The 225,460-nt window shown below is 50.4% G+C and overlaps 1 protein-coding gene and 1 long non-coding RNA gene across 4 annotated transcripts; one reads left to right on the top strand and one right to left on the bottom strand.

Moving 5' to 3' along the window:
• Positions 1 to 37,471: 37,471 nt before the first annotated feature.
• On the bottom strand, positions 37,472 to 158,919 carry UBE3C (ubiquitin protein ligase E3C). 2 transcript variants are annotated; one of them, XM_060633503.3, is made up of 23 exons: positions 158,448 to 158,919; positions 132,434 to 132,487; positions 128,867 to 128,941; positions 128,259 to 128,405; positions 124,637 to 124,752; positions 124,073 to 124,230; positions 119,700 to 119,853; positions 119,065 to 119,285; positions 117,688 to 117,842; positions 114,003 to 114,190; positions 103,876 to 103,962; positions 98,616 to 98,773; positions 98,234 to 98,466; positions 88,607 to 88,711; positions 86,188 to 86,275; positions 85,137 to 85,234; positions 83,474 to 83,606; positions 78,131 to 78,378; positions 63,443 to 63,655; positions 56,417 to 56,605; positions 56,253 to 56,319; positions 48,844 to 48,974; positions 37,472 to 39,080 (listed from the first exon to the last, which is right to left on the bottom strand). In XM_060633503.3, the coding sequence occupies exons 1-23, from the start codon at positions 158,511 to 158,513 to the stop codon at positions 38,910 to 38,912; spliced, it is 3,255 nt and encodes a 1,084-aa protein (XP_060489486.1). In that variant the 5' UTR covers positions 158,514 to 158,919; the 3' UTR covers positions 37,472 to 38,909. The 2 variants fall into 2 exon arrangements, with proteins under 2 accessions (XP_060489486.1, XP_060489487.1); XM_060633504.3 differs by lacking the exon at positions 103,876 to 103,962.
• Positions 158,920 to 159,055: 136 nt separating this feature from the next.
• LOC132679724 (uncharacterized) lies at positions 159,056 to 177,584 on the top strand. Of its 2 annotated transcripts, XR_009610300.3 has the most exons (5): positions 159,058 to 159,151; positions 160,012 to 160,134; positions 160,638 to 162,065; positions 168,652 to 168,774; positions 169,269 to 177,584. It is a non-coding gene; the product is annotated as an uncharacterized LOC132679724 (long non-coding RNA). The 2 variants fall into 2 exon arrangements; XR_013551862.2 differs by lacking the exon at positions 160,012 to 160,134 and having other exon boundaries at positions 159,056 to 159,151.
• The last annotated feature ends 47,876 nt before the right edge of the window (positions 177,585 to 225,460 follow it).

Raw genomic sequence — 225,460 nt, 5'->3', positions numbered from 1 at the left:
GCCACACTTTCGGTTTCGTGGAGGAAGCCTTTGTTATAAGGGAAAGGGAATATAAGGAATGAAGCAATTATTTTTTTTTTATTTTTTTTAACGTTTATTTAGTTTTGAGAGAGAGAGAGAGACAGAGCATGAACGGGGGAGGGTCAGAGAGAGGGAGACACAGAATCCGAAACAGGCTCCAGGCTCTGAGCAGTCAGCACAGAGCCCGATGCGGGGCTCGAACTCACGGACAGTGAGATCATGACCTGAGCCAAAGTCAGACACTTAACCAACTGAGCCACCCAGGCACCCCAGGAATGAAGCAATTATAATAAACATGAAGAGGGAGAGAAGGATAGAGAAGAACAAAGAAGGATTTTTTTTTGGGAAATGTTTATTTATTAGAGAGCGTGAGATGAGGAGGGGCAGGGAGGAAGGGAGAGAAAGAGAATTCCAAGCTGGCCCCACACAGTCAGCACACACCCTGACGTGGGGTTCCATCTCACGACCGTGAGATCATGACCTGAGCCCAAATCAAGGGTCGGATGCTTAACTGACTGAGCCACCCAGTCGCCCCACCAACGAAGTCTCAACACACCAGATCGGGTACTCCCAACGTGGAACCTTCCGGCTGGAGTCACAACTGAGGGTCCTGGGCGGAGCGTCCTCCCCTGAGGTGAGACTTCCAAAGAGCTCTTCTTCCAAAGAGTAGGCCAATAGATGGGGCGCCTGGGTGGCTCAGTCGGTTGGGCGGCCGACTTCGGATCAGGTCATGATCTCACGGTCCGTGAGTTCAAGCCCCGCGTCGGGCTCTGTGCTGACAGCTCAGAGCCTGGAGCCTGCTTCGGATTCTGTGTCTCCCTCTCTCTCTGACCCTCCCCCTGTTCATGCTCTGTCTCTGTCTCAAAAATAAATAAACGTTAAAAAAATTAAAAAAAAAAAAAGAGTAGGCCAATAGATACGCTACCCCTGTGTGGTTTGCCTAAGTGCAGTCCCGAAGCGAGCAGTGTTTTCTTATCGTGTCTCACGATCTCAGGAGCACGGGGGCCTGCACATACCTCTTCCCTCCCTGAGCCATCCCGTCTGGCCCCAGGACGTGAGGCAAGTGAATCCCTCTGGGCATCAGGAACAGAGGGGCCAATTCTGATCCTGAGGCCGAATACGGAGCGCAAGCCAACCAGCCCCCCATGGTTGGTCCGTGCGGCTCGGGGCAGAAACGCGTGACAAGTCACATAAATTACTTCTCTACAAAACATCTATCTACCGAGCATTTGCTTCTCTGACCTGGGGAGCTGTCCTGCTCGCCCCTGCTTCCCCCTTCCCTCAGGATGGTGTATGAGCCACAACTGCCTGACTGCCTTGGAGCCTCCTGTGTTGATGGGGTTCCCGTGCGTACAACGTTGGCTTTTCGCTGTTATTCTGTCTTATCCCAATTTAATTGTTAGACCAGCCAAAGAACCTAGAAGGGAAGCAGGGAAATTTTCCCCTTCCCTGCAGAATCCACATATAAATGTTCCCCGTTGTCTCAAAACGTCTTCCACTTTCGCTTTCTATGCAGGGTCTGGGCAAGACTCATGCTTGGCACTTGGGTTTCTCTCTTCTTTTTATTTTAGTCCCCCAAGTCTCCTCCCCCTTCTGTTTCCCATGACATTGGATTTGGCAGAGTCCAGACGTGTTGGCTTGTAGGATGTCCCACACTCGGGATTTGTCTAATTATTTCCTCGTGATTAGATTTAGGTGATGTTGTTTGACAAGATGGGTGCAAGATGGGCCTCACTGCCGAGGACCCTGTGTTACCCTTGGCGGGAGCATGGTGACCCTCTCGATTGCAAAGGTACAAGTTTGCCTTTGCCACGAACGCATCACCTGCAAGGTGGCACGTTGAAATGACAGCACAGCACTTGGGGCACCTGGCTGGCTCCGTCGGTGGAGTACGTGACTCTTGACCTCAGGGTCGCTGGGCGTGGAGCCCGCTTTAAAAAAAAAATGACAGCACAGCACTTCAGGCCCATATGAGCAGGACTGTGAATCAAAAAGGCAGCCGAGCGAGATTTGTATCTACAACCTGAAAACTGCAAAGTAAATACACACCTAGGGATGCGTAGACAAGGTCAAGGACTCACAGCACGAATCCACCGCTGCTGCCTTTGTGCGGACGGTGCTGCTGATTTTTTACTTCCTTGTTTGCCATGTTTGGTGTTTTCTGGATCTTTCACGATGAACGGGTATGGCTTTCATAATTCTGAGGGAGACATTTCGGAAAGTTTTGAGGAGAGAAGAAAGGAGGGGAGGAGGAACCCCCGGGCCCAGCAGTGGATACCTGGCGTGGGGTGCGGGCGGGCGGGGCGCAGGAGCAGAGGGCATTTGTGCCCGTACCAGGGTCACCTCGGGTGACAGAAGCCCCGTCCCCTCGAGCTACAGCCGTGGTGGTGCCCTGTCCCCGCACCCAGTGCTGCCTCCATCGTGAGTCCCTCAGTAAATACCTCCTCCTGGGCTCCTCAGTGGACCCAACCTTTCCTCGTGGGACCCTGACGACATCGGCCCCTCCTGCACCGCCCGCCTGAGCCTTCCTCGGGGCTTGGCTGGGACATACCACGGGCACACAGTGGGGCTCCCACGCCTCCACAGCCTGACACACAGTGGGTGCACCATGAGCATCTGTCGACCAAGTGGGTGAAGAAGAGGGTGAAGATATTGTTGGACACAGCGGAGAGGCTACAGGCTTTTGTGCCAGATGCCAGAGGCTCAGGGAGCTCCTTGCGGTCCGGGAAATAGTGACGACCGGCCAGGAGGGGGAGGTCTTCAACACCTTGAGGGGGCAGCGGCTGGGGTCTGGGCGCTGAGAGGCTGAAGGGCCTGTGACCTGGCAAGGTGCACAGCCATGCTGGCCCTCAGGGGCGCCCCGGGGTGTGCAGGACCCAGCTCCCAAGTCCCCGCCCAGCGCCAGCCACCCCCTCCCCCCACACACACACTGGTTCAGGCAGGGAAGGGAGAGCCCGCAGCCACAGACACAGCACAGCTTTGCAGGGCCGGTCGTTTCTTTGTTCTCCGCTTTCGTGCTCTTGGATGCAGAGAAGTGTGTCCCAGCACACGGGTGCTGCGGCCTCCCCTCCCCCTGCGCCCACGCACCTGCCCGCTCGCCTCTGCGGTCTCCCCTCCCCCTGCGCCCCGGGATTCTCAGACCGAGTGGGGACAGGGAAGAAGCAGGTAGACAATCAATTTCCGGTTGTTTAGAGACGTGTAGAGATCGGACTTCTCGGCTGGGGTCTGACACTTAGGCCCCAAAACCCGCCAGCGAGAACCCCAACGCAGGTGAGTGATGGCTGGCCCCGTCCTGCAAGCTTGCAACATTTTGCCGTTGCACCTGCTGAATGTCGCCAGCGTGGGCCAGCGACCCAGGCTTTGTCACTTCTAGAAATGACAAAGGGCCAGGGGAGGCACACGTTTATCTGCCTTCCCCACTTGTGATACCGTCTGATTTGTAGAACCGTTCCAGAAAGGCTGATCTGTGAGTGCCGCTGATGGCTTATCAGACATTATGACACCAGAAAAACTAACACCGTGGAACGAAGAATTCCAATTCGGGACGGCCATACTTGAAGGAAAAGTCTCATTTTTCTTACTCTGGAACGTTTCCTTTCTCCAGAGCTGGAAAGTCATGGTGATAATGTTGCTCATTCAGAAGAAATGAAATCCTAAGATTCTCATGGATATGTTGCCGGTGGGGCCAAGTGGCTCTCTGTCCAGTTACGGGAAGTGCGACAACGGCCGCCTCTCGGTCAGGGTCAGGTGATGGACCCGCCAGGCCAGAGAAGCCAGCGCCGCGCTGGTGCTCGCGGTGCCTCGCCACCCACGGTGACCTCTGGCCGTGTCCCACATCCCTTTCTTTTCTTATCTGGGGCCACAACTGCACGAGGCTGTCAGCGGCTCTGACAACAGGTGCCTTTCTCATCCTGCTACGCAACCCTCGCATTCACTCGACACATTATCTGTGGCATTAGCGGGGCTCAAGGGTCAGGACGATATAGTCAGAGGAGCAAGGTCCAGGTGGGTGACACTGAAATGCCTCTTGAGCGAAGGAGTTGCAGTTGAGGCCGTGAAGGAAGTGAGGCGCAGCCCTCGCGGGGCTGGTCTTCTGGAACAGGCGGCGGGACCCAGCCTCCTCCGCGCCACTCGGGCGTCCTGACCAGGGCTCTCTCTGGCCACTGGGGGCCCGGGGCACTGGGATGGAGACCTCAGCCCACTTGGTTTGGGAGATCGTTGTTTCCAGAGTGGATTCATTTGAGACCGTCCGTGTCCCATTGTCCCTTTGTGTCACAGAACCAAACCCTCGAGTTCTAGGTTCCACGGAGAATGAAGGCCGCGGCCCAGCATTCCTTGCACCTGGGCTCAGGTCCACGGGACTTTCTTCCAAAGCGTCGAGCCGGGCCCCGCAGCGGGAGTGGCCCCCCCGGCTGAGCCAGTGGACCGATGGCCGGCGGTGCCCGGGAGAGGGACACGGCCCGGACGGTCTGTCCTCACCCCCAACTCCAGAAGAGCCCCAAGCTTACACCCAGACCCTCAGCCATCACTGCCCACAGCGTCTGAAACCCACCTTCCATCAGGCTCCTCACGAGGCCCAGAGAGAGTCGGTCCTTCTGGTTCACGCCGTCAAAGCCAAACTCTCTGACTCTGCACCTTCCTAAAAAGAAATTCTCTTTAATGAACACAACTGCACCAGTGGACTTATTCCCGGTTAGTCTTACTGTCCATCTGTGGAAATGAATCCCTATTTAAGATGGCAATTTAAAATACAGGGAGAGGGGCGCCCGGCTGGCTCCGTCGGGGGAGTGGGCAACTTTTTCTTTTTTTAACGTTTACTTATTGTTGAGAGACAGAGAGAGACAGAGCATGAGCAGGGGAGGGGCAGAGCGAGGAGGAGACACAGAACCCGAGGCAGGCTCCGGGCTCCGAGCTGTCGGCACAGAGCCCGACACGAGACTTGAACTCGTGAACCGTGAGATCATGCCCTGAGCCGAAGCCAGACGCTTAACCGGCTGAGTCACCCAGGCACCCCTAAGTATGATTTTTTGAAAAACCGAACTTTAAATAGTACATGTTCCATACCAAGTCCTGAGACAAATTATATGAGCACTAACTCCTCCCGAATGATCCTGACAGATACCTATCACTGTCAACACCTAAACACACTCCCCCACGCCCTCCCTCACCTCTCAAATGCCTTCAGAAACCTCATGCGGTCCCCTCGTCCCCAGGCATGAAAGTGTCCCTCCACTGAGGACAGTTAATCTTTAAAACTCACATAATACCCTAAAATATAAAGAGGAAAAAGAGAAAACCAGTCACTAGTTATACCAAACAAAACTACCGTTAACATTTTGATGAACATTCCTTCTATTTTTTCTCTCTGCTGGCAAAACAAACATATATACTGGGGTGGGGGCAGGGGGTTTCCTGTACCCTCTAAGCTCCTGTTAGGGGACCTGTGAATTAAACCGATAAAAGACAAGCAAGAGAAACAATAGACTTTTATTTGTGTAAGTAAGTACAGGAGAAACATTAAAAAAATAGAAAAAAAACAGAAAAATGTGACTCCAGGAGATGGTTAGAATTTGGGCCTAATCTGCTATCATAATAGGGGGAGGGGAGGTCTACTTCCGGGAAAACAAAGTGTTCTAGGAAAGATAAGTGGGCCTTGAGGAGAATAGATGGCAGACAGGGTGACATTTGTGACAATGTCCCTTTAGGTGGTTTCTCATTCTGGTGCTTTGCCTTCCGACTTTCCCCCCCTGCTAATGGGAGTCAATCTTCCCGGGCTGATTCACAATAAATGTGTATTTATTTACATTTACGGTCTTCCTCCTTTTCTGGCACATGGAGCTCTGGAAGCCTCTGGGATTTCCCAGGATTTCCCCGTGGGCCACACCTGAGCTTGAGTTCAGAGGTGAGTTTGGAAAACCCCTAAAAATGGCGGCGGTGGGGGGGGGTACTTCTGTGTGGCTTCCGCCTCCTGGGAAGGAGCTAGAAATTGGGTTCGGTCGCCAATGGCCCACGGTTTAATCAGTCGTGCCTACGTAGGGAAGCTTCCGTAGAAACCCAAAAAGAAGGTTCGGTGGGCACGTGGGGGTGCCGGGAGGGTGGCGCCCCCAGAGAGCTTCTGTGCCCACTCCTGCCTCGCTGGCCCCGTGCGTGTCTTCTGCCTGGCTGTTCCCGAGTTGTGCCCCTCTATACAGACAGGGAGTCCCGAGAGCAAACTGCTTTCCCGAGTTCGGTGCGCCGCTCCAGCCAAGCACCCAGCCCGAGGCAAGGGGGTCGTCGGAACCTCCGACAGCTGGCCTAGAAATGGGGGCGAGGGGCCGTCCTGTGGGACTGAGCCTTCGGCCTTCTGTGATCCGACCTGGTGTCAGAATCGGGTTAAACTGTAGGACGTCCGGCTCGTGTCACAGAGTTGCCTGATGTGTGGGAAACTCCACACGTCTGGTGACCGGAGTGTCGTGAGGTGGGTGGACAGAAGTGACGTTAGTATTCGGAGGGTGTCGGTGTGATATGAGTGAACACGATGGTTCCTCTTTTCAACACCAACCCCTGGATCCAGGGCCCATATCCTACTCCAGTGCGGCCTCATCTTACCAATCACATCTGCGGGGACCCCATTTCCAGACAAGGTCCCATTCGGAGGCTCTGGGTGCATGAATATTGGGGGACACCAGTCAACCCGGCGCTCCGTTCGCTGAAGTCAACACCCAACCAAACCCGTGAGGAGGGAGGGCTTGGGGACCTTGCGGCCACTTTTCGCCTCAGCTCTCGGGTCTGTCACACTTGATACAAACGGTGAACCCCTTGGGACTAGACTTGCTTGGAATTCAGGATGTCCCCACCCCGTGGAAGGCCAAGTCAGCGCAGCCCCAAGAGTCGGTGGCAACACGTCTGAACGTCCACCCTGGCCACCAACAGGCAGGTCAGCTAGGCAGGTTTCACGGCCAATGAGCTAGGAGGACACGCTTTGCGTTTCAGAGCTTTGGGGCTTTAGAATTATGACTCTGCAATCACGCACACACACACACGCGCGCACACACACACACACACGTAGCAGGCTCGCCGGGATGCCGCAAGGACCGGAGGAGGCCTCGATGGAGTGTCGGGCACCCACGGGAGCGTGCAGCGAGAGCCCTGACTGCTGGCTTTGCTTTTTGTAGATCAGGTGCCCGAGGAGTTCAGCTTTGGTGGCCGAGGCACCTGCTTCCGAGCAAGCTGTCCAGAACAAGCACGTCACCAGCCCTGCTGTTTTAGAGATCTCGGCTGATTTCAATGACTGACCCTTCGGGCCACCGGGGTCTTCTTGTTCGCTTTCAATTCCCGCTCTTGTGTTCTGAACTCATCGATGCAGACCGAGCCCGCAAAACCCTGGGGCTAGTCCTCGCCCCCAGTCAAAGCAGGACCCGCGTGCCTCTGTCCCTCCACCGGCGAGATCGCTGTGCGGGCCCAGGGGGGCTGTGGAATTAGGTCCTGGACGTGATGAACCCTCTTCCTTCAGCTTCCTGGTACTTACTGCTGACGGTGTCTTAGAACCACAAGCGCAAGGGCTGAAGCAGCCACTGCTTTGGCTGTGACGGGCTGAGCCCAGCATCCTAGTGGGACGAGGCGTCACGGCGACGTCCGCCCTGGTGACTGCTCTAAGTGCCTACCAGCATTGACTGAACCGGGTTCTCGTGTTCGGACGTTTCAGTTGTCTCTCACTTCTCTACCGTTGTAATACGTCCCACATTCATTCGTCTTTTGACGTTTCTGAGATCGTAGTTACCGGAAGATGCTGTAGAAGGTCTCGCGGTGGGGGGAAGCGTGTGCCGTGCTGCCCCATCACTTACGCCTTCCGTGGGTGTCTGAGACAGTTTGGGACTCTGGAATTGTAGCAAACTGATAACACAGAGGATTTGTCCAGGGAAATGTAGACGATTCCATCGGTTACTGTCCTGGCGATGCATCTCCACCGGCAAATTCATTTCAGAATTCCTTCTTTCCTGTAAGCACGAGGTTCTTGGAACTCTCCTGAACCAGTTGACTCAGCTTAGTTAGCGAGTTAAGTAAAACCTGGACATATATTCAGTTCATGTCCGTATGTTAATATATCCTCTTAAAAGTTATCTTTACTGGGGCACCTGGGTGGCTCGGTCAGTTAAGCGTCCGACTTCGGCTTGGGTCATGATCTCGCGATCCGTGAGTTCGAGCCCCGCGTCGGGCTCTGGGCTGACGGCTCGGAGCCTGGAACCTGTTTCAGATTCCGTGTCTCCCTCTCTCCCTGACCCTCCCCCGTTCACGCTCTGTCTCTCTCTGTCTCAAAATACATAAATAAATAAATAAACGTTAAAAAAAATTAAAAAAACATTATCTTTCCTGTCTCCTAAGATACACTCCTAAAACAGAATTGCTGGAGGAAAAACAGACACGTTTTACACCGGAATACATACTGTGATATTGCCTGTCCCCTCCCACCCTCAGCAATGTCCAACCTCGCCCTTCTCTCTGCAATCCGATAGGTGAAGAATACCGCTTGTTTGGCTCGGAATAATCGTAATCGTTATTATTGGCGGCCTTGTGTTTACGTGACTATTTTGAAAATGGAGAGTGTTTTCTTAGCTCTAACTGGTAGGCGCGTCTCCCATACGCTTTCTCGGTGGTTCTCAAACTGTGGCGTGAATTGGAGTCAACCGGGGAATTGTAAAAAAGCCGAATTTCCGGGCCCCACCCCCAGAGTTTCTGACGGACCGGGTCTGGGTGGAGCTCGAGAATGTGCATTTCTGGCAAGTTTCCCCGAGGTGGCGGGCCCAGGGAACCTCACTTTGAGAACCGCGGTCCTAAGCTTTCTGCAGGGTGACTAACTGGGGTGTAGGACCGCCTCGCTGGAGGCGAGCCAATGGGCTGGGCAGGCCCAGAGTTTGGGATCTAGATGGAGATTGAAGGGATCAGAACTGCCACACCAAAACATGACACTTGGGTACAAAGACATATAAATTGAAGACATGAGATCCAACAGATGTGGAGAGAAGCGGCCTCTGGGATCTTTCCTTATCAGACGACAGGCGGTGACTCTCAGAAACAAGGCTGCCAGAAACCCCTCCTCGGGGCAGACCTCCTCCCGGAGGGAGAATAAAGCCCACTCCTAATCCTTTCCCCAGGCGAGGTTTGTGGCCTCCAAGAAAGATGGAAAAGTGTGCTCATACCTTCCTAGACAGACGTTATCACAAATTTTGGCTCCTGTTCATTCTCCTGAAAACCATTGATCTTTCCAAAGAGTCCTGTGTTTCCCTCTCTCCTTCGCCTGGTAACATGTATATAAGCCCCAAATTCTAATCACCCCTTTGAGTTACTCATCACCGAGTTCTCCCGCAGGTATGTGTGGTTTTTTTAAAAAAATTTTTTAATGTTTCTTTATTTTTGACAGAGAGAGCGTGAGCGAGGGAGGAGCAGAGAGAGGGAGACACAGAACTTGAAGCAGGCTCCAGGCTCCGAGCTGTCAGCACAGAGCCCGACGTGGGGCTCGAACTCATGAACCACGAGATCTTGACCTGAGCCCAAGTCAGATGCTTAACTAAGCCACCCAGGCGCCCTGTATGTGTGTTTTTGTACAAGGAAATAAAATGTGGTTTTTTCCCCCTTCCTGTTAATTTCTTTTGTCCACTTAATTTGTAGTGCCCCGAAGACTGAACCTAAGAGGGTGAGAGAAAAAAAAATTTTCCCCCCTCCCCTGCCCCCTGCAAGATCAACTTGAACTCACAGGCCAGGGGCAGATTTTATAGTTATGAATACCAGTCTAAAACCATATCCTGAAAAGAGCGGAGAAGGAATGCCGACCCATAAAAATCACGATCCCTACCCTAAAGGAATTTACAAACCAGTCTGGATTTTGTTAGAAACTGTGGCATCATCGTACATTTGAATCAGTGACACGTGTCCGTGTGAGATGTGTTACTTAATCGGTACTCAGGAAAATCTGTATAACCTTTGACTGAACAGTTCTGCTAGGAACTTACTCCTCAAGTGGGCAAAGTTACAGATGTTACAAGTGTGCTGAAACATTAAAGTAGCAAAATCAGGAATCAACCTGGGAACTTGTTACTGGGAATAGGAAGAATGCCCAGTATTGGAGCCGACAGAAGAAAATATAGCCATTACAGAGGGTAGATCAGGGGCGCCTGGGTGGACTGAGCCGAACAACTCCGCTCAGGTCATGATCTCGCGGTCCGTGAGTTCGAGCCCCGCGTCGGGCTCTGTGCCGACAGCTCGGAGCCTGGAGCCTGTTTCAGATTCTGTGTCTCCCTCTCTCTCTGCCCCTCCCCTGCTTGCGCTCTCGGTCTCTCTTAAAGATAAATAAACATTTATAAAAAAAATAAAATAAAATGAAATAAAATAAAAGAGGGTAGATCACTGTGCTCTGACTCAGACATTGTCTGGGTTCCATACCGAACATGTATTTACATGTTTTAGGAGCATATTTTAAAAACTAGCAATAAAAATCTAAGCTAAACACCAGGAAACAAAGAGCCAGGAGCGGACAGACGTGGAGAGACCACTCAAGAGGCTCATGTCTAGTTCAGACCGGGTCTCCGTGATCAGAGCGTCACCCTCTCCTGGTACGGAGCCCCAGGATGTGCCTCTGCGATCGTGGTTGCCGGGTGCCCACAACCGCAAGCAAACAGAAGGAGGGCTTGTTGACCGTCACTCTCGAGTTTGTTTGGTCTCCATAACCGCGTAGCTTTCTCCAGGTGGGGAAACACTGGTGATGAATTCCTGGCCCAGTGGGACCCCCCACTTGCTCAGAGGAGGCCGGGTCAGCACCGAGAAGCTCGCTTTCTTTGGCTTCTCCTTTCCTGGACTTGAACATCACCCCGCTCTTCTTCTTGGGCACAGAGCCCGTGTGAGGGACCGAAAGGTGTCCCCTAAACGGTGTCGCACGTTGGAGTCCTGGCCTGGGGGCCCCGGGCTGGGGCTGTGTGTGGACCGGGCCTCTACGGAGGTGGGGAGGCGAAAGTGGGTCAGTCGGGCCGTGCGGCCATCGGGGTGGGTCTAGTCCCACACGGCCGGTTTCCTTACAAAGAGGGGGGACTTGGCGAGGGAGACACGGGCTGACGAGGGTGCTGTGACGACTCCGGGGGAGACGGCCGTCCCCACGCCAGCGACGGGCCCGGAACGGTCTCCCTCACCGCCTCTGCAGCACCCAGGCTTGCCGGCACGTGGCCAGGGCCTTTGGCCTCCAGACTGTGAGGAGGCAGCCCGAGTGGAGGCACCCGACGTGCTGCTCTGTCGGGCCGTGCCGGCTCCTCCGGGCCCCGCGAGCAGACGCCCATAAACGCTCCGGGACCCTACGTTACATCCCGGATTCACACGGCTTCTGTCCCTACCCCATCCTGCCCACAGCCCTGATGTTTTAAATGAACAGGGATCTGAGTTACCTACCGGGGGTAGTTCTTAGGGTCGGTCCTGAGGTTCCGTTGGCTCTGCACACCCACACCTGTTACCACTCTTTCTTCGGACCCATGTCTGCTGTGCTCTGACTGGGACGCGGGCCTGGGACCGGTCTCCTCCCCGGGGAATCACAGACCATCCCTCCTGACTGTATTCGTCCTTCGTGAATCTTATGAGTTTAAGAGAACTTAACGTACACTTACTGTGACCGCCCCCCCCCCCCATGCGTTCGCTGCAGGAGGCAGGGGTCCCAGGACCTCAGTCGGGGGCCACACGGTACTTTAGGCCTTTTGGGCGCACACATGGTCTCTGCGGTGTATTCCTCCTTGTCTGGTCGTGTTTTGCGGCCCTTTATAAAAAACACGAGGGCGCCCGGGGGGCTCGGCCGGTTAAGCCTCCGATTTCGGCTCAGGTCACGACCTCACGGTTCAGGAGTTCAAGCCCCGTGTCAGACTCACTACGTGACGGCTCAGAGCCTGCTTCGGATCCCTTGTTCCCCTCTGTCTCTCTCTCTGCCCCTCCCCCTCAAAAATAAATAAAAACCTAAAAAATAATAAAATGAATAAAATCTTACAAAAATACATGAAAATCCTCCCTGGCTGCGGGGCCACACAGCTGTCTGACCGCGAGCGAGTGGCCAGGGCTGTGCCCCCGGGGTATTTTCATTCCTGAAGGACCTGAAGGGGGGGGGGGACAGTGAGTGCGGTCAGGTGAGAGAATTGACCGAATTAACCGGCAGAAGTAATGAGAGGCGCCGGGACCCACCTGACGTGTCCGAGGTCCTCCCGTGTCAGTCCCTTCGGGTGGAGGGGGGGAGGGTGGTTTCCAGCTCAGATGTGGCTCATCCTGCCGGACACGGCAAAGCCCTCGTTCCCAGCAGGTGCATCTCGTGGGATGCGCGGTAAGCTGTCACCGATGCATGAATGACTGAAACTCTGGTTGTTCTGAACAGTGGGGTTCTCCCAGGGAGATTTCTGGGGTTTTCCTCCTGCCCAGGGAGTCTGTCTGTGTTCGGTCCTCCGTCCCTGGAGCTCCAGGAGGAGGGAGCCCACCCTCCTGCCGTCACCGATCCGGGCAGTAACGCGGAGAAAGCAGAGACCAGAAACTTGGGAGGCTCTGGGGTCAATTTCCGATTTCTGGGACAAAAAGCCCTCATCAATCGCGATACACGCGGCGACTCACGAAGCCAAGCCACCCTGGGCATTTGTTGCAGAGAAATGCAGGCTGCGTTCACACACCAACCGTCCTCGGTGCTCCCGGGAGCTGTGTTTGTCACAGCCCCGAGCTGCCGTCTTCTTCTGCGGACCAGGCCGTCCGCTCGCGAAGCCCAGCTCGGCGGCCGCGGGAAGTGAACTGTGGGTCCTGCAACACGCCCACGAGTCTACAGAGACTCCGCTGAGTGGAGGAGGAATACGGAAAAGTTCCATCCTGGATGACTCCATCGACATAACAGCGTTGAAGTGACGGCATTTCGAGGTGGGGGAGGGGCTGGTGGTTGGCGGGACAGGGGCGGGGGAGGGGAGGAGGCGGGTGTGGCCGGAAAGGGCAACAGGAGGGCGGCTGGGGGAGCTGGAAACCTTCAGTGGTGGGGGATGTGTGAGCCCGGCCGGGCGGGCAGATGACCCAGAGTGCAATTCACACCCCCGCGCACGCGCTCACGTGAACCCGTAACCCCGCAGACCTGAGGGCGCGGCGTGTCAGGGCATCTGGGTTGTGATCCCGTGTTACAATTTTGTGAGATGTTACCATTGAGGGAGACTGGGCGAAGCGTTGGGGGATCTCCGTGTTATTGTCTTTTCAAGTTTATTTCAGTAATGTCTACACCCAATGTGGGGCTCAAACTCACGACCCGGAGCTCAAGACTCACACGCTCCTCTGACTGAGCCAGCCTGGCACCCCGGGTATTATTTTCACAACCGCATGTGCATCTACAATTTCAATAAGAAGGCAAAACCCACAAAATCATTGCGTGAGGTCCTCTGGGCGCCTGGGGGGCTCGGTTGGTTGGGCATCGGACTTGGGCTCAGGTCATGATCTCACGGTTCATGGGTTCGAGCCCCGCGTCGGGCTCAGTGTTGACGGCTGGGAGCCTGGAGGCTGCTTCGGATTCTGCGTCTTCCTCTCTCTCTGCCCCTCCCCTGCTCATGCTCTCTGTCTCAGAAATAAAGAAACATTAAAAAAAAAGGCTTTTATTTTAGAAGCACAGAAATTTATTTTCTGGGGTTCTGGAGGCCAGACATTTGGAATCTCCGTGCTGGTGAGGCTGGTTCCTCCAGAGGCTCTGAAGGAGAGTCCGTCCCAGCTTCTCCTCTGGTTTCTGCACATGGCTGGCAATCGTGGGCACGTGGACCCAAGACTCCAATCTCGGCCTCTGTCGAGCCTTCTCCCTGTGCGTCTCCGGGTCCAAATTTCCCTCTCTTTACGAGGCCACCTGTCGTTGGATTTAGGGCCCACGCGAATCCAGTATGGCCTCCTCATAACTGGGTCGCATCTGCACAGACCTCATTTCCAAATAAAGTCCCATTCGCACGTCTCAGGACTCCAACAGACCTCGCAGGTGGGGTAAAACTCGACCCTGACAACTGACACCGGGTTCATCTAGAGCCGGTGAAAAGGGCCTGTTTCCTCATCAAGGCCGCAGCCCTGCAGGTCGGGGCTCCGGCTGCTGGGCCACAGCCCCCGGGGGCGGGGGGGGTCCTCCTAAGATGGGCAGACTCGTGCGCACGGCAAACTCGGACAGTAGATGAACATTACGTGTCCTGCAAGGGTGCCACGAGATGCGGGTGCTGTTCTAATGTACAAAACACAAACTCACTTTTTGGCTTATTTATTTATTTTGAGTGCGGGGCGGGGCAGAGAGAGAGAGGGAGAGAGAGAACCCCAAGCAGGCCCCACGCTGCCAGCGCAGAGCCCGAGGTGGGGCTGGAACTCAGGAACCGTGAGATCATGACCCGAGCCCAAATCAAGAGTCGGACCCTTAACCGAAGGAGCCAGCCAGGCGCCCCGATAATTTTTTGATGTTAAACGTGGCTCTCATACGAAACTGCGGAAGTACCATGCTCATTGCACCCAACAACTACACAAGGAGACACGCTACATTATAGCAAGATGGGGGGGGGCCCGGGACCCATGACTCTGGCCCACGACCCACGCCACCGCGGCGCCCCCACTTGCCAGGAGGGACCCCGACTGGTGGCGCCTCTCACGCCAGGATCGCAGCGAGAAGCCCTGACGCATCAGCGGGACCTGCAGGTGACGGGTGGGGGGAGTCTCGCCCCCAACTGGCTGCCTGGTCGGGAGAGGTGTCAAATGACCAAGTCAAATGACCCTGGCACGTATCCTCGCCAGTCACAGCTTTTGGGGGTTCCCGCCGGAACGTCTTTGTGTTTGGGCTGGGATGTCGGGGGGATTCCGAGGCTGCCCGCGGGGCGATGGAGAAAGCGGGGCCTCCGCCGGTTACGGGTGGCTCCCCAGGAGGGATCCGTGACCCCAGTCCGTGAGAGAAGGAAACCGCAGACCCTCTGTGCCCCCGAGGGAGGATCCTCCAGGGGCAGGGGTTGAGAAACAGCACGGGGCAACAGAGAGCGGGGTCCCAGACGCGGGGTCCCCCGTCCTGGGCCCGGTTCCCGAATCCGGCTTCGCCGGGGCCCTCATCTGCAGAGAGAACAATTCCTGCCTCGGTTGACCCTCCGGCAGTCGCCCCTGTGGAGGACCGTGCCCGAGCCGGGCTCTGCAGGGGGCGGGTGCGGCGGGAGCAGGTGCCCACGGGCTCCTCCGAAGATCAAGGGCGTGAGCGCAGAGAAGGCCCCTCCCGCCCCGAGACTCTCACTGGTGGAGAACGATGGTTTCCACGCTTTCTGTGCAGCGAGCGGGCTCCACCGTCAGCTGAAGCCTCAGCGTCCCACAGGTGGCCCCCCCGTGCCGGCCGGGACCGGGGCCGGTGGAGCCACGCGGCCTCCTGCGCGACTCCAGCTCTGGGGGCGCCAGAGGGCGGGGTCAGAGACGCGGGGGTCCCCGCAGCTCGGGACCTGGTCCTCGGGTGCCCCCCGCTGCGTTATGTCAGGCGGGGCTCCCGGTCTGAGGGACAGGCCCTCTGGCCACATGGCCATCTTCCAGCCCCACACCCCCCCCCCACCGGCCGCCTTCCAAGTCCCTCCCCTCGCTCGGAGTTCGGTCCTCATCACTGTCACGTCTGCGGGCCGCGTCCCTGCTCCGTCCACGCCCGGACCCCGCGTTTCCTTTATGGCACCTCCCACGCTGTGACGAAGCAGCCCCTGGTGGGTCTGTGTGCTCAGTGTCCGTCTGTCCCGTCGCGCCGGTTCGGCGCCCGCGGCACACGGCGGACGCCCCACGAGCGGCTGTGGAAGGGGGACACGGTGAGGGCGCCGCTGGAGGACCGAGCCAGCTACGAACCAGACGGAGATTCCTGTTACGCCGAGGAGCTCGTCCACCTCTGCGCCCGCAGCCCGAGTGTCTGGAGAGCCGCAGGAGGGGGCCCTAGAAGAGGGGCCCCCGGATGTTCCCTGGAGCCGGACCACACCCCCCCCAAAACCGTGCAGGGGCCCCTCGCCCCCCCCCCCCACCCCGGCACCAGCTGATGGCGCTCACCTGGGCCCCCACCCAGCGGCTGAGTCAGAAGCAGGCGGTTCCAGCTGTGGGGGGAACCACACCCTCGGTAACCTGCAGCCCGAGGCCGGCCACAGGCTGGGTCGCCCGTCAGAACCTGCAGCCAGAGACCGGCTCTCCCTGGGTTTCGCCCCGCTGACGGGAAGCACAGGGCTCCCCTGGGGACAGGCTGACCTTCCCACCACGGGGACCCTGGGTCGGAGTCCCCCAACAGGGCGGGGTGCTTCTGGGACTCGACCGGGAATTAGTCACCGGGCCGCCACGCCCTGCCCCGACCGAGGGCTGAGCAAGAGTGACCCGGGCTTGGGGCGCCTCGGTGGCTCAGTCGGCGAAGCGTCCGACTTCGGCTCAGGTCACCATCTCGCGGTTTGTGAGTTCGAGCCCCGCGTCGGGCTCTGTGCTGACAGCTCAGAGCCTGGAGCCTGTTTCGGATTCTGTGTCTCCTTCTCTCTCTGCCCCTCCCCTGTTCACGCTCCGTGTCTCAATAATAAATAAACGTTAAAAACACTTAAAAAAAGAAAAAGACAAAAGAGTGACCCGGGCTGTCACCAGCGCTCTGCCTCCTGGACCCAGGGACCCTCACGGCCCCACCCGTGGGCCAGCCTGGGGCCCAGATTGTGACCGTGTACCGTGTACCCGCATCTGGGCTGTGGCCGGCCGCCTGCGGTGAGACGGGAAGTCAGGGCTCCGGGCCCAAGTGCCACGAACTCAAGTCGGCAGACTGACCCGCAGGCGCCCCTCCGTGTTCCCTTAGGAAGAACGTTCTGAGTGGTGACAGTAACACAAGCCCCAAGGGAATGCTCAGACGTGACAGAGGACGCCTCCGCCCCAAAGGCTGTCGCCGTGAGTCTCCTATGAGTCCGCACAGAAGTGGGAGTGGGAAGCGGGCCCCGTGAGTTCTCCTGTCGCTTGGGGGACGTGCTGCTGCCGGCGAGAGGGCCACACCGCCTCCTGGAAGTCCTCTGGGAGAGGGCGTCCTGTTACCCCGCCGCTGCAGGCGGCCGGCCTGTCCCTGGACCTGCTCCTGGAGCAGAGGCCCCAGGACGTGTGCGGGATGGGGGCTGGGAACGGGCTGTGGGGACAGAGGAGCCCGGCCCCGTGACTGCCAGTTCCGGACATGGGCCCTCCTCCCGCCCACACCTGCATCTTTACTTTGGGATTTTTCTCTTCTTTTCTTTTCGATTCTAGTAACACACGTGAACTTGACCTCTGTGACGCATTTACGTGCACAGTTCAGGGCACCAGGGACACCCAGGCGGTCCTGCCACCAGGGGAAACTCTGTCCCCTCTGCCGTCTGTGACTGCGGCTCCTCCAGGGACGGGGTGGGATCTGTCCTCGTGTGCCCGGGTCTCAGCCGGCACGAAGTGCTCAGGGCTCGGCGGCCTGCGGCGCGTACCCGGGTCCCCTCCTCGTCCGGCTGGTCGCTCTTCCTCCTGGTCGTGCTCTCGGCCCTGCCTGGGAGGCCCCGTGGCCAGGACAGCGCATGGCTCCCCTTCTCAGTCGCCCTCTCCACCCACCCCTGCACGGGGCAGAGGCCTCACTTCCTGGATCCGCTCCGAACTACCATCGTGGGCACAGTGCACAGAGTCATTGTCACACAGTTGGTGACATTTGTCCATCTCTCGGCTGCTCGGGGGTGGGGGTGGGGCTGCGGGTGTAAGCACTGTCCCGCGGCACCCTCGCCCCACACGATGCCGACGCTCCTTGAGGTCAAGGCGCTTGTCCCCCCGCACGAGCCAAGGCGCAGGCCACGCACCTGCCTGCACATCCGCCCGAGGTCCCCTGTCCCCGAGGGGCTGTGCACACCCACTGTGTCCCCGAACCCGGTCCGGGGGCTCCCCGTCCGCTCCACTCCCGGACGAGCTGCTGGGTGCAGGCGGTTGGGGTCAGGCGGCCGGGGCTGTTCTGCCCGAGAGCACAGTCCCCGGGAGCCTTTGGAGCCGTCACTCAGCCCGGCGGACAGTGGCGGGCACGGAGCCCGCAGATGGGGCCATAGCTGGGGACAGAAGGCCTTCCAGGAGGCCCTTGGCTTGGGTCTGCTGAGCCTCATGGCCGCCCGGGCCTGCTTGCAGCACAGCTGGACAGACCTGTTTGCCGTCCTGACTCACCCCACCCTGGTCTCCGGCCGTCCCACCCACAGATTGGAACTGCTCGGACCCCCTTCCCCAGGGGCACCCCTCCCCCCACCACCTGCACCCAGTCCCTTCCCCTGAGAAGCGTCTCCCAAGTGGGGCAGAAGAAAACCCTCTTCCCGGGTGGGCATCTCTCTGCCCCCGGGAGCTGTCAGTCATTTACCTGCTAGTGTGAATCGGCCGGCTTTGCCGTCAGAGGGACCCAGTCAGGAGAGGCGTGCCGGTGCAGCAGGGAGGAGCCGGGCATCTCCCGGAGAGCGGGTCCAGGTGGGGCCTGGCACGGAGGCCCCAGATTTCCCCGGGAAGCACCTGAAGGTGCTAATCCCTCGGGAGGGTGGCGGGGGGGACCTGGCTGTGCCCCTCTGTTTCCAGGGGCCCGTATGGAGGCAGCCCCGGTACCACTCGGACTCCGCTCTGTCCAGGCCTCCCTGTGAGCCAGGACGGCGTCCTCCGCTTCTGAGTCTGCGAGCCCGGGGGAGGGGCCCGTCCCCTTCGGGCCAGCATCGACCGCTCACGGGCTGGCTCCCGGATGCCCCCTTCGGCGGCTTGCCTGGCACAGAGCTACGCTTCGGCTCGGCGTGGCGCCTGAACGCCCCGGGCCACGTCTCCCACGGTGGCGCGTGCGGCGGCACGTCCGCGAACACAGACGCTGCCCGCCGTTGTGTCACCGGCTCTTCTCGAGGCGGAGGAGCCCTCGGCCTGCGGCGAAGGGCGGGCGTGCTCCCTCCTGTCCTAGCAGACGCCAGCCAGGGCCTGGCCCTCGCGGGTCCCCGGGAGAGGGGCCGCGTCCCCCGCCGTTGCCGGGAGCCCGTCTTCTGCCCGCGTCCGGAAGCCCGGCTGCCCACCTTGCAAGCCCGCCCTGGTCTCGTCACTACGGGTGACGCGCTGTCCTTTGTGCCCCTGGAATGCAGATGTGTCCGGGGCAGGGAGCAAGACAGCTCTCTCCTGAGAGGGTGGGCTAGCAGGAGCAGGGCTGGGTCCATCTGCAGAAGGTTCTGGAAGGGGATATAGACCCCAGGGCGCGGAACAGGCAAACCTCCGACTTACCATTTGCCGCACCCGGCAGACCCCACGGAAACGAGAGAGACCGCGTGGGCCCCGAGGCTCCCGCAGGACGGCTGCCCGGCCCCACGGGAGGGCGGGGAGGGGACGGGGTGCTTGCACAGAGGTTGGGCCCGGCCCGGGCGCAGGCCAGCCGTGCCCAGCGGTTTGTGGAGCGGAGGGTCCGAGACTGCCTGGGGGAACTGACGTCCCCTCTCCGCGGCTTCCGTGGGAAGCTGGGTCTCTGGAGAACAGCCTCCCGTTCCCGCTGTCCGCGCTGCCTAAGCCGGCCACCTCGACCAGACCCAGGGTGGCCCCCACCCCGGGACACGCCCCGAGTCCTGACAGAACCGGCCCCCCGGGGCCCCCCGTCTGCGGCCGGGGTCCGGGGGCCTGGGATCCCCGGGCGGGGTGTCCGCTTCCTCGGCCCGAGTCCTCTCCTCCCGGGGCACTGCCCGCTTAGGTGGCGATGGGCTCGCCCGCACGGACGCCGGCTGCAGCTCCCCGGTTCCCGGCGTGGCCGGTGGTCTCCCGCCCCCCGACGGGACGCCCCGGTGGACTGCGCGTGTGCCCCATGACGCATGTGTAGGATCTCTACGACGGCGAGGCTCCCGCCAGCTCCGGGACGGGGCGGCCTCCTTGCTGATGATTTCAAAGCTGAGGCTAAAGCGCTGTCCTCAAACTGGGGGTTAATGTGCTCATCAAAGGCCAGAAAAGGCCATTCTGTGTAATAAATATGGGTAAAGCCTACGTTTTCCTAAAATAAATGTAAATAAGAGTGAAATCTAGATCTAAATACAGCCTCTCGTCCCCCGCTGTGCCTCAGAGCCCCTGTTAGCGGGTCACTCTTTCCCGGGTCCCAAGGAAAGGACACGAAGGCCCCGGGCAGGAGGGGGCCAGCGCTGGTGTGGTGGCTGCCGTTGACCACCTGCCTGCGGCCTCCGGGCTGTGCCCACATTGCGCACACGGTGCTGGCCTCCCGGCGGCTGCCGGGTGGCTGAGGCAGTAGCTCCTTCCCAGGGCTTCTCGGGGAAACGACGTTGTTCTGAATCCCGAGAAAATCAGCCGAGAAACTGGTGAGACAGGAAAAGGGACTATAATTCTCTTCCAAGAATTAGACCTTAATCATCAACATAAGGGCATCCCAGGCTGGGGAAATCCCCGGGGTCAAGTGCAAAGCCAGAGCCGAAAGGTAAAATGTGGTCTGCACGCTCTCGGGAACCGGGGCACTTGGGAGACGGCGAGACCCGGGCAGCCTTCCTGGGAGCTGCTGCCACGGTGGAGACGCGTGGGGCCCGTGTGCCGCTGTGAGTCATTCCTGGCCGGAAGAGCAGCCCGGCTCAGGTCACCGCCCCCCCCCCCCCCGCCCCCGCCCCCACCCGGCTGCGGGAACCAGGCGCTTCCGAGCCCTGGGGGCAGGTCTGTGCGGCAGCGACCTTGCTGGCCCACACGGCGGCACACAGTTTGAATGCCACCCACCCAGGCACGTCTGAGCGGCGGCCACGGGCTGCAGATTCCCATAGGTGCTACTAAATGCAATACTTCGTATTAAACTGAACTCTTTAAATATCCATGATGATGAAATCAAGACTCTGAGAAATGTCGGAACGATCTTAAGATAAAGGAAATCAGCCAAGTGGGAGCCAGAGCTGTATTTTATTTTATTATTTTATTTTATTTTATTTTGTTTTATTATTTAATTTTATTATTTTATTTTATTTCATTTCGTTTTATTATTTCATTTCATTTTATTATTTCATTTAATTTTATTATTTCATTTCATTTTATTTTATTTTCTTCAGAGCTGTTTTAAATTATAGTGAACCACGCATTTAGGGTAATGTGTTTTTAGAACTATCTTAAGAAAGATAAAGGAAATCCAGTGATGGCTGAAGCCGTTTTGTTTTATTATTTTATTGTATTGGTTTTTTTCAGAGCTGTTTTAAATTACAGTGAACCATGCATTTAGCGTAATGTCTTTTAAAACAGAAAAAGCTCATAATTTTTAGTATGTCCCTATCACAGAAAAATGATTCACTCTTATTATTATGGGCAATCGATGTTACTTAAAGACGTGAAAATAAAGCGCTATTGAAAAGTACAGCCTAACGTGACTTCAGGAACCTAACAATCGGCAGGAATTCTGACTTGTCATTCCGGGATCTCCAAGAGGAGCCCCGTCAGATGCTTGCGTGTCCTGAAGAGTGGCGGCCCTCACCGCCCCCTCCACCAGCTCTACAGGCCCTTGTTCATTCCACGAACGTTTCTCGAACTCCAACAACGTCCGGTGTAGGGTGAGGCCCTGGGATGCGGTGTGGGAGGACGTGGGTCCTGGCCTGCAGCACAGGTGGGGGCCAAGACAGCGGCGACCGGGGGGGACGGGGACGGGGACGGGGGGCCAAGACAGCGGCGGCCAGGGGGTGGGCAGGTGGCCGGCCGAGTGTCCACAGCGCCAGGTGGCTGTCTCCCGGGGCCTGGGGTGGGTTGACGCGGCCTCAGGACTATGGGCTCGCCTTGCCCCCGTCCTCTCCCCTGCACACCCACAGGCCCAGGGCTCCGGTGCCCCTGTCCACCTGATGGCAAAGGTCAAGGAGCAATCAAAGCCGACGCCATTAGGTCACCGAGTCCTTGGCTCCACCCGGCTGGCGGCAGCCCTGATTCACATGGGGTGTGCCGCCCGGAGAGCCTGAAGTCTGAGTGGCTGCCCGCCAGCTGCCGAGCCCCAGCTCCGCGAGGTCGGGGAGCCCCGAGGCCGCGGGCCCCTTCCCAATAACAGCTGCCTTTTGGGGACAACTGACGTGTGCAGGTTCAGTTGATGCGCGTAAACTCTCCCAGCGAGCCTTCAGGTGGATCTTCTTACCACCATTGCACACGAGGGAAACCGAGGCACAGAGAGCCTGCGTAAACCGCCCTGGATCGGAGCCGACAAGCTTGAGTCTCTTGGTTCCGAGCTGGCTTTCCTGCCGCCCCTCCCTGAACCTCAACCCTTCAGCCCTCAGTCTGCCCTGAGAGCCAGTACAATCCCTCCTGTGCAACTCACCGGGCTCCTCCCAGATGAGGGCTGCACCCCTGGACGGACGGGTGCCTCTGAGGCAGCCCAGGCACACTCTAGAATCTTCTAGAACCTTCCGGAACCTGCAGGGGCGCTTCCATCCCTGCCTTTGTTCTCCTGCGAGGGGTGCTGGGGATCAGGATGGGATCCTTCATGCTGTGTTGGGGTGTTTAGGGGACCTTAGCAGGCATGTGAACAGTAAATGAGTGTGTGTCCCCTTCCCTTCCCAAGCCACTTCCCTGGGGCTTTCCTTCTGCGGCCCAGCTGTCCCCGCTGACGTTCCCGTCCTGGTCAGGCCTGCTTCCCAGAGGCCCACCACGAGGGACGGAAGGCCGGTGCGGCTGGCTGGGCACCAGGGCCTCCTGAGTGGGGAGGCCACTCGGGGTCAGCCCTTTGGCCTTCACCCTGCCAGTGTGCGAAGGGGCGTGACTTTATCTCGGCACGAGGTCCCTCAGAGGTGGCTTGCAGAGCGGGACACACCCTGGCCAGGCCGAGGTCCTGGAGGGCGGGAGGTGTCACCCGCCTGCCGTTTACAAGGACACTGGACTGGAACCCAGGGACTGAGGGTCCGGCTGGGCGATTACCCTGCGGTGTCCACGGTGCACCACTGGACGTGGGCCTCCGGCCGGTCCAGGATGTCAGAGGGCCAGCCTTGCGGAGCAGAACCCGGCGAAGCCCGAGCTCTGACTCGGAAGGTGTCCCTCCTTTCCGCACCTGGGCGGCAGGCCCACAGGGAAGCAGGTGAGCCGCGCTTTGCGCCCGGGGGCTCTGGGGCCGGACTAGGGGGTCTCTGCGGGAGAGCGGGGGACAGAATGGGGCTGTCAGTCTGGCAGGCTCGCAGCCCGGCGCTCCCTGACACCCAGCCACGGCGACCCTCCCACACAGGCCACCAGGGGCCCCTCTGTGCCCACGGCAGACATCATTAATCGATGAGGGCCTGTTCCAGCGGCCTTGGTCCTCCGGGAGCGAGCAGATGTGACCAGCCCCACTGTCTGGGGGTCTGCAGGTCAGAGGATCCCTTTCCTTCACAAAGGAGGGCATGGGGGAAGGGGGTGGAGGGATCCCATACAAGTGTCAAGAAACGCATAAAAACCCGTGCTGGGTAAACTTCTGGGGAGCCCGGGGAAGGAGAGGCTTCGTAGCAGCGGCAGAGCCCAGGGAAGCTTCCAGAAGGAGCTGTGGGCGGGGCCAGGCCTCACAGGCCTGCCGGTGCCGAAACTCGGGCCCTTCCCGCACCTGCTCCTTCCTGCCTCCTTGTCCCCTCTGGCGTGCTGGGCGCTCGCCCGTGCTCCGTGCCAGCTCTGCCGCGGGTCTCCGCGTGCCCCACGTCTTCATGGGGACCCCCGCACTTACTGGGGCTCATCCACCCCGTCTTGGGCGGGAGGCCACAGGCACCCTCGTGAGGGGACTTGTTAGAACACCAGTGGGTCAAACCTCAGGACAGACAAGGTCAGAGCAAGCATCATCTCCCCGGGGAACACAGTGTGGACGGCTCTCACCTGCCCCCGAGAAGCCAGAGGGAGGAGGGGCCAGAGGAGGGGCCAGAAGAGACGCACCTGCGCCCCCAGGCCATGCCTCCCTGCGCCCCAGGCCCCGCCTCCCTGTGCCCCGGGCCCCGCCTCCCTGCATCCCAGGCCCCGCCTCCCTGCATCCCAGGCTCCTCCTCCCTGCATCCCAGGCCCCGCCTCCCTGCGCCCCAGGCCCCGCCTCCCTGCATCCCAGGCTCCTCCTCCCTGCCCCCCAGACCACACAGCTGCCCGGAGTCCAGGCTTCCTAAATGTCACAAGTTCATAAAGTCCGCTTGGGGTTGGCACTGTCATGGCCCTCCAGGCCCTCGCCCCCTTCCTCCTGGGGCCCTGGCGCTGAGTCACACACCTGCTCACAACCCCGGGGTCAGCAAACCCTTGTCTGCGCCCACCGGAAAGGCCGGGTCTGGCCCCCACCTGCTCCTCTGAGCCCCCAGGCCCGCACCCCACCGCGGGGCCAGCTCTGTCCCTCGGGCTTTGTGGAACAACAAACGGTGACTTCCCAAATCATGCAAGTGCCTTCCTGCCCCTGGCGTTTCCTCCCGTGCGAGTTCAGCCTCCAGAGTTGTGTGCGTGGCCAGTGACCCGGCACGAGGTCACCGGCGGGGGGCACGGCAGCCGCAGGAGCGCCAGAAGGTCCCTCGGAAGGGCCAGGAAGGTGCATCGAGCGGCCTGTCCCCCACATGGGTCCTGAGCGCACACGCCAGGGCGTGTGTGCGTGCGCCTTAACCTGGTTAGGAGGGTGGTCGGGTGGGGGCTGGTGGGGGAGGGTATTTCCACTAACCCCCCTCTGGGACCACGTGGACCCGCCCTCACTTGCACGGCTTGAGGGCGCAGCTCTGCCCAGGCGGGGAAGGCGGCCGGTGTCCTGCGCGTGAACCAGGGGAGGAGGGGGGGGGCAATGGAGTTTGTGCGGGGGGGGGGGGGCCTGCCCTGCTGATGTCCCTCCCCTCCCCTCCCCAGTGGCTCCGGATGCAGGGGCAGGGGGAGCATCCCCGCCCAGTATCCTTTGGTGGTGACTCAGGGGCCTGCCCTCCCTCCCCGCGGCTCCCTGTCCACCTTCTTCCTCCTCTCTAGCCCCCTGGGGCGCCGGGCTTCCGTCCCAGGGCCCAGCTGAACAGCGGCCGTGCCCCTTGGGGCAGGCAGCGTAGACCCTGCGCCGGCCTCCCTCCTGTGACCTCCAGGCCCGGGCTGTCCTGACAGGGTCCAGACGACTTCCATCTACCGCCTGGCCCCGCGGGCCGGACTAGGGTCCTCAGGTGGGGCCAGCGTCCTTGGCTTCCGGGCCCAGGCGGGACCCCGTGGACGACCAGGAGGCCACCACTGGTCCTGAGGGGCCCGCAGTGGGGACTGTCGTCCTGGCCACCGCCCCTGCCTCCCTGTTTCCTGGGCTGCAGGCCCAGAAGCCGGTCTTTGCCGCGCCCTCCCTGCTTTGCTGCCAGACAAGGTGCAGGACGTGGGTGCCACCGGACGTCAGATGAACAGTGGGGGCCGCTTGGGATACGGGTGTTGTTTACTGTCGCTGAAACTCCTACCTCGCGGGGTGTCCTGCTCCTCCCCCTGTGGCTGCCCCCCCCCCCCCCCCCCCCCCCCCCCCCCCCCGCCTCCCGCTCGGCAAAGCGGCCTTGTCTACCGCCCCCGCCTCTCTGTTTCACAGAATCGTTGGCCCAGACGGCAGATCGCTTAGTGTGACTGATGGTTTTGCTAAAGATGTAAATAATTGAAACTGCGTCTTAAATGACTTGGAAGATTAAATGTGCTTTATAACCCGCACGGCCTGGCCTTGTGCTGCCTGTTCATAAAAACTGGATATTGACGGCCCGGGAGTTGAGCTGCTCAGGGAGAGGCAGGTGTCCGGTGGGAAGGCTGAGGCCTGGAGATGAAGTGTCTCTGCTGTAAAACATTTATTGGGCCGTCATCCGTCATTCATTCATCTGTCCTTCGGCGGAGGTGAGGTGAGGGCATTAGAGGCTGACCATTCCGTGTTGGGGGGGGGGGGGGGGTGCTCCTAGCTCGGTGGCCCGCCCACAGCGCCCCTGGCTTCCACGCATGGATGCCCGGAGCACGTCCGCCCCGGCTGTGCAGACTAAGAATGTCCCCAGACCGGTCCCCGCCCGGACCCCGTGGGTACCGCCCCCGGGGGGGAATAGCCCACACGGGTTCCAGCGGCCCATCCGCCATCCTGCCCGGGGTCCCAGCTTCTACCCTGTTCCTAACCACGCCGACATCTCACACTAAGGTGCTCACTGTCTTTGGGCTCCGCATGCCTCACCCGGAAAAGGAATGGCTCGGAAGGAGGTCTTCGTCCAAGGAGCACACGGGACGGCCGACCAGGCTGCGGCCCAGGGAAGTGACAGATGGGCGGTGGTCCGCACACGCCGCCGCTCGGTGTGCTCGTCCTGCAGTTATTCCCAACCGGGCGTCCCCATTTCCTCGGCTGCCCGGGGCTTGACATGCGGGCAGGTGGGGGCCGAGGGGTCATTTCTGTAGAAGCCTCCATACAGCGAGCGCGTACAGCTCGGATTTAACAAAAGCAGCGGCTAAACACAGTGAGGGGGGTTGGGGTGGATGGGAGGCTGGGGTGCCCGGCCAGGGGAGACGCACTAGCCCCTCACGCTGTGGGCGTGGGACGGACCTTTGACCCACGTGTTGGTGCACATGTTCATGTTTTTAATTTTTTTTTAATGTTTATTTTTGAGAGAGAGCGTGCAGGGGAGGGGCAGAGAGAGAGGGAGACGCAGAATCCGAAGCGGGCTCCAGCCTCCGAGCTGTCAGCACAGAGCCGGACGCGGGGCTCGAACTCACGAACCATGAGATCACGCCCTGAGCCGAAGTCCGATGCTTAACCGACCCGGCCACCCAGGCGCCCCTTTCTGAAAATGTATTCAAAAGGAAGTAAAATAAGTGTGTTCCAAATGTTAGGGACAGTGCGGCCTGCCACACGCCGTGAGACCTGCCCAGCCCCGCCTGTCGTGCGGCCCGGGGCCCAGAAAGGTCGCCAGCCCCGCAGCCAGGGCGGCAAGGACCGCCGCCTCGGCAGCGCCCGCCTCCGGTTCCGGCCGCGAGCAGGTGGAGGGGCAGCCGCTGCGTGCGTGGTCGCCGAGGGTGCGCAGCTCCGGCGCATGCGCACACGCACGCGAACGCGTGTCGGTGCGAGCGGACGGCGCGTGCAGCCCCGGCGCCCCCTGCCGGCCACAGGCGGAACTGCGGGCTGGGTGCGGTCAGCGGCAGGTTCGCGGGGTGGGTGGGGAGAGGGCGGCGGGGTGTCGGCGCGGGCGGGGCGGGAGGCCCGGGAGCAGGCGTGCCCCCTGCGACAGCGTCCGCCCGCCCACCCCAGGCTTTCCCCTTCCCCGCTGGCTCCCGGCTCCCGGGGGAAACAACGCTACTGCGTGTCGTCAGGGAGGCGGGGGGGGGGAGGGGGGGTGGGCAACCTACACCTTCATGGCCTCCTCCGCCCCCGTGGGGACCGAGTCCAGGCCAGCCGGTCCCAGCTCCGTCACAGGACGGCCACCATCTGCGCTATGTCCCCGTGTCCCCTCGGGGGGCCCGGGAGCACAGGCCTCAAACACGTGGACATCCTCGTGAGGAGTCCACTCCTTCTAGGCCCTGGAGCTCCTGGGCGCCGACCCGCCGGCAGGCTCCCCTTCCTGCCCTCAGGGGCTCCCTCCCTGGGGAGGCCACACGACACCACGGTGCTGGCAAGGCCTGGTCTCAGGCGCCCGGGGTCTCCGGCCGCCCACCCTGCCCCTGTGTGCCAGGCCACCTTGTGCCTTCGGGCAGGTCCCAGCCGCTTTCCCAGCAGCGTCTCCTGGGTGGCCGTGGGTGCCACAGGCCTGATCCAGTGCTGTGGGCTCAGGGCTATTTTGTGGGACGTGGCCCAACCCTCTGGCCACAGGTGATTAGCCTGGGGCCACGTCTCAGCTGACACCGGCCGAGTCCTCCCCAAGGAGCATCAGACCAAGGACAGAGGGTGTTCTATTCTCTACTGGCCCCGAGGGTCCTCTGGGAGCTGGCCTCACATAAAGCCCCCTTTCTGCTCCACTGTCAGTAACCTTCCTGTGCACGATGCCCTGGGAGCCTCAGTCGGTTAAGCTCTGACTCCTGATTTCGGCTCAGGTCATGATCTCACCGTTTGTGAGTTTGAGCCCCGCGTGGGGCTCTGTGCTGACAGCTCAGAGCCTGGAGCCTGGTTTGGATTCTGTGTCTCCCTCTCTCTCTCTGCACCTCCCCTGCTCGAGCTCCTTCCCTCTCCCTCAAAATAGATAAATAAACAAAAAAAGGAAACCGTGCGTTTCCATCAGAGTCCTGATAATTCCCATCTCCCCCCAGGTGCCCCCACCGTTGCATGGATGGAGCTGAATCCCCCTGCCCTGTCTGTGGACAGTTGTGTATCAACGGCTGGTCCCCCTGGATGTGGATGTGCTCATGTCAGGCCAGCCGGGCCTGCCGTTGGAGCTCAGACAGCACGGAAGCCATTTCCCCGTCTTCCTGTTCACCCGGCTTTCCTGCCAGGCCTGTGCCTCCACACCACCTTCCGGGGGCTTCCGTTTCCTGGAGCCTGCATGCAGCAGGCGGCAAATAGTTGCTGCGGCTCTGCTGGTGTCAGGCCATGGTTAGTGCCCTCCCAGACGGGCACAGGCTGGTGGGGGAGCCCCTCGGGAACTTTGGGAGCCACGTGGTGTCAGCGTGGGAGTATCTCCCCGTGACTGGGGTGAGCAGACCCTGTGCTGGGGTCCCTGCAGCCACCGAGGCCCAGGCCTAACCTCCCAGGACAACAGTCCAGGTCGGGTCCGTGTGCGTGGTGCGGGTGCAGACCGGGGTGCCGTGGAGGGGGGCGTCCAGCCCCGCACATTCCAAAGGTCTTGGGGACTGGGGAAGCCCGGCAGCTCTTGTCAGGTCCTGCCTCCTAAGAGTGTCTTCTGTGCCTGCGGCCTCGGGCTGGGTTGACGGCCTGCCCGTCCTGGCAGGCGCCTGTCTCTGTGTGCCCTGGGGCTTTGGGCCTGGCTGTGCCCGGTGGCCGTCAAGGGGACTGCAGGACGAGCAAGTGAGGTCAGTCATGGGTGTCGTGTGCCCACGTGAGCGAAGCCAACAACAGCTGTGGACACGGGGGCACTGGCGAGCTCCCCAGGGCTGCCCTTCCCACCCGGCTGCTGTTGTCTCCCCCGACCCAGCCCACACGCCCTTCCTGCTTTAATCTGCGTCCTTCCAAAGGAGTGAGACCGCACGGTGAGTGCTGGGGGTCCATCTTGTGAATCGCTGAGCCCGGGGTGGGGGGTCTTGGTGCCCCGAGGAGGTGGAGAGGGGAGATGAGTTGAGTGTGGCCATGACTTCAGGGGGAGGGAGGGGAGGAGCCCGGAAGGTCCCAGCTTGAATGTGGAATCTGAGATGCTCAAACGTTAGGAAAGAGTCAGTGAGTTCTAGAAAATTCCAGAAACTGTTGACCCCAACAGCGTGAGGCCTTGTCTTCATGGTGACCTTTCGGTATGAAATATAATACTTACGTCTTTGACCCATAAACATGGAAACGATACATTTCTCATCATACTTATTTCAAATATTCTGTCTTTTGTCCACACCCGACGCCCGTCTGCCTTCCTCCTTAGCAGTATTGGCGCTGAGCGCACCGGGCGCCGAGGAGCGCCGAGCCGGTCACTCTCCGGGCGGCACTGCCCGGCTAGTGGGGGACACAGACCCCGTGAGAGACGCCAGCGGGTGGGCGTCCAGCTGCGGGAGTCGCCGGGGAGGAGGCCCAGCGCCTGGGTTTGGGGGGGCCTGGGGGACATGGGAGAGTGTGGTGGGACATCTGAGTGTGGGTCGGGGATGTGGACTGTGAAGCACCCTGCGGTATCCAAGCGGGGTGCACAAAGGAAGAAGGTGGGGCACAAAGGGAGGTGTGAGCTGAGGACCCGGCCGTGAGTCGCCCGTGTGTGGACAGGACGCGGGGACCCCCGGGCACAGAACAGAGGAGGCCGAGGGCTGGCCCCCCGGGAGAGCCCGGCCAAGCTGCGGGGAAGACACGGCTGGGGGACAGAGGACCCTGTGACCCGCTCAAGCCGCGGTGTCACAGAGCCCAAGGGAAGGGCAGGTGGCGCTGGGCTGGTGGCAGGAGGGGACGGGTCAGGGTCCCCGCAGGAGGGAGACAGGTTAATTTCCCGTGGCTCCAGCACTGGGGGTCCCAGACCACAGGGGCGGCGGGCTGGGCATCCGGTGAGCCTCTCCGGAGGGCTCCCGTCTCTGCCTTGGGCACCGGTCCCATCTCTCCGTGATGCCGTCTACGCGGTCATACCAGAAGGTTACAGCGGGTCCCCGGCTCCAAACTCAGGGACAGCTCACTTCGTGTTTAACTTGGCTCCTGACTCGTCACACAAAGCAAAGCATGAGACAGAGTCACAGGACAAACGCGGCACGAGGGGTGAGAAGGGGACCGAGCAGACGTGGAGGCGGCTCTGGGGGCTCGTGTTCGGGCGGGACGGGGTCCCTGTGCCGTTAGAGACGCGCAGCCTCGGGGACACCTGGTCTGCGCTGCTGAAGCCACTGCCCGGTGTGATGGCTCTGCCCTGGCGGCCGATCCCCTCTTGGGTTACGAGTTTGGGGGCCGCGGCCGCGCGCTGGACATGTGGGTAGTGGTGCCAGAGAAGCGGCAAATCCCGCGTAAGAAGCAGGTGGAGTCGATCGCTGCCGGACCGTCTCCCGTCCTGGGTGCTGGATGGATCCTGGGTACGTCGTCCTGGGTGCTGAATGTGTGCGTCGGGTGGTTTGGCTTCGAACCGAAGAAAAGTGTCCTAAAAGGTAGTCTGTTTAAAAGGGAGAAAGGTTGCGTCTGTAAGTAAACAAACATCTTGCCCAGATGAGAGAAATTTAGAGACCTGGGGTACGGCCCCCTCGCGACGTGCGTAACTGTAGGCCTTTAGGTTCAGTCACTGGTGGTTGACACCGGGGCTTCCCAGGCGCTCTGTCCTAGGGTTGCAGGGGTCACATGGTTAAACCCTGCAGGACTGACAGCGGCGTCCCGAGCCTGCAGCGCCAGGGGAGGGACCGCCGAGCCCCGAGGGCCACGCAGGGCCTCCGGAGCGTGTGAAGCACGCTCGTTTCCATTGTCCGGTTTTCTTTTTCTTGTTTTTCCAGCGTTGCTGTGGTATGATCGGCGAGAACTGCACCTGCTCGGGCCGTGCGTGATTTCACAGGCGCGCACGCGGTGGACTTGGAACGGCGGCCGCGCCCACGGCCACCACCCCGGGCTGCTCCGTGTGTGGGGAGGGCACAGGGCGCCGCTCGCCGCGCACGGGGTGGCCGGCCCCCCTCCCCCACCCGGCCCCTGGCAGCCACCGTTCTCCGTGCCTCCAGGAGTTCTGCTTGGTCAGGGTCCGCGTACAGGGGAGATCACGCGGCATCTGTCGTCGTGTGGGGAATGCCTCGCCGCGCGGAGGGTCCCCCGGTGAGTCCAGGCCGCCACACGCGGCAGGCAGGGTTTCCTTCTTCGTGGCGGAATACCACCGCGGCTCTCTCTGTCACCCGAGCCCCCACACCTGGTCCACCCATCCATCCGCGGACACTTAGGTTGTTTCCACGTCTCAGCTACCGTGAAGGATGCTGCCGTGAGACGCTGATGTCGCTTCCTTTGGGTAAATACCCAGAAATGGGATTGGCGGTATTTACACTTTTCACGTTCCGAGGACCCTCCGTACTGCTCTCCACGGTGGCCGCCCCAGTTTGCGTGCCCTCCGGCGGCGCACGAGGGTTCCTTTTGCTCCGCGTCCTCGCCAGCACCCGTCGTCGCCTGTGTTGCTGACTTTTGCCGTCCCGACCAGCGTGAGGTGGCATCTCGCTGTGGGCTTGATTCGCGTTTCCTGGTGATGAGCGATGTTGGGCATCTTTTTTTCCCGTGTCTGCCGGCTGGCTGGACGTCTTCTTTGGAGAAACGTGTGCTCAGGTCCTTGGTTCATTTTTTAACCTGGCTGCTTCTGCTCCGAAGCTCCTTGTGCACTTTGGATACCAACCCCCGAACGGATACGTGGTTTGCACATATTTTCTCCCAACCTGCAGGCCACCGTCTCATTCTGTCGGTGACTCCTTTGCGGTGCAGAGGCTGCGTACTTTGAGGCGGCCCGGCCATCTATTTCCGCTTCTGTGCCTGTGCTTCGGGTGTCCTGTCCAGAGATATGTTGTTTATTCCCCATCAGTGTTTCTTCTACTGTGCATAATGTTGTTGTTTAAGAGCCTACGTACGAGCCTGGTTGAACGTTTCCACGTCTCGGTTTAACCCTGGAAGTGGAACTGCTTGCCCGTATGCCAACTCCATGTGTAACATTTTGGGGAAGGAAGGCAATGGGATTTTAAACTTTAAGACTTAAAAAAAATTTTTTTTGATGTTTATTTTTGAGAGAGAGAGACAGAGACAGAGTGTGAGTGGGGGAGGGGCAGAGAGAGAGGGAGACACAGAGTCCAAAGCAGGCTCCAGGCTCTGAGCTGTCAGCACACAGCGGGACGCGGGGCTTGAACTCACAAACCATGAGATGGCGACCTGAGCCAAAGTCAGAGGCTTAACTAACCGAGCCACCCAGGTGCCCCTAAACTTAAAGACTTTTGTTAAAAGCCTTGCTTGGGGCTCCTGGGTGGCTCAGTCGGTTGGGCATCTAACTTCGGCTCAGGTCATGATCTCACGGTTTGTGGGTTCGAGCTCCAGGCTGCGCTCTGTGCTGGTGACACAGAGTCTGCTTGGGATTCTCTCCCTGCCCCTCCACCCCCCATCTCTCTCTCAAAATAAACAAACTTAAAAAAAAAGTCTTGCTTTATATCCTATCATCTTAAAGTCACCACGTGAAGACGCAAGTAGGATAGTCCGGCGGGTTCTCTGAAGAGGTTCAAGTTTCAAGACGACTGACTGGCTCCTGATGGTGGCCGGTAGGGAGCTGTCGCTGAGAGAAGCCAGGACAGACTGGGACTGGAGGGCAGGCAGGGACTTGTCTGTCACACCATTAATACCACAGCCTCACCCGCGCCTACCGGATGGAGCCTGCGCGGGTCTGAGAACATAGGGAGGACCGAGGGTTACCTGGTAACCAGCACTGGGGAGGCTGACCAAGCCCCCTTTTCTCAGGACTGCAGGTGTCGAGTGACAGGACTGCAGGTACAAAGTCCCCAGGAAAGGAGCAGTGCCCCGGAAAGGGTCCGTTCTGGGGCCGGAAGGGCAGGGCAGGCCGTAAAGATCATCAGCTTCTCGTTACTCTGTTTGCAAAAGGTTTCTAATCTGGGCCCAAGGATTCACACTCTGAGCATCCACAGAGGCGTTCACTTGCAGCTTATTGTGGTTAGCGAACCCTTTCTTCCTTCGTGAAGCAAGTTCATTCAACAATTACTGAGCACCTGTGCGCTAGGCATTATTCTAGGCGCTGGGATACAGCAGTTTAGACGAAAACGAAACCAGTGCCACTGAGGAAGCTATGCATCACAAAAGGTCACGATGGGGACAGAGAGGGGTTGGGAAAGGAAAGGGACACCGAGCCAAGAAATGCCTGAGGAAAGTGAGGGGGGAGCCACCTGAGTGTCTGTGGGAAGAACTTCATGCTTAGGGAGCGAGTGCAAAGGCCCTGAGGCCAGGGAAGGAAACCAAAGCCACCAGTGGGGCCCAGTCAGCAAGAGAGAGGGATCTGGGTGTTCCTGGCGGCACCGGCTCTTACTGGGAGACACCAGAAAGTCCCACCCGGAGTAATGACAAGGACTGGCTGAGGATCCAGGGTCTTCTTTGGCGACGGAGTTGAAAACAGACTGGAGGTGAGGGAGGGCAGAAGTAGGGGGATGCCGGGAGGCACCTCAGATCCAGGCAAACCTGAGGCCACAGCAGAGAACAGGGAGGTGGCAGAACATGGCAAGAGGTCCTCAGCTTGGCGGTTCTGGGAGGAGAGCTGGCAGGGTGCGTGGGGCGGCAGTGTGGGGAGGGGGAGGTGGGCCGATGATCTGGGGCCCGGCTGCGGGTTCAGCAGGTGTCCTGGGCCCACGGGGTCTGGGATGCCGACCCGGAAGCCAAGCGGGGAGCTGCTGCTGGACACAGACACGAGGTCTGGCCCAGAATCCCTGGAGACCCTCCTCCTGTGTGCCTGCAGTGGGGTCGGTGGGACACAGGGGGACCCTGCCCTCCTTCGGAGCCCTGGCTGGGGCCCCTGAGCTGGAGGGAACTGACCCGCCCCAGCAGCAGAGAGCCCGGTACTGCCCAGGACAGCGGAAACAGCCTCTACGCGCATCGGTTCCGACTTGCGGCGGCCCCAGACAGGAGGGTCTCGGCCGCTCAGGAGTGTCTGAGGCTGCGTAATCATTTTCCAACAGCCTCCCAGGAAGGACTGGGACACTTCAAAAATGCAGACTTGTGGGGGTGCCTGGGTGGCTCAGTCGGTTGAACGTCTGACTCTTGATTTCAGCTCAGGTCATGATCTCAGGGTTGTGGGTTCGAGCCCCGCATCGGGCTCTGCACGGACAGCTCGGAGCCTGCCCGGGATTCTCTCTCTGCCCCTCTCCCGCTCACACTTTCTCACCCTCAAAATGAATAAATTAGCTTAGAAAAGATGCAGACTTGTGAGTTCCTCCCTGGATCACCTCGTTCCAGTCTGGGTAACACCGATCTAGTGTGACCCTGCATTCCCTGATGGCAAAGGACGGACTTGTGCAGGGCTCTGGGGGCCACGGCCACACGGGAGTTAGAGGTTCCCAACTTTCAAGTTAAAGGGCACGTCCACCGTGCTGCTCCGCCTGTCGGATGGCGTGGTGAACTTCGCCTCTCGGCCTCCAACAGAGGCTCATGTCCCCTAGAACTTGTGAATGGACACTACTTGGATAAAAAGGTCTTTGCAGATGTAATCGAGGATCTTGAGGTCGCTGGCTTATCCTGGGGCCCTAATTCCACTGGACAAGCGTCCGTAGAGGAGAAACGCAGACAGAGATTTGACGCGGGCAGATGTGACTTCAGCCCGGGGGCGTCAGCAGCCACCAGAAGGGGGAAGGGGCAAAGAACAGATTCCTCCCCACAGGGAGCCTCCAGGCCTCCAGCACTGAGAACAGATGTTGTTACGGGCACCCGTCTGTGGTCACATTATGGCAGCCACGAGAAACTAGTAACACGTGATCTTAATTTTCTTTAAACAGATCTTCCCAAGCCTCGGCCGTCTGTGCAGCCATAACTCGGTGCCCTTGTATCCCTGGCTGGCTCTCCTGTCCCGGGTCTAAGCCTTCATGGCATATTTACTGCCCTGCCTCAAATTCCCCAAACAGCACCGACCTGTTGCCTAGCACTGTGTCCTCGAAGAAGCTTCTGGTAACGACACTCACCAGTTCACAGCCCGTCCTGAATTTGAAGGCGTGCTTCTTTCTGCCCGCAGTTCTGGCGGGGGGCTCGCTTTAGCTCCAAGACATGCTCAGACCCCGTGTTCCCAATAACCCCACAAACCTCCACAGTGAATTCAAGATCACAGGGCTGTGTCCCACGACACAGCGTCACTGTGTCGGGCAAGTGACATGGGCTGTTCTGGACGATGAGCCTCCACGTGTGCGCCTGCTTGTCCACAGTGACCCGGGGGCCTCCGCCGCTCTGCCCGCTGGGGACGCCGCCCTGGGGGCTCCTGACGCAGGCTGCACAGCGGCCAGAAGGCGGGCAGGTCTTCAGCTCGCTAAGCATCGACTGTGAAGAAGCCACAAGTTACATGGCGAGTGGTTGGTCGATACGAATAGAAGCTAGTGACCATTTCTGAGGGACACTGCCTCTTTTGGTCGCCTGGAACCCAGACCTCAGCAGCCCATCTCTGCAACTGTGCTGAGAACCATCTTTCCAGAACAAGAACGGAAGGGAGGCGAGAAAGACGCAGGCGAAGAGGTGAGCGGGTGGGTGGCCGTTCTGTGCCCAGGCTGCGGTGCCTGGCGGGGCCGCTGCACTTGGGAAGGCTCGGACGGTTGCTGGGGCGTGGCTTCCAACGTCCGCAGCCTGTGGTGACAAACCACGCAAGCCCACAGTCTTAGATAAGATTCCACTGCGCTGTAAGCACGCTAAAGTGAAAGCATGTTTAGGGTTCCCACCAAACCCTCGTAGCGCCACCGTGAAGCCCAAGCATCCAGATCGTCCCCGTTTTCTCAGACACACGAGCTGAGCCACAAAGTCCTTCGGCTTAAGAACTCACCCTCAGGGTTTTCTGGAAGCAGGGAGCTTGGCATGGCCCGCAGCCCCGGAGCCCCCAGAAGACTCCCACCTGTAGCTGGCCCGGACCATCTCGGCTCCCCAAACCCTCCCCAAGAGGACTTTTTTGAGAGAAGGAAAGAGGCCACCATGTCCGGCCACCACCAGAGCTCAGCCACGCCCCCGGGCCGTCCGGGGAGTGGTCTCCAGGGGAAACCTGTCCTGTGTCGTACGAGCGCGGCCGTGGTACTCCAGACAGATTATTCCACAATCGTTAACGCTTTCTGACCCGGCACGGATGAATCTGAAAGCGGGTTGTTTACATTTCTGGGCTTGTGGAGGCCTTGGCTGCAAGAGAATAGCTAATTATCAGCTTTGGTTAGCTTATTTTGGGCTCCTATTCTAGGCCCCGGATTTCTATTTTATTCGCATTCTGTTCATCTTTCTTTGAAGTATGAGACAGCTGCAACTGGAAACGGTGTCACGCTCACCAGTCCCCCCTTCAGGACGTTTCCGGAGCCCTTCCTGTGCTCCAAATCCCGCGAGCATCCACAGGTCTGTGAGGCACTGCCTCGGTTCTCCGTCACGCTGAACAGCGTGGCCGTGCCCACAACGCCTGACTGCACGGACCGAGGGCTGTGCTCGCCGGGGGCGGTGTCACGGGGCTCCCGAGGGCCGCACGGTGCCCGGCCGGGCACGCACCCCATGCAAGCCGCGGGGCGGGGGCTTCGCCAGCACCGGGGCAGGATGTGGCGGCCAGAGCCCCGCGCAGCGATGACGCTGCCCTCGGGAGCTTCCACAGGTTACCGGCTGAAATCCACTTGCAGGGACAGCTTGTGAGAAGTGCCTGGCCTAACCCCCCGGGACTCGACGTTCAGGTTCGAGCACGGAGCTACCAGCAGTGCGCACGAAGTACGGCAGAGCAAGGAGAGCGTTGCCTCAGGTACGATTTTTCTCAACAACGTCCTCTTCGGCCCACCAAGAGGCTGGGAAGGTGGCGGTCACTCCCAGGCAGGGGGCTGTGCAGTCAGGTCGCCGGAGGCCGCGGGAAGGGCCGTCACAGGTCCGTCTGCCAGAGCCTCTCTGTGCGTTCCGACGGCAGGCGCTCCTGCGGACTCTACCGGGTTCGCGGGAACGATCACAGGCTGCTGTCACACGGGTCACCTGGCGCCATTCGAACGTCCGTGACAAAACCAGCGCATACTGAGGATCTTGGTCGTTTCAGCAGGGCAGACCACAAGTATCACAATGACTTCGGTGGACTCCAACACAATGTTGGGGAAAAACATTTAATGCAAATATGTAACCACTGGAACATACAAATAAATAAGTAAGCTCAGAGCAGCTGAGAAAAAAAACCGAAGGAAGTAGAACTGCCCATCCCCCCTCAGTCCCAGATAATCCATTTTCAAAATACGGATAATAAAATATACAAAATAATACGTAAAGAAGATACAGAACATTCACCATAAACCAACCTGAAATAAAAATAAAACCAAGGACAAACCCTAATTATTTTATTTCTGTATATCAAGACTACAAATAGCATTTAAACACTTAATTTATTATTCAAATTACGAAATTATACATTTTGTTTTGATATGGTCATTGTCTTAAAAGTGTCATTCAGTTTCCCCGCATTTAAAAGCATATTGCTAATTCTGGTCACTTCCACAGCACAGCCCCCAGCCCCGGTGACAGGAAATGCTGGGGGGGGGGGGGGGGAGTAGCTGCTGGGCCCTCCACGCCCCCCTCCACACTCCCCTCCACGCCCCCACCGCTCCCCTGCTGCCCTGGTCGGGAGGGAGGGCCGCTCTGACGCACTCCGCACTCCGTTTTCAGAGACCGGAATCACCCAGCAACAAGGAAGGTCCCGATAAAGTGCCTTTTTAAGAGAGAGTTACCGACGCCCCTCCCCCGGGCCCGCGTGGGACCGGCCGGTCTTCCTCCAGAAGCAGCACCTTCGAGAAGCGGAGGGCGCAGGGGAGGGCGCAGGCGGCGCATTACCCCACGCATCGGGGGGTGGGGGGGGGCCGCGTGCCCCGGGGTAGGAGGGCGGTGGGCCGCGGATGGCCCGTCCACAGCGGGCCACACGGAGTGCAAAGCCGCAGCCGCCCCTTTGGTTCAAGTGACTCCGATGCCAGTGTCTGTTCTCCCCACGTCGCCACTTCTCAGAGGCCACGCGTGCCGTGGGGCCTGGACGAGACCCTCCCCTCTCCCGGGAGCTCTCCCGCCACAGCGTGCAGCCAGGAAGGGAAGAGGGATGAACGTCCCCTCGCACACACCCACACACGGGAGTACCCAAGCCACCACGGTGTGGTCCTCGGTACCCCGAAACAAGCATGCTAGTCCCGTGCAGGGGAATGGCTTAAACAGCACAAATAAAATATTATCACGTTGTGTATTTTCCAGACCTAACCACTTTGGGAAAAGGCAGCAGGAGAGAAAATGCCTTTCGTTTTAACAATTAGGATTGTAAACAATTCAGCCACACGAGAAGCAGCGGGCCCTGAGAGTGATGTCTCCACGTCTCAGACCCCACGTCTCTGCGGACGGAGCACGCGCCGCCCTCCAGGAGCCCCGCCAGGAGCCCCGCCGGCGGAGGGAGGCTCGAGTCCACCAGCAAAGCCAAAGCTTCATCTTTGGTTAATTTCACTGAGTCGCCACTAGTCTTAAAACTGTGCTCTTGTTGGCAAATTACTAACGTAGCCGCATGGCACGTAACCCTTGTTATTCTAAGTTATCTGAAAAGCAGTGTCCGTCTAAGTAAGTGACCGTGACTTACTGGACCATCTAGACAATGGAGGGGGTGGAATGAGGGATGGGGGTACGCGGAGAGCTGCGGGAGCCCGGCCCCAGCGCCCTCGGCGGCCGGGGGGTGCTGCCTGTGCTGCGGGCACCGGTCGGTTCTCTGCAGAGGGTCAGTTCCGGCCTCCGCTCAGCTCAGCTCGAAGCCAGCAGCACATTCGATAGCGTAGAGAAGCTTACTGCGCAGAAGCGTCTCGTCGTAGAACTCGGGCAGCTTCAGCAGGTTCATGCAGGTGCTGGCCGTGGGGAGCCGCTCGAGGTCGGAGCCTCCGTTGTGAATGCAGAACGCGGGGTACAGCTCCTGAAAAGACAGGGGTGCACGAGGCGGCTTTCACAGGCAGGCTGTTGAATGAACGTCTTAACAAGCACACAAAACTCACCTGCTTCAAACAGTAAAAAGTTGCTGTGGTCACATTTCCCCAAAAGACTTCCGGTGTTCCGCCGCACCCCAGACTACACTCCATGCAGGGAACAGGACGAGAACAGCGCTCATTCATGGGAAAAATAACCTGCTCGGTAAATAGGGCCTCTAAGGCATTGTGTTTCAGTCTTTTGAAAATCTGTTTAAAATTCAAGAAGCTAAGAGGGTGAAGACTTGAATACAGAGGCCTGTTTGTTTCTGTGGAAATGTGGGAAAGAAGGCACCCGGGGCAGGGAGGGGGTGGTGGGGGGGCGGTCTTCTCCAGACCAGCACGCTCTGCAGGCAGGCGGGACGGCCATGTGGATGGGGTAACAGAAAACAAGGACCAAATTCACTCAAAAACAAAACAAAACAAAACAAAACAAAACAAAACAAACCCCCAAGAAACAAATTCACTCAAGAGGGGAGAGAAAGGGTTAGGGTGGCTCAGTCGGTTGAGCGTCTGACTCTTGATTTCCGCTCAGGCCATGATCTCAGGGTCGTGGGGTCAAGTCCTGTGTCAGGTCTTCGATGAGCATGGAGCCTGCTTGGGATTCTTCCCCTGCCCACCCCCCACTCTTTCTCTCAAAATAAATACACATTTAAAAAAGGGGGGGGGGGGGGGACAACGTCTAAATACCAAACGCAAAATGAAACAATGAGCCTGTGCACTGACGGCTTTGTCACGCAGGGAGGCATCATCCCGAGTGTGGTTCCAAAGCCGCGGTCGTGTTACACGTAAGTAGTGCACATGCACAAGGGACTGTAACTGTGCGGTCCTGGGACTCAGCAGGAGATGAAGCCAAGGAGAGAACTGAAACCGAGACTATCAGTGGCAAAACAAGATGTAAATATAGAATCAAATATAAGCCGATATTTGAACTGGAAGTCTCAGTTTGAACTTGGGATATATGTTTCTCTTCAGGGGAGAAAACACCATTTCCTAACTGTCCCCTGCAAAGGCCGCAAACAACCCCCACGTGTGACAAGGAACAGACTAAGCACACAGGTTTGGTCTGTAGGAGCCAGGCCTCCTGGGGGAAATCTGGATTCCGCGTGGAGCCCAGAAGCGCACACGACACGTGTCACCATCTGTCACACCAGAAAGCAAGAAAGCCTCCCCGAACTCCGAGGGTTAAAGGGCCCACCTGAAGGCACCCCCGCCCACAGGAGGGCACTCTGAATATCAAAAAGAATGACAGCAACGGCCTGAAACGCAGAACACGTTAAGGCCCGAGCGTTCACCGTGGTAGTTAGGGAACCAGAGGTACGCCTGCCTGTAGGAGATGTGGGCTCACCCACTCGATATTCCGAACACTGGAAGCTGAAGGGTGATCGTGACTTGTTCACAGGGGAACCAAACAGTTGAAGAGAAAAAATAAAGTTTTTCTTTTTTTTTTTTTTTTTAATTTTTTTTTTTCAACGTTTTTTATTTATTTTTGGGACAGAGAGAGACAGAGCATGAACGGGGGAGGGGCAGAGAGAGAGGGAGACACAGAATCGGAAACAGGCTCCAGGCTCCGAGCCATCAGCCCAGAGCCTGACGCGGGGCTCGAACTCACGGACCGCGAGATCGCGACCTGGCTGAAGTCGGACGCTTAACCGACTGCGCCACCCAGGCGCCCCAAAGTTTTTCTTTATAGAAAATTCCAGCTAATAAGTGAACAGATGAGGCAGCAGGAACACAGCTGATGCAGCTGTCTCACCCCTGGTTACAGAGTAGATTCCGGGGCGCCCGGGCGGCTCGGCCGCACCCCTACGTTACAGAGTGGATTCAGGGGCACCCGGATGGCTCGGCTGGATGGGTGTCTGACTCGACTTCAGCTCAGGTCGTGATCTCGCGGTTGGTGAGTTCGAACGAGCCCTGCGTCAGGCTCTGGGCCGACAGCACAGCGTGGAGTCTGCTGGGATGCTCCCTCTGCCCCTTCCCTGCTTGCATGTGTGTGTGTGCGTGCTCTTCTCTCTTTCTCTCTCTAATAAAGACACACTAAAAAAGAAAAAAAAGCCAGGAATGGATGTAGGGAGTGTCCACAAGTGGCCTCTGTGACAGACGGCCAAACCAGCAACCCCAGGCGCGCACGCCGGTCTCAGCACCGCGCACCGCTGACTCCCCGGCACCGGATCCGTGGTGCTCAAGTCGGAAAATGTAGAGTGGACGTCATCTATGCAACGTTCCCGCCAAAAGAGGACAACTCAGATCTGGAAGCTGATGAGACCTCTCACGATCCCTAACGAGATGCAGGAGGAACGACCCAGCTCCTCCAGTAATCAGACCGCAAAGTACCAGACGAGAGGGAGGCGGACGGCACAGACCAGAAAGAGAAAAGAGCAAAGCCAGGCACCAAGCAAGCACGGCAGACGGCCCGGGGCTTGTTTGTACCGGGAGCACTGACGGTACCAGGGGATTAAGGTGATTATTTTTTAGACCTGATGATGTCACTCTGGTTATTTTTTAAGGCACGGTGTAAACATTCTCATCCTGCTGTCCCAGCTGCCCAGCCCCCGTCCCCTGAGCAGTAATATTTGGGAGTCTTAAGCATTATCTCACAGAAATTAGTGCATATACAAGAAAATATTTTCTCCAAAATCTATAAAGAACTTTTCAAACTTAATACCCCCCAAAACCAAATAATCCAGTGAAGAAACGGGCAGAAGACATGAACACTTTTCCAAAGAAGACATCCAGATGGCCAACAGACATAAAAAGATGTTCAACATCACTCATCATCAGGGAAATACCCATCAAACCCACAATGAGATACCCCCTCACACCTGTCAGAATGGCTAAAATCAAAGAAACACGAAAACACAAGAAACAACAGGTGTTGGTGAGGATGTGGAGAAACGGGAACGACGTTACACTGTTGGTGGCAATGCAGATTGGTGCAGCCACTCTGGAAAACAGTGTGGAGGGTCCTCAAAAAGTTAAAAACAGAACTACCCTGCGACCCGGCAATTGCACTAATAGGTATTTATCCAAAGGATACAAAAATACAGATTCGAAAGGGGTACATGCACCCCAACAGCCAAACTATGGAAGCAACCCAAACGCTCACCCACTGATGAATGGATAAAGAAAACGTGGTGTGTGTGTGTGTGTGTGTGTGCGTGTGTGTGTCACACACACACACACACACACTGGACTACTACTCAGCCATAAAAAACGAAATCTTGCCATTTGCAACCATGTGGCTGGAGCTAGTGTTTCATGCTAAGAAAAATAAGTCAGTCAGAGAAAGAGGCCATATGACTTCACTCCTGTGTGGAATTTAAGAAACACAACAGATGAACATATGGGAGGGGGAAAGAAAGGAAAACAAAAGAGAAAGGGACACAAACCATAAGAGGCCCTCCACAGTAGAGAACAAACTGATGGGTGGGGGATGGGCTGGATGGGGGATGGGTATAAGGAGGGCACTTGTGCTGAGCACTGGGTGTGGTATGTAAGTGAGGAATCACTGAATTCTACGTTTGAAACCAATATTGCACGGTAGGTTAACTGACTAGAATCTAAATAAAAATTTGAAGGGGCGCCTGGGTGGCTCAGTCGGTTAAGCGGCCGACTTCAGCTCAGGTCATGACCTCACAGTCCAGGAGTTCAAGCCCCATGTCGGGCTCTGTGCTGACAGCTGAGAGCCTGAAGCCTGCTTCTGATTCTGTGACTCCCTCTCTCTCTCTGCCCCTCCCCTGCTCATGCTCTGTCTCTCTCTCTGTCTCTCAAAAAATAAATAAACGTTAAAAAAATAAGAATAAATACATAAAAATTTGAAAAAGAAAAAATAGAAAAAAAATTTTTCAGGGTGCCTGGGTGGTCAGTTGGTTAAGCATCTGACTCTTGATCTCAGCTCAGATCTTGATCTTGGGGTCGTGAGTTCAAGCCCCATGTTATTAGGCTTCATGCTGGGTGTGGAGCCTACTTAAAAAATTATTTTCTCCCTCCCCATTTAAAAACTATGAAATGTTGGGCGCCTGGGTGGCTCAGTCGGTTGAGCGTCCGACTTTGGCTCGGGTCATGATCTCCCGGTTTGTGGGTTTGAGCCCCACATCGGGCTCGTGCTGACAGCTCGGAGCCTGGAGCCTGCGTCGGATTGTGTGTCTCCCCCTCTCTCTGCCCCTCCCCTGCGCATGCTCTATGTCTCTCTGTCTCTCAATAAATAAACGTCAAAAAAATTAAGTAGGTACATAAAAAATATGAAACGTTAACACAATGCGTACGTACAGTGTTGTGTGTAAGTCTTCCCTTGATAATGTGTCTTTACGATCTTTCTCTATCGATCCAGCTTCCTGCTTCTGAGGCTGCACAGTCTTGCACTAGATGTGTGCAGCAGTTTGTTGATGGGCATTACTTATTTCCTTATTTTTACAAATACTGATGCTGTGAATAAGCACGTGCTTCAGTTATTTCACACCTGTGCAGGCGTATCTGCAGGCTAAACTGATCAGGCAGGCTGAGCGTGAGACCTCTGGAAATGCCAGTCCTTCGCTGGCTACAAATGACCGGGGGCTCCATCCTTCTCTTATACACAGACATTCATTACACATAGGCCGGGCCTTCCGTGTTCTCTTCCAGCGCGGACGCAAAGATGTGCAGACGGTCTTCATCCCAAAAGCCTGAATCTGCTAACTCTCGGGCACGCGTGGCTTTCGCGCTCCATGACTACAGGATTCCAGACACCCAGTGTGCCGCACCCCCTCTGTCCCGGTGCAGAACACGGGGCCCAGAAAACAAAACGGCGGCCTACCCACACGGGTGCCGGGAAAGGGGGCGGGGTTATCCAGAACCAGGGTGGTTTCAGCTCCGGGTCAGTGCCCTTCCTCCCCAGAGCTGGGACAAGAGAGCCCGTGCTTCCGACGCCAGCGCCCAGGCAGACGTACGACCCGGCCCCTGCTCACGCGCACACCCACTGGCACCTTCTCTGAACCCTCCTCTCCAGGCCATGACCCGCGTAACTGTCCGTGAAGGCCAGTCTGGCGCCTACACACCCACACCCCGTGACCTCCACCCCCAGGACTGTATTGTGCACCAGCAGTCGCAGACCTGGACGGAGGTTTATGCATGAGGATGGTCCCCACACCAGTAGGAAGGAAGGCTTGTAAACAACTGATGGAACAGGAAGTAAACTGTGGCAAATTCACATGATTGGACATTAGGACGTTTATTAAAAATATTTCAAAGATGACTTAATACGAGGAAAAATGACCCTGATGTAACGCTGAGTGAAAAAAAGGCCTACATGACTGAGTACACAATCAGCTTAAAATATTTAAGAATTATGGTCAAACAGTATAAAAAATAATTACCTACCAACCACTGTAGTGGAAACGAGCGAGCAAAATTGGAACCGTGTCCCTCCTCTGACGGGGACTCCAGGAGACCATGTCACCCAGCACGACAGGCACCCAACTGGCCCAAATTGCATTCCAGCCGGTTTCATTTCGTTTATATGTTGAATTTAGTGTGTATTTTACGACGTGGGCAAAACCGACTTAAGAGAACAGCCCAGAGAACACCGAATGGAGACTTACACGGTTCTTACCAATCAGCCCCTGGACATCTCTCCACTGTTCAATGAAGAACTTCGTTTAGGGAGCCTGGGGGGCTCAGTCGGTTGAGCATCCGACTTCAGCTCAGGTCATGACGTCACGGTCCGTGAGACTGAGCCTCGCGTCGGGCCCTGTGCTGACAGCTTGGCGCCTGGAGCCTGCTTCGGATTGTGTCTCCCTCTCTCTCTGCCCCTCCCCTGCCCCTCCCCTGTCTCTCTCTCTCTCTCAAAAATGAATAAACATTAAAAAAAATTTAAGAGGTGCCCGGGTGGCTCAGTCTTTAAGTGTCCGATTGATCTCAGCTCAGGTCATAATCTCACGGTTTGTGAGTTCAGGCCTCACATCAGGCTCTGTGCTGACAGCTCGGAGCCCGGAGCCTGCTTCGGATTCTGTGTTTCCCTCTCTCTCTGCCCTCCCCCACTTGCACTCTGTCTCTCAAAAATAAATAAATGTTAAAAAAAAAAAAGGCTTATTTAAACAGTATACGTGGCATACGGTATGTGCTAAAAACCACTGTCTTTTAAAACAATTACAGTTCAAAAAAAATAATAAAACAATTACAGTTCAAAAAAATAATAAAACAGTTACAGTTCATATGCTATTTCAAGTGTCTCATAAAAGTGTCAAAACAGGATCCAAAAGAGAAACAGAAAAGATATTACATTTATTATTTAGCCTTTTGAGTGCATTGAGGACAATAATTTTCTGCAATGCTTGAATAAACTGCGATGAAAGCATCACACGGTGAGATACCAGGGCAGGCGCGGGGAAGGAGGGCAAGCAACGGCCTGGGCGGGAAGAGCTCAAGGGCATTTGGAGTAAAGTGTCCCGGTTTGGCTTTCTGTTCAGAATGCTAATTGAATTTCCCACTTGGAGTCTTAAAAGTAAAAAAAAAAAAAAAAAAAAAGAAGTTCTTCACTGCAATCTGAGTCAAGGGCACTATTTCGTGCATTATTAAATAGAGCACAACGGGAATTTGCATTAATTCAGAGTAAGAAAAACCATCAATTTGTTATGTGGCCTGATGGCAACTTAACAATTTTCTACAGCGCCGTAATGACCTTTTTGTCTGTAGCCATCGCACTCATTGAACATATTAAACTTTAATTAGCTTTAGCAAGCGCTGTTCTCCGCTGCTAAGCCGGCGCTAAGGAGTCTCGTGACCTGTAAATCACGCACGTCCGCCTCCGCCTCGCGGTCCTCCACCCGCGGGCCGCCCTCCTCCCCCACCTGAGTCCCGCCAGCCTCTCCGGGCACGCGGCCCAACTGGAGAGCACACACAGCAAGGTGACTTCTTCCAGCTGCGGAGTCTAACTTATGACGGCTGCAAAGATGTTTGAAAACTCTACATTAAATTCTACATTTAATAGGCTTTAGATCATTGAAAAAAATCCAAGATAGGAAGACTGTCTCATAACTTCCACAAGTAACACTCATGTGACAGTGACAACTCAGTTGTGACTGTGTGGGGTCCCCAACAGGGGACAAGAGGGTTTTCACTATTTGGGATTCAAAAGCCAACATAAAGCCCACACTCCTCCCTCCAGCCTGCAGCGCTCCCACAGGCCTTTCACACAGACTCCCGCACTGGCTGCTAAAATGGCTGGAACCTTCCGAACCTTCCTCTTCCAGCAAGACCCCTAATTTTTACTGGCCTGGGACTAATTAACCAGGCGCTGGCAGAAATCTCTGGGTCCTCCACTCAGTTTTGATGGGAGCAGGTCCTCCAAACTTCCCTTCACGAAAGTAGGTGCTTAATTTTTTTTTACCTCTAGGTGTGGGGGTCATTTAGAAACTGGAAGATACTAGAAGCCTGGTTTCTCATAATGAATGTTACCGATAAAACTACGTAACGGTATTACGATCTTCATATGGAGAATTTTGTTTATAGAACTGTTTCCATCACCAGATGATGATAAAACTTGGTCCAGTGAACACCCTCTCCGGGGTCCGAGGGGTCCATGCACTTGTGCACCGGCCCCTGCATTCTTCCTGCTCTGTGGGCCCCCACACGCAACAGCCCCACACTCCACGACACGCCCAGGAGGAACCAAGAAGCAAAGACACGTTTCCTTCAGGCTGTCTGCCTGATTTGGTACCTGGTCGGTGCTGGCACATAAGGCCACAGGGCAGGTTCACACAGTTGTTTTGGGGGCAGGGCTTACACGCCGAGTCAGAAGCATCACTCAGTCTTCGTGAATCACTGTTTCGGTGTGTCGCTTGTGCACAGCAGAGTTTTTAAACCCTTTAACACATGGCGTTATTCTATGTATATTCATTGTTGGAAGGGGTCAGCCTTCTCTCATTAATGTTAAGTGTCTATTTTATGATTCTGAGTGCTGTTTTCTACATCTGGCTACATCTGTTTTCTACATGTGGCTGGTACCGTTTGTCTTGTTTTGGATGCTTGCTTTCTCCCTCTCTGATAATGTGGAAGACAGAAAAGTGATTTTAGTTCTGATGTCACTATTACTCACGAACAGGTTTATCTTCATATCCTAACTCATCACCGCTTCCAAACTGTGAAGTGTCAACGACTCAGGTCCTGTGGACAGTAAGACCACTGTGCTCATGCCCGCCCCTCTCCCATTTCTCCACTTGCTGGCTCCAGCTCTGACCGCATGATGGAGATGCTGTATGAAGCTACTGATGTCAAGTGTTCTTAAAGATTTTTTATTTTTAAGTTAAAAAAAAAAGTTCATTTGAGAGAGACAGCACATGAGCAGGGGAGGGGCAGAGACAGAGGGAGAGAGAGAGAATCCCAAGCAGGGTCTGCACTGTCAGTGCAGAGCCCAATGTGGGGCCCGAACTCACAAACCATGAGATCACGACCTGAGCCACGATCAAGAGCTGGACGCTTAACTGACTGAGCCATCCAGAAGCCCCAAAGATTTTTTTATTTTTAAGTCAGCTCTATACCCAACATGGGGCTTGAACTCACAACCCTGAGATCAAGAGTCGCATGCTCTAGACTGAGCCAGCCAGGCGCCCCTAATGACGTTGATTTTTTAAAAACAGCTTGATTGAAGTGCAATTTACATACCAGAAGTTCTCACTTTTCTACACTTTTGAAATAATTTCAAAGTAGACATTTAAAGAAAAGAATAACATAGGTTATTGGAAGGTGCAAGCCTGCCCGATGTCTCACAGCACGAGCTCATCTGACTGATACCCTTCTGTACTGCACACACACACATGCGCGCGCGCACACACACACACACACACACACCATTGTGTGTCTTAGACCACTGATGCTGCTTTAACTTACAATGAATAAGGGAAACATACTAACTGTCCCTTAACCAATTTTAATCACTAATATTAAGGTGAATTATATGAAGCAATCATTAATGGTCAGAAATGATAAGTAACAGTGAATAACCAGGGAGAAATATACCACTGACCCATGAACGATACTGGTCTGAACTGCATGAATCCACTTCTATGCAGATTGTTTTCAATAAATACAGATCAGTACCACAAAGGTATCTTATCTTTTCTTACGATTTTAAATTTTCTTTTCTCTGGTGTACTATATAGTAAGTGTACGATGTATAATATATATGAGACACGTGTTAATTGGCCATTTGTTATTGGTAAGGCTTCTCGTCAACAGCAGCCTATTTAGTAGTTAAGTTTTTGAAGAGTCAGAAATTATCCGTGGGTTTTCTATTGCATGGGGGGCGTCAGTGCCCCCCAACCCCGTGTTATTCAAAGGTCAAGTGCACTTTTACTCATACCTTATTCTTCCCAAATACACTACATCAACATTTTTAGCTCGTGTTTCCTTCAGTAGGAAAACGAGCTTACGATGCATCACAGATGTAGGACACTGGTCATTCATATTCCAGTGAGCCCACCAGCCTGCAGGGCCTGTCCACGGGCCATCATGATCACGCCCACCACATCAACAGGTCAACCCTGGGCCCAGCACCTTCATATACAGTAACGGCCAATCCTTAGTTGATCTGGCTGAAACACCTACTAACGTAACAACACCCCGGAATCTGGGGTTATAAAAGCACTACGCTGCCCGGAAAACAAAGGACAGATGGGGCCTGCTGGCCGTCCTCGTTGGTTACAAGTTGGAGCTCAAAGCACATGGCACAGAAGCCCTTACCTTAAACCCCAAGAGAGGGGGTCGGGAGCAGCTGGTTACAAACTTGAGCAGTTTGCGCTTCTCTTCATCCGTGAATCCTTCCACAACTCTCCAAAAGACTTTGATCACAGGATGGTCAGCAGAATAGCCTCCTAGGACAACGGGAATAAATGTTTTACTAAAAACAAGGTAATTGCAAAAGGAGGATTCTCCCAGAAACAGCAGAGCAACAGACTGCTAAGAGTGATCCACCTTCGTCCGCCCGCTACAGTGATGGGCGCTGGCTTGTGGCTGGAAGCCAGCTCTAGAGACGCCCTTCTTTTCTTCCACGTATGTTCCATGCCTGACATGGGGCTTGAACTCACAACCCTGACTCAAGCCTGAGCCAGCCAGGAGCAGGAGCCCCTGGAGACCCCGTTCATTCTGCTCCTGGGAGATGATGGACGAGTACATGAGGGGACAGAAACCTCCGGAAGGCCCAAATACTAAAGGCCAGAATGGGAAACACCCCACCCCCCTGAGATGGGCCCTGGCTGCAAAGGCCTGGGTTCTGACTCCTCTGCGGGTTGAAAACCCACCTCCCCTGAGCAGCAGACCCTAACTAACAAAGGATTTACACAAGAGTCACAGACCTGAAAACAGCACACTCTGGGGTTTTTATTTCTAATAGAGATAGTTACTTGGCCGACATGATCTTAGGGTCTAAATTCATTTTATCACCCGCCCTTGTGACAAGAAGGCACAGACCATGGCTACCAACCCACCCCAGCCCACGATTAGACCACTATTCTTAAGTGTACTATCTGCTACTTACAGCTTTTAATCTAGCTAAGTGCTTCCTAAAACTGAAATAATTGCTATATATTGTTCCCTCATTGTTAATATACTACAGAAATAACATCGATAAAATATCTTAAGTGCATTAATTGGCACCAAAATGAATATGATAATATTTTAAAACCTATTTACTGGAATAGCTAAGATCATTAAAGGTACAAGCTTCCAGTGCAGACAGGGTAATGCAAAACAACCCAAGACAATTTCTTGGCAAAGAAGAGGTTGCATTGATTTCATTTTTTTAAACTTATGACTTGATAGTGTGGACAAAGTGACCTTAGGTATTATGTGCCTTTACATAAACATTAGAGTTCAAATTTCCAGCAACAGAAATTAATTGTAAAGAGATACATCCACATATTTATATACATATGAACATGAACATATTTACATCGATATATACATATTCATCTATGTAAACGTGTCCACAAATTTAGTTTTACAACCATGTCCACAATCTACTTCTGGAACATTCCCATTTCCTCAAAGGAATCCCATGCCCCACTACAGACAGCCACCAGTCCGCCCTGTCTCTGTAGGTGTGCTCTTAGCGATGGCTCATCTACACGGGAGCACCAACCATGCTCCGTTTCCATTACCCCGTCAGAGCTACCTCGGAGGAAAGCTTAGGAAATGGCACTTGGAGGACAGAGAGGTCTGGGTAGACTGTGGTAAAATACCTGACATAAATTTCACCATTTAAGCAAACATTTTTTAAGTGTACAACTCAGTGACATCAATTACATACATAGTGTTGTGCAAGCACCTAAGTCCAACCAAAATGTCATCACCCCAAACAGAAACTCTACTGGGCAGCAAGTCCCCATTCCCCTCCCCCAGCCCCAGTGACCTCTAACCTACTTTCAGAGTCCAGGAATTTGCCTATTCTAGGTATTTCATTGAAGCTGAATCATACAACAGATGCCCCTTTTGTGTCTGGCTTATTTCACTTAGCATCGTGTTTTCAAGATTCATCCCTATTATAACTTTTCAAACTTCGTTCCTTTTTAAGACTTCCTAATACCCCACTGTATGGATGTGTTTACCGATTCATCTGTAGATGGGCATTTGGTTGTTTCGCCTTTTGGCTACCGTGAATAATGCTGTATGAACATGCATGTGCAAACAGGCTTCAGTCCCTGCTTGCAGTTCCTCTGCGTCTGTACTTAAGAGTAGAATTGCTGGGTCATATGGTAATTCTATGTTTAGCTATCTGGGGTGCCACCAAACCATTCTCCATAGTGGCTTTTTTTACATTCCCGCCAGCAACGAACAAGGGTTCCAATTTCTCCATATCCTTGCCAGCACTTGTTTTCTGTATGCGTGCACATGTGTTTGTATGTGCTTAATAATAGTCCTCTTGATGGATGTGAAGGGTATTTCAATATTGTTCCGATTTGCATTTCCCTAGTGATTAGTGATATTGAACACCTTTTTGAGATTACCGGTGGTTTGCATATCTTCTTTGGAGAAATGTCGATTCGAGTCCTTTGCCCATTTTTGAATTGCTTTGTCTTTTTGTTGCTGAGTAGAAGAGTTCTTTATATATTCTGGACACACATATACATTTCTTCTGCATATTTTCTCTCCTTCTGTAAGGCTGGTCTTTTAATTTTCTTGATAATGTCTTTTGATGTACAAAGTTTGTGATTTTGATAAAGTCCAATTGTTGCTCATGCTTTTGGTATCATATCTAAGAATCCAATGCCAAATCTAAGGTCATGAAGACTTACCGGTGTTCTCCTAGGACTTTTATGGTCTTAGCTCCCACATCAAGGTTGTTGATCATTTTGGGTTCGTTTTTATGTACAGTATGAGGTAGGAGTATGGCCTCATTGTTTTGTGAAATTCCAGGTGTTCTGCATTTAACTTTTCAAATCCCTGTAAACTTTTTCAGAGAGGCTCCACTATTTTCCATTTCTCTCCGTGAAGAGGGTTCCAATTTCTCCATGTACTCCCTAACACTTGGTACCGTCTCTTCTTGATTATAGTCTTTCCAGTGGGTGTGTAGTAATGTCTCAAGGATTTGATTTCTATTTCTCTAATGGTTACTAGTGTTAAACATCTGTTCATGCGCTTATTTGCTTACGGGCCATTTATATGTATCTTCAGATATATATAAACCCCAAAACCTGGGGGTTTTTTTGGCCATGTTTTTAAATTCGATTGTTTGTCTTACTGAGCTGTAAGTGTTCTTTATATATCTACAGTAGACAGAGTCCACTGTTACATGTATTACTTGAAAATATTTTCTCCCCATCTGTGGCTTATCTTTCATTTTCTTAATAGTAATTTTTGAAGCACAAAAGCTTTAATGTTGAGGAAGTCCAATTTTCTATCAATTTCTTTTTCCTGGATCATGCTCTTGGTGTACAATCAAAAACTGTGTCTAATCCAAAAGTCATGCAGATTTTCTGCTTTATGTTCTTTTTGAAGTTTTATAGTTTTGGTTTTTACCTATTGGCCTCTGATCCTGTTGAGCTAATTTGTGCATACGGTGGCGTGAGGTAAAGGTCTAAGCTCATTTTTTCCCACGTGGATGTTGTCCCAGGGCTATTGTATCATCAAGTGAATTGTCAACTGACCGTAAATATGAGGATTGTTTCTGAACTCCTGATTATGTTCCATTGATCAACAAGCCTATCCTTGTGCCAATACTACAATGCTTTGATTACTGTGGCTTTAGAGTAAGTTTTAAATCAGAGTATAAGTCCTATAACTTTGTTCTCGTACAAAATTATCTTGGCTATGTTAGGACCTTTACATTTCCAAATGAATTTAAAATCAGCCCGTCGATTTCTATAAAATGACTGCTGGGATTTTGGTAGGGGTTGCGCTGAATTTGTGGATTAATTTGAAGAGAACTACATCCTGACATACAGAGTCCTCTGACCATGAAAATGGACCATCTCCCCCCCCCCCACCCCCCCCCCCCAATTTGGTCTTCAATTTCTCTCAGCAGTGTTTTTACAGTTTTCGGCATACAAGTCTTGCACGTACACTTGCTTTGCTAATTTTGTATTTTATTCTTTGTGATGTTACTAGGAATGGAACTGTTTAATTCCATTCTGGGTCTGCACATAAACACAAAATTGGTTTGTGTGTACTGATCTGTGCTGCCACCTGCTGAAACTGTTTCTTAATTCTAGTTGGGTTTTTTTTGTCATGCTATTTGTGAAAAAAGTCTTACTTCTTTCACTGCTCCTTTCCAAGCTGAAACTTCCCTCCCTCCCTCCCTCCGCCTTACTGCACGAGCTAGGAAGCCCAGTCATGTGCCTCGGCCGCGGGCAGGAAGCATGTAGACCCTCGCCACCGTGTGCGGACGCTGTGCGCGTCCTGAATTGGGCTGGGAAAGCTCCCCCCTGTTCCCAGTTTCCTACGAGTTTTTAGTCCTCATTGGGCAGGAGATGCTTAGATGCTGAAGAGAATAACTTGCTTTTCTCTCCTTCCTTCTGCACCTGCTGACACGGCTGGGCCGGTTCTGTTCCCGTGCCAGCAACACCACATGTCCCATTAATATACTGTCACATGTTAAATTAACCTCGCATTCATGGGATAGAAACTACTCAGCGGCCGGACTCAGCTTGCTAATATTTGGAGGATTTTGCATCTATGTCCCTGAGGGATATTAATCTATAATTTCCTTTCCTTGGGTTATTTTTGTTTGCTTTTGACATCACGCTAATACTGATCTTTGAGGAGAGAAAGCCTCTCTTTACTCAGCTGTAGCTGGAACTCACGTACAGGATGTTTTTAAGGCTTAAATACTGTTCTGAAATATTCATTTCGTAATATTTAGAAAAAAGAGAAGTACAATGAAAAAAATTGCCTGTAATTTCATTAATTGTAAATGACTGTTATTTTGTGAAAATGAAATGACTTTATTTATTCTTATTAAAAATTTTTTTAATGTTAATTTATTATTTTTGAGAGAGACAAGGTGCAAGCAGGGGAGGGGCACAGAGAGAGGGAGACACAGAATCTACAACAGGCTCCAGGCTCTGAGCTGTCAGCAGAGAGCCCGACGTGGGGCTCGAACTCACGGACCGTGAGATCATGACCTGAGCCGAAGTCGGCCACTTAACCGACTGAGCCACCCAGGCACCGCTTATTTTTCATTTTGTTAAATAAGCTCCAAGCCCAACGTGGGGCTTGAACTCATGACCTTGAAATCAGGAGTGGCAAGCTCCACTCACTGAGCCGGCCAGGCACCCCGAAACTGAAATGACTTTAAAGTTTTCTTGGCTGTAGAAAGTAAATGATGTAGGACATAATAGATAATAAAGAAAGGGAAATAAAATTTTAAAACAAGCAGAAATGACTAATCATCTCACAACCACTGCGTGTTTTTGCTTACATCTTACTCAATTTCATCTTTAAAGATGTGACGTCACATGGAGTGCACTGTTTCATCACCGGGTTTATTTAAGGCTATGTTTTAAATTTCCTAAGATACATAAAATATTTTTTAATATTCTATATACATATTAAGTAATCTCTACACCCACGTTGGGTGTGAAGCCTACTTAAAACTCAACAAACAGATCAATAAAATAAACTCCATTCAGGTAATAAAGATAAGAATAAATGGCTCACAACTGTAGGTTTTTTACAATATGTATTTAAGATTTGGAGAGTTTTCCATAGGTGAGAAAAAAGACTGGAAAGGTAGAATTATCCTCAACCAAACTAAAAAATGTGTGCCACTTCCTAACTTGTCACATTTCCCCTGTGTACCCTATGCGTTCGAATTCCATCCCCCCAAATCTTCATACCCTTCAATAAGCAATGTAACTTCTGGGTTTCTCTCATTAAAAACACAGAAATATGCACAAAGTTGTTTATTACAGTGGGAGGTTAAATAAATCACATATATCCAAAAATGAACTACTGGGACCTCATCAAAATAAAAGCTTCTGCACAGAGAAGGAAACAATCAGCAAAACTAAAAGGCAACCGACAGAATGGGAGAAGATATTTGTAAATGACATATCAGATAAAGGGTTAGTATCCCAAATCTACAAAGAACTTATCAAACTCAACACCCAAAAAACAAATAATCCAGTGAAAAAATGGGCAGAAGACATGAACAGACACTTCCCCAAAGACATCCAGATAGCCGACACATGAAAAAATGCTCAACATCACTCATCATCAAGGAAATACAAATCAAAACCACAATGAGATATCACCTCACACCTGTCAGAATGGCTCACATTAACAACTCAGGCAACAACAGATGTTGACGAGGATGCGGAGAAAGAGGATCTCTTTTGCATTTTTGGTGGGAATGCAAGCTTGTGCAGCCACTCTGGAAAACAGTGGAGGTTTCTCAAAAAACTAAAAAGAGAACTACCCTACGACCCAGGCATTTATCCACGGATACAGGTGTGGTGTTTTGAAGGGACACATGCACCCCCGTGTTTATAGCAGCACTATCAACAATAGCCAAAGGATGGAAAGAGCCCAAATGTCCACCGATGGATGAATGGATAAAGAAGATGTGGTATGTACATACGATGGAGTATTACTTGACAATCAAAAAGAATGAAATCTTGCCATTTGCAACTACGTGGATGGAACTGGAGGGTATTATACTGAGCGAAATTAGTCAGAGAAAGACAAAAATCATATGACTTCACTCATATGAGAACTCTAATGAACGTAAGGGAAGGGAAACAAAGATAATATAAAAACAGGGAGGGGGCAAAACATAAGAGATTCTTCAATATGGAGAACAAACAGAGGGTTACTGGAGGGGGGATGGGCTAAATGGGGAAGGGGCATTAAGGAATCTAGTCCTGAAAGCATTGTTGCACTATATGCTAATTTGGATATAAATTAAAAAAAAAAATTAAAAGAAAAAAAATAAAAAATAAATCACTACATATGTATCTAATATCGAAAATTAATTGCAAGAAGAATAACAGCTTGGAAATATCTTTTTTATTTCTGGTGCTAAACAAACAATGTATACTATAAATGACGTATCACTATAAACAAGAATTATACGCTACGATTAAGAAAAACTCGCCAAAATAACAATGATTGTTTTAAGGATGCTTTTTTTCTCTTCACTGTTCTTAAATACACATGAGGTTAATTTTAAAAAACTTACAAATACCCAAAAGATACACCAATTCGATCTTTGAACAATCTCATTACGGTTTTGTTATTTCTCTGACAACTAATGTTTCTGCGCATCTTTCTATGTGCTCATTGGCCATCTGTATATGTTCCTTTCGGTTTTTCATTTTCTTGAAGAGCAGAAACTTTTAATTTAATAAAAAAGTAAATAGGGGCACCTGGGAGGCTCAGGTTAAGTGTCCCACTTTGGCTCTGGTCATGATCTCGTGGTCTGTGGGTTCAAGCCCCACATCGGGCTCTGTGCTGATAGCTCAGGGCCCGGAGCCTGCTTCGGATACCGTGTCTCCCTCTCTCTCTCTGCCCTCCCCGCTCATTCTCTGTCTCTCTCTCTCCCCCGCTCATGCTCTCTCTCTCTCAAAAATAAACAAATATTAAAAAAAAAAAATTAGTTTAGAAACATCATCTGGAACATTTTCAGGAACAAATAACTAGTACTGACAACATACCTGAATAGTTTGTAAAGGATTTTAGGTCCTCAAGACTTATGGGAACTTGTGCACCAGAAATCAATACCTGCCAAAGAAAAAGCAAAAAGGCCAATTTGTAAAATTTGAGACGGATTTCAAGAACGCCTTCTCGCGTCACGAGACAAGTGCGGCTCCAGAAGTACCTGAATCTCCTGCTGGTCAAACATCCGCAGCCACTCCAGGTTCAGCACGTTGGCCAGGCCCTGCCGGAAAGCCAGGCAGTGCTGGCGGATCTGGCGGTTCAGTCTGTAGTCCGCTACGAGGTGGATATACGCGATCCTGTTGGCGCTGGTGACAGGGATGTCTTTTCCACCAAATTTTAGTTCAACTACCTGTGAACGTTAAAATCGGGGTCTGAAAATCCCAAGTATGACTAGAGTGAAACAATTTCTTCAAAGACACTTGCCGGTGCTGCTGCGTCGCGAGAATAAAAGCTGGGCGCCTGGGGCGCCCCAGGCTGCGTCGGCGCAGACGCCGCTCTCGTGGGACTCTCCGAAGCCCGGCATCTCACCGTTTCAGATCAGCAGCCACCAACGCCTTCTCCAAAGCACTAAGGAATGACGCGACAACGTAATCGTGGCAACTTCGTTCTCAAAAATTAGGAATCGCGAAGGGCAAAGGTATGAACCAAAAAATGAACTTAAATCAAAAGCGATTCAATCTGGAGAAAATACAGCTTAAGGAATGAAGGTTGCGGTAGAATAATTGTTCATATTTGTACAAACAGCACGTTCTTCTCTTTGTATTTCCATCATGTTGGTACTATGAAGTACCCTATTTTTTTAGAAAAGATTTTATTTTTAAATAATCTCTACACGAACATGGGGCTCGAACCTATAACCCCAAGATCGAGCGTCGCACGTTCCACCGACTGAGCCAGCCGGGCACCCCTGAAGTATTTTAAATGTGACTCAGAGGACAGTGGCAACATCAGAGGTAACAGACCAGCGCGTTCCCGCGTATCTGAACTGAATTCCCAAGAACGAGTGGTTACCGTCACGCGAGCACATCACAAAACCTGCAGGTCCGGCACACGGTCACTCGCGGACGCGCCAGGCGGGGGCAGAGGCCGGGCGCCGGCTCGCCCGCCCACTGCAACGGACACCCATGAGTCCGCTGGGCCCCCGAACCGCTCTCGCCGTTGGCACAGCGGTGGTATTTTCAATAGCGTCTCACACACCAGAGGGGACGACAGAACACCAGACGATCACGAACGCGCAGGCCCGAACGCGCCTTCTAAGTTCCTCGTTTCCTAGCACTTAAACGGGAGAAACGCACTCTCAGGTGCATCCGGATGACGGGGAGACAGCGAATCCACCGTAAGTGAACGAAGACATTCCAGAGCCACCGCGGAGGCGGCCCCCCTCCGGGGCAGACACGGCACCTCCTGCTCACGTTCCTCCACCGCCTGCGCTTCTCCTGGGACCCGTCACGTTCCATGCGGATGGAGGACGGTGGCACGTCACCCCGGTGTCTCACCGCTTGGCACAAAGGCCATTTAAAAATCTGCTGAAGATGATAAACTCGTCCCGTGCCTGACGGCCCCACGACCACCTCACTGGGTTTGCTTTTCCCAGATGGCACGTTCTAGGTGACGCCCCCCTTCTCACTGATTCCCGTTCTCCGCGCTCCGCACGCACGTCTCCCGCACGTCTCCAGCCGGGGACAGGCCACGACGCCTCCCGTGCTCGCCGTCCGCTGGCAGGCCATCTGTGACCCGGGCCCCAGGAGCTCGCTGCTCTGTTTTCATCTCAAAATCCCACCCGTTCCTTTAAGAGGACTGCCAACAGGTAATAAGCGAGGGTGTACTGAGTGACTCGAAGACAAAGGACCCACGAAACCGTCAGTTGAAGGACTCCCAAGCCCCAGCAGCCCTGCCTGATGGGACGGCCATGACCTTTCCAGTGACTCTCTGGGCTACACCCACACAACTTCCCACGTTCCACACCGTGTCCGGCTGCCCTAGGATCTCAGGTCTGAGGGCATATTTAAAGCTTTCAATCTGGAACCAGAGCAGCTCTTACAGCCAGAGCTATCTCCCCGCTTCGGAATGTCTGCATTCACGGCGTGGCTGCGTGCACGGGCTCCCCCCCCCGCCCCCCGCCTCCCTCCCTCCCTCACCGGAGCGGACGGGGCCTCACTCACTCACTCACTCACTCACTCACTCACTCACCAGAACAGCTCATTTTATCCTCAGCGCAGCGGACGCACCCTCTGAAAATGAGGACGGGCCTCTAGGACTTGGCCAAGGCCACAGCACAGCTGCAAAGCCAGGGCTTCAACAGGGTCCTGGGACTCAAGTTCACACTCTCCCACGTTACAGACGCCCATGCCGGGTCCACGTTAAGCCCCGAGTGCCCGCTCGGGAGAGCTCTGGGTACAGGTTAGCAGGCTGAAGTCTCACGTTCGTTTTCCAGCGGGCTAACAAACAGCCGGACTGATTATACCAAAGGAAACAAATTGGGGAGGAACACTATTATTTGAAAAGGGAAGATTAATTAACATAACCTGCCAAAGTAATGAAGTAGCTGCATATTACAAATCTTTAACTCGCAGTATTTTATAAATGGAAACCTGTATGAAGGCCCATGTTTTTATATCCATCTCCATGGGAATCCATAAGATACCCCCAAATTAGCTGCTTTACCAGTGACTTTCTAAATTTTTCTCATTTGACTCTTTAGTATAATTATTCTTATGCACTGTCATCTATAATCTCTTTATCCAGTGGGAATTTCTATGAGTAATTGGAACATCTTAACTTCACACTTTTGCTTTTAATAGATTCCAATATTATCAGTGGTGCTTTAATGGAACTCTTACAAATGCGACATTTCACTATTACCACCTATTTCAGAAGGAAAAATGGGAAATACTCCCATTAGCAAAGGCCGTGGACAGGTCATCATAAAACTGACTGCCCTAGCACTTTTATTTCGTTTTTAAATCATGCCACCAGGTGCAGGGAGACAAGAGTAGCCAGCAGCATTGACATCTGTATGTCCGAGGTTTCCTTATGCTGATAAAAAAAAACCCCTCTTTAAAAAAAATCTGAATTCTGCAGGTTGAAACTTCAGGTCTATAAAACGGAAGAGGGGCACCTGGGTGGCTCAGTTAAGTGTCTGACTCTTCCCTGTGGCTCAGGTCATGATCTCACAGTTCGTGAGCTCAAGCCCCGTGCCGGGCTCTGCACTGACGGTGCGGAGTCTGCTTGGGATTCTCTCTCTCTCTCTCTCTCTCTCTCTACTCCTCCCCCGCTCATGCTCGCTCACTCACTCTCTCGGAATAAATAAACATTAAAACAAAATAAAAAGATAAAATAAAAAAATAAAATAAAATGGAAGAAGAGATCGAAACAAAGCAACTAAGTGAGATGTAACCAAAAGAAATACGGTTCTGTATTCCTCATTCTTATTTTATCGCACAGTATTGGAATTACTTTTCATTTTTCTAAGATTGATTTTTAAATAATCTCTACACCCAAAGCGGGGCTCAAACCCACAACCCCGAGATCAAGAGTCACACTCTCTTTCGACTGAGCCAGCCGGGTGCCCTGATAGTACGTTTCAAAACTGCCTGGAGATGACCTAGTAAGAGGGGGAAGCAGGAGGCCTCAGGCAGGATCGTTACCTTTGTTTCCATTTAGGATTTAATCCACAGCTATTTCTTCAATATGCAGCTTGTTAAAGGCTAAGAAATAGACTAAAATTCGAGTACCATGACGATGAACATTTAAAAATGCCCAGAATTTAAACAGCAGGATGTATTCATCCATGTGTGTGTTTTCAATCTTTGTTTTTGAAGACACCTCTGTGGCGTCGGAACCGTGCAATGTTCTGCAGCCCAGGGAGGAAGCCAATAAAGATCTTAAATCTCCTTGTAACTTTCTCAAAGAACCGTCAGGGACTCACACAGCTCTGTGCGTCACAACAGCACAATGAAACAGTCCTTCACACTCAGCAGGACGGCTGCTATTTTTTTTTAAAAGAGAGAGCGAGAGAGAGACAGAAAAGAAGGCAGAAAGCAAGTGCTGGCAGGTGTGTGGAGGGATCAGAACCTCTGCAGAGCCGGGAGAAATGCACCGTGGTGTACCCGCTGTGGAGGACGTGCGGCAGGCCCTCGGAAAGTCACCATTAGAACCTGCGCAGGACCCAGCAATCCCACCTCTAGGTATGCACCTACGGGAAGGGGACGCAGGGACTTGAACAGATACTTTGACAGCAACGTTCACGGCATCCTTGTTCACGATGGCGGACACAACTCTACTGTCCATCAAGGGATGAGCAGATAAAGGGGACGCGTATGTACGATGGAGTATCAGCCTTAAGAAGGAAGAAACCACAGGCGAACCTGGAGGACGTCGCACTCGGTGGCACAAACCTGTCACAGAAGGACAAATACTGTGTGATTCCACCTGTATGAGGTCCTTACAGCCGTCAAACTCACGGAGACCCAAAGGAGAATGACGGGCACCAGGGCACGGGGGCGGGGGACCGGGGCTCCAGTGCAACAACGTCCTGCCCGCCTATCCTCCTCTGACTCAAATAAAATCTACTTCGCTCAAGATACCTACAGAATTACTTTATTTTTCAAAAATTTATTTTAAGAGAGAGTGCACTGGTGAGTGCAAGTGGGGGAGGAGCAGAGAGAAAGGGGGGGGGGAGAGAGAGACAGAGAGAGAGAGAGAGAGAGAGAGAGAGAGAGAGAGAGAGAATCCCAAGCAGGCTCCATGCTGACAGAGTGGAGCCCAACTCTGGGCTCAAACTCACCAACTGTGACATCATGAACTGAGCCAAGATCAAGAGTCGGATGCTTAACTGACTGAGCCACCCGGGTGCCTCGAGGACGTCATTTTTAAAATGAAGATTACACAGGCGTGCTCTCATGAAAACTTGTTTCATTGCTTAACCCCCGGGTTGTGGTTCCTCTGAATTCTGGAAACACCTAACCCGAAGGCTGCTTCCAGGCCCCGCCCTGACTTACAGAATCAACATCTCAGGTTTCTCTGAGAGGAGGCTCCCGTATTTTCTTTGTTCTTTTCTTTCTTTCTTTTTAAAAAGATGTTATTTTTTTAAGCAATCTCTACCCCCAACAGGGGTGCTCGAACTTACAACCCCGAGATCAAGAGTCGCATACTCCACGGATGGAGCCAGCCAGGTGCCCCGAAGTGTTTTCTGGTTATTCATTCTTCTATTAGCTCCAAAATGCACCTGTTTAGGCCACCTTACCCTGACGCACGGAAATACTGCAAACCAGCGGTGGATGGACACAATGGTTGTCTTTCTGAGCGTAGGTCTAACCTTTCTCAAGCCCAAGGCCTCAGATTGTCCTCCAAGAGGACAGGAGAAGCTCAGACTCCCTGGTGTCTGTCTGCCTCCTCTCGTGCACCCCCAAACTTAGCCACCTCAACATCTGCTCACCTACCCGGTGAATGCCTTTCCACCCAGCCAGCCTCTCTTCCAGGTAGCTCTCCCTGACCTACTTGGAGCTGAGCTACTAGTAAACTGATACCTCGCTATCCTGTTCGTATCGGCCTCCCTCGTTAGTTTACAAACCGTCTCCCACGCCTGGCCCGAGGGCTGGCTCACAGAGTGTCATTAACGTCTCATAATGAAAACATACGGACCAGGCACGGTGGCAGGTAGGTAACACGATACGAAAATAACCCAAATTGCATTAGTTCAAATGTGTTCAATACATGTGCTTATCAAAATAAAATGTGAGAGCTCACACCTGGAGGGTCAGGTTGAGGAGTACCCTGTGTGGGTCAATGTACTCTCAGTGGTGGCTTCACCAAACGCTAAGTATCTATCTACTACGAAGTTACTTGTGAGCTGGCAAAGCCTCAGTCAGAAACCAAGTAATAACAGAAATTTAGAGAAACGGATATGAAGTTCAAAGGTAACCACAGTTTTGTAGTTAAAATACGACTACTAGGTTCGGAAAATGGCACGATCCATGTAAGAACAGCAGAAGAGCAGTCCTTCCCCACAGAAGAGATGTATTTGTCTGAAAACCCAAATGAAGTTAGACAAGCAAAGCTGGGTAGTTAAAATCTAGTAAGATCAGAGAGCAGCATCAAAGGTTCTTAAATGTTGGACCTGTCTGTGTACATTAACAAAGGCTTTGTGGATTACGGGGAGCACGTGAACACAGGCCGAGGCAGACAGAACAGTAGACGCGCGTCCACGGCGCAGCGCCCGTTTCAGCAGGTGTCGCCTCCTAGCCGATCTGGGTCATCTCCGCGTCCACCCGCTGCCCCTGCTCCCCTAATCCTGGAAGCAAATTCCGGATGTTGCCGAGTCTTCCGCCGCCTGGTGTGTTGTCCACGCGTGTGCACAGCGGTATTATCACCACAGCCGAGAAGTGGAAATAACCCAGACGTCCCTCAGCCGAGAAAGAAAACGCGGCACATCCGTACAATGGGACGACGTTCGGCCAGAAACAAAAAAAAAGCACCGGCTCCTGCAACAGGTGAACGAAGCCGGTCACACAAGGCCACAGGCCGTAAGATGCGGGTTATGTGCCACATCCAGAGACAGAACGTAGGCGGCGCTCACCCACGCTGGGCAGGAGCGACCCGCTAACGGGCACAGTCTCTGTGGAGGGACGCAACCATCCCGAACTTAGCTGCTGGTGACGGCGGAGCACTCTGGGGGTACACTGACCCGCGCCATGCTCTAAGGCGTGCATTTTTATGGTACGTACGTTATATCCCGACAATACTGTCATTTAAAAAATTAGTTTGAATCATCTCTAACACGCACGGTTTTTTTTTTTTAAAGATAAACACACCAAGGCCAACCAGACTGATAACAAAGGCCAGCGATCTGTGTCCGAGCCACCGAGGCCCCCACGGTGATCAGGCAGGGAACAGAGGCGCACGGAGGGCCCTCGGGGCTCCTGTCAGGAAGGCGCTAACCCGCCACTCCCAGGGACCGAGAGCCAGCCAAGGGGCAGGGGTTAACCCCCGGCCCAGGAAGAGAGTCCCCGAGGACAGCCGTCACAAGGGAGTGGGGCGAGGGCCCGGGTGTCTCCAGCCCCCCCCAACTCCCCACTTCTAACCCGCAGCCACGGCAGTTCTTCCAAGGGAGACGTGGAGCCTCCCCCTGCAAAGAGAAACCCTCCTTGTCGCCATGTGAACAGCAGCCGGTGAAGGGCCTCCTCACCTGCGCCTCTCCCAGGTCGTTGTTCACCACCGTGAAGTTGAGCCCAAGCTCCTCCACGTCGCCTTCGTAGCTCTTGAGAAACAGCAGATTCTTGTACACTTCAGGGTCTAACGAAGCCAGATGGTGGATGTCCACGTCCGCACTGGTTCCCAGCAATTTGGACAGGAAGAAGCCGGCGAAGGGCAATTCCACCAGCATATTCTCATAGAGGGCCTTCAGATGAGAACAAGGAACAACGATCAGTATGTCACAGGAATCCTTTCTCATACTTCCTACAAATAAAAAAAAGGCCAACTTGAGCCTGAAGAGAATCCTAAGACAGCAGATGCCTTCTCTCCGCAGCAGCGACGACGGCGGAAGCTAGCGTTTGGCGAGCACTTACCCGCGCTGGGCCGGTTTGACCATTCGCCGCGTGCGCTCCGCGTGTCACGACTCTCAAACACCTGAGGGCCGAACCACAGCACGTTCACACCAAAGGGGACGTTCGAGAGCCACACGTGTTGTGCCGCAACGGTGGTCAGCACACGTTTTCCGCAAAGGGCTCTGCCAGCGGAGGGGTCTCCTGGCTGCGCGGGCCGGAGTCTGACGCACGCTCTTGAGAGGCCTCCTGTCTTTCCCGGTACTGCTGGCCACAGCCGGTGGCCCGGGGCTTTGGGCTGTGTCACTCCCAGCCCTGCCTCTTCGAGAGGCTGTCGTCCCTGGGTGTGCCGGCACCTCCCTCCCCGGTCTCTAACATGAAGACACCTGTCACCGGGTTTGGGATCCTCTCTCACTCAGTGTGACCCCTCCTAGCTTGACTGCATAGGCAAATAAGGTCGGGTTCCCAGGCGCCAGGGATCAGGATGGAGCCTCTACCTTTTCTGGGGCCGCGGTTCAACGCACGACCGCAGGCTGGACCAGCTCGGTGGCCATGCCTCCACTCTGCCTCTAGCAAAAGGAGCATAGACAATGCGTGGACGAGCGAGGGCAGCTGTGTGCCAGGGCTGCACTCAAGCAATTCCCAACGCCAAGAAATACCATCCTTCAGACTTTTAGCGACCAAAAGGAAAAAGCCTTCCGAGCACCCTGGCCACGCGACCGGCAGCAGGCAGGGCCCGGCCCACAGGCTGCGGTCTGCCCTGCGCTGTTCTTACAGGGGGAGACTGAGCGTGGGAGACGCGTGTGCAGACCCTGGGAGTCAGCGGCTGGCAGAGGTGGTGCCAAAGCAGGTGCCCTGGCGCCCACACCAGGACTCCTCTGCTGCGTTCCTGTCTGCCCCGTGTCTGCAGACGGCGACAGATAACCAGACCGCACACTCGCGCACGTTAAAGGGTAATTTACGTACCGTAAGATAAAATGTGCATGCGGCCTGATGAATTATTACATTTGGTCACACCCGTGCAGCGGCCACAGAAGGCGTCAAGACACAGAACACTTCCCCCTTCCCGAGGTCCCGTGAGAGTTCCCTCCCGTTACCCCATTCTGTGGTCATCACCACGGCTGAGTCCCGCCGGGCCCAGGACTGCGTCGACGGGATTATACAGCACACGCATACTTCCACACGCCTTCTCACAACATCCTGTTTCTGAGACTCGGCTGTGATACTGTTCTCTCACCGAAGGCTGTGTGACACCGTCGCGTGATGGGCACATGGTGGACACGTGGGCGGTGTCCCATTTGGGGCTGCTGGACAGTCGGTCTGAGCCCTTCTGTGGATCCGTGCTGGCTTCTCCCAGTACAGACCTAAGACCCGTTAACAGGGGAAGCGCTGGGCCCCAAGCTGCGTTTGGCTCTATTAGGCAACGACATGCTGTTTTCCAAAGTGCAACCATTTTCCCACCGTGACCAGCAAGCAGGAAGATTCCAGCTGGTCCAGGACCTCACCAACGATTGGTACAGTCAGTCTTTTTACGTTTAGCTATTGTGGCTGGTGCAGTGGGGTACCTCGCTGTGGTTTTAATCTGTAACTCCCTCATGACCAGTGGCGACGGCATCACTGTGTTAACCCCCAGATTCTCTACCAAGAGACGGTGCGGGTTTTCCAACATGATGTCAGGGTTCATCTTACATGATAAATATCACTACAGCCCAAGGCTGTAAAGTTCAACAAGGAGTGAGAAAACAGGCTGCAGGCTTCTCAGGAACATTCTTGTTATTTTATTCTAAGAGATGAGGGACTTGGAAGCCGCCACAGGTCTCGTCACAAATGTTCTACTGAGACTAAGCGAGCGCATACTGACGCTGGCCTCGTTTTGCGCGGCCCGTCGGGAAGATCTCCTCAGTGGAAGGAGGGGAGGCTTACGGAAGTCAAGGGGAGTCTGGATCTCCACGACAAAGGCCCTTCGTGCTAGAATACTCGTGGTCTGCAGAGACCTGACACGGGGTGAGGGCAGTCCCCACCCCCACTTGGAACGTGGGGAGCCGGGCGCACCTCGTCACAAACCCTGGGACCCTTGCCCGAGACCCTGAGACGGAGTGAGGCCGGGAGGCCAGGCGCCGGGAGCACAGACAGAGCGGGATGGAGGAGGGAGCCCCGCCTTGCAAAGTGCTGCCGCGAGCTGCGGAGCGTGCGCTGTGCTGGGATGGGTTCACCGCTTTTCCTGTAGGGGAGATTCCAGTGCCACCACGCCACTCAGGGAACACCGACATAAAAACTAAGTTTAACCCCGGGGGAAATCTCTCAGCCACGAGGCCGCAGCTTTGGAAGCCCCTCTGCCGGGAGGCCGTGCACCTGACCACATCCACATCCACATCCACTAGGTGTGGGACGCGAGGCTTTGCCGAGACACGCGCGTGCGAGTTTGCACACAGGAGACCACCAGCGTCCAGAGAGCAGGGGCTCTGCCGCTCCAACCTTCCAGCGCCGACGCCATCCGTCAGCTGGCTTACGGGAGCCCTTCCCTGGTTACGGCTTCCGGCACCCTTACGGCGTCCCCTCGGCCGTTCCACATCAGGTGCCCGCCACTTCCGCACTGGTAACGACAAACAGTGGCCGTCTGTGAAAAACCACTGGTCCCTGAACACACCGAAAACTGAACATTTGTACGAGTGCCCCCTTCCCTCTTCCGCCGGAGAACGCTCAGGTTCACCTTGAGATGGACACCGGAAAGTCCCCCCACTAACACGACTAGAAGGAACTAGAAGACAGCCATGAAACACCCGGAGAGCACTGGCTTGTTTCAGAAAGCCACCGGCCGACAATACGAGTGACACTCTCCCCAAGTCAGGTCACACCATCTGTTAACTACGTATTTCGTAATATTCCCCCTCCAGCTAAGACTCCAGATGTTCTCTGCCAGGGAAACTGAAGGGTTATGTCCCTGTGCTTTCACTTCTGATTTGAAGACTGATGATTACCCGATTAATTCTAAAAAAAAAAAAAAAAAAAAAAAAAAAAAGAAAAAGAAAGAAGAAAAAAAAAAAAAAAGGCAAAAAAGGACTTCGGAACCAGAGAATGAGCAGTACGATGGTGACCGGGCTTAACCCATCTACTGGTATCGCAAAGAAAGAGCTGTTGGAAAATCCACAGTTTGCTTGAAGTTAAGAATGGCTAATACTATTACCCCGGAGCACTTAAAACTCCCATTACTTCTAAATGAACGATGGCTTCAAAGCCAAGAACATTCTGCACAAGACGACATGATTGATTCCAGGTGTTGAAGAAAAGCCTCATTTGTACAGTGGACTTTAAAGTAAGCTGGAAGTGTAAATCATTTGATGTTCAATATATAAGGTCATTGTTTGCCATTTCTGCATTAGTAACAATAAACCAGTGAAATTCGTTAAATATATCAGAGCTACCTGAATTTTAAACAGAAATCCCACTGTGACTCATAAAATGTAAATGCCTAGGTATAATTTTTTACGTAAGGCAGGTTTAAACCGTTAGAGCATTTAATATACAAGCACTAATAAATGATAGCACTAAAAACTATGATTGCATCAGCTAAATGGATTATAAATTAAATTTCCATAATGTATGCAACCGAGATACAAATGTAAGCATAAATCAAGGTATTTTCTAAACACAGGTTAATTATACAATTTCAAAACTGCCTATTTTTTATGCAAAATAATCCACTTAGCATTTTCCACATTGGCCTTAATTCTCAGCCAGTTGCACACTTGTTCCAGAAGCACATCAATAACTACTTGTCACGAAAAAACTGCAATAGGTATATGGAAAAAACCTGTAGCGTATTTTTCAACTGTCTGTCTTTTATGAGTGTTTATAGCTAGAGATTGTGCCAAAATGATTTGAAATAAAAAGGATTAATTATAGTAGAAGCCTTTTAATATAAGTGAGTGCAGTCGCAATGCAATTAATGCAAATCGTGGCGCTATCGGGAGAATAAATGTGAACCGCGTCACAGGCCATTTCTGTTTGTTGCCAAATAACTTCAGTAATTTACTACATTAAGAATCAATAAAAAAAATAATGCTTTTCAAATGCATCTCTATCAATCTTCAGGCAGTTCTAAAGTGAACATTTATAACTTAATCTAAAAACTATATCAGAGTTGTCTTGTATTAAAACCACCCTAATTGAGTAAGAAGATAATAATTTTAATTATTTCAGATCATGCTAACCTTGGAGTTTAAAAAAATAAGGAAGAAATGTAAAATAAGGATGTAAGCTGACAGTAATATGTTATTTATTAAAAAAATTTTTTTTAAGAATCTTTATCTATTTTTGACAGAGAGAGAGAGAGAGAGAGAGAGAGACAGAGACAGAGACAGAGACAGAGTATGAGCAGGGCAGGAAGAGATAGAGAGGGAGACACAGAATCCGAAGCAGGCCCAGGCTCCAAGTTGACCGTCAGCACAGAGCCCGACGCGGGGCTGGAACCCGTGACCCTTGAGATCACGACCTGAGCCGAAGTCGGCCGCTCAACCAACTGAGCCACCCAGGCACCCCAGTAATACGCTATCTAATAGTTGTGCTTCAAAATTACTAACCGGGAGTGGAAAACATGGTCTCTCGCTGGGACTACCGTGGGTTTTAGGCCCATAAGCTCCCGCAGGGCAGGAAACACACTCCATCCTTAACAGGACCTGAGTCTACATGCAACATCCGGCATCCGGGCGCTCAGGAGACATTTATTAAATGCCAACTTATTATGTGCTAGGGACTACTTTGTACACTGAAATTCTACAACCATAAATTTGTTTGCAAAAACCCATTTCTGCTCTTTGGAGACACCCCAGGTTATGCAAAACCACGTGTGTGTCCACGTGTGTGAAGAGTCACTCCAAGCCCCTGGGCGTCCACAACCCTGTCCCAGGCGTCTTTCCGTGGCGCTCACTGCTTTCGTCAGCACAGCGGCAATGACACCGGGTGTAAAGGTTTGCGCCCCGGGTTCCCAGGTATCTCCCGTGCACCGTCACCACCCAAGATGGTGAGGCAGCCCTCCACCTCCACACTCCCTCCTGCTCTCGGGCACCTCCAGTGTTTCTTTACATATCGACTCCGTCCGTTCAGGACTCGGCAAACGCCCACCAAGCACGACTGGGCAGGTGCAGTGGTTCAAGGGATCCCTGAAACCCGGAGGCTCCATGCGACGGTGCTGGCACCGCCTTCTCTTCCCACGGGGACTCCAGGTGCCAGAGAGCAGGGCGCTCCTCTCTAGGCCCCATTCCCACGCCTCCAGCCACGGCCACGGCCACTGCCAACACTGGAAGCCAAGGCTTTCGAGAGAACGGGTCGTTACTTGCTCATGGCAACGGACGGTCTGGACTTCATGCTTTGACAGCTTTATTGAAAAAAAGTTAAACTTTGGAAAACCTGTAGGGGATGTCGGGTGGGTGGGAGATGAAAGTTCACCTCTCATAGCCTATTCTCCTCATCGGACATCCAGAAATCAACCTGTGACGTGGACTAATTCTGAGCGGCGGGCACCTCCCCTCTCTTCGCCTCCCCTCCCCTCCTCTCCCAGGTTCCCGCTCTTCCCAAAGGGCCGGTCTCTGCCCACAGAAATACTTCTGGAAGATAAACACCCAAAAGGGTTTGCCCCAGTAACAAACCCACAGTCCCATTTATAGCCACAAGGAGTAAACATCTGGGAGTTTTAGAACTGTTGTTACATTCCTGCTTCTGAGAGATTCAGCAAGAGTTTAGAAAAACAGGGAGGTCCAGCTAAGGTACCCCACACAGCAGGAACTATTTTCACTAATGAAAAGGAAACATTTTTCAGGTTTAAAAGTTCTTGAGGCGCCTGGCTGGCTCAGTCTGTAGAGGGTGTGTGTGAATCTTGATCTGCGGGTTGTGAGTTTGAGCGCCATGCTGGTTGTAGAGACTACTTAAAAATAAAAATCTTAAAAAAAATTCTTTTACCACATAGGATAATAAATATTAGACTGAGATCGGTCATACCACCTCCCTTGAAATTTGAGCATATGGGTGTCCCTCAAGGGCGTTATCTCCAGGCACTGAGTACTTTCCCTAGCAAGACTAGGATCCGTGACCTCCAGACCCCCTCCAGCTTCAGCGGTCACACCCACCGACTCCGCCCCAAGTCAGTTTCCTTCCGCTAACTCCCCGACACTTTCTGGCTCTTGCAAAGTCACCACATTACACTGCTGTTTCTTGAGCTTCGCTGAGACACAGGTCACGTCCCTTACAAGTCACCCATTTACAGAGAACAAGCCAGCGGTCGTACGGGCAGAGTGGTGTGGCCGTCACCACAGCTGGGTTTTGGACATTTTCATCACCCTGTACTCCTTAGTGGTCCTCATTTCTCCCACGCTCCCATCCTGGGACGATCTTTCATCTACTTTATGTCTTCACAGATTTCCCTTTTGGGACATTTCAGCCATCTTCTGTGATTGGCTTTGCTCACGTAGCGTGTTTCGTTCAGCGTGCAGAGGCGGGGGAAGATTCCGTCGCAGGGCTGGAACGGTTCTGTTAGTCTTGGTCAGCTGACGGCCGTTTGGGTCACGAATCCCCTCGGGCTGTTTCCGGTAATGCTGCGCGCACTTCTGGACAAGTTCTGCGCGGACACGTGCTGGCTGGGCCATGGAGCGGCCCTGCTGGACTGTGTAGGAGCGGCCGCCCTCCCCCGCATTCGCGGTCTACTCCCACGGACGGGACCTCGATTCCTCCACATCCCCGCCAGACGTGTTCTTACCGGTCCCGCTGACTCTTCCCGTCCTAGTGGCGGTGAAGTGGTTCTGATGTGCGTTTTCCTGAGGACCGAGGATGGCGAGCATCCCTTCTGTGCTCGCTGCTCACTGATCTACGTCCTTTGGAGAAGCGTCTACTCAGGCCCTTTGCCCATTTTGAAATAAGTTTGCCTTTCCGTTTCCGAGGACTTTAGGTATCCTAGCACAAGTCCCTTACCCTCTTTCAGTTTCTTGATGGTGTTTTTTGAAGCAAAAAGGTTTTGGATGCAATCCGATCTATTTTTTTTTCTTTCAGCATTCTTGGTTTCACTTCCGCGGAGCGCGATTCTTCCTGGCAGCCCGGCAGCACCCGGCACTGCTCCGGGACGGGATGCGCCCGCTCTCCGTCCTCCTCAGCGTCCCTGTCCGTCAGCGTTTCTCTCCTCGTTCGCGCTCTCACACCAGTGGGAAAAGCAAGGCCGGGATCTCCGCCCCTCGCCGCCTCTTCCACCACCCGCGCCGCCATCCCTGCTGCTGGGCCACAGCGCCCACTGCAACGCCTCCCACAGCTGCTGGCCCCCTGATGGTGACCCTGACCTAACTGCGTGGCCATCGCCTGCACACTCGGCCTTCTCTTTTCTTGCAAACAAGCACTAGGCTCTACCAGCCCCACACTTGAGCTACCGCTCAGATCTTCTTTACAGAACACCCCTCAAGAGCTGTGACTGAGCTACCCCTGCCCCCACCCTTCCTGGAGCGGAGAACCCCTGTCCTAGGCGTGCAGCCCAACTGGTCCTCACAAAGTGAACCCACTCAGTAAAAGCACTCGATCCCCTAAAGAGGAACTGACCAGCATCCCAGAAACCCCCTGTGCCCCTCCAAGGATAAAGGACCTGATACCCGATAGCAGAAATTAGTTTTGCCAGAGTCCTACAGAATACACTCTGCTCTTTCTGGCTTTTCGCACTCAACACCATGTCTGTGCCACACCTCTGAGCTGCTGTGAATAGTTGTAGCTGGGTCACCCCGTGGTTCATGTGAATGTCCCACAGCTCATTTACCCGCTGTACTTCTGAGGGACATCTGGGTAGTTCATTTCGGGGCTGCATAATACAGCGTTACCGTGACCGTCCTAATGCACGGGTCTTGGGGAACACACACACACGTATTTCTATGGGTTACACCTATAGGTACTGGACACAGCAGCTGGGGTACCCCCGCAGGTACAGGACACAGTACCTAACAAGGTACTTCTGGAAGACCCTGCTTCCCGTACCTTTCAACCCACGTGCTAAGGCTTTGGCCTCCACCCTCCAGGCAAGCTTCTCGAACACGCTGTGAAATGCTCACTTCTCAGTCCTATGCTCTTGACACATGGACAGCATCTGACTGTTCCTCACTGTCTCTCCCCTGAAACACGGTTTCACGTGGCTTCCAGTCTGCTCCCCGCTCTCAGCTGCCTTCTCCTGACCTTCAGTGGCTACATCCTCCTCCAGCCTCTGAACTCTCAGCCTGGGGACAGCCCAGGACTCGGTTCCTTGGCGTTTCCTCTTCTCTAGCTACACTTACTGCCTGGGCGACACAGCCCCATCTCACTACCTCAGGCCTGTTTGAGCTCGACGGCTCAGCTCCTACCTTGCCCCTCAAGCCAAGGCCCGCAGATTCAACTGCATGCTTAGCTGACATCGCCACAGAACGTCTGATAGACCTCTCAGCCCTAAGGAAAAATGAACACTTCATCATCCCTCCCTAAGCCCCTCTCGGTGGATGACACTTGTATCCCCCGGTTCTCAGAACAAAATCCGTGTGGCCCTGCTGTCTCTCCTCCTTCCCACCCCAACATCTGAGTTTTTAGCAAATCCCCTTGGGTCCCACTGCTTCCTCTCCAACACTACCTCCCGGGACGAAGATACTAACGACCACCCAACCTGAGTGCCTGTGACACCTCCAACTGGCCGGCTTGCTCGCGCTCCCCTGGCTGCGTGAGCTATTTATGATACCAGCGCAAGGAGATCTGCACAACGTAACTCATATCCCATCACTGCTCTGCTCAGACCCCTGCTGCCTCCCAAAGTTGATCACAATTCTGGAAATGAGAGTAACAATATGTATGTTTCCTTGGTCTGCTTTCATTAAATTAAATTTACTAATTTCAAGCTAGTACTTAAATGTTCTAAAGAATTTAAATGGCTACATTTTGTTTTTTAACATTTACTGTCTTTACTGCACAAATGAAGATTAAAGCAGTGGACGTTAAAGCAGGATGAGCAAGTCTGTGTTTCTAATTTTCATAGTGACCACTTAACATGGCTTAGAGAAACGAAGACGGTCTCGACACGGTACTGATCTGTGTTTGACTAGTATTTGGGAGTGCGTAAAAATTAGGAGAAGGGGTATCCCAACAGCAGGGAAGATCTACTTTATTCAGGAGCAGAAATAATTTTGGTGAATATCTCCAAGTGGCTAAAACTAAAATAATACTTTTAGGTGGTGGAATCAGCTGCATTCTGGAACACCCTTGTCATTTTCACCATACAATCTACCTTGTTTTCATATCATGTTTAATTCTGAAGAAATAAACTGAGGTAGAAAACTATGACCTTAACTGACAAGAAGAATAATTTTCAGATTGGTGAACACTTTGTTTTTAAAGGAAAAGAATGTAAATTCTGTGTTATTAGAATGCTGTAAGGATTTAAGGGAACAGTTCTCAGAGGGGGTAAGATTAAAACAAAATAACCATCTGTAAATTACTATGATCGTTCATTGTTCTGCCTCCAAAAAAGCTGAAGGTCAACAAGCAAACTCAAAATGAACCGCCCACTGTGGATAATCGGGAGACTCAGAGAAAGCTTGCCTGTGAAATTTGCTGACACCAAAGTAAAAAAGTCTTTACGCTGATTGGAAGGCTTGGATTAAGCACAGGATGACCAACTATTGGCTGAATGTGATGTTTCAAAAATCTAGGCGAAAAGATCTATTAACTTGAGACACAAGAGCACTCAGTTCGGGGACAATCAGATGAGGGAGCTCCGTCACTCTGACCCCTAATGAGCCTGAGAGCTCAGAACAAGGTATTAGAAAAGAGAGGCTTTGCCATTTAAAGACCGAGGTAACTAAATCACTACACTCACTTCAGTCTTCACTTTTAAAGGCTCAGCAGATTTCGTGAGCATTTTACGAAGGGACTCCCGTGGTATAAAAGAATAAATTTTCCCAACTCTCAAAAATCTCAGGGTAAACCATTAACATTTACATTCTAGGACGCGTTAAACGCACACTGTATTCTACTAAAATACAAAATGGTAAACCACGTGTGGAAGGGTGTCTGCTAATTAGAAATCTGAAATATATGACCGAGATATTATCAAATAATCTGATTTACAGGCATCCTGTTCCAATTAAATCAATATTCTGAAGCAAGGGGAAAAAAGCCATCTTCAAATAGAATTCAAATATGATAAAAGATTTCCTTCAATAAATTTCTGAACTTAATTGGTTTAAATGGACCTAGGTGCTTCTATCTGTAAAAAAAAGTTCAAGATGACATTACCACATCCTTGAGCTGTTTATTTATTCCCTGTCGACAGCCTGATTTACAGGCGATAAAATGCAATCACGACCCACACCAGAAGCAGGAACCATCTGCTAATGGAACTTTTAATTGAGAAGTGACCACTGACATGAGGTAATTCTTTCAATGCAGGATTGCTCTTGAAGACCTCTTTGCACTTCATCACAGTAAACAATCACTAACATATGCATTAAAGAAAATTTAAATACATTATGACCCAATAAATATCATAATCAATCAATATACAATTTTCTTCTGCTAAGGATTTAATGTTCAGATACCATACTATTAGCCCTATACTATTACACTCACTTAGATCTCGACAATTTTTAACATGTTGGCACCAAGTTTAACCATTTGTAATCAGAAAATAATCAGATCTTTTAGAAACTAGCACTCCCTTAGGAATTTCTGGAAAATGCAGAAAATTTTATCAGTAAAAACTTAACTATGTGAAACGAAATTATCTACCATCATCAAACAACTAGTTTTCTTGCTGATTTTATCTAACCTTCACTACTTTAAAGATTATTGAACCACACTTGACGTAAACTTCATTTCTGGGACAAAGTCTCCAGAGTCTGGTGTGAAGTGATGCACATTCCAGAGCAAAGGAGGGACAGCGATCGGTCATCCGCCCTGCACCTGCGTCTTCGCGAGCGCCGTCAGGAACAGCGTGCCAAGGGGCACCTGGGTGGCGCAGTCGGTTAAGCGTCCGACTTCAGCCAGGTCACGATCTCGCGGTCCGTGAGTTCGAGCCCCGCGTCAGGCTCTGGGCTGATGGCTCGGAGCCTGGAGCCTGTTTCCGATTCTGTGTCTCCCTCTCTCTCTGCCCCTCCCCCGTTCACGCTCTGTCTCTCTCTGTCCCAAAAATAAAAAAAAAACGTTGAAAAAAAAAATTAAAAAAAAAAAAAAAAAAAAAAAAAAAGAACAGCGTGCCAGGGGATAACTCAGGGGAAAGGAGTCTATCCCCTCAAACTTACAGAACCATTGACCAGAAGACTTCAGTGAACCAGGATGGTCCAATTTTCCTGTCTCTGTATTAATCAAGATCGGACAATTTGTACACTCAGGAAGAAAAAATACAAAACGTTAATAAGATCTCATCATGCAAATAAGATTACTCTGTCGTCTGACACCGCACCGTGTGAAAACCGCCAAACTTAGGGCATATTTCAGGGGCACCCTGCTGGCTTGGTTGGTGGAGCACGTGACTCTCGATCTTGGGGTCGTGAGCTCAAGCCCCACACTGGGTGTGGAGATTATTTAAAAATGTATTTTTTTTTTTTAAATTAGGAGGTATTTCAGGTTAGTCTAGCAACATAAAGCTCCCCTTCATTATTATTTTAGATTTTAATTTTACTATTATTAATTTAGGAGATTCTTGGGCTCACCTTAATAAAAATGACTATGCATCATCTCAAAGATTTTCATGAAACGAGTTACGAAAGCCGTGTGCTCCAGAGGGAGCCGGGGGGGGTGGGGGGGGGTGTCTGGTGGACAGCTGACACCAAAGCCAGCACGCGGCGTCGCGGGGAGAGGCAGGGTGTCTCAAAATGAAGTGAGAAAATGATCTGTTTGACACGTACGCTAAGGAATCTAACGTCAGGCCGATGTCTGAAGCTGGTCTCTGAAACGATAAGGAGAGCCTAAAGGAACATACTGGTGTAACGGTGAGGTCGAGCTGAGCCCATCAGAAAGCTGGAAGACGAACCTGTATGATTACAACCGCGCATGTGGAATCGGAGCAAACGGTAATGACCGGACCTCCTACCGTGCATGTCAAAGAGAGATCCACGACCTACCGGTTCCTTCCGCTGCCCCTCCGCTGCGTTGGGTCCTGGGGCTTCATTACCGTTTGTCATTGGTAAGTATACACAGCACAAGACTGACGACAAAGGCACAGTAATCAAAGCGGTGCCACGCTGGCACAGACACAGAGATGAGTGAAACCGAGAGTCCAGAAATAAACCCTCACATTCACAGTCAACTGACTCTGGGCAAGGGAACCACGTAAGGCTTTTTAACAAACGGTGTGAGGACAAAGGGGTGTCCACATGCGACAGAACCTGCTGGGACCCCTAACTCACACCATCTACAGAAATTAACTCCTAATGGAGCAGAGACTTAAATGGAAGAACTAAAATGACTCAATTCTTAGAACACACACAGGTATAAATCTCTGCGACCCTGGATTAAACCACGTGACCACAAGTTTCTTAGACAAGACTGCAAAAGCTCAGGCAACAAAAGAAAAATAAATGCATTAGAAGCCATCAAGAAAGTGAAAGACAACCCACAGAACGGGAGAAAATACTTGCAAAACACATGTCGGATAAGGACTTGAACTAGAATATATAAAGGACTTAATAATAGAAAACAAACAACTCAATTTAAGAAATGGACAATGTGGGGCGCCCGGGTGGCTCACTTGGTTAATAAATCTGACTTCGGCTCAGGTCACGATCTCACAGTCTGTGGGTTCAAGCCCCGCGTCGGGCTCTGTGCTGACAGCTCAGCCTGGAGCCTGTTTCGGATTCTCTGTTTCCCTCTCTCTCTGCCCCTCCCCTGCACAGTCTCTCTCTCTCTCTCTCTCTCTCTCTCTCTCTCTCTCTCTCTCTCTCTCAAAAATAAACATTAAAATAAAAATTTTTTAGGGGCGCCTGGGTGGCGCAGTCGGTTAAGCGTCCGACTTCAGCCAGGTCACGATCTCGCAGTCCGTGAGTTCGAGCCCCGCGTCAGGCTCTGGGCTGATGGCTCGGAGCCTGGAGCCTGTTTCCGATTCTGTGTCTCCCTCTCTCTCTGCCCCTCCCCTGTTCATGCTCTGTCTCTCTCTGTCCCAAAAATAAATAAAAAACGTTGAAAAAAAAATTTTTTTTTTAAAAGTTAGTATTCAGTTAAAAAGAAAGAAAACCCAAATCTCTTTTTTGGACTTCATCTGTCCCGCGGGGAAGCAGTTAGCCACCCTGGATTTAAATGAAGTCTCCTGGCCTGCTGTCCCCACCTTTGGTACACTGAATGTTTGCGTCCCCAGGGCGGTGGCATTAGGAGGCTGGCTCTGGACGGTGATGGGGTCATGAGGCAGAGCCCTCAGGGATGTGATTGGTGTCCTTCTCAAAGGGATCCTGGAGAGCCCCTCACGCCTTCCATCATGTGAGGACACGGTGAGAAGGCACGGACGTGAACCGGGACGAGGGCCCCCACCCAAGGAGACCCCGCGGCTTGTTGATGGCGACCTTCCAGCCTCCCGAACCGTGAGAAACACATGTGTGTCCCTCAGAAGCTGCACGTCTGTGGTGCTCTGTTCTAGCCATCCGCAGGGACGACAGGCAGGCACTGACCTGGTTCCTTGACGAACAGCACTGGTATCGGGGGTGTCCTGGCTTTGCTTCTGACTTTACCAGTGGGGGTGGGGGGGCAGGTCCTGTCAAAGTTTCACCAATAAACAGGAAGTGTCCACCAGACTACAGATGAAGTTTTCCTGTCACTTACAGTAAAGGGCAAATTGTGTTTGTGTGCACGGTCGGCGGGTGTGTGACGTGCTGCTCATGACAGCATTACCCTCACGTCATCCTTACACGGCCAATTTTCCTGGAGTTTGCACACGACACATGTACCACTCACCCCATACCCAGTAACAATGGTCGTCTGCCTCGCAGCACTCTAAAAGTTTACGGAACCTTTAAAGACCACTTGTAACTACAGAACCCACTTGTAACACTAGCAATGAGAGCAACAGAGAGCTTTCTGGTATTTCTAGCACACAACCAGACGGCCAACAGCCCCTGAAAAGACTTCGACCAACAGGATTTTATCGTACGTGCCCCCAGGTTCCCCATACTATGCAAATGCTTTATGCTTGTGACTACTGCGCATGTAACGCGTAACGATGAAATGTTAGTTATTATACAAAGGAATACGATGCAGGGATCACCAAAATTACTTAAGCAATTTTGAATAAAGATCTTCAGTGAAATAGACGGCAACCACACGGAAACACAACCCCAGCACCCTGTGGTCCCAGAACACCGTACCTTTCCAAGCATCCTGCCCAGGAAGTAGTAATGTCTGGCGAAGGAGTCTCCCACCAGCATGTGAGCAGCTGGGCTGGGGTACAGAAGGCCCTCGTTAGTCGTCTTAAAGAACCCCTGATTGGGGTTAAACCCCGACTTCAGCAGTTCATTTAGGAACTCTCTGAAAATGCCACCTCCGTCAATGCCAGCTTCATCCAGGCCATGTGCGTTGAGCAGGTGCACGCGGATCCGCTTTTTCAAATCAGGCTCTGTTAAAACAAAGGGGCGAAGGGGGCGAGGAGAAAACAATTTTTTACTATGCTAGTATTACTACAGGAAGTTTTGGAAGGGGAGCAAGAATATTAGAGATATTTTAATGCAGGACTAAAAAAAAAAATCAATGAGATTAAAAACAGATGATGAAATAGTAATTCCCCCAAAGCTGCCAAGGGGAGAAAGAGAGAAAGAAGTTCCTTTATGTTAACATATCACACACGGAGGTGAGGGGAAACTGAGTGTTCAGGAGCAAATAAAGTTATCCCACATATTCTAAAGGATAGGACACTCTAAAATACTAGGAGACTTGTACTAGGAGGGAGGGAATTAAGCACGTGAGAATACCAGGGGAACAGCAACCGTTACCAGGAAAGGTGAAAACCATAAATGGATAAAGAAGATGTCAGCGCAATTAACATTACAAAGAGTCTCTGAAAAAGGTGAATGAGGCAGGAGAGTCAGAATCCAGGATCTACATTATCGTTAAAAGCAGTGAGCGGCTGAAAAGGGTACAAGTCTTTTTGGTTATAGTGCGCCACCAAGATTAAAATAAAAAAAAATTGGAAAGTTGGTCAATTAAGCCTGGTATCTTAGAGAAATTTCCACACAGGTCCTCAAGAGGTCAGGAGTGCTGTCAGCAGGGATATGACCCTGGACTCACCCACAATGACACACAGCCTTGGTTCGGTACAGGCCTCGGGACACAGGCCCCAAAATACAAGCCAATGGAAGTGATTCTGCCAAAAGCCAGAACCAGGTGATCTTCACCGGACAGGCTTAATCAGGGTGCGAGGGTCTGAGAAAGTAACTTCACCCCTCCCCACCTGCATCCTGAGCGGGAGCAGGTGCGAGCAGGGGCGGCGGGGCAGGGGCGGTTGCCCCGGGCAGGGTGGGTGCAATGCTGAGAGCTCGGAGGTGCAGGCAGCTCAGCCCAGGTCTGCACCTGGTGCCACTTTGCTGCTGGGCTTTCGGGAGCTGCCACCACCTTTCAGGCTTCCCGCGAGGCCGATCTATGCCAAGGGACAGAGGACCTCTAGAAAACACTCCGGAAAAGGGTTCAGCGGAACGTGGCTTCGGGGAGCCGTGTCGATACTTCTGAAGTCCCAGAGCCTGGCGGTAGATACTCTGTAACACGGTCCAAACAGGGCCGGTACAATTTCTTATATGGACTGAGATCTACACCACTGTGGACAGCGGTACTGACACTATCTTTCACTGACCGGCAGGGGCGAGGGCCACCCCATCCTGCCAGCAGCGACAGAAAAACGCTGCTGGGTGAGCTCTGTGTAAAGGCTCACATTTCCCCCAGAGTAAGGGAGACAAATTAAGCCAGCTGGTTACAGCCTGCTCTCGTACTCCATAAAGGGATACCCATCATTGATTATTTACCCCGAGCTAGCATTTATGTTAGAATTTTACACACATTACTTCAAGTCTTTTAACAACCTTCTGGGTTAAGAATTATCTCCACTCTGGAGTAAGAAAACCAAGGACAAGGAATTATTTATCTAAAGACATACAGCTAGCACTGTGGCAGGAGTGTTATAATGTAAAGATCTGTCTACTGCCTACAAAGCACAGGCTTTTATACTAAACTATATTCTCTTCTTTCTTTACTTTTCTTTTCTTAAAGGTTTTATTTTTAAGCAATCTCGCCAACGTGAGGCTCGAACTCACAACCCTGAAGTCAGGAGTTGCACACTCTACCGACCGAGCCAGCGGGGTGCCCTCTCTCTTTTGTTTTTAAAATTTAATATACTTACATGAGCAATCAGAACATGCTTTTCAGGGATGGTTAGATTCCACAATATGTCATTTGCATCTTTTTAAAAAAAAAATTTTTTTTTAATGTTTATTTATTTTTGAGACAGAAAGAGACAGAGCATGAACAGGGGATGTAAGAGAGAGTGGGAGACATAGAATCTGAAACAGGCTCCAGACTCTGAGCTGTCAGCACAGAGCCCGACGCGGGGCTTGAACTCACGGACCATGAGATCATGACCTGGGCTGAAGTCAGACACTTAATTGATGGAGCCACCCAGGCACCCCAACATCTATTTTGATCAATAGGATTACAAAGTATGTTCAATCTCAAGATCTACGTAAAATGCCAAAAGAAATCTAAGCAGATAATTGTACGTGCAACACAAAAATATAGTTGGGTATTTTTCACCTTTACAGATTCCTTTTTAATGCCCAATTTTAAGGATGAACTATAAGCATTTCTTTGTCATATATAATGTTTTTCAAACTGACTAATAGCAGTCAGCAGCAGATTTTGTAAAAACTCTAAGCATACAAATGTTACAGGCGGGAGACACTTGGCCACGGCCCCCCTTCAACAGTCTCATGGTGGGCAGGGGGTGTGTCATGATTGCTTGGAGACTCAGTGGGCCATCGGAAGTCGCCTCTCTACTTTGGCTAGAATTGAGATTCTGTGGTTCCCTGAAGCTCATTTCTGTAAACAGTAATATGTAAAAAAAAATAATAATAAAAACATAATATAATTTCAGAATCAAATCCAGCCTTCGAAATATCTTGACACTCCTTGTTTCTAAGGACGAATTTTAAAATCTCTACTTACACGCTAAGGTTTTAGTGGGGGGAAAAAAACTAAGTAAAATGTTACTTTGATTTTACTCTATTACCATTCCCCCTTCAGGAAAACAGTGTAGTAAATCCTGCCCAGTAAACAAACACCTCAAAACCAGCGAACACACAAAGGCTCTCGGAGTGAGCACAGGTCAGTCCAGAGCCAGCTCTGGCGGGCTCTCATCCCAGAAGAGAAGAGCGATCATGCCCAGAGTGACAGCAACCCTGAGAGTGAAGGTGATCACGGCTCCGCGCCCCCACCCTGCCCCCCGGCGGCAGCACCGCCACGGGAGGGCTCTCCAGGACCGCCCACCGCCCAGGTCGGAGCCCCAGCAGCCAGCTCTCCCCCTACCGGCTGACACCCACACTTGAGAAACCTGTTCTGAGATGACAGATGCCGAGCATTGGTGAAGGAAGGATTTGCTTTAACGACTAGATACACGGGGTAATCATATTAACCGATTATACATAGATGATCAATCAACAAAGCACTTCCCACCAACTTCCCCTAAGTAAATGAAACATTCGGAGATGACAGTTAATTTTACTCCTCTCGCTGGTGAGATACCAATTTGAAGCCATGGTTTGAAAACTCCCTGTCAAGAAGGCCTGACTCAGAGCATCTGCAGAGATCTAAAGCATTATGACCAAGCATTATGGGAAGGTTCTTCCACATCCCTTGAACTCAGTGCAAGAATCAGAACACACCTCGGGAGGCAGAGTAGGGTCAACTTTTGAACAACTTTAAGCTTAAGGGTTTATTAGGAAATCTGCGGTTTGTTCTAACTGGACAGTAAGGTCTTTAAAAACCATCTTGGGGCGCCTGGGTGGCGCAGTCGGTTAAGCGTCCGACTTCAGCCAGGTCACGATCTCACGGTCCGTGAGTTCGAGCCCCGCGTCAGGCTCTGGGCCGATGGCTCAGAGCCTGGAGCCTGTTTCCGATTCTGTGTCTCCCTCTCTCTCTGTCCCTCCCCCGTTCATGCTCTGTCTCTCTCTGTCCCACAAATAAATAAAAAAAAAAAAAAAAAAAAAACGTTGAAAAAAAAAAAAAACAAAAAAAAAAACCATCTACGTGAATAGCTTTAAAGCTAGTTTAAAGTCGCCGCCGACCACATTTGGAGGCACCCCACCTGCAGCACGTGCAGGAAGCAAGCCTGCGAGAATGAGCGCCCAAGCGGCTGCGCGGGACCGGCCACGCGGGCAGGCCTCCTCTTCCCGACACCCCCCAGCACCGACCGTGCCTCACTTCTGCTCTCACCCACAGTCTTAGTGGCTGGCAAATTATCATTTCGTTCTCTCGAGTTTTCCCCGGGTTCAATCGCAAATTCAACAAACATCTACCGAGCACCCGTGACTTGAGCCGGACAGAGGACAAGGACTCCGGGCCGCAGCGCGAGAGCCCCGGCCAAGTGGCAGGCACACCACAGCTACTACCGCCGATTCGCGGGGACCGAGGAGCCCCCAGGAGGAGGTCCAGTTTTTCTCAAAAGTGTGTTGGGCTTGAGTCAGAGTTCCGGATTTTGCCCCGTTCGCAGGTAAAACTTACAAACGAACCATGCTGGCTGGCAGTGAGCTGGGACAGCGGCGGTCCGCCTTCAGAGGGCTACGGCACAGATTAGGTGAGAAAACCACATTATGTGAACATCAAACCCTCACACACAAAACCTGGAAGAGAAGGGACCGGTGACTGACGCTGGCCGTCCGCCGTTATTCCCACAGCGTAACAAAATTAGCTCTTTAAGAAAAAAATCACTTGAATCGAGGTTTTGCTCCCCTCGGAGAGGCGACTGTTACTTCACTTCTGACGACCTCCCATCTCCTGCAGCCGTGATCCAGACCCTGCCTGCCACCTTCCACTGCGAGCTCCCTGCACCGATCTAGCCCTGATTTAATGCAGTTAACAGGGATCCCATACTCTTGAAGGAAGAATTATGAACATGTAAACTAGTAATACAACACTTAATGCTGGGTGTCAGATACTCACAGGAGACAGAACGTGTCACTGACCTCTACGCGCGATCCAAAGTGCTGTTACAGGAGAAATCTCTCCGGTCTTTCTCTACTAGCACTGACGCTGAAGCCCACGTCCTTTTATAAAGAAATCTGCACTGCACCGAGTTTACTCTGGCATGTTAAACAAGGCTTAGAGGTTATGACACACACATAATACAGAACGTAAACGGCGCCCACCAACATTTTCAGAATTCTAGATCGTCAACTAAATTTTAGAAACAGACATCTGCGGGCGGAGTGGAGGGTTTTTTTTGCCTTAAACAGAAGTCACTATTTGAAAAAGGCTCCTGTTGCACTAATTATCTGTCAGTCTTAGGAATGTTATTTGATAACACACATCTACAGATCTGGCATACGTTTCACTGTTAAAACTCATTACAGAACAAGACGACGGACACTAAGGTTTCAGTGAGGACCTTTTTCTAAAAGAATCCCTCAGGCTCCCCCTGCCGCATGCATACACACAGACAGAATTATACATACCATTTTCTGGGGAAAGTTTGTCATAAGCATCTTCATAAATATAATTTCTTCTTATAGTGACATTAATTCCGTCCAGAAACGGACCGTCTCCTTGCACCTCTTGCTTATCTGCATAAATCAACCTTTGAAAGATCTAACAAACAGAGGAAGCTGTCAGGTTACCTGAAATGAGACTTTGTTATAAACATAAGCAACAAAAAACTGCCACATCAATCTTCAGTCTTCTATCTCCGTGAATTCAGAAACAAATTTTAAAAGCCAAGGTATCGAATATGGACTTTCGGCCTTATTAGTAGACATGCGATATTTGTGTATTTGTAACCCTGCTCCTCTTCCCCATCTTACAACAAATTTTTAAAGTCCCATGCTATAGTATTGTCAGTATCTTCTTTTACAAACCCTTTAGAAAAACCCAGGTGACAGAAAAAGAACGAATACCTTTCTTTGTAAAGCTGTGTATCACTAGTAGGAATATCTCCCTAACAATAAAACTCAACTGATTTTTTTTGATGCTAAAAATCCAGTAGAGGGAGCTCAGGAACTATGTAATATCATGTTGCATTTGTGCCTCTGTGTGTGTGTGCGTGTGCGTGTGCGTGTGCGTGTGTGTGTGTGTGTTTTAATAAAGAAACACCAAGAGCTTTAAAAGAAATTCAATCTTTTGCTCATCCTATAAAGAGTGGGCAGGACTAAAATTACCCTCTTGAATCTATTACTTAAGAATAGAGCCTGGTAGGGGCGCCTGGGTAGCTCGGTCCATTAAGTGTCCAACTCTGGAATTCAGCTCAGGTCATGATCTCACAATTCATGAGTTCGAGCCCCACACTGGGCTCCATGCTGTCAGTGTGGAGCCTGCTTAGGATTCTCTCTCTCTGCCCCTCCCCAGCTCACTCTCTTTCTAACTAAGTAAACTTAAAAAAAAAAGCCTAGTAGTTTTTAGAAATTCGCTAAGTTGATGAATACAAACAAGACATTTTAAAATCTCAAAACAGATAAATACAAAGTTTTGTACATTAGTCAAAAATGACCAGGCAAGAAGTTAAGATAACTATCCAAGTCTCTTTTATAAAGTAGTGTTTGTGATAAATAACTTCAACATAATGTACAGAAGCGTATCTTTTCAAAAAATATGCATTTTCAAAACACAGGTCCTAGACAAAGGACCTCATCCTCCCATAAGACGACAATGGTGTGACAAGCCTCTGAACTCTAGGTACAACTAAGGAGAAAATCTTTCAAGTCTATATAAAGAGGTACTTGGTTGGACTATGCTTTCTAAAAAAAAAAAAGAAAAGAAAAGAAAAAGTTCATTTATTTTGAAAGAGAAAGCGCAGGGATGCACGCGAGTGGGGGCGGGGCAGAAAGAATCCCACACAGGCTCCGCCCTGACTCGGGGGCTCGACCCCACCGTGAGATCATGACCCGAGCCGAGCCGAAGTGAAGAGTCAGACGCTAATAACTGACTGAGCCACCCAGGCGCCCCTGGACTATGCTTTTATAAATCGCTCTCAGCTATTATCACCCAATGAGGAAAATAAGAAGTGCAGAATCAGCTGGGCACCACACATCTTTGGAGACTTTCTGGCTGGTGTTAGTTCAACCCTGAAATGATGCTAAGTGGCCGTGCCACACACGCAGTCTGTAAAGACACCAAACTGCTTACCTTGACTCGCTCCTCAAATGGAACCACAAAGGGCAATTCTGTCAGGATGGCGAGTTGTCTTTCCTCAGAGACGGACAGCGGTGGGGACTCCAAACCCACTGCAACACATTTTAAAGGCTCTGTGGAGTTACGGGCATGGACACACCCCACCTTGCGGCACCTGGCAGACACCGTGTGCTACGAACAGAAGGTCGGTGCTGACCCCGCGCCCAGCGCCTCCGTGGGCGCCATTTCCAGCAGCACTTGCACACTTGGTGTCCTCGTGTCACATTTCGGTAATTCTTGCAACATTTCTAACTTTTTCATAATTACATTTGTTACGGTCATCTGTGATCCGTGATTCTCAGTCGCTGAAACGACTCAGAGGATAGCATCATCTCCAAAAAGTGTATTTTTTTAATATGACAGAGAGCGTGAGAGTGCGAGGGAGGGAGGGCAGGGAGAGAATCCCAAGCAGGCTGCACACTCAGCATGGAGCCCGAGGCAGGCGTGGATCATGACCTGAGCCAAAATCAAGAGTGAGGTGCTCAACTGACCGAGCCACCCAGGCGCCCCTTAAAGTTTCTTCTAATGAAGGGACGTTTGTCGCTTCTTTAGACGTAATGCTACGGCACTCTTAACCTTTACATACGCTGGAAAACCAAAAAATTCATTTGACTTGTTCTGCGACATACACTTGATTGCGGTGGTGGAGAGCAGAACCCACCATGTCCTTGAGGCCTGCTTGGACTCTTCCCTCCCAGACTCACAAGGCTACACACTACATGGTTCCATCTAAAGACATTCTGGAACAGGCAAAGCTACCAGGACAAAAACAAATCAGTGGTTCCCAGGGGCAGGGGCTGGGGCAAGGAGCCGGGGCGAGGGCTAAGTACAAAGGAACACGAGGTAATTTCCGGAACGATGAGCCTTTTCTCTATGGTTGATCATGGTGGCCTATGTTTACCAAAAATCGCAGAAGAGTACACTGAAAAGAGTGAACTTCCCGGTACGGAATGGTAGTCCATAACCCTGAATGGAGAAGGGGACTGCAAGGCCACAGAGAACTCACCATCCAGGCTCGACTGCAGGGGGCCAATCCTCCCCATCCGCCGGTACCTCCACACGTGTCTGGAAGCCGGAACGTAGAGCTGGGTGACCTGCGGGGCCAGCAACGCTTGCTTAGTACATCCTTGTGCTGTGGCTCGAACTTTAACTTGTCACATGTGAACTAAATCGTGCCTTACACGTACTGAGTGTCAGCCGGGTCCTGCTCTTTGATCTCATGTCCTTTCCAAGTCCTCGTCCCGCCCTCTCTCCCCTGCTGGCTACCCTTTCACGCTTTGACAGTGTAACTGCTTCTAACACGTCCCAGGGAACTCTCTGCTGCTTCTGGTTAATGCCGTGTAACAGGTGCATATAGTAAACGGTCATGTGATCACTTTCTAAATGAAAACGCATCACGCTTAAAGAATGAATTTCTTACTACTAAATATTCAGTATCTCATAATTACAAAATCTGAGTATCCAGCGAGGCTGGGGTCGTGTGCACTCTGGAAGCCTCGCCGCTCTGTGGGCTCCCCCGGCCCTGAGCGGGCCGGGTCAGAGCAGCTGGGCGGCAGGGCCCCCCCACCTCCCTTCCGGGCTGTGCCGGCTGAGGCCCCTCGGGGCTAACACGGGCTTCTGGCCCGGTTCCCACACACATGTGCAGTGGCATCAGGAGGGCTCCTCACATCCAGGTTCAGTTTCTGGCCAGGACGCTTCATGGGCAGAGTGTCCTTTCCTCAAGGCACGTGTCCGGTGACCGCAGGTCTGGGTACCCGTTGTTACAAAGCGATGAGGCCAAAAGAGGGACCAGCTGCGTTACCAGGCACGGTGTGGCGCAGCTGACGTTTTTTCCACAGCTGAGTCTCCTGGGGTAGCAGCGGCACAGCGAGGGGCGTCCAGCACTGGACCCTCATCACTGGACCCTCATCTGCTGGGGCCTCCAGCCCGGTATTAGCAGGTCCCCTTGTGGCCTGCACCCCGAGGGCACCGCCTAGACCGTTGATTCATCAGAGCTGCAGACTGTGGGACTCCAGGTCAAAAGTGGCTTCTTCGTGCATCATGAGCCACCCCTACACCGAGAAGGGTCTCACATCACCACTACTCAGCCTGAGATACATGAAGTTTGTAAGGGAAAGGCAGACTCAGTGCATGATTACTTTTTTCCGAACCCGTCCTCAAAATAATAAGGTGGTTCCTCTGCTTTTAAGATGGCCAATCACGTTCTTCATTTTCTAACGTTTGAAACACTTTTGAAAAAGTTTTATTTATTTGAGTAATCTCTACACCCAATGTGGGGTTTGGAACCACACCCCTGAGATAAAGAGTCCCATGCTTTTCCGACTGAGCCGGCCAGGCGCCCGTAACTCACAGATTTAAGCATATTCGACGTTTAGTCCATTACACCTGTTCCGAAGGGCCGGGGCCTCCTGTGGTTCCCATACTCTCCAGTGACAAGACACTCCATCGTTCCAAAGGCTGTTTCCTTTTGGTGGTAAATGTTGTTCGGAGGCCCCATCCCGGGCCTTGGAGATGTCCATCTGCTACAGCGTTGGCCGTGGTTTCGCAGCCTAACCAGTGGGCACAGCTAGGCGCCACACGCTCCAAGATTCATGCAGACACAGTAATGCTTCTGAAACTGTTATAAAGCACCTCTGTTTTCTCCTTCTCCTCCTCCTCCTCCTCCTCCTCCTCCTCCTCCTCCTCCTCCTCCTCCTCCTTCTTCTTAAGTAGGCTCTACGCCCCGAGTGGAGCCCAATGTGGGGCCTGAACTCATGACCCTAAGATCAAGACCTGAGCTGAGAGCGAGTCGGATGCTTAACTGACTGAGCCACCCAGGCGCCTGCTGTTTTCTTTCCTTTAATGCTTCTATAGTCCTGTTTCTTCTACACCCTCCACTCTCTGCACCCCGAGATTTTGAAATGAATACAATCATGCCTTTCACTGACAAACAAGAACGAAAACGGTTCATAGACGTCTGTTAATGTTAAATTTCTGAAAATATATTATACTACTGAATCTACTTTAGACCTAGGTCTTAGTAATTTTAGTAACATTCAAATTTGTCTGTTCCTTTAGAAAATCAAGGACATGCTCCATTTCCTCTAAGTACCAAATATGCGTCAATAATTATAATACCTTTCAATAAAAGCAACATCTTTTGCAACCCCAACAAAGAACCACTAGGCTTCAATATAATTTGTGGTTAAAGGAGAAAATCAGGATTAATAGCAAACTCAGGATGCATGTTGAAGTCAATGGTACTGCTATATATTCTATCTTGTGACCTAAGCGTTAATAATAAAAAAGTTTACTGTTAATATTTTGTTACATACTAAGTAATAAATGAACCAAATGAACCAATTTAAAAGGCTTTATCCTCCCTCGAAAGACAAAAGCTGAGACAATGTGTAATGAAAACTATTTAAAAAGATCTTTCCATAAACCTTATCTGCTTTAATATCTTCCTGTTCTGACAGCCAGTGGCTTGGAGGACAGAAATTTCTTCTGGTGTCTCTGGACTTCAGCATCTTCACAAGGCTGGTGATAACCTGCAGAGGGAGAGCAGGGCCGAGTCACATGAGCAAGCCCAGTAACGACCACCGCACAAGAGAGGCAATAACACGGCAGCTCCCCTGTATGCCTGTGAGTGCGTGGGCTGGGCCGTCCGGGCCTCCCCTCGGCCACCACCAGTCAGGCCACAGGAGAGCACCTTATCCTGTGACCCCAAGAATGAGTCTGTGTTTTTTTAAGATAAATAATACAATTTTTTAAAAAATGTTTATTTTTTAGAGAAAGAGAGAGAGAGAGTAGGGGAGGGGCAGAGAGAGGGGGAGAGAGATGATCCCAAGCAGCCTCCACGCGGTCAGTGTAGAGGCCGAGTGGGGTTCGATCCCATGAACTGTGGGATCGTGACCTGAGCCGAAATCAAGAGTCAGACGCTTAACCGACTGAGCCGCCGAGGCGCCTCAAGAATGAGTCAAGTACAAAGTGGTTAGTTAAGTGCCAGTGAAGAGAGAAAAATTAACAGGAACATGTTAAAGGCTGTCTACAAAGGAGGTAGCAAGTGAGTTTTGAAACACAAATTTGGAAATGTATTAGCTCATTTGAGCTATAATATAAGAAATCTCCAAGTACGGCAATTTTGTAAAACTTTTTCCTACAGTAATAGCATTTCTTATTTTTTCTTAAAAGACGCTCTGTCAAGTGCACGGGCAGGGGGGGCGGGAGGGGGAGAGTCCTACATGGACCTCTGACATCTGCCAAAAAAGACCAACAATTCGTGTCTTTCCCTTATACACGTCTCTGGAGTCAGGCCTGCTTCTCACCATGATTCTACACACACTGGGTCCCACTCCTCTCATAAAGCCCCCCATGCTGACACTTTGCATTTCAGTACTCATTCTGCAGTGAGCTCTGGTCCCTCTCTGGCGACGTAGGAAGCTGCCTCTGAAAAGAGGATCTGAGGACCCGCTGAGGACCCGCAAAAGCCAGCTGAGGACCCGCAAACCTAGTAGGCATTCAATGACTGACTTGGGATCAATAATTAATTATATTGGGGCGCCTGGGTGGCGCAGTCGGTTAAGCGTCCGACTTCAGCCAGGTCACGATCTCGCGGACCGTGAGTTCGAGCCCCGCGTCGGGCTCTGGGCTGATGGCTCGGAGCCTGGAGCCTGTTTCCGATTCTGTGTCTCCCTCTCTCTGTGCCCCTCCCCCGTTCATGCTCTGTCTCTCTCTGTCCCAAAAAAATAAATAAAAAACGTTGGAAAAAAAAAAATAATAATTAATTATAAATTTTAGACTGTATGAGTAAGAGAGCTAATGGCACTCACTGCCTATTTAAAAAAGACCCGATGGCGGGAATAAAAAATAAAAAATAAGACCTGACATTCTTTATTAAATACAAATGTACTTTGCAATAAGCCAAGATAAGACCAACATAAAATTGTAAATCCAAAGTTTTAAACCTTTACAACCAGGTTTGATCATACAACTACTATGTAGTGAAAGTAAGACTATGATGACGTTTTCTGAAAAAGTCAGCCAGGCCTCTGTCCACATGGCCTCTAATTAAGTAAAATACAATTTGGATAAGGAATTAGGATAAAATATAACTCAGGTAAGGAAAAAAATTAGGATAACATGATAAATTTCCAAATATACCCACAAGACAAATAAGACTGCATAATTTCAACTGTTAATAGAGATTTCTCTTTAAAATTTTACAATTCAGGGGTGCCGGCATGGCTCAGTCAGTTAGGCATCCGACTTCAGGTCAGGTCACGATCTCACAGTGGGTTCGAGCCGCGCGTTGGGCTCTACGCTGACCGTTCTTAGCCTGCTTGGGATTGTGTCTCCCTCCCTCTCTTTTCTGCCCCACCCCCCTCCCCCCACCAGCGTCCCCTGCTCATGCTCCGTGTGTGCGCGTCTGTCTCTCTCTCAAAAAGAAACAAACATTAAAAGAAAATTTTCTTTAATTTAAAATTTACAACCCAGCATGTATATACCATAGAAATACAAATGCTTCTTTCATGACATGCAAACCCTGGCATCCAGGGATACCAAAAACTCCGTGTGTCCAACAAAAGCAGGTGAGAAAGGGCCCTCGGCTGACACCTCAGACCGCTATAACGTGGACACACGGCTTGGATGAGATGCCCACGGATAGAGCCAACAGTTAGTAGTTGAGCAGTTCGGCCACACAGACAAAACCACATCAGCGTAAATGTCTCAAGACCTAGAATACAGCCTTCTGACTGGTGGAGTTTCTTCCCAGTTTGTTCTTCCACATCCCTTGAGGCAGGTGAAGGCCTATCCTAATACTATAGTAACATCCTTTCTGAATCAGCAGTAATTAGCTTAGGTGAGTCAGCCTGAACCTGTAGTCGGTCACCCCCCACTCCTGACTCTCTTATTATGCTTGCTCAGGGGTTAAGTCAGGCACATGCAATGCTCTCTGAGCATGAAAAGACCAGATGGCGATGAGTTACGCTACACGTGTGGTCTTGTCTGGGACAACCGACAGGTCAGCGCACGCAGAGCACGACACAAGCACGTGCCCTCTTCCGAGAGCACAGACAGAAGCACCATCCTTTTCTTTGAAGTTTATCACATCCTGGGGCGCCTGGGGGGGCTCAGTCGGTTAAGGGTCCGACTGTTGATTTCTGCTCGGGTCGTGATCTCATGCTCGTGGGTTCAAGCCCCGCATCGGGCTCCGTGCTGACAGCGTGGAGCCTGTTTGGGACTCTGTCTCCCCTCTGCTCCATCTCTCTCTCAAAATAAATAATTAAACAAACAAAATTTTTTAAAAATATCACAGCTTACACCTTTCCATTTTCATAACCAGCTATATTAGTAAATTCAGACTGAACAGATACTGGGCCGAAATTTACACGATACACCACGACTGTTAACAGAAGACATGCTTTCTGACACACGTTTCATGTATTTCTTTAACTGCGCCCATTTACTTATGGCTCACACGTGGCACCCCACTGAAAGGTGGCATCCTCTCGTGCTGACCTTCCCCGTTGCACAGCTAAGGAAACGTAGCTTTCCTGAGGGTGAGAGACTTGCTCCCGGGCCCATGAGGGGCAGGGCCAGGGCTGCCTCACTCTAGAATAAAACCTTCTATCTGCCTCCTGGTAGTCATCTTTCAACCTCTGGTCATGAGGACATTTGTTTTCTGCAGGTCACAGACATGAAACTATGTATGAGGCAATTAATGCCGTAAGTTACTTTCTTCTTTTAAATTACTGTGAAATTAAACACTAAAAAGTTTCAATACAGGCAGCCACTGTCTTATTTTCACATTCTAAGTATAAAAAAAGAAGCAATCACATATTACTTCTTTTTAAAGTTTATTTATTTTGAGAGAGAGAGTGCAAGTGGGGAAGGGGCAGAGAGAGAGAGAGACTCCCAAGCAGGCTCCACACCACCAGTGCAGAGCCCCACGCAGGGCCTGAACTCTCACGAACCGCGAGATCGTGACCTGAGCCGAAGTCGGACGCTCAACCGATGGAGCCCCCCAGGCGCCCCAGGAATCGGATATTACTTATAAATGTCCTGGTATAATCGATCCTCTTTCAAAAACAGGAAAGGGAGAGAGAGGGAGGGAGGAAAAAGTGGGAGGCGCAAAGTGATGGGGGCCTGAGGAGGCTTGTAAAGGGCGAGATGTCAAGAAGGAGCCACTGTGAAAAAGCAGGTCTTACAGGTCAGAGCTGACGGCAGGCCAACCTTGAAGAGGAATCTTGGAGAGGATTTAACCGAAAAAATAAAGACACCTGTTAAATTTTAATTTCAGGTAAATAGCAAATAATTTTTTACAATAAATATGCTCCAAATATTGCTTTTTTAAAAAATGTAAGTATATCCAAAATACTGCACAGGACATATTTTTATCTAAAACAAGCCATGACATTAAAATTTAACTGGGTGACACATTTTTATTTGCTAAATCTGGTAATACTAGCCCGGAACCAATTCCCAAAATCCTTTTTTAGAAATGTCAAATCCCATATTTTAAATTCAACTAAAAACACTTCCTCCATTTAAGCTAGTCTCTTCTAAGTTTCAAAGAAAAATGCAAATTTTAAGAAACCACAAAACTTTAACGGGGTCCATTTGTGATGTCAAATCACCCCCGATCACATTCCTGCTCTCTGCGTGCATTTTCAGGGCCACAAACTCAACTGCTGTACAAATATTTAGTATCGGAAAGGAATGTGGAGGTGACCATTAAAAAGTTACATAAATCGACTAAAGACTGTGAAAGGTAAGGAGAACTGGGGCACCAATTTTGAACTGGATTAACAGCCACTGCTGAGATCAGAGGGCAGTTTTGCTCTCAGTTAATTTTATTAAATTTTCTGGTATAGACATGCACACTAAAGAAGCCTGTACCAAAACGGAAGGAATTTTAGATTTTTTTTTATTTTTTAGAGAAAGCGTGTGCATGTACACGCGCGTGATGGGGGAAAGGACACAGGGCGAGGGAGAGGGACTCTTAAGCAGATTCCATGCCCAATGAGGGACTCAATCTCACAACAGCAGGATCATGACCTGAGCTGACTGACATCAAGAGTTGGACGCTCAAACAACCGAGCCGCCCAGGCGCCCTGACTTAAATCTAAAATTTAGTTCCTGCTTAAATCTAAAATTTGTTGGGGCGCCCAGTGTCTCAATGGGTTGATCGTCTGACTCTTGATTTTGGCTCAGGTCACGATCTCACAGTTGGGGGATAGAACCCATGTTAGGCTTTGCACTGACGGTATGGAGCCTGCTCAGGATTCTCTCTCTCTCTGCTCCTCCCCCTCTGGTGCAATCCTGTGCACTCTCTCTCTAAAATAAACTTAAAAAAATCAGAGGGGCGCCTGGGTGGCTCAGTCGGTTAAGCGTTCGACTTTGGCTCAGGTCATGATCTCACGGTTCATGGGTTTGAGCCCCGCGTCAGGCTCTGTGCTGACAGCTCGGAGCCTGGAGCTGCTTCGGATTCTGTGTCTCCCTCTCTCTCTGCCCCTCCCCGACTCATGGTCACTCACTCTCTCTCTCTCCCTCTCTCTCTTAAGAATAAATAAATATTCGGGGCGCCTGGGTGGCTCAGTTAAGTGTACGACTTCGGCTCAGGTCATGGGTTCATGGGTTCAAGCCCCCCGGTCAGGTTCTGTGCTGACAGCTCGGAGCCTGGAGCCTGCTTTGGATTCTGTGTCTCCCTCTCACTCTGCCCCTCCCCCACTCACACTCTGTCTCTCTCTCTCTCTCTCTCAAAAGTAAATAAACATGAAAAAAAGTAATAATAAAAATAAATAAATACACAGGACCTACGTCACAGTAAGCCTACTTTTGCTATATGAGATCAAAGGTTATATATGTCTGCCCCAAGTGATTTCTTTATACAGTGAGGCCTATGGTTCTTAACCCTGGCTGCATATTGAAATCTCCTGGGTTTTTTTGTTTTTTGTTGAAGTTTATTTATTTTGGGAGTGAGGAGGGCAGAGAGAGAGAGGGGGAGAGAATCCCAAGCAGGCTCCTTGTTGTCAGTGAGCTGTCAGGGCTTGAACTCACAAACTGTGAGATCACGACTGAGCTGAAAGCGTTAAGTCTGATGCTTAACCAACTGAGCCACCCAAGTGCCCCCAAAATCTTCTGTTGATGAATGCCTGGGCAGAGGTACCAGCAACAGTGATTTTCATTCAATTCTTTGAGGTAAAGCCAGTCAATTGTTTTTAACTGTTCCCCGGGAGATCCTGGACTACTAGCGTGTTAAGAAATAGGAAGTCAAACAGAACACAAACACGCACGTACTGGAATAACCAGGTGTGCCCAGCCCCACAGACACTCTCAGCAGGCTTCATCAGCTATAAATGTAACAGCACTGTGTTTATTTGGTGTGTTTCGCTCTCGTCCGCCGTATCACGTCTGCCCATGCTAGATCTACACCTTAAATACACGCTCAATAACTAAAAAAGTTATGTAAGTAAACCTTCAGAAATACACACGATTGTTTTTCATGTTCTATTACTTCCCCTAATAGTGTTCAGATAACCGGTGGTAGCGGAGCCCTAACCCAGAGGTCACGAAGCGTCTGCCGTGGACTGATGTCAGGTTAGCCAAGTTTTATAAAGCCTTTAGTTACGACCTGCGAAAACTGGTGTATCTTTAAAGACAACCCGGGGGGCGCCTGGGTGGCTCAGTCGGTTAAGCGTCCGACTTCGGCTCAGGTCATGATCTCACGGTCTGTGAGTTCAAGCCCCGCGTCAGGCTCTGTGCTGACTGCTCAGAGCCTAGAGCCTGTTTCAGATTCTGTGTCTTCCTCTCTCTCTGACCCTCCCCCATTCATGCTCTCTCTCTGTCTCAAAAATAAATAAACGTTAAAAACATTTCTTTCAAAAAAAAAAAAAAAAAAAAAAAAAAAATAAAGACAACCCGGTTCTCCAGGACGTCTAAAACACTCCAAAATTACTTCTGAAAGTACCCATTTTATTCAGTAGTCAGAAACTAAACAAAAACCTTCAAAGACCGGAAAGGAAGTGACACTACCCTGCAAGAACAAAGGTGCGTCACGTGCCTAACGGTGACAGTTCACGGCGGCACGCTAGGGCCGCGTTAGGGCACTGCTGTTGTTTTAATGTTCACTTCTTAAACAATTCTTTTTGAGACTGAAAAATAAAACCAGCCACCGAGAAAGTGAACACCACTCACAATACAGACCTCCGTCTCTCCACGCAGAGGTGTGCAGATGAGAAAGGCTCCGGAAGTCTCTTCCCTGCTCCCCAGGCCCCCACCTTCCGGGTAGGGGACTCCTATGTAGGCGACAGCTCCCACAGAAGCCGCATCAGACAGGACTTCCTATCTCCTGATAGGGCTCAAGTAATTAGACCTGTAAATTACGCCTCAAGAGGAGTTTATAAATTTGATAAATGCATAAACTGTTTTAGCAGTGTCAATGCGGGGCCTAGCAACTGACCTCAATTCTTAGAGTGACAAAGAAAGATGACTCTATCCACTTAAAATTCTATGCTCTGTGACCAGCCAGCAGGGCCTCTCACAGAAATCAGTCTGAAAGGCCCATCGTGAGACTGAAAAATGAAAATGGCTGCCGGCCGGAGGAGTCAGGCCTCATCATTTGCAATTCTGTCACCACCAGCGGAAGGCAGGAAATCATGGGCAAAATGCTTTTACCTTTCTGGTTGCTTCTACCTTGAATTCTTCAATTCAAATTTGGCACTAAAATACCTATGAAATGCTAGCATTCTATTTTCGTACTCTTCCGAGGGGGATGCAGAGCAGCGGCCGGGTTCGGATGCCGGTTCTATTCACCGGCGGCCATGCGGCCTCATCTGTAAAATGGGGACAATAACGGCATCTTCCTGGCAGAATTAATGTGTGTACAGCTCTGAGACTACTGTCTGGGACACAGTATCCACTGGGAGGTAATTCTTTTGATCTCATGTTAAAGATAATTTTTTCTTACACGGAAAAAACCCTTTTCTACTCAAAAACTATGCCTTGATTTTTCATTATTTTGGGGGCTCAGCTTAACAGCAGAGAGTATGAAGAAGGTTTCTTTTCCCCAAAGAACAGGAATCCTGTTCCAAAAACTGTCTTTCAAACAATTCTGTTCTAAACCCAGGTCTTTGTAACCACTCGATCTCAAACCTAAAACAATCCCGTACCACAAAAGTGAACCTTCACCCTAATTCCTAAAAACTTCAATCCTTAATCAAGTGGTAATGAGTCATTTTAAGGCATAAGAAAAAATTCACTACAGAATTTTCATTTACTGCTAAAGCAAAACAAGGCCAGGGGGAAATATCTTATAGAGAATTATTAAATTCTGAGATTTCTAAGTCCTAAAGATAAGCGTGCCATGTGAAAATTATGAGGTTCTCAACAGGTGCTATAAAATAATGAGATTATCTGACAGTGCACACAAACCTGATATCCTACATAATGGAAAGCTTTATCAACAAAGATCCCAGAGTTTAATTAAATACTTAAAGAAAAACACATATGCCACCATAATACACATATCCAGGGAAAGTTTACGTAAGAATTTTAAGTTTTAAATGGGTTAGACAGCTTATTTTTAACTTAGAAAAGTTGCAAAACTGTCAGTCTTTAAGAATGGATATATTAAGGGTTCAACATGTGACCTTTAGAGTTTACTTGGGAATGCAGAGATAGGTAATTAAAATAAATTGTGCAAACATATATTACATCAATCTGCACAAATTATAAATTCAATGATGCATTAGTACTGTGTTCAGTGCAATCAAAACATTATCAGTTACTCTCACTGCTACTAATGCTCATGCTCCTAAGTGAAATGTGTTGTAAAATCCGGCAGAATGGGCTGGATAGAGACTATCGTGCGCTCGTCGGATGAATAAGCAGTCCTTAATTAGCCCATCAGGTTAAGTGCGAGCATTAATGGGCCTTTCCTAAAGTCTAGCTTGACATCTTTCTCCAAACATGGCCAAGAAGAAAGTTCCATTAGCAATATTAATACAAGCTTAGTTGATCATTTTCATTCAATTAACTTCTTTCAATTAAATAGATAGCTTGACAAAAGCAGTGATAAAAGACCTGGAGGGACAGCTGATGATTTGAGCCGCACATTAGCGCGCGAGGGGTCGCGGGTATCAAACGGACTGTAAATCCAGCATTCAATTTGGAAAATGCACTTCTTCTGCTCCCACTCCCTTAATGAGCGATTTTAGCTGACTGGATGTGTTTGCTGCAGAAATTTCATGGCAAGTCAAGCACCCTTTATCTTTTCTTTTTTTCTACCCTCAGTGATACTCGCACCGGTGGGGATTTCCTGCCAGCATTCCAGCCACGGCAACCCGTAACTTCTCTTTGGGCATGGGTAAAAATGAAGATATCCTAAAATAATTTACATGCAACTTACATTACATTAATGACTTTACCACACCTTTTTTTTTTAATGTTTTTTTTTGTTGTTGTTGTTTTTAATTTTTGAGAGAGAGAGAGAGAGAGAGAGAGAGAGTGTGTGAGCAGGGGAGGGGGCAGAGAGAGGAGACACAGAATCCGAAGAAGGCTCCAGGCTCTGAAGTGTCAGCACAGAGCCCGACGTGGGGCTCGAACTCATGAACCATGAGATCATGATCAGAGCCGAAGTCGGAGGCTTAACCGACTGAGCCACCCAGGTGCCCCTTATCCCACTTTTCTTAATCAATTTCTCAAGAGATTAAAAAAAAAAAATCTGTAAGAGATCTTTTGGTGAAAAATGAAAATGAAAATACTTTAAAATTTTATTTATACTTCATCCGGTCACTGAAAGTACTTAGGGCAACTTATAAATGATGCATGTAACAATGTAAAAACAAGGTTTTAAAAGAAGGCAAAAGTAAAATGAAAATGAATTTTCTTCATTTAAAAAAGTTTTGCAAATTAAGAACGATGCCGGATGCAAACCTGTCCTTCTGTTTTTATGAAATGAGTCAAGTCAGGACACGTTTGTACATTGTGTGACCTCCTAAACACACACACACACACATACACACACACACACACACACACACACACACACACACCCGCATATCCTATACCTTAAATAACTGAATCCATCGCTTCTGTTCCATTTGTATACACTGTTGCATTTCAGAATTAGTCGTAACCCCAATACTTTGAAATGCTGTAATATACTCTTCTCGAACTTCTGGCTTGGTTTCTGGATAAGCCAACTTGATGATCCCTAGGCACGCATCTCGAAGGCAGCGAGACAACATTATCAGCTCTTCTAGGGTAAAAGGCATCATTGACGATTGTCTCTGACCTACAACTGAGAAACACAGTTCAATATTCTATCATACTTGTTTTTTCTCATTTCTCAACACAGTGAGAGGCTTAAGAGGTTTAAAACTTTTCTATCATCTATGAAAACAGACAGGCAGTGAAGCCAAAAAAACCCAGATTCCTCAAAACTCTTACCTTCTATGGGGTCCCCAAAGAACTCACTGTCATGTATGGAAATTAGCGAGTGACTGAACAAAGAGCTGAACAGGTAGAAGAGAGGGATGATTCGATTGGAGTCTTCCAAAGACATAGGGGAGCCCCGAGATATCACCTGGAGCAGTGGCACCATCGACCTTGAAATGGGAGCAAAAAGAACCACAATGACTTTAAGGTTAGTTTTCATTTGGGAATGAGTTAAGACACGCCGTCAGACAAGCATAATCAGTGAAAATAACATTCCCATTAGCAACTGAACTACTTCAAGGGAAGGCAAGTCCTTCTAACAACATGGGTTCGTAAATAACTCAAATTAAAAAGCAGGACACAACCCACCACTCCTTACTAATGTTCCTGCCACCGTGATCAACTGGACGAATCCAGTCACCGAGCGAGCCAGCGGTCCCCAGAGAGAGGTCATAGTAAGTAACGCCACTATTAAAGACACAGACTTTATTTCTAGGTTGAAAAGCGTCCCCTTTGTCCCCTCTCTACTTAACGGATTTAACAAAGTATCAAGTTGGTCTCATGAAAAATTTACCCAGTGACTTACATTTGGGAACATTCAAAACGGCCGAGTATTGAACCCTGACCAGAACCTTCAGGAATAAAGGTTCCCCTCTTCTGGGCTGGGCCTTGTTTCCACTCCGCCAGTTTCCTCATCAGCTCCCGTGAGCGCCCCTGCTTGTACCAGGAGGGCTGATCTCAAGTAAGGCCATCTGCGGGGCGCCCCGGAGTCTCTGTCACGGGTCAGGAGCTGAGAGCTACTACATTTACTTCTGCCACCTGGAACCTGTTCCGTCCTCTCTTGGTCAAATGTGGCCCCTTGTCCTGCTGACCATCCAGTGAACGGAGGGTCACGTGTAAGCACTCCCGCGTCTATCGAGCCCCACGGTCCCCTCAGCGTGTCCCGCCAACCCTGAACAGGCAGGTGTCGTGCGTGATCACCGGTTCATCTTCATCCACGTACATTTATACTCAAACACTTATTTCCACAAAAGCACAGGTGTGAATCAGGTGAAATGTGACCAGGAATAAGGAGCCACAAATTACCAACCGGTTGCCCACCACTGCCAAGTTACGGGAGAGCCCGAAGCAGAAGGTAAGGCCAGGCAAATGTACTGTTATTCCTAGTGGGGCTCCGGTGAGCTGGCCTGAGCGGCCTGGAGCGTCAGGGTGTCCACGGGGCCCACTTCAGGGGACAGCACCGCCACCAGCAGGGCCATGAGAACAGGGACCCAGATGTGCAGCGTGAACTCTGCCGTCCCGCAGAAGAAACACAGCCTGAGCGAGCCGTCCTGTGTGTACCCACAGCACTCGACAGCAGCTCGGTGAAGTGATAGATGTAAGGGGTGTGTCCAAAATAAAAACGCAGTGAGGACGTGCCACAAGGGACAGAGTACAAGCATCCTACCTCGTGGCCAAAGCCAGATGACAAAGAAAGGCTCTTTATGTTAGGATACAAGAGGCGTGGGGGCGCCCTTTGAACCGGCCAGTCCTCCTCCTCCCCAGGGACACCCCCCCCCAAACCTAGTCCTGGGCCATTCACATAGTAAAATCGTGCTGACGTACAGCAGGAAGAAAGTTTAACGTCACATGTTTTGTTGTATTAATAAAAATGGATTGTATCTTTTGGTTCCCTTGCAGAGCTCCCCAAAGAACAGATGACAGTGACGGGCAGATGCTGTTTTGGGGGACACGGGACAGGTTGAGCTCAGGGCTACAAGGTGGAGAAGGTATTTCCTGAACCTGGAAGAGTGAGACACCAGCTTCCAGCTGTTAGCCTGTCAGCAGTCCCCGCCCTTAATCGCCACCACCGGTCACGCACATATGCGCCAGCACACGTAAGATGCTGACACGCGTTCCCTAAAGGAGAGGAGGGCAATTATTCAACATGAGCTGCTTTTTTCTCCTTGACCCCCATAAGGTAAGCAAAAGGAATGAATCATCTTCATTTTAATGACAGAAACTGTGGCTGGCAAGAAGGGTCAGATGTGTGCCTCTGGTCCCCTCCAGCAGACACGTTTCTTGATTCTCCGCTGACCATTCTTTTGGCCGTAAACACTGACTCAGGTATTCCTCTAAAAACAGGTCAATCACAAAGACTTATGTGCAAATAAAAAGTCCATAATTTACTGTAATGGAAAAGACACTGGTTCAGAACTTGGAGAGCTGGTTGCCACAGGAGCATCGCTGGGGCCATGGGTGACCCCTCCCCTCTGGACACGCCCTCTGGACGAGGCTCCCACCCCGGGCTGCAGCAACCACTCCTCCTTGGATCAAGGTTTCTCTGCTACAAAAGTTTCTACTGAATGCTTTCCTGCCTAAAATGAGGTTGGTTTTTTAATATTTTTTTTTATGGCTTTGGTGGAAGGTTTATTGTTGTTCTTTGTTTTCTTAACAAAAAAGGTAGGGAAGGAGCACCTGGCTGACTCAGTTGGTAGAGCATGCTAAAGTATTTTTTTAAGTTTATTCATTTTGAGGAGGGCGAGAGGGAGAACATGCACGGGGGAGGGGCAGAAAGGGAGACAGAGAGAGAAACCCAAGCCAGCTTCATGCCGTCAGCGCAGAGCCTGACTTGGGGCTTGATCCCATGAACTATGAGGCCATGACCTGAGCCGAAATTGAGAGACGCTTAACCAACTGAGCCACCCAGGCCCCTCACCTAAAATAAGTTTTAAGAGCACTGCTTAGACTACTGCCAGTACTGCTTACTACTGGTGTCAGTGTGACAAGAATTCATAACAAGAACAGTCCCCACAGAGTTAGAGACAATGAGGCACCACGCCAGCCTCGGGGTCAGAGAAATGACCGCCCAGGCCGTGACCCGGCAAAGCCCCTCATGCGACAGTGAAGGGATGTCTCACAACAAAGACAAGCCAGCCAGCCACGTGGTCGTTTGGGGTCAGCTGCACCCCAACCACCCAGGAGCCTGTGAGGTCGCAGACCCCTGGGCTTCTAACCCAGGCCGGCGAGACTCGGGGGTCACAGAGAAATGTACGGTTTCACACGCTCGTCATGACCCTTAGAACTCAGAGGTCCCAGCGGAAGTCTTGTTATGAAACGATTTCCCAGCTAACTCAATGCCATTTTCAGGAAAATCAGGTATTTAAATTTTAAATTTTACTCCAATGGTAAATTCAAGAAACTTACAGATTATTAACACAATCCTAGTACGTATCCCATCATAAGTTTCTTGAGGGACTTCAATTCAATATGGAAAATGAAACCCAAATTCTCCAACCGGCTTCTAAGAAATGAGTTTTAAAACTTTTGTGAAATTCACCAACTTATAAAGTAGCATTAGCAGTTTACTATAATTAATAACACCTCATTTTCCTTCGCACCACGACCCCACCTCCTTACAAGCCAGACACTGTGCACCCCAGGCGGCCGTCAGGCACAGCGCGGGCCGGGGCAGGTCGCTAAGCTGAAACGCTCGGAGCCCGAAGATCACTTCCTGCCCCAGCGATCCCTGATCTTTTGCGTTAAACAAACCTGTCACGTGCCAAGGCCGGCACAGCCGTAAGTGGCCGAAAGGCACCAAAAAACGAAACCAAACACACATGAAAGCCCTACATTTTTATCTGAGAAGGAAAGGATGTACAAGAAGTTCTCTAGACACTAAGGCATCCAAGGTTCTCTCCCATCTGGGCCGCTCCTCCCTGTTCATGTCCCCTCTAGGAGTGTCATCAGCTGCTGCGGGATCATTATAAGCTCCCTCTGCTCACTCCAGATGCAGTAACATTAAACGAAGAAAACCAAGTATGTCACTCAAAGTAAAACTATCAACGAACTGACATCCCCTCTTATTGTAAGACTAGCTTGTACAGATGCCTCGCATACGGTCTCCTGCTGCCCAGGAGCTGACCGGGAGACAAAGGCAGCAAACGTGGTCGTCCTTTCTCTGTGTGTCACCACCTGACACCTCACAGACCAGCCCGGTGCATGTCTGCATTTTGGGCACCTCATCCTCACTCACCAAAAACTGTTTCAACTTCCTGTCGAAGGGAGGGGACGGGAGGGGAGGGGAGGGGAGGGGAGGGGAGGGGAGGGGAGGGGAGGGGAGGGGAGGGGAGGGGAGGGGAGGGGAGGGGAGGGGAGGGGAGGGGAGGGGAGGGGAGGGGAGGGGAGGGAAGGGAAGGGGAGGGAAGGGAAGGGAAGGGAAGGGAAGGGAAGGGAAGGGAAGGGAAGGGAAGGGAAGGGAAAGGAAGGGAAGGGAAGGGAAAGGGCAGGGTGGGGCGGGCGGAGAGAGACAGAGAGAGGCGGGCAATGCCAAGGCAATGCCTTCCAAACTCTCGCCCTGAAGGTGAGATGTGTCTGTCCTTCGTCAGACAGGCCAGACAGGCTGCAGGCCGCTGTAACTGCCAGCACAGTGAGCTGCATTCTGGAAGTGCAGTCTCTGGTTGCCTGAGCCACATGCTTCGTTTTCGCTGTTACGGCAGAGGGGGGTTGGCAGAGAGGGGTTGGCGCGGACTCCTGATGGAGGAGAGATTCGATGGGAAGCTAGGCTATGTCAGCTCACCATGAAGGATGTGTGAACATTAAATTCTCTGCTTCGTACACATCCAATTAAAATGTGTATATTAAAGATTCTAGAACTTAAGTCACATGCCGATTCATATAAGAAAAATCATGGGGGAGGGGAAGAAAAAAAGAAGTTAGGGAGGGAGGGAGCCAAACCATAAGAGACTCTTAAAAACTGAGAATAAACTGAGGGTTGATGGGGGGTGGGAGGGAGGGGAGGGTGGGTGATGGGCATTGAGGAGGGCACCTGGTGGGATGAGCACTGGGTGTTGTATGGAAACCAATTTGACAATAAATTTCATATTTAAAAAAAAGAAAGAAAAACCTAATTACACAAACAAAAGTTTCAAAAAGCAACTTCTATAATATTTTACGTTTTAATGTCTGTAATGGTGTTAAATTTGCTTCAGCTCTATATTTTCACTATCAAAAATACATGAAAGTCATATGGAGCAAAGAAATATCAAGCCTGTGGTTTAAAAAACATGACTAGGATTTTAAAAACAAATGTACTTTCAAATAAAGCCATCCGCTGAATATATACAGATAACTGTAAATTAGGCATTAATTTCTTTTTATAAAATTGAGACCATCTAGAATCTTTCTTACATAAAATAGTACTTTAAAATACCATCTTACAATATCTTTATTAGGCCACGACTTCCCATGTGCTTCAAGTTAAGCTCAATTTATAAGTCCACGTAGCACATACCCTGTGATCGTCCGTGTTGCCATAGAAGATATGAGAAACCACAGGTGTCTCAGAAACCTGGCATTAAAGGCTAAACTGTAGAGAAGCCTAAAAAGGAATGGGGGTAAAAAAGTGAGAATAAGTTTGTATTCGTTCAATATATTTCTTCAAAATTAAAGAAGGCTATAAACAAAAGATAAATGTACAATTCAGAAAATGTCTGTATTAACCCACAAACAGCATGCTTCCCACCCCAGGCTGCTTGCTGAGTGTGACCGGGAGTCACTGGTGAGTCCCAGACGCCATCGGTCCACGTGCATGCTCCAGAGCAACGGTCCTGCACCAAGAGAAGGACACGGGCTGCTTCAGAGCAAATACCACGTGTTACTAACGTATATTTAACATTTTGAAACCGCTGCCTCGTTTTAAGTCATCATTCTTGAAACAAACATATGAATACATGTTTTTTAACGTTAACTAACATGTCAAAATTCAAATGGGGCGCCTGGGTGGCTCCGTCGGTTAAGCATCAGACTTGATTTCGGCTCAAGTCATGATCTCACGGTTCGTGGGATCAAGCCCCACACGGGGCTCTCCCTCTCTGCCTTTCCCCTCCCTGCATGTGCGCACGCGCACACACACTCTCAAAACAAGTAAACAAACAAAAATAAATAAAAGTATATTTTAAAGGTTTTTAAAAACCCTCCGTATAATATCGACTTGATTAAAAAGCCTAAAAACCTTTGGGGATAAAGGCAGAGGCTTACCGAACTCTAACTCCATGGTGCACAGTGCCTGTGTGTAATAGGACATACTTGCTCATCACAGTGTTTTAATCAGAAAAAAACTTGCATAAAACAGTTGTAGAAGTGTAGGAGTCAAAAATTAAACTTCAAACTTGTGGGATTAAATGACAGTAGAAATGGCTTAGGACAGTAGGAAAACAGGGTTTTAAGAAAGGAATGTCACCTTACTTTAGAATCATCTTAGAACAAGAAAGCAGAAGGGCAAAAACAAAGGTGGTTTTTGCAGAACCAAGGAACATAGACGTGGTCAGCGGCATGAGAGGACACGTCAGGGAGGATTCTGGAAGGAGAACGTGCGGATGAAGCTCCTAGGAGAGCAGAACCCCACGTTTCAAGTGCCTGTGGACCAAGCACCAGTCCTACGCCTGTTGGCTGGGGTGCCAAAGCTGACACTGAGTCACCTCCGAGCCGGAATCCGACCCCAATTTGTCAAGCCGGCTCGTGGCAAGAACCAGTGCCAGACTCCGGAGTAACAGAGGGCCCTTCGGTCCCTCAGGGGTGTGGCCACAAGCCCCAGCGGCCCCCTGAGACCACTTCTACTTCTCCTCATAAGAAACGACCACGAACAATGAGGGGTGCCTGGGGGGGGGCGGCTGTCGGTTAAGCGTCCGACTCTTGATTTCAGCTCAGGTCATGATCCCACGATTCGTGAGATCGAGCCCCAGGTCGGGCTCTGCGCTAATGAAGAGAGCTCTCTCTCCGGGTGCTCCCTCCCCCCTGCCCCTCCCCGGCTCATTCTCTCTCTCTCTCTCAAAACAGATAAATAAGCTTAAAAAAATAGTGCCTGCTCCATCTCTGAGATATTTAAAATGCTTACCACACACCTAACACGTGAAGAGTGTTAAATGTTGACTTTCCTGCCTTTATGGACTTTCACAGACTATGAAGGATGTCCAAACAACCACATGTAAAACAAAGAGAGAAAAAAGCTACAAAAAACCCAAACTTACAGCATAGAAGAATTCTAGAAGGTCATATTTGCTCGCCTTGTTAGTTCTTTCAAAAATACATTATCTAGTGTAATTTTACTGATAGCAACAAGATTACTTAAAATCGTGTTAAACATAAATACTGAAACTCAAGCACGTCAGAAATGTGAGAGATTCCGTATTTTCATCTCGTGTCTCCTTTGCTCTTCTCTCTTAAGAGCAACACAACGACACAGCCAAAGAGCATTGGCAATACTTCCTGCTATCTTCCCACAGACACCCAGACTTAACACCCTGGGACAGATCTCCAGATACGAGGTGTGCACACACAAGCAGAAAGGCGCTCTCCCAGCACACCGTCTGACAGCGCAGTCCCCCTTACGACCATCATTACCAACTTTCCACACAAAGATCTATGCTTCTGAAACACCATTTTAATGGCCACATAGCAAACGCTGTATTTCAGATTTAACTTTGAAAGAACTGCATTACCTAAATTAATCAGTAGGCAAAAATAAAACAAATTATTAAACATGTTTATGAATTACAGAGGTGCCTGGGTGGCTCAGTCAGTTAGGCGTCTGACTCTTGATTCCAGCTCAGGGCATGATCTCCCGGTTGTGAGGGCTCCTCGCTGACAGTGAGAAGCCTGCCTGGGATTCCCCCGCCCTGCTCACACTCTCTCGCGCTCTCTCAAAATAAATAAACATTTTACAGAAACATTTTTATAAATCACTGAAGGTTATTCAGTTTGGGGCTTTACTGCTAAAAGGTAAGGAAGTAACATATTTTTTATGTAAACTGGGATATATTCCAAATTACCCATGAACTTTTATTTAGCTGAGATAAACCTATGAGTTAATTAGTAAAGGGCAACATTTTCAACCCAGGTCATAAATTCAGGCCTGTTGTCTGCAGGACTATTAAGTTATTAAAGAGGACACAGTGGGGGACACCAGCTCACACACAGGCAGGAAAGGCATTCTCAGACACCTCCTCCGCACATAAAGGTGTCACAGGTAAAAGAAATATGACAAGTCACCACCCAGAGTCCATTCGCCTCTTGTAGACACAGGTACAGACATAGCGCTTTTCTTGCTGAAAGTATCACGTTATTGACAAGAGCAGTATTAAAATACATACGTAACGTTTCACCCCCGAGAAAATATAAGATTGAAAATAAATTCTAAATTTCCTTAATTATTATAAAAGTTTTAAGGCGTATTTCAGTTTGAGGCAACTTGCCAAAAAAGTCTTCTTCACAAACTGAAAACTCAGAATCAAGAGAAGCTTCAGGCATGCAGCTCTATTAACGTTCCAGTGCTAAGACCACACAGGTTTACACAGACCGTTCCCCTCTTCCTGACAACTGCTTTTATTGAAAATTGAACAGACTGAACTTTCCCTCATACTACAGTCTCATTAAAATGGGGGAAGGGGCGCCTGGGTGGCTCAGTCGGTTAGGTGTCCGACTTCAGCCCAGGTCATGATCTCACAGCTCGTGGGTTCGAGCCCCGCATCGGGCTCTGTGCTGACAGCTTAGAGCCTGGAGCCTGCTTCGGATTCTGTGTCTCCTTCTCTCTGCCCCTCCTCTGTTCCTGCTCTATCTCTCTCTCAAAAATAAACAAACATCAATAAATAAAATAAAATAAAATAAAATAAAATAAAATAAAACTGGGAAAACAGCATTAATGACCTTCAGTGCTTTCCTTATCATTCCTTAACACCACTCTTAAAAAATACACTCAAGAAGATCAACATAGCCTTCATGTATGCTTTTGCCAAGTTGACTTGTATTTCCTGTGAATCAATTATCACTCATAAAAATTTAGAAAATCCTTAGAAGTTTCAAAACTCACTTACTGCTAAATTTGACCAAATCAACACCACTTTATTAACTGGATGTGTCTAACAATAACTACTATCAATTTCTTTATAATCTATACATGACTTCAAAATAGATTTAATAATAAAATCATTATGTGCTGAAATGTTTAGAAGCTCACAAATCTTATTTGACTTTCACAACAGAAAATTTTAACATGAATCAGTAGCAAATTAAATGTATTTATTATACAGAAAATATCATTGATAATAAAAGCAAGCATGAAGTCACAGGCAAAAAATAAATTTGTTTCTCTGTAGGGAGATAACCTCAGTATTTTCAAAAGAAATGATAAAAATTTATTTACAAAAACATGAATAGCATAATCTAAACTATAAAATAGAACACAAATCTGTTATTTTTTTCCACTGAAGTCATGTGCAGAATCATTCTATTTCAAATTATTACACATATGAGCTTATGAATCAGAGCTAAGGAGTGTGTTATCACACTCAGAAAACTGATGGGGCAACAGCCATGCATTTTCAGAGCACACAATTAGCTACATCACAACCATTAATAACATAAGACACAATTAAGCTGGCTCATTCTATTAGTTTTTCTTAGAAAAATCAAGCACAGGGGCACCTGGGGGGCTCAGTCAGTGGAGCATCCGACTTCAGCTCAGGTCATGATCTCACAGTTCATGAATTTGAGCCACACATCGGGCTTTGTGCTGACAGCTCAGAGCCTGGAGCCTGCTTCCGATTCTGTGTCTCCTCCCTCTCTCTGCCCCTCCCCCTTGCTTGTGCTCTCTCAAAAATAAATAAAATGTTAAAAAAAAATTACATATATATAAAAAAGAAAGAAAGAAAAATCAAGCACGTGTTGCAATAAAATTGATCTGGGAGGCCTTAGGATTTGATGTCTTTACAAGAAAACCACAGGCAAATTATAATATCAACCTTTGTAATCTCTAAGGCATTATCTTTAAAACTTCATTTCAAAGGTTTTAGAAATCCATGGAACAGGAGAGCTAAGCCCCAAGAACTAGCCCGTCTGCATACCCGGACTGTAAGCCCACCTCCTGACATCAGTACTTTACCAGAAGTATTGACCCTAAAATGAAAATTTCACTGCAAGCTGGAATTACAGGTGACATCTCACTAAATAACTCAGGAAGGCTTCTTTTTTTTAAAAAAAAGTTTATTTTATTCATTTTGAGAGAGACAGAGACAGCATGGGGGGGGGGGGCGCAGAGAGAGAGAGGGAGAGAGACAGAGGGAGAAAGAGAATCTGAAGCAGGCTCTGGACTGTCAGCACAGAGCCCGATGTGGGGCTCAAACTCATGAACTGTAAGATCACGACCTGGGCCAAAATCAAGAGTCGAACGCTTGACCGACTGAGCCCCCCAGACGCCCCAAGAAGGCTTCTGACAGATGATCACCTTAGCACGAATCTAACAGACAATTCGGCCAGGAAAGATAAGGCACGGAGGGAAGAGGCATTTTGGACAGAGTCGAGCAGGGGCAAAAGGCGAGGGGCATGAAACTCGGTGGAGGCGAGGCCACACAAGCATGGTTGGGGCAAAAGCATTTTGTAGCTACAAATAAAGTTAGAGAGGTAACCGAACGTTCGATAAGGAAAGGATAATGAACAAATCCATAAACTAAGGAATGTGAATTTTTCCTGAAAGCAAAGGGGACGCCAGGCGGACACCTGAGCCGGAGAGTAACAGGGTTGTGTCTCGGCGACACGGGGCACAGAGAATACAGCACTCACGCACCACAGGGACTGAATGCATGTGGGGGATTACCAAGAAAGGAGCGAATCCAAGCCCAGGCCACAGCAGCGCGGTCCAACGGAACTTTCTGCGATGCCGGAAAGGGTCTATGCCGCGCGATCCGATGCGGTGGCCGCTGGCCAGCCACACGCGACTACTGAGCGCTTGAAACGTGGCAAGCGGTGGGGCCGAGGAACTGGGTTTGTATTTTTATTTCATCTGAATTGAAGCGAAGTAGCCACATTTTGCTAGTGGCTCCCCAGCGTGAGCCCCAGATTTGGAGAAAAACGCTCAACTCAATCTGAGGCAGTGTAGAATGCGCTGAGGACAGCCCCCGTTAAGCAGTTCAACAGGAGTCTGGAGTTCCCAAATGTGGCTGAAGCCACTTCTATCACTCAGAGAAGCAAATAAGCAGGACAAAACTGAGGAAGCGAAGAGCAAAAGAAGTGAGTCAAAGAAGTTCAGGAAACGCTGAAACACAGAGACAAAGAGCCGCCCGCGGAGGAAACGGAGAAAAAGCCCAGCAGCAAAGGAAACCTCCCGAGAACAGCATCTGTGAAGGTGATGGGTGAAGGAGGTTCAGGAAGAAAGAGGAGGAGGGGCAGACGCCATGCAGAGGGTCACGGGAGGGGGGGACGCTGGAGGGGCGGTGGGGTGTCTCCGCTCGGCGGGGGGAGGCGCGGCCACCGATGGGCAGAAGGGCACCGTCCTCGGCTCGACCCGCGACGCTTCCGAACGACGGAACTCCATTCGATGAAAACACTGACCCGCCGGCCACCAGGCCAGGTTCGGAGTCAGCCAGGTTGGAGCCGGGTGCTGGACACTGGCCGCCCCCAAGCGTCCACTTAATGCTCACTTTGCTGGGCTTACTTCTCTGGATACTGGGAGACTGACTTCTTTCTTTTCCCTCTCACCACACGGCCACTCAGTATTCACTCATATTAAAAAGAGTGAATACATTTTCTTTCTTAAGATTTTATTTTATCTTTATTTTTTAATTTTAATATTTATTTATTTTTGAGAGACAGAGACAGAGACAGAGAGAGAGTGTGAGTGGGGGGAGGGGCAGAGAGAGAGGGAGACACAGAATGCGAAGCAGGTTCCAGGGTCCGAGCCGTGAGCCCAGAGCCCGACAGGAGGCTCGAATTCACGTGCTGTGAGATCATGACCTGAGACGAAGTCGGTCGCTCAACCGACTGAGCCACCCAGGCGCCCCAAAGATTTTATTTTTAAGTAATCTCTATACCCAACGTGGGGCTTGAACTCACGACCTGGAGATCAAGAGTTGCACACTCCACTGAGTCAGCCAGGCACCAAGAATACATTTTCTTAAGGAAAAACTAGTTTTACATCCAAATATTTATTCGAATTCCCAAGTCCACTGGTAAGATTTACAAATTTTCTCTCATACAAGTCGGTGGCAAACTCATTTATTATGGCGTTGTTAAAAATTTAAGTAATTCACATGACCTGGAACTCAAAACCGTATCAGAAAGAAATGGCAAAAAGTCCGTGCTGCCCCCGCCTTGGTCCCCAAAGCACAGCCAGACATGTGAATACTCATTTTTGTGAATTTCCTGTGTACGCGTCCAAGACTTTTCATGCAAATACAAAAATACATTCCTCCTTTTTCCACATTTCTGACACAAAAGTAGGTTATTATTTATATTCTGTATCTTCCTTTTTTTCACTTGAACATATACCTTGGAAATCTTTCCACATCAATGTAAAAAGGGCTTTCATATTCCTCTAACATCCTGACAATCAGAAGAAAAAGAAGAAAAAGAAAAAAAAGAAAAAGAAGAAAAAAAACAACATCCTGACAATCAACATTAAACAGAAATTAAGACTGCACATCCCAACCTTGAAAACAGGAGGGATTTATACAAGCCTGGGAGGCGCTGAGAGTGAGTTATCGGCCCTGGAATTTACTAATCATCTTTTAAATACCTTAAAACAACAACAACCCACAAAACCTGAAAGCAGTTAAAATCTACAACAGTTAGAGTAAGCCTATTTGCTTTCATGAGCTAAGAAAAACATTCTAAATACTTAAAACCTAATATATTTAAACCATAAATAAAATTCCTAGAGTAGTTTCTTAGAGGAAATAGGTGCTGTACTCATAAAAAAGGCTACGTATAAAGCTCCTTTATCCATTAAACACCTTTTGGAAACAGCTCACCAGCGAACCTCAGAGCAGGGCACTGGTGCATTTAACTCCAGTAATTACTGTCCAAAGCCGTGGACTTTGTGCGACAATAAAAGCGAGCGTCCCAGCTCGGCTGCTATGATCCTCAGAACTCACATCCTGCTCTAATGCAATTAGCCTACAGAGAGCTAATTAGCTAACCGAGGGGTGGCGGTCTCACTGCCCTCCTACTTCCTCCAGCAGTAATAAACACCGGGGCTAAGACAGCACCTAATTAGCTGGCTGTATTAGTGTTTACAAGGCAGTTTCAGCTGATGATGTGTTCTCTGCATACAGTTCATTTCAAAGAATGCTTTCCCAGCCAAAAGAAACAGCTCTTTTCATGTTACAGGACAGCATTTTACAAAACCAGGAGAGGATTCTTTAGGGTAACATAAATCGTCTGACATAACACAAGAGTTGCCAACAACAGACAGCGCCTTTCAGCAGGCCGCTAGATGACACGGGTCCCTTAGCTCCTACCGGGGCCAGTGCGGATTTCTGCCCCGTACGCTCTGTTAAATACTTTTCTGTTAAATTTTCAAGCAACCACTAACCTACCACTCAAAGTAAAGAAAAATGTTTCCAGATTATAGGCACGCTTACCTAAACACAAATCAGCCACATTTTAATTTGTATGTGTTGTTTTGTCCCTTCCAAAAGCTTATTTCAAAGTTTAGAAAAACAAAAATGTCAGTGCTGGAGTAAGTTGTCAAGGGCGAGCTGGTAAAAAGCCCTATAGGGAAGCCGAAGAGACATGTGACACACCGGGTCTTCAATGCAGGCTTGAGTCCAATGGGTTTGTCTGTTTGTTTGTTTGTTTGAAATAGACTTTGTTTTATTTCTATTTATTTACTTTTAAACCTTAGGTTCAAATGCTTTTTTTGTAATATTTATTTTTGAGAAAGAGAGACAGACAGAAAGTGAGCAGGGGCGGGGCAGAGAGAGGGGGACAGAGGATCCCAAGTAGGCTCTGCGCCGACAGCACAGAGCCTGACATGGGGCTTGAACTCAAGAACCGCAAGATCATGACCTGAGCAAGTCAGACGTTTAACTGACTGAACCACCCAGGTGCCCCTATTTTATTTTATTTTATTTTATTATTTCATTTTATTATTTCATTTTATTATTTCATTTCATTTCAGAGAGAAAGAGAGAGTGCGTGAGCAGGGGAGAGGGGCAGAGGTAGAGCCAGAGAAGCCTAGGTAGGCTCCACACCTGGAGTAGAGCCCGATGTGGGGCCTGATCAATGACCCTGGGGTCATGACCTGAGCTGAAATCAAGAGCAGGACACTCAACTGACTGAGTCACCCAGGGGCCTTGAATCCAATGTCTAAAACAGGTGGCTAAGACTAAACTCCACTTTCGCTGCCAAGATACTCTAAAAAAACAAGCTTATTTACAGGCCACTTGAAAGCCTCACAGGCCAGGGAAACAGACTCACAAAGGATCAGTTGGTTTAGAAAAGAAAAACAAACTTTCGTTTTCCACAAAACGCCTGCACACTTGAATATTCTGTATCATATCTTATCAGAAAATAGCAGGCAGGGGCGCCTGGGGGGGTGCTCAGTCGGCTGAGTGTCTGACCCTTGATTTCGGCTCAGGTCACGATCTCACGGATCGTGAGTTCAAGCCCCGCATCAGGCTGACAGCGTGTAGCCTGCATGGGATCCTCTCTCCGTTCTCTCTCTGTCCCTCCCCTGCTTGCTCTCTTTCTTTCTAAACGTTTGGTAGAATTCCCCTAGAAAGCCATCCAGCCCTGGACTCTTGTTTTTTGGGAGATTTCTGATTACGAATTCAATTTCTTTACTGGTTACAGGTCTGCTCAAAGTTTCTATTTCTTCCTATTTCAGTTTTGATAGTTTATATGTTTCTAAGAATTTGTCCACTTCTTCCAGACTACCCAACTTATTGGCATATAATTGCTTGTAATATTCTCTTATTATTGTTTGTATTTCTGCTGTGTTGGTTGCGATCTCTCCTCTTTCATTCTTGATTTTATTTACTAGGGTCCTTTCCTTCTTCTTTTTGATCAAACTGGCTAGTAAGGGTTTATCAATTTTGTCAATTCTTTCAAAGAACCAGCTCCTGCTTTCACTGATCTCTTCTACTGTTTTTGTTTTTAATTTCAATAGCATTGATTTCTGGTCTAATCCTTATTATTTCCCGTCTTCTGATGGTTTGGAGTTTTATTTGCTATTCTTTTTCCAGCTCTTTAAGGTGTAAGGTTAATGTTCTCTCTCTCTCTCTCTCTCTCTCTCTCTCAAAATAAATAAATAAACTTTAAAAAACAGCAGATAAGGGGCACCTGGGTGGCTCAGTCGGTTAAGCGTCCGACTTCGGCTCAGGTCATGATCTCGTGATTCGTGTGTTCGAGCCCCACGTCGGGCTCTGTGCTGACACGACAGCTCGGAGCCTGGAGCCTGCTTCAGATTCTGTGTCTCCCTGTCTCTCTGTTCCTCCCCAGCTCACACTCTGTCTGTCTGTCTCTCAAACATAAATAAAGAATAAAACAACAACAGCACATAAAGCGGACACGGATGAAGCCCGGGCAACCCACCGGGGGAGGAAAGCGCACTTCGGTGCTCACACGGTGACCGCAGCGGAGACTTGCCTGACTTTGGGCACCGCCATCCGATGCTGCACCATAAGCGTGTGGCCGATGGACGCCATCAGAGCGAAGGCCTCCTCGCTGGCTGAGTCCCGCCAGACCAGGTTTAACAGGGTGTTGGTCTGCTGTTTCGTGTCCAACTTCTTCAGACACTCCTCTGTTATGTAAGGTACGGACAGCCTCCCATCCTCCTAAAACACACCAGATAAACTGCTCTAAGTGAACGACGTGTTATTAGAAATGACCCTCTATGCTCCCAACACACATAACATCTTACTTTACTTCAAGTAAAAATACAAAAGAGCCATTACCTAAAAGTTACCCACATCACAACGAACATTATCAATCTCTCTCCGAATCAAATTCTCCAGAGATCCCTAGTCACTATCTATCTTAGGCTCTAATTTTGCCCAGCATAACAACACAGGAACGGTAAATGCTCAGCTTTTGCCTACCGATGGGACAATATTTTCAGTACTGACATTTTAAGAAACGTTTATTTCATATTTTTAGACGCCACTGTACTAAGCATACATGTGTGGGAAAATATTCTCATGTGACAGAACCTCCACTTTAAATCATTTAGGAGATCACAGGCTAAGCAAAAATAGGGTATCAAAGAATTTATTTCTTTCTATCTTAACTTCTTTAAAGATCTGATTCACCGATTAAAACCTGAACTGAGATGTTACGCATTTACCTATTTGGGGTATTAATCAAAGATATATCCTTGTTTCACAGATGTATGCATATATCCAAGTATATATTAATATGAACATACATACACAACACCGGATATTGTTGACTGCCCTGCTTGGAAACTTAGACTGGTATAATTTATGTAATTTATAATCATCTACCAAATAAAACATTGCTTTAGATAAAAGTAATAAATTCTACCTGCCAACCTCAAATCTGTAAATAAGATGCACCTAATGAAAGGAGTTAGAACATTGGTACTATTTAGTAGTGCACACATTTGAAGTAAATTACACACAAAGAACTGAACCAATTACACAGAAACCTAAGAGTCTATAAACAGTGAAGTCTGGGGGCGCCTGGGGGGCTCAGTCAGTTAAGCGTCCGACTTCGGCTCAGGTCATGATCTCACGGTTCATGGGTTTGAGCCCCGCTTTGGGCTCTGTGCCGACAGCTCGGAGCCTGGAGCCTGGAGCCTGCTTAGGATTCTGCGTCTCCCTCTCTTTCTGTTCCTCCCCTGCTCTCACTCTCTCTCTCTCTCTCTCTCTCTCAAAAATAAATAAAGATTAAAAAAAAAATTTAAAAAAAAACAGTGAAGTCTGACTCTGGAAAAATCCTATTTGATCAAATTAGATTCTAAATAATTATCATAGGAAAGAAAAGGCAATGTATAAGCAGCCATCAGAAGATGTGACCCAAAAATAAAGATTTTAAGTCAGTCTGTAAGTACCTGGCCTACACCCGGGTCACTGGTTCTGAACCCAAATGTGGACAGGAAAGAAGTGATAATAACCAAGGCCAGGGAAAAATGAAGAGAAAAAGAGTGAAAAATAAATGGAAGTACAAAGTTATACATCTAATAAAATAGACCTTGAAACCCTTGTGTATTACACAAGAGAAATAAAGTGGAGTAAAATCCTCCCCCCCCCCCCCCCCCCCCGCCGAATGTAGGTAACAAAATCAAGCTGCACTTTTTACATATTATAAAACCGTAACCACGAGCAAGTGAGCTCAGTGTTTTCTGCTTCCTGTGTCTTCATATCCCACTGTCACGTCTGTGTCCCCAGTGAGGAGGGGTTTCCTAACATCCCTCCAGCAGACATAGCCCCATCCTTCACATAGGTACAAATTATATTGTGTATAAACAGCATTTTAATTTCACAGATTCTCTAGAAGGTAATTAAGCATTAAAAAAAATGTCTTCTATGGGGTGCCTGGGTGGCTCAGTCGGTTAAGCGTCCGACTTCATTCAGCTCAGGTCATGATCTCGCGGCTTGTGAGTTCCAAGCCCCCCGTCAGGCTCTGTGCTGACAGCTGGGGAGCCTGGAGCCTGCTTCCGATTCTGTGTCTCCCTCAGTCTCTGCCCCACCTACACTCACGCTCTCTCCCTGTCACTCAAAAAATGAATAAACGTTAAAAAAAAATTTTTTTTAAGTGTTTTCTAGAAACAAAAGTTTTGGGGCGCCTGGGTGGCTCAGACGGTTAAGCGTCTGACTTCAGCTCAGGTCATCATCTCGCAGCTTGTGAGTTCGAGCCCCGCATCGGGCTCTGTGCTGACAGCTCAGAGCCTGGAGCCTGCTTCGGATTCTGTGTCTCCCCCTCTATCTGCCCCGTCCCTGTTCATGCTCTGTGTCTGTCTCTCGATAGTAAATAAATGTTAAAAAAAAAAAATTTTTTTTTTAAATAAAATAAAATTAAAATAAAAACAAAAGTTTTATCTACATTCCAGCTACAGAATCCCACTTTTTCTTTTTTTTACCGTAAGAAAAATTCACATTTTGGTGTGCAGTTCTGAGCTTGGACGGGTGCAGGAGTCCCAGCACCCACCGAAACATTCCGTTTGGCCCCTCTGTAACCAACCAGGCCTTCCCCCAGCCATAAGCTTAGGGCAATGACTAACGTGTGTTCTCGTACTGTTAGGACTGTTTTCATCTCTGCTAACAAAGCTATGTGTGTCCAGAAGGCAGTACTAACAAGCCTTTCACTGACTTCCCCTGGAAAACCCAACCACTCCTCAGTATATTCGTCCTGGGATTCCATTTGGTATTAATCAACAGGAAATTCCCTGACAAAAAAATACAACGTTTAATTTAAACCTATTACAGCCATATCTCAAGTTATTTCAATTCTGTAAGAAGAGCAAAAGAGGCCAGCAGCAGATATATCACTGAAGACATAAATTATGTGTATCATGCGAAGCTTTTTATTCCTTGGAAAGACACTGCAGATCATGCTGAGTAAGAAACAGGAGAAAAGGACTTACACTGCATGTGATGACACACTCGCAATTCACTTTCAAATAAATCGTAACGCTTGCCATCCACAAAACTGGCAAAAATTAACGGGAGACGTGACTTGGCGTTCACGAGACAGGGTAAGGGAGAACTTAACCTTTTTCTTCCCCTTGGGGTTGGGCGAAGGGTGAGGGGCAGCGGCTGCTGACGGGCCGGGCTTCTGAGCAGACCATGAAAATGCTCTATCAGAGTGGTGGTGGCTGCACTTAGGTTAATATACTGAGAAATCACTGAACTGCACATCATTTTTTTAAAAGGGTAAATTTTATGGTAAAGTGTATCTCCATAAAGCTGCTATAAAAAAATTCTTACAAATAAAACAGTGCTTGGTGCACAGTAAATGCCCTTCCTGAAAACTAGGAACTTAACCTTTCAATGCAACAATTTCAGCTCTAGGAAATATCTCCTAAGTAACAAGTTAAGGCACAGCATGGCCTACTTTGCATGAAAACCCCACACGGACTTGTACGCAGGAGAAGGTGTGGAAGAACTATCCTCACTCCCTAATGGCCGGGACGGTGACCTCGGGAAGGACAGGGCGGCAGTGGAGGGGAAGGGACTTTTTCTGCAGCGGGAAGGTTTTACAAGAATGCTTCAGTGCAGGAGTCACGCACTAAGAAGAAGGACGGACACAAAGCTACGAGTGAGCTGGAAATGAGGGGGAGTGGTCTCCGACGCAGCCCCCGGGAGCTTACCGGAGCGCTCGGCTGCTTGTCCGCCTCTTCACTCTCGTCCTCCGAGTCGCTGGCCGGGTCCTGACAGCTTGTGCCGGCCGGCGACGCCGGCAGCCGAGACAGCGAGCTCTGGAGCACCCGCAGGTACACCAGCAGTCCTTCCTCAGAGAGGGTCCCTTTGCAAAACAGCCGACAGTAACGTTTTGTTAAAAGCAAGCAAAAATAAACTAGAAAACTCAGGTATCATTCTTCTTACACTCAGAGAGACATTTGTGACCAGAACGTATTAAAATTCTAGTAATTCAGGTATAGATGTATGTGTTCAAATACCTCCGAAAAAGGTGCTATAATTCCAGAAGAGGCACCTATCAGGAAGTTTGGCATGAATGGGATAACATCCCTGTGCTCACAGCTCTCCCTCGACTTTTGTTTTCATGTTTTTATTTCTTTTTGATACAGAGAGAGACAGAGTGCGAGCAGGGGAGGGGCAGAGAGAGAGGGAGACACGGAATCCGAAGCGGGCTCCGGGCTCCGAGCTGTCCAATGCTGGGCTCGAACCCACGAACTGCGAGATCGTGACCTGAGCTGAAGTCGGACGCTGAACCGACTGAGCCTCCCAGGCGCCCCAGTTCTCCCTCAACTTTAAAATTCTTTTTAGTCTGTGTGGCCTCATAACATGTATCTGAATCAGACATTTTTTTTAAAGACTGTATTTTTTTTAAGTCTATTTATTTTTAATTGTTTCTTACTGTTTATTTTTGAGAGAGACAGAGACAGAATGCAAGTGGGTTAGGGGCAGAGAGAGAGGGAGACACAGGCTCCAGGCTCCGGGCTCCGAGCCGTCGGCACAGAGCCCGACACGGGGCTCGAACCCACGAGCTGTGAAATCACGACCCGAGCCGAAGTCGGACACTCAACCGACTGAGCCACCCAGGCGCCCCGAAGTTTATTTATTTTGAGAGGCAGAGAGGGAGAAAGCGAATCCCAAGCAGGCTGCGCATTGTCAGTGCAGAGCCTGACTTGGGGCTCGAGCCCATGAACTGTGAGATCGTGACCTGGATGCTCGACCAACTGAGCCCCCCAGGAGCCCTTCAAAGATTTTAAAATAACGTCTACAGTCAACATGGGGCTTGAACTCACAACCCCCAGATCGAGAGTCACAGGCTCCACCGACGACGCCAGCCAGGCGCCCCTGAATCAGTCTTTCTCCTGTGCCTGGAAATTTTCCCCAGGGACACTGTCCAAGCTACAGACCTTCAGCAAATACGCTCTTCCAGGAAATTCCGCCCCAGAGGCCTTCTTGACAACACACACCCGCCCCTGGATTCCCTTCGTGTGACTGGTCTGCTGGCACTACATACACGTGAGGTCAGGTAAAACCTACGCTGTATCTCATACCCAGGTAAGTCTCGCCGACAGTGAGGACAAAGAAGAAGAGCCACGGCGCCCCTCCCCCCGTCTCGGGACACCTGCTCTCCGGCGACAACAGTGCACTCAGAAAGGGCTCGTACGGGAAAACAGTCTGCGCGTCTGCTAAGGCCGGAATGATGAAGTGAAAAATCTGATCTGTAAAAGGTGCCACCAAAAACGCCTCGGTGAAGGCTGTAAAAACTTGTTGCCTGAAAAAGGAAAATGGAAGCTTTCGTCAAAACATGTTATTCATAAAATCACTGATGAAAACCAACTTTCCAAATATTTTCTTCTAAATTAAACGAAGCTGAACATCCAAAACCAACTAGGTCGCCATGAAATTTACTTAACCGATTTCGTGCCTTCCCTACTGAGAAAACTCTGCTGCGTCTTTCAATCTTTCAATAGCTGCTCAGAGGCAGGAAAATGACCAGGTCATCAGAATTATAAATTTATGTTAGGGCACAGGCCCAACAGATGGTAATTTTTTTTTAAACTGAGTCACATTAATAAAGTAAAAATTTGACTTTCAAATCTTTATGTAAAACAGCATACTACGTAAAAGCTATCATTAGATACAGAACTTGTGACCTTACAAAATCCATAAATTATTCCATTCTCACCTTGCACCTTCAGGACACGAGTTGTAAGTAAAGTGCAATGGTTTCAGAACATTCTCTAGCAAAGTTTTTGCTATAGGAACTCGAGATATATCAGAATATTCAATACTTGATGGAAGCTTGCTGTTAATTAACAAATAGAGAGATCTATAATACCCTAAAAGAAAGGAAAAGCACATATTTAAAATTTGGTACCTTCATCATAAAGAGAGGGAAAAAAGCGTCAATTTTTAAATGCTTTTGATAAATATATGTCCAAATTTAAGTTAATTCTTCAACTGTTTTTTTTAGAGACGGAGAGGGAGAGAGACAGCATTTGTGCAAGCGGGGGAGGAACAGAGAGAGAGAGAGGAAGACAGAGAATCTTTTTTTTTTTTTTTTAATATTTTACTTATTTTTCAGAGAGAGCATGAACGGGAGAGGGGCAGAGAGAGAGAGAGACACAGAATCTGAAGCAGGCTCCAGGCTCTCAGCCGTCAGCACAGAGCCTGACGCGGGGCTTGAAATCATGAGCTGTGAGATCAGGACCTGAACCGAAGTCGGACACTTAACCAACTGAGCCACCCAGTGCCCCGGAAGAGATAGAATCTTAAGCAGGGTCCCTGCCCAGCTCGAAGCCTGACCCAAAGCCTGATGCAGGCCTTGATCTCAAAACCATGGGATCATGACCCAAGCCAAAATCAAGAGTCAGACGCTTAACCCACTGAGCCACCCAGCCACCCCTCAACTTTTTAATAGCTCAGCTATTGGCTCCTTTTTTTTTTAAAGTTTAACATTTTTTTAAGTAATCACTACACCCAACATGGGGCACGAACTCACCCCCAAGATCAAGAGTCACATGCATCACTGACTGAGCCACCTAGGTGCCTCCTGAACTTTTTATTCAGGAAAAAGTTAATTACATAAGCAGCTTGAAATGGCATATAAACTCCATGTACCCATCACCCTCCATCAATAATTGTCAACTATAGCCCATCACCCACTCCTCCACTCACTGGGAAGCAAATCTAAAATATAATTATTTTAGTATATCATCAAAGGACTTCATTTTTCTTAAAAATACCATTATGACAGGGGAGCCTCGGTGGCTCAGTCAGTTAAGTATCCAACTCGATTTCGGTTCAGGTCATGATCTCACAGTTGTGAGATCAAGCCTTTATCAGGTTCCATGCTGGGCGTGCAGCCTGCTTGGGATTTTCTGTGCCTCCCTCTCTCTCTCTCTCTCTCAGAATAAACATTTAAAAAATATCATTACGACAGCTAAAACAAATTAATAGTCATTCCTTGCTATCATAAGTATCTAATGGGTGTTCAAATCTCCAACTTTCTCATACTAAAATCTTATTTAACTCGTTCGTTTGAATCAGGATCCAATTAAGGCCCATATATTATGATGGTTTTTCTCTGCCTCTTAAGCATCCTCCAAGTATGTAGCTGGTTTTGTGACTTCTGAACCACATGTACTCACAGACTTGAGTACGTTGGTGTTATTTCAATCCACTGCAGTCATTACCTCAATGACTCTCAAAACGTCCTATCTTTGGGCAACGGAGTGACTCAATGACTCTCAAAACGTCCTATCTTTGGGCAACGGAGTGACTCAATGACTCTCAGAACGTCCTATCTTTGGGCAACGGAGTGACCTGTGGGAGGGGGGCCCTGAGCTCCAACGTTCGCCAGGAGCACCTCCAGATTCATCTTTCCCCCAGGGACTCTCAGGTTCCTTTTAGAGGAAATGACACCTTTGGAGACAGTAATATAGGCACCAGAGCATTTACTCAGAAGTAACAACTTTTATGACCTTTCTAAACTTCTGATGGGATTTCTGGGTGCAGTAAACATCAACTCTGGTATCACCAATGATCCAAATCATTCAGTCTTTATATGTATTTGTCACTTTTTTATAAAGCGATAGGGACAATCTTCAGGTGTAGATCGTGAACATCTCAATATTGTCCAGACACGTTTGGTGGTGCACATTAAAAACACAATCTGGGGCGCCTGGGTGGCTCAGACAGTTAAGCGTATGACTCAGGTCACGATTTCACTGTCATGAGATCGAGCCCTGCAAAAGTTAGGTTTTTGCATCCATCTTCGCACTGGGTATACAGTCTAAGATTCTCTCTCTCCCTCTCCCTCTCTCTTCCTCCCCCCCTCACTTCCTGTGCTCTCCCTCTCAAAAAATAAAATAAAGTAAAATAAAATAAAATAAAATAAAATAAAATAAAATAAAATAAAATCCATTTGCTTGGTTTACTTTATGAAAACAGTCCTACATAGATCTGTACTTGAGTTATGACCTTATGACCATTAACACTGACTACTCCGTACTCTATCTTTAGACGTACTTTTTTTTTTTTTTTGAAGATTTTAAGTAATCTCTACATTCAACATGAGGCTCGAACTCACAACCGCAACATCAAGAGTCACCTGCTCTACCAGCTGAGCCGGCGGGGCCGCCCTCTTTAGAACTACTTTGTAACTACGCCCATTTCAAACCTCGTATGTTTTGATCACTAGTGAAACAGGGAAGCTTGAAGCTCCTCTGCTATGAAACTGAAAGATCTAAGTGCGTGAAAGAGATTAAGGGGATTAAGAGATACAATTTTCCAGTCATAAAATAAGTCAGTCACAGAGATTTAAAGAAGTACAGCATAGGGAATCTATCAAGAATTTTAAAAAACACCACGTCAAGAAAATTTTTTTAAATATTGGAGCATTAATGTATCAACATCAATCTAAGTGAGTATTGAAGAGATTAGCTGACAGCGTGACTAGAGAACTAAGTTCAGCTGCGTTTGTTAAAAAGCTTCACGTTAAGTCACAGCTCGTAACGTATAATAGAAACTATAATTAATAAATAACGCCAAAATTTTATAGACTAATACTGTGAGGGAGAATCAGGTGAATGGAAGTAAGAGGTACGAACTTCCAGTTAAATAAAGAAGTCACAGAGGCGAAAAGCGGAGCACAGGGAACAGAAATGCCGCGTGGTGACGGCTGGCGATCGCCCTTATCGTGGCGAGCACTGACGCTTGTACAGAACTGTTGCACCTGAAACTAATGTAACTGTAGGTTAGCTGTAGTTCAGCAATTAAAGAAAAAAAAAGTCAGGAAGTAATTTATCAAAACAACAAAGTGCCTTTACAACAGAAGATGCCAGAAGCTCGAAGTGGCGGTTTCGGTGCGAGACTTGGGTTCTCGACACAAAATAATGCAGTCTTAGTTATCTTCTTTATACTTTTGGAAAACACGAAAACTAAAGATTCTCACTGACTGCTTAGCCTTAAGTCAACATGCATAATAATGCATCGACTGGTACAAAGGACCATTTCTAATTACCATTAAGTTGTTTTTTCAAAGATCAAATTGCACAAATTTCAATTACTTTTAGTTGACTCCCTAACTTTTCAACAAATGAAGTAGGGTTTCTTTCTTTCTTTTTAAACCAAACAGTAAGGTTTAAACCAAACAGTAAGGTTACTGTTTTTAAACCAAACAGTAAGTTAAGTTACATAAGTAACTTAATGTTTACAGTTTTTTACTGAGGATTCAACTAGCTAGATTTAGCCTAGATTAACCCATCACCTCCAAAAAACAAAAGGAAACTTATTTATGTTTTCATCAGTGACTACTGCATTCCAGAATCACCTATGGCTCCTCTTACCACTAAAACCTCTGAAGTCCACACCCTGAAGGGTTTGACCTGTGAGAACACTGGGAACCAGATTTTTAAATGTGTGTTTCACACCCCGCTTCATTTGTCATAAAAGCCTTAGAAACCATGGGTGTTTCATAGTCTTTCTCCGAAACAGAGTCACTGATGTGTCTGCACAAGAATTTCAGACCCAGGTCATTGTATGTCACATGACAGGCACGTTCAGAAGGGTGTCGGGACATAAAAGCTCTCACACCCGGTCAGTAAGAAAATCCAAACCAACGAAGTATCTTTAACTCTCCTCCACTGAACTGACATGAAGACCAAGTGTGCTTTTTCCTGAGACAGGCTTCCCGCTGCCAGAGCTCACGGACTCGCGGCACCGCCGCTCCTACCAGCTCAGGACGCGGGAGGACCGGCTGTGGGAGGACCCGGAGAGGTTTCCGACAGCCTGCATCCGTTTGCTTCATTTCCAAGCAGCAGGCCAGTGCAAAGCCCGCTTTACATAGCCAGTGGGCATATCCAGGTGTTCGGGGCGGGTGGAGCCCAGGACAAATCGGGCACACACCCCTCAGCGGTGCACACCCCCGGTAGGGCACGGCGCCCGGTCCGTCCCACGTGGGGGTCTAGAGCCCGTGCGCAAGCCGCATAGAGCACCCCATTGCGCGCACTCGCACGGTAACGCCAACCCACAGCCCTGAGCCTAGCTGCTACTTACCATTTTGAATCATGTAGTGCAAAATCTGTTCAATTATGGACACCACGTAGCTGGCGTCTCGTAAAACAGGCAAGTAAGTATTCTCAGACGAAAACACCTCAAGCATTCTCATTGGAAGTGCAACATTCAAACTGTCGTCATTACAGTTCTGCAATAACCTGTAAAAAAGAAAAAAGTCTTCACACGTGTACTGGATGGCGAATGTCACCCTGAGCCCCCTTCAATTACTCTCGCTCACTACAGTAAGGCCTGAACCACTCTGCTCTACCAGCGGGTGTCTCTGAACAGAGGCAGGACTCAAAGGTAGACAGGAAAATAATCACACGTTCTGTCACTCACATTTTTTTGCAGTGCTTATTATGTGCCAAACAGCACGGCGGCATTGGGTTCACGGAGAGGAAAAATGCACAATCACAAAGGGAGAGACGGACGAAAAAAATCAACGATCGCAAGCATCGTGTAGGATTCTTACGATGCCTGGATCTCTCCCAGTGCCTATCATCTTCAAAGACGCCTTCAAGACATGGCACACCTGTAGCAAGGAGCGGACTAGATGGGATTTACCTGCAGCAGAGGCTCATCAATCTCTTTATTTGAAATAAGCATGTAAGTCTCTCAGATCCATCCAACTGCTGGACAAACAGAGAGCTGTGTTTAATTAAGTTCTGATACATCCATATCTGAAACAGCAAAACATATGTATAGGTCACTCTCAATCCATAAAAGCTCACTGTTTACTGCACTGCATAACACTCCAAATTTCCTGAATTGCTAAGGAGATACTTAATCAAACATGATAAAAAGTAAATCTTCTAGGGACGCCTGGGCAGCTCAGTCGGTTGAGCACCCGACTTCGGCTCAGGTCACGATCTCGAGGTTCGTGAGTGCGAGTCGCACGTCGGGCTCTGTGCTGACAGCTCAGAGCCTGGAGCCTGCTTCGGATTCTGTGTCTGCCTCTCTCTCTCTCAAAAAATGAATCAACAAACATTAACAAAAAGACTCATCTGAATCTGAAATAAAAACAGTTCATTTGCAACAATCAGCAATCCACAGGGAAAAATAAATGAGAACTATAGTATTAATCATAATGTACATAAGGATATCAGTTTCTACTTTTTACTTTTTGCCTCTGTGTCTCCAGCATCCTTTCCTTTTGGATATTCCCCTTCCCTACGTCCATGAAATTTGGGTAGGAAAGGCAATCACAGGGCCCCACTATTCCCATGTAGGATGCCAGGCGACGGAGAAAGGAGAGATCCTTTCACAATGTCGACATTCGTCCAATCATCATGGTGTACCCTTTACCTATCCTACAACTTTACTTGTCAACTATACCTCAGTAGAGTTGGGGGGGAAAAAAGTCAGGGATGTGGCCAGAACTGCCCAGTCTCCTGGACACGACGACTGGTCAGTGAACTCCGCGGATGCTGAGTTCGATTTCTGTCTGACTTGCATCCCGGAGGCCTACCTACTATGGGTGTGGCTACCAGAAATGATTTCGAAAACTCAGGACTTAACAAGGAATCTCTTCTACTTTCTCTGCCACATTTTCATAAAACTGTTTTTTGTTCACTTCATGAGACCCATTAGAACGAGTTAAAATTAAGACGGCTTCTTAAATGTGGCTACTTATCAATGTGCCACATAACCTTCCCTCTGCCTGTTCTCTTTAAGGCGTTTCTCCTCTGACGGGAACACTTATTTCATATAAAATTGTTATCAGACAAAATATTCACGCAAAAGCTTTTTTTTTTAATTTTTTTTTTAACGTTTATTTATTTTTGAGACAGAGAGAGACAGAGCATGAACGGGGGAAGGTCAGAAAGAGAGGGAGACACAGAATCGGAAACGGGCTCCGGGCTCTGAGCAGTCAGCACAGAGCCCGACGTGGGGCTCGAACTCATGGACCGCGAGATCGTGACCTGAGCTGAAGTCGGATGCTTAACCGACTGAGCCACCCAGGCGCCCAAAAGCATTTTTTTTTTTAATGTTCAGTTTTGAGAGAGAGAGAGAGAGAGAACATGCAAGTGGGGGAGGGACAGAAAGAGAGGGGGACAGAGGATCCGAAGCGGGCTCCGTGCTTACAGCAGATAGCCCGACATGCGGCTCGGACTCACAAACCGCGAGATCACGACCTGAGCTGAAGTCAGACGCTTCACCGACTGAGCCACCCAGGCAGGCGCCCCTCAAAAGCGTTTTATAAAACAAGCTAAGAGCGTGTCCTAAGTTTCGGGAAAATCATTTCTGTGACCCATTCCAAGTATGAACTTGCCTACACACAAGCTTTCTTCACGAGGTGTCTGGAGCTAACCTGTCCGTCTTTTCTCAGGAACTAATAGGATACAATACTTTCTGCCAATCGGACACGCAGTTCATTCTCAATTATGTGCCGTCTACTAACAAATAAAAACAGCATGTACTGTAACTAAACATTAGAAAAATCTCAAGGGCAATTATAGAAACTTCCAGACTAAGGTGCAAATATATTAATCAAGTAATTATGATTCAAGTTGCCTATGAAATAAGAAAGCCCAAAGCAGTAGTGACACTTAAACACTCTGGACTGTGTTCGGATACTGTATTTTACAACCTTGACAAATGTACCAACGGCATCCGAAAGGCTGTACCATCACTACTTTAAACACTTACTTTGCCTAACTTATTGTTATCATTTCCTAAACGCAGATGCGTCAACTTTTAAAAACACCTTATTCACCCTTTCTTGGGAAGTCAACTGAGGATATGAAGGGAGTAAACCAAGAAAGCAAAAAGATAATGGGATCGGGAAGGAGGATCCAAAACTGAAGCAAAGCGAATGACTTTCCCAAGATAATGAGAAGCCAAGGATCCAAACCGGGGCAAAGGTTTCGGAAAGCCAAGAATAGCTCCGGGGAAAACAAAGCATCAGACTATCTGACATCTTCAGTCACGGAAAATTACACTGAGAAGCATCATAGTCCTGTCAAAAGTGGAAGACGACTTTATCAAGAGACCCCAAGAAAATTAAACAAAAGTGAGGCAATTATTAACTCCAGAATAATTAAAGAAAATTAAAACCAAACACCAGATCCACAATAAAGTGTCCCTTTGTCCTCTGTATTTACATTTCCTCTGGGGATTTTCTAGTACGTATGGTTGGGGTGTGGAAGACTGACTTTTCATTGTGTACCTCGTTTAATATAATCTGAAATTTTTATTACAAGTAAACAAGAATTTCCGAGAATAAATATGTATCTAACCGAACGAGTACACAGAAATCTCTTAATATTTCCTGAGAGACAACACAGTAACAAGTTACATTTTTTAAAAGTTTATTCATCTATGCATCCATAGGTATTTTTCAACACTGTTCCTCATCACTGATTACATCAGAAGGCTATAAAATTTTAAAGTACTACAATTATATTCTGAATTTGTTTTTTAGAAATTAACTTGATTTTAATTGTTTTTTAAAATTTTTTTAATTTAATTTTTTTTTTAATTTACATCCAAATTAGTTAGCATCTACTGCAACAATGATTTCAGGAGTAGATTCCTTAATGCCCCTTCCCCATTTAGCCCATCCCCCCTCCCACCACCCCTCCAGTAGAGCAAGGCCCTGTACGTCACAGATTCATATTAAAGTATTTACAGGGGCACCGGGGTGGCTCAGTCCATTAAGTGTCTGGGACTCCTGATTTAGGTTCAGGTCATGATCTCACCATCTGTGAAGTCAAGCCTGGCGTCTGGCTCCGCACTGACAGCACGGAGCCTGCTTAGGATTCTCTCTCCCTCTCTCTCTGCCCCCTCCCCCAATAAATACACTTTAAAATATTTACAGATAACATGCTGTGATACTTAGGTGCACATCGCAAGAGTGACTGAAGGCACAGGTACGTGGGGCTCTGGGTGAGAGAGGTGTTGCTGACTACCAACGCTCAGTAATGGGTACGTGGAGGATGGCTCACCAGATTATTCTACTTTTTCTTATATTTGACATTTTCCATAATAAAGAAATGAAAAAAACTACTGAAAATTTCTATCGCTCTCTAAGAGGTGAAACGCAACAGCACAAAGATGGCCTATCGTGGCGGGCTGAGGGAAGTTCAGAAAGACATACGCCTTTGCGGGGTTATCTGGCCCCGTTAAAAAAACAACACCGGAAAATCCATAAATAACGATAAGTGAGAACACAGTTAACACTCACCAAACGTTTTGAGTCTTCGTTCTGTTTGTAGAAAAACAGAAGCCGCCTCACCAAAAGGGTAAGGTTGGGACCACTGGCAACGGAGAGAGTGCCACCGGACTGCGAGGCGCTGGCGTAGCGGTCAAAGGCGCTTCTCTGGATGGAGTGCTGGAGACGAGACAAACCACACACGGGCGTGACGGGCGGGCGGCGCGGTCCACATGCGCCCTGGGGTCTGCACGGCGGGGGCGCAGTGAGGGGGCCGTGATGGGGCAGCTCTTGGGAAAGGGGGAAACGAAACCCAGAAAACCTGGACTGGAATAAAAACCCTCCGCTCCCCTAAAATGGTCTTCCGCCGCCTCCTTCCGCTTTGATCTTGAGCTGCAGCCCGTGTTTCCATTTTTATTATTTAAAAATCACCTCAACACTCCCCTATCTGTAAATCTTTACGTAAATATAAACGAATACGGTTAATTTCTGGGGAAAACGCTATTATCAACATTAACTGCCATGAAACGGGTGTACCCAAATCCCCACAAAACGATTCCACTTCTAAGACTCCGAGGCCCTATCTGAAACAAACTCTGGCAGGCCTTTCCAATTCTTTCTCAGCCTGAAAGCAAACTTACTTGCTGTTTCCGGTCTCGATAGCCTCGAATAAATGACTGTATGATTATTGCATTTTTCAATCTTCGCCTTTCCTCCTGCATGATGAAGGGAGGAAGGAACAATTGGTCGGAGTGAATTGACATTTAGCTAGTAAAGACTTAAAAACAAAACAACTACAGAATTTACATACCGCAAAATTCAATCTTTCAAGCGTACCGCTTAGCAGTCTTTAAAATCTTCAAGGTTCAACTACCACCACCATCTACTTTGAGAATACTTTCATCGGCCGCTCCACACCCCCTGTTCCCACTAGCACTCGTCTCTCGTTCCCTCTCCCGGGTCCCCCCACATCCACGGCAACCACTGACCGAATTTCCGTCTGCCCGGGATTGCCTCTTCCGGACATTTCTTATCGTGGAGTCGGACAACGCGCGGCCTTTTGTGTCAGGCCTTGTTCACCTGGCACGACATTTTCAAGGTTGAGCCGTGTCGCGTCACGTGTCGGTACTCCACTGCTTTTTACGGCCAGTACGTACGGTATTTCATCGTGCGGCCGTCCCACGGTTTACCATTTACCGCCCGAGAGACACTCGGGCGGTTCCCACTCTGGGCTGCTGCGAACATCGCGGCCGCACACACTCATGTCAAAGTTTCGCGTGGACACGGTTACGTTTCTCTTGGGTGCACGCCCACGAGCAGGACTAGCACGTGAGGAGCTACCGGACTGTTTGCCAAAATGGCGACACCACCTTCCACTCCTCCCAGCACAGTGAGACTTCCGATAACAACTGCGGTTTTCAATACAGGAAGGAAAACGGACACGAACATCAATTTTAAAAGTCACTTTCTCATTTCAAAGCGGAAACTCTAGTTTTGACTGACCTAAGACTGTCTTGAAAATTTCCAGTGACCTAGCAAAACAAATTTTTTTTTCACATCGTCATCGCAAGCAACGTAGCCACCACCGCTTGAAAGTCTACGACGCGCCAACCCCGAGACGCCTGACAACCTTAGATGAACGTCACTCCCGGTTTCACGATGCAGAAGCTGAAATTTCCATAAAGACACCGGTGCCGAAAGACCTAAGGGAGTCAGGATTCACACTCGGGCGTGACACTGAAAGTTGTGCCCATCTTACCACGTGACACTGTCTCATGCTTTCTGTGCCACCTGGCAGGTGAGTGCCACCTGCCAGGCCTGAAAGGCACACACACACTCACCCAGAAGACCAATCAGGTCGCGCAAGCGTGCTTTCCGAGCTTCAAGTGGTTACAGCGAAGGAAGCCCTGAGCTTAAACCTAGTTTGGGACTCTATTCACTACTACGATGATTCTAAGAGCACCTAATTAAAGACCCATATACCGTCCCATGAGTTTTCTAACCATTTTTATGCATTCGGTTGTTCACTGAGGAGGAAGTCTCGGTGACATTCCAGTGTCCTGGCTGGGACCGGGACCTAACGGCTGCATCTCAGCTGGACTGGAAACAGATGGATCCTGACAAGGACTGAAGACCAGCCGTAGATCAGCTCGACTCTGTATTATTTACAGGTGCCCCATCCCTCTCCCTACTGCCGGCCAAAATAAAATGCAATGCTTTCCAGAAAGAAGAGATCATCATCAAGAGCCTGTAGATCTCTCTTCATTTTGGAATACAGAATGTCAGTATTCAACCAAAACAATCGGGCAAAAGACAAGAACTAAAAATCAAGAGGACAAACAACAAACCCACAGGTGATCCAAATACTGGAGCTTAAAAACTATCTTTAACAATCTACAGTTATATTCACGAAATTAAAAGACAATTAAAATTAAAATGTTCATAAAATTAAAAGAATCAAAGAAAATTCTAGAACTAAAATAAAAATCTGAAATCCACAGGTTAATGGATATTATGTGACAATCAGACACTGATAAAGAGATAATCTGTAAATTAGAAGTTAGGTCAGAAGAAATACCCAAACCAAAGCCGAAATATTCAAAAGGATAAATATACAGAAGAGTATGGGATAAGGCCAAGGTCAAATACATAAGTAATCTGAGTCCAAGAAGAGGAGAGGAAGAATGGAGCTAAAACACTATTGGAAGGGACGAGAGCTGAGACTTTTCCAGAAAAGATAAAAGACATTAACCAATAAATGGTCATTTTCAACTGTGAGCAATTTTACCACATTTGGTAACTTCTGGAGACATTTTTGGTTATCTCAACCAGAGGGAGGGAGTGCTGTGGCATCTAGTGGGTAGAACAGAGGCCCTGGAGGCTGCTACACACCCCTCGATGTACAGGATAAAGCCCACAACAAAGAATTAATGAGTCCAAGATGTCAACGGTGCTGAGGGTGAGAAACCCCACCTGAAAGTCTCCATATTTGCTGCTTCCTGCACCAAGAAAGTTCTTCCTCCAGCTTTCCACAGGAGCTTCTTTTTCCTCCTTCAGGAATCCTGCTCAACTCTCTACCCAGCTCGGAGAGTCCTTCCCTGAATGCCCTACCCGAAAGCAGGCCTTCCCAGTTATTATCACATCACTCTACCTCACTCACAGCACGCAGCACCGTCTCAATAGCTTGGTGAATCTCTGTGTTCTATAACCACACAAGAACATTATCCGCCCTTTTTAAGCTTTTTTGTTTGTTTGTTTGTTTTTTGAGAGAGAGAGAGAGAGAAGAGAGAGCGTGCAAGTGCATGATGAGCGGGGGAGGGACAGAGAGAGGGAGAGAATCCCAAGCGCCCAGAACATGGTCTTATTTACTACCTGTGTCCCCTGTAGGCAGAGCAGTCCCTGGAATGTAACAAGCTCTCAATTAGTATTTCTTAAAGGAACAAATGAATTATTAGAAAACAAAATAAAAATCTAGAAAAATAGGCCTAAAATACCATAATTGCTGATTAACCAATAAAATAAAGCCACTGTCACCAGAAAGATGAAATGTAAAATAAAGAATAAAAGGGGCGCCTGGGTGGCTCAGCCAGTTAAGCATCTGACTCTTGGTGCCATGAGGTCATGACCTCAGGGTTCGTGGGACCGGGCCCCGTGTCGGGTTCTGTGCTGACAGCACGAGGCTGCCTGGGATCATCCCCTCTCCCTCTCTCTGCCCCTCCTCCACATGTGCGCATGTGCGTGCACTCTCTCTCAAAATAAACAAACAGACATTTAAAAAAAGAAAGAATAAAACAACAAATGTCACAGCTCCTTTCATCTATTTTACTTCTTCACAAAGAGTTATGGTAACTGCCTTCACAGTGAGTTTGCTTCTTCTGCTTGGCAAAAGATGAGCGTTATATACTAAGTCTTTCTAGATCTTCTGGAAACCATATCACAAGCAAGCAACTGAACTTTATAAAAGCCTGTTTTCCCCCTGTATTCTGGAAACTGCCCTTGTAGTCCATCTTTTCCACAGTGGTTCCAGAATAAATTACTTATTATAAAATCCAAAAAATCCAGAAATGTTTCTAACGTTTCATAGACGTAAAAATATGTATATATGCATATGCATACCATGCATATATATAACAGCAAAATCAACCCTTATTTAAATGCTATGGAAAAATGTTTCTCTAAAGAGACTATTATTATAAAACTGTTTTTACCTCTCTCTTTCTTCTTTCTTCCTGAGTACGATGTAAAAGAGAAGCCTTTTCTTCCTAAACACAAAAAGAGAAAAGAGAAAGAAGGTTATACTTTCAAATTCTAAAATGCTCTCATACAAAAATTATAGAATGTTTTGACCCAAAAGGGATTCTAAGCATCATACAAACATCCTGACTTAATGAGAAATCTGAGCGCACGAGGGTAAATGGTTCCCTCCCGCCAGATGATAGATCTAATTAAAGTTAGTATTTTAACTAACAGTAGTTTTCCAGGAATGAACTCTGATTTCTTTACACACACAAGAGACTTCAAGTGAAACCAGAAATATCTGAATAATGTCAATGCATTATATCAATGTCAATACCCTGGTTGTGATTATCACACTAGTTTTGCAAAATATAACTCCCAGGGGAAATCAGGCAAGGCAAACAAGAGACCTTTCTATATTATTCCTAACAGCTGAACATGAGTGTACAATTATCTCAATAAAAATTTTGATAAAACAATTTCTGTCCTGTTACTGAATGTTAAAAAAAATCTTTTTTCATCGTAAGTAAAACTAAATTTTGAACAAAATTACTCGGTATGTAGAAGGAACCAAAGCAATCAATGGGAAAGTTAAACATTCCTAATAAAATAAAAATACGTAAAGACAACTCTCCTCTCCCCCAAAGTGTTCCAGTTTACAGTGAATGGGCATTTTATTTTTACAAATGTAATTCAAACTAAAACTAACAGTCCAAGACATTACATATGAATCATTACAAAAATAAATTTCTTAACAAAAACAAACACACCATCAAAATAGTGTCAGAAGGCAAGTAATTAAGCCAATTAAAATTTTTTTTAATGTTTTTATTTATTTTTGAGACAGAGACAGAGCATGAGCAGGGGAGGGGCAGAGAGAGAGGGAGACACAGAATCCGAAACAGGCTCCGGGCTCCGAGCTGTCAGCACAGAGCCCGACGCGGGGCTCGAACTCATGGACCGCGAGATCATGACCTGAGCTGAAGTCAGACGCTCAACCGACTGAGCCACCCAGGCGCCCCAGTAATTAAGCCAATTTAAAATTATACATTGAGGGGCGCCTGGGTGGCCAAGTCAGTTGTGTCCGACTTCGGCTCGTCATGATCTCCTGGTTCAGGAGTTTGAGCCCCCCCCTCCCCTCCCGTCAGCTCTCTGCTGTCAGTGCAGAGCCTGCTTGGGATCCTCTGTCCCCCTCTCTCTACCCTTCCCCTGCTCGTGTGTGCACATGCTCTCTCTCTCTCCCTCCCAAAAATAAATAAACATTAAAAAAATTATACATTGATATGTGAATCAACAGTGTGCAGAATGAAAAATTTCTCACCGACAAAATTGAAACCAAAGAAATAAATCCAGGGCACCTGGCTGGCTCAGTCAGTAGGCCATGCATACGACTCTTGATCTTGGGTCATGAATTCAAGCCCCACGTAGGGAGTAGAGCTTACTCAAAAAAAAAGGGGGGGGGGGGACAGTGGTGCCTGGGTGGCTCAGTCGGTTAAGTGTCCGACTTCGGCTCAGGTCATGACTTTATGGTTCGTGGGTTTGAGCCCCGGGTCAGGCTCTGTGCGGACAGCTCAGAGCCTGGAGCCTGCTTCAGATTCTGTGTCTCCCTCTCTCTCTCTGCCCCTACACCACTCATGCTCTGTCTCTGAGTCTCTCAAAAATAAATAAGCATTAAGGAAAGAAAAGAAATCCTCCATTTTCCACTATAGAAAATTTCATTTCTTGGGCACGTGCCTCAGTGGCTCAGTCGGTTAAGCATCCACTCTTGATCTCAGCTCAGGTCATGATCTCAGTTTGTGGGTTCAAGCCCTGCGTCAGGCTCTGTGCTGACAGTGCGAAGCCTGCTTGGGATTCTCTCTCTCCCTCTCTCTGCCTAACCCACTCATGCACACGCGTGCACATATACTCTCTCTCAAAATAAACTTTAAAAAATTTTTTATAAAAAGAAAATTTCATTTCTTGAATTTCAAATAAAAAGCCTTTATCTACCACATGTTCAAAGTCAGAAAAATATTTTGTTTTAAATTTTAATTAAAAGGAGTAGGGAGAATGGAAACTCTATATAGTAAAAAGTACAAAGTTATGATGCTGAGAATTATGGACAGCTTCTAGAGAATAATATAGACCAATTTCTAGCCATTATCCCTGTGTCCATAATTTCTTTTCCTTCTATCTCCGTTTGTCCAGATTTAATATATGTTCATTATTTGGTTATAGCTAAAGAGCTGAGATTTCTTAAAATGGCATACCTGGAACAACTATGAAAAAACATATTTCATGTCTGAAATCAAACAAGCCAAAATGGTCCACGCTGGCGAAACAGGCACCAGATTTACTTGTCCACACAAACGAGCTCATCATCCTCACTAACCCCAGAGCCCGGTACCGCGGGCTCCAGGACCTCATGGTTCCCTCCACCTTGCTGCTCTCATTTACTTCCACGTCCGACATGCGACATGCGTATGTATCCAACAAATGCTTACGACATGACTGATGAGCACTTCCTTTAAGTAGAACAAAGCAGTCTAAAAGACGCAGTAAGCACACCAGCTGAAAAGCACTTTTGGGTTCCAGCAACACGGTACCGAGGCATCGATAGCTTCAAAATCAAAACGGGTGCTAGCTCTCAAAACACACAACTAGCTTCTAACTCAATACTAGAATTTCTTACAAATTCTATTTAAGTCTGAAGCTTATGATGCGGGAGGCGCCACACAAGCACAAGAGACAGTGTTGACGGTTGAGTATTCTTAACTTCTCGTGGCCTGTAAGTCAAATTCCCTGGACACGGGACATCGTATAAACATGATCACTCCTCCTACCTGTGCTCAGGGGCTATACAGTCTCCTACTCAAAAGACAATTCATTTAAAAAGAATAAAGGAAGTATAGCAAGCAAGCAATCCAAAATACTGGATATACAGACACACACCAAAGCCTGATATGTAACTTCAACAATAAAATTGTACTTTGGAAACTGAAAAGGCCTTTCAGAGAATACTCACGCTCCCGAAATATCCTGCAGAAAAAAGAAAAGGGGCTACAGGGAGGGGTCAGCCAAACTCGCACATCAAGTCAGGCACACCACAAAGTCAACTCTAAGAACAGCACTGGCTGCCACCAGCACTGATTTGTCTACACCCAAGCACCGTGCCCTACACAGGAGGGACGAGGGGAGGACACGGGTGCAACACGCGGAGGCCAACGCGGACGGAGGGCTTCCCTCGTCGCGGTGTGAAAGTGGAAGGTCCAGGACCTGAACACAGGTGGTCTAGAACTTATTAACCCACTAAGCAATATACCCTTTACTTCAAAAAAGAACATTATTATTTTACATTTTGAGAAATCAAAAAAATTCTTTGTCTTCATAAGACATAAGTAATCTGGAAGATCTATCAGAAAGGAGGCTGATGGGGAGAAGGAGGCCACAGAAAAAAAGTCTTAATCACCAAAATCTGACAGAGTTCAGAAGTTCAGAGTTCAGAAGCACAGGATACAGAATGTCTAGAAAAGGTGAACTAAGTAATCAGAGCAGGACACAGAGGATGCCGTAAAAAGCCGGCCCAGCACAAAGGAAAGGGCGACAGACCACACTATCGATGTCTATAAATTACGTAGATCATCCCTATGCGGCCCCTGAACAGTAACCAACTTCCAGATCAGGGCCAGAACCGCTCCGCGTGGTCCCCATTCAAAAGACATTCAAATGAGGCACAGGAGGAATATCTATTCACTCAGCAGGTACTCAGCGAATCGTGTATCATGCTAGGCCCTAGATATTTTCAAAGTACGGCACCTGCTCCCAAGGAGCTCACAGTGCGGCAGGAGGACAAAGAAGCCTGCTTACTGAGGACGCGCTGTGTGCCAGACGCCGTTACTCAGCAGTAACCCTGAACAAGGTGGACAGTTCACCCCCGTGCACCGAGGTACAAACAGGGTCCAAGCGCGGGGAAAGAGGGGCTCTGCCTCAGCCACTGAGGAACGCTAAGAAACGGCAAATCTGAGAGGCAACCTAGAAGGCGGTGTTGAGCAGGACGACGAGATGGGAAACCGTGCGGGCGGAGGGACAGCGCACGAGACAGCTGAGCCAGGATGAACCGCACTCAGCGATGACCGTGGGTGAGTCCGCTCCGGGCCAAGGATGGGCCCGAGGGCTCCAGCTCTGGCTGCGGAGCCCACACCACGGCGGCAGGGATGGGAGGGAGGCGATGACACCCTCGCAATTCAGGGCCACGGAGACGGGGGTGCGACTCGTGAGTTAGCAGGTAACAAAAGCAATGGTTCAGCTGAGACCCCTGTGACTCCTTCTGGATCATAGCTGCCAGCCCTTTAAAGCCAACAAAAAACTGCAACCTATTCTCAATCGTTTCCTAAAAGATCACTGAAGGTCAAATATAAGAATCATCTCTTCTCGGGGCGCCTGGGAGGCTCAGTCGGTTAAGCGTCCGACTTTGGCTCAGGTCATGATCCCACAGTTTGTGAGTTCGAGCCCCACATCGGGCGGTGTGCTGACAGCTTGGAGCCTGAACCTGCTTCAGATTCTGTGTCTCCCTCTCTCTCTGCCCCTCCCTGGCTTGCACTGTCTCTCAGAAATAAATAAACACTAAAAAAGAAAAAGCAAGCAAGCAAGCAAGCAAGCATCTCTTCTCAATGTTCATTTAAATTAACCAAATTTATGTAAAACGTTACTACACTGCCCTTATTTTCTATTTCGTGTTAGTCATCCTATCAGAGAACCTAGTCTGACAACCACCAATGTCCTCGGAGGGATCAAGTTCCAACACAGCCTTAGCATGGGGGTATCATGGCCAAAACACTTCTCCTTCTCCCGGCTCCTCATGGGCCATCTCCTGGTGCTGCCTCAGGCGCATCTCTCCCACGATCCCTAGGCCTCAAGCCCTGCTCCCTTCTGCCCAGGGCGGCCCCGCTTCCCTCCTGACCCCAGCACGCACCCAAGCCGCGCTCGTCTCGGGTGAGACTCCGCTTAAACATCCTCTCGCCCATGAAGCTCCCCCTCGGAGGCCACCGTCATTCCCGTTCCTCCACACCATCCGCCGGGAGTTCGCCGAGGCGACGACGGCCTCGGCGCAGAAGACGCTCGTGGAAGGGCACGGAGCACGCGACTATCTGCGCTAATCAAAACCACGGAGGCAACGTGGGTGTCACCCACAAGGACACGGCCTCCGCCATGGGCAGATCACCGTTCAACACACCGTGCCACGGAGCGCTAGCCACTGAGCGCTGGCGTGGGCACAGTTGGTCTGGGGAGGCGTGCACTGTCAGCCCTCCGAGCAGAAGATCAGAGAGTAAAACTTGAACTCCATCAGTTCCAGCCGCAAGTAAGGAATGATCCGAGCACAGGGAGGTACACGTTGGGCCCCAGTCTGGGAATGAGCAGGCGCGGACCGCGAGGCAGGAGAGGAAGCAGCCCCGCGGGGCCCACAGCCACACAGGCGGAGAGCCCACGGCCGCGCCCCTGCGGACCAAGCTCTAACCACACAAGCCTGACAATGTGAAATATTTAGCAGGGTCTAGATTTACAGGGTTTTATCACTTACAGGTAAAACAAAGTGTCTATTTAAAGAGAAAAATGTTTTTTATCTTAATGCACCTGCAGAGAGGAAAGAGTAAAGGTAACTTTAATTGTATGTTTCTCCTTCAATAAATTATAAATTCCTTCAGAACAAGGCCTGTGTCTTGGTGTTTATAATCCCAATATCTAGCACTGTGCCCAACTGAATGAATGAAGGATTAAATTTAGAAAGAATAAAGGTACAACTGGGAAATCTGAAACTGGAGAGATTTTAAAGTTGACTAGAATGTAAAATCACTTATCTATTGAGGCGGGTATTAGAAAGGCCCTCATCCATCTACCCACATTTAGTGCCACCAAAATCGGAATAGTGGCCAAACAAATCCTAAATCCAACCAATAATTCCAATGTTCTAAACTCCCTCAGGAGGTCAACAAATAATTTCAAAATGTTGTAAGTATTATAAATCTCATCAACATTCCTTACTTAATCAATCGCTCTTCCAAATGTTGGTGAGCCCAACTCCATCTGGAAAGTTATGACTGTTCAGGTGGACGGGCCAGCTCCTCTGACCGCCAAGCTGCCCTCTGGACACGCTAAACCCGCCCGTAGAGACAAGTGTCTGAACACGTCCCCACAGCAAACCCTGACTGAGCCCACAGAGTAACCCACACCACAGTGAGTCCACCACGGTCAGTTACGGCAGAAAGCGGGGGTGGGGGCGGGCGGGGGAGGCGGCAAAGGTGGGGAGTCACAGCCACACGTGCCACATCGTCCGCGGTACCCAGGCACAGAGGCTGGAAGGTGGAGGACGGCACAGGGAGGATCACGTCTGGACGCACCTGGACAGAGGGAAGAGTGAAGAAAGGTGACTCCCGGCACGGAGGCCCCTCCCCCTCCAGCGAGACCACCACCTACACCAGCGTCTCAGGGACACTCCTCTGCCACTGTCACATGCTTTAGCACAGCTATGCCATCCACATCGTTATTCACTTAGTATTATTCTTTAAACCTTTAAAACTTTGAACTTTGAACTCATTTTAGACAGAGTTGCAGAAATGATATAGTGAGTTCCCTAATCCCCTCGGTCTCTTACCCTAGTCCCCCTTCATAACCAGACTGCAATTAGCAAGAACAGGAAATTAACATGGGGCCAATATCACTAACTGAACCACAAATTTCATTAGACATTTACCAATTTTTACACTGAAGATCTCTGCCCGTTCTAGGGTCCCATCCAGGGTCCTACACTGAAGTTAATTCCCTTTTTTTTCCTACTCCTTTACCGATCCATAGCAGTTCCTCCACCTTTCCCTTTTGTATCTTGGACTCTCCTCCTCAATCCGAGCTTTTCCAATATTCTCTTACAATTAGAGAGAGGTTATGCAATGATGATGGCATTAGACGTTACTGCATACGGTAAAATACACCAGCTATGCCTCCATACTTACATAATCAAATAAATATATAAACAAGAGAGAAGAAAAATCTCTTCTCACAGAATGCAGTTAATAAAAGGAGGAGAGAGGAAAGGCATCACCAAACACCACAATAATAAACACTGCAGACAAGAGCTACGGAGACATGCTAAAGTTAGTGGGCAGAGTTTGAGGAAAAAAACAGGATTTGCCTGATCTCAAAGTACCTCCTCAAGCACTTTATCAACTACTACGGGACAGACAGCGAACGTGGAGAACCCCGCAGACGCCACCCAGGTGACCGGGCCCACCAGCGCGAAGGCACGAGGCCACCACGAGCCCTACGGTACTGCTGCCTTGAGCTCCAGTTCCTCCTAAAACTCAACACCATGAAAACAAAACTGCATTGCTACATTTCAAATCAGCTAAATTAAAAAGGAAACACTGGATCACAATTATCAGAAACTAAGTTCCTGGGGTGCCTGGGTGGCTCAGTCGGTTGAGCATCCGACTTTGGCTCAGATCATGATCTCACAGTTCGTGGGTTCGAGCCCCACATCGGGCTCTGCGCTGACAGCTCGGAGCCTGGAACTGCTTCGGATTCTGGGTCTCCCTGTCTCTCTGCCCCTCCCCTGCTTGTACTCTGTCTCTCTTTCTCTCTCTCAAAAATAAATAAACATCAAAAAAATTTTTTAAATAAATAAAAGATAAAAATTAAAAAAAAGAAACTAAGTTCCTCAAAGCAAAAGAACAGTTTACCATCCCAATAAAGGAGTATGAGGTGCTATGTAAAGCTTCAGAGGAAGATAAGTCTATAATTTTATTTTTTAATTTTGAAATTGAACACCACAGAGAATACAAACTCACACGTCCATCATTAGATCAGGCAAATGTTATTTATTCCCCTTCTCTGACAGAATTGGATTCTGAAAATGGATTCCTAACCAGAACACCAGGTGTGGCTATGGTTCAACAAACTTCAGTTTCAAGAAAGCGTCCAGGGCCCGACCTTCTGAATGCGCCCTTTTATTTGGTACTAGTCTCGGGGTGATTTTAGAAAAGGGATGGGGCTTGTGCCCACCCACTCACCCTGCTCAGGGACACCTTCACTCAACTCCGTACGCGTGGTATTCAAAGTACTTTCTTCAAGTTGTTCCCAATTCTTTCCCCCACAGTCAAGATGTACTTCCCATGGCTCAAGGTAAAAAAAAGGTTTACATCACAAAGATCTGACGCTCCTCTTGAAGTGACGGACAAGAGGAGACCTTTCTGCTCTCAGGATGGAGAGAAGAGGGTGTTGGTCACGACTGCCCCCATCTTCACAAAGCTAGAGGACTAAATCCCCTACGCAGGAGTGACGAACGGACGCTCTGTTAGGTACTCCTCTCAAACACGGGCAAGGGACAAGACCACCCTTCGGCTAGGAGAGGCTATCTAGCTTCTGCTGCGGGACCTCGCTGGACCAAACCCCCTACTGGACCACCACGGCGTCTGGCCCAGCTCTGCTTTTCCACAACACCACACATTACGTCTATGTTACTGTCTGTCACAAAGTCATCAATGGGTTTTAAAAGGTTAAGAAGATTAAAAGAGGAGCTAGACAGAAGTTAGACTTGTTTATTTATTCAGCTCATGTTCATCTCAAAGCATCAGTGAGCGCCTCAGTGTGTACAGACCAGCTCTGTCTTCCCTGGAGACTGAAAACTGGCCATACTTGTCTCTAAGTGATCCGCGAACTAACTCACTGGACAATGAGGTTTTTTGCTTTGTTACCAAAGTCACTTTTCATCATACCTTTGGCCAATTGGCAGCTTAGCCTTTGTAATTAAATACAATACCCCAGATGAAGCGTTCTCAACTTTTCATTAATTTAATTCACCGTCCCATTCTGCACTTACTTTCAGGCTGTTCAGAAATCTTTCCTGTTTGTTCCCCCAAAGTTTAACAGTTTAGGGGTGGTATGCCTTATGGTTTCAAAATAAAGCTTGAGCACGGTGCTTTTACATGGAGACCGGGCTCATAATGGGATAGGTTCACTCTCTCAGCCAGCGCATGAGAAGCCACGTCTCAAAAATCTTATCATTTGTTTGATCTGTGCTTCCTCCTATGCAGGCTGTAAGCTTACGAGACTAAAAAGCTAGTTCCAGCGGCTCGCTAATGTGGTCCTTATTATAAATGAGGACATATGATGACAATCATAATTATCCTTAGTGCCTTAATTTACAAGACAATCTTGACCTTCAGACTTCAAAAATGACATATTTTTCTGTTGTTATAAAACCCAATCCACGTCAGGCACAGCAGTCGGGTGGGAAAAAATACAGGCACAGACATAATCCCAATCTGCTATTACCAACACCTGTGTGTAGCTCACACTAGCAAAAGAACTATCAATTTCTGAAAGTGAAATTCATCAGGTTGCTAGAAAAATAAACCCCACGACAATGCATAGGGAGGCTCAGTGGACAGAAACGCACACTAGCCAACACTAGCCACACGGGCCGTGTATGTAGTCCATACTCTGTATGCCCATATTCCCAAACTGCAGCCACCAAACACTGACACCTGGCTGACAACCCCCTACTCTGACCTCATCATGAGCAAGCATTTCAGAGAAATCACGGATCTGACACCCTAGTTATACTGAAATTAACACTGCTCAGTTTTTACAATGTGCCTTCATGTGCCACCTAAATCATCACACACCATACTTTGGGACAAACAGTGACCTACACTAATGAGGCTAAAGCATGATCAGGCAGGTCAAATTCAGAGTCTCCAGGGAGACTCAAATGGAAAGAAAGATCAGCATGTGACGAAGGTAGCATTTCAAATCTATATAGAATGTGTATTATTTAATAACTATTACTGGAAAAACTGGGTGACCTAAATAAATAACAATGTAGCTTTAGTCTATACGTCAAAATAGATCCCTAGGGCTCCTGGGTGGTTCAGCTGGTTAAGCGCCCTCAGTTTTGACTCAGGTCATGATCTCATGGTTTGTAAGTTCAAGCCCCACATGCCTGCTTGGGATTCTCACTCTCTCCCCCACTCTCTCAAAATAAATTAATAAACTTAAAAAAAAAAACCAAAAACAGATCCCTAACAGATATAAGATTTACATATATACATATATATATATATATATATATATATATATATATAGGGCTAGCTATAAAAATGTGAAGGTAATATGAGCACTAAAAAATCTCCATATGAAAGAAGACTTTCTCTAAGAAAGATGTATCACATCAACACTAAGTCTCGTTACGGTTTGTCATTTATTTAATAAATTTGAGTACATAAAAATTAGAACTTTCTACACGGAAAAATATAACACAGGTTAATAAAATAACAAAATAGGAACAACTATCTATAATAACGCAAAGCCAATTATTTGTAAAATCAGCAAAAGGTATATAAACAGTGCAGAGAGAAATAAAAATCTTCTAAACCTAAGAACTTCATTTCTACTCATTTTAGAAATATGCAATACAAAGCCAACGAAAGAGGATTTTTCCCTATCTGTTTGGCAAACAGACTCAGGGAGCTGCTGCGAGTTAGACAGCAGGCACTTTCATTCGCTGATAACCCACCTCAGCAATAGAGGTGCATCTACTAAAACCCCAAATGTGCACAGCCTTTGAGCTAGCACTTCTAGAAACGTGACCTATACGAATTAAAGGCACATTTACAAGGATATGCGCTGCAATGTTGCTTAGTGAAAAACTGACCATAAACGGCCATTAAAATATAAGACAGATAAGTTGTGCAACATTCACTGCACACAGGATCATCCGGCTCTCGAAAAGAATGCGGTCAATCCGCCTGCGCTCATCTGGAACGATCTCCAAGATGGGTTATCAGGCGGTAAGAGGAGTGCTGCAGCCTGTTTCCCATGCTCTAGCAGGTGTTTAAACGAGAGAGGAGCACGCCCCCGGACGATTCCACACGCAGAGAACAGTCTGACTGTCAGGACCGGTGACGGAGGCAGTGAGGGGTGGGTGAGAGGTGAGGTGGGGGGGACTCGGACCGCCTTCCTCTGCGTCGTTATTTTCTACTGCTTGAGTTATTACCCATGCCCATGGAATACGTTCTCACCTTTGTAATAAACCAGTGAAGCCACAAGACGACATAAATTTTCAAAACCAGCTCCACGTAAACAAGTCCACGCGAAGTGGCTGGGAGGAAAAGAACAAGGAAGCACCACCAAAAAGAACCCTCAGACCGTGACCACTCCGATTTATTACACGCATACTGGATCTTAAATCCTACAGGCCTAGAAGAAGCGGGGAATTCCCAGGAGCAGTTCTATACCAGTTCACAAAACACACTCATCAAGCGTTTCTAGCATGACGAGTCGGCGCCCACGGTCCTTTCGACCCTCATCTTCCCTCCACAGCTGTGACACTGCACCTCTTCCCCAACATGTAAACAAGAGTGAACGAAGCAAACTTCCCTATTTGAGCCTTGAGCTTTAGACACATTGTCTTGTCTCCTCTGAAAACTGAATGTGGCCAAACTTCAAAAATGCCATTAACAAAGATGTTTTTCAATAGGACAAAAAACGTTTTTTGTTTTTGGCAAATACATTTAGTGGTAACAAAATGAAGTTAAAAAAAATCAGTCATATATAGTTTAAATCAGATTTCATTAACTATCCGAATTTAAAAATTTATGGTCGAAAATCTGAGTGCAAGTCAAAGTACATTTATATAATGTAATTTCCATAAACCAAATGCTCAGACAGACCGCTAACCATTTATAAAAAGAACTTCAGCATGCTTATTAATATCTTGATTTTTAAAGCAATTATGAAGCTTCCTCTGTTTCACTATTTGGGTTATTTTCCGTTAGCAATTTACTGCATTTAACAGTGTAAACAGAATAATCAGTTTCACACCTGTTTTAAGTTGGTATTTTCCCACTCTCATGCAGTAACAGAAGAGCAGTTTTACACAACTCAAAGAATCGTCAAGTAAAACACTTCCTTTTGAGTTAATTAAAATGTTAAATGTTAGCAAAAGTATTATTTGTGAATAATGCACAACCTACAATTTGCAGGTTTTTCCTAAGAACCTCTATGAAAATGTAAGAGAAACTAACTTCAGGTGCAAGCAAAAAGTATTTAAAGATGCATCAAATACAATAAGTGCTAAATATCCTATTTATAAAACAAAATGTGCAAAATGATTCCTAATTCAAAAAGTATATAGAAAAAGACTGGAAGAACATTTACCCACATATTAATAGTGCATTATTTCTAAACAGAGGGGAGGGTTCCAAAGAAGTAATTTTTCTTTACTTATGGCAGTAATTTAAAATTTTCTGTAATAAACATTATTTTATAATCAGAAAAGAGCCCACTTTAAAGTATCCAAAGCAAAATGCAACAGTTTAAATCCCATTACGATAAACTTGGAAAGACTTACAGGATACAAAGCAGGTAGTGGAACGTGATGCACCTAGGAAACACAACGCCAGAGACCTACAGGTGCTGGTGTGGACTCATTATGACACAGCACTCAGGAGGGGCATCTGGGGGGCTCAGTCGGTTGGGCGTCCGACTTGGGCTCAGGTCATGTTCTCACGGTTCGTGGTTCGAGCCCCGCGTCGGGTTCTGTGCTGACAGCTTGGAGCCTGGAGCCTGCTTCCGATTCTGTGTCTCCCTCTCTCTGGCCCTCCCCCGTCTCACTCTCTCTCTCAAAAATAAATAAACATTAAAAAAAAATTTTTTTAATAAAAAATAAATTAATTAAAAAAAAGATACGGCACTCAGGAGAACTGTAGTACGTTCTCTCCTTATCACTGAAAAGGTGACAGCGGATATGTTTATTTATGTTTACACTAGTTCCAAACAGACACTGAGGAAACTGGTAACAGTGGGGAAATCAGGAGTCTTTAGATGGATGGATCTGTCTTTAGATGGATCTCATTGTTTTTATAATTTTTTTCAATTAAAAAAAAATTTAACATTGCTTTAAAGGCCCCTGACTGGAAATGGAAACATTATTAGAGCAAGGTAATATTAAAAGTAATTCAGTCTGACTTTCTGATTAACAAGAATTATGACTTTGGTATTACAAGATGTGAAAAAGAGAAGCCCAGAAAAGATAAGCAATGAAACTGCAGTTGGTCACGGAAATGACATTTTTTCAGGTTCCCATCACGCTTTTCACAACTTCATGTTTTGTTTAAATCTTTTTTATTGTTTATTTATTTCTGAGACAGAAACTGAGCATGAGCGGGGGAGGGGCAGAGAGAGAGGGAGACACAGAATCCGAAGCAGGTTCCAGGCTCCGAGCTGCCGGCACAGAGCCCGACGCGGGGCTCGAACTCACAGACCGCGAGATCACGACCTGAGCCGAAGCCTGACGCTCAACCGACTGAGCCACCCAGGCGCCCCACACAACTTCATGCTTTGCAGTAAGGATGTGGCATGAATTGTGCTGCTCGCCCACACGCCAGGGTTTACTGATGCCCCTTAAAAACATTAGAGCATTAAAGCTTCATTAAACGGAAAATTAACTCAAAAGGAAGGAGGTTTTTATTGGAGCCACCTTCCCAGGGCCTGGGGGACGTGCTCCTGGCCCTTCCACGGAAAACTGCAGCACGGCGTGATGGCAGACACGGCGTGTGCAGGCCACACAAGCCCCAGCCACGCGTCCTGGGCCACAGGCCGGCGGGCCGACGCCTGAGCCCTGCAGGTTTTGCCAAAGTTCTGGACTCTCTGGCTCTGACTTCTTCCCTGGAAGAACTTCCAAGGAATGCTAACACAGTTAAATTAAAAAGTCAAGAAGCAAGAGCACAGGGGCAAAGCACCCTGCCAGAGGACAAATACCAAGGACGGTGGCCTGCCTACCTGTAACGAGGGAAGAGGGAAACGGAAACACCCTGGAGAGAAAATGCCCGAGAGGCTGACCGCGGGCCAAAGAAGCAAAGGCAGCACTGAACCCAAGCAACCAGGGAATAGAAACTGTTTTCCAGAGAACAAAGTGTATCAAAAGCCTTTCCAATGTGCATACTTGGACCAAGCAATTCAACTTCTTTAATTTATCCTAAAAAATAATTACATTGTTGGCTCTAAAGATGTTCACGATAAAAACAAACAACCTAAATGTCCAAAAAGAAAGGATAAACAGGGGCGCCTGGGTGGCTCAGTCGGAGCCTGGAGCCTGGAGCCTGGAGCCTGCTTCGGATTCTGTGCCTCCCTGTCTCTCTGCCCCTCCCCTGCTTGCGTTTGGTCTCTCTCTCGCTCTCTCAAAAATATACATTAAAAAAAATTTTTTTAAGAATAAACATAAATACTTCCAAGTCCACACAATGAGCATGTATTTTTTTAATTTTCAAATTGTTTTAAGTTTATTTTTTTGGGGAGACAGAGGGGGAACGAGTGGGGGAAGGGCAGAGAGAGAGAAGAGAGAGAGAATCCCAAGCACACTCCACACTGTCAGTCAGCTCAAGCCCGACACGGTGCTTGATCCCGCGAACAGTGAGCTCATGACCTGAGCCAAAATCAAGCGTCAGACGCCTAACCGACGGAGCCACCCAGGCGCCCCCATGTACGGTAATTTTTAAACATAAAACAAAATTTTAATTTTAGAAAAGAGATGGAACGACTTGACTCTCTGCTTTGGGATAACATCGAGTCTGAACACAGGGCAGAGAGGAATGGCTACAGCAAAACACAAAAGCCTCAAAATAAAGCCTCATTCAACAGGTCCGCGGTCCCCCACCAGTCCCTGCTTTTTCCCACTCTGCCTCCGCGCATTCCCTCATTAAAGCCACTGTCTGGGGGCGAGTGCGGCCACCCACACACGGACATCACGCTAGCCTTCCGCTCACCAGGTCCTGACGCGCGATCGCCTTTGCACGCCCCTTTCTCTGCCTCTTGTGTAAATGCTGGCAGCCGTGGGAGTTCTGTTCGGAGCCTTCTGAGCGAACCCTTTCTCCTGACGACTCCGTGCATCGCACAATTTCCACCACCTGCTGAAGGACTGAGGGACTCGGGGTCTCTACCCGAAGCTCCAGACCGGCGCTTCCTGAACACCCTCCACCACTCAAACCGAACAACTCCCTAGGAATTTAACGTCTTGGTTCGCGGCCTCACTCTCCACTCCGGTAATCCCAGACGAACGCCTGAAGTGCCCCCTCTCGTTGCAGAGCTCACCGATTCTACCTCGTCCACAGCTCTCGAAGGCCCCTCCACTCAGGCGCCCACCACGGTGCGTCAGGCCCGCATTACTCGTCTGCACAACTGCGGCTGCCTCCCTCTCTCCCACCTGGCCTCCCACCACCCGCACTGCCCCACACTCATCTCTCCAAAACCCGTTTGCCCACAGTCACTTTACTGCTTAAAATCCCTCACTGGCTCACCCACGTGCCTGGATATGCCTGAGTGTGACCCACAGAACCTTTATGATCTGGGCCCTGACCGCCTCTCACCGGCCTTCTCTCCAACACTGACTCCAGCCACGTTGAGCAATCTGTAGGTGATTAGCACTTCTCCGCGGCTGGCCACTTCTGTCCGTGCTGTCCCTCCTCCCCATGGCAACGAGGTCCATATATATACATAGTAGCAAGGATCCCAGTCCAGCATACGAAAGCCTAGGGCACCAACCTTATGCCATTTGCTTGGGGTTCTGGAAACAGGATACACACAGCACGAAAAGGAAAACAAGCTTCGTCCCTCCATTCTGGTATACCACCATCCAAAAGAGCTCCCAGATGGCCCAAAATCTACTGTGATACTCCCCTACTTCACTCACCTCTCTCCTATACCCTCATGTGACTGCCTCCTGCCCTACGGTTGTCATGGTGACAACCCACAGACACTCAGTCCAAAATCATCTACTCCCCCTGGCCCAACTGTGTGCCCCCCCCTTCTCCAAGGGTGGCTGGATCAAAGAGGTAAATGATCTAAATAAGTAAATTCCCACGGCTGCAAATAAATGACACCTGCTTACGTTTCTGAGGCGCAGAGCTACAAAACTGTCTCTGAGTCAACTAAGTTTCACCAAAACATCTACTGAAAATTTATTTGGTTGATAATCTTTGCTTTTTAACTGCTTCATATTTGCATAATAGTTACATAGCCAGTAACTACTGACTCAATATAGTAGGAGAGAAGGAAAGCCATAATATTTAAATCCTAATAGGCTGTTAAGACAGAAAAATAGCACATGTAAGTCACGTGTTATTAGCATTTACAACTTAGCTGAAACTGATACCCCTTCTGCGGTGGCTTCAGCATATTTCCACAAGGTCTTTGAGGTTGCTTCCCTTTAAGAGGTGGAGCGTGACCCCCACCCCCACCCCCGACCTTGAGTGTGGACCGGATACACAAACAGAATCCGACAAAAATGTATGTGACTTTCAGGACTGCCTCGTACAGGCATGCCGCTCTCTCCCTGCACTCCCAGGTCACACGCCATGTCAGGAGGACAGTCAAGGAGTTCTAAGGAGATGTGCACGTAGCAGGGAACTGACACCTCCCACCAAGACCCAGCACTAACTTCCGTGCACGTGGACAAGCCAGCCCAGGAGTGGCTCCCCCAGCGCGTGGACAAGCCAGCCCCCCAAGCAAGGCTTTAGGCACCGCAGCCTCACAGAGATCCTGAGCCAGAACCACCCACCAACTGCTCTCAGATCCCCGTCCCACAAAACTGAGTGGACAGCAAGAACGTACTGCTCCAAGCCACCATTCTACAGGAACTGTAAGTACCACGTCCTTCATTCACTGGAAATTAAGAAAGTGGTAAAGCAGGTATTGTGACATTTAGATTAATGTAATTTAAATGCACACTGAAGTCCTGTTTTGTAATCTGCTTATTTCCATTAACAATGAATCCTTTTAATAAATATAAGACATTAAAATATAAATATTAATAAGCACACATCATGTGCACTTTAAACGGCTGTCTAGTATTCCGTGACACTGTTGTATTACCATTTGCTTCACAAATTTCCTGCTAGACATTTATGTTGCTTCAAATTGTTCAATATTATGGGTGTCGCCGCAATCATCTCTTCCCCTGCGTCTTTCCTCTGCACCTGTCAGATTAGTTCCTTAGGATAAAGGTCTTAAAGCACAATAACTGGATGAGAAGGGATGTACCTTGTTAAGGCCTCTGATGTTCAACTGCCCCCTGGCCCCCCGCCCCCAGCCGGCAGGTTGAGACAACTTACAAGGCACCCACACCGCCAGCGGGCATTTCCATCTTTAACCCGGTTACCACGGGAGGTGCTGGACCGTATGGACACACGCCGACAGAAGTTCCTGCTCCTGCCTTTATGATGACAACCGGTGCGGGCACGCAGAGGCCGTGGCAGAACAGGAACGTGTGGAAGGCAGATACCCTGACGGTGGTATAAAATAATAAGATGCCTAACTTCCAAGCTCCCAGCTGTCTGCATTCTATGAAAGTTCTAAGAATATAGGGAAAGTTACATTCGAAGAAAACTCCAGACTGCTTTTGCAATAAACTCTTTTGAGGCTCTTCTGCAGTCCTATGAGGCTTCCTGTAACGCGCATTACTTTAGTTAAGAGACCTAGTTGGCAATTAACTGCATAACCCACGAAAATCGGCTTAAGTGTGCAAAGGCAGGCAGGGACTAGCGAGGCAAGCTCATACCTGGGGAACAAAATTTCAGGAGGTGCTCGCGCTCAGGGCGGTGCCAGTGCAGGGCCAGCCACAGTGTGAGCTTGACAGTAAGGCCACCTTGAACCCTCCAGTGGTACTTGAGGGGCCCTGCTTGCCTCACCCGAGGCCCTGAGTGCAAGTAGTACAAAGAGAATTAGACAAACAGTCTCAGCCCTTCTCTTCTGCTTGATTTCCCTAAGAACTAGATCGTGAATTCCCGACCTCTGCTACGGGGAACTACAGGTTTTTGGTCTTGTGTGTGAAGGCCACCGGTTAATTACACACAAGAGAAGAGACGCGGCACTGGCGGGTAAAACGGCAGTGTGATACCAGCCTGACAGAAAATTAACGCTTTTAAATCTGACCTTAGAACGCATTTTTACTTCACTCACTGCCAGATCTGTAAGAAAGTTTTAGTTTCTACTGCAACGTACACAGAGTAGGCATGACAACACATATACCCAGTGCCAGCTTTTTAAAACAAAATAGCATGGGATTTTTTTTAAGTTAAAAGATTTTACATAAGATCTTCAATTGCAGAATAGAGGGCAGTTTTACAGAGCCAGCCAATCAGGGTTCTACAATCTTGAGCGCAGTCCAAACCCAGGTGCCTGGGTGGCTCAGTCGGTTGAATGGTTGACTTCGGCTCAGGTCACGATCTCACAGTTTCTGAGTTCGAGCCCCGCGCCCACTTCCGATCCTCTGTCCCCCTCTCGCTGCTCCTTCCCCGCTTGCACTGTCTCTCTCAAAATAAATAAACTTAAGAAGAAGAAAAAATTGTCTACACCTATCAAAGAGGAAAATTAAACTTGCAGTAGCTGGCTTTGGCAGGCCCTGGAGTATAATAACTCCTTCTATGAGCCCAGCACTACCCTAACACCAAACCCAGAAAAAAATATCACAACATCAAAGACCACTATCTCTTACGAATATAGATGCAAAACTCCCCAACAAAATACTGTCAAACACAATCCAACAAGGTATAAAAATAAACACAGAAGACAGCCGGTGGTGGTGATCCCAGGCCGGCAAGGCTGGTTCAGCATTCAGAAATCATTGAGGGTAATCCGCCACACCGACGGACTAAAGAAAAATCACATGACCACATCAGTAGATGCAGAAAAGCATTTGACAAACCCCAACACCCATTCATGATAAGAACGCAGTAAACGAGAAATAGAAGGGAACTTCCTGACCTTGATAAAAAACATCCACAAAGTATCTGCAGTTAACATCAAACTTAATGGCGACAAACTAGCAACTTTCCCAGTAAGATCAGGAACAAGGCTAGGGCATTCCCTCCACACCACTGATTTACCATTCCTGAAAGTCAGAGCTAATGCAGAATGCAGTGAGAAAAGAAACGGAAATAACAGGTAGACAAATCAGGAAGAGAAAAAGAAAACTGTATTTGATCACAGATGACAGGATCATCCATGTAGAAAATTCCAACAAACTGATCAAAAACAAAACCAAAAACATCACTTCCGCTATGGAAAACAGTTTGGAGGTTCCTCAAAAAATTAAAAACAGAACAACCTGGGGCGCCTGGGTGGCTCAGCCAGTTGAGCATCTGCCTCCGGCTCAGATCATGATCTCGCGGTTCGTGGGCTGGAGCCCCGCGTCGGGCTCTGCGCCGACAGCTCGGAGCCTGGAGCCTGCTTTGGATTCTGTGTCTCCCTCTCTCTGCCCCTCCCCTGCTCGTGCTCTGTCTCTCAATAATAAATAAACGTTAAAAAAGTGTTTTAAAAACAGAACGACCTCATGATCCAGCAGTCCTACTTCGGGGTGTGTAACAGCCAAAGGAAATAAAAACAGGATCTCAAAGAGCTATCCGCACCCTCATATTCACTGCAGCGTTTCTCCCAGCAACCGAGAAATGGAAACGACCAAAACGTACATCAACAGGTGACGGACAAAAATGCGGCCACTGGATACACGACAGGATGTTATTTGGCCACGAGAAAGATGAAGATCCTGCCATCTGTGACAACATGGGTGGACCCTGAGGACACTGTGCTCAGTGAAATAAGCCAAAGACAAATACTGTATGAGCCCACTTACATGTGGAACGCAGACTCCTAAAAAAAAAAAAAAAAAAAAAGAAAGGCAAATGGGGGCGCCTGGGTGGCTCAGTTGGCTAATCCTCCGACTTCGGCTCAGGTCATGATCTCGTGGTCTGTGAGTTCGAGCCCCGCGTCGGGCTCAGTGCTGACAGCTCAGAGCCTGGAGCCTGCTTTGGATTCTGTGTGTCCCTCTCTCTCTGTCCCACCCCTGCTTGTGCTCTGTCTCTCTCTGTCTCAAAAATAAATAAAAACGTTAAAAAAAATTAAAGAAAAAAAAGTCAAATGTCTGGAAACAGAGACTATGAAACTGGCTGCTGGGAGCTGAGCTAAGGGTTAATACAAATCAAAACTCAATTGCTTTCCTTTATACCAGCAATGAACGGCTGGAATTTGAAATTAGAAACAGTGCCATTATATTAGGTCCAGAAAAATGAATCACTTAGATCTAAATCTAACAAAACATATATAAGGTTTACACAAGGAAAACTATCAAAGTCTGATGAATGAAATCAAAGAACTAAACCCTGGAGGTACTTACCCCATGTTGGATAGGAAGACTCAATATTGTCAAAATGTCAGGTTTTCCCAAATTGATCTACAGATTGCGCTATCCCAATGAAAATCCCAGAATACCCCACACAATGCTGACGAAAAAGAACAAAGCGGCACTATCCAACTTCAAGACTTCCTATAATGCTACAGAAATCAAGACAGGGTGACGTAGGCAAAACAAACACAACAAAACAAACCCCAAACAGATCAACAAAGAAAGGGCAGCTTTTCAACAAAACAGGCTGCAGCAACTGGTCATCCATGCAAAACAACAAATAAAAAGAAAAGCAGAAAACCAGACACTGACCTTCTATCTTTCACAAAAATTTCCCCAAAATGGATCATAGACCCAAATGTAAAACACAAAAGTATAAAACTACTGGAAGCTAACGTTTTATAAAAGCCACGTGACCTTGTGTTTGGCAAACTTTTTAGGCACGACGTCAGAAGCGTAATCCATGAAAGAAAGTATTGATAAAATTGGACTTCATTAGAATCACAAACTTCTGCTCTGCAAAAGACAGTTAAGAGAATGAGAAAAACAAGCCAGAAGAAACTGGGGGAAAATATATGCAAAAGACATATTTGAAAAAGAACTTGTATATTCGCAAAATATACACAAATACATAAGAAATGTATACAAAGAACTCTTGAGACTCAACAATAAGAAGACAACTAACTGAAAAGTGGGCAAAAGGGAACGTATACAGATGGCAAATGAGCACATGAAAAGGTGATCCACACCCCTTGTCATTAGGGAGCCGCAAAGGAAAATGACGAGGACATCACTGCCTCCTAGCAGAATGACTACAATGCGATCACTGGCAACCACCGAGGCTGGACAGAATGTGAGGCAACAGGACGGCTCACTGTTTGTTGGTGGGGAGGCAAAATGGTGCGGCCACTCGGCAGGACACTGGGCAGTTTCTTACAAAGTTAAACACTTTAGGGGCGCCTGGGTGGCTCAGTCGGCTGAGCGTCTGACTCTTGATTTCAGCTCAGGTCATGATCTCATGCTTGTGAGATGGAGCCCCACGTCAGGCTCCACCCTGACGGCACGGATGCTGCTTGGGATTCTGTCTCCCTCTGTCTGCCCCTCCCCTGCTCACATGTGACACCCCCCCCCCAAAAATAACTAAAAACTTAAAAAAAAAAAAAAAAAAGATCTCGCCACTTTTTGACCTCCGGGTCACTCCCTGCATGCTGCGATCTGACTTCCGACCCTACCACCCTGGAGTATTGTCCCCACGAAGCCACCCAGGTCTTCCTGGTGGCTTGTTAGTATTGCCGCAGTGCCTCCCTGCAGCGCTTGGCACTGTGGTCACGCCTCCTCCCCACCACCCCCACCCCGCCCTCCACCAGGTGTGATTCTTTCCTAAGTATTCTCCTCACTTATTAGATGTTAACATACCCCGCAGGCCACACCCCATCCCAAACGCCAGGCCTCCTCCCTAGGGACTTCTTTCTGAGTCATCTACCTGCCGGTAACTACCAAATCTGCATGTCTGGCCCAGATTTCTCCCTCATTTCACACAGGTACAATCAACAGCCTGTTCCACATCTCCGTCTATGTCCATAGGAACCTAGACATTCCATTTAACAACCACTCCCCTCTTGGAGAATCCACACCCTACAACTCACACATCTATACTGCTCTACGTGGACCAGAGACCCCAACCTCATCCCAGACTCAGCTCATCAGGCGGAAAGCTGACCCAGACCAATCAGATCTCCTCTCCTGAGGAATGCAATTGAGATCCAACCGCCCCAGTTGGACACCCAAACTAGGAAATCATACACTGCCGAGATCATGTGCAAGAAAAAGGGAGAAAGCCAGTGGGCAGGGAGGCAAGAATGAAGGAGACGGCACAGCTCGGGGAGAAAAACCGAGTAACCACCTGGGTCCTGATGACTTGGTACCTGGATTACGTCTGTCCTTACGTTCTTTGAAACAGCATCATATTCCTCCCATAAATTTTTCCCCCTACTGAGCTATTTTCAATGGATTTCTACGCTTGTGATTAAATGGCTCCTAAAATAGTCTTTTATGCACTCCAAGAAAGGGAAAAAATACTGCGCTAACTAGGTCATGCCACCAAGATGTATCCTGACTTCAGAAATACTAAAAATCAGGAAACTGTGTGACTTAGAATCAGTGGAATCCAGGATACACTTTCTCCATGTATCCCCTTCCACCCACCAACCCTAATTCTATCCATCCTTCAAGACTGAGTCCCAACCAACTCTACCTCTTCCTGGACCAGCCCCAACAGAATTCTTGAATGTAATAATAATATTACTTCAAGAGTTACAGTAACAATAGTTATTCAGCTTCTTTGTTGTTGTTTATTTTTGAGAGAGAGAGAGAGAGAGAGAGAGAGACAGAGAGAGGAGTGCGAGTGGGGGAGGGGCAGGGAGGAGGAGACAGAATCGGAAGCAGGCTCCAGATTCTGAGCTGTCAGCATGGAGCCCGATGCGGGGCTTGAACCCACGAACCGCGAGATCATGACCTGAGCCAAAGTCGGACATCCAACCGACTGACCACCCAGGCGCCCTCAATAGTTATTTAACTTCTAACTAAGTCTTGTCTCTCCAACAAGATTATAAGGAGGGCATGGACTTTTCCTTATGATGTTTCACATGCTACACAGGGCCTTTACAAATAACCACTAAAATACTCATTTAATTTGGGGGAAAAAAGATGTATTTAAAAGGTGGCCATATTCAGTTTTCTACCCAGCCCGAGAAAGGAGAAACAGTTACGAATAATTTGATACATGAAGGAAAGACCATTATAACCTTTTGCTTTTTAAATGAGGGGAAAGAATTGTATCATAGCCAAAGACAATTAAGGAAAATATGCATTTGTGCCCGCTCAACAGAACTAGTTGCGAGGAAACAAAATTAAAGCTACAGTGAAACTACATCGCCACCAGAAGTGCCAAAATTAAAAGGACTAACGATAACGAATGTTGCCAAGGAAGTAAGGCCACCGGCCCCCTCCACGCACTGCAGGTGTGTGCACTAGAGCAAAGCCTAAGTGTGTGCAGAACCCAGCACACGGGTGTAAGTGCACACCTGACATTACACACACCCGTAAGTACAGAACGCATCAACTATAGTGTGGAGGAACGCAGAGAAATGCGGACCCAAAGAAGCCAAACCCGGAAAACGGGAACAAACCGGATGTGACTCCACTCACACCAAGTTCAGCAGGCAAAACTCACCTACAGTAACAGAGATCAAACAGCAATTATCTTTGGGAGAAGGGATACTGACTGGAAGGGGGCAGGAGGGAGCCTACGGAATGCTGGGAATGTTATGCGATGGGGGGGGGGGGGTGGTCACAAGGGTGCAGTGGACCGCAGACATCCTTCAAGCGGCACCTGCTGTTGACTCCCCACCCATCCCCCAGCCGCCATGTGTTAGCCACCGCCGCCGGCTCCTAAAGGCTACCCTCAGGGTGACTGCCCTCAGCAGAGGGGCCGCAGTGCCACACTCCCACCCTCACGCCAAGAGCGGCCTGCAGCCAACGACCAACTGATACGGGAGGGTGACAGAATTCCAGGTCCCTTCACGCAAGAAGGGGGCAGCCCCGTGATGCCAGCCAAGCTCCTGAGTTCCCCGTGGGGCTGAGACAGGCTCCAAGGAAGAAGACCCTTTCCCCTGCCCTCTCCTTCTCCCACCTCCGTTTCACCTGCAGCGAGGTCACCTCCTCAAGCTCTTCTAGGGACATGACCTAAGACACATACATTGGATGTCTAATCTGCACCCCAATCAAAAAGAAAACGGTTCTGCACAGCTAAAAAGCAGGATATGCAGCCTCCCCCGAGACCCTGACCGCTAGATGAACACTTTCCTCGGGCTGGAGCTGTGCTCATAGTTGAGAAGACGGGGTCGGGGCACTGGCAGGGCATGCGGGGGCACTCCTGTCTGTAAGAGAAATCAGGAGCCCCTGCGGAGAAGTGACATGGGTTGTGAGGTGGTGACCTGCCACCAGCTCGCTGTGCACGTACAACCGGCCATGTGCTCTCCACCTCGCCTGTACGCCAGATCTGGTCCGGAGGTGCTCCGAGGCCTCTTGTACCCTCCTCCATCTCACCTGTAATCTCCATGAATACCCAAGCCACGGAAGGTCACCCCTGCCCACCCTGCCACACGTACACAGTACCCAGCTCTAACACCTAGTCCTGTAGCCAGCTACCCTCAACCAATCACGGTCATGCACAACTCAAAGCCTGAAAATCAGCACACTTCTCTACCAACTCCCTACTGGGTCCCCTTCCTCCATCCTAGGAGGCCATCATACACACCCCTAAAACACAATTTTATTTACATGTTTTTGAAATCTTTTTTAAAGTTTATTTTTGAAAGAGAGAAAGAGAGCCAGCAGTGGGGGGGGGCGGGGGGGGCGGCGAGGGTGGAGGGAGAGGGAGGGAGACACACAATCCGAAGCAGCTCCAGGCTCAGAGCTGTCAGCACACAGCCCAACACGGGGCTCGAACTCACGAACCACGAGATCATGACCTGAGCCGAAGTGGGATGCTTAACCGACTGAGCCCCCGAGGTGCCCCTCCCAGAGCACAATTTTAAAGGAATGTTCCTACTTGGAGTATGCACTCAGGATTATGTGACAACTCAGCTATTTATTTAAATGTAACATACAGAATATACTCAACAAACAAAAACAATATGCAAAGCATTTAAAAGACATTTTAGGGGCGTCTGGGTGGCCCCGTTGTCAAGCGTCCCACTCTTGCTTTCGGCTCAGGTCATGATCTCATGGTTGGGGAGATCAAGCCCCGTGCTGGGGTCTGTGCTGACAGCGCAGCTGCTTGGGGTTCTCTCTCTCTGACCCTCCCCCGCTCTCTCTCCCTCTCTCTCTCTCTCTCCCTCTCTCAAATAAACATTAAAAACTATTTTAAAATAAGTAAATAAAATAAAAAATAAAGTAAAAGACGTTTAAAAAATTCTTCAGTAAATAATCAACTAATTCGATTCACTTAAACTTTTCAAACACTTCAAGCACGGGGGCCAGATTTTTATTTTGAACCTTTAAAACCTAAGCAGGCAGAAAAGGGACCCATGAACCGGCACAGAGGAGAAATGGTGAGAAACGAGGGAATGAAACAGCGCTGGCACCTATCTGTTGGCAGTTCCGCTGAACCAATAGCCGCCGGTCATCAGAGAGGGCAGCGGGATAGCCGGAGCCCGCTCCCCCTCACTCTAAACAATTGTAAGAATAATGGTATGACCAACGGTCCCAGAGTGTCCCCGCACTCCTTCCAGAAAGCTGGTGACGAATAATCCACACAGCCTCGGATCCAAACACGTGGCCGGCGAGGAGTTGCGCCTGGATTTCAGAGGTTGTTGACATTAACAGACACATCCTGGCCACTTCCTACAACAGAAACCACCCCTTAGGTGGTGGATTCTGAAAGCAACCGCTACCAGAAGTCAAGGGTGAGAGTAGCGAGAGCTCATTTTAAACAGAAACATTATGTCCTTTGCCCGAGTTCTGTCACCACCGGGATTCAAAGGGCTGTCCGCCTTCAGCATCCTTGCAGTGTCTGGAACCTAAGGAGCGCAGATCACCGGCGATTCCCGTCTACAAAGCCCTTTTCCTCATCAGACCCGCTTCAGCGCATCAGAAGCAGGTGGCCGCGCAGCGGGCCGGCCCCGCGGCCCCCCGCCCGCCTCCGGGGGCCCGGATCCCCGACGCAGGCCGCCCGCCCGGAGGGCCCGAGACGCCGCAGACACACAGGCCGCTCTTACCTTCCTACTGGCGCCTCCGAGGGACACCTTGGGCCTCGTTTTGAAATCCCCTTCAAAACTAAACATCTTTACAGCTTATCCCATCTGGGAGGAGCCCCCGACCCTGAGAGCAGCGGGGCGGGCGGGGCGGGCTCCCGCGGGGGAGGGGCCTCTTACGGGGAGGGGTCTCCGAGGGGAGGGGTCTCCCGCGGGGAGGGGTCTCCTGAGAGGAGGGGTCGCCTGCGGGGAGGACTACGCCGCAGCGGGGAGCGACCCCGAGCCCGCCCAGGGGGCTCTGCCCGCCCGGCCTGCCCTCGGGTGGGGGAGGCGGCGACACTGGGGGGGCGGCTCCTCCTCACCTCCCCCCTCATCCACGCCTCCCCACTGCTCCGGCCGAGGCCGAGGGCGCCGGCAGGGCCGCAGACCCCGCACTTGCACCGGGAGCAGCCGCCGGGAGGAAAGATGGCCGCCGGCCGGGGCTGGCGTGCGCGGTCCCGCCTGCGCGCGCGCGCGCCCGACGCCGACGCCCTCCACCCCGCGGGCCGCCGGCGTGCGCGCGCCCGCTATCGACGCCGCGGCGCTCCCCTGGCCCCGCCAGCGTGCGCGCACCCGCCGCCGACGCCGCGGCGCTCTCCGGAGCCGGGCAGCGTGCGCGCTCCCGTCGCCGGCGCGCTGAAGCGTGGGAAGGTGCCGCGGTGACCTGGCTCTGCGGCCGGGGCGCGTAGGTGAGGGGCGGGGCCGGGGGCGGGGAGGGGCGGTGGGGGCCGGGGCCACGCGAGAGGCGCTGAGGGGTCCCTCGCCGCGAGCACTCCCAGGACAGGTGCGGGGGACCGGTGGGCGCCCGCACCCCGCGGCTGAACTCGGGGGTGGCTTGTGCGCCTTGCCGGGAAGCGGGCTGGTGGCTTTCGGTCTGAGGCCGGACTTGACCGATGTGACACCGAGAGAAACGGCCTCATTAGATAACTTAATGCCCGCGCAGCGTGCAAACATTTCAGGTTGTGACCAAGGTCACGCGTGTCCGTCATACGCATACGTGCAAGTACATGTCCCGTACGTGCCGTGTCCACACGTACATACACATACACCTGTCACATTCGCAAATGTATGTACACATACTTACACGTGAATCTAATCCTATACACACGACTGAAACCGAAAATCTACAAGCCAGTGGTTTTCATTACTGTGTGGAATGTGGATCTTTTTTTTTTTTTTTTTAACGCTGGCCACAAAGCGCTAACTACGTTTCTCGACACGCTAATGGGCTTCGATAGCAGTTTGAAAAATCCTGCCACACGCGCACACACACACTGTATCAATGAGGTCACAATATAGTGTGTGTTTTTATTCTAAGTTAGGATCGAAAAACGTTGAAAGCCACCGGAAGAACGTTCATTCTACCACTTACTGTGATATGTCAAGAGATCCTTGATTCATCAAAAATATTCAACTTTTACCAAATTTGAAATTTTACAGACTTTGTAAATAAAACATGGTTTTGGTTTTTTTTTTGACCTGTCAGAGGAGAAAAAATTAAAACTATTGGTGATATCAGTATGCACCCTCATTAAGTGCGTCTTCCCAGAGTTGTCAGGTTTGGCCTCAGATAAATTCTTCCAAGGTCTAGACCTAGAGTGAGGAGCAGACAAGCCCAACCGGTGTGAACACCAAGCCTGGTTGTCCAGTGTCATCTTCGCTGGGAATTAAGGTGTGTGGCCTCCACCTGCTGGGTGTTTTTCATATTTTCTAGTTGGCTGAGAACGTGGGCACGGAAGAGGGTGCTCTTTGACAAAACCCCGCGTTGCCGTTCCTCATTTGGTCTTACGTTCCACCTACCGCTGGCGGCGGGAACACCGCGGTTTGTCAGGTGGCCCATCGTGCGAGCCAACTACTTCACCTGGGGCTCCGCTGGAGAATTAGTCATCTGCCCCACGCTGGAGGGAAGGAAACACAGCTTAGCAGGATGTGATGCCTCTGAAAGATTTTCAAGGATTTTTAGATTTTTTTTTTTTTTTAGAGAGAGAAAATCCCAGGCGGGCTCCACACTCCGCGCAGAGCCCAACACAGGGCTCAATCCCACGATGCCGGGATCATGACCTGAGCCAAAATCAAGAGTCAGATGCTCAACAGACCGAGCCACCCAGGCATCCCTGAAACATTTCTTAAAAATACTTAAAAAATTTTTTTTTAATGTTTATTTATTTTTGACAGAGAAAGAGAGCATGAGCGAGGGAGGGGCAGAGAGAGGGGGAGACACAGGATCCAAACCAGGCTCCGGGCTCTGAGCTGCCGGCACAGAGCCCGACGCGGGGCTCGAACTCACAAACTGTGAGATCATGACCTGAGCCGAAGCCGGATGCTCAACCGACTGAGCCATCCAGGTGCCCCCAAAATACTTGTTAAGTAGAAAATTTCAAGCCTACTGCAGAGTATAAAATGGTATAATCAGTTCTTGTTACCCATCAGCTAGCTTCAGTGATTGTCACCTTATGGCCACTTGTGTGACTCATGCCCCATCCATTAACCATTCTCCCCATTATTGTGAAGCAAACTCCAGACATCATTTCATCTGTAAAAATGTCAGTATGTATCTCTTAAAAGGGGGGGGGGGGATAAGACATCGCTATATCATTATCACCCTACAAAAATTAACAATAGTTTTCAAGGATAAACTGGACTGTGAAAGATTCCCCACCGTGTGTGCTGATCCTGAAACCTGACGCCTGAGACAACGTGATTCTGGTTCACTTCGTGAACGGTCCTACTTTCTGTTCTAGACTGCACCTCCTCGAGAGCTAAGGAGCCAGTTAGCTCACTTGGGGGCCTAGTGTAGTGCTGTATAATAGGCTCCCAAATATTTGTGCATTAAAATTGATGATTACCAAAAGACAATGGAAAAAGGTAGGTTAAAATCACATAACTGTTACACAGCTAATGTGCAAAATACTGACAACACCAAATGCTGGCAAGGAGGTGGAGAAGCCCAACCTCCCATATGGAAAGTGTTACAGGCATTCTAGGAAAGAGTTCGGTCGTTGCTTTTTTATTTTATTTATTTGTTTGTTTAATTTATTTTTTAAACTTAGAGAGAGTGCAAGTGGGGGACAGTGGCAGAGGGAGAGAGAAAGAAAGAGAGTCTCAAGCAGACTCCATGCCCAGCGTGGAGCCCGACCAGGGCTCGATCTCATGACCATGAGATCATGACCTGAGCCAAAATCAAGAGCGGGTCATTCAACCTGCTGAGCCACCTGGGCACCTCGATCATTTCTTTTTAAAAAAAAAAAGAAAGAAACAATGCTTACCGTGCACACCCAGCACTTGCCTTCCTGCACATTTCTCCCAGGAAATCAAAATTTATGTCCGCGTAACATGTATACATAAATGTTCACGTCAGCTTTTTCTATCAACCGAATCCAGAAACAACTAAAATATCCTCCAAAGGGTGGTGGTCAATCCACGTGTGCCACGTCTACACCCCGGATGTGACTCAGCAGCGATGAAAGAAGCCACTGACTCACAGGGCACCGGTGCTCTCGGGATGATGCTGGATGGAAAGGCCACTCCCAGAGATCCCATGCATAAAGGATGATTCCGTCTGTTTGGCAAAATGACAAAATCATGGAGCCAGATAGAGACTAGGTTAGTAGCCGTGAGGGTTGGGGATGGAAAGGTGAGGAGGGTGGGACTACACGGGGACAGCAGGAGGGAGTCTCTGTGGTGGCAGATGGGCTCTGTGTCCTGGTCAGTGCTGGTCACATGAATCCACGTGGGATAAGATGACACAGAACCATGAGCACACACCACACCAGTGTCAGCAGCCGCTTGGTTTGGACATTGTCCTATAATTAGGTAAGATACAACCATGATGGGAAATTGGGTAAAGGGTATAGAGGACATCTCTGTACTATTTTTGCGACTTCTTGTGAATCTGTATCTCAAAATAGAATTCTTTTTTTTTTTAATTTTTTTTTTAACGTTTATTTATTTTTGAGACAGAGAGAGACAGAGCATGAACGGGGGAGGGTCAGAGAGAGAGGGAGATACAGAATCCGAAGCAGGCTCCAGGCTCCGAGCGTCAGCACAGAGCCCGACGCGGGGCTCGAACTCACGGACCACGAGATCATGACCTGAGCTGAAGTCGGACGCTTCACCGACTGAGCCACCCAGGCGCCCCTCAAAATAGAATTCTTAAATACGGCGGAAAACAATAAAACTCTTGAATGACAAACAACGATCAGCGTTGAAAAAGCCCTGGGCGTTTTATACTCCATCGGAAGATATGTATTCCTCCCAATTTCTGCTTTCTTCTATTCTCCTCCACATGAATCTAACGTAACATACGTGATATATTTTCAAGCTATTGTTTTCGGAGGCTTATGAGGCCCTTTGCCGTTTTTCTGAAGATCCTAGTGGAAAATCACACGTTGTTTCAGAAGCTCTTCTGCAGCCTGTAGAAGGAGAGAAAGAAAGACCTCCTCCACCAGGAAGCCACTGGGAGCTTTCTCCCCTCGCGCACACTTTCCTGTCTCGATTACCTCACAATTCAAACGTTTGGTGCCCATCGGTTTTCTTTTCATTGTAAGGATTTATTATTTAGAAGAGTCACACGTTAGTTATTTAAAAAAATCAAAACAGTACCAACGTAAGCAGAGGAATAAGTGAAACTTTCCATCTGCCCCACACTGTCCTGCTCCTACCTCCGAGACGCTCCATCTGGCTTAGTTTCCTGTCACTGCTCTAACAAATTACCAAAGACTTAGTGGCTTCAACAACACAAATTTATTACCTCCCCGTCCTGGAAGTCAGAAGTCTCGCTGGGCCAAAATCAAACTGTCTGCCGGGCTGGTTCCTTCTGGAGGCTCCAGGGGAGAATCCATTGACCTGCCTTTTCCAGCTCCCAGGGGTGCCCACACCCTTGGCTGGTGCCCCCGTCCAGCAAGCCCATCACCCTGACCTCTGCTCTGTCCTCTCATCTCCTGACTGACCGTCCTCCCTCCTTCTCTAAGGACGCCCGTGATTACGCTGGGCCACTCGGATAATCCAGGATACTCAGCCCGTCTCGAGATCTCTAACCACACCTGCAAAGTCACTTTTGCCAGGTAAGGTAACACATTCACAGGTTCTGGGGATTAGGACGTGGACACCTTTGCGGGGAGGGCCGTTAATCTGAGTGCCACACTGTGTAGCATTGTTCTGTTTTCGAAAGAGATCATATTACCCCCTCAGCCCCCAACAGCTTTGTTTTTGTTTTTGTTTTTTGTTTTGTTTTGGTACCAAAATGCAGCATGGACACCTTCCATGGCAGTACTTAGAAATCTGCCACATCAGTTGTATTGGCTACTTAGGGTTTCGTTGTTTGGATGGACCATAATTTATCAGCTGTCTCCCCACTATTTGATGCCAAGGTCGATGCCATTTTGTTGGTACAGAGTCTGCTGCAAGAGCATTCTCACACACAGGGATGAGTTCTTTCTGTGATACGGTGTGGCTGAGTTACAGGTCAGCAGGCTTACGTCTGATAGGGTCAGTTCCTTGCTGTCCCCAGAGGATATCCGCCCTTTCCTTTGGGGTCATCCTGGGGCTGCCGAGCCACATAGATGTTGGCCCCAGAGACTCTGGAATGGGTTCAAGGAGAGCATTCATTAACACCAAGGGCATTGTACACCCAAGGCAGAAAATTCACTCCTTTCTCCATTTACCGTTCCAAATAACGTCCAACCACATTGTCCATAGAATTAACCAGAACTCATGCAATGAAGTGATCACATCAAGATTTTCCACTAATAAAATACGAAAGGATTCCAGCAAATAAAACTAGAAAGAAATACACAGAAAATTTTGTTGAGGTGGGGCTCAGTTGGTTAAACATCCGACTCTTGATTTCGGCTCAGGTCATGATCTCCGGGTTCATGAGTTCAAGCCCTGCGTTGGGCTCTATGCTTACAACGCAGAGCCTACTTGGTATTCTCTCTCTCCCTCTCTCTGCCTCTCCCCAGCTTGCATGAGCATGTGTGGTGCATGCCCTCTCGCGCTCTCTCTCTCTCTCTCTCAAATAAATAAACTAAAAAAAAAAGAAAAGAAAATCTTGTCGCAGAAGTGGAGATGGTAGTTCCCTGGTCAGTAACTTCCCAGATACTGGCAACATTTCTCAGCCTGCATGGTCTCCCCTGGGGTGCTTCCTTAGCTGTTATTCTTTTCTTTTTTTAAAAAAAATTTAATGTGTATTCACCTTTGAGAGCTAGAGAGACAGAGCACAAGCAGGGTTGGTGCGGAGAGAGAGGGGGACACGGAATCCAAAGCAGGTCCCAGACTGTCAGCACAGAGCCCGACGCGGGGCCTGGACTCAGGAACCGTGAGATCACGACCTCAGCTGAAGTCAGAAGCTCAACCGACTGAGCCACCCAGGCTCCCCCTTAGGTATCATTCTTTAACATGTAGATATATATGCTCTCTGTGCACATCATGATTTGAATGATAAATTTCTCAGGAAAAGCTTCGTTGTCGTACGTCAGGCTGCTGTAACAGATACCACAGACTGCGTGGCTTCCGAACCACAGAACTTTGTTTCTCGTGGTTCTGGAGGATGGATGCCCAGCCAGTTTGATGTCTGATAAGAACTGCTTCCTGGTTCACGGATGGCACCTTCTCTTGCTCCCCCAAAGCAGGAGGGTGAGGGGCTCTGTGGTGTCCCCTTTCTGAGGGCACTAATCCTATCAATGAGGTTTCAGCTCTCCTGACTTAATCACCCCCAAAGGCGCCACCTCTTACCAGCTTCACAGCGAGGGTTAGGATATCAACATGTGAATTGTGCAGGGGGGGCGGGGCAGTCCTGGACATTAGTGGCAACAATAAAATGCCCTACATTTGAATATACACTCCCCTTCCATTATATTCTAGGGGAAGTAAAGTCAAAAAATTAAATTGCTTTGCAAGAGTAAAGTCCAAAGAAATTAAAGTATGCAAAAACTGACCGAAAATGCCCGTGGTTAGCAGCAGAACACGCGTTTTTCTCTGGTGCACGTGGAACATTCTCTGGACAGGCCATTTGCTAGCCATAAACATAATCTTGGTACATTCAGAAGGACAGAAATCATTCAAAATGTGTTCTCTGGCCACAGTGGAATGAAATTAGAAATCCTTAACAGAGAAGGGGCGCCTGGTGGGCTCAGTCAGTTGGGCAGCCAACTTCGGCTCAGGTCATGATCTCGCGGTTCATGAGTTCGAGGCCCACGTCGGGCTCTGTGCTGACAGCTCAGGGCCTGGAGCCTGCTTTGGATTCTATGTCTCCCTCTCTCTCTGCACCTCCCCTGCTCACACTGTCTCTCTCTGTCTCTCAAAAATAAACGTTCAAAAAAGAAATCTTCGACAGGGAAAATTTGGGAAAGCCACATATGTGGAACTTCAACAACACATTCTAAGTGGCTCCTGGCTCAGAGAAGTCAGAAGGGGAACCAGAAGGCCTGTGGAGATGAAAGAAAATCCAGAGTGTGCAGGGGACCACCGCAGGGGTGGATGGCATTGCCCACGCAGGTAGCTTAAGGTTTTAGGTTCGCAAACACGGGCCTCCTCTCTGCCGGCCTTCTGGAATCCGTGCCCAGAGTGCTCAGTTCCCATGGAGACCAGAACTGTGCCCTTTGTCTGCACCTCCAGAGGAATGGGAGTTTGACCTGGGCCCGCTCTCCCTTTCCCAAAGCAGCACTCAGGACACCGGCCTCTTGCAAATGTCACAAATCTGTGGCAGGGCCGGCCTGACTCGGGTGGCCTTTCTCTCTCGTCCCTTGTCTCTCTCTGCCTGAGCCACATCTCCCGCACCGGTGTCCCTGAGACTTGGGAGTTTTCGAGTTTGTGCCACAGCGGCCTTGGGTCCTGCTTTGGCCTGTGGCCCGTCGACTAGGGAAGTCTCCGTCTATCCCACGGTGGATCCACCGGAGATTCTGAGCTGAAGGTACTGGGAGCGCCGCCCTGGGATGGCGGAGTTCCCTCTGGAGGTACCCTGCAGCCACTGTCCCTCCACACCTAACATGTCCCCGCCTGGAAGTCCCCACCAGGACCCTCGATCACACATGACATCTGCACCTGGGCAAACCCACCATCAGCTGTGATTACCCAGCAAGGCCAAAACTTCGCGTGGCCACGGCGCGCCCAGGTGACGCAGTAGGTTAAGCGTCTGACTCTGGATCTCAGCTCGGGCCTTGATCTCAGGGTCATGAGTTCAAGACCTGCGTTGGGTTCCACCCTGGGAGGGAAGCCTACTTAAACAAACAAATGAATCAGAAAAGCAACAACTTCGTGTGGCCCAGGACAGACATCGCTTCCCCTGCTGCAGGAGAGATGGCCACACAGCTGGCACGCGGTCAGCTGCACGGGCCCTGAGCTGAGTGCCATCCTGCTGAAACCTGCGGTCAGCACCGTGCGACGCCATGTGCTCTAGGCATAAAATTACTCCCCAAAGCCCTGGCTCATGCGTCTGGTCATCAGCCGTGACTTTGTACCTTAAACGTAGCGACCAGGAAGTGAATGCGCAAGAGGCTGGGGCTGTAGGACCGGAAGCAGGCGGGGGCGCACAGAACGGGAGGCAGGTCCTGTGCCCAGCAGGGCAGGAAGCAAAGCTTCTGATTTCACAACTGGGCTCTGCGTTCATCTGCATTTACCTTTCCTTCTGTTTATCAGAAAGCTCTTTAACATTACGGACTATGAATTATTCATGTATTTGTTTCTGCTAAAACCTGGACTGCCCCCAAGGCAAAATGGCCTGTATCTCACGCTTTCCAGTTGCCTTGCATAGATGGCAGTGTTCTTCAGTAAAACGTTTGTGTTGTCACTGACGGGTTAAACGATGTGCACAAATATCCAGGCACGCTTTCCGCTTTCAAAGGAAAATATAATTTAACATGTTTTCTTGTAGCGAAGCGTGGTTCAGAAGCTGACTTGGGTCTAGCCCTCCCTACTAGGGTCCTGGCCCCGCCCACAGGGGGGGCCTGCCCTGACTCACTTGGGTCCTGGCCCCGCCCACTTTGGGCCCCGGCCCCGCCCACCCGGGGGCCTGCCCCGACACGCTTGGATCCCAGCCCCCTCCATCCATAGCTGAGTGACTTTGGGTGAGTCCTGTGACTTCATCAACTTCACCAGCCAAGCTGGTGAAAGGCCTCCGGGGCTGACGCACAGGCCTGGCCCAGATGGCTCTTGAGATCTGTATTTTGGTGATTCGAGTATATTGAACAACCCTGGTTATCGTAGACTATTGTTAGTACTAAATATGTGTACTCCAAGGGCATTTCACTAAATCCGTAGGACAAAAAAGAAAGTTTAACAATAAGCAGTATCAAAAGGCCAAGTACTGATAATACACTGTTAACGTTTTAGTGGTACTATTTTTATGCATCATCATCATCATCATTTTAGTCATTTATAAAGGTTAGACAATTCAGAGTGTGTTTGGTAGCCCGTCACCATGTGGGAAACAGGAGGCCGCAACCGTGAATGCTCCACATTGCCTTGGCCGAGCACCTTGTCCGGGCAAAGCTGAGCAAAAGTATTTCATCTCCCAAGTGCACTGTGTTTTGGAAAGAAACACAAACTTCTGTTCAAAGTCACCTACAAATAACTAAGCGCTGGAGTGTATAAACACAGCAGCAGAAAGTAAAAGCTATTATTTGTCGAACGTTCAGTCTCCGCCAGGCATTACACCGTGTGCCATGTGGATTCTTCCACGAACGTACTTCTCACAGCAACCCTACGAGGTAAACGCTGTCATCCACATCTTACAAGTGCAGAAACTGGGGCTTGGAGACTCTAATGGCACGGTTCACAGCTGGTCTGCACACGGCTGGGGTTCAGCTGTATAGTCACCGTGTGACTTCAAAGTCCTGCGTTTCACCCCTAAGATACATTGCTTCATAATCTGCAGTCGGCCAGGGTTTAATTTCTAGCAACATGGATGAGGCTTTGCCTCAGATATTTCCATTAAAATTTTTTGTTTACTCTGGGAAAAAAATGCTGTAAAACACGCCGATGTTGTAAAGACAATATTGTAAAGAGCACTTCACTTAAGTACTTTCCAATAGTTGAACATCGAGGCAGCCCCTGCTGCCAAAGAATGAAGACATTTTACTTAAAATTACACTGGCGCAAGACCATCAAAGTATCCTTAACATTTTCATTAAATTGAGATACAGATATAGTTAGAGTAGTAAATCTCTTCTGATACAAGGTGTTCATTTAACAGCCAAGGCTCTAAGCAGCAGTGAGCCTGAAGGAAAATCCAGAAACACGCAGGCCTTGTTCAGAGCTCTCCGTGTGCAGCCAGACCCCACGGCAGTCAGCTGTGACTCCAACAAGATCTAAGCGGGTGAATCGTCCAGCTACCAGAAATGTCTGCAACAGCACGCAATGAGTGTTTGCAAGGGATGGAAAGAACCAGGCTGGGTGTCTGGTCTAGCCGGCTTTATTATTCAGGTGTGGTGAGGCCAACAGACCGGGAGAAAACCGTCAAGTGAAAAGATAGTGTACTAGATCCCAAGAGGAGGGGGCTCAACACGCCATGGGGGCCCCATGAGAAGCACTAAAGCAAATCAAGAGGTGTGGGGCGGGTGGGGGTGAGAGCTTTTACTGTGGTTTCTGCAGGAAGGAGTGGGCGAGGCAGGGCGCATAGGCTTAGGATCGGCTGGTTTGAGTGACATAGGTGGGCTCTGAGAGGTAGGAGCTGCCCTCGGTTGTTGGGACCTTGCTCTGGGGTGGTTAGGGTAGGTGGGTGGTGGCCCAGAGTGTGAGGGCCCAGTAGAGCAGGTGGTAGGGGTATGGGCTCCACACTGGTTGGTTTGCATTTGTGAAATGCGCTCACAGGTGGGCAAGTGTTCACCGTCGATGAGGAGTGGCTGACCCTGGGAGGGCAGTCCTCCAGGGTCGCGAGGCCCCAGATGTCAAAGTATCAGAACACAGAAGATAAAAGATACGGTTAATACAGAGAACTGAGGCCTCTGGCCAACAACCAGAAGAGGGTGGCATCTTGGAAATGGCCCCTCCAGCCACGGTTGAGCCTTCAGATGAGAACCATCTTGACTGCAAGCTCCTAAGAGACCCTGAGGGAGAACCACCAGGCTAAGCCATTCCCACATTTCTGACTCGCAGACACCGAGATACTAAATGTTCATCGTTTGAAGTCACCAGATGTTGGGGTAATTTGCCAGGCAGCACTACGGCACTAGGACAGATCTGGTCTGTGCAGCGTGAACAAGGCCAGGATCGTGGGTCTGGCACCAGGCAAAGCTGTCAAGCTGGATCCTAGCACTGCCATTTACGGTACTCAAGCTCTCCAGAAAAGATTCCAGAGCCAATTTCTAGTCAGTTCCAGAGGTTTCCAGATGGAGGTGCTGGTGGGGCTGGAGGGCTGTGTGTCTGTGTCTGCTCTGCTACAAAGACATTCACCTGGTTTGAATTTTCTTAAATGTTTATTCTTGAGAGAGAGAGAGAGAGACAGAGAGAGAACAAGCAGGGGAGGGGCAGAGAGAGAGGGAGACACAGAATCTGAAGCAGGCTCCAGGGTCTGAGCTGTCAGCACAGAGCCCGACGCGGGGCTCGAACTCACGAGCTGTGAGATCATGACCTGAGCCGAAGTCGGACGCTCAACTGACTGAGCCACCCAGGCGCCCCTGGTTTGAAGGCCAGCGACTGAGAAGGGGCCGTGGTGCCCACGGTGCCCTCTCAACCCAGGGGCTAAGTGAGATGTAGCTACACCTCCAGGCCTGCGCAGGGCCCGGGGCCACCTTGGAGTCACGCGGGCACCCAAGGCCTGAAGCCTTTTCTTTCATGGGAGTCATTTTCAGAACTGCCCCACTCCCCCTCCACCCCCACTGGTCACAGCGGGGTCTGACAAAGGAGCAGTGGTGTGTTCGTGAACCCTCATCTGTCACACTCATGAAGCCACCCGAGGTCCCCGTGCCTGGCTGGGAGCGGGCGCGCGGAGAGAGAGTGCGACGCGATGGGTTGGACCTACTGTCGCTTTTTAAAGTTCTACAGAAAAGACCACGTGGACAAGTCACGGTCACGGTTCGAACCACGCACCAAGCGGCCACACGCGCTGAGCGCTCAGGTTGCCGCGGGCACTCCGTCACCCCCTCTCTGTCATTGTCTTCTCAGACACTCGAGAGTAGTTGGGGGTTTTCTTCCCGGCTCAGAATCCAGGTGAGGAACAGACATCCCATCGAGCTGCCGTGAATCTTCAGTCTCATTTTATCGGAAAGGGCCGTTTCGAAAAGACGGATCGGACAGCCGGCCAGAGTGCGGGAGGCCCTTCCAGAACCGCCGCGCGTGCCCGCCCGCGTGGTCTTTCCAGTCGCCTCACCTCCCCCACCCCCGTGCCGGACGCTGCTTGCTCACAAGTTGAGACGTGGCTGCGTGTGCCGCGTGTTGATGCGCTTTTTCCCTTCAAGCAGTGTCAGGGTCTAGAAGAAAAACTGTACCTTTCTCCCGTGATAGTCTGTGTCCAGCACGAGCAGGGAAAGAAGCCGACGGCCGAGTGAAGGAGTCCTTCCTCCGGCCGTGGAAGGAGCAGCGCCCGCCTCCATCCCCCACCCCCCGGAGGCTTTGGGACCGCGAAGAAAACGCTGTTCATCGTTCAGCTGTGGTTCTGCGCTTCGGGGGAGAAGATGTCCTAGAAGCCCCTTTCGAACCTGGCACCTCCCGGTTCCCGGGGCCTCGCCCAGAAAGGTGCCACCGCCGCGACCGGCCTTGCTCCCGCTGTTGGGCGGACCCGGCGTGACTTCCCACCCGCTCCCTCTCTGCTCGAGTCAGACCTCCGTGGGGCCACCGGCAGGTGCGCCGTCCATCCCGCGGTTCTCCCCGGTCGGCCCCTCGAGCCCCGTTTTGTGCCTGTCCTGGGGCGCGTGAGGTCGTCTGCCACAGAGCCTGGGGACTGTGGGTTCTCCTCAGCGGTGCCCTCTTTCAGGTGCACGGAGCCTCCCCCACCTCTGCATCCCTGAAAAATGTAGGAAATGCTCTTGACCGGTTCACAAAGTAAGCCAGGGTCCTGCTCGAGGGAGCAACACGTTCCCAACCAGCAGACAAGCGGGAGCCGAGTGTCCTTCCCAACAAGGGATTCTATCAGAAGTTCCTCCTGCCCTGACAACCTCATTTAAAAGCAAGACAAACCTTAGCTACAAGCTATCGAATGTCACAGCACGACGCCTTTCAAGTTTGAGGGAGCCTTTGTATCCTTGTGTTACGAACAGAAGTTAATGCGGACCACTCCGTCTTCCAAAAAATCTCATCTCTCCTTCAGGACTTTGCCTCCAGGCAGGAGCTGGGGGCTGGCTAGGGGACTAAACCTAACCTGGTTCTGTATTCGTGAGTTTTTCTAACAGTGGTAAAATACCCACAACATGAAATTTACCATTTTAACCATTTTATTTATTTTATTTTTTAAACACTGATTTACTTAAGTGATCTCTGCACCCGACGTGGGGCTCGAACTCAGGACCCCGAGATCAAGGGTTGCTCGCCCTTCCGACTAAGCCAGCCAAGCGCCTTCCCCTTCATTCTAACCATTTTAAAGTGCGCAGTTCTGTGGCATTAAGTACATCCACACTGACGTGGATCACAGCCATCACTACCACACATCTCCAGAACGTTCCATCTTCCTAAACTGAAACTGTCCCCGTGAAACACTGACTCCCATCCCCTCCCACCCCCCGGTGCTCCCCCTCTACTCTGCTGCTACAAATCTGACAGCTCCAGGACCTCATGCAAGTGGGATCGTGCAATATTTGTCTTCTGTGACTGTTGTATTTCACTCAGCATAATGTCCTCAGGGTTCACCTACGGCGTCACAGGTATCGGGATTTTTTTTTTTTTAGTTTTGAAAATTTGTTTTAATGTTTATTTCTTCGAGAGAGAGAGACAGAGCATGAGCACAGGAGGGGCAGAGAGAGAGGGAGACACAGAATCTGAAACAGGCTCCAGGCTCCAAGCTGTCAGCACAGAGCCCGACACGGGGCTCGAACTCCCAAACCTCGAGATCATGACCTGAGCCGAAGTCAGACACCCAACCGACTGGGCCACCCAGGCGCCCTCGGATTTCCTTCGTTTTTAAGGCTGGTCATTTTCCAGCGTATGGATGTATCCCATTTAGTTCATCCACTCTTCTGTTGGTGGCCGCTGGGTTGCTTCCCTTTTTAGCCGTTGTGAATTTAGCTCCTCTGCCTTCCGGTTGTTGTACTCGATGCAGTTACGATCGTTGGTGTGCAAGTACGTTTGGTCCCTACTTTCAATTCCTTTGCGCATACACCTAGGAGCTGAATACGACTGAACTTTTAAGACGGAATTTCCTTTCTGCTCTGGCAAAATCACAGCCACAAAAAGAGAACGTGGAATCTAGCACGCACCGGAGACGAGGCTGATTTCGTTGCCTTGCCGCCCAGGACGGCTTCTCCAAGGATAATCTCCAGGCCGATGGCTCAGGGCAGAGTGAGATTAGGGCGCGGGCGTTGTCCTCTTGAAATCGGAAATTGTGATGGGATTCACAATCCATTTAAGAGCACTCACCCTGGGACTTTGTAATTTAAAAAAATGATAGAATTGACGTGTGATCGAAATTTAAACTTAAACATTTCAAATAACAACTTAGTCATATCCCAGAATCTGGGACTGCCACACACAAAACAGAGGATGATAATAAATGCAGAGCCATGAACGTGCGTGCAGGGGCTGTGTCGCACCAGAAAGCCAGGCTTCTTGGTCCACAAGATGGGAACTCATCTTTCAAATTAAATTTGGTAGGTAGGTTTATGATTATATTTTTCCCGAGGAAATGTGATTACTTTAAAATATTTAATGTATTTTTGAGGTGCAAAGACTGACATACAGATATTAAATAGATCAATATTAACTAGAACAAAGATTGATAGCCATGGATCTTGTCCAACCGTCTCATTTTACAGATTAAAAAATTTGAACTCAGAGAAGTCAAGAAAATTACCCAAGTAGATGTAATTTCCAATTCTCATTCTTTACATTAATATCATGATGCCGTGTTTATTATCCTAAAATTATCTCCAACGTGTTTCAGAGAGAGGCTTTTCTCTCCCATTTCAGGACTGAGAGGGCATTTAGCAAAGCGCACCCAGGACTGGGCCAAGCAGGCCTCCTGTCGCCCCCACTCGGGCGTCCTCTTTCCCCTGACAGGACTTCCCAGCCCTTCCTGCCCGGGGCCCTGGGTTTGCCGCGCCTGGCTGGGGGCAGGCAGCTGCTGCTTCTCTAACGGCAGGGCCTGGTATGTGCCCCTGTCCTGTACTCCAGTCTCCTGTGTCCCCAGCCTCAGCTGCTGATCTGGAAATGAGTGGCAATGAATAACCATTTCTTCACCCGCCCAGGTAACATCATGGAAAGTTTACAAGTGTCTTACGGGAGAAAATTTTAAACACATGTGAAAGTAGGGGCGCTCGGGTGGCTCAGTCAGTTAAGCGTCCGACTTCGGCTCAGGTCACGATCTCATGGTTCATGAGTTCAAGCCCCCCATTGGGCTCTGTGCTGACAGCTCAGGGCCTGGAGCCTGCTTCCGATTCTGTGTCTCCCTCTCTCTCTGCCCTCCCCTGCTTGCTCTCTCTCTCTCTCTTTCTCAAAAAATAAATAATAACATCAAAAAAATTAAAGCAAAATTACTTGACTCATCAAATATCCAGGTAGTGTTTGGATTCCCTGTCTCATAATTTTTTACTTGGTTTGAGTCAGGATTCAAACTATGTTCATAGGTTGCAATTTGTTGACATGTTTCTGAAATTTGTTTTAATCTCTAGGTTCCCCCTCTATTTCTCTCTTTTTCGATGATTCATTCCCGAAGACACCAGGTCCTTTGTCCCAGAGAGCCGCACAGCCATACAAAATGCATCCCACTGTGGGGGGGTCACACGAGTCAGATCTGGGGGCCTGGGCAGCTCCAGGGGCCACTGTCGGCAGGCCGCTTCCCCCGGGGGCGCCTCAGGAGGCTGGTCACACTGGTCGCCCTGTTGTCTCGTTAGCCATCACCTACCGCCGCTGCCGGATCCCTGACTCCACGAGGCTGTGCCAAGTGGAGCAGTTCTGGCTCACGGATTCCAATCTGCCCCCTCTTTATTTACTAGGGACACATTAGTGACGCACTTCTATCAGGAGGGACTCCCCTCATCGATATTTGGTAACCTGATCCAATAACGAAGGGAAAGGGGGACAAATGCGTCATTGGCTCTTTACCGTTATCCACCAGCACTGAAAATACTGCCCTGGGTCCCACGCGTTCTCCCAAGGACCAGCTGTGTCTTCAGGATCGGCTGGCCATCGTCCCCGTCCCTTAGAGGCGTGCTCTGAGGGATGGGCAAGGCCTGTCATTCATGTGGCCCGCACCTGATGGCCCATGCTAACGAGGGGGGTCGGGCCCCAGGGAAGACCCACAGCTTCCTCAGAGGGGTTTGTCCTGGGTCAGGGGAGCTGGAGATTTAAGAATCGGCCATGCTCTGAGTACGGTCGCACTGGCATGCCGGGAGGCTGACACATCCGTGACGACAAGGAAGCGGCATTTGAGACCTGCCCGGACCTCGCCCTGCGTGTCCCCCTTTGGCTCGTTCAGATTTGTGTCCTTTATAAGAACAGTGTCATTATAAGTATAGCTCTTTCCTGAGTTTTGTGAGTCTTTCCAGACGTTCTCATTTAGTCTAAATTGTGGAGCCCGAGGGTGGTCTGCAATTTGTAGCCAGCTGGTCAGAAGTGAGGGTAGCCCCTGGGGACCCCAAACTTCCAACTGGCATCCGGAGTAAGCGCAGGTTCGTGAGGGCAGTGCCCTTCACCTTGAGTTTGACTAACTGGGTACCTGTGAAGATTTTTTAAGGTATCGGTGAAAACACAGTTGATGTGCTTTAAAAAAGCCACCGTAGCCACTGTTTTTCTGGACGCTCAGATTGCCCGGCTTTGGCCAAAGGGGCATGTGAGCCCCGGCTCCCACACCCGTCTGGAGTGACTCTTGCCATCTATGATAGCTTTCGTGATGACAAGACATCCCAGGCTCAACTCAGATGACCCCAGCCCCATTTTTGAAAGAGCCCGTCTTAATGTCTTCGACAGAAACGCACTGCAGACCTCACTGCAACCGGAAATGTCTCTCTCTTTTATTCTTCCTTGAAATATTTCAAACACAAGGAGAGAAGGTCTAGCAAGTACCCACGTACACATCACCTAGATTTAAGAAATAGTTCCCGCATTTGTTTCAGACCCTTTTCCCTCGAAATAAATAAATACATACATACATACATACACACATACAAGTGTCAGGTGTGAGAAGTAAGTCCTCCGACCCAATCAAAGGAGGGACAAGGAGACTCGGAGCATGGGGAGGCGAGGCTTTAATCAACCTTCTTGCGGGAGCGGGTGTCTGATGGACAGGCACACTCGGGGTGGTTACAGCAGACCATTTATCTCCTAGCACATAAGTCCCTCCCCTGGTTCCTCATTGGCTGATATTACACGGGTCACAGCCTCACCCGGAGGTCGCCTGTGCCCACGTAAGGCAAACAGTAGCCTGACTGGAACAAATGAACATTCCCTGAGGTGACACAGAGGCTCCAGGTCTTTGGCTCATGCTCATTGCAAAGCCCACAAAAAAATAAGCTTGTGAAATGGAGAGGGGAGGAAGAACCAGGAAGTGAGGTGTCTAAGGGTTTGGGACTCCATCGTGGGGTGGGGCGGGCTCGCTCTACTCCCGACAGGTCGTGAACCAATTTTGACTAGACAGCACAGCTTTTATTTGGTATTTCTGAAAAGGAATCGTGTCACTTACCTCTCACATCCAGCGTTGTTGAAGTAGTCCTACGTGTCCCGGTGTCCCCCTCTCCCTGCTGCCCCACAGGGAACTCTCTTAAGCTCGATGTGCCTTCCACGGCATCCTGTCTCCCGTGTGTGTGTGTGGTGTGGCTCGGAACGCTCATTCTTCCGATTATTTTTTGTTTTTTTTCAAAGTAATATGCAAACATGGTTTTCAAAATCAAATTGCACTGCAAGGCTTTTAACAAAAGTAGGTCTCTTACAACTTAGCAGCAAAAAAAACCAAAAAAAAAAAACCCAAATCACCAGATTAAAAAATGGACTAGAGTTATTTCTCCAAAAGGGACACACGAATGGCTCACACAGGTTTATGTCACCATCACTCATCATCGGGGAAACGCAAATCAGAACCACAACGAGATCTCACCTCCTGCCGTTAGGATGGCTGTTATCAGGAAAACAAAAGATAGGTGTTGGCGAGGATGTGGAGAAGAGGGAGGCCTCGTGCGCGGCCGGTGGACGTAATGTAAATTGGTGTGGCCACCGTGCAAAGTGGCGCGGAGGCTCCTCCAGAAATAGGACTGCCACATGATGCAGCGCTTCCCCCTTCTGGGAACTTAGCCAAATGAAATAAAATCCGGATCTCCCGGAGACGCCTGCACGCCCGCGTTCGCAGCAACGTTGTTCACGACAGCCAGGGTGTGGAAGCAACCTGAGTGTCCTTCGGTGGATGAATGGGGAAAGAGAACGTGCCGTGTGTATCTCACAAGGGACGACCCAGCCTTTGAAAAACAGAAGGAAATCTTGCCATTTGTGGCAACGTGGCCGGGCACGAAGGACGTCGTGCGCAGAGAACCAAGCCGGTCGCAGAAGGACGAATACGGCGTGATACCCCCTGTGCGAGGAATCCAGACTGGTCAAACCCATCGAAGGACACAACGGCGTTGTAGGCATTTCTCTGGGAGCGGTCGAAGGTGCTTCTGCAACGTGATGACCGGCTACAGCACGCGTGAGCGTGGCAGTTGGCGTGTCTTTGAGAAGCTGTGAAGCGCGACACCGCGTGCTCACGCGGACAGCGTCGCCCGTCTCTTCACAGACGCACCGACTGCAGTGAAGTCCGTGTACGCTGAACGAAACGAAAAACAAAACGAAAATCTCATAGAAGCAGAGGGTGGCGCGGTGGTCGCCCAGGGCCGGAGAAAGGGGGGCGCGGGGAGTCACTGAGACAAAGGCGCCGCCGCTCGGCGTGAGTAAGTCCTACACAGACCGTACAGCCTGATGCCCGGAGTGAACAATTCTCTGTCCTACACTTAAAGTTTGCTAAGAGGGTAGATCTTATAGGCGGTCTTATCACCAAAAACTAGAATAATTGTTATCATCGGTAGTTATTAATTATTATTAATTATCATTATTAACAGTGATTGATTAATCATTGCAGTCGTCAATAATGATAGTAACAATATCAATATTCTTATTTATATTATTAATCTATCGTACATAATCATTATATGTTACATATCACATTTTATATTATATATGTAATATATAATTATATACCATAATAAGTGATTATTATTTATTAATAATTATTAATTGATTATTAAAATTATTATTATTATAACAGGGTGGGAGAAAACTTTTGACGTGATGGGCGGGTATATGCATCGATCGTGGCGATGGCTTTGTGGGTGTATACTCATCCCCAAGCTCGTCAAGTTATCTGCATTAAATATGTACAGCTTTTTGTCTATAAAAAATGGTTTTTTTAGTGAGGTCTCTACATCCCCTACCCTCAGTCCTCGGGGGTGACTGCTTCCGATTCTTTTAGTCATTTACCCTGGTTATGTCCCTCCTTATTTCTATGTAATATACACAATCAGCTAGCCCTTGATCTTGACGTCTGCAACACTTGGTTGCGTTCGACGACGTGAGGTTATAGATTGGGATTGCAGCTCGCTGTGTCCCTTCCCTCCCCCACCTCCCCAGTACAGATATATCACAATTTTATTTTTTACCAGTTTTTTTTTAAGTTTATATATTTATTTTGAAAGAGAGAGAGCAAGTGTGCATGATCGGGGGAAGGGCAGAGAGAGAGGGAGAGAGAGAATCCCAAGCAGGCTCTGCCCTGTCTGTCGGGACTCAGACTCACCAACCTGTGAGATCATGACCCGAGCCAAAATCCAGAGTGGGCTGCCTAACCGACGGAGCCACCCAGGCGCCCCATCACAATTTGACAGTGTATCCGCACTTCGCGTTTTCATCATTATGACTGCGTAAATACTTTTCACTGCCGACCCGAGTTCTATGCTAGTGCTGTCCAACAGAATTTACTGTGATGAGGGAAATGTTCTATATCTGAGCTGTCTAATACGGAAGGCCCTAGACGTATGTGGCTGTGAGCTTTTGCGACCAATGCAGCTGAGGAACTGAACTGTACTTATTCTAATTAATTAAAATTAAATAGCCACTTGTGTCTCACGGCTATCAGCCTGGACAGCACAATAATCTGTACTGTGATTGTGTTTCCCTTCTTGTATAACCTTTTTCCTGAAGTTAATATCTGTGTACTTTGGGGGGCTGGTTCAGTTGGTAAGGCATTCACCTCTTGTTCTCAGGGTCAAGAGTTCAAGCCCTTCTTTGGGTATAGAACTTACTCAAAACAATAACAGTCTAATTTTTTTTAGTGTTTGTTTATTTTGAGAGACAGAGAGCAAGAATGGGTGAGAGGGGGAGAGAGAGAGAGAGAGAGAGAGAGAGAGAGAGAGAGAATACCAAGTAGTCTCCATGCTGCCAGCTCAGAGCCTGACATGGGGCTGACTTCACAACCCGTGAGATCATGACCTGAGCTGAAATAGAGAGTTGGACGCTTAACCCACTGAGCCCCCCAGGCGCCCCAAAATAACTGTCTAATTTTTAATATATTTCTTTTTCTTTGAAATGTCCATTTTTTTCACCCCCAGGAGCCCTATAAAATGTCTCCCAGTGTTTCCAATGCTCTCTTTATGCAGTCACACCTGTCGGCCACACTTGTCAGTTACACCTGTCTCTGAGATTACACAGCTATTTCTCTGGAAAAGCCTTGATCTCCTGTGACTTGGTTCACCCATTGGGTGGAACACATCTGCCAATAGCTTGCTAGAAAAGAATACGAGAGAAGTCGATTTTTTGTGAGATCTTCTTTTTTTTTATGTTTATTTTTGAGAGAGAGAGCGCGTGAGTAGGAAGTGGCAGAGAGAGAGAGAGGGATAGAGAGGGGGAGATAGGATCCGAAGCAGGCTCCACACTGTCAGCATAGAGCCCGACGTGGGGCTCGAACCCGTGAACCGTGAGATCATAACCCGAGCCGAGATCAAGAGTCGGGCGCTCGACAGACTGAGCCACCCAGGCGCCCCTGGTGAGATCGTCGGTGTCTGTGAAAGCCTTTTTCTATCCTCACCCGTAAGTAATAGTTTGGTTGGATATAGAGCACTAGATTCATCTTCTCGACGATTCTGAGGATTCTGAGGATTTGATGAGGCTCAGACTTCCAATCCTTTGTACACAACTTTGTCCCTCCCCCGACTCCAGAGACGTTCAAGATCTTCATCCCTGATATTCTGAATGTAGGTCTTCTTACATTCATTACTTCCGGGATAGCGAATGGGTGCCCTCAACCTCGCGTCTGCCTCGTGTTCCCGTTTGATACGTGGTTCCTGAGCTCGGCCCGCGCCCAGCTCCTGTCTACACACAGGGTCTGGCAGGGACACGAGAAAGCAGGTGCCGGCTCTTGGGAGCTCTCCGGGCCCGGGACACGTCAATGACCTGAGCTCAGAGGAAAACAGGTCAGGCTGGTGTGATGCTGGCAGGAGGCAGGGTGGAGGGCAGCGGCTCAGAAAAGGTCAGGAAAGCCTTTTTGAGGAGGTAACTTGAGGGATGCCTGACTGTTGGCAGTAATCGATCAGGAGGGGATTTGGAACCCGGGGACCAGCCTGGAAGGAAGGCCCTGAGGTCAAAGGAGCCTTTGTGGCACGTTGTGACCCAAAAGAGCGTGGGGGGCCAGAGCCCGGCATGGAGAGAATGTTCGGGGAGACAGGCGGGGCGACCCTGGAAGGCCACGACTGAGACAGTAGACTGGCTTCTGCCTCCAAAACGGGAGGCCCTGGAGGACGCCCCTGACCCCGGACAGGAGGGTTTCAAGCAGCCGAGGACAAGATTCGGTTTACGACTGATGAAGACGCTTACCTGTGTTCTACCAAGTAAGAGCAAGGCTCTCTTGTGCTGTTTTGGTTTTTGTTTTTAAAGGCTTTTTTTTTTTTTTTTAAGCTTATTTATTTACTTTGAGAGAGAATGAGAGAGAGCCGAAGGGGCAGAGAGAGAGGGGCAGAGCCCGACCCGGGTCTCCACCTCACGAACCGTGAGGTCATGACGAGCTGAAGTCAGATGCTCGCCCACTCGTGCTCCTTGTTTTTGTTTTTAAAGATTTTATTTTTAAGTAATCTCGACACCTAGGCTGGGGTTCAAACTTACAGCCCTGGGTCAAGAGTCACACCCTCCACCGACAGAGCCAGCCAGGCGCCCCAGAGCAAGTCTTTAAACTATGGGTTGAAAAAGTCAAGGAATTTTGGAACATCATTCAGCCTTAAAGAGGAAGGGGATTCTGACACCGGCTACACCGTGGATAAACCTCGAGGACACCGTGTTAAGTAAAATAAGCCAGTCCCAAAAGGACAAATACTGTGTGATTCTACTCGAATGAGGTCCCCACAGCCGTCAAATTCAGAGGCAGAGAGTAGAAGATGGGCGCCGGGGCTGGGGACGGGGGCAGTTAGGGTCAAATGGGGACAGAACGAATGTGCTCAATACCACTGAACTGGACATGTAAAAACGGTCAGGATGGTAAATTTTACGTTGTGTGTATTTTGCCACGGTTAAAAACAATACAAAGGAATTTTGAAAAAGTCAAGGAATTTGAAGGGAGTTCTGCCAGTGATCCCCGGAGGGCTCCTAGACAAGCGAGGCGAGCTCCCCTCCCCTACAGCCCGTCTCAGTTTGTTTGCCTCCGGTCTGTCCGCAGAGCCCCTTCCCGCCCCTTCTTTCCCAGCCCTACTCGGAATCTTCCCTCGGGACCAGAGAGGGGCACACCCCCACCGTCCCCACCGACTCTCCCTGGGGGCACAGCTGAGGGTCCCTGGTTATTTATTGCCTCTCCTTCCTCCTTTTTTATCCCCCTCCTGGTCTTCTGTTCCCTCCTGGGATCCTCCAGGGGCGAGGCTGACGGCGTTCTGAGCCTCTTGGTCCTTGACCTTCTTAGACTCTTGCCAGAGAGGAGAGGGGCACCTCCCAGGGAGAAGAGGGACCCGATGAGGCCCTGGCCCAACTGCTTTCGAGGGGTCCTCGGGAATCCTGATCAGCGAGTGCGTGACAGAGCGCTGAAGGGCTGGTCAGTAAACACCCGGCCAAAATAGCCAGCTGGGACGACATCAGACTAAAAGGCCTCTGCACGTTAAAGGAAACCGGCAACAAAATGCCGAGGCGGCCTGCAGAATGGGAAAAAATATTTACAAATCATGTATCTGATAAGGGTCAGTATCCAAAATATCTAAGGAACACATACAACCTAATAGCAAAAAACAAATGCCCAGATTAAAAAGTGGACAAAGGACCTGAACAGGCATTTTTTTTTTTAAAGGAGACACACAGATGGCCAACAGACACATGAAAAGATGCTCAACCTCTCTCATCATCACGGAAATGCAAATCAAAACCACAACGAGATGTCACCTCACGCCTGTTAAGGTGACAGTCATCAAGAAGACAAGAGATGACGAATATTGGCGAGGCCGTGGAGAACAGGGGACCCTTGTGCGCTGCGAGTGACCATGTAAATTAGCCCAGCCATTATGGAAAACAGTATGTTGGTTCCTCGAAAAATTAAAAACAGAAACTACCGTACGATCCAGTAATCCCACTTCTGTATATATCGTGTCCGAAGCATTTGAAATCGGAATTTCGAAGAGAGATCCGCACCCCCACGTTCACTGCAACATTATTCACAACGGCCAAGGTGTGGAAACCACCCACGTGTCCGTCCGTGGATGAGTGGATAACAGATGTGGCCTATATACCCGACAGTATTATTTAGCCTCAAAAAGGAAGGAAATCTTGCCAATTGAGACAAATACCATGTGATTTGTGACAAATCCCACCAATACTCATAGGTGGAATCTAATAGAGTGAAGCCTACAGAGACAGAGAGTAGAATGGCATTTGCTGGGGGTGGGAGTCCAGTTGGGGTCCTGCTGGGGGTGTCTGGCTGGAGGAGTCCGGCTGGGGGAGGGTCGGGCTGGTGGGTCTGACTGGGGGGGTCGGGCTGGGAGGTCTGGCTGGAGGGGTCCAGCTGGTGGGGAAGTCCGGCTTGGGGGGAGTTCTGCTTGGGGGGTTTCGGCAGGGGGGATTCTGGGAGGTCTGGCTGGAGGGGTCCAGCTGGTGGGGGGGTCTGCTGGGGGGGGTCTGGCTGGGGGGGTCTGGCTGGGGGGGGTCCAGCTGGGGGAGGGTCAGGCTGGTGGGTCTGACTGGGGGGGGGGGTCGGGCTGGGAGGTCTGGCTGGAGGGGTCCAGCTGGTGGGGGGTCTGCTGGGGGTGGTCTGGCTGGGGGGGGCCAGCTGGGGGAGGGTCGGGCTGGTGGGTCTGACTGGGGGGGTTCGGGCTGGGAGGTCTGGCTGGAGGGGTCCAGCTGGTGGGGGAGTCCGGCTTGGGGGGAGTTCTGCTGGGGGGATTTTGCTGGGGGGGGTTCTGCTGGGGGGGGGTTGCTGGGGGGGGTTCTGCTGGGGGGTTTCTGCAGGGGGTATTCGGGAGGTCTGGCTGGAGGGGTCCAGCTGGTGGGGGGTCTGCTGGGGGGGGGTCTGGCTGGGGGGGGGTCCAGCTGGGGGAGGTTCGGGCTGGTGGGTCTGACTGGGGGGGGTTGGGCTGGGAAGTCTGGCTGGAGGGGTCCAGCTGGTGGGGGAGTCTGGCTTGGGGGGAGTTCTGCTGGGGGGGCTTGCTGGGGGGGGGTTCTGCTAGGGGGTTGGGCTGGGGGGTCAGGCTGACGGAGGGCAAACAGAGAGGTGTCATCTGTGGGAACACTTTCAGTTCTGTAAGATGAGTAAGTCGTGGAGATCTAATGCGCGGCAATGTGGTGAGGGTTAACAGCACCTTATTGCGGACGTGAAATCTTCATAGCGGACACACGTGAAATTAAAGCTTCTACTTCTAACCTCCCCCGACACACGTGGCAACTACATGTGGACCAGCTCGGGCACACGCAGACAGACACGTATCCAAACCTCTGCGAGGGCTCGGCTCTGGACCGACACCCCGGCGAGTGCTTCCATCCGGTCAGACTCCTGCTGCCCCTGGCGTGTAACGGCCAGCGGCCTACAGACACGGTGCTGAGGGAGGCGCTGGGGACGGGAGCACGAGTAGGGGAGAGGTGAGAGGTGCACATTTTACACGGCCGGTGGGTTTTTTCAAGGTTTCAGAGGCATAAGTGACTTTTGAAGGAAGAGGGGGACCTCGGATGCTCTGTTGGCGAGGCTGGAGCCTTCTCGAGCTACGTGGTTAAGTCAGTGACCCTAAAAAGAAATTCATTTTCAGAAATTATTTTTAAAAGCCGCGAGCCTTTCCAGGACTCTCAAAGCATAAATCATGCCTTTCACGAAAACCCATAAAATATACTCAACCTGCGAGATGAAATGAAATCAAGACAAACCTAATCTTTGCAGTGACTGGTTGTGTTCCCGAGGCGAGACAGAAGGTCGCTGTCAGGGTTCTCTGTTTCCAGACAAGCGATTCATAACCCAAAATAACAACCTTGGGTAGTTTTTCGCTCTAGAAACGGCCATTGCTGACATATTTCAACACATCCCTGCTCTCCGGAACCTTCTCCCTACACGGGTAATGTGACTGCTTCTAAAGCAACCTTCATCTCATTTCCTATGTGCTGCGAGGAACTGTTCAGACCCACCTTACCACAACGTGGACAGTATTCTGTGACCGCAGCAGCACTCTCCATCAGGCTTAGCACAGCCTGGTACGGGACGGGTGCCGTTCCGTCCAGAACGAGCCGTGTGTGACGGCCAGTAGATAAGGCGCGTGGTGACAGTCGCCCTGTACAAAAGCCACACATCTGCTGTACCTGACATGGCCCTGTGTCTGAGTTTGTGAAATCCTGGAACCTTCCCAAGGAGTTTAGAGCCTTAAAACAATTGAGCTGTAGAAAATCTCAAGAATCAAGTAATTCTTAACTCTTTTTGATTTAAAAGAAAGTACAGACGTCACATTATGTGGCTGAGTGAGGTTACTGAGCGTATTGTGAGGGTATATTCAAATGAAAACTGAAGGGGCGTCTGGAGGGCTCAGTCGATTGAACATCCAACTTCGGCTCAGGTCATAATCTCACGGTTCGTGGGTTCGAGCCCCGCATCGGGCTCTGTGCTGACAGCTCAGAGCCTGGAGCTGCTTCGGATTCTGTCTCTTTCTGTCCCTCCCGTGTTCATGCTCTCTCTCTCTCTCTAATATAAAAAACAAATAAACATTAAAAATGAGAACTGAAAAGTATGGAACGTGAAAATCCAAAAGCAGAGACTGTCCCATCTCTGTCGCCAAAATGTATCAATTATTTTGAATAAGTGATCAGTTATTAACAGATTAGGCCATCTCAGGCCAGCCTGTTTGTTGCTTCAGCCGGCCTTAGCACGATCATTGAATACACCGGGGAACACTGGCGTTGTGGTGACGTGGGTGAAGAGGCGACAGGCTCAGGGGGCAGGGGTCTCCTTCCAGGTCCTCCCCTGTCAGACAGGCACTGGTGTATGCAGGTGTGCGGGGCCCACCTGGGCAGGGAGGCCATCACTTCCCAGAGATGCTGAGCAAAGCTTCCTGATTCCATGAAACTGCTCTTAGGGAGCAAGGAAGGCTTGAGTTCGCCATTGTAGGACATGAAAATTTAAGTGTCGTGTCCGTTTCCCGTGGCAGCTGTAGCAAATGACCAGAACTTTAGTTGCTTAAAACAACACGTGTGTTCTGAAGCTCAGAGGTCCGACACGCTCCCACTGGGTGGATGTCAGTTGTCAGCGGGGCTGGCTCCTTCGGGAGGTCTAGGGGAGAATGGCTCTTCCTGGCTTCTAGAGGTTTCCAGAGGCCGCCACGTTCCCTGGCTCGTGGCTTCCTGGCCACCACACCACTCCCACTTCTGCTTGTCCTCACGTCTCCTTCTCTGGCTCTGACCTCCCGCCTCCCTCTCCTAAGGACCCTCCTGGTACACTGGGCCCACCTGGATAATTCACAACAGTCTCCCCCATGTCAACACCCTTAACACCATCACATCTGCGTGTCTGTAGGGTGGGGTGTTCACAGGTTCCGGGACCACCACGTAGACCTCTTTGGGGGGCATTACTCTGTCTGCTTCAAGTGTATTTTTCATTTAAGATATGTGGGAGACCTTGTGGGCTCGAGCCCCGCATCGGGCTCTGTGCTGACGGCTCAGAGCCTGGAGCCTGGTTTGGATTCTGTGTCTCCCTCTCTCTCTGCCCCTCCCCTGCTCATGCTCTGTCTCTCGCTCTCTCTCTGTCAAAAATAAATAAACACTAAAAAAACTTTTTTTAAATATGTGGGAGACCTTCATATTGATGAAGGAGAAAGTGTTTTGAGGGCATCCAGGGAGCAGAATTCAGTATTTTCAGAGTGCAGTGACCAGCCTGGTGACACTGACTAAAGACAATTCACAGGGAGTCTATGAGGTGGCCACGAGGCGGTAAATGACTCCAACCCCCACTCTGCACATTGTCCCCTAGCCGGGGCTTACTGACAAGCTTGTAAGGATCCCTGAGACCAGTACCTTTAACAAGGAGAGCATTTCTTCTTTATTTTTTAATGTTTATTTACTTTTGAGAAAGAGAGGGAGAGAGTACAATCATGGGAGGGGCAGAGAGAGAGGGAGACACAGAGTCTGAAACAGGCTCCAGGCTCTGAGCCGTCAGCACAGAGCCCGACGCGGGGCTCAAACCCACGAACCGTGAGATCATGACCCGAGCCGAAGTCGGACGCCCAACCGACTGAGCCACCCAGACGCCCCAACGAGAGCACTCTCTGAGCCCTGCTGTGTGCTGTGATTGCGGGGCACCCTGTCCCAAAGAGGCTCGGGACTGTCTCATTCAGGGAAACATCATGCCTCAAAGGCTATAGACTGGGAGCACATGACCAGCCTGAGAGGAGAGGCCAGGGAGCACCGCATGGAGACGTCGGGGACAGCTGGGAAGGGGCAGCGGGAGCATGGTGAAGGGACAACACGGTCCTCGGGCTCTCGTCATCCACCCACTAGACTTCTTGCTCACCCTCCAGGACAGCGTGGTCCCTCCTCCCCCTCCACGTCTACACGAGGATCCCCGACCTGCTCAGACGGGTCAGGGGTCCCCGCACGCTTGTCCATCCAGACACAGGTCTCCCGGGGGCATCATCCTGCATGAGGGCTAGCGGGGGCCGATCTCAGCGCAGGGAGATGTGCCCACCGGAGGAGCGCCTTTCTCTCATGCCCCCCACGCCCTTCGGACCAGCGACAGCCCCACTGGCCCGTCTTCCTCCTCCAGACAAACCCACATCAGCTGGGTGGAAGCCAATTCTTCCATTTCTCCCGCTCGCCTCCCCTGGGCCAAAGTCAAAACTGATGCATCAAAATGGCTGCCACCTGGAACAGTCAGAAAAAATGCCAAGCGCCATTAAAACTCTTTCATTTTAAAATAAATTTTCACCATGCGGGCAAGAGGAAACCGTGCTTCTTCCCTCGTGAGCTTAAAGACGGCTGGGTGCCATGGAACACCCACCCTTTGTGCGTCTTCCTCCAACCGTTTCTGGTCCAGGTGCTAGAGCATATTTCATGATCGGTTTCTAAACTGTCTGGAGCAAAATGATCTAATGACCCTTTATCAGTGTGATTTTGGGCACACGCTTGCAGCCCTCCCTTTGCGAAATAAATCAAGACCCTTAATTAACAAAGACTGCGTGATTGCCAAAGCCATGAATTAGTTTGTGCGCTACCTGCGAGATCACAAAAGCACAGTAGTTACAATTAATGGATTTAATTTTAAATGCGAGGGCCTCTGTATCAAAGTGCTAAAGAAGTCCATTCTGGCATTCTTATTACTCTTTAATTATAATTGATGTACCTGGGAAAGATGTCAGCGGCATCCATTTTTACACAGGTGTTAGGTTCCCCTTAACAGCTCCCCATTCTTGTTCTGATCGTCAGCGATAGGCAACATGGTTTTGATGAAACCCAAATTTATTAGGGTTATTAAAAGTCGTTAATTGTTTGGCACCATCTAGATTTCATTTGCTTCATCCTTAATGAAAATTGACAGCTTTATATTTTTAGGTGTGAAAGTGGGATTCGGTCTCCAGCGCTTCCTGTCCTGTCCTATGCCCAGCCGCCCCCATCTTTCCCCCATTCCTCCCCGGCCTTTGCTCCCCCTGCCCCTCGCTCACCCAGCATTGATTTGTAGTCCTTTCCCTTTCACACAAACGGGCAACTTGTCTTCCCTGCGCTCCTTTTCATGGGCCCTGTGGAAACCCCACCCCCCACCAAAGCCAAGGACAATGGTTTCAGTCCCGAAGCGGGCTCTGAGGGCGGGATCCAGCCACAGCGAGAGGAGACAGAGCTGGGAATATCAAAGCCCAGCCCGCGCTGAAAAGGACCACGGCCTCTCCATCTGACGCTCTCCCTCCTGCCTCGGTAATGGATCTGGGTGCTAAGCAGCTTGGCTGGCGTGGAAAAAACGAGGCCGTGTGTGGGGTCACTTCTACACACGAAAACCTGGCAAGCCATCTGTCCTCTGCTCCCAGGGTGAGTTTGGCAAATGAGGGCATAAATATTGTCAGGGGCGCCCTGATTCTAAGAGCCTGTCGCCCCGTACACGTGACCCACCCTGGGAGACCCGAGGTTACCAGCTGTGGCTCTGTGCTAATGTCTCCTCGTTCCTCCCCGCCCCGGCCAGCGAGGTTGCTGGTGGTGAGGCGTGACCATGCTGGTGGCTCCCCAGGAGGATGTGGCTGTGTCGTAGGCAGATGCTGCCTCTCACAAGCTAAGTGGGGGCCCCATTATTCATTGGAGCCGATTCCTATACTGCGCATACCACACTCCCCGCACTCTGTATATTGTTTGGAAAGAGGGTTTGTGACTCATGATGTCAAATACAGAGAGCACGTGCTTCAAGAGCTGGGCGAGAGCTGGGCGTTTCCCGCTATAATTAGAGGTTGATTTGGGGACAGGGGAGGGAGCTGAATCAAGAAAACAATCTTGACAAAGCTCTGTAAATATTCATTCTCTTACTCAGAAACTGTAAAGCTCCTGCTAAAAGTGCAGACTCAGGGGGCGCCTGGGTGGCTCAGTCGGTTGAGTGTCCGACTTCGGCTCAGGTCACGATCTCGCGGTCCGCGAGTTCAAGCCCCGCGTCAGGCTCTGGGCTGATGGCTCAGGGCGTGGAACCTGCTTCCGATTCTGTGTCTCCCTCTCTCTCTGCCCCTCCCCTGTTCATGCTCTGTCTCTCTCTGTCTCAAAAATAAATAAACGTTAAAAAAAATTTTTTTTTAATAAAATAAAATAAAAGTGCAGACTTAGTCAACACCATGCATGGCACTATTGTTGCCCCTGGATGTGTGTAGATGCATCTGTACATACATAGAGCAAGGACAAGAATACTTTCAAAGAAAGCAGAGTTTTCCCTCTGTCTATGTAGAAAAAGGGGAAATGAATGAAAAGGATGATTTGTATCATTTCGGCAGAAAATACTGCAAGCAAAGAACAAGAGTTCGAATCTGAATCGTCACGGCTGGCCGGCCACACTGACTGAGCCCAGGGACCAGCAGGGCCGACATGTTCTCTCCCCACCAACACATCCCCCAGGAGCCCTGTGACACCCTTGATTGGAGGGACAGCCCCAGAATTAACGTAGTTGTCTAAGTTCTTACTTAAAATGCACACTACTTACGAATGGGATTGCGGGGTTGTACAGGACAGCAAGGTTTCTCAACCTCGGCACCAATGACATGTTGGATCAGATAGTTCTTTGCTGGGCGGGGGGGCTGCCCCGTTCGCCATGGGGTGTTGAGCAGCACCCGGGCCTCTACCAGGCGATCAGGAGCACAGGGCCTGGCTCCAGGGGTGCAGGGAACGAGGAGTCTGGGAGGGCCTCCTGAGGACACCAGCCCCGGACGGGGAGGGGGTAAGAGCCCCTCGTTCTTACCAGCATTCTTGGGCTTAAGTGTTAGGACACCGAATGGGCCCAGTCTGGGGGAAACAAAGATCAGTAAGAAACATCTCCCTGACTACAAGAAGCGCGGTCCAACAGGAAAGGTGCGCGCAGAACTATCATCTGGGTGCGGAAATGATGGGGGAATCGACCCCATGCCCAGGGCCCGGGGGCAGAAGGCCCGTGTTGCACACACCGGGGGCCACGGGCCCTCCTGCCTTGCCACAAAGCTCCCCTCTGGTTTTCTTCTCGGATTCGACAGTGAGTTTGCGTTGCTCGGTCCCGAGATATAAGCCTGTGTTCAGCCAGCATTGCCAAGCTTTTGATGTTCTAGACTTGATTCGAAAGCCGAAGGCCAAGGCCGGGCTGCACACGTTCGCTCTGAGAAGGGCAACGGCCCAGACCGGACCGCCTTCCGCACCTTCCCTGGGTCTCGGGCTGCAGTCACTCCGTCAGGAAGGGGTGCCCGCTGCCACTGTCCCCCCCCGGACCAGGTCCAGGGCCTGGGGATGGGACCAGCAGCGGGGACAGCGACGTGAGGGGTGCGCGAGCTCACTCTTAGCCCCCCGGGCCTGGTGGCGCCTGTGGTTCCACCGACTGTCCTGGCCCGTGGGCGGGTGGGCCTCTCCTGGAGGTGGATCGAGGACAGGGCCCGGCTCTCCTCCCGCAGGCTGGCCGTGGGCCACCTTCCCCTCAGAGGGCTTGAAGTGGGAGGGGCAAGAGCGGCTTCCCTGGGGAGGCCCCCGCTCGGCAGTGTCCACGTCAGCACGGTCCCCGCTAACCAGACCCGGAGCCCACGCGGAGCCAGCCCGGAGGACACGGACATGAGAACGGGTGTCCGCATTTCCTGCCACGCAGATGCAGCCCGCGCCCGCTTCGGGGAGGGAGGCCAGCCGGCCAGGCGCCCGCCTCACGCGCCTTCCTTGAGGACGTGTCGGCACTGCTGCCATTTGGGGGTGTTCTCCTGGGGCGGTGAGAACAGTCTCATCCATTCATACCTCAGCAAGGGTATCTTAGACACCTCATGGCAAATTAAGACTGTTTTCCTGAGAATCAGCAGGAATGAAATGTGTCTTTTTTCTATGTCTAATCAATGTAATGGTGGGGAGCCCCCCAGACACCAACGAAAGAATCAAACTGAAAATGTTCCAGAACATTCTGGGACATTCTTCAAGTCTGCATCGTGCTGGACCACAAAAGAACACCTCTAGGGAGGCAAAGACACGGGAAGGCACTTCATCCCACGAAAGTTAAGATCCAGACACCTCTCCCCGGCCAGTAGGCCCCAGGATGCAGGCCACCGTCCAACACTTGGGAGCAACGGAGAGAAAGAGCCTCACGTTTGCTCTTGGTCTCCAGACTCGGGACGTCATCACTCCTGGTCAACAGAGTCCAGGAGAACACCAGGTCAGTCTCTGCTAAGCAATAGGTCGTTGAGAAATTGTGCAAGTCCAGAACGATTTCCTTCTCTCTGGCTACCCCCCTCGGTGCTTCAATCAAACAGACCCCATAACCGTAGAAAGCGCTTCAGGTACGTAGCAAATCCATTCCCCCAGTAACTTAAGGTCCTTCTGGGAATCTGGAGAAGGAAGCAAAAGGCTAGAGCAACTTACGATACTATTTCTTTACTTATCCTCAAGTATATTTTTAAGTTACTGCAGCTTACGAGACTGACGACGAAAACTCGAATATGAATGTATACAAACTACGAGTTCCAGAATTTACTGTGGGCCAACAGTTGGCCAAACCCGGGCCTCACATGTGGTGCAGGTGACCCGCACAGTGCTCACGCCCCCAATTTTTATTTTAAAAATGTTCGAATCTGCACAAAACTAAACACGTAGTACAACGAACATCCACACATCCTCCAGCTACATTCACCAAATATTAACATGTTGTCACATCTACTTTCTCTCCCTATGGACAGGTGTGAATATGCGGGTACGTGTCTCCCTGTGAATGTGATGTGTGTGTACATGTCTACACGTAGATGGGGGTGCGCTGTTTATGTGGGTGTGTACTATACATTTTTTGCTGAACCATTTGAAAGTAAATTGCAAACAGCATGACTTTTACGTGTAAATACTTCAGCACTGTGGGGGCGGGGTGCGCCTGGGGGGCTCAGTCGGTTAAGCGACTGACTTCGGCTCAGGTCATGATCTCGCGGTCTGTGAGTTCGAGCCCCGAGTCGGGCTCTGTGCTGACGGCTCGGAGCCTGGAGCCTGCTTCGGATTGTGTATCTCCCTCTCTCTCTGCCCCTCCCCTGCTCATGCTCTGTCTCTCTCTCTGTCTCTCTCTCTTTCTCAAAAATAAATTTTTAAAAAATAAATAAATACTTCAGCCTGCGTCTCCTGAAGTAAATGTCCATTCCCGTGATGCCATTGCCTCCAAAGACAACAGACAATTCCATAACCTCGTGTAATATACCACCACATTCAGATTTCCCCACTTGTCCCCCAAATGTCACTTAAAGCTGCATTTTTTGAAAGTCTTGATCCCCTCAAGGTCCGTACATGGCATTTGGGTCTCATTCTGTGGGTCCCTTTTACACGAGAACCCCCCTCCCTTTGAGAACCCTCAAAGGGTTTTCCACAGCATTGAATTGTTGGCTGAGGCCAGGCCAGGTTTCCCCAACTCTGCCACGTGACCCCCTCTCTGTGGTGTCCTGACTGTTTCCTCCTAATTCCACGCAGGCTAGCCTCTCTGGGAAGAACATGGCTTTGGTGACGTTTACACGGAGAGTTTGTTTTGGCAAAATGCGTATCCACGGGACGGACACCACTCCCCTGTTCGCCGAGGCGCCCACCCCGCGTCTTTAAATCAGGCCCGTTCCCTCTTTCCTCTGCCCGCCTGGCCCCTTCACGCCAGATGCACTTCTGTGCCTCATCCAGATCGCCCAGATCAGGAAGGCTGCAGTCTGGCTGCCCTGGCCCGGCCCGGGAAGGGGCACGCACGCGGCCTGGTGATTAATCTCGACGTGTGGGGCCTGGCCAAGTCCACAGCTGCACACCCCTCTCTGGGGGCGCGCGGGACCCGAGACACCAGCGCCAGGGGGCCCCCAGGCCTGATGGTCCTGCGGTTGGGGGTTCCCAGGAAAGCCCTGGATTCCACCAGAACTCCCGGAAACATCGAACGAGTAACACCACCACCTAATTTATGTGTATGATGCCGCATTTCCTAGACCTTTTTTCACATACTATCCAATGTTCAAAACCGTCCTACGAAGTAAACAATATTAGTCTCATTTTACTGATGGGAAAGCCCTCAGGGAGGCGAAAGTGACTTCCCACAGACAGGAAGACAGGAGCCAGCACAAGGCCGTGAGAACCCGGCTGTGTGGACCTTGGGCAGGGTTCACACAGCAACTTCCTGTGATCTCCCACATACGGACAAGAGAAAGGTCTTTCTGGAGTGTTCCTCAGCCTGAGCGCGTTGATGGTCCCTTAGGGGAGCCCACGTTCCGGTCCCGAGACGGCCCACGAACAAGCACGCGAAGAACAATGTGAGGAGAGGGCCATGTGCACCGAGAGGGGCCGGGACTGCCCGCGGGGGCTCCCAGGGCATCGAGGGTGCAGCTCTGGGGTTCCCTCGAGAGGACTTGTTGATTCTCTAACAGCCCTGCCAGGTTACCACCCTCAAGTTACCCGTCGGACCTTATCGGAGAAGAGAGAAGGGTGGGCGGGAGGGAGGCAGGAGGCCGAGGGCAGGGCCAGACAGCTCACGGTTCCACAAAAACCCAAGGCCTGCTTGAGAAAGAAAATTCAAAGCTGCTATTCCCAAAGCTGTCCAGATGACAAAGAGGTTAACCTTTCCGAGCCATTTGGGGGTCAGGCTGAACGCATTTATTCCCTCGCTCAAGGAGAAAACGGGATTTGGGGATGTCAGACCACAGCCCCGGGAGGCCAGGAACAGACACAGCAGGGAACGTGGTTACTACATTTTCCGTGTTCGGCTGCACCGATGAGAAAAAGAAAAACGAACACTTTCCCTGTGGCTTGGCTATAAATTTTGTGGTAAATAGGGCACCTGTTAAATTAATTCTAAGTGATATTAAAGTGATTAGGTTTGCAAAAAGAAAAAAAAAAAAAAAAAAAAACCATCAACCGAGATGTGCTCCTCGGTCGAGCCAGTGCCATGGCCTGGTTTTCATCCACCTTGATGTCCGGGCCAGGCTGGGACTGCTCTGTCACAGTTGGCTCCCAGCACTCCCGAGATTCTCAATTAGGGAGAAATTTTAGGAGCAACAAAAATTATGAGACAAATGTAGCTTCATCAGTCATTTTCCCGCAGAACAGAGGCAATTTGAAGAGTTTTAACACTCTGAAGGTCAACATTAAAAACCGAGTAATTTATTACCACTGATTTAGGGATTAACATTGTGCCAATTAATCAATTACACAGCATGACGAATTGACAATTAATTGACGTTTCAGTTCCAATCTGGCAAAGCTTTTTGATTTCCACAGTGAATAATAGAAAAATCTCTAAATTGAAAGGTTATGAGCGTTTCTTCCAAGATCGAAATGAAAAGGTATAGAGGAGAATGCAGAAGATCAACCATTCACAAAATTTTAATATCGTAAATATACGCCGCTGTCTTACCAGTGAGCAATGTCACTGATCGGGGGGCTGAAGCAGTAGGAAAACGAGGACCTTTTCTTACTGGCGACTTGTGTTTCTCTGTTGATTCTCTGAACAGGTGCTCATGGATTCACAAAAGCCTCTCACTGCGGGGAGCAGAGGAGGTGAGCTCAAGTCCTCAGCAACTGTTACAAACAAGGGATGTTCCAAGGGGCTCGCGGTGTGGGTTTAGCGCTCCTCCCTGAATAGCTCTCGGTGTTCCCTGGAGCGGGGCCGAATGCAAGGTCACGGCGACATCATACTGTCCCTCCGGGGTGGAGTGCCACCGGCGAGCAGCCGCCCCGGAACACAGCTAAGTCGCGGCGCGGGGTCACGGTTGAGAGGTTCACTATGAACTCAAGGAGCCACCAGACGCCTGGAGCTTCGCGGAGAAGCAGTCCATCCAGGAAGGTCGTGCGGGACAGGGAGGGGCAAGGAAGCACTCAACGTTTTCGGAAGATCTTTCCTTTCTTCTTTGGCCTCCCTTCCTGTCCTGGTCTCCCTGTCCCCCAGCCTGCCAAACACTCCGACCTCTTGGGCTCCTGACCTTGACTTGGGCCGGGAACGCCTCCCCCCTGCATCTCAATCCTGTGTTTCCGTCTCCACCAACTTCTCTATCACAGAGACGAGAGGCCCAAGACGCTGCAGAGAAAAGCCGTGGGGCAGGGGCCGGGGGCTGTCACAGGACAGCAGCTTCCCGCTGGGGACAGCTTTCTCAGGAACAGAAGCAAAGGAGAAGAAATCAGTGAGGCTTTGCGCCAGAAGGCTGTCACATCGGAACCACAACTGGAGTGACATCCAGCTTCCAAGAATCCGAACTATAATTAGGCAAAGGGACCAGTAACTCCATTGTGGGGGAAAATTAAGCTCTTGACAGAAAGAGCTGGAAAGTAAAATTACAAGAGATAACTGGAACGTGTGCGACCGTTAACAGAGACCCTCTCCCGTTCTAACGGTGGCCATCTGAGACCCCACCGCGGCCACGGTCAACAGGTGCTCTCTCCCCGAGACACTCTGGCTTTTGAAGACTCTCTCCTCCCCTTTGATTAGCTCAGAAAAGCTCAGATCCTGGACTGAGGGCTCGGAGAAGGAAGGAAGACACAGGAAGTTTGCAAAGTATGTTCTACTCGGTGGGCACAGCCTGGGCTTAAGTCCACCCGCTGTCCGCGGTCTTTTCCTTTGCCCTCACCGTCCGCTCAGTCTGCAGGCGTTGCCTCTACGGTAGCCAGCTTCTGGCTAGGCGGGCGGGGGGGCTTGTGTCTCCCTTGACTCTACAGCCCGGGCTGGAAGTTGTGGCCGAGGTGGAGACACCAGCTGAGATGCTGGGTGGGGAAGGGCAGAGGCCCCAGCAGGGGTCACGGGCGGGAAGGGCCTCCAGAGGCCGGCTCTCGCCAGGTACGCTCAGGCGCAGGGGTGACCAGGACGGGAGGAATGGAGGCCCGGAGGGCCAAGTTTATAGCAGAGACGAGCCTGCGCCAGCCAGAGAGCCCCTGGCCGGTTCCCAGTCCTGCCCAAGCCTCTAAGGCGACCGCTGCTCATCCCAAGTCTCTTCTCCGCGAGATCCCGTATCCGAGAGGAAGGCAACCAGCTGTAAGAGGTAGAAAACCTGTCCAACAGTGGCTCCTGTGCCTGGCGACTCTGTCACATTACAAGTCCCCAGGTAGACGACCCACACCTGACCCACATCAACTTTAAAAATGCCACCAGAGACTCAGGCTCTTACAGTCTGTCTGCTCCACGCTTCCCGCCACGGGAGCTTCTAGGCTCAGGCTCGTTACCCAGGGGCTTCAAGGTGCAGGCTCCCTGTCCAGAGCATACCTGTCCTTCTGCCGGGCAGAGAGGAGGGACGGGAAGAGGGAGGAGTGCTGCTTCCTATGTCAGGCTAGCTGAACTTTCTAGAACTCACACCCATACTTCTCCTTGCATCTCATTGGTCAGGATTGTCACGCGGCCACACGGACTTTCCCAGGAGTCTCTTCCTTGCTTCCACTCACATCTCATTGGTCAGGACTGTGTCTCATGGCCACCACAGCCGCAAGAGAGGCTTTGAAGAGCTGGTGGTTTAGTCGGGCGCTTTTCCTCTCCTCCGGAGCCCGCGCTCTTTTCCAAAGTTAGGCCCCGGGCCGTGGGTGGACGTACCAGACAGGTAGGGAAGAGTCTGGGGGGCAGGGGACAAGGAGGCGGAGCAGAGGCTTAGACGCACGGCCCACGGCGCGTCACCCCAGGCGTGCTGCTCCGGGCACGAAAGTCCTCCGTCAAGCCCACCACAGACTGTGACCTGGAAATCCTGTCTCCGCAGGGACGCTTCGCTTCTAGACCAAATCGTTCTTTAAGCAAATTGGAGACGGAGGCCAACTGCATCGCTCCCGTTAATGAGCGAACCAATCTCCTTCAGAGGCCAGGAGCCCAAACACGCGATCCGTCATCCCAAGTTCCCTTTCCGCTCGCTCTCCAAGCAGAAAGGATGGCTCGGATGGGCCGTCCGCCCGCCGAGCACTTGCGTCAAAGCCCACCGCGAGGATGGGGTGCAGGACAGGGCATCAGCATTTAAGCAGCCTGTTAACGTCTGGAAACCTAAACACAGGACGGCAATAAAGGAGTTCTTCAAATGTTGCTGGAGAATGTCCATAAAGAGGATATAATGGAAAGGACTGCCCAAATGTGCAAGGATAATATAGTTAATGTATTACTTCTTTTATTATTTCATCATCTTTCATTAATTGCTGGCAGCGTGCCTGCGGGAGTTGGTTCTACGGAAAGGGCTTTTAGTTAAATGTCTTAAATGAAACGACCACTTAGAACCTGCGAACAAGGTTGAACCAAGGTTCACTTGACTTCAGTAAATCTTGTCTGAAGCGGGTACAGAGGAGGGAAGAAGGGGGTTCACTGCGGGAGAGCCTAGCAGTGCAAGTGCTTAGATCCCCCGGAGCTCGGCACCGACCGCCTCGAGTCTCCGAGCACAGAGGCGTCATTTGAAAAGGGGCCGGGGGAGGGCTCGTCTACCATCTGCCACCGCTGGCCGGCCCGCCGTGCGGCTCTCGCGAGGTGACCGACTGGTCTCTGAGCCTCTGTCTCCTCCTGTCTGCACCTCACTCAGCGCTTTCCCCGGCACCGTGCTAACCGCCTGGCTGTGGAAGGGTCATGTTAATTACTGGGGCGGGTGGGGAGGAGCGGGGGGTCGAACCCCAAACCACGAGACGGCCCGGAACCCGGATGCCGCTTGCTCAGGACGGCTCTGAGGCCCCCAAACACCCACCGATGCTGCCTCTTCAAGGCCCCACGCCGCCCTCCGTCTCCAGCGGTCTCCGCCCTCTCTCTGTAGAAGCAGAGGGCCAAGGTATTGGCCGCACCCTGGGTGCCAAGATGTCCCTGCCGCGCTGGCATTTTGTGACCTGCCAGCCTCCTCTTCCTGCGAGCCTGGGCAAAAGTGTCGAAATGCTGCCAACGCCTCAACGCCTCATTTCAGCAACTTAACCCTCCCCTCTTCTTTGCACGTCTCAGATCCCATCTCGTCTCATCTCGCAAGCGTTTGTGAAGCATCTCCCGTGGGCCTCACACCGCGAGGGGAACCAGGAAGACGCCGCTTCCGAGAGGCAGGCCGGAAGGGTCGCGGGCCTGACCGAAGGCGGTGGCCAGGGACAGGAGGGTGAGGACCTAGGCTGGCTTGTCAGGAGGTCGATGCTGAGGCCTGGGTGGCCACGTGGACGAGGAGGTGGGGGACAGAAAGGAGCTGAGGAGGCTTCTAGGTTGAAGCTCTCTCTTCAGGCCTCACATCTGGGTCTGCTGGACGTTTCCACTCAGGCGTCCCATTCGTACCCACAAACTGCCAAATCCCAGACCGAGCGAATCGACTTTCCCCCAGAACCGACTCTCCTTCAGACACTCCGATTTCTTTCAATGACACCAGTTTAACTTTCTTACGCGCCAGGTTTTCTCTGCCCCCCAGCCTCTGGCCTCCATTCAGTCCCGTAACTCCATTCAGGCCCCAAACTACTGGATTATACGCCAGAGGCGCAAGTATGTGTTCCATAATGGTTTGTGGAATTTTAACTGGGCTGATATGAGTCCTTCCTGAATTTAACTCTGTCCTAATCGTCACTTCCGTCTCCCCACCCTGGTGCAGCCGTGGCTGGTCACCCGTCTAAAGTGGACCTCCGCCTTCCCCAGGAACTGTTTATCTCATCATCTCATTCGGTTCCCTTTTAAAAAGTAATCTCTACACCCAGTGTGGGGCTCGAACTCACCACCCCGAGACCGAGAGTCACGTGCTCCACCGACTGAGGCCGCCAGGTGCCCCTCATCTGGTTCCTTTAATAACACTTTTTGCCACATGAAATTATCTGGCGCAGGTATTGACTTGCACATTATATGTCCTTCCCAAGGAGGATCTAAATCTCATGATGGCAGAGACCGTGTTTATTCTGTCCCTTGCTGTATTTCCAGGGCCAAGAACAGGGCCGGGTGTCTGAGAGGAGCCTGATAAATACTTGTTGAATTCATGAAGTCATCTCCTCTGCTTTAAGATTCTTCTTCGAGCCGTGGTACTCACACCGTCAAGTCAGACTTCACAACGCGACACACTTGTACTCGTCACCCGCCGTCAGAAGACTTCCCACCATCAGACAAATGAGGCTTCAGCTCAGCCTACCTCAGAACCCACGTGACCCCGACCGAGCTCGCCTTCCGCCTACAGCTTCTTGCACGGACACCGCCATGACGTGCCCCCGCCCTGCACGGTTCCGCGTGTCCTGGTGAGATCTCTGAACTGCGGGTCGTAGAAACCAATTGGAGCTGGTTGAAAGAAAGAAGGAAAAGAAGAGGCTAGTAAAGTTTCCTTTTCCGGATGAGAGCTATGGACGTGGCCGCTAGTGATGGTCGCACGCCTGGCTCCCAGGCCAGAGGCCGACGGCACCTTTTCTATAAGCGTGTGGATGTCTAGGAACTCCGTAACCAGAGGCTGGCCGTCACCTGACTACCCTAGAGAGACCGCCACCATTGAAATGCCGTTTATGCACACAGATGGTGGTGTGCCACCCAAAACGCAGCGACTTAAAGCAACAATCGTTGCTTTTCCTCACAAACCTCGAATTTAGACAGAACTCCTCAGAGACTGTTCACTCTCCTTCCCACAGGGCAGTGGTTTCCAGACTGGCTCATTCACATGGCCGTCCGCTAGGAGCTCCGTCCAGCCTGCTGGCCTCAGTTCTTCCGTGCGTGAGCCCCTCCCCGGGGCTATTTGGGCTTCCTGACAGCATGGCGCTGGCCTCCACGAATGCCAAGAAGCCTGGGCGGAAGCCACAAGGCTGCTGATGACCTGACCTCGGGAACCTCGGCACATAAATCAAGAAGAGGAGAAGAGAGTTTGTGGCCACCCTTAATCCATCACATACACAGAACCCTGGACAGCTTTTGGATGCCTCGTTCCTAAATGTGAGCTGAGAGTCAAATATCACACGACACTGGAAGAATTCCAACATAAAGACGAAGATAACAGTAAGGAAAAAGAGAAAAGCAAAGATATTATAAAGAGCGAAAGCAAACTAAAAAACAAAGGGATGGCCCTGGATCCCTGAAACGATAGAAGAGAACGTTACTTTAAGCTGGGAGCGGTTACAAGCAACCAAATGTTCTTAGACACTAAAGATAGAGGCAACTGAATAGAAACTTTCAGCATTTGGAAAAGAAGTTTGAAGAAATCTGTCAGAAAAAAAGTATACAGAGACAAAGAGATCGAGTAAGAGGAAAAAAATAAGGAAATTAGAGGGGAACAGCCCCAAAAGTCAAACTTTGGACAGGTAGAGTTTCCAGAAAAGGAGAAGAGCAGGAAAGACGAAATCCAGAACAGAACATTCCAGAACATTCCCCAGGACTAAGGGACAGGAATCTTTACATTGAAAGGGCTCGGTAGACACAGCGCACATTACCATTTTTGAAAGAAAATTCTTTGTTAAGTTTTATTTATTTTGAAAGAGAGAGAGAGTGCGCACACACACACACACACACACGCACACGCACAAGCGGGGGAGGGGCAGAGGGAGACAGAATCCTAAGCAGGCTCCACGCTGTCAGCACGGAGCCCGAAGTGAGGCTCAAACTCACGAACCGTGAGCTCACCACCTGAGCCAAAATCGAGAGTCGGGTGCTGAACCGACTGAGCCGCCCAGGTGCCCCTGAAAGAAAATTCTTAACTGAAGTGTATTTGAGATGCCCTCTGTCCTATGGTCACAGGACACTGTAATTCTCATGGCAGGCTGCAGTCTCACTGGATGAATATTCTGCCACTTGGGCATCCACTCTGCTGCTGGTGGATCTGGGCTACCCCCAGCTTGGGGTTGTTACCAATTTTGCTGCTATGGACATTCCTGCTTGTGTCTTGGAGGAGATGCAAGGAGAAGTAAAATTAGGGGTCATAGGCTAGAAAAGCGAGATGCTCTACTAAATCCTGTCAAACAGTTTTCCAAAGTGGGTGAACCAACTTATGGTACCACGGGCAATTCGGGAGAGTTCCAGCTGCCTCGTTGTTGTCCGCAGCAGATCTGTCTGTCTCGCCCATAGCCATTCAGGTAAGCAAAGTGAATTTTCACAAGACCTGCAATGAGGAGCCTCACTCCACGATGTCAGAGATCTTTACGTCTTGTTCTGGAAAGAATGTGAGCAAGAAGGTGGCCAAGTAGCAGAAGTCCAGGGACCGACTCTCGCGGGGATTTAGGGGCCACCTGATGGGTTTCAGATTTGATTCTGTGTGCACCGGGAGCTAGGGAAGAGCTTTTGGTGAATATCTGGAATGTTCTTTAGGCGTCAGCGTGGAGCACAGATTAGCAAAACCCACGATAAATGCACAGAGAGCAAGCTAGTGCAGCAGCAGTTCGGGGAGGCACCGAGGAAGGCTTGGACTGGGCGGCAGGGGGATGGAGAGAAACGGATTCAGGAGTGGTTTGGGCGCAAGACTTCGGGCGACAGATAGGACATGTAGACTGAGGGCGAGAGGGAGCCCCACGGTGCTCCCGCGGGCCTGGCTCAGTCAGCCGAGCGAGCGGGACACCGTGACTGACGCTACACGGAACAGGGTGAGGAGGAGGCGAGCCCGGGCTTGGAGACGTCGAGCAGGCGGCGCCTGGAAGTCACCCGAACGGAGACCCCGAACGAGAGCCACCTGTTATCAGTCCGCAGCTCTCCCGAGGTAGAGGGTAAAGATACTGGGTCGGGAGTCAGAACCGTGAAATCAGACCAGTTGCGCAGAAAGCTGGCTTCCAGTGAGAACAGACCATGGGCCTGAACGCTGAGAAAATGCCACACTCGATACACGCGGGGAAACCAGGAAGCTACTGCACAAATCGGGGGAGGCGGACGAGGGAGGTGGGATAAAAAGAAGTAGATCCCCATGGGGCGCCTGGGTGGCTCGGTCGGTCGGTTGAGCGTCCGACTTCGGCTCAGGTCATGATCTCACAGCTCGTGGGTTCGAGCCCCGCGTCGGGCTCTGTGCTGATGGCTCAGAGCCTGGAGCCTGCTTCGGATTCTGTGTCTCCCCCTCTCTCTGCCCCTCCCCGCTCATGCTCTGTCTCTGTCTCAAAAACAAATAAACATTAAAAAAAAATTTTTTTTAATAAAAAGAAGTAGATCCCCGGGGCTGTAGACGCAGAGACTCCAGGCATCCTGGTGAGGGGTGTGCTGTGGAAGCTGAGGGTGGGCTCTGGGGGGTGGATTTGGGCCAGCACCGGGCCAGAGCTGTAGTCAGAGAGAAAGGAGGAAAGCCAGGGAGGGGAAGTCACTGATAAAACTGTTCTTTAGAACTTCCAGATCATCGAGGTTTTTGTCCAGAATCATCAAGAGACTTCCGTCTCTGTAACCCCCTCCCACCAACCCCACGTCTGCCCCGAGCACCCACCCCACCCCTTGAAGGCGCCGGGTGATGGTGAAATGCTTGTTCTAGACTGAAGATCACTAACGGACGCCCCAAGGTCACATTCGTTCTAGACGTGGGATAACCGGGCCGGGAAGAGAACGTCCTGCTCTCTTTCACAGACGCGCATCCCTGAGTCTCTGGGCTGCAGCCTGAGACCGTCTCACTCTGAGAGAAGCGAGGGCAGTTCGGAGGGCGCTACCGGGGAGGAGAGGACCACCCCGCGTCCACCACCGAGGAGAGCTGTTCTGCCAGCCTCTGGGGTTCGCGAGGGAAACAGAATTCCTAAGTAGCCACAGTCATCTTCCTCCTCACAACAACCCCTTCTAGAAGCGTCCTCATCTCGGAACGGATGTCCACATCGCCCCACTATTTCTTTGCCCGCAGATCAGCAGGGACAGCCGGCCAGCGGCATTCTTTATGGAAGTCCCTTTCCGTAGCCATCACCCACCTGAGAGAACCCAATAGGGGACCAATAATCAAAAAGACTCACCGTAGGAACCAGGCCAGACCCAAGAGCCAAGGTTAACTTCTCGGTTACCCGTGCCTGTTCCTCCCTGACCCAGAAACCCAAGAGGTGGCGTTTCTGAAGCATCTAACTGATGGAGTCGAAAACTGGGGCAGGCTCATTTGTTTGTGTGATGTTGATTGCCAACGGTTAATCACCAAGGGTAAGTGGAAGAAATCATTCCTGTTCATTTGCAAATGGAAATCAGATGGGACTGGGCTTAAATGCATCAGCGTTTTCACTTCCAAATGAAAGGGTTTCAGAAAGACAGCTGACCTTGGGTTGCCTGTCAGACACCTGCTGGCACTCAGGGCGTCCTGTGCCTTTTCCAGACGTTCTAGGGCCCTGCCATTCCTCTATCTTGAAGACAGACCCATTTAGTTTGGAAAGTAGGAAGCGTCTCGGGTGCTGTGAAATCTCAGGCACATACAAACAGCCACTTCTCCCTTTTTATTACTCTGCAGGGACCAGGAGATGCCTTTCACCTCGCTTAAGGAGCCTGAGCAAATTATGCTGAAATCCTTCCAAGGGTTGAAATATGTTTATAAATTCTCCTTGCTGAACTGTTGGCCCCAAGAAATCTACAATAAGAAAGTACTTATGTGTTGGGTGGGTCCTTTCTCCTCCACCCCCTTAAACGTGCGATGTTTTCTGTTTACGGGGCGGCGTGTCAATGCTGCGTTTTCGTCCTGCATTTACCACCCTCAAGAGCGTGTGCATCAAGCCCTGAAGTAATAGCCCCGTGTATCAGATGTGTAATGAATTTCTCCCCTTGCCGGTGGATTCATTACCGTGATTTATGGCTGTTTTAATGTACACAGCCTTCTTAAACAACTTAGAGTTGATTGTTCTGGAACTAGGTCTGGGTCTCAGATAACTCCCTGGAGCTGTGCCATTGTTCGGAGAGTTATTGGTGTCCCCCGGGCAGGTAAACAACCTTGGATCAAAGGCTTTAGGTTACCCACAAACGCCATCGATTCAAATGGGAAGCCCTTATAATGGGGAGGGGCGCGGCTGTGATAATCCTTCGCAAGACCCAGGCGGCCCAGAGCCACAGAGAAGTGCGTCTCAATCCCGGGCAGAACTGGAGCTTCTCCACGAAGCCTGGGACAGATGGAGCTAGGTCACAGGGGCTCGGCCCTCCGCCGGCTGTCCCGATCATTCAGGGCACTTGGTCTTTGCCCAGTAGGCCTACAGGGACACGGGACCCAACCCCGACTGACGAGGACGGATCGGGGTTCCGTCAGCAGAAGGATGCCCCTTTCATTCACAAGAAGCTTTGTGGTTTGGTTGTTAATACTTTTAACTTGATTATCCTATGAATGGCTTTGACACATTGTCCACAATTTTGACCTACACCAAGCACCTGCCTGCAGATTGGACATCAGGCCAGGGTTTTCTCCAAAGGGTGGGAAGGAGAAGCAGGGAGGGAGAACAGTTACGGAGGAGGGCGGACCCTTTGTTTCACGTAAAATCACCAGGGACGCCTGATGGAAGCCTCGTCAAACAAAGAAAGAAGGCTCTGGAAAGGAGTGGGAAGCGGGTGGGGCATTCTGAGAGGCACTGACCGGAAGGCAGGGAGCCCCGAGGAGCACCCCCCGCGGCCCGTGGGAGGCAGGGACGGTGCTGGTGCCCGGGAGAGACTTCGCACCTGTGCCCAGTGAGAGCCCTGGCAGGAAGCAGGGCCTGATCCCCAGGGCAAGGGGCAAGTAGGGCCCTTCCTTCCAACCACCAGGGGAGCCCTCGGCTTCACCGACTGCCCGGATGTCCCCGTGTGAATGGGACCTATTTCTAGACTTGCTCATCACACTGGGCCGAAACCCCGCCGACCAAGAGGCGCTGAGTTTTCTTTATTGTTGGGACCGAGTATATGTCACACCCTCCCGTGTCTTCTTGTTTTTCTGCGATTGCTTCAGGCACCCCTGGTCTCTGCCCCGGGCACGACCGCCCGGGGACCACCGCTCATGGAGCAGCGGTTTCTACCACATCGGATTCAAGTCTCACACCGACCCCGGGCAGTTCTTCTCGGTACTGCTGTGTATTTCACTGATAAAAAAGCAGTCAAGAGGCTGTCTAATCTGAAGAAATACAAGTGGTTTCGGGGTGCCGGGGTGGCTCAGCGGGTTGAGCGTCCGACTTCGGCAGTTCGCGGGTCCGAGCCCCACATTGGGCTCACTGTTGTCAACGCAGAGCCCACTTTGGATCCTCTGTCCCCCTCTCTCTGCCCCTGCCCACTGTGCTCTCTCTCTCTCCTTCTCAAAAAATAAACATCAAAAAAAAAAAAAAAAAAGACAAGTGGTTTCAAACGTATGAAAAGGTCCCCTTCCTCACTGATAATAACAAAATGCAAATCACCTCTAAAAGGAACCGATCCCTCACTCAGCTGACCGGTGAAGCCGAAGTTTGGGGCTGGTGGGGGGTGGGGAGCCAGCTCTGTCACACACGGCTCTGGGCAGGGGTAAACTGATACAATGTCTTCGGTGGGCAATTCGGTATTATCTCTCGCAATTTTAGATGAGCATACCCCCCGAGCCAAGAATTCCCCTGTAGACGTCCTTGTAAGTATGCACAAAGACATCTTTATGGGGACATCCATCACGGCATTGTGTTCAGTAGCATCCGGGGTCAAGGGCTCCGGTCTCTGCTCGGCATAAGAGACGCACTTGATAAATATTTAAGTTATGTAGCCTAATCACTGACTGTATCGGGCGGAGGGAAGGGTAAAAGCGAAGTGTGGGGACACTGAAGACGCTGCCCGGCTCCCTCACGAGGTTGCCCGGGGCGAGCTTCGTCACCGCCCATCTGCAGGAAGAGCAGACCTCAGGGTCCCCATGCACCCGGACGGCCCCCGCCCAGGGACACCGAGGCAGTGAGGAGAAACGAGCTGTCAAGGGTAACCTGTGCTCCCTGAAACCCACGGCCAATTTTCCTCTGCAATCGCGGCCACCATCACCTCACTCCCTTATGCAACCCCCATCTCCTAGCTGCCGATGAGTCCAGGTTCTTGCGGAAAAGGAAGGTATCGGGAATACAGCGGTAGCTCACGGGATGGACCGAAGGCTTGAGAACAGGCTCAGAGAAGGGCAAGAGGGTGAGGCGTGGTGGCGGGCTTCCAGCCGGGGTCCGGAGCAGACACAGGCTGGGGCCCCCTGTTGCCACCACTGGGTGCCGCTTGCTGGATCCTGACCTGTCCCGCCGGCTCAAGGCCCGGCACGGGTGGGAACATCTATGGGACCAGCCTGGGCACGGGGGCTGGGAGGAAGAGGAACTGGACCCCGCTGGCTTCTGTGGGGGAGGGGAGCCCCTCCCCCACCTGCACAGGAAGGGACTGGCTCTGACTGCAATTACCTGCGCCATCGCTCGGGGATTCCTTTGTTCACTGGATCGATAAACATTTCTTGAAATGCAAACGCAGGTGGTTCCCTCGGCCCCCCTCCCACGCTCCTTCCTAGAGAATTTGCTCCAGCCCCAACTCCTGTCCTTGCTTTTGAAACGTTTTCTCCTGCATTCCTTCTACACCTGACGACACCAAGGATGAACGCCTCAGCCGAGAGAACCGACCCACGCCAGCCTGAACCAATCAATCTTTCCTCTCTCTCTGGAGAATGTGAATTGAGAGACCAGGAGGAGTCAGCGGTGGACGGTGGGTCCTTAGATGCAAGGTCAGGTAAAGCCAAACCAGTCAGCGCTGCGGCAGGCCAAAGGAACCGGTGCGTATGTGAGCGTGTGCACGTGTGTGCACGTGTGTGCCACGTTGCAGGCCACGCTGTCCAGTTCTGGGAGACATATGGCCCAGCTCCGTTCTGCTTCTGCCTTGGGCGTCCGTGAGACGGCCTGGGAATCCCCTTGGCAGAGGCCATCTACCCAAGCTAGGTCGGGGGGTGTCTCTTCCTTACAACCAGACAACCGTGTCTGAAGACAGGTGCGTCGGGAGGCCTGGGCTGAGCAGACACCCTGCGGGGTAAGAACACAGCTGTGCCCCCGGCCGGTGGCCCTGGAACAGCCATGAAGACTGGGAGGAGGGTGCCTGGGTGGCTCAGTCGGTTAAGCGTCCGACTTCGGCTCAGATCATGATCTCGTGATTCACTGGCCCGAACCCCACGTCGGGCTCTGTGCTGACAACTCAGAGCCCGGAGCCTGCTTCGGATTCTGTGTCTCCCTCCCTCTCTGCCCCTTCTTGTCTCACACTCTGTCTCTCTCTCTCTCTCAAAAATAAACATTAAACAAAATTTTTTAAATAAAAGAAATAGGAGTTCTCTTATCTACTGAATCTACATCTAAATGCAGTCGCTTACAAACGTTTCTGTGACGTTAACACAACCCCCAGCAGGAAAAGCAGACTCCTTTCCACTCTGTAATTTAATGCTCATCAAAGTCTGCAGTGCTGGGTGCCTCGGTGGCTCAGTCGGTTAAGCGTCTGACTTTGGCTCAGGTCATATCTCGCGGTGTGTGGGTTCAAGCCCCACGTCGGGCTCTGTGCCGACAGCTTGGAGCGTGGAACCTGCTTCGGATTCTGTGTCTCCCTCTCTCTCTGCCCCTCCCCCACTCACGCTCTGTCTCCCTCCGTCTCAAAAATAAATAAACATTAAAAAAAAATTAAAAAAATAAAAAGACTAGGAGGTCCCAGCTGATCCTTTGAGCTCAGGCCCTTCTGGAGCAGATGGGGAAACCGAGGCCCACGGTGGCCACATGGCATCACCCACATCGCACTTCGGTCTGAACGGGACCCGGCCCTGAAGCTGACCGTGAACGGTAAAGATGGGCCACGTGGATTGTCTGTGCTCGGACCAGCTCTTCCTCCGCCCTCTGCCCTCCGCCAAACGGACGAGGAGATCTCCACTGCTGTGTTGCCACTTCCCGTTTGGGACCTGAATCTACTCCAGGCAACACGGGAGGTAACCCGACCCAACAGCAGGTATTAATCGGCCGAACCTGGCGACAGGCAGTTCTGACTGACCTACCGTCGGCCGTGACACCGCGGGGTTACAGCTCCCTGCCCAAGCCGTGACCCGGAGGAATTTCTAAGACACAGAGAAAAGCCGCTGGTTATGAGCACAGAGGGAAAGCATCTATTTCCAGGTGAGCCGTTCCTGTCGGCCTCCAGTCGTGGGCTCATCGACCTGAGCACGGGTCCGAGGCGGGACCCGAGGTCCGTGTGAATTTTGCTCAGCTGTGTGAATTTCCTGCTTTGAGACGCTTCTGATGCATCAAAAGGTGATATGTGTTATGAGTTGAATTATGTCCCCCAAATTCACACGTTGGAGTCCTAAGCCCCACGCTTCAGAATGTGACCTTCTTGAAAAATATGGTCTTGGGGCGCCTGGATGGCTCAGTCGGTTGAGCGTCCGACTTCGGCTCAGGTCACGATCTCGCGGTATGTGAGTTCGAGCCCCGCATCGGGCTCTGTGCTGACAGCTCAGAGCCTGGAGCCTGTTTCAGATTCTGTGTCTCCCTCTCTCTCTGACCCTCCCCCGTTCATGCTCTGTCTCTCTCTGTCTCAAAAATAAATAAACGTTAAAAAAAAAATTTAAAAAAAAAAGAAAAAGAAACTTTTAAAAAAATAAAGAAATTTAAAAAAAAAAAGAAAAATACGGTCTTTGCAGATGCGATCAAGTGAAGACGAGGTCAGCAGGGTGGCCCCACTCCCATGTGACTGTGTTCTCACAGAAGGCGGAAATGCGGACACAGAGACAGACGCGCGCGGAACGCCGTGTGACGGGGTAGCCAGAGATGGGGTGACAATCCCACGCGACAGGGAACACCAGAGATGGCAGCAAATCACCAGACGCGGGAGAAAGGCCCGGACCCGATTCTTCCTCCCACCAGCCCTGCCAGCAGCAAGGCGGTCTCAGCCCTCGGCCTCCGGAAGCGGGAGAGCGTGCTGTCTTAGGACGCCACGACGATACCGGCACACCGTGCGGCAGGTGGCCACGAGCAAAGACCCAGGGCCCCATGGGTAACACCGTCCATATCGTGGCCACGGACACAGGTCACGTTGATCATTTTTTACCTGACCAATTTCATTAAAAGGGGGAGAGAGACAATTCAGCCACACCACTGGTTTCACCGAGTTTTATTTTTTGTCTCATCAGCAGTCTGCGTGAGCCTGCTCGTGGAGAAGCACTTCCGTCCCACGGTCCCAGCACCAGAGTGCAGGCCCTCTTTCCGCCAAGACCAGGGGTAGAGGCCCGGCCCCCCGCGCCTCGCACCGTCTCCCCATACCCGACCACTAAAGACAACCCCGAGAAAACGTCTGTGTCTGACCCAGTTCCGAATTCTGACAAGGCCAAAGACACACGCACATGACTCCATTAGGTAAAGAGTCTGCTAGCACCACAACTGACTAATGGTTTGTTTGGGGCCAGGAAACTGTCTCCTGTGCAGAAATATATTATTCGATAATTTCCCTAAAATATTAAAAGTGGAGTTCTGCTTCGCGAGTCCAACCTGCATTTATTCCCCCCCCCCCCCCCCCGCCACCCCGAAGGGCTTTGGAAGTTGAACGGAGGCTTTTGTGGTCGTGGAGAAGGTGGGATTTTGCCGCCTCCAGAGGGCGGGGGGCTGCTGACGACACCAGCCTCAGACACCAAAGGACTTCAACTCGATGAGGGGGCACAGGGGGTAAGGCAACCGCGTGGCCAGACATCTGCGGGGACAGAGAAAGCACGGCCGCCTGGAAGCTGGGTAACCATGAAATGGCCAGCTGGGGGAAGGACGGCACGAATCTCATCCCAGAAGTCCCAGGGGTATTTGCCTTGACCATGGCAAGGGTTGTCAACCTACACTTCACAGATCCCTGAAAGAGCTGTGGATAAAATTCAGCAGTCCGCGAACCCGGATAAGAAATAATTATACCTTTATTTTCACTAAGCTCCAACTAAAATTTGGCGTGCCCTTTAATTATGAATGTGGCAACTGTCTGTCACCAGTACAAAGCATCCTTTTTTTGAAAATTGAAATATAACTAACAGGGGTGCCTGGGTGGCTCAGTCGGTGAAGCGTCCGACTTCGGCTCAGGTCATGATCTCACGGTTCACGGGTTCGAGTCCCACGTCAGACTCTGTGCCGACAGCTCGGAGCCCGGAGCCTGCTTCCAATTCTGTGTCTCCCTCTCTCTCTGCCCCTCCCCTGCTCATGCTCGCTCTCTCTCTCTCAAAAATAAACATGAAAAGTAATAACAAATAAATAAACAATAAAAATTAAAAATAAAATAAATTGGGGCACCTGGGGGGCTCAGTCGGTTTAAAGTGTCCGACTTCGGCTCAGGTCATGATCTCACAGTTCATGAGTTCGAGGCCCGCGTCGGGCTCTGTGCCGACAGCTCGGAGCCCGGAGCCTGCTTCCGATTCTGTGTCTCCCTCTCTCTCTGCCCCTCCCCTGCTCATGCTCTGTCTCTCTCTCTCTCTCAAAAATAAATTTAAAAAGCATTTAAAAACTTGAAATATGATTAACATAAGTGTCATATTTGTGTCAGTTGTGTCAAAGCACCTCTCTGACGGGCAGACATCTCAGTAGGCACCACATCTGTGCAGGGATTTCGGAAAGTTGGGGCCACACGTTAGTCCTTCAAAATGCAGGAGCGTTAGAGCCCCCGCGAGACTGCCACGTAACGCACTAACACTAACGAAGAGGTGTGTTTACTACTCTAGCACACGTTTGCCTAAATGTTTGGACAAGCGTGTCGCAACAGAATTGTCTTCCTTTTGACGCCCACATGTTTTCCGTCACGCACAGAAAAACTTCCTTCTAAGAAGCAGGCCACGGGCTCCACCAAATCGGCAAAGCGATCCGTGGCACAAAGGATCGCGGACCCCTGACCTGGGATGGGGACTGGAGCCTGGTTCCGGGCAGAGCAGCAGAAAACACTTGGGAGTATTTAAAACGAGGGAGGGGAGGGGGGAGGGAGAGCAGCTATCGCAAGAGGGCCCCCCCCACCCCCCCGAGAGGCACACCAGGCATTTCAACGGCGGGAAGCCACCGCCGTTCCTAAAGCAGAAGGGACACCGGACAGCCTACTGGACTCCAGAGGAGTCAGCTGGGGCCGAGGAGGAGACAGGAGGAGACCCTCGGGAAACACGCCCGGTGCCTCCCCTCCACCCGCCCTCCCAGCTTCCACCCGCCCTCTGCTGTCTGCCCCCGACCAGAAGCCCGCTGATGATGGAGGCTGCGGGGCCCAGGCCCACCGAGGCCCCGAGCCGGGCGAGGCTGAGGTTGGGGGTGCAGGGACAGGGCAGGGGTGAGGCAGGGATCGGAGAGCAAGCGGCCAGGGAGCCTGCAGCCTGCCCTTGGAGCCTTTCCTCCAGTCCGATCATCTAAGCGCACTCGGGCTCTTGGAGGGAGTTTGACAGGCATCAACCCGTGTCCCCACAAGGTCCACCCTCGAAGGGGCCGGTGTGCCCTCAACACAGGGGCCTCGAGAGGGACGATGAGCCCCGCGTCAGCAGCATCCGCAGCAGGGGCTGGGCGGGGCCCGGAGACCCTGAGTGGTAGGAACCACACGCAGGAAGCATTAAATCAGAGCACTTTTGTTTATGAACGTGGAGTGCCTCTGATGTGCTTGTCCACGGCCTCCCCTCCCAGATTGTCACATCAGTAATACTGTGTCGCCCTGGTGCCACAGACAGTCCGGTGACGGGGACGAAATGAAATAATGAAGGCTCTTACTGATTTATTCATCGGCAGGCAAGCCCGATCTGGAGAATACAATAAATATCAGTGGTACCTACATGAATTAAAACAATCAGTTACTTATTAGCATCTGGCACCAGAGATGCAGCCGGGATTAATGCCTCGGGATTCCCACCGCTCCCTCCAACCTTATCTGTTTTACAAGTGAGCTCTTCGCCTTCCGAGCCATTGTAAGAATTGTGCTGTTACATCAATTACGTTTCCATTAGCACTGAGATATCTCCCTTCATACGGCATCATCGGGCTGCAGATACACAAAATGTCACTATTTCGTCCCACTTCGTTATGCTAATCACTCCACGGTCGGCCCAGCCTCCTGGAGGGCCCCGAGGTGCTTACACCGAGGCAAGAGTTAGGGTGTCGCCTCTGGTCCTCCCGGGCTGTGCCCCTCCCACGTCGGCCGACACTCACCCCCGAGGCTGGCAGCGGGGTAGAGACCTTGCCCACTTACGCGGGCCTCTAACAGCTCGTGCGTATTACGATCTGTCACGTATGTGCACAAGTCACCCTGCTTTTGTCTGCTTATTCCTCAGCTACCTTTCTAGGCTGCAGTCGGGAAATGCTTCCGTAAATGCCTTAAGTAGACAGAAGACGCTCAATCACATGCGGGAACTTGTTTTCGGTTCTTGATCTGTTCGTCCAGTGGCTGCAACCAGCTCTATCCGTGGAAACAGAAATGTAAGAACAGCCTGACATTTCCAACCAGCCACCCAACGGCCGCCCTCTGACAGATGAAATATCCTGTGTCTAATCTCTCTTCTGTCTTCTGCCAGCCAGGTGGACCAGACTTCCAGAACTGGAAGCAAAGCTCAGGATGGGGGTGAAGCTTGCAAGCTGTTGAGGAAGTGCAGCTCTCCAGGAAGAAATGGAGGAGAGGGAGAGGGAGGGAGGGAGGGAGGGAGGGAGGGAGGGAGGGAGGGAGGGGTGGGGAGGGATGGGAAGGAGAGGAGAAGGGAGAGGGAGGGGAGGGGGGCTGCCTTCTCAGGGAAAGGCGAACCTGGTGTGATCCCGAGGAAAGCCCACACCATAGTCTCGCCTGTCTCCAGACGAGGGTCTGGCCTCTGGCACCCGCTCAGTGCCCACATCGGCAGGTTCGCGTCCTGGGAGGATCTGGTCCTCCAGGAGCAGTGGCTGCTGCGGGTCCCACGAGGGACCCAGTTATGTCTCCTCCCAAGTGTGTGTCCCCAGAGTTCTCGCTCCCTAGAAGAATCTCTACTCCTTCCCAAACGCCTGATCCCGCTCTTCCTGAATCCCTGGCCCCTCTGCATCCCACGTGCCGCACGCGGGGCTTCCTTCCTCCGAGGCTTTGTTGCACGAGAACTGCCCAGCCCGGCCTGTTCCACGAGGTTCTGCCTCACCCACATTACATGTGCATCTTCAACACACTCACATTCCTTATGGTGGGTGTTACGGGTCGAATCGTGCCCTCAAAAAAAGAGGTAGGCTGAGGTCCTGATCCCCAGGACTTCAGAATGTGACCTTATCTGAAAAATAGGGCTGTCGCGGATGGAATTCGTTAAGATGAAGTCATGCTGGAGCAGGGTGGCCCCAACCCAGTGTGACTGATGTCCTTGCAGGAAGAGCAAGAGACACGGCCACACAGGAGATGACCACGTGACAGTGGAGGCAGGACTTGGAGGGCCTGACACCACCCTCAGAAGTCCGGGCCAACGAGGGTCCTCTGCTCGGGGCTTCCAAGGGCACAGCACTGACACTTTGATTTTGGACTTCTGGCCTCCAGAACGGCAAGACGGTAGAAGTGTCCGTGGCTCTCGGCTTTGTTGCCGCAGCCTGGGGAGGCTCACGGAGTCGGAACGTGAGGGTCACTTTTCTAACGCTCATCTCGTCCAGTCTTCGAGGTCCACCTCCGTGACTACGTTTACTACATTCTGAGGAGGCAGCACTACGTCACGTCCTCCGTCACGTGTCCTGGGGTAACCAGACGCCCACGAGCAAAACGACAGATTCGGAGCCCTTCCTCACACCATACAAAAACACTAATTCACAATGGATCATAGACCTAAATTTAAGAGCTGAAACTATACAAATTCTTAGACTGAAACACAGGAGCAAGTCTTTGTGACCTGGGATAGGTAAATACTTGTAAGATACGACACTAAAGGCACAAGTGACAAAAGAAAAATAAATTTGAAATGTGACATCATCAAAACAAAACAGTTCCGTGCTTCCAAGGACACCCTCAGGAGAGTGAGAAGGCAGCCTGCTGCGTGCCACATATTTGCACATGGCTCATCTGAAAAAGGAATTTGTATGTAGAGTATGTAAAGAGCTCTTATAATCCAACAACAGAAAGACAGATTACCCATTAAAAATGAACAAAGTTGGGGCACCTGGGTGACTCAGTCGGTTGGGCGTCCGACTTAGGCTCAGGTCATGATCTCACAGTTTGTGAGTTTGAGCCCTGCGTCGGGCTCTGTGCTGACAGCTCAGAGCCTGGAGCCTGCTTCGGATTCTGTCTCACTCTCTCTCTGCCCCTCCCCTGTTCACACTCTGTCTCTCTCTCTCTCTCTCTCTCTCTCTCTCAAAATTAAAAAAATAAAAATAAACAAAAATGAGCAAAGCATCTGAACAGACTTTCTTCAGAGAAGATCTACAGATGACCAACAAGCACCCAAAAAGATGTTTGAGATTATTAGCAATTAGGAAAATGAAATCGAAACCACAATGAGACACCTTGTCACAGCCGCTAGGATGGCCAGGATAAGACGACAGGACGGGAGAGTGTCGGAAGGGCGAGGAGCCTCACGGGGTGAAGGCCGGAATGGCAGAAGGTGGAGCCATTTTGAAAAACGTCTCTCGGCTTGTTTTCTTGCCACAACACGACACCATCGACTGCCGGGATTAAACCACAGAGTTGTATTTCTCACAGTTCCAGAGGATGGGATGTCAAAGACCAAGGCACCAGCAGATCGAGTCCCTGGCTTGTGGACGACCACCGTCTCCACCCGTGCTCACGTGGCAGGGAGGGCGCCCTCTGCTGTCTCCTTTCACAAGGGCGTTAATTCCATCATGACGGTCTGCACTAGAGTTCTCCAGAGAAACCGAAGCAGTCGGGTGTGTGTGGGTGTGTGTGCACGGTGTGCGTGTGAAGAGACTCATGGGAAGGAACCGGCCCATACAGGTTTGGAGGCTCACCAGTCCCAAGATCTGCAGGAAGCAAGCGGGAGGCCCAGGGGAGCCAGCGCGCAGTTCTAGCCCGAGCCGAAGGCCCAAGAACCAGAGGTCGGACGGTTTAAGTCCCAGTCTGAAAGCCACAGGCCTGAGACCCGGGAGGACCGGACACTTCAGTCCAAGTCCAAAGGCTGGAAAAGACCAGCTTCCCCCCATCAGTCAGGTGGCAGAATTCCCTCTTTCTCAGCCTTTCTGTTCCGTCTGGGCCTCCAAACGACCGGATGCAGCGCCCCCCAACGGCGGGGAGGACTCATCCAGAAACACCCTCGCGAACAACAGAGTGACGTCTGACCGAGTGTCTGGGTGGGCCGGCCAGGCTGGTACGTGAAATGAACCATCACACAGAATGTCATACACGGAGTCGCCATACGACCCAGCACGTCCCACCCGCGAGAAATTAAAACACGAGAACTCGCACCCGAACGTTCAAAGCAACAATTTTCGTAAGAGCCAGAGATGGAAACAACCCAAATGTTCACCAAGGGAATATCCACTCAACGGAATATTATTTGGCAGTAAAAAGAAGCGAAGCAGGATGGGGGGCACCCGGGAGGCTCAGGCGGTTGAGCCTCCGACTCTTGATTTCGGCTCAGGTCGTGAACTCATGGTCTGTGGGTTCAAGCCCCATGTCGGGCTCTGTGCTGACAGCACGGAGCCTGCTTGGGATTCTCTCTCTCTCCCTCTGCCCCTCCCCGACTCGTGCAGGCTCTCTCTCTCTAAAACAAACGAACAAACAAATAAGCAAACAAACTTTGAAAAAAAAGAAAAGAGGGGGTCTGGGTGGATCAGTCGGTTGGGAGTCTGACTTGGGCTCAGGTCATGATCTCCCGGCTTGTGGGTTTGAGCCCCGCATCAGGCTCTGTGCTGACAGCTCAGAGCTTGGGGCTGCTTCGGATTCTGTCTCTCTCTCTCTCTCTCTCTCTCTCTGCCCCTCCCCTGCTTGCTCTCTTTCTCTCTCTCTCAAAAATAAACAAACATTAAAAAAATATAGAAAAGAAAAGAAACTGTCAGAAGCACTTTAAAATAAGAATAGGTAAATAGATGAAAAGATGAGCTTCTCATGGGCTTACAAGAGGAACATGAGAGACTCCGGGTCGGTGATGGAGGTGTTTGTGACCTTGACTGTGGTCACGTTTTGCTGCACGTGCAAACCCAGGTCAAAACTTGTCGAGTTGTGCGTTTTGTTTTATTTATTCATTTGAAGTAAACGCTGCACCCGATGTGGGCCTTGAACTCACGACCCCGAGGCCAGGAGTCCGGCGCTCCACCGACCGCGCCAGCCAGGTGCCCCTCAAGTCGCGCATTTTGAAGACGTGCGGTTTGCTGCGTGTACTGCACCTCCACGAAGCTCTTCCGGACGGAAGGGAAGGACGTCGTCTTCCTTCCAGAAAACACGAAGACCAATGGTGTGTGTCTGCAAGCCGGGCATCAAGACAAAGTGACGAACTCCTACTGCCGACCCGGCCCGCTGGCAGGGATGTTGTGACGGCCCTGCTGGGTTTTGACGAGGTTCTGGCACGCAGGCGGACTCCGCACCGAGGCCGGCCTCTCCGGGGCGTCGCGTTCCCCCGCCTCGCACCCCCCACGCCTGCCATCGGGGGTGCGGTGGGAGCAGGCCTCCCGGACCCCCACCGGCCGTCGAGGCCCACGGAATCCGGGGCCCCCAGGTCCCGGGAAGGTCGCTCCAAGGCAGAGCCGACAGGACAAGCCTGCACAACCCGGGACCCAGGGGCTCCCCGTGTGGAGGGGACACAGAAAAGGACCTCGCAATTGGGAAACGGGAAGGTCGGTCTCGGGAGGCTGCCAGAGCACACATTTATCTTCCCACAGTCCTGGAGGCCCGGAGTCTGAGACGAAGGCCACCCTCCCTCCCTACGTGCCGGGGAAGAGTCTGCCGTGGCCTCTCTCCCGGCCCCGGGGGTTCCTGGACTCCCGGCAGCAAAGCTCCGGTCTGCGCGTGACGTCGTCCCTGCGCTCGCGGCTCTTTCCAGATCTCTGCTTTTCGTGAGGATGCGAGTGACGTTGGACGGCACCCCCCGGGGTGACCTCATCTCCACTCGGTCATCTGTGAAGGCCCGTCTCCACACCAGCACACGATCTGGGGGGCCGGGAGGCAAGGACTTCAGCGTATGCATTTTGTGGGGACGCAACTCAACCCGCAACATAGGGGACAGCGAGCCTGCGTCAGGAGAAGTGTGAGTCTCAGACTTTTGCAAAAGAAATGCAGATAAATACGGATAAATCCTCCAGGGATGAATAAGCGTTCAAATTTATGCAAAAAGTTAACCCAAACCGGCGTGTGCACAGGAATGCACAGTGCACACCCTGAACGCCCACACCCACCTACTGGGTTGCACGGTGAAGGCAGGACGGATTTACCTCGTTCTTGCCCCCCCACAGTCGCTCACAGGATTGAGGCAATCGATTGGATATACAGCATCAGGAAAGCTCAGTATTAAACTGTCATTTTGTCAATAAAATGTCATTTCATCAATATAACGTCTGTGTGCCTGAATGTTTCTGCATAATTAATTCTGCTGATGCATTAAGGAATGTTATACACAATATTAATCAAAAAGTAGTGTCAATAGAAAGGTAATATATAAACCCAGATAGAAAGATTACAAACCCCTCTGAAGGCTGAATTCCCACTGAGACATTTCTCATCTAGAAATATTTGGATTTTTTTTTTCATAAAACTGCTATTTAAAAAATTAGTCAGTCAAGGCAAAGCAATTAGAGTAATATAGAGGAACCTCTTGGGAAATTAATTTTTTTACAAAACAGTTTTTAATAAATTGCACGTAGTGTTTGGAAAGTCCTCTAAAGATGAGAAGACCCCGGGCCACTGACACCTGTGCCCACAGACACTGGGACACTTCTCCGGCTGCGGCTGTCTCAAGGCATAGAAGGTGTCCCACCTCGAGGACAGGGCAGGAGGCGGAGCTGTGACAGCCCCGCAGGGCCCGAACCGGCTCCGACCTGCCCCACCACGGCCCTTCCGAGAGCCTCTGGAAGCAGCAGGGAAGGAGCGATGGTCCCCCCGCAACTGCCTCCTCTCCGCTCTGACTTGGGTCTGCTCCGGCCCTTGGTGCATCCCCGTTTGCCTCGTGCCCTTCTAGTAACTTCTCAGCCCCTCTCCCTGCCCTGCTCACCGCGGCCACGGCCCTGAGAACCCTGTCTCCCTGCCAGGTACTCATCACACGGGTCACGGCTCTTGGTGACAACACAGAGGACCCAGCCATCCTCACCTGGCCTCACGCTGGGCAGGGAGGGTGGAGTGATGGGGGGCGAGAGCCCTAGCGGACGAGCGGGAGGGCTCGGAGCCCCTGAGGTGTCTCTGTTCTTGACACATCGTGAGTCCATTAGACTGTGGAATTGGCACCAGCCAGGCCTTGAGCCCAGAGGGACATCATCGAGAGGACCCTCGAACCCCCCCCCCTTGGCCGGTGGGACCTGGACCTAGTCTTGCTGCCCCAAGCCCAGCTCCCACTTGGACACAGCCTCCCCCCGTCACCGGTGCCCCACAGGACGTCAGACCTCCTGCCTTCGATTCCAGCTGCAGCCCTGTCCCAGACCCGGGACCCAGAGACGCCCATCAGAGTGTCGCAGGAGATGGCCTGGGCTTGAGCCCCAGCTCTACCACCGCGAACTCTGTCACTTTGGGCAAGTTCCTTTTCTCAGCTTTCAATTCTGAAAAATAGACTTTTGTCGTCGTGAGCGTCAAACGAGACGAGATGTTACCAGGCACTTCAAACCGTACTGGGCCCGCCATGAAACGTTCCTGCCTGCCGGTCGCCATCTGGGTCGGGGCTCGGGCACCCTGGTCTGGCTCTGGCTCCCCGCCTTGTTCGGGGGACCCCAGTGCTGCTCAGGAGACAGACGGCTGTGATGCTCACGGACGTCAGCAACCGTCCCACATAAGGGACGCCTCGTCCTGGCCCCTGCCGTTCACCGGCTCTGGGGCTGGAAAAGTCACCTCTCCAAGTCACTTCACTTGAAGAGCCCCAGTCTGCTCTGTTTCCTGTGACCTTCTGTGCCTAGAACATGCCTGAGCAGGAGCACCTGGGGGGGTTCAGTCGGTAGAGCATCTGACTCCAGATTTCGGCTCAGGTCATGATCTCACGGTTCGTGGGATCGAGCCCCGCATCGGGCTCTGCACTGACAGCGTGGAGCCTGCTTGGGATCCTCTCTCTCTCTCTGCCCTTCCCCCTGCTCATGCTCACACACTCTCTCTCAAAATAAATAAACATTAAAAAAAAAAAAAAAAGGAAAGAAAATGCCTGAGGTTGGAAAGGGTGGAGAGTGGTGGCCATCAGGTCAGCTTTCTGCAGACACACAGCCCCCCAGGATCTAGCTCACCAGTGGCACGAGAACTCAATCGCTTGCAAAGGCCCAGGAGGGGCTGATCAGGAGGGGGACTCGGGACTACGTCCCGAGTTTTAGGCACTTTCTCAGCTCGGGCTGCCATAACAAAGTTATGGGCACTCACACAACAGGCACGTATCTCTCACGGTTCTGGGCACCGGACGTCCAAGATCGTGGCGCCGGCCGAGTCCGTTCTTGGTGAGGGCTTTCTGGCTTGCTGACAACTGCCCTCTCCCTCTTCACGTGGCACAGAGGGACCTCTCGGGTCTCTCTTCTTGCAGGGGCACGAGCGCCAGCATAAGGACCCTCCCCCATGACCTCATCTAAACATAATCACCTCCCAAAGCCCACCTCCATGTACCATCCCATCGGGGGTCAGGGCTTCAAATGCGAATTTTGCGGGGGACACAAATGTTCAGTCCATAACCGGTACGCACACCAGTCCATATTCCCGCCACCACCATCGGTCACGATCACTTGATAGCAAATATCGCATATCCCACAGAGAGGCTGAGTGGACCAGCATGTATTATGCACTTACTGTGTGCCAGATGCTCCATACCTGTACTGTCATTAACATTCCCATCATCCCTGTTAGGACGGACAGATGTTATTATCCCCGGCTTACAGATAAGATAAGGAAACACGGCCGAGAAGGACTAAGTGACTCGTCCAGGGTCACATAACAACCAGCAGGGAGGGAGCCGCCCGGCTCCTTCACATGGACTGTGCTGCCTCCCCGACACCAATTACTAAACCACACGTCACCGACAAAATACAGATACGTGTTTTCGGAAATTCCCGCGGACCTGTAAGATCCTGTTCTGAGATGCGTTAACACAGTGTAGGTATTTTTACCTCCATTTTGCAATGGATTTCCAGAAAATTAAATAATATTTTTAAAAATGTTTATTTAGGGGCGCCTGGGTGGCTCAGTCAGTTGAGCATCCGACTTCGGCTCAGGTCATGATCTCAAGGTCCGTGAGTTCGAGCCCCGCATCGGGCTCTGTGCTGACCGCTCAGAGCCTGGAGCCTGTTTCGGATTCTGTGTCTCCTTCTCTCTCTGCCCCTCCCCTGTTCATGCTCTGTCTCTCTCTGTCTCAAAAATAAATAAGCATTAAAAAAAATTTTTTTAAATGCTTATTTATTTTTGAGGGAGAGAGAGAGAGAGAGAGCACAAGTAGGGGAACGGCAGAGAGAGAGGGAGAGAGAGAATCCCAAGCAGGCTCGCACTGTCAGCACAGAGCCTGACGCGGGGTTTGATCCCACGAGATCATGACCTGAGCCGAAATCAAGAGTCGGAAGCTTAACCAACTGAGCCGCCCAGTTGCCCCAATGATATTTTTTCTTCAAAACAGTAAAATAAGGATGTTGTTATGAACTATATTTGTTTTTTCTTTAATATTTTCAGAGACTACGCTTAAATGCATTTTAATCTAAAAGTTAATGTTGCATTAATAAAGGGCAGCTAGGTGCTGTAATTGTAGATGGCCCGATACAGTCTTTTAAAACCTCTTTAGCTGGCAAGAGGGACATTATTAGCTCTGTATATCATTAAAAGGCCCATGTTTGAACCAAGTAGTTCTTATTAATTTAATTATTTAACCAAATTTGCAATCATTATGACCCCTCTCAAAAGAAAAATTGTATTATCAATATATTTCCCATCAAGTATTCCTAGGAACTTACAACTATCTATAGACATATTCATGCTCTGAATGAGGTCCTTCCTGCATGCTAAATATTTTATTTTCTTCATCCGATATCCTTTACCATCGAAAGATGTTTTATAATACTTTGGGAAATCCAAACTCTCGTTATCTCAAGTTCCCGGGCATCAGCTCAAAGGAAGGTTATTTTGATATATTTAAGGCGTGCCGATAATTCCCACACATGTTTTTCGTCTGTGTAGGAGCCCAAGCAGACACTCTCCCCCTGTGGTAACGCGAGTGTAAGAGATTCACTAACTAAAAATAAGCACGGCTCGGTAATCATCGAGAATGATGTGGTAAAAGCGGGAAAGGTTAAGGGACAGTGATGCTGATGAGGAGGATATTAATAAAATGTGGCCTAAATTGCTCTTTAACTAAATCAATAAATCCCAACCTAGAATCTCCAGGTCTCCAGGCACCGAGGAAGGTAGTCATGGGGGAGGGGAAGACAGTGTCCTTCGCATCATTTCAATACATTAAGAGCTTAATAGATATCTTGCATTTTTCTCTCCATGAGGCTGCTTTACCAAAGCCCGCAGCCTCTCTGGTGGAGGAGGAATCCTCCCGGGGCCGCGGGTGTTAGCCCTCTCCTGTGGGCCGGAAGTCACGCATTTGACTACCTCTAAAAAAAAAAAAGCAAGGCCTTATTTTTAATATGGTCAAGAATGCAAGTATAAGGTTTATAGAGTAAAATGAGAGGGACATTTCACGTTGCAAAGTTTAAGAAGCAATGGACTAAATAGGGACGCCTGGGTGGCTCAGTCGGTTGAGCGTCCGACTTCGGCTCAGGTCATGATCTCACAGTCCATGAGTTCGAGACCCGCGTCGGGCTCTGTGTTGACAGCTTGGAGCCTGGAGCCTGCTTCGGATTCTGTGTCTCCCTCTCTCTCTGTCCCTCCCCCAGTTGTGCTCTCTCTCTGTCTCAAAAATAAATTAAAAAAAAATTTATTCTAGAAGAATAAGATAGACCCTGGTTATTTGAGAGCTAATATAATCTTCACTCCCAACCTCTTAGGACACATCACTGTGTTCTCTCTTCCCTGGTGCCTTACAAATCAAGAGCCACCCAGAGAGACTAAAAGTTGCCTGTGAAGGGGCTCCTGGGTGGCTCAGTCGGTTAAGCATCTGACTTGGGCTCAGGTCATGATCTTGGGGTTAGTGGGTTTGAGCTCCACGTCCGGCTCTGTGCTGAGAGCTCAGAGCCTGGAACCTGCTTCGGATTCTGTGTCTCCCTCTTTCTCTGCCCCTCCCCCACTCATGCTTTTTCTCCCTCTCTCTCTCTCTCTCTCTCCCTCTCTCCCAAAAATAAAAACATTAAAAAGAAAGGATCGCCATGAATCAAAATTGTGTCTCCCTCTCTCTGGGCCCCAACTCACTCACATTCTGTCTCTGTCTCTCTCAAAAAAATAAATAAACATTAACAAAAATTAAAAAAAAAAAAAAAAAGGATTTCCTGTGCAATTTCACCAATGAAGGGACTACGGCCCTGACAGGTGGCGTCTCAGCACAGGGGCAAAGGAAATCAGTCCCCTGGTCAGCCTCCTTAGGATAAGCCCTCCAGCTGGTTCTACCACAAAACCAGAAACCCCAAATAAAACGGATGTCTTTAAAGAGCTACCAGATGCTTTAACGACCTAGAAGGTTTCCATGCATTTCTTAACTTTTGAATCCCAGGAGCTGGAGACAAAACCCCTCCAAGCATTTACTCAGCTGTCTTTCCAGGACAGCTTCTATGCTCTTGACTCTCTCTAGAACCCTCCACGCCAGGTTCTTGCGGCCTGATGGCTTTAAGTGAAATGCAAGGTCGTGCCGGGTTGATTTAGTGTATTATTAGCTGTTTATACAGTACTGAAGCGGCCCAAGACGGATGAAAAATGACTTTCCGATCCCAGGGAATAAATCAGGGCCAGCAAGTGAATCCACTTAATACTTAACTTTAGCCAGTAAAATATTACACCTGTTATTATTCAGGGCAAACACAGTCCCTTCCATTTGTTTATTGAGGAAACAATTTATTTGAGGACATTTAATTGCAATAGTGGAGCCTGACTTGGGGGTTAATCCCAGTTTATCGATGCAATTAAAAGCAGTGTGCGTTGTGTCTCATATTTATTATCTGGAGCTAGAATGTTGACAGAAACCGGGTGTCGGGCCCGCGTGCTTGAGCGTATCTGTGGTGTGTGAGGTGCGAGGTGGGGGCCGCCGGCTTGGGCCCCTCGGACATCACTCTTTGTTCTTTCCGTCAGCGTTTGCATAACCTAATTGGGGAGAGGCTCTAATTTGATTTTACTTGGAGTAATGTGGTTCCGAATTGTTACATAGATCGGCACTGTTTGGTTTCTTGTCAATGATTCATGGTATTTTAGCGCCCGGCAGACACACATCCTCGCCACACATCTGGCAGCGTCCCACAATGACCCGGGTGGCACTCCAGCCCCTCCTGCCTCCCCAGCAGCTGGATGCCTGGCCCCCGCTATCTCGGATTTTGCCAGCTCTGGCCTGAGTCAGTTCCCAGGTGCCTGCCCCGCTCGTCTGGCCACAGCCCCCTCACAGCTCGGAGGGACCTGTCTCCTGGGAGGTGTCCAGAGTGGGGAACAGAAGGTCTGGAGCCCGCGACCACCCGCCCCCTACTAGGGATGCGGGATCTGGGGCAAACCAGCCAAAGCCTCTGTTTCCTCACCTGTAAAATGCGCATAAGACAGCCCGTGGCAGCTGCTGTTCTAGGTTTGCCAACAATCTAAATTGCCACTTCTCCACTAAGCTTCTACCATGTTAAAAAGAAAAAAAAAAATCCCCAAGTTAAAAAAATTCCCTTATAATTGAAAATAAAATTTTCACAGGTGATGAAACGGAGACCCAAGGAAATTAAGCAAATCGCCAAGGAAACAGCTAATTAGGTGGTAAGCCAAGGCTAGAACAGGACTAGTCACCCTTCTGTGATGTAATACAGAGAAAAATAAGATTTGGATAGTTTCCCATGAGGCTGGACGTCCTTCTCCTCCGGGGGGATTCTGGGAAAGACGGTCCATGGTGCAGCCAATTGGATAAATACAGGCTGTAAGTCTAATTCCCACAAAGCGTTATATTCTTCCTCGTTTTTTGTTTTTTTTAATTTAAAAGCTTATTTTGAGAGAGAGAGAGGGAGCACACGCACGAGCAGGGATGGGACAGAGAGAGAAGGAGAGAGAGGGAGAATCCCAAGCAGGCTCTGTGTTGCCAGTGCAGAGCCCGACGTGGGGCTCGAACTCACAAACTGTGACATCATGACCTGAGCTAAAACCAAGAGTCGGATGCTTAACCAACTGAGCCACCCAGGTGCCCCTCTTCCTCATTCTTATACATCATTATATATGATTTGATGGTGTTTTCTAATTGTTTCACATGCCCACTTTGTTCTCTTCCAAGAAGGAATTGAGCACAGAAAGGGAATTTTTTTGAGACAGAGAGAGAGGGAGAGGGAATCCCAACCAGGCTCCCCAGTGTCAGCGTGGAGCCTGACGATGAGGGGCTTAAGCCAAGGAACCGTGAGATCATGACCTGAGCCAAAATTAAGAGTTGGACCCTGAACCGACTGAGCCACCAGGCGCCCCCGAACAGGTGTTTTAAACTACCGCCTCACCCTTCAGTATCGAGCTGGTCACATCAAGTGGCTTCGTGAGGGCTTGCCGCCTTGGATCCCGTTATACAGCCCACCTGGGGTCCAGAGACAGAAAACCTGCAGCTGTCACTCCAAGCAGGCGGGGCGCGGAGTTCCTCTGCCCCAAGCCCAGGGAGCCGCCCCCCACAGGCGGTGCTGCAGAGAGAGCAGTCCGAGTGCACGGTCACTCATCGGCAGACCACACGCCCTGGGGGACGTTGAGGGCTCCCGCGTCCTTGGCTGCCCATCTGAGGCCGTGGCTCTGACCACCTTCAGACGGGGCAGTTGTCCTCCAGGCACAGCCCCGACCCCAGGGTGGGCGAGGGAGCCAGGCCGACCTCTGCAGGTCTGCTTAGTGCTCTCCTGCGGCTGAGGACTGTTTTCCCCCTTAACCTACAGTAGACAACCGCAGCGGATAGCCAGAAAGAGGAGGTGAGCAGAGTTTGATTTCAGGCAGCCAGACTTCGGGGCTGCCCCTTATGGCCCCAGAGGAAGCCGGTCTGCGGGGACGGCTCTGGTATTAGAGCCGCCTGGGGAGCCGGCAGAAGCGTTCGGATCGCAGGCTCCCACCACCCCGGTGTCAGGCAGAAGTGGGAGGGAGGGGGCCAGCAGCTCCACCCCATCTGAAATCCTCCTGTCCCCTCAACAAACGCCACTGCATTAAAGACCCGCATCCTCCCGTTAAAGAGCCAGCCACCTTCTTGCCGGAGAGCGGGTCCTCCGCAGAGGGCAGGCTATAGATGAACCGGCTGGGAGTCGGGGAAACAGGCCCAAGCCTGGCTCCCTACGAAGTCCTTGAGCTCCAGACTCGAAATGCTCAGTTCTCCCGCCACCCAAGCCAGCTGTGTCCCCGCAGCGAGCAGGACGGGTCCTGGTTTGGGGGAGAAAATTTCTGTGGAAATGCGCGCCTCTCTGCCCAAGCCGAGGCGAGGGGCTGGGTCACCTTTCCCCTTCCTCAGTGGGTCTCATGTTCCCTCTTTCAGGACACAGGCCTTGAAGAGGAAACGGGGGTCTCTCTGCTCTGGGGGGAGAAACCTGAGGTGAGCGGGGAGCTGCTTGGAAGGCTTCCAGGTTTCCAGCCCCATCCCCCCCTTGGAAGGAGGGAGAAGGAGGGGGAAAGAGGGGGAAGGAGGGAGGGACGGAGCCGGGAGCCAGGCGGGTGAGTGGGCCTCCGGAGCGGTGAGCCGAGGGGTGCGCGCAGGGGCGCCGCTGCCCGGCATCGGCGACGGCACCGAGGAGTCCGAATCCAGGGACCGTTCCGACCACTGTCCCTCTCGCCGCTCGCGGGCCCTGCCTCGGGCGCCAGGCCACTGACCCTCAGGGCAGCTGAGCAGGGGACCCCGGTGCCCACGGGGGCAGGAAAAGGCGGC

Source organism: Panthera onca, chromosome A2, assembly GCF_046562875.1.
Source record: "Panthera onca isolate mPanOnc1 chromosome A2, mPanOnc1 haplotype 2, whole genome shotgun sequence".
Taxonomy (NCBI): Eukaryota; Metazoa; Chordata; class Mammalia; order Carnivora; family Felidae; genus Panthera; species Panthera onca.
This window is presented reverse-complemented; position numbering and strand designations above follow the sequence as displayed.

Coding starts and splice junctions, on each gene's coding strand:
- UBE3C (XM_060633503.3), bottom strand. CDS start 158,513: ATGTTTAGTTTTGAAGGGGATTTCAAAACGAGGCCCAAGGTGTCCCTC. Junction 124,753..128,258: donor ACGAAGACTCAAAACGTTTG/GTGAGTGTTAAC, acceptor TTGCTGTTTCAG/ATATGGATGTATCAGAACTT. Junction 114,191..117,687: donor ACAAGCAGCCGAGCGCTCCG/GTAAGCTCCCGG, acceptor GGTGTGTTTTAG/GAGGATGGGAGGCTGTCCGT.